At 40.0% G+C, this 245,298-nt stretch overlaps 11 protein-coding genes, 2 long non-coding RNA genes and 1 pseudogene across 19 annotated transcripts; 4 read left to right on the top strand and 10 right to left on the bottom strand.

Annotated features, from left to right (window-relative positions):
- Nucleotides 1-2,912: 2,912 nt before the first annotated feature.
- LOC146668279 (uncharacterized) lies at nt 2,913-8,045 on the bottom strand. Its single transcript, XM_085410186.1, has 4 exons — nt 7,761-8,045; nt 6,683-7,036; nt 4,892-5,019; nt 2,913-4,502 (listed from the first exon to the last, which is right to left on the bottom strand). The coding sequence occupies exons 1-4, from the start codon at nt 7,819-7,821 to the stop codon at nt 4,317-4,319; spliced, it is 729 nt and encodes a 242-aa protein (XP_085266312.1). The 5' UTR covers nt 7,822-8,045; the 3' UTR covers nt 2,913-4,316.
- Nucleotides 8,046-17,825: 9,780 nt separating this feature from the next.
- LOC146668278 (uncharacterized) lies at nt 17,826-22,133 on the bottom strand. The gene is made up of 5 exons (XM_085410181.1): nt 21,716-22,133; nt 20,368-20,721; nt 19,662-20,051; nt 18,626-18,735; nt 17,826-18,192 (listed from the first exon to the last, which is right to left on the bottom strand). Exons 1-5 carry the CDS (start codon nt 21,774-21,776, stop codon nt 17,995-17,997), a joined length of 1,113 nt encoding a protein of 370 aa, XP_085266307.1. The 5' UTR covers nt 21,777-22,133; the 3' UTR covers nt 17,826-17,994.
- Nucleotides 22,134-27,062: 4,929 nt separating this feature from the next.
- Nucleotides 27,063-34,615, bottom strand: znf207b (zinc finger protein 207, b). Of its 2 annotated transcripts, none has more exons than XM_085410180.1 (10): nt 34,438-34,615; nt 33,827-33,953; nt 33,554-33,692; nt 31,753-31,935; nt 30,815-30,890; nt 30,604-30,656; nt 30,361-30,485; nt 28,750-28,995; nt 28,208-28,364; nt 27,063-27,845 (listed from the first exon to the last, which is right to left on the bottom strand). In XM_085410180.1, exons 1-10 carry the CDS (start codon nt 34,476-34,478, stop codon nt 27,694-27,696), a joined length of 1,299 nt encoding a protein of 432 aa, XP_085266306.1. In that variant the 5' UTR covers nt 34,479-34,615; the 3' UTR covers nt 27,063-27,693. The 2 variants fall into 2 exon arrangements, with proteins under 2 accessions (XP_085266306.1, XP_085266304.1); XM_085410178.1 differs by having other exon boundaries at nt 30,361-30,488; nt 34,438-34,613.
- Nucleotides 34,616-42,028: 7,413 nt separating this feature from the next.
- Nucleotides 42,029-126,904, bottom strand: rhbdl3 (rhomboid, veinlet-like 3 (Drosophila)). 2 transcript variants are annotated; one of them, XM_085410176.1, is made up of 10 exons: nt 126,727-126,904; nt 125,986-126,529; nt 125,390-125,413; nt 73,348-73,506; nt 68,384-68,608; nt 66,791-66,939; nt 56,017-56,129; nt 47,326-47,426; nt 46,557-46,617; nt 42,029-45,585 (listed from the first exon to the last, which is right to left on the bottom strand). In XM_085410176.1, exons 2-10 carry the CDS (start codon nt 126,124-126,126, stop codon nt 45,314-45,316), a joined length of 1,245 nt encoding a protein of 414 aa, XP_085266302.1. In that variant the 5' UTR covers nt 126,127-126,529; nt 126,727-126,904; the 3' UTR covers nt 42,029-45,313. The 2 variants fall into 2 exon arrangements, with proteins under 2 accessions (XP_085266302.1, XP_085266303.1); XM_085410177.1 differs by lacking the exon at nt 125,390-125,413.
- LOC146668276 (uncharacterized) lies at nt 97,246-101,337 on the bottom strand. The gene is made up of 3 exons (XM_085408344.1): nt 100,876-101,337; nt 100,202-100,282; nt 97,246-99,581 (listed from the first exon to the last, which is right to left on the bottom strand). The coding sequence occupies exons 1-3, from the start codon at nt 101,335-101,337 to the stop codon at nt 97,437-97,439; spliced, it is 2,688 nt and encodes an 895-aa protein (XP_085264470.1). The 3' UTR covers nt 97,246-97,436.
- LOC146668275 (uncharacterized) lies at nt 101,764-106,443 on the top strand (annotated as a pseudogene). The gene is made up of 9 exons (XR_014912141.1): nt 101,764-102,604; nt 103,257-103,307; nt 103,493-103,611; nt 103,707-104,099; nt 104,179-104,377; nt 104,505-104,716; nt 104,829-104,976; nt 105,052-105,157; nt 105,488-106,443. The product of XR_014912141.1 is annotated as an uncharacterized LOC146668275 (transcript).
- Nucleotides 126,905-132,300: 5,396 nt separating the features above from the next.
- Nucleotides 132,301-146,001, bottom strand: rhot1b (ras homolog family member T1). Of its 3 annotated transcripts, none has more exons than XM_085410173.1 (20): nt 145,650-146,001; nt 144,633-144,691; nt 144,412-144,493; nt 144,266-144,309; nt 144,126-144,179; nt 143,913-143,965; nt 142,725-142,833; nt 141,547-141,648; nt 141,310-141,408; nt 141,096-141,204; nt 140,882-141,002; nt 140,600-140,684; nt 140,171-140,316; nt 139,527-139,627; nt 139,250-139,380; nt 138,767-138,850; nt 136,967-137,089; nt 136,655-136,857; nt 134,956-135,078; nt 132,301-133,509 (listed from the first exon to the last, which is right to left on the bottom strand). In XM_085410173.1, the coding sequence occupies exons 1-20, from the start codon at nt 145,684-145,686 to the stop codon at nt 133,392-133,394; spliced, it is 1,983 nt and encodes a 660-aa protein (XP_085266299.1). In that variant the 5' UTR covers nt 145,687-146,001; the 3' UTR covers nt 132,301-133,391. The 3 variants fall into 3 exon arrangements, with proteins under 3 accessions (XP_085266299.1, XP_085266301.1, XP_085266300.1); XM_085410175.1 differs by having other exon boundaries at nt 145,675-146,001; XM_085410174.1 differs by lacking the exon at nt 134,956-135,078.
- A 2,254-nt stretch (nt 146,002-148,255) lies between these two features.
- On the bottom strand, nt 148,256-152,571 carry LOC146668272 (arf-GAP with dual PH domain-containing protein 2-like). Its single transcript, XM_085410171.1, has 11 exons — nt 152,442-152,571; nt 151,744-151,874; nt 151,375-151,466; nt 151,092-151,180; nt 150,836-150,948; nt 150,572-150,718; nt 150,369-150,452; nt 149,394-149,456; nt 149,214-149,291; nt 148,778-149,006; nt 148,256-148,683 (listed from the first exon to the last, which is right to left on the bottom strand). Exons 1-11 carry the CDS (start codon nt 152,527-152,529, stop codon nt 148,655-148,657), a joined length of 1,143 nt encoding a protein of 380 aa, XP_085266297.1. The 5' UTR covers nt 152,530-152,571; the 3' UTR covers nt 148,256-148,654.
- Nucleotides 152,572-154,975: 2,404 nt separating this feature from the next.
- On the top strand, nt 154,976-160,018 carry tefm (transcription elongation factor, mitochondrial). The gene is made up of 5 exons (XM_085410172.1): nt 154,976-157,267; nt 157,482-157,966; nt 158,807-158,956; nt 159,089-159,267; nt 159,391-160,018. Exons 1-5 carry the CDS (start codon nt 157,225-157,227, stop codon nt 159,650-159,652), a joined length of 1,119 nt encoding a protein of 372 aa, XP_085266298.1. The 5' UTR covers nt 154,976-157,224; the 3' UTR covers nt 159,653-160,018.
- Nucleotides 159,709-166,115, bottom strand: atad5b (ATPase family AAA domain containing 5b). Its single transcript, XM_085410168.1, has 15 exons — nt 165,468-166,115; nt 165,128-165,373; nt 164,935-165,031; nt 164,750-164,832; nt 164,495-164,643; nt 163,615-163,777; nt 163,235-163,500; nt 163,048-163,141; nt 162,908-162,972; nt 162,558-162,732; nt 162,361-162,479; nt 161,486-162,273; nt 160,911-161,069; nt 160,065-160,193; nt 159,709-159,846 (listed from the first exon to the last, which is right to left on the bottom strand). The coding sequence occupies exons 1-14, from the start codon at nt 166,111-166,113 to the stop codon at nt 160,115-160,117; spliced, it is 3,129 nt and encodes a 1,042-aa protein (XP_085266294.1). The 5' UTR covers nt 166,114-166,115; the 3' UTR covers nt 159,709-159,846; nt 160,065-160,114.
- A 2,000-nt stretch (nt 166,116-168,115) lies between these two features.
- Nucleotides 168,116-177,776, bottom strand: suz12b (SUZ12 polycomb repressive complex 2 subunit b). Of its 2 annotated transcripts, none has more exons than XM_085410169.1 (17): nt 177,481-177,776; nt 177,093-177,237; nt 176,618-176,664; nt 176,457-176,521; nt 176,245-176,313; nt 176,073-176,122; nt 175,513-175,598; nt 175,196-175,427; nt 174,819-174,924; nt 174,613-174,718; nt 174,316-174,493; nt 172,434-172,522; nt 171,872-172,015; nt 171,350-171,507; nt 170,498-170,696; nt 169,812-169,891; nt 168,116-169,042 (listed from the first exon to the last, which is right to left on the bottom strand). In XM_085410169.1, exons 1-17 carry the CDS (start codon nt 177,493-177,495, stop codon nt 168,736-168,738), a joined length of 2,076 nt encoding a protein of 691 aa, XP_085266295.1. In that variant the 5' UTR covers nt 177,496-177,776; the 3' UTR covers nt 168,116-168,735. The 2 variants fall into 2 exon arrangements, with proteins under 2 accessions (XP_085266295.1, XP_085266296.1); XM_085410170.1 differs by having other exon boundaries at nt 172,434-172,519.
- A 3,471-nt stretch (nt 177,777-181,247) lies between these two features.
- Nucleotides 181,248-194,358, top strand: utp6 (UTP6 small subunit processome component). The gene is made up of 19 exons (XM_085410166.1): nt 181,248-181,479; nt 183,929-184,013; nt 184,106-184,147; nt 184,256-184,348; nt 184,667-184,714; nt 184,808-184,871; nt 185,037-185,155; nt 185,281-185,358; nt 185,453-185,534; nt 186,521-186,602; nt 186,716-186,894; nt 188,339-188,418; nt 188,530-188,607; nt 189,403-189,582; nt 191,415-191,495; nt 191,874-191,983; nt 192,148-192,214; nt 192,375-192,447; nt 193,978-194,358. The coding sequence occupies exons 1-19, from the start codon at nt 181,388-181,390 to the stop codon at nt 194,130-194,132; spliced, it is 1,788 nt and encodes a 595-aa protein (XP_085266292.1). The 5' UTR covers nt 181,248-181,387; the 3' UTR covers nt 194,133-194,358.
- Nucleotides 194,359-195,375: 1,017 nt separating this feature from the next.
- LOC146668267 (uncharacterized) lies at nt 195,376-198,666 on the bottom strand. The gene is made up of 2 exons (XR_014912139.1): nt 197,723-198,666; nt 195,376-196,279 (listed from the first exon to the last, which is right to left on the bottom strand). It is a non-coding gene; the product is annotated as an uncharacterized LOC146668267 (long non-coding RNA).
- A 139-nt stretch (nt 198,667-198,805) lies between these two features.
- On the top strand, nt 198,806-239,352 carry LOC146668266 (uncharacterized). The gene is made up of 3 exons (XR_014912140.1): nt 198,806-200,920; nt 237,869-237,968; nt 238,234-239,352. It is a non-coding gene; the product is annotated as an uncharacterized LOC146668266 (long non-coding RNA).
- Nucleotides 239,353-245,298: the final 5,946 nt, after the last annotated feature.

The raw sequence follows: 245,298 nt of genomic DNA, 5'->3' as shown, positions 1-245,298 counted from the left end.
AGTGGTTTGATTGTCATTATGACAGTGACAGGAAAATGCATTTGTATGTTTTGACTTTGAGTTTCCATCCTGTAGTTCAGGAGCACGTGCAAGACACTCTTTGTTTGTTTGTTTTAAAATCATCTCTCCTGCCTGTTAACATGTCAGTTCCTGTGACAGGTATTCAATAGCTGAGAGATTTCTTAACATGTAACAGATGGTTTTCAGAGGCATGTTGAAGAGGAGGAATAAAGCTGGTTTTTAATGGATCATGATCTATGCACAAGTGGGAGGGAGGAGTCCAAACCCTGCTGCTGTACTGCGGCGTTTGTCGACTCAGACTCTGGGGTTCAGGGTTTGATGGAGGGTTTTCATTTTTGTGTGTGTGTTTTTTGCTGAAATTTCTTCCACTCCCATCCCACCCATTGTCATCTAATGTTTTAGCAAAATTTTACATTGCGTCGTCATGCTGTGTAATCCTTAACCAATGAGCGCTTATCCTTCTGCTAAAGCACTGTGGGTTGTACTGAGGAAAAAACAAAAAGAAGCCCGTTACTTTTAAGGCTGTCTGTTTTTTTTTTTTAAGGGGAGGACGGCGGGTGGGTTGTGGGAGTGGGGGTACTTTGCCTTTGCCTTTCTCTTTACTTTGAAGAAAAAAAAAAGTGAAATTGTCTGTAACTGAAATACAAAGTTGTGGCTTTTAATGTTGTTCTTTTTTTTCTCCTCATAGAATGTGATTGTTAAAGACATGCACCGAAGAAAAAAAAAAATGTTTCCATGGAACTTCTTTCGGACTATATTAATAAACTGCAAATTTTCTTGTCTGTTATTTTGTATCTTGTCCTGTTTTTTTTTGTTTTTTTTTTCTTTGTTTGATTGTATGTTTTTTTTAATAGTAGAAGGGGAAAAAAAGCTTTTTGGGGGGCAACTAAAATCAAACTTTTAAAGCTGTTTTTAGCATATTTTACTTGTGATTCCATACGTGCAGATTTTAAGGTCTGGTGAACATTTTTATAATGCTCCAAAGTAACAGCCAAGAGCTATGTTGAAGGTACAATGTGTAAAATCTCAGCACCTTTCGATTGCAGCCAACTGAATTCTGGTTTCTTACCCCTTCCAATTTAATTGCATAATCCTAGTTACAGTGGCTGCTGTAGGGAAAAACACACTGTGGTAGTTTTGGTAGTTTATCTGTTGTAAATGCAGGCTGTTAGTCGGCTGTTTACCTCAGCTGGCAATGCCAGGTGAAATGCGTGAAAACTAATACAAGTCGCAGAAGCTCACTTCTGCTTTTGATGGTATCCTGAACGTTTGTTAGTAAGCGCTGCTGTTGGCTGATATTAGTGAAACTTTCTTTGAAGTGGATCTAACATTGGACATTCCATTCAGTTCAGTTAAATTCAATTTTATTTATGTAGCACCAATAACAATAACTTAAAACCAGCTGTTTTAAGTTATTGTCTAGCCCACTTGTCAGCTGTCCAGAGGTGGAAGGGTGGCATGTCTCAAAGTAAGTAATAATAATGTTTAGGCATCTTTTGATGTGTTACAGCTCTGATGATGAGGATGAAAATAAGCATGTACAATTCTTAAATGATCATACATAGTTTGAAAGCAGTTTAATCCCCCCCCAAAGAAACAAAAAAAAACTTATAAGGTGTACAATAGGTCTGTAAGTGGTCGATCTCTTGCTAGATACATAAAACAAGATCAGGCAAAACGTGTCCGTCTCAGCTGCTGTATTTAAAATAGCAGGACAACATAGCAGCTTCCACAGACCGGCGCTCTTTCCTGTGTATTTTAAATGGATTCTTTTTTTTTAGTTTATGAGCACATCAATTTGTTGTAGCACATAATCACACACTAATCATTGTATAGTTATGAGTACATCATTTTTTTTCTATTACATAATCTCAAAAATTACTGTATCTTTAAGATTTTGTTTAATTATTTTTTATTTTATTATTATTATGTATTTATTTATTTTACCAATAATCTTAAAACTGCAGAGTTGGCTGTAGCTTACGAGGTAGAGCAGGTCATCTACTAATTGGAGCTTTGGTGGTTGTCTGTTCGCTCTCTGATACATTCATTGGAGTATGGATGTCTGAAAATGTTAGAACTTAGGTGCAGACAAAACATACTTGTATGAATAAGTGAATGAGGCTGTTGTTGTTTAAGGCACTATACAAGAACCAGCCTGTCTTTGCCTTGCATTATAAAACACTTTGTTGTGGTTTGACACCATATAAATAAACTTGAATTGAATATTATTTTCTTAGTTAATAATTTGGTTCAGTTCTTGACTGAAAGTCAAAGTGATGTAAAATCCTTCAGAACATTTAATTTATGTACGACTTCACGGAGTGTGATGGGTTAGACAGACTCACCTCCCAGAGGTGAGCGTTGTACATGAAGTGAAACTTAGACCAAAATAACTCATTGTAACTGGAAACAAACACATTCTGGGCACTACAGCCTCACTTCACTTCTCCTGATCTGAGGAAACCACTGACTGTGTCTTTATAGGGCTGTCTGTACACACACAGTTAGTTTAGCTGGTGCCAGTAGCTAAAGCCAGTAAACCTACAATTAAATGACACTCACTAACTGATGACTGCTACGTAACTTAATAGCACCATACAGAGACAAATGTTCATAGCAATGTATTTTTTAAGTGATAAAACAAAAGAAAAAAGCCCACCGCCACCTGATTTAGCCCAACTGCTATTAAAAAAAGAAATCAGGCTTTGGAGTCTCAGAACAAATGTATGATCAAAGGAATAAACAACATTTAAACCTGCAACATAGTAAAAAAAAAAACTGAGACTGCATTTGCTTTAAAATGACTTTAATGCAAACTGCAACACAATGCTCACACAAACAAATCTGGGATAGTAAGTGAAACAGTGGTAGCTACAGTAAACCACAGCAAATAAACACATTTAGAAAACAGTACGATGCAGCATGTAAAAAAAAAATGACATATTAACACATGACACAATTGGTGAGAAGTGAGTATTCACCGACCTTGTCCCAACGACGGTAAAATTTCTGATTCGTGTTAGAATTTCCTTTCATCGCAAGTGTCCTCAATCCTATAAACAGTACAGTTGTGTAGATGAAGTTGCAAAACAATCAAAATCAGCACAACTGCCAAAAATTGAGCCACAACAGTTTCTCATTGTTAACAGGTAATTTGCCATGACTGTTTGCATGAACTATATTTATTATATTTAACTATATTGATGACAACACTAACGGTCATGACGGTTTCAAATTAATAAAAGCAAAAATGGCTTATTGTTAGGCAATGATGCTAGTTTTGAATGTTATGCAACTGCTCGGTTTATAAAGCTGGGAAACCTGCGGTCAACTGAGACTGAAGAAATCAGTTGGATGAGTGATGAAACATTTCTCCCTGCAACAAGTACAGATTTCTATCTTTTTTTCAGAGCTAGCTGAAATATAATTTTGTGCTGTTCATTTTGCTTTAGGATAAACTGCTTAGTTTTCTGTGTTGTGGTGATGTTTGCAGCCCTCTGTGCTGGACTGGTGCAGGGCTAGGTGTGGTGTTCATTTTAGATGAAACCCCGCCAGATTCAATTCACGTCTGATTATTTTCCATTAACATTTTCTTACTGGTTTCCTTCAAAATGTTACATTGTATTATTGCATGGTTACATTGTAATGCTGGTTCTCTGAGTGAAGAGACTCACTCACATTCCATATGTAGCCGCTTACTTCCACCTATACTGGCTAGTGTACTTACTCAAAGAACCAGTGTTACAATGTAACCATGCATTCTTCATTCCTTCTTCCTGTTATATAACCCAAATGTTCAGTTTAACGTGTAAAAAGGTGACTGAATGTACTACAAGATAAGTTCAGTATATCTTTGTGTTGTCTGTCTTCACAAAACCTAAAAACCTCAGTTAGAGATAACGAGTATTGCAACACTGATTATCTACTTCCTTTGTCAACTCAGGCTTTCTGCTAAGTTGAGTCACCGCACACCAGAACGAAGCCCTTTGACAGATTATTTGGCTCTTTGTCTGCTAAAATGGATCAACTTACCACTATCTACTCCAATCTGAGACAACTGCTAAGTAACTGGAAAGGATATGTATACTGGGATATGTAACGGAGTGCAGAATAAAATTCAGTAATGTACAGAGCATTTAATCACTATGATCACAGCAAAAGCAGCCAAAGTTATTTTATAATAAGGTTAAAAAAAATGTCAGAATGCAAGCTGTCTAGCAATATGCAGGAGATTTAAAAGATATAAGAATTCTGCACACTAACTGGAGTTTAGTGTTTTTGGACACTCTAGTTTATGATGTTGATGAGAGCACCTCTTGAAATTCATAGGGGTTCCCCAGGTGAAGTTTACTTTGTTGGGAAGCTTCTGTTATTTCCCTCTGATGGGCAGGTGCTTGTGTTTGACTGGGAGGTGTTGCCCTACCCATTTCCTCGTAGACATCGGCTTCATGTGACTTCATACTCTGAGATCCTTTGCACTGACAGTCATTGTGAAAGGAGGAGAAAAAAGACAGAATTAACATACACTCACGATTTCCTGTGTTGAAATCAAAATGCATCATTTTCTCTCAATGCAGCATCCTCTGTGGAAATTTAAGAAGAAGTGTTAACCTAACTCAGACATGACTGTAATACCATTTTATTAGCGCTCAAATAACCTGAAATAAACTAGAAGAGGAGGGGGTTTAACTCAAAGGTGCCAACTGGCTGCACAAAGTTTTGAAACCAGTGGGGGTTTCTGTGGTTAGCTGCAGAGGATCTTGATGGCAACAAACAGGCAGTGTAGGTGGAAATACTTGTGACACATTTCCACCTCTTGCCTCGTGTATATATGTATATTCAAAGTGGCACATAAAAAGCTACTCACTTTAGAAATCACCACAAATCCAGTGAAGAGCAGAAGGAGAAAAACCACAGCTGATGACAAAGCGTACACCAGAAAGGAGTAAGTGGAGCCACCAAACTGAGCACCTGTAGGCACAAGGTCAAAGCATCCTACGAGGAACCAGACAGAGACGTTCAGAACCTCTGACCCTGTGCTAACATCATACTTATTGCACAGTTGGCACAATTCTTGATTGATACTCCAAATCTCAAAACGACACAAACTCCTTCACAAACATTTGACTTGTGAATACGTTACAGATGATTTCTCATTCATTATTGCCATCTGCAAAAATGTAATAACATTAAGAAAAATGGCGAGTGCATCTTTGAACAATTATTGAATGTTTATTTCTTTACAATCCAAAAGGTCTATTGCATTATTTATAATTAGGTTAACTCTCACACATCACTGATACAAAAATCCCTGACTACTGTATACTATTCGAGACAATGAGTCATACATCCCCATTTATATCAGCAGTGTCACCAGACGTATTTGTACAGTTACTTATTTAAGCTGTCTCTCACATACAACACTGGCTCATTTGATGTCATTTACAGACTTTGTTTCGTCAGTTGTCCACATGCCCACAGACTAACTTGTAAAAAGGCAAACGGTGCTGTTGTAATACAGGGGTTATGTTTTAGAGCCTTTAAGTGCTCCGTAGCACCTGATCTAATCAATTAAAAGTTATCCAGGACCCTCTGGGAACTAAAAAGAGGAGAAAGACTGCCTCTTTAGAGTCATCCCTCCCAAGCCAAGCCTTCCTCCATGTTTGGGGAGGCAGGGGAGCATGGCTGAACCCCAGGCACACATCTCTGTCACCTCCATGTCCGCTGACCTCTGTCCTCAGCTCCATCTCCAGAGGGAAAGGCAAACAACGTGAAGTAACAGACAGGGGTACCAACAGTAAGGATTTTTCCTAAACTTTTAAAAAGCTAGGTTCACACTTTAATTCATCTTTTGATATTGTTGCTGTGTGTATGAATCTGGCACCGTGTGTTAATGAGCAAATTTATATTTAATTTCAAATTCTTACGCAAAAAGTTGATAAAAAAAACTGCATCTATGAAAAGAGAAGAAACTTGGGCAACTCAAATATTAAAATCAGACCTGAACTTTCAAGATGTTTGAGACACCGTCTTATGCTTTGTACTCCAAGAGACGGGTACTATAACTCAAACTGGCCAAAAAGAAAGTCGATGCTGGTTGTGTGTAGACCAGTCAGAGTGCCCCTGTCGACTGCTGAAATCACTAAAGCATCATTACTGGACACAATGGAAGAAGGTGACCTGGTCTGTTGAATCACGTTTTCATTTACATCACATGGCACTAGGATGAAGTATTAGAAGAAAGCAACATGACAGAGACGATGTGATGCTTTGGGCAATGTTCTGCTGGGAAACCTCGGGTCTTGGCATCCATGAGGATGTTACTTTGACACGTGCCACCTGCCTAAGCGGTTTTGCAGACCATGTACAGCTTTTCATGGACATGGACATATTCCCTGGTGGCTATGGCTTCTTTCAAAAGGATAAAGTGCCGTTGCCACAAAGCAAAAACGGTTTAGGAAAGGCTTGATGAGCACAACAACGAAGCTGACGAGTCGACTTGATTTGATGTGCTAGACAAACAAGTCCAATTCCCAATACAACAGCACCACATACTTACTTTGGAAAAGAGTAGAGAGATTTTTGCCTTTATACTCAACAGTTCTGGAAATAAACAAAAAAACCCTCTAGTTTGAATAAAAAACAAAATTGCACTCACCAGCACCAACAAGGAGGAAGAATTCCATCTTTCCACGTATGCGGTCATCTGCAGAGGAAAGATTTTCCACGACAAACTCGCAGCAGTAGCGATCTGTGTCGCTGGCGTTCAGCTGAGAGATGGTGATATTCACAGAATGAAGGCTCGGGTCTCCCCTGACGCGAATGCGGCTTTTGTCAGCAGAATTTTTAACTGTAAAGTCTTCCTTGGTGTACTTGAACAGCACTTCTTCTTCAACCAGCCAGGATCGTTTGAGTGAGACTCCCAGGGGCGCTGGGTACCTCTGTTCAATCTCACAGGGAAGAACAACGGATTCACCCTCATACTGCTTCAAGAAGTGAATCTCACTGCAAACTTGATGAAAATTTTAAAAAATGAAAAAAAAAGAAAGGCATCACAAACAGAGAAGAACCACACGTGATTTATTTTTAGCCCGAATATATTTGTAATTTATCTCTGTCTCCTCTCGCTTTTTTATTACTCGTCTGACCAAAGCTAGCTGGGTTCTTAGGCCCTCAGATAGGGTCCTTCTTGTGATTCTACATACAGGGACGAAACTTCACTCCAGAACTTTAGAACAACTTACCACTCACGCTTTGCACCCGTGACTGTGTGGCCTCTTTTGAAAAGTAGCTTAAAACTTTTGTTCAATAGAAATTTGGGTTGTGGTTGTGGTTTGTGACCTTTTGCACAGTTTGTGTGTGTTCATTTCGCTTTCCTGGGTGATTTTTACTGATACCTATGCAAAACACTTTGTAACTGTTCCTCATCTTGAAAAGGACTATATAAATTAACTCTCTGTTTACTTAAAAGCGCATTTTCAAAAAAGTTGGGCTTGTGTAATACCATACAATGGTATACATTCAGTACATACATATAAATAAACAGTAAACAGCAGTGAAAAGTGTATATTCTAACATCATATTATAACAAATGTAAGAGATTATCCATCAGGACTTTTAAAAAGTGGCTTAGCCCAGAAATTATTCAGTGACTTTTCGGTTCAGCCTCACAGAAAAACGCAAACGATCAAACTGCCAGCCTGAGCTGTGCAAAAAAAAAAAAAAAAAAAACTTACCAAAACCAGTCTGTGTGATGACAAAAGCCCACGAGTAAGCCAGGTACTGAATCCCAGACATCTGGTCCACTACCACAAAGCAGTAAATAAGATCTGGAGAGAATTATGAGATTATAGATGGCAGGACTCTTAAATGGACTTCAAAACTAGATTAATTGAAAATGAAACTATGTGAAACTTCATTAGCCCCACCTTCAAACCTCAAGACACAAACAAAAGGAAGTAAAAACTAACCAAGCGGTTAGTGGAATAGTTCTCCCGGCTTTCTGAGTGTAAAACACAAGTCAAAAAAAAGAAAGAAGAGGAAATTCTTTGGACAGTGGCTGCTTTTTCATCCACTTTCAGTCCAGTACAGATCATTTTCATTGACCACTAATTCTTCTTTTTTAATTTGCTTATTTGTTTGTTAGCAACTCTGACCTACACTATATTGCAGAGTCTTCTCTCAGCTTTCCAATTCATTGTATTCATGTGTTCCAGTTACTCCGAAGGCCACAGGTGTATAAAATGAAGCACCTAGGCATGCAGACTGCTTCTACAAACATTTGTGAAACAATGGGTCACTCTCAGGAACTCGGTGAATTCCAGCTTGGAACAGAATTATAACAAAATGGAAGTGATTGGGAACAACAGCACTGCAGCTATGAACAGTTGTAAAGCCACAGAGTGGGGTAAACGGATCCGAGGCAGAAGTTGCCAACTTTCTGCAGAGTCAGTTGCTACTGGGGCTTGTTTTTCACGAGCTGAGCTCAGCCATAACAAGAGTACTTACAGAGAGCAACCCCTGCACCAAAGGGCAAGCTTTCTCCATGTCCTTTCATGTGATATGTTATACTCGCAGGCCTTGCAATCTTACAAGGCCTTGTTTAATGTTGTGAAATTTGATGACTGATAATATAATGTTTTGACTAATTTTCATTTTTGGTGTAACAACCAAAACTGAATTAGCTCGAGCTTGTACTAATAGCTACCGTCGCACAAAATTTGACAAAGATTTTATTCAAACAGTAGATCGCACACTCTTATAACAGAACCAGCCTCAGCTGTCGACTGGTCTGATAAACCTCATTGTGTGGGACCCCAGCAGCTGTTATAAAGTGGGGTGTTTACTAAAGCACAATGGGAAAAAATAAAAAATAAAAATGAGGAAGACATGGGTGCAGTGAGACGAGAGGAGGGGAGAAGACGTTGTTTCCTGTTGTTGCAGCAGCAGAGACGGCCTCAGATACAAACTGAGGTTGTTGCTTCTCCACGTGTGGGCTGACTTGACCACAATTTGAAACGGAGGCCCTTAATATTTCTTAAATATGTGTTATTAGAAGGTAGGACTGTTATCATATATTTAGCAAGAGATTGCCAAACTGTCTCGCACGTCTATTTTTAATCAACTGAAAAGCTTACATCAGACAATATCACAAAATACCCACAACTCTATTGCATTACAAATATAAAACCATGCACAATGTTTGAAAGTTCATGCTTTATTAGAATAGAATAGAATAGAATAGAATAGAATAGAATAGAATAGAATTCAACTTTATTGTCATTGCACATGTCACAGGTACAAGGCAACAAAATGCCTTGTTTGTAGCCAAACCCACAGAAATGCGGCAACACCAATAAGTCCATGATGTCTTCCTGACAGTCCAAAAAGACTCGTATAGATTGAAATTCTTTGTTTTTACATTCATCAGAGCCCAGCGTGCCCAAATATCAAAGAGAAATTAAAAATACATGCCATGGAAGAGTTCGGGTCTAAGGAGGTTGAAGAAATAGACTCATGCCACCCACAGAAGATAAAAATCAATTGAAAAGAATTGGAATATTGGAATATTTCAATTCCAAAATGAATGTTATACATTTGTCTATGAGCCTGGGAGTAGGGATGGGAATCTACAAGAATTGGTTCTTCTAGATTAGGCTAGGGATTTGTGTTTCAGGAGCGGGACCTCGCCTCCAAACACACCCCTTCCGGGTCATATATATATATCACCCACCCAGTTCTACAAGCTGTTTGTTCTCATGTTCGGGCTCCACCTTCCATCCCCTCTGCCAGGCCTGGGAGCTGCTGCCAGTCCCCATTGAGGCCTTCCCCAAACCCCAGCTCAATTCTTGATTAAGCCATTCGCCTTTATCTCTTAAAAAAAACGCTGCCCGCCTAAAATGAAGACGTGAGCCCAGCTAGTGAGTTGGTTTGTATTGATAAACGGTAATTTTGAGACAATGCGTTTCAGCTATTTTACAGTAACATGAAAGTAATGTAACGAGTAATGGAAATTAATTACTTTCTCCTGGGAGTAATTAAGTAAATTTTTTGAGTAATTATTGTAAGGGAGTGCAGAATTATTGGGCAAATGAGTATTTTGTCCACTTCATCCTCTTCATGCATGTTGTCTTACTCCAAGCTGTATAGGCTTGAAAGCTGCCACTTGCCACCAGTTTGGCCATATTTCAGAGCTGCAACATCACTGGAGTGCCCAAAAGCACAAGGTGTGCAATACTCAGAGACATGGCCAAGGTAAGAAAGGCTGAAAGACGACCACCACTGAACAAGACACACAAGCTGAAACGTCAAGACTGGGCCAAGAAATATCTCAAGACTGGTTTTTCTAAGGTTTTATGGACTGATGAAATGAGAGTGAGTCTTGATGGGCCAGATGGATGGGCCCGTGGCTGGATTGGTAAAGGGCATAGAGCTCCAGTCCGACTCAGACGCCAGCAAGGTGGAGGTGGAGTACTGGTTTGGGCTGGTATCATCAAAGATTAGCTTGTGGGGCCTTTTCGGGTTGAGGATGGAGTCAAGCTCAACTCCCAGTCCTACTGCCAGTTTCTGGAAGACACCTTCTTCAAGCAGTGGTACAGGAAGAAGTCTGCATCCTTCAAGAAAAACATGATTTTCATGCAGGACAATGCTCCATCACACGCGTCCAAGTACTCCACAGCGTGGCTGGCAAGAAAGGGTATAAAAGAAGAAAAACTAATGACATGGCCTCCTTGTTCACCTGATCTGAACCCCATTGAGAACCTGTGGTCCATCATCAAATGTGAGATTTACAAGGAGGGAAAACAGTACACCTCTCTGAACAGTGTCTGGGAGGCTGTGGTTGCTGCTGCACGCAATGTTGATGGTGAACAGATCAAAACACTGACAGAATCCATGGATGGCAGGCTTTTGAGTGTCCTTGCAAAGAAAGGTGGCTATATTGGTCGCTGATTTGTTTTTGTTTTGTTTTTGAATGTCAGAAATGTATATTTGTGAATGTGGAGATGTTATATTGGTTTCACTGGTAAAAATAAATAATTGAAATGGGTATATATTTGTTTTTTGTTTAGTTGCCTAATAATTATGCACAGTAATAGTCACCTGCACACACAGATATCCCCCTAAAATAGCTAAAACTAAAAACAAACTAAAAACTACTTCCAAAAACATTCAGCTTTGATATTAATGAGTTTTTTGGGTTCATTGAGAACATGGTTGTTGTTCAATAATAAAATTATTCCTCAAAAATACAACTTGCCTAATAATTCTGCACTCCCTGTATGTATGTTTGGGCTCGCTAAAGTTGTTTGAGTTCATCCAAGCTGGTGAGAGACGGTGTCGGGGTTTCACAGGAGTTCTTCAACGAGGATTTCTTTGCTATTTAGAGGACTCCACTTCCTTTAACTTGAGAGGGGCTTGGTTTTGGGTTGGGACATTTCTCTTTGATCACCTGCTGGTAAATCGAGGGTTCAGGATGTTACTCTGCACGGTGGTGAGCTTCACGCTTACAGTCATCGAGAGAGGAAGGGTGGAGGAAAATCAAAAATCAGTGAAGGGTACAAACAGAGTTAACACACGCTCTTGATTTCCTGTGTTAAAATCAAAGTTTGTCAAATTTTCTCAAGACCACATCCTCAACCGAAACTCTTCAGAAAAGCTTAACCTGAGTCTGACCTGACCCTGAAAAAAAAAGACTGCATTTTATCACTAATATGAATGTAATAAACAAGCAAGAAGAGGAGGGTTTCAAAATATGCCTCACTGAACTTTAAGAAAACATGCTGATAACTGCATGCACATGAAACCTGTGTGGTTTTTGTGGTGAGCTGCCGAGCAGGCATGACCGTAACAAGCAGCTACTTATTACACTTCCACTGTGCACGTGCGTTCTTATGTATATTCAAAGCAGCACATTGTAATCAGAAAGCCACTTTTTGCATACATCACCAAAAATCTAATGAGGAAAAGGAGAACTCCCACAGCTGATGACAAAGTGCACAGCAGAGAGGAGAAACTGGAACAACTATGCGACGCAAGGCCAGAACATCCTGCAAGATTCAGTTTCTCGGACACTGTGCTGCTGTCAGTTGCTTCAGCTCAATTTTAATAGTTAGTTAACCTAGTAAAAAAAATTTCAAATCCTACAAAACATTTCATTTATGAATGACAGATGATTTCTCATTCATTTGCGAACATTTCATCACATCAAGACAAATCATGAGTAACAGTTAATGGCTGCATATACTGTCATGACCTAAAAAATATTGTAGTTATTAGTTATTATAGACTATTCCATCACTTCTTTAACCCTTACTTGGCATCGCTGCTACTACTCCTCACTATCAGATACCATTCCCCATCTCCCAATTTATATCACCAGTCACTGCTGCTATCTCATTAAACTTACTCAGACATAAAATCTAAAAACATACGTAAAACTTGAATTTTATCTCTTTTTAATGTGTCTTAGTTTGATCGTGTTATTAGTTGACTGCACAGCCAAATAAGGTGAAATGGGAACATGATGCATAGCATGTGCTTCAGAGCCTCAGAGCACCGAGTCCAATCAATGAAAAGTCATCCAGTGATATTGATAGTGTTCGGAAAAGCTAGAAACTGTGGTGTGACCCACCTCGTACAGACATGCACAATGCTAGTCTCTCTAGGTTGGTACTGCTATCGGGTTGACTGTGCAGGATCAGCTGGCAGCATCATTGTTACCTGTGAATCTCTCCTGGTGTGCCCTAACTAATCAGAAGGATTGGCCATAGAGACAGAAACAGAAACAGACTTCATCCTCCAGGCAACATCCTCTGGGGCGATCGTGGCTCAAGAGTTGGCAGTTCGTCTTGTAATCGGAAGGTTGCCGGTTCGAGCCCCGGCTCCGACAGTCTCGGTCGTTGTGTCCTTGGGCAAGACAGAGGGCCCGGTGGTGCCAGTGCCCAGCAGCCTCGCCTCTGTCAGTGCGCCCCAGCTACAATGTAGCTTGCCATCACCAGTGTGTGAATGTATGGGTGGATTACTGAATGTGTAAAGCGCTTTGGGGTCCTTAGGGACTAAGTAAAGCGCTATACAAGTACAGGCCATGCCATTACCATTTACTCTGTTAGGCCCTACACCCACTGCCCTACATAGTGGACCCTGCATGGATAATAAGCAGAAGGGGAGCAAGAAGTGGCTGATATTAAAAAATAAAAAAACATAACAGCAGAGTGCAAGATGCTAGGATGCAGGCATAGATGGAACGTCAAAACCAAGTGGCCAACAGTTATCTGCTGGATTGTTTCAGGGACAGCTTGCACGTAGCAGAGGGCTGCCGTGGTCAAGAAATGACCGCAATCACTCTTCAGCTTCACTAAACATTTAAACTAAAAGAAGAAATCAAATTGTTGTATTACTAGCCTGAGCTGCAAACAAAGTTAGTGCACGGGTAAAGCAAGTAATCAATCCTGGATATCTTTTACACCACCACAAAGCACTGATTAAGCTCTGGAGGAAATCCACTGATCTAAACTATCACAGTATAAATAGTAAATGCATCAGGACTCAGAAGTTAAACCAAGGGAAAATTAATTTGCCTTGTATTCAAACCTAAAGATGCAAATAAGAGGAAGCATGCACTAACATTACAAGCTAAGCTCTTTAAACATTAAAAAGTTACTAAAGCCTAGAACATAACAAGAAGATCCCGAAGGAAACCCAGAAAGGTTCTTCAGTGTTCCTTCATGCTTTTGCTTGCAGGTTTGCTATTGAGACGATTATAGTAGCAGCCACAGTAGCGCTGACATTGAGTGCTTTTTCACATTCTTTATTTTATTTAGCCAGACCTAGGAAGCTGTCACATACATTATTCTGCAATAGCCCCATATTATACAGTACTGCAGCGATAGCATCTAACCAGTGCTGTGTAGGATTGGGGCTGTTGCAGAGTAATGTATGTGATTGCTTCCTATCACATACATTCATTGTAGACTGCTGTACTAAACTTCACCATAATTTAATTTACAGTTAATTCCATCATATCACAGGCACCATCTTACTTTCTTTGGTGTCAAAAAACACAAGGGAAATCTTTTTTAAGGTTCTGATCAATGTACAAGAATTTCATTTGTATGTCTTTTGTTTATCAGCAACATTTTCATTTTCATTTTTCTTCTGAGAGTCATTGGAAATGTGTTACTTTAACATACTGCAGTAATACTTCAATTCAATTCAGTTTTATTTGTATAGTTACCTCAAGGCGCTTTATATTGTAAGGTAAAGACACTAGAATAATACAAAGAAAACAGAAAATCCTGACAACCATATGACCCCCTATGAGCAAAGAAACTTCCAGCAGAACCAGGCTCAGGGAAGGGTCCCTTCTGTTGCTACCGTTTGGGGGTGAGCGGAGGAAGACGGGACAAAGACATGCTGTACTTGTGATCACTACAATAGAAACTTTGATTCAGTTTGCTCACTGCTCATTTATAATAAAGTCTTTACAGAAATACCCAAATGCAAACATGTTTACAAACTGGCAATATGCACCAGATTCAAAACATATTATATATAATGGAAAGATTCTGCGTGCTAACTGGAGTCCAATTTGTTTGGACCAGATGAGTTGACAAGTTGTTGTAGTTTATGATGGTGTTGAGATGAGAGGCACTCTCTGGGTTTTGTAGTTTCAATTTAGATTTCTTCACTTCACTTCTGAACTTGGAGCACACCATTTCCTCCAGATGGAGGGGGGCTGCTGTTTGACTGGGAGACTTCATCTCCTTTTAGGTGTGAGGATGTCACTTCACATGGTGGCGCACTTTCCACTTTCATTGAAAGAAGAGGAAAACAGAGTTAACGCGCACTCTCGATTTCCCATATCGAAGTTTGTCTCAAGATGTCGTCCTCAACAGGAACTCTTACTTGACTCTGACGTGACTTACCTGGGAAAAAATACTGTATTTCAGCACTAATAAAAATTTACTAAACAAACAAGAAGAAGCGGATTTTCAAAGTGTTTCTGACTGAACTTTAAGACAAACATCCTCGTAACTGACTGAAACCACGTCATGAAACTAAGCTTTGTTTTTAATGTCTCCTGTCTTCGTCAGTGACAGGTATCTTCGTCATTAGACACTTGTACACAAACATGCAATGAAAGGTTCATAGCTGTTGTGAAACTGATGTAAAGCGTATGCTTCAGAGCCTGTAAGAGCCATGAAGAAGCCAGAGGTTGGCTGATGGTCACTAAGAGGATACCACAAAAGAGAAGGAAGACTGAAAATTTCCACTTCGAGCATGTTGTGCTTTATGGTTCCATGTGGTAAGCCTTGAGAGCTGCTCTGAAAAGCAATAACGCTTTCAGTTATATATGTATGTTTGGTTTATATCATTTTACAATCATCACAGTTTTGCTTTCTTTAACTTTTTAAAACTAAAACAGGTTTCTATTTTATAAAAATTTCACCGCTTGTTATTGCTGTGGTGATCAAAAAAAGTTTGGACGGTTGTTCGTGTGTGTGAATTCTTACGACGCTATAGCCGGTGGGCTTCAAGGTATATTTTGAAATCATATTATAAGAAATGTTAGAAAATATCCACTAGCTCTTTAAGAAAGTGACTTCCTGTGGCTCAGCTCAGAAATTACCACAGCTGCACGTACAGTTCCCACTGAAAGTTGACACCAAAATATCGAAATACCGGCCTGAGCTGCACAAAGAAATTTACCAACCCACTTTGTGTGATGACAAAAGCCCGAAGGCATGCCAGGCACTGTAACACCACCGCAAAGCACTAATTGAAGCCTAGAAGGTAATCTACTGACATAAACTGCGAGTATACAGCAAATGGATCAGGACTTTGAACATTTGAGGCAAAGTGAAACTTCGTTGGGCCCACGTTCAAACCTCAAGACACGAACAAAAGGAAATGTGTAACTAACCAACATCACAAACGTTGAAAAACACTCATGTGTTGAACATAACTGCAAGAACTTAATGGAAGAGTTTCACCACCAATTGTTCGAAGAATGACTTTGTTGTGTAATCATTATTAAAATGGTTCTAAGTAGAAGTAGTAGGAGTAGAAGTAGCATACCCAGAAAGGTTCTTGAGGGGTTCTTCAGTGAATCACTTTGTGATATCAGGGGTTTGCTAGTAGCATTGACATTACAGTGGGGCAAAAAAGTATTTAGTCAGCCACCGATTGTGCAAGTTCCCCCACTTAAAATGATGACAGAGGTCAGTAATTTGCACCAGAGGTACACTTCAACTGTGAGAGACAGAATGTGAAAAAAAAAAATCCATGAATCCACATGGTAGGATTCATGGATAGCACGAGCAAGACAAAACCACCCGACAATAAAAACCAGCACTATGGTAAAAAGCTGTTTACAGCTCATGATCACTTCTTGTTGTATTACTTCTTGTCAGTACTAGTCATTCTGAGAACAGCAGGCAGGAAGAGACCACAGAAATAAATAAGCAGTACACTGCACCGTTGGTGTCTGCAGACACAGTGGTTAACACTGTAGTCGTCCAGACTTTAAAGAACAAAATGTTAACTCAGTTTCACAAAGTTGGCTTTTAATCCAGAGCTGCTGCAGTTTGCTTTGTGTTGCTTTCCCTCTTTAATGCATTAGACAGAGATTACTGAGACATGTGACCACACTTCACTTCTATGAACCTGAGTGAAACCTAAGTTTCACTAAATATCTGTCTTCACCACCATTGGTCTTTATGCTCTTTGCTTTTCTGCGTCTGTTGCATCCAGCCAGAGACATGGCATACTTGTTGGAGTGTCTCTCTGGTAAGGGGGCCCCTTCTCACAAAAAAAAATCCCTTCAGGTGATGAGGAAGAGCGCCATTCAGACCCACAGAAAAAGAAGAACGGTGTGTTTTAATGCTACGGTTCAAAAGGACACATGAGGTACAGATTATCTGATGAACCCCTCCACCTGGCTGTCCTTTCAGCCTTTTTGTGCGGCATGTCTCTTTGCAGATGTCCATGAGGTGGTGTGGCTTGTTTTCAGTGACAGTGACACTGGTCACAGCTGGGTCACAGCTGCTCTATCAAAGCCCTCAGAGCTTGATTGAATTTTAGCTGTTTCTTTGCATAGTTAATTTGAGTTGTGCACCTGCAATTGTGGTGTGTGTTGACCCCTGGGCAGGTGTGAGATATTATCAGTTTTGGTCTGTGTGGAGTTTCTCCCTCTCTGCAAGTATAGTAACATAGTCAGTTCATGGGGGGTTTGTTGTGTGCTTGCTTTGGGCCTAATTGGGTTACTGAGTTGAATATTTAAACAGCCAACTGCTAAGCTTCTTAAAGTAGATAAGTAAAGGGAGGATTCCACTTTAGTTGAGGTACGTGTTTGTCTCTTTGCACTAAATGACCTGAGGCCATGCTGGGTTTCCCCCCCTTCCTGGGCCTCATGGCAGCGATAGAGGAATTTGTTGCGGTGCCATGTGAACGCTTTCTGGAAGGGGAACTAGTCAGACATCAACACTGCCAATTGTGGTTTCACCAGGAAACTTGACTAAGAGCTAATTTAGTTGTTAATATTGTATGAAAAGGAAAAAGAAAAGTTGAAGCAAAGCATAGACATGGAATAAAGAATGCTGAATATGGAGATGCCACGAAGGAAGAAATGAGGAAAACCTCAGATGACTCAGTATACTGAAAGGAGGATACTAGTGATCCACTGTGGAGACCCCCTAAAGGGTGATGGATGGACTCAACAAAAACAAGATGACAAATGAAATGAAACGTGTGCAGAAAAAACCTCCGCACGCACATCACGACAAACCAGCTTTGAATTTCAAGATGGATTTTATTGCAGCAGGTCAATAAAATATTACAAAGGATGCACATAGCCAGAAAAATATTTACGCCAAACCAGAAAGTGAACTGACCCCCACCAGCCAAGTTCAGGCACAAATGTCCAACTGCAACATTTTCTTCTGTGTGTTAACTGGAGTTGCGAGTGTCGCTCTAGGTTTTGATGCTGTTGAGAGCTGCTCTTGGAGTTTCATAGTGGTTCTCTGACGAGGATCTCTTCGCTGGGCTGTCTCTGTACTCGGAGCACCCTATGTCCTTCAGACGGAGAGGGGCCTCTTTTTGACTGGGAGACTTCATCTCCTCGTAGATAGGGGCCGGACTATGTGACTTCGCATTGTGGCGTGCTTTGCCCTGACAATCATTGAGCGAGGAAGAGAAGTAAAATAAAGACTTAACACACATTCTCAATTTCCTGTGTCAAAATCAAAGTTTGTCATTTTCTCTCAAGGCGACATCCTTAGTGGGAACTCTTAACCTGACCCTTTCTTGGAAAAAATAAAGGCCAATTTAAGCACATAATGTAAGTAAATGATACAAATTTGTTAAACTAAGAAGAAGAAGAGGGTTTTTGAAAGTGTTCTTCACTGAACTTTAAGACAAACATGTTGATAACTGGCTGCACAAAGTTGTGAAACCAGCGTGGTTTCTGTGGTGAGCTGCAGATCAGCCGTGATCTTAACAAACAGGTGCTGCTTGTGCTAATGCTTCAGTTAGATTTCACTCTCTTGCCCCTGTGTACGAGCATACTCAAGGTAGCACATCACAATCAAAAAAAGACACTCACTTTACATAACACACATCCAGTGAGGAGCAGGAGGAGGAGGAGAACGCCCACAGCTGATGACAAAACGTACAGCAGAGAGGAGTAACTGGAGCAACCGCACCAATGACCACCTGAGGAGAAGCAGAAAGAGGAAGGCGTGTTTAAAATGTGAAACTCCATACCATTCCCCTTTCTTCAACATAGACACACAATCAGAATCAGAAGTCACTTCCTTCTTAGTTTTAAGCTGCAGTTTGAATAATATACCTCAAAAGGATATCAGATAGTGTGGAAACTTCTGCAAACTTTAGGATAAACAGCTCCAAAAAAAAATAAAAATCCCCTAAATGTTCATAAATAGGCAAATGTTATCAAACATCTGATAAGATTTGGTTTGCACATTAAAAGCAGGAGATATGCTAAGCAGCACAATGACCTTTAAAGCCTTAAAAACAAAGTGTACACATCCCTAAACCTGCTGAAGATTACAGGATATCTGTTTACAGAGGGGGAAATGTAGAACATCATGACACAAATGATTACAACTTTAAAATAAGACTTCATTAGAATAAAAAACAAAAAGCTTTCAGTTGTTTCCAAATTGAAGATAAGCTTAAAGGATATAGTTCACACTACATTCAGAAACAACCCCTCAATACCAGATACCATCAAAGGAAATGAGTCAGAAATATTCCTGTTCTCATCACTAGCGCTATCAGATTGATTTGGTTAGCACCTTATTAAACTTATCTCACATGCACAATATATTAATTTCTGCTATTGTCTTTGTGTTATCAGTTTTTCACATGCCTACAGAGAAAGAAAAGGGCAAAAGACATTGGAACATTGTTGATGTGAAACTAATACAGACCATAAGCTTTGCTGGCTGTAAAAGCCCCACAGCAACACAGTGTTATTGATTACATCATCAGTGGCAGCTTTGTTAGTAAAAGCTAGAAATTTTCACAATTAGTATGGAAAGAAGTTTCATCTTGAACAGCAAATACCAGTCAGCTGAAGTCACCTGGTGAGAAATTCTCACTGTGATGTGACCCACCTTGTACAGAAATAAAGAATACACGTCTCCCTAGGCTGGTACTGCTATCGGGTTGACCGTGCAGAAGCAGCTGGCAGCTGTACAAAGCACTGTCTTCTGGCTGCAGCTGCTGCAGGGTGAGGTTGTAGGTGATGCCGCCGGGGCCGGGCGCAGAGGACAACTGGACCCTCTCAACAGGGAACTGAGAGGAGGAGGAAGAACGGCTGCCGCTGTGGTGCTGCTTTGAGTTGTACAGCAGCTCTACAGGTCCCCGACCCTTCTGCCTCTTTAGAATCACCCCCTCCACGGCCAAGCCTTCCCCACGTTGGGGGAGGCAGGGGAGTACCGCCGAACCCCCAGCACATCTCTCTATCACGTACTCTGGATAAGTGTCCACTGACTCAGGGACATCTCCAAAAGGAAAGGGAATAAAAACGATATAATGGATATGGGTGCCACTAGTAAGGATCAAGTTCCAAATCTGATTTTATTATGTGCATGAGTCTGGCATGATATGTTAAGGAGGAAATGTGCCATACTTAGGAAAAAACAAACAACCAGAACTGCTCTGTTAAACTTTTAAGATGTTTGAGGCACTGCTGAGACGCTATGTTACGCTTTTTACATCCCCAAAGAAAAAAAGCTTCATCGTAGCACTGTAATATGGTTTGGAAAGTGTAAGTGTAGTTTAATGCTAAACCTAAAATAAATCAAAAAGTACACTCACCAGCACCAACAAGGAGGAAGAATTCCGTCTTTGATGGTATCTTTTCATCTGCAGAGGAAAGATTTTCCACGACAAACTCGCAGTAGTAGCGGTCTGTGTCGCTGGCGTTCAGCTGAGAGATGGTGATATTCAGAGAATAAAGGCTCGGGTCTCCACTGACGCTAATGCGGCTTTTGTCAGCAGAATTGTCAACTGTAAAGTCTTCCTTGGTGTACTTGAACAGCACTTCTTTATGATTCAGCCAGGTGCGTTTCAGGTAGACTCCCAAGGGCGATGGGTCCCTGTGTTCAATCTCACAGGGAAGAACGACAGATTCACCCTCATGCCGCTTCAAGAAGCGAATCTCACTGTGAGCTTTAGATGAAATTAAAATGACAAAAAAAAGAAGCACATCACAAACAGAGAAGAACTAAACATAATTTATTTTTAGCCCAAATTTTCATAAAACTGGGGTATGCAAAATGTAAATACCAGCAATGAAGGTGTATGTGTTTGTATACAGACAGTATGCACCTAAACAAATGTTTCTAGCGAACGATAAGCTCTTTAATGCGCCGCTCTGTTGTACTACATGCAAAATGTGGTTTGGCATTTATTGAAATAAGGAAGATATTCACTGAAAAGGATGTTATTCTCAAACCAAACGGCATTATGTGACAGATTTTCAGGTTACCAGTTCCACCAACTGGCACTCTACGCCAAGATCACAAAGTGGTGAACCACTTCCCATCTTTACTTTTGAAAGAGTGCCTCTGACTCATGATAGTATTGTATAACATAATAAGGCTTTAGCTGTTACATATTAAAAATTCAAAAGATCTCTCTACATTTTTTTCCGTTAAATGTATTGTTCAAATGATTTGCAAACCATTCTAGTTGCTTTTTAATTTCCATTTTAGATAAGCATGTTTTAAAGTGTTGGAAAAATAAAGATAATTTTCACGTATTTTTTAAAACATTTCACAGATAATTACTGCAGTGGGGGGCAACAAATATATTAAATATGAAGAGTATTGTTCAGCAGAATGTAAAACAAATTGTATGTTTGAAGTCTAGATTACAATCTATCATTGTAATAGACATTAGACTTGCCTAGTGACTATATTTCAATTTCACACTATAACAAAAGGCAAAAAGGTTCAATAAATGTGACCAGACTATTTTCACAGATTTCCAGTGCGCTCTTTTTTGCTTCTATCATTTTATCCACCAGCACTCCAAGTGACTTCAGATTCCTTCGCACAGAAATTACCCAAACCACTGTGCCGCATGCACAATTCACATTGAAAGAAAAACCAGTGATCAAACCACCACCAGCCACCAGCCTGAGGAACACAACCAAACTTACCAAACCCAATCTGCGTGATGACTACAGCCCACAAAAAAGCAAGGTATTGGATCCAAATCATCTTTTACATCACACACTTAAGATCTTGTGGGAAGCCACTGATGGAAACCATAACAGCAGAGATGCAAGTGTAAAAAACTGAATTTCAAGTGTGTCTTACAGTAAATGAAACCAAGAGGAACTCCATTAGCTCCACCTTCAAACCTCAAGACATTCACAAGAGGAAGCGCGAACAAATGAACATCACGACTGTTGGATCAGCTCCTCCTACAGCCATGAATTAAAGCATTTAACACCTCAGCTGAAACAGTTTAGGATCATATTGAGTATTTGCTGAGCACTGGCTCTAAAGAAAGAAGCAGCATGTGCTCTCTTTTGTCTTAACTTCAATTAACTTCAATAGCAGAGCTTTATTTGCATTAATTGGGTTTCACATGTTTCGGAAAAAAACTTTCCTCACATAGTATTTCTGTATGTCCCAGAGGAAATGATGCTGAAGACTCGTCCGTGAACAGGATGTGTCTGCTTTTTGATGATAATTTGCATCATTGGAGAGAGACTAGAAAATAGGTCCAGTGACTGAAGGGAGCTAAAAAGATATTTTATTACTGAAAAATTAATCAAGAAACTCAAGAAAGTACTCTGAAAACATTCAGATCTCAAGTTTTTACTGAAGAATGTAACAGCTTCAGTACATGTTAAATAAACTTGGTCTCAGCTATAAGACAATTGGATCATTCTTCAATATTAGCGATTCACCTTCTATCTACAGACAAAACTACCGAGTATTTCGTTAATCTAGATAAGAATCCTCATTGTTTCTGACTTATGGGGAATTCCAGTTATCAAAACATTCATCATGCTATTGTTCACATTCCAATTAGCAGATATAAGAAAAACAGAACAAATAGGACAGCAGTGTAATGTCATTTGAATGCATCAACAACTGAAGCATGGTAGAAAAAAGTGCATTTCGTGCAACCTCGACCTGCACAAACTAATTTCGTGCTCTAGATTTGTATCAGGAAAACCACAATTAGGTGTCAGAGGTGGCTTTATAGCATTTTTCTGAATAATGAGTCACAGTTTGAGAACTCGCTTTATTTTTGAACTGTTATCTTTACTTCAGTGGCTGAATGTGGATGCATTCAAATAAAAATCTATTAAGTAAATCTTAAGTAAGTAATACTTACTTAAGCAATTAAGTAAGTCTTACTTACTTAAGATTTACTTAATAGAATTTTATATGAAGACTTACTTAAGTAATTAAGTAAGTCTTCATAAATGAAGACAGAAAACTAAACAGCAGTGACGTTTGTAGGGTTACTGAAGTTGGGCTAGCTGGTATATAATGATGTGCTACGTGACCGCTAGCGACACAGCTATGTTAGCATAATATAAACAAGCTAACTTTCTTTCCACTTGATAAAAGTTAACGTGAGTGTTCTCGGTGGTCAGGAACAAATGTAATCGCATGGCAGGATGCTGTAAAAGGACCAAACTTCAGCCAGGAGAACAACTGAGATAATCCATCCACAATACGAGGTTAGTCATTCATATACTGCTGCATGGGCTGTGCTATAGTTACATCGTAAGGTTTTAAAAACTGAGCTTAAATAAATGATTAGCGGTAATAAAAGCCGAGAGAGGTCAACGGTGATCACTGACTTTTTTTAGGAGCTTTTTGAGATTAAATAGAAGAAAATACAAAACATTAAACATGTTAACAACACAAAAGCCATATTAAACGCAGACTACTTTAGACCCGGAAGTAGAATTCGGCACGTCATCACTTGATAATCGGTTTGCATGTCCACATGACCAAAACCGGAAGTGACGTCATTTCGCGGAAATGTAGTTTTTTACCATCAGGACCTTACGAGTCTATACTTGTGTTTTTAAAAGTTATGTTTGACTTTATGACTTTCTGTGTCGTTTCTGGAATGCTTAGGATTCATATTGCACTACTGGAAATAGTTTATTTTGATGCATATGCTGTTTTTTTTTTGCAAATTTGCATTATAATACTTATTTTTGTTTTTCCTGCAGTATATAAAAATTGATGTATTTCAAAAATAAAACTATGAAGACACTTAAAATAAATTTCCTGTGGTGGGAAACTATTTTGTGCCACTTTTTTGTATTTACAGATAAACCTCTTAAATTTCTCTAACTAGAAATATATGTTAAAAACACAAAAACGATTTTAAATTTTTTTGTAACTTTTTTGCAATTTATGTAATTACTATACACTTAATGCATACATATCATTAAAATTTGGGCTATAATGGTTTTATTGATGTATATCAACTTGAAATGCTCCCAAAAATGGCACTACAACATGTAAAAATATAAGCTCTGGCGAACTTGGTTCTATGGTAGGTCTTAAAGGGTTAATACTGTATTGTACACCAACTACTCGATGGCAGGTGAAACAAATACCTTGATGAACTTTTGCACCTATGTGCACTAATGTGCAATAACATGTTTTACTTTAGGAGCCTTTTCAAAACATTCAAGGTCATGTGACACAGAAGAGTTAAAAACGGTAAGAACAAAAGTACCTGACAAGTCAAAACAAATTTGCATGTAAAATAACTCTGAACAGAGGATTCATGTGACAGGTGAGGAGCGGAAACAATACAATATTTAACCGGAAGCCAACAGAACTGCTGAAGGACTAGTGTGACGTGACTAACGGAAGGACTTGAAGTAACTTATTACACTAACAGAAATTAGATTCCACTGAAAGTCAAGGTTTTCACTGTTTCACAATTATTTGTATGTTAATCAGCAGTAAATCACAATTCTGACCTTAACTTGGGTTAACATGCATTTAGTGATCATGAAGTTGGGGTTAAAATCTGACTAATACTCTGTGACGGAGCAGTGACTCGTAGAGGGGCAGATAGTTTCTGAATGCCTACAAGCATGAACACGTGGATGTTATAAACCAGAATGTATTTTTTTTTTTTAGACCCGTTAAAGAAAACAAGTGTCAACAGAAAATTTCAATTATTTTTATTAAATTGACATGTATTATTTCTGTACTTTATATGACAGCTTATATTTATTTTACTATCTGGAGAGAGAAATAAAGCATCTGATACAGAAAACCGTTATGACATGAATAAGAAGCACATGTTAGACAGACTCATAGCTAAGCACATCTGAAATCCAATAGCTTGGTCTAAACATGAGCCTGATGCTAACCCCCCCCCTCAAAAAAACAAAAAAAAGAAAACAAAAAAAAAAAAAAACACCCAAAAAGCTGGGAAAAAAACAAAAAACAAAACAAAACCAAAAAACACCTAACCAGTATCAATACTTTCACTTTACGTATTACAGACATTAGCTCTTATGTCAGAATTTAAGAGTTAGTTCACCCAAGTTTAAAACAACCTTCCTACTCAGCTCTCACCTGTGGTGTCCTGTTTTGCTTCTTTTTGGTTCAGATATTCTCGATACAATTTTATGTTCAGGAAAAAATGTGATATTGTTTTGGAGAATGTGTAAGACAGCAAGGTGAAGAAAAAAAAAATTCAAGTTTAGCCTAAATTTTACTGCTATATAAGACTAATCCTGAAATCATGGTGTTTTTCCCAAAAACACTTCAGGGGAAATTCATATTATCATTTTACTTATTACAAGGAACAAAAACAGTGATGATTCTTGAGACTGAAGGGAACTTCCCAGAGAACAATCACGTTGGTGTGAAACATTTGACAGAAATTCTTTAATGTCAATGTGCAAAGTTAGTAAGATGCTGGAATTTACCTAGCAAGCACAAAAACTAAGAGCAATCAGGTTAGACACCACTTGCGAAATCAGGGTGAACTGACCCTTTGACAGAAGCCCCGGTGACACTGGCGGCCCATCCCACGACTACTTACCATGTTTGTAATTTTCAAACTCAGACAGGACAAGAGAGACAAACTCAGTGCACATTTCAATGTCACTTCAGGCATAGCTCTTCTGACATCACACTAATGAGCCACAACCTTGAAACCACTCACAGATGAAGTGACACTAATCATCTTAAAATCTGCTGCTGGGAGACGTGTAGTCCAAGTGTTCATGTGCTGTGGCTGATTGGTGTGAAATTTAATAATACAAGGCCTAACATCCACATGTAGAGGATGGAGCCACACTAGAACATCATCAGGTACTTACTGAGTTTTAACTGACCTGTCATGCCAGCTGATTGGGTTTTAAGGCTGAAAAGCTGATATGGATGGGCTACAGACAAAAACAAATACAAAGCAGTAAGTGATATGGGCAGAGGAAACACTGTGCCACATCAAATACCTACAAGCACTTCTTTTTAAAAAACCTGCTATTTTTTGTTTTTAATCCATATATGCACTACACTCAGATTTGCACACCTGTGGTGTCTGTTCTTTCACGGATTGCTTTATAGACAGCAATCTGTAACAGGATAACCCCAGATGTCCGACAACTATGATACGTCTAGGATTTAAAACAAAACCACGCAGCAACACAGGCCAGCACTGTGGTAAAGACCAGCCAAACAAAGTGCTTTGGAAAATAATAATAGGCATTGATTTACTGTCATTTTAGAAATATAATGTTAAGGGGTTAGCAGTGGTCACAAGAAGACCCTCAGGTGTCTGTTCTTGCATTTTATTTTTCCTATAGAAATGACAGTGCTAGTTACTCTTTAAATTAAAAAAAAACTGCAGGGAGAAAGAGACTGCAGAAATAAGCACTACGCTGCAGACAGTGATTAACACTATAATGAAGTCTAAAGTAAATAGCAAAGACCTCACCTTAAAAAACAAATATGTTAAACTCAGCTGCTGCTGTTGGCTTTGTTTTGCTTTCCCTCTTCAATGCATAATAGAGAGATGACCACGACAGACACCAACATTATTAAAGCAGTCAACCGTGTGTGTGTGTGTGTAGGAGTTAATGGGTCAGAAATGAAACTTAGCTTTTCCTTCATTGCAGACTGGGTGTACTGCAACTGTATTGCTTAATTTGCAGTTAATTCCATCATATCACAGGTACCATGCAGTATTTTGGAACATAAAGTTAGCCAACATCTCAGTTTTTGGCTGGAAGTACACAAACTCAAAGCATGTAAAATCTTTATTAGGCTACTGAATTTATGTAAAGAATTTTTTTTTAAATTTATTTTTCATAATCAGTCTATTATTAAGGCAATGATTGATGCACTCAACAAAAAACAGATGATGGCAAACTTGGTCTTTGTCTACCTGATAAGATTCTGCCATTAAACAAATCCCTAAGCTGTGCAGAAAAACAAAAGACATCAGTACAAACCTTCATGACTCACCTCCACGCACGTCAGGACAAACCAGCATTGGATTTCAAGATGGATTTTATTACAACAGATTGATAAAACATTACAAAGGATGTATACAAGTAGACTTAGGACCAGGAAATATTTAAATCAAACCTGAAAAAAAGAATAAAACTAGAGCCTGATGAGTCATGGAGTTTATAGACTACGTAACTGGAACCAGTTTCTGAGACCCTCACCAACCAAGGTTGGGGACGAATGTCCAACAGCATCTAAGCATGCTGTGAGGGCCTCAATCATTCCACCAAAAGAAATAAACAAAAATATGATTAAATGTTTACAAGAGAAACTTGCCTTTGTAAGGAGTTGGTACGTTCATGAAACTCCAGCAGCTTCAAAAGAAATATGAATCATTTAAACACACTTCACTTCTATGAACCTGAGTGAAACCTAAGGGGAAAAATATATCCTCACATGTAATTAGTTAACAACGTTATAGTTGTTAAAAACTTATGTGGTGTTTGGCTCTTTTCAAATAAAGATGTTACATTAAATGTCCATGTGTTCTAACAAATATTTGTCTTCACCACCGTTGGTCTTTATGCTCTTTGCTTGCAGCTAGGTTTGAAAAAGCACAAGGGTGATAGAAAGGTGTTAACCTCAAACCTAATGTGCAGGTTGCTTTGCTGCTTCAGTAGCGTCCAGCCGGAGACATGACGGGAGGCCTCATACCCATGGGAGGGCCTCCCTGGTAAGGGGGCACCATGGGAGGCCCCTGCCCATATGGAGGCATCCCTCCAGGCATGTAGCCTGGCATGCCCTGAGGAGGGGCACCATACTGACCTACAGAGAGAAGAGCACGGAGTGTTTTAATGCTACTGTTCAAAAGGACATCTGATCTCACCTGCTGTGCACCATACACCTTCCTGTCCAAATCTACAAAATTCAATTAATTATATTTTTCAAACAGCCAAATATACTTGGTTTTTTCCTGTTGCGGTTTCTTTTTTTAAATTAAACACCTACTTGACAGACACTGCTGAGAAAAAGCTAAGCTTTCAATGAAATGTGAACTAAAATGATCCACAGACAGGTAATGAGCACAAGCTGGTAGAACAGTGAGTTACACAAAAAATGAGTTTGCTAGAACAGAAACAATTCTGTACACTGCCAAAAAAAAAAAAAAAAAAAAAGGATTTTCTTACCATGTATGGGATGCCTCATGCCTGGCTGCTGTGGTGGCAAGCCTTGCTGTGGGGGCATTATACCACCCACAGCTGCCACTGGGGGAGCAGCCACATGGGCCTGACCAGGTCTTGGTGCAAGACGCTGGTAACGAGGAAGTTGGGCCTTCATCTCTTCCTGTTGGCAGGGACAATGCACAGAACAAACATTCAGACTAAAGAAACTTTGTTATGCCCCTTTACAGTACAAAAAAATGATGAGGAACTTGTACCAATGTTGACGTGCCCTGATTTCAGACTGAGGATGTTCAAGTTCAGAATCATCCTTTAACATAACCACAAAAGAAGAACTACTAAGTAGTATTAAGGATGTGCAACCAAAGTGTTTAGCTTCAAACATATTCTGAATATATAGCTGAATTATGATCAAGATATACAGAATCAAGCTGGTGGTCAAATACTGCACCAGTCTATTATTGTCTATTGCCCAATGTGCTATTATAAATATGTATCAGTCATTACTTACTGTGAAAAGGGCAAAATAGAAAGCTCAAGCAACTTACCAGTGAGATATCCTCATCAGGGTGGATCAACTTACTAGTTGCACTCGTGGTGGTGAGGGTAGCAGGCTTACTGGTCACTGTGGCTGGGGGTTTGGCCACAGTGCTGCTAGAGGGATTAGAAGAAGTGGAAGAAGAAGAGACAGAGGGCTGGGTGTAGGCAGGGAATGTTGCTTTGGGTGGGTCAGTGGAGGCAGCTGTGCTGAGGGAACTTGAAGCTCCTGCGACTCCTGGAACAGTCTGCTGGGCCTGTGCAAAGACACCATACATATAACTGATTTTTTTTAAATTAATAATAAGATACTAGCTTAATGTTGCAATATGCAAAAAAGGAATGAAAATAACCCCAAAATAAATTCATTTTAAAAATTACAGTGAAAAGATGACATCTCAGTAACAACATTAAAAAAAAATGGAAAAGTTAACTAATCATTTGATTTAAGCTTTACATTTTAAAGCACTGTAATGTACAAGTGTATTATGATTTGGTTACTCTGAAGCTTAAATACACAAATTACACATGATTTTAATAATCCCAATTAATTTGTTTCCATTTTATTTTAATTGGAACAAAGCTGTTGCACTATTTTGTCTCAACCACAGTGCAATTTTTACATTAGATGGAGAAGAACTAGAAGTATCTATAGCACTTCAGATGGGAAGAACTCGGGTTAAGGGAGAAAAATAAAAATCTTGCAAAATCTGTTGGGTACTAATTGCATCATGCTCCTGAGGTTGAGAGAGAGTGGAAGATTCTAAATAAAGTTCATCTCATCTTAGGCCTATTTTAACTAAAGCGCATGCACACTAATGAAGCTCACAAACAAAACATGTCAGTTCTTGTCAGAGATGCCCATCCTGTGACACCAACATCATGGCCAGCATGGCTATTTTGGTGCACAAGTAGACTTATGAAGCAAATATGGTTAGTATCCAGCCATGTTTAAGTTTGCAAATTCAGAATTTACAGGCAGTGTTAATAAATATTCAACATGCAGCTGCCACAGAGCACAGAATCCTGTCTGTGAGCATACTTGTAGCATATTAGGAAAGGGAGGCTGGGGAGACGCAGACTGAGGGTCTGCAGATGGAGAGGAGACAGCTGCTGTGCTGCTGTGAACACCAGAGCCCATCTGCAGCATGGTGGAAAGGAAACCACAGCGTTTGCATGTAACATGTCTACAATGTTTTTTAATCTGAATTTTACCCTTTACAACATACCCTAAACAAGGTTAGAAAGCAAAGGGACACATCAGAAACAAGAACAAATGGGAAATAAAATATGAGGGGTTTTTTTCCTCTGGTATACAAGACTAATTTTAACCAGCTTATCTGAGTGGGGTTTCTTTTATGTTCTACTTCTGACAATTTGTTTATCAATCAACCAGAAATGTAGCAAATATGAGCAAGTGACACAGACTCCAAGCCTAAATTTTGAGCCTGGAAAAATCCTGTTATGTATACAACGACATCATAAAACACCCTGTTGACGGTTTAATTCCAGATAAAGTAAACTACATTAACAACATGAGACCTAAGAAAACAATAACATCTCTTTGAGGCAAATGTCTAAAGAAGTCACTGCATGTGTGTTAGTGGGGTTACAATGCCCACCTGTGCTGCACTGGGGAAGAGAGGTTTGGTGACAGCTGGCTGGGCCGCAGGTGCGGCTGGTCGAGTGACTGCAGGGGCTGGGGCCATGTGAGGAATTCCTGGCCTTGGGGGTATGTGGGGTGGGACTGCTGTAGGATGAACCGGAACCAGGATCAGAAGTGTTTACATGATCACATTTGTCAAATTTAGTTCTTTGTGTAATATAAGTTCAACGGTTGTTTCTGAAATGCAAGCACAACTCACCCGGGGGTATCCCTGGCATCATTGGGGGCATCATCCCTCCCATTGGCATCATACTGCAAAAAGCAGAGACCCACAGAAAATTGGACACACTGATCTGACAGTGAACTACAGTAAAACTGCATTTCAGTTAGCTCCATGATTGTATTATCCCTACAGACAAAACACTGGATAGTAAAGTTACTATTAAATCAAAAGTTAGTAAATGAATTACCCTGGTGGCATTCCAGGCATTGCAGGAGGCATGCCATGCATCATGTGAGGAACACCGGGCATCATAGGAGGCATTCCTGTAACAACGGGTTAGAGAAGATTTATTTAGCAATAACTCATCATGCCACACAAACAATCAAACAAGTAGGCAAATAAACACAGCAAAAGGATACACATACATAAACTACATTTTCACAGGCTCCATTTAGTTTCTTGAATGATTTCAGTCGTATATTTAGATATTTGTGGCAAAAAACTGAAGGAGTGTGTTAAAAGCATACATGACAGATCATCTATAGGGTTAAAATAGATACAACCGCTGAACAAAAATTATTTGTTGGTGCTCTCTGGTGGACAAACTGCATTAATACTGTCAACTTTTTAAGAAGGTAGCTAAAAACTTACAAAAATACTAAGATATATACTGAGGTGGATTTGTTGGTTAATTACGGGTCATGCGTGCCCAACAATTACACCAATTATCTGAGATTGTTGATGAATTTAGAGACACATCCAGCAGGAATGTGTTATGTAACGTGCTACAGAAATCAAATTCCCATGTCTCCTTAAATGCAGCTGTGATTCAGCAGTAAAATCCATCTAGCAAAAACATTTAAAAATATTGTGAATTTGTGGATGCAAGATTTCCTAGCATTAGAATTACAATTCAATTGGAAAGAAAAAGAATACTTTTAAACTGAAATAAACCTGGAATGAACTTGAACTTCTATCGACTGGCAAAAGGAAATGAAAAGGATGTGAAGGATGGCGACATGAGAAACTACTGCAAAACAATTCAACACAATAACGGTTTTAGTTAAAAAGCAGAACTGCAACTGGAATTAAAAGTTGATCAGCTGCGAAGCCAGTTTCATATGTGTAGTTGATGCATAGATTTTTAAGTTTGTAAAAAAAAAATAAATAAATAAAAAACCCTGCCTTGATATCCTGCAGGAGGAATCACTGGTGCTCCAGCCACAGGAGGGATCCCAGGTTGTGCCATTGGGGCAGCATAACCTGCCTGGGCCTGGACCACAGTGACCTGCTGAGCTGACGGTCCAGCTTCATCATCATCAGACTCATCAGAGTCATCCTGATTGTTTGACTTCTTCTTTTGACTCTCTGAAAACAGAAAATGTTGACACCTAAGCAAAATCTTATGTAACCCATACCATAACACTATATTAGATTACTAAGACTCGTGCATCATATTACAAACTAGGGCTGGGCCATATTATACCGTTCACGGTAATACCGGTATAATGTTAGGCAACGATAGGAAAATGAAATATCGCGATAGAATGGGAGTAAAACGCGCATGCGCAGTGCCTTTGTTTTCATACGCACATGCCGATTGTTGAGTGAAACAGATGAACCAGAATTGGTTTGTAAAAATGGTGCAACTTCCGTGATGTGGAACTGGTTTGGTGTTTGTCCGTCAGATACACGACAAAGCACATTTTTTTGCAGAACATGCAAGCGGCCGTTGTTATTGTCGTATTTGTCGGACTAAGATGCTCTTAAATCTGGGAGTAATCTGGGTCCTAAACTCCGTATTCTTCAGGTCAAACAACACTGCAGCATCACTTAGAGTTAAAAACTGTCTAAATTCTTTCATCTTTAATAAAACGATCAGCATTGCTGCTTTACCAGGTGTAACTATAAAGTGCCTCTCAACTTTAACTTCCAGGCATCCATGAAAACAAAAGTTATTACATTTAATGGAGTTAGAAGTTAGCAGGAAGCTAGCGGAAGTTAGCTCGCTAGTTTCGCTAGTTACCTAAGCATGATATTGCATGTTCTGACTGAGAGATTTCTGAAAAAAATCAAACGTACAGCTCTGCTATCACTTCCAACATAAATGAAGACAGGAAACTAAACAGCAGTGACGTTTGTAGGGTTACTGAAGTTGGGCTAGCTGGTATATAATGATGTGCTACGTGATCGCTAGCGACACAGCTATGTTAGCATAACATAAACAGTGAAGCTGGAGGACGAACACTAACACTTTTCCACTTATAAAAGTTAACGTGAAGGTTCTTCATGGTTAGAGACAAATGCAATCGCATGGCAGGATGCTGTAAACGGACCAAACTTCAGTCAGGAGAACAACTGAGATAATCCATCCACAATACGAGGTTAGTCATTAATATACTGCAACAACATGGGAATAGAGCGGCTGCCAGAGAATTCAACATTAATGAATCAATGGTACAGAAGTGGAGGAAGCAAGAAGAATGAGTTTAATAAAGTTTGATTTATCTGACTGCTTTGTTTCGCTTAATGTGCCTTATAATCCCGTGCACCTTATGGTCCGAAAAATGCGTACTGCACACTGCAGTTTAATGTTGCAAAGCACCTCTTTTTAACTTCAGTGGATATTATACATGGTTATGCTCAGAATATGTCAGCCCATTTCTACTGGAAATGCCTTTTGGTTAAACTTTCAGCAAGGAATTTGCATTTGCACTGTTACATTTTTATAAAGCTTTAATGTACATAAAAACCAGCTTCTTATTTAAGTGAAAATAAATGGAAGGTTGTCTTTTTGCGCTAGTAATGTTGTGGAGTTGTATTTTGTCTCGCATCAATTATATCGTCGGTTATATCGTTATCGCAAATTTTCAAATATATATCGTGATAAATATTTTTGGCCATATCGCCCTGCTCTATTACAAACCCTATAATATAAACCAGGTTTTAGTCAACACAAGCACAGCCCTTGCATAGGTGAACAAACCTTGTGATTTCTGTTCTAACGTTCGCCTTCGTTCCTGCATGTCTTTATCTGGAATTCCCTCCATGCCATAGATTTCCAGCTCGATGTCTGTTCTTCCTGGAATTGCATTTGGTACGCTGTCAATCGTCTCTTTGTGCACCTGAAAAATATGCAAAGTGAGTCACCACAAACTCGAATAACTACTCGATTACCTGTAACTAATGTGTGTGTGTGTTTTTTTAAACAAAGATGCTACAAATCTTAATAAGGTTATTAATAATTAAAAACCCATACCTGCATGCAATGAATAGCCAAGCCAGGGCCAGTGTACAACTTCTTGTGGCAAATGTGGCATTTAAAATGTTTTGCCTTTTGATGCTGAATGAGGATCTTTTCATCGTCGAAGTCTCGATTACAGTACCTGGAAACTGAAGTTAAGGACTGCCCAGTAACACTGTACAAGATCGAAATTCAGCGACCATACAAGCCGGCAAAATAACATAAGAACTGCTTAAAATAACCATCACTCAGCGACTAAGTAGCGCAAATCGTCTGGTTACACAAATCTAAAGACGGATCAGTCCTGAAGATTGAATCATAAACGAAGCTAAATGCTAACATAGCCGTTAATATCCAAGGTATTATTCGATTCCTGTAACCAGCACCACGAACCCAAACTCTACTAGAAATGAAATACAACCGATACCGAGTATTTTACAGCTTTAAAAATATCTCATTAAGTAAAAATCAACCAGCAAAACTCTTAAGTTCGTGAGTGCCAGTCGCTAATGCTAACGCAAGCTTTAGGGCGTCAAGAGGCTAGTTTGGGCCTTCCCTTTGTCGAGCTAACATGTAGCCCCTCGTCTTTCCACAGCGGCACTTTATCGTCGAAACAAAAAGGATACCAGCACCATGGCTTCATCTGCTTCTTCTTTTTTCGCCCCATTTTATGAAATACTGGAAAACCGGTATCAAAACTCTAAACACTTGTCTTATTATCTGTTTGAGAACAGCATGCTGTAATCCCGTGACAAGGCCGAAAATGGCGCTTCAATGGCGGAAGTTGTAACGAACGTATTCTCGCGCGAATACGAAATGAGCGTCACAGACACGCCCAGAGGTTCAAAACAGGAAGCACGGTAGACAGGATAGCCGACAGGTGAAGTAAATAACTGATTTCACTGCAATGCAATATTCTGGCGAACCTTTGGTGCTGAATAGCACTTGGAGACTTAAAATGAAGTGTGTCTCATTCCATCATTCCTTTATAGCAAAAACACTCCCCGATGGACAGACCTCCCAAAGCCAGCTCGCCATGTAACATGCAACTGTCTTGATCATGGCCAACACACTGATGTCTCACGAAAACGTTCATGACTCACGAAGTCTTAAAACAAGAATATTAGCAGATTGGGCTGATAGTCAATGATGTCTTATTTGGAACTTAACTTACAGGACGGTTTTTCTCTTTACATATTATTTATTCTAACAGATCCGTTTACTGAAATAACTGCTGACATTTTCTTGTATTGCTATAACCATTGTTAGAAGCGTTTATCCACCAACATATTTAAAAGCTTTATGGACACTAAAACATAGTTCATGATTGACTGGCAACTGTAACCCAATAAATGTGCAAAGATCTACTTTCACCAGAAAGATGAACTAAAGTTATCATCATGATAGGTATTACGTGTTTCATATATTTTTAACAAGATTAAAAACAAGAAGTAATGATATAGCTGCATGGGCACAGATTACAGCAGGGGGATTATATCATCAATAAATAGCTGCCACATTATCCATATTTTTCTTTTAACCAGTGTTGACTTTTTTCTTGTTGCGTGGAGTCTAGAGGTTTCCATCATATAAATGGAAAAAATATATACTAGGTGTAAAAACTACAGTTTTGTCGATAACAAAACTGGCTTTTGTGCGCCACTTTTGCATCTGAGGATGGTTTTTATTTAAAAAATGGTTTTACTATAATGTAATTTAATATACTTATATTAATATAAGTAGGGCTGCTCGATTATGGCAAAAATGATAATCACGATTATTTTCACTGAAATTGAGATCTCGATTATTTGACGATATTTATTTAACCCTTTAAGACCTACCATAGAACCAAGTCCGCCAGAGCTTATATATATTTTTTTTTACATGCTGTAGTGCCATTTTTGGGAGCATCTCAAGTTGCTATACATCAATACAACTGTTATAGCCCATATTTTAATAATATGTATGCATTAAGTGACCGAGGACAAGCTGATGACATAAGCTTGTCACTGGCTTGCCATCACCAGTGTGTGAATGTGTGTGTGAATGGGTGGATGACTGGATATGTAAAGCGCTTTGGGGTCCTTAGGGACTAGTAAAGCGCTATATAAATACAGGCCATTTACATAAGATGTAAGTACAACTCCTCCGGTTTCTTATGCAAAACAAATTATTGCGCTAGCTTACGCGGTTCTGGTTCTACAGGGATTTAAAAGGTTAACAATAACAATGTATTGAATAATGACTTTAAAAAAATAATATAAAATAGTGTGCAAATACTGATAACAGTGCAAATGTTTGCAATATAAAAAATAAATGAAAAATGTAAACATCTATGTTTAGTGAACTTTGCAGTGTTCCTCTGTGGTGCAGCTACTACACCGTAGCAACGTTTACACACTATGTCTACTTGACGTCTGACTCTGCGAACCCATAATGTTTCCACACCACTGAAGGTTTTTTTTTTTACCTCTCTTTTCAACCAACGGCAGTCACTCTCCTCTCCAAATAACTTCTGCTTAGCTTTCCGAGCTTCCCTTGGGTTCTCTTAATCCGGTTGTTCAGTCTGACGTCACTAGCCGTGTCTGGGTCTAAACTCCGCTGCAGGTCCATATATCAAACGATCACTATGGCATTACTGAGAGTTGAAAAACTGTCTAAAGTCTTTCATCTTTAATAAAATGATCAGCGTTCTGCTCAGGTGTAACAATTGAGTTTAACATCCAGGCATCCATGAAAACGGAATTTATGACATTTAAAGGAGTTAGAAGTTAGCAGGGAGTTAGCTCGCTAGCTTCTATCTAAATACAATATAGCATGTCCTGACTGCGGGGTTTTGGAAACAAATTAAAACGTACAGCTCTGTTATCACTTCCAGCATAAATGAAGACAGAAAACTAAACAGCAATGACGTTTGTAGGGTTACTGAAGTTGGGCTAGCTGGTATATAATGATGTGCTGCGTGACCGCTAGCGACACAGCTACGTTAGCATAATATAAACAAGCTAACTTTTTTTCCACTCGATAAAAGTTACCGTGAGTGTTCTCGGTGGTCAGGAACAAATGTAATCGCATGGCAGGATGCTGTAAAAGGACCAAACTTCAGCCAGGAGAACAACTGAGATAATCCATCCACAATACGAGGTTAGTCATTCATATACTGCTGCATGGGCTGGGCTGTAGTTACATCCTAAGGTTTTAAAAACTGAGCTTAAATAAATGATTAGCGGTAATAAAAGCCGAGGGAGGTCAACAGTGATCACTGACTGTTTTAGGAGCTTTTTGAGATCAAATAGAAGAAAATACATAACATTAAACATGTTAACAACACAAAAGCCATATTAAACGCAGACTACTTTAGACCCGGAAGTAGGATCCGTCGCGTCATCACTGAACAACCGGATTGTTGTGACGGGTGTTCGAAATGCAGAGAGGTGCGCTCGATTTGCCACACGGAGCAGCGCGAGAGTAAAGCACGAGGGAGGGGCTAATAATCGGCTCAGTCATTTTTAATGATCGTTGAAAGCCCAGATCGTAATCGTGATTAAAATTCGATTAATTGAGCAGCCCTAAATATAAGGTCTGTGGGACTATTTTGATGTAGTTCTAAAGTTTTGTCACAGGATGGTGGTGTTTTCTCCTGCATAACATGCAGTCACTCCAGTAAAACGTATACAGAACCAAAAAAAATGCTTTATCTTCAGGATTATGTTCACGTAGCCAGACAGCTAAATATCTATACCTTTTGCTATTAAGTTGTTGCAATGCCAGGTGTATTTACAGCTAGGTCCATATATATTTAGACACAATACAAATACAATTATTGTTATATAATGGACATGGGCATAATGTGTAGAACTTTCATTTGAGGGTATCCACATTCAAATTGGATGAAGGATTTAGGAGTTTCAGCTCCTTAACATGTGCCACTCTCTTTTTAAAGGGAACAAAAATAATTGGACTAATTAGCCCATGTATTTCATTGGCAGGTGTGTGCATTCCTTCATTATGCCATTAATGTGGTGCTTGCATTTGGAAGAGTTCGCTGTCAACAGACAATATGCAGTCAAAGGAGCACTCCATGCAGATGAAAAAAAGCCTTCCTTTAACCTCGAAAACAGAAAAAACCATCAGAGAAAGACAACAGTGGTGGATGATCAACAAAAGCCAACCAAGTGAACAACATTCAGAGGGTATCAATATCCAAGTCCACCATAAAGAGAAGACTACATGAAAGTAAATACAGAGGGTTCGCTGCCATCTGCAAGCCACTCCTAAGCCTCAAGAAGAGAAAGGTTAAATTTAAATTTGCTTAAAAATGAAAAAACAAACAAACAAACAAACAAACCCCAAAACAAAAACAAAATCCATAAAAAAACAACATAGTCCTGAAAAAAACATTTTTTGGCAGATGAATCCAAAATCAACCTCTACCAGAATGATGGCAAAAAATGGAAGAGCTCATGATCCAAAGCATACCACATCATCTGTAAAACACGGTGGAGGCACTGTTGTGGCTTGGGCATGCATGGCTGCCAGTGGCACTCTGACACTAGTTTTTATTGATCATGTGACACAGGACAAAAACAGACGAATGAATTCTGAGATGTTCAGAGACATGTACAAAGAAATGCTCAAATCCAGCTAAATGCAGTCAAATTGATTGGGCGTCATAATACAGATGGACAATGACCCAAAACATATAGCCAAAACAACCCAGGAGTTTATTAAAGCAAAGAAGTGGAATATTCTTCAAATGCATTTCACTTGATCAAGACTAAACTTCAGACAGAAAGGCTCACAAACAAGCTGCTGCAGTAAAGGCCTGACAGTGTTAAAAAGGAGAAAACACAGCATGTGGTGATGTCCATGAGTTCAAGATGTCAGGCTGTCATTGGCAGCAATCTTTTGTTCAACCCACTGAATTAAAGCTGAAAATCTGCACTTTAACTACATCTGAGTGGTTTCATTTAAAATTCTTTGTGGTAATGTGCAGAACCAAAATTATAAAATAAACATTTGTCTCTGTCCAAATATATATGGACCTAACTGCAGTTACTAAGTAAAAGGGAAAATGGGGTTTAGGAAGAGAGACCTACTTTTCTGTCTTTCTGCTTTCCTCCTTCTTTTCTTTTATATCTCTCCTTATTTTTTGTTCTGTTTTTCTGTTTCTTTTTCTCTTTTTGCATTCCTGTTATGTTGCTCTTTCTTCAACTTTTTTCACTTTATGTTCATGCTTTCCTAATCTCTTCTGTTTATCTACTACTTCCATTTCTAGCCTTCTCCCTTTTCATCTCGGCTTTGCCTTCGTCAGTTTTTAAGGTAAGCTCCTAAAAAGACACACAAAGCATTTTATTTTCATTTTGAAAAGAAAAAATCTTACAATCCATCATATTATCATGTAACTCAAACGATGAGGTAAAATGGCATTAGCTCAGCGTTTTACATGGCTCGTGAGCCTGATGAGCCTGATCTCCTCCTCCAGCTTTCTCACCATGTTGACAAACTCCTCACCATGGAAAGCTACTTCTCTTTATTGTCTCTTCTCTGTTTCTGAAGCCTTTTCTCTTTCTTTCTTTCTTTCTTTCTTTCTTTCTTTCTTTCTTTCTTTCTTTCTTTCTTTCTTTCTTTCTTTCTTTCTTTCTTTCTTGCTGCCAGCTCACATCTGAGACAGTCCTCCAAAGCTTTGAAATTTTTCTGGCATTCAGTTTTGCTCTGGTGGTGTTTCGACTTAATTGTTTTCAGCTTGGCCAAATGTTTTTCTACCAGTGCCATCATTTCAAGTTTGAAAATTCAGCTGTCTTGGATGAAGTTTTTCCACAGTGTTCCTACAGAGTTTTAAACTCAATGGTCACCCCCCCCCCCCCCCCCCCCGCACCCCCCTGCCAGCTTTGCTGTTGTGTTTAGTGACAGCTTCACCTCATTGCCTTGTTTGCACTCTGTCGCTTGGTGTTTTTTGACCTTCTCACTCTCACTCGGCTGGATGCTCAGATTTTCTTTTAAGATCCAACCTTACTTCTCCTTTTCTTTCAGTTTTCTGTCAGTCTCCTCGCACATAGTGTCAAACTGTTTTTCACTGCTTTTACAAAGCTTTCCAAGTCCTGTCTGGCCATTAAAAGTGTCGACACTTTCTTGAGCTCCTTTCCAGCAAATACCTCTCCACACAGCAGCATTTTTTTCTCCTGTCAGCTCCTTGGATTTTTGTTGTTGTTGTTGTTGCTTGTCTTTTTAAGTCCAAAAGGGGTTTGTAGCAAGATGTGCTGCATTTTGCTGGGGTATGTGCATGTAGGTATGCGATTTCCTTAGCCTAAAAAGTTCAAAAATGAAGTAAAAATACATGTTCACAGTTAAATGCAATAAAACTATTTACATTTTGATGAGACCTAACAAGAATCTGTGAACTATGAATGAATATGAACTTTTAGCCAGCTAAACATTCATCACTTATCTTATAAATAATTTATAAAAGTTAATTATCACAAGAGTTTACTTACATGCGCAAAAGACACAGAGGATTTAATGTCAGAGAAATTTTCCATCATTCACAGATTTTTCCACTTTCAGTCCAGTCGCCAACAGTGTCTTCAGCCCTTCAGATTCAAAATGTAATGCCATGTCATGTATTTGATATCTCTCTGAATTTCCAACTTAGTTATAACTAAAAATATATTTTGCATTCAATTTGAACCCATATTGTGGACGCGGCGGATTTTTGTCCCAGATGTAATAAATTCCCTCCAAGGCATCCTGATAGATCACATTTACAAGAAATTGACAGATTTTTGACCGGTGACGCTGGAAGAGCTCAGGTAACACTGATAGATGAAATAGAACGGCGCACAACTTGTTTTGGCCACTAGGTGGCGATAGTACTTCAAGAACAGTACATTGGGGGTTTCAGGCTGTGGAAATTGGGTGGAAAGGCTTTCCAGAACAGCTGTTAGTAATGGTTTATATATACATTTCATTAGGAAACGCTCTCATTAGAAAACGTTCGATGGTTACTCTATCTGTACCAACATACAGTGTCGATTACGCTTATGGTCCATTACAATTTAGAGCCAAATATACATGTATTTGAGAGGTTTAGTAACCGTTAGGTAATCAACCCAAACAGGAAAATAAGGTGTAACAACATTGACAATTTTAATGTATTACAATACCCAGTATTTAAAATCAAGTCCAGACTGACCCACTGCAATGTAATAGTGATATTTTTATCACTCCTCATTACTTTTGGTCCTTTAAGTGTACTTCGTACTTGTCTCTGTGTGCACCTTCATGTTTAAACAAGGATAAATAAGTAACAAGTGTTTCTCGCAGCAGGTTGCATAAATGCTGAGATGCAACAAATGTTTCCAGACAGATTTTCCTTTCCTGCGGCCTCTCGTTTTCTTCATCAAGGTGAATGATTACCTCTGAAAGGAAAGATTTATGAAGGGGAAACACAACTGAGGCGGCTTTCCTTGGCTGCATAATGAATTTTTCATCGTAGGCCTTCAAAACTGCTACTCCATGGTTGTACCGGCTAGACAGAGAAGATGTTCAGTGACAGCTTAAGGGGTCCCTTCTCTGAATGAATTATAGCTGATTCTTGTATTCTCACACATTTCATTGATCACTCTGACATCTGCTTTTTTTCACAAAGGCTCTTACCCCAGCTCTCTACTCTCTGTATGGCCCTATAATCGCTTCCTCCAACTTTTAAGTTTACATTTAACACATAATCCTGTTTTAAAGCTGCTCAGTTTGAGCACTTTTTTCTTTGATATTGGACAATATCCTCTGTCCTTCCTTCCTTGATACTGAATCAACCGACATTAATGTTTCCAAAGAAAGTTGTTTAAATACAATCATCATAGGCATGAATGTCATGGTAATTTTTAATTTATTTGAACTGTTCTTTCCCCAGGATGGATAGATAGCAGTGACGTTCCTTAATTTGTTTGGGAACTGCTTCTTTTAACAGACTTTAAATGTTTGGGAACTGAGAAAACCACTTGCTGCATTTCTGAAAGCCAAATGTTTTCCCCATTTCTACTGAACAGCTGTTCAATACTTCAGGGCCTCCTTTGTTGTCATTTTTATTTCATAATGTGTGCAGTGAAGCTCCTCTTTATTACTTCACAAAACAGCATTTGCTCATGGATAAATTGTACACATTGTACAGATAAATGATCACACACACACGCAAAGATTGAGGTTATGGTGTTTTATTGATTAGTGTTGTTGGCAGGGTCCAAGCTGGGAGTCACAAAAATAAAGATTAGATTGGAAATCTTGGTTATGCCAAATAAACAAAATCATTTTAACTGATGTCGCTGAAGTGAAATAAAGGATAGAAGTTAATGAGTGCAATAACTAACCCTTTTATCTGTGTTTCCTTTCCCTTGTGTAAGTATACAAGTATAATAAGTATACAAACTTATATTTTCAATGATAGCTTGTCGGTGAATTGTTTTCTATTTAAATAAAGTTCACAATATTTGTAAATTTATCTAGTACTAATAAAGTTTAATATTAGCAATCTGATTGTGTAATCCATTAGTTTAGCTGACTTTTTAATAGCAGTCCACAGAAGTTCAGCCAGTTCACATCAGAGGATGCTAAACCCACATGCCACCTCAGATCACAAGTGGTGTTTTGTGGTTTGTGATGTTTGTCTAAAAAGGCTCTATAGAAATAACATTTTACTTAATTACTTTTTAGTTTGCTTTTTAATGTTTTGTCCAAATTCATTGAAGCCATCCACAGGACGGGCCACAAGCCAGTGTCAGTCCTAGTGTCACTCCTAGTGTCAGTCCTACACCCAGATAAAAGGGCAGGACTACGTCAGGAAGAGCATCCGGCTTAAAATCTTTGCCAAATCAGACATGCGGATACAAAGACCACAGATGAGGTTCATCGATGGAGTGATGGAGGAGATGCAGAATGTTGGTGTGACAGAGGAAGATGCTTGGGACAGGGTGAGATGGAGGCAGATGATGAGTTAATCTCTAATGCAGGTTTTTGATGCGTCCTCGATCCAGCACAGCTGATTTAAATGGCTAAATTACCTCCTCAACATGTCTTGAAGTTCTCCAGAGGCCTGGTAATGAACTAATCATTTGATTCAGGTGTGTTGACCCGGAGTGAGATCTAAAACCTGCAGGACACTGGCTCTCGAGGCCTGGAGTTCCCTACCCCTGCTCTAACAGGAGCAGCCAAAAGAAGATGCAGCTGAAAGAAGACCTGCTGGTCTGTACTTCATTTCCTCCTCCTTTAATCCAACTGCCAAATGTTTTGGCATTTTGTGTTTCAATCTTTGATTAAAATATTTGAAATTATTTTATTTGATCAGTCCGGTGTGTGTGTGTATATATATCCATGTATGAAACAAATTTATTTGGTCAAGATATTTCTTGGCTTAAAATATTTGAGAACGTGCTATGACCTGCTGTCAGGATGCTGTAGTAACAGAGAGTTGGAGCCACCCCGAGCAAATGGAAAAACAATAACAAAGGCATGCATGAGTCCAAACACTCACAACAAAGATGAACAGTACACTTATTGTTGGGCACATTCAGATTCTACATTGCTAAAATATATTATTGTAAAATTGTGTGACAGATGGACAAACAGCATCATTAAAAAAACTGGTACAGAAGAGGGCAAAATCAAGCCATACGTCATCTTAACCACTTTTCTAGTTCAGGGTCAGAGGTGGACTGGGGCTTGTCTCAGGTGTTACAGAGCGAGAGGCGGGGTCCACTCTGGTCAGGCTGTCAGTCTATCACAGAGATTGCAAAAATCCAATATATCAGTATTTGTTTCTGTATAAAACTGTTTAATGCACTCCAGTATTTACATATCAAATCTAGAAAATATGCACAAAATAGCAGTGATTTGCCCCTCATTCAGTTTTGTGCCATAGCCCTTATTATATACAATCCCAGGCCATTAATAATCAATCTTTAAATAGGACACATATAGTATATAGCTAACATATCACAATGCAGACCGACCAGACGATTTACACAACATACCAATATCACAATCTTTTTAAAAAAAATCAACAGCAAACACATGTTAAAATATTAATCTGTATGTAATTACATTATGTTTGTGCCAAGCAGTTACCAGTGTAACATGAGGTTAGAATACAGTACAGTTTAAGACTTACAGCTTGGGGCTGGGGTCGCTTTCTGTCTCGGTTCAATCAATTAACAAATTAAGTTGTGTCAGGAACTAATGAGAAGACCATTGATTTCTTTGCCCAGTTGATCCTGAACTGAGAGGGAAACAACCCCAGCCCAGATGTATTCGAGGTCAGGCATGTGTGTTTGTCTACATTTGGTAATGAAGAAAAAGAAAAAAAGATGTATTCAGAATGGCCCGGATGTCTTTACTGCTGTGTGTATTTATTACATTTCAATAAATAAACTTCTTTTAACTCTTTGCAGATTTTTATTTTCACCTTTGCAAAAACTACTTAAAATGAAAATAACTTTACTCTTCTTGGTGTCAGTAAAACATTTGTTAGAGAAAATATAGCATTCAACTGAAAAAATTAGACCTATTTCACGTCAAAAAAAGCAACACTTGTTACGGGCTGTGCTCTTGCTGCTATTAACAATGTTTTGGCATATTTTTTTAAGCAAAAAGCCTGAATGGCACTTCCGCTTCTTTTCTTTTCGCACACACAATGATACATTTGTTGCACTCCTTCCAAACACACGAAAGACACAAGTTTGAGGTTGAAATTGTGCCGAACACAAATTGACTGAACCCTGAACCCACAGTCTCCTTCAAACGGTAAATTCATAATAACCTCTGAAGGTAAACTGTGCCTACACACTCCTCCGTTTCCTGTGAAACTTGGGGAAGATTGACTATCCTGTTGCCTGTTATATCCTCTCATGCTCATGGGGTGCTTGTAATTATGACAAAACACCAGCTTAGACTAAGTTCTGATATACTCTCCTTCATTTAGAGGAGTTTCAGAGACGTCTCCCTTCAGAAAATGGTTGTAGGATTTTACTGCTGTCACCCTACACTACAGGCAATTGTGCAGAAATACTTTCATCAGGCTGATGTCTCCATGAATAGGCACCATTGGATCGAGGGAAAAGAGGCAGAGAAGGTCAGGCCATGCAGACAGCTCTTCTTCTGCCTTCTGTCCCACTGGTTGATACTCTTGACACCAACATCCAGCAGACATGGAGACAAAGAACGAGTGGAGATTAGCTTGTATGGTGAGTGTGAGCCAATGTAAGGCTTAACCAGAAAACGTAGCACACGTGTCCAAAAAAGTTTAGTGTAACACAGAGGGCTTCTGCATGCCAAGTATCATTGCATCGGAGCACTGGATGTATGAGTAAAGCGGTTGTCAGACAACTCTGACTGGCTCAAGATGAGGCTCAGTTAGTGAAGGCCCGGGTGACTCATCCAGCCGGGCGGTCAGGCGTCTACCAAGGGAGGAATAAAAGGGATACAGTGTCTTCTGTGCCTCTAATAAGCAACTCATGGTGGTGGGGGCAGTCGCACATCAAGCAGGCTGTAGGCAAAAATGTTCCAGAAAACAGCGCAGAGCACAAACAAGGTGTAGACACAGAAAAATATCCAAAACAGGGACTGCTCCTGGAGCCGCTGCTCATAGTTCTGCAGAACAACCACACCAAGCGTCAGGCCGACCACCACTCCTCCCAGGTGAGCTACAAAGCTGGGATTCGGGCATGGAGGAAAGGCCGGAGGGTAGAACCGGAGCCATACTGCTCGACCAAACTCTACACTCACTGTGGACAGAAAGGAGAAAGGAAGACATAATGGCAGCGAGATGTGAGCATGTAGGTGACAACAGCAGCACTTTATTAAAAATAAACAGTCCTGACTTTGAGGTAGATGAGCTATGATAAAAAAAGAAGGATGTCGAGATGTCTTAAAATAAGACATAAAGCAACAGTGAACCTTTGTTATACAAGTTTCAATTGCTCTCATCCTTTCTCTTGTGTATTTGACTTGATCTGCTCCTAACAACCTTCTAGTGGAACTGGGGGTAAAAAATTAGACAGTCCTTGTGCTGCTGCAAAATTACATTCTGAAGTTTTATGCAAAGTTATTATGAGGCTTCAGCTTCAATAGCCAGGATTATGCAAATCAAGTGGATGAGCATGTTACACACTCAAAGTCAATATTAGTGCAACTTTCCCTCTTGGGGTTTCACAGACATATTTTGCTACTGCGTTTATGTGGCAGGATAGTAACAGAAAGAGGGAGGATTTTTATTTGATTTAAGACTGACTGGAAGCAACTCACCCAGCTATTTGGATGGAGTGTGTCAAAGGTTACGAGCAACAGAGGAAATTTAGTTTAATTTCAGTGAATCTGGCACGACTACAGTTTTTGATTCACTGCTTGTTTAGTTGTTGTTTTCTGTTTTTGGAGAAAATCACTTTGAACTTGTCAGATCTGGGTTGCCTGGAATCCCATCTAGCCTTGCAATGAAGTTTGCTTACATCACCCCATTGCAGTGCATCACAACAATCATAGTGTCTTAGCAGCGAGAAATCCTTCATGTGCTGAAGCGCCAAAGCCAGAAAGCTTATTATTGTAGCATTTGGAGAAAATAAACACTTTTTTTTTTCAAGAACAGGAACATTTGTTTTGACATAATTAATTTCTGGTGCTGAAGTAGTAACACAGCAAAACTTTTCTGTTGAACGAGAAGTGTTAAGAGTGGGAGTGTGGCATATTTATTCAGACTTACTGCAAACCAGAGCCATGGCCATCCGAAATAACTTAAACTGACACTTCATTCCTGACCAATTCTGCAAAGAAGAGAAAGAGAGAGTGGAGAAATCATAATGAAACACATTTCTGATGATAAAGACAGAACTAACTCTGCTAGAAGAGAAAGTCCTCCTTACATACACACTCACACACACAAACAGACATGCATGACTACCTGAAATGACCTTAGATTGTGCCCTTTGTCTGAATTCACGTCAATTTTAAAGGCTCCAGAGACACTCTGACCCCCAGTCTGTTCTTGCTGTGTTAGATAATAAGATTTCAATGGAGAGGAGGAACACAAACTCCTCCATACTGACCTCAAGAATGCTGTGAAGGATGTGGCAGGATACATAATGAGAACCCCACTGCACATAATAGAGGTTCACCTTGACTGATATTTGCTACATGTGTCTAATGACCTGCTGAATGGGTTAGACCAAACAGAGTAGGCATAGAAGTCAAAGGACAGCAGAGTGCATTGAGATGGGATGCATTTTATTCGCACTCTGTCACGTAAACATGTGCACACGCTCAGATGGTTTTCTGATCTTTGAAGGAATGGGAGAAAACTGACGGTGAGGAATGCATGGCATCTATAGATAAAGCGGCACCTGTCGAGGGGCCACTGTAGGCTACTTTGACGATACGACAATGATGTGTAGAGACAGGAACACTGAGTGATGTGGTAATCACTGATACACATGTGCGCACACATAGCATGTGCATGTAAATGGAAAACTTACCATTACTACATTGGCTAAATGTGCAGAGACCAGGGCGTAGACTCCCCCAGACGAGCCAACCACCGGTGCCGTCATATCCGTGACAGACACGGCCAGAGACCCTGCAGTGATGATAAAGGCCACATGTCAGTGAAAATTTATAAATAAATGATGACATCATTTTACTGTCTGATAATTCATTGAAGAATGATCTTTTCAGTCAATCTTTGTTAAAACCTTTGTTTAAAAAAAAAAAAAAATGCTGGGGGTTTTCTTTCTTTTTCCAAAGCTGCCACTGAAATTTGAAGTAATGATCAAAGCCTAGGGGATATTTAAAAGGTGAAATTAGACAGGTATCCAAAATAGTGAAATATATAGGATTTCATTCAACCACACCTAAGAAAACTTTCAAGCGATTCAACTCCCTGACTTTCCTTAGGATTAATTCAGTTTAACTCTATTTAACAAATCTATCAATTATATACTTTCTGTTGAAAAAAAAAAAAGTACTTTGAATCTCAGCTTTTAAGCAGGCAGTCACAAAAACTACTTTATTACTAGAGGAAAGACAAACTTAACCAAACCACTGACTGTATCACCGGCAACCTCTGGGGTCAGTGTGAAAGCACAAAAAACTGCAATTACCCAAAAGGCCACTTGAGGACGGCTTCAAAAGCAACTCAGTCAGACCCCCACAGACTCCTCTGTAAAAATCCCAAGTTCAACGCAAAAAGAAACATGTCTGCAGTCTAAATGTTTTGGTCTCTGTAGCCTCTGTTCCTTTACCTTGAGAAAACTATACGAGAGGCTTTTTTTTTTTTTTTTTTTTTTTACAATTTTTTTCATATCTATAAATCCTCCCTTTAAAAACTATTTTAAAGTTGCCACTTTGAATCATAGGTATGTGCATGCTGTTGCTTCTTGTGGCGGAGGTGTGGTCCCTGGCTCAGCTGCAAGGGAGGAGCGGTGCAGTGAGCTCAATGGGGCGGTGCTGGGGAGGCAGGTGAGAACACAGCTGGTGGCGTTTGGACTGATGATGGTCTTTTTTCCCCTTTTAGACGAGAGAACTGGTTGTTAGAAAAGCTGAGACCAGCGCTGACCAGAGTGTGGGTTGTTGCACAAAGAGCCCTGAATAAACATGACATCTGGGAGCATAAACAGTGTCTGTGCAGAGTGCATTCTACACTTTTTAGCATCTGGTTAGGTATAACAACCTAATGCCAGCAACTGCACTGACCAGCTCAGCAACACCAAAAGGCCTGAAAAGTTGATGATTGCAGAATTGTTTCCTTCTAGAGAGATTGTCAAGGTCTACAATCAAAACACTTTCATGAGTGTAAATAACTGGTACTTATAGCCTCTTTCTACTCAATTTGAGCACTCAAAGCACTTTCTACTGCAAGTCACAAACATTCATACAGTGGTTTAACCTATCTATGACTAAGCGTCTTATCTAACAGTGCACACGCTGAGGGCAGCTCTTGCCCAAGGATGCTTAGACATGGGAACTGGAGGAGCCGGAGATCGATCTACCAACCTTCTGATTGGTAAACAACCACTACCAATGTACTGTAACGACAGAACATATCGCAAACTACTGGTTACACTCAAGAGCAGGAAGATCATATTAGACTTTCTAAAAGAGCCCTGCACAGGTCTGGGAAAAAAAATATTTGGACAGATGAAAACTGAGCTGGTGGTGGAAGCGGAACAGCTCATGATCCAAAACATACCAGACATTATTTGTTAAACATGGTGGAGGCAATGTTATGGTTTGTGCATGTATACCTGCCAATAGAAACCAGCTAACTAGTGTTTCTGATGTGACTGCTGATAGATGCAGGAAGATGGATTCTAATGTGTAGAGGCCAATATCACCTACTCAGCTAAATGCTGCAACGCTGATTGAGCTACAGAGCACAAATGGATAATGACCCAAAAGCAAAAGCAATCCACAAGTGTTTCAAGACAAAGAAATAAAATCAAGTCAGTCACCTGATCTCAACCCAAAAGAGCATGGTTTTAAGTTGAAGATAGAAAACTGAAGTTAGAAAGTCCGACAAACAAGCGAAGGTGGCGGCAGTAAAGGCTTGGGATAAGTCCTCAAGGAAGGAAACAGCATCTGGTGATGTCCATTTGCTCTAGACTTCAGTAAGTCATTGATTATAAAGGAGTTTCATCCAAGTACTTAAAAAATCTTTATATTTGAAATTATGTTAGTTTTGTCCAATTACTCAAAATTACAAACATTATGTCATCTTAGAAATGGACCAAACTGTACATATGCTGCAAACTTTCTATAATATGACAGAATGCTACATGGTACAAGACTTTCTTGATTTTTGTGTCACATATTTCAGTCTTGAGTTTTAATTTATTCAAGAGGAAATACTCTGACAATATGTCTAATTTAAACTGCTTTCACACCAGCTGTGACCATTCGTGTACTGAATATCTATTGTGAATAGCATTTTGGCAGCTTTGCTATTAGCTATTTAATGTGGGTGTATTATATACAGACCTCCGTGAACTGAGGCTTACTCATACCGTAACAGCACACGCTATAATTTAATGTAAGACAAAAGCAATCCAAGCAAATTGGGCAGCAGCAAGGAGCTGCTCTCTTTTGTGCAACTGGTGGCAATTCATTGCATACACAAAAGATCCAATCACGCATAGCAAAGTTTAAACATGCGGACATTCAGAGGGTGAGACACATTTGTTCTCACAGCACTCACTTTACAAGAGATGGAATAAAAGGAAACAAAAAGGCAGACATGTTTAGCTGGGCTATTCAAATGTCCAAACACTTACAGTATCTGTTATCGTCCCTTTCCTCTCACTCATTTCCTTTCTTCATTTACACTTTGCTTCTCTTTTCCTTTCCTTCACTTTTTGGCACTGAATGTTTACTGTATTGATGCAAAGTACATAACACACAACTGCCCACACTATGAAAGAGAGCACAAGGAGATGCAGATAAATATTCTCACATTCACTCTGTGTTCTTCCACTCTTGTTCTCAAAGTACGAATACGGATGCATATTACATATTTCTCCTTTAAGCAATACACAATAAAATGTGCATCATATACTCAAACGCATAGAAAATCTAATGGGGTTATTCTCCACCGTTTCTCTTCACCATCTTGATTTTGATACAGATGCTTTATTAACTTTCTATAGATGAAGATTCGATTTTTTTAATGTCTGGTACTGGTTCCAATAAATTCAAATTAAATTTTTAAAATGGAATGGAAACTCTTGAACTGGATATTTTCTATAATTCTGCACCTTTGGCCAATCCCATAATGTTTAAATTAATGTTAAAACCCAGTTTGATCAATGCTCAGTTTTACTTTCTCCTATATTTCTGTTGCTATTGCTATTTCTCCTTGATGTACAGAATTTATTACACCATACTTTATCATTCATACATGCCTTATTCCAAAAATGTTGTAAAATGTGAATAAAAAAATAAATAAAATAAAAGGAGCATCTTAGAGAAGCAGATGTTCACCAGTTTGTTGAACAACTTTAGATTGATGCCCCTCAACATTTTGAATATCTCATCATCTACAGTACATAATATCATCAAAAATCTGGAGAAATCTCTGTCCACAATGGATAAGGCCAAACATTGGTATTTGATGGGAAAAGCATGGGGCAAAACATGAAATATTCTGTCACTGAAATCACTGCATGGACTCAAGAATTACTTCCAGTAATTTCCACAAATGTTATACTATCCACAAATACAGGTTCAAGCTCTAGCATGCAAAAAAGAAGCCATATGTAACATGATCCAGAAAAGTCACCGTCCTGTTTGGGCTAAAGGTCATTAAAAATGCATTGAAGCAAAGTAGAAACCAACAAAAATGTGACATTCTTTTTAGAAAACATGGATGCCATCGTTCAGACTAAGGAGGAGATGGACCAGCTTGTTATCACCGCTCTGTTCAGAAGCCTACATCTCTGATGATCGTGGCTCAAGAGTTGGGAGTTCGCCTTGTAATCGGAAGGTTGCCGGTTCGAGACCTGGCTCGGACAGTCTCGGTCGTTGTGTCCTTGGGCAAGACACTTCACCCTACCGCCTACTGGTGATGGCCAGAAGGGCCGATGGCGCGATATGGCAGCCTGTCAGTCTGCCCCAGGGCAGCTGTGGTTAGCCTCCACCAGTGTGTGAATAGGTGGATGACTGGGTGTGTAAAGCGCCTTGGGGTCCCTAGGTGGGACTAGTAAAAGCGCCATACAAATACAGGCCATTTACCATATCTAATCCTTTACTTTTAAACACTGGCACCCAACCTAACAAACAAAAAAGAACAAATAAAAAAAAGATAATCAGATTCCTACCCTAACAGATCTCTCTTTCTCTCTCTTTCACGTGCGTGCACGCACGCACGCACGCACACGCGCACACACACACACACACACACACACAAAGAGCAACTCCACCTTCTAGTTCCTGTGTTTTGGAAGTGTGTCTCTGCAGGGTGACCTCCATCTCTGTAATTACCTTGGTTTAATAACATTATTTTAGCAGTGTGCTTCTGTGTGCACATAATCCCACACACACAAACACACACACAGACAAGGACACGGTCTCTCATAGTCATTCAGCAGGCCCCAGGAGGCCTGTAGGTTTTACAGTTGAAAGTGGCAGCTCATTTTTCTTGGCTCTTCTTCCAAACTGCAGCGAAACAGCCAGACACATGAGGAGAAATAATAACGCACATCAGTGCTCATAATGAGAAAAATCAACAGCTTGGCTGCATGTTGAGCCAACTGAATATACCGAGCCTTTACAGTAGTGTTTTATGTGTGTGCCCTTTGTAAGTGACCCCCATGTGCCCATAGTCAAGTCTTTGACTTTGTGTAGCTGCTTTATTGTCTGTGTGTCTGTTTTGTCTCGTCTGAGTCTTAGTTATCATTGTCCACTGCTGCACCTGTCTTATATCCTTTGCTCTGAAAAGCCACTTCTTGTCTGTTTTCCATAAGGGGAGCTATGACATTAAAGTGTCAGAGTGTGTGTGAGCCCTAGAGGGTCAGACACCCTTTTCTGAGTCATTACTTGACCTCTGAACTATGCCTTAACCTCTGTATGTGCCAGCTGAGCCCTTTTCTGTTTGATGCAATATTTCCTCACATAGTAACCTATGTGAGGAAATTATGTCATTATGCAGCAACAGAGTAGCTGTTTGTCCCCTAATATATAAGGATTAAGCTAAAATGTTTAAATGGCCTCAAATCAAACAAAACATGTAGGGAATTCAAAGTTTTTTGTTAATATTCATTATATTTGCCTCCCCAGAACCCAGACCTCAACATTTATGGAAGCAGTGTGTCATCTTGACAGAGATGATCCCATGACAGAACAGAGAAGAAACAAAGATATAGAGCTATCACGTGTTCTTCAAAAAATCTGGAGAACTGTTCCTCCAGAGTACTTAAAGAAACTTGCATGAAAGCTTTTCTAAGAGAGGCCAGACCACGTGGAAGAATTCAATTCAGTTCAGTTCAGTGCAAATTACAACAACAGTTGCCTCAAGATGCTTTATATTGTAACACAATATAACCGAGAAAACAAAGAAAACCTCAACAATCCAACGACCCACTATGAGCAAGCACTAAATAAATAAAGGTGGTCTTACCAAATATTGATTTAAAGCTTGTTAAAATTGTACACTCTGTTGTTCTGAAGAGAATTGTTCGTAGAGTTGTGATACAAACAAAACCAAAAATAGAAAAACTGAAAACACTTTTGTATACACATGTATGTCTACATTGAGTTGAATTGAAACAGACTCAGAAACTTTATTGTCATTGTAGCAATGAGAAATTAAACAATGCAAAAGAAGAATAGAAATTAGAATAAAAATAGTCAATTATTCCTTATTGTGCAAATTCCCTGCTGACTCGGCCTCAGGATGTCTAGAGGCAAGAACCAAGCGCACCAGTGATCATGTGCGCATCACGCAGAGGGAGAGTGAGGGACGAAAAGCAGCAGCAGAGCATGGCAGTTGTATCGCAGTTTGTGTGATTCCGTGTGCGTTAATGAGACTGTAAGTGTTATTGCCTTTGACAGGTTAACTGGTATGATAATAGTTATAGTTGTTTGTGTATGTTTAAGCTAAAGTTATGCCTCAGTACACTGCTACCACGTTAGTAGGTTTATTTAATTATTTAATTAATAAGCACTAAGTTAATACCAGTGGCCAGAATCTCCCCCAATGATTATATCCCGCGGTTAAAGGATTTTTCTGTTGTTTATTGTTTAGTTTAGCTGTTGTTAGCTTGCCACATGCTTGCCTTAGTACTAGCAACTGGGAAAATATGTGCTATTTAGCCAACTTCTGGTCTTACGGCGACCCCTTGTGGACATTGTAAAATATTGCTGTGTCTGAGTAGATGATGTGTTCTGATTGTTGTTTGGTTGTCTTTGAGCCTGCTAATTATAGTGTTACCTGTTTCTGTTTCCAGACAACCATGCTTATAGTCACCGATACTGCACCTGCCACAATTATCAGTGCATATCTTCTGTGAAGCTTCATTAAAGACAGTGAACTAAACTCCTGGACTGCTGCAGTCTTTCTGACCGAAGACTTAGGCCAGACTTGTATACCCAGCACTTCCAGTATATATATATTCTACACTTATCATGAGAGAAAAAATTACTTGCTCAGTGGCTGTGGCTATTGCGCCTTTGATTAACTCCTCATAAACCAGTCAATTATTATTCCTAATGAGTTATGCATGAGGGGCTATATTGCAGGCCATAACTCACTAGAGTCTCTTCAGAGTATTATCCGCCTTAAGTCTCAAACGCTGATTCATGTCAATTTTTATTGTACCGTTTTAAAAGTAAATAAATACATAGAAATTGAGGTCCAGAGCTTGATGACCTCATAGATGTTTATGGCCATGTGTCCCTGTGAACAAGTTCAAATTGTGCCCCTCCAATGACCTCGACTGTTTGAAAGACAAAAAACAATCTAAAGCCGGCCTTATATTTGATTTATTACACTGATAAAAGCATCTAGTGTAAAGAATAAAAAGCTCACAGTAATTCTTTTAAAGATCCTTTACACATATGTTTGAAATCATATACAAATACTCCACAAACAGGTTCATTCATGTTAAAAAAAACTACTGGCACCTCTGAGTAGGATCCACAACAGTGCAAATAAAAGTAAGTAAGTGAGAACAGATAGTAAGGAAACACTTCTGGCAATTTAATGTAAAAGATTAATATAATTTAGGCTAAAAGGGGCAAAAACTAAACATTAAACCTCAGTGAAAACTTCCTTTTTTTAAATTTAATTTACTGTTTACTATTAGAAAGTTTCTGTTAAAGATAATCATAAATCTACAGTCTACACAATACATGTGCTGTATATGTGCCACATACACAAACATCCGGTTCTTGTTAAATATTACAGATTTTGGTTGGAGTCTTTCTGCTGCCCAATTTTACCTGCTGAGCTCAGTCAGACACAAGAAACGCAAACATGGCAGCCGGCACAACCACACTGCAACTCCCCTCTTCTTCTTGGTGGTCAATATCTAATTAACAGACATTTGTGTGTGTGTGTGTGTGTGTGTGTGTGTGTGTCTGTGTGCATATGTAAGTGTGAGTGATTTATGTGCTCCGTCCTCATTTCACTGTGAGGTTAATGCTACAGGCCGCCGCAGCTGGTATCCCCAGGGGTGTTTGTCAGTGACCCTTGTGCGTGCACGCACAGACACACACTCTCTTACACACAATGGGGGCTCGCAGACGTGTAGAGAGAAATGTTCATGAATATTAAACAAAACCTCAACGGCTGCGATTCATATCACACAATCATTTTTTTTCAGTCTATCAGTAAAAACCCTCATTTCCCGCCACGAGGCATCATGTTTCTAAGTCTCGTCTCAAAAAGTAGCCCAATATTTCCACTCCAGTTGTTTTGCTAAAAATGACACCCCAGGGTACCAAATAAAAGGGGGGGAAAAAAACAGGAAAACAGCACTGGGGTTGATCACTGTGCTGGAGATCACAGATTCAGTGAAGAAAAACGGTGCTTATGAGCTCACACATACACATGCTTTGTCTCAGCTGAACGGGCCTGAACACTCAAATTGCACCAGTGCTTGAGGTTGATAGGGGAGTAGGAAGGGAGCAGTGACATTTTGTTCAAAGCTGTGTCCGCTTTTGCTTTCTCATTGGTAGTTCCTCTCCTAATTCTCGCCCAGCTCTGCTTCACATCCATTTCTGCATTTCTCATATCCCGGCTCTCCTCTTCAGACTCTGTGTTATTAGCGTTTAAGAATTCATCACGTTTCTCTTTCTTCATCCCCCCCGATTTCATTATTACTGTGTGTGTTTCTCTGATTGAGCTTTATTTGAGATGACTCTCTTTGCTCTGCCCTTTACTGAATGAATATGGAGGACGTGGGGGCTTAAATAAGGGCTCTGAGAACCCCCTGCATCCCACCATGTCTGGTAGGAGGACAGAAACAGAAGACCATCTGTCCTGAACATGCCACACACATATGCACAGTTCTCTCCCTGACCAGTATCCACCAACACACGATGAAATCTGATAGGTGATTAAATGCATAAAACAAGCAGATGGAACAACGACGGAGCTGAAAGGGAAAACCCCGCCATGTCTGTTTATGTTTTCGTCCCTGGGTAGCAGAGAGACAGTGAAGCCACACACCTACCTGCTAACACACCACACACATAGACCAGTCCAATTCTCAGGGCACCGTGGACCATTTCTAGAGGGACGCCCACCAGCAGCTGCATGGCCATGTTCAGGCTCAGGTGTTCAATCCTGTAACATGAAAAATATATAACCCTGCACTTAATACAGTAGCAATATAAAAAGGTCATTGCAGAAATGTGAGTGGCACATGAGCTATTGAGGTCACACTGTGAGGCCTCAAAGTTTTACCATTTGTGTTTTCAATATTTTGAAACAGGATTTTGAAGACCACAACTTTGTCCTCCTTTTTAAATCAAACGAGGACCATGTTTTACAAAATGAACCCTATGTTGCATTAAATAAAACTTAAAACAAGCATTTGAGGAATTTAAAGTCATCAGGGAAGTGTTCTCTCATTAGAAAGTACAGCTTTTATACATTTCTACATCAATTTCAGATGTGGATGCTACATTCACCCTCTATACAGCCTATACATTCAGAGCAGGATACAACAAATGGAGCTCAGACTCCCCAGTTTATAGTGTAGTGTGATTTATTTTGGAAAAAAGTAATGTGTCATTCCAGAAACATTCTTCCCTAGAAACAGCCCCTTGTCATTTTGACAAGTTTCTTGAATCTAAACTGGAAGCTGGTTCCACAGAAGAGGGGCCTGAAAACTGATATGTGCATTGAAGGACATATCCTGGTCAATAATGACTCCAAGGTTCCTTACAGTGTTACTGGAGACCAAAGTAATGCCATCCAGAGTAAGAATCTGGTTAGATACCATATTTCTAAGCTTTTTAAGGCCGAGTACAATAACCTCAGTTTGATCTGAATTTAAATGCAGAAAATTTGAAGTCATCAAGGTCTTTATGAGACATTCCTGCAGTTTAACAAATTGGTGTGTATTTTTTGGTTTCATGGATAGATAAAGTTAGGTGTCATCTGCATAGCAGTGAAAATGTATGCTATGCCTTCTGATGATACTGCCTAAGGGACGCATGTAAACAGAATTGGTCCTAGCACAGAACCTTGTGGAACTCCATAATTAACCTTAGTGCAGGGGTGTCGAACTCCAGGCCTCGAGGGCCGGTGTCCTGCAGGCTTTAGATCTCACCCTGTTTCAACACACCTGAATCAAATGATTAGTTCATTTCCAGGCTTCTGGAGAACTTCAAGACATGTTTAGGAGGCAATTTAGCCATTTAAATCAGCTGTGTTGGATCAAGGACGCATCTAAAACCTGCAGGACACCAGCCTTCGAGGCCTGGAGTTCGACACCTGTGCCTTATTGTGTAAAGAGTACTCTCCATTTACATGAACAAATTGGACTCTATTAGATAGATATGATACAAACCACTGCAGCGCAGTACCTGTAATACACACAGAATGCTCTAATTGTTCATTTGTAACCTTCACTAAAGCTGTTTCTGTGCTGTGATGAGCTCTGAAACCTGACTGAAACTCTTCAAATAAGCCATTCCTCTGCAGATGATCAGTTAGCTCTTTAACAACTACTCTTTCAAAATTTTTGAAGAGTATCTAGAATTTAAATTTTTGTTGCCATAGACGTCATCAAATGTTATTTTGAATTAAAACACACACACACACACACACACACACACACACACACACACACACACACACACACACACACACACACACACACACACACACACTTTCTGCTGATTAACATAGCTCCTGGATTTGTTTTTGCCTTTAAGGCTTAAAAACATTTCCATAAAAATTAATATTCCTCCTCCATCTGCACAAAAAGAAAGAAAGATGGGGAAGAAATGGAGGTTGGTCAGTTTGCATACTTCTCCATTGAGGTTTATTTCTGAAGCCAATATTTGCAGTCAGTTTATGACTTAAGAATCTGTGCTGCTGAGCTGTTGACAGGATTACATGCTTTGTTAATGTGTGTGCACGCATCTATTAAGTGTCTCATAATTAACAACTAAATTTCTTACTATATTGTTTATTAGTGGTTCAAAGCAGTTGTTTTTCCATTGCAGCTTTTAAACACTGCATAATGTCATAAACACACAAATCCACCTTTAGTGTATCTAAATAAGCATGCTATATCATCGCATATGATACATTTATAATGATTTTTACCCAAATTTGCAATGAAAGAAACTTGAATATCAACAATTTCCCAGCCAGAAAACCCATGTGGCCTTATCACTCACTTATGAATGTGTAACACAACATAGCATTGCACTCAATTCCAAATCTTAAACATGTATCGTCTGCCTAATCTTGACAAATATGAAAACAGACATGAAAGTGTTGGGTTTTGCATTTCTCTCAAGCGACATGCTGTTTGATCATATTTAATTAGTTTTATGTCGCATTAAAAGTGCAAAAATGACCACTTTCATGACAAATTCCTTGTATGAGACATAGAAGTCTTTAAAAGGCAACTTTTTTCTCCTGTTTCTCTTCTGTAAACTTTAAAAGTGAAGACATGAAAGTGATAAAAAATTCTGTGATGGCAAAACACTTCTTTTTCCTCCTGCGGATGATTGGCAGGAAACGTACTGAACTCTGGCACGAAGAAGTAGTGAAACAGAAACTCTGATAAGAATCAAATTCTGGATTCATGTTTACTGGGATGGGAAATGTTTTTCACACTGTGTAAAAGTAAATGGGAGCTACCTCCTCAAAGAAGAAGAAAACATGATTTCATGAACGCTACAGAGCTTGCAAAGGCATTATCAGAAAAAAAGGGCAACTTGAATGTCACAAAGAAAGGAAAAAAAGCCATATAGGAAGGGGAAAAAATATGTCCCCAAGAGTAAATGTTTATGTTTTATATCAAAGTCTTACATGACTCACGTCTCATAATTTAATCACAAAAGTGATTAATTCACTTTTCACTTAATTCTCATGTTTTATGACACAACAGCAAAAGAAGCTAAACAGCATAATGTGAGATATGAGTCCTTTGAGATATACAGTACTATATATAGAAGACAAACGCTTGAATTTTAGACAAAAAAGAGAGTGGCCTCAGGGGAAAAAATCTCTCATTATTTTTATGGTTTTTTTTAGTAGCATTTCCTTTGTAACTGTCCACTTTGGCCTCATTATTCCAAAACTTTCATCAAAAGGCTGAGTTCATACATTGGTAAGCTGTCAGCGAGGCAAAGGGAGGTGAAAGGATAAACAGCCCGAAAACAAGTCCAAAAAGTCTCTCTCACACACACACACACACACACACACACACACACACACACACACACCTATTAGACACAAGGAATACACAGAAGACAAGAAACTTTTCCTCATCTGACAGTGTGCGCATGTTTATGTAAGCTATATCCTAATTAAAATCAAACAAACAAACAAAAACCCAAACAATCTCTGTATATAAATTGAGATAAAGTCTACTTGACGCCAAGCTGGCTCTCATTTAATAAACTTATCACTACCATAGCTCAACAGGAAACAAAATGCTTATAACCAGAAAAAAAACAAGTACCAAATTTGTTTTTTTTACAGGTAATTTCAGGGTTAACACCGGATTTTCAGGATTATGAAAGCGGTTCACTTCCTAGTGAGGTACATCATGATGGAAACTTGCACTGCCCGTATTCAGGTTATCTTCAGGTTTGATGAATACAATTAAAAAAAATACATTCTTTTGTTTTTTAACTTTGCAACCCTAATTCCAAATAAGTTAAGGCACTACGTAAAATGTAAATCCAGTAAATCCATATTTTATTCACAACAGACCACAGAAAACATGATTAAATGTTTCAAATGAAAAATAACAGCTCTTGAATTTGATGGCAGCAGAACATCTCAGAAAAAGTTGGGACAGGGAGAATAAAAAGGCTGGAAAAGTAAGTAGTAGAGATGGCACGATACAACTTTTTTTATGTTCGATACCAATAACGATATCATAAATTTGGATATCGGCTGATACCAATATGAATCCGATATAGTGTATTTTGTAATCAATACAATTTTTTTTATAAATATCTTGCTGCATTTTGTATAAGTTCACACTCAAGTTTTAAAAAACAAAACACTAAAACTATTCTGTTATACCTGTATGCAAAAAATACACTGCACCCAAAATATTTTCTAGTTCAGCTACACTGATCAATCTAGCAAACTTAAACCTACACCATCCTCCCTATTCTGGTATTTTAAAGAGTACTTAGCATAAATATTGAACAACCTAACTAATAGGGTTACAAACCCTATAGTTTAGTTATGCAAAAAGAAAACAGGGAACCACCCTCCACCCTGTGATGCATAATCGACTTAATGCTAATCCGCGAATCATGAACTAATCGTTCAGTACTCGAGAATCACTTTACTGACTCATGAATCATGATTCACAAGCCCAACTGACTCATCCCCGTTGCAGTTAGCAAACTAATTTTATTAGTAGAAATATATCTAGCTTATAATTAAAATTGTGGAGAAAAACACAACATCCAGTATCTTAACAAAAATATTTCTGCTCTGAGCTGGAAGAAAAAAAACCCTGAGTAGAAGCTCACATCAAGACAATAGCTCCTTGGTTCACAGTAGCATCGCTCTGCTAACATGCTAACAGCACATTTGAGCTACTCACCCCCTCCCTCCTGTGCTTCTTCCTGGTTGGCAACCAATGTTAAGGCGCATTACCGCCCCCTGGCTTACAGCACAGTGGACATTTAGATGAGAAAATATATATTTGACACATTTAAGGAAAATACTAATAAAATAAAAATAAACAAAATAAATGTTCCCTTTAGAATTTTTTTTGCTCTATAAAATAGTTGTTTTCTTTTAGAATCATTCATCTTAGCAGTATGATATACATGAAAAGAGAAACAAATTAAGTTTGAGTGAAAATGTACATTTTTTGCACTCTCTGGTCAAGTGAATCAAATGACTCAAAAAATTCGATTCACTTTGGTGAGTGACTCATTAAAACTCGATTCAGTAAAAAAATCAAATTTACCATCACTAGCTGTGGCTCCAGCAAACAGCACTAGAAATTAATATTAAATCAATTCTAACGACAGCTTATCAAGCTTAAATGTGCTGCTGTTGTTTATCCGCTGGTCTCCTCTTTCTAGCGCAAAGTGGGCGATAAATAAACAAGAAAGACCGGAGTTGCGACAGAAAAGCGGATCACCTGATCAATGATCAGTTTCATGATTGAAGTAGCAACAGGGGAGGGAGGGGAAGAGAATGAGAGAAGAGCCAGCTTTGCAGCAAGGACATAATAACTCCAGCTTTGTGTCTTTTTTTCATTGTAGCTGTACCTCAATATGGAACTCCGATGGCCAGTCCAGCTGTGGCTCCATGTATCAGTTGTTAAGCTTAACGTGGAAATACTATGCAAACATTCTGAGATGAACTTACGCACTTGCTTTACTTTTCTGGGATAGTTTTCTCCGAGACGAAATGCCGCGGTTTGGAAGCAGTGCGGCTCCAAATGCTCCACCAGACCGCAGACAGGTCTTGCAGACAACAGCCGCTCTATCACGTGACACATACTGCTCCGATGCGCTGAGCTGGGTTATGCCAAGCAGCGCGTTTTGTGAGGTAATTTTGTGATACTTCGGATCGGATTACATTTTTTATTTCTCTCCCATATCCGATCCAGTAATTTAGGTCAGTATCGGACCGATACGTAATATCGGATTGGTCCATCTCTAGTAAGTAGTACCAAAAAGAAACAGCTGAAGGAGCATTTTTCAAGTAATTATGTTAATTGGCAACAGTTAGTAAAATAATTGAGTATAAAAAAAGGATATTAGATAGGCAGCGTTTCTCAGAGGTTACAATGAGCAGAGATTAACCCATCTGCAAAAAACTGGGTCTGGAGCAATTTCAAAATAATGTTCCTCAACTTAAAATTGTTGATACTGAATATTTCATCATCTATATTAAATAACTTCATCAAAAAATGTCATAAAAATAATCTGTGTGCAAGGGACATGGGCAAAAATCCATATTGTATTTCTGTCCTGCTGCCTATATCAGACCAGAACGGGACAGCATACCTCTCTCAAAGTTTCAGCAGCTGGTCTCTCGTCTAAACAGGAGGGGATACTAAAGGGTGGCAAACATGGCCCTGTCCCAACTTATTTAAGAGGTGCTGTGTTGCGGATTGCTGTTCTATTTTTCTATTACTATAATCGCGTTGGTCATGAATGCACAATTTTGCTTGGCTTTGACTGTTACCTCAGAGCCCAGACTCAGTCTCCCAGCTATGATGCTTTGAAAGAAGAGAAAAAGAGTCTTTGGTCAACTAGAAAGGGTAAAGCCTATTCATCTGCTTGGAAATACTTTTTATTCAAGGGAACCAATGAGGAACAACAAATATAGAAAAAATTCAAACAAATGCACAATGTTTCAGAAGCCACTAAATCTCCGTGACCTCAGTAGTGACCAAAATGATTACAGTGTCAGCCATGATTAAGCAGCTCTATCACAGAGTCGCAGAGACATGCACCCAGCATTTAAATATTTCAAAAACAACAAAAGATAAAAGAGGTGTGCGGCTGCCATAAATGGACCCTAATCTGCTCACAGCTTGTGGTTCAATGTGATGACTGTAAGCAAATGATAGCTTTGCACACAAATACGTACACCCACACACACAAACACAGACACCCTGTGCCCTTCACAGCTAGAGAGTCCTTCCAGCCAAACCTCAGTCAGCAGCTCAGGCACGTTCGGGTGTCACAGCAGAATCCAAAAGGAAAGCAGCTAGCATAATCTGGCCTCTCAGCCTCTCTCTGCGTCTCGGCTTTGATAACTCTCTCTCGCTCTCTTCAATCACTTGGTGTGTTTTTCTGTTTCTAAATTATCCTGACGTCTCTTTTTCAGCGAATGTGTGAGAGCGCTGACAGAAACGAAGAGAAAGACATGGCGATGACTCTTGTAGGAGTCCCGTTTTTTCCCCTGTTTGACAGGTTGACAGAGGGTTCCAGTAAACGCTGCGTTTACAGACAGACTCAAACAAAAATAAACAAAAACTTTCCTAAAACAAATAACCTCTCTCTCTCTCTGTGTCTGACACACATGCTATTCCTTCAACTCAGGCAAGCCCAGTAATCTAGTTAGCTTGAAACAACGCAGCCACCTCAACTACAACGGCGACATAAAGCATCGCTCAGCGATCAGAAAGACAATGGGGATATTGATTGGCTGGGAGAACCCTGTTCAGAGAACAACTCCCCTCCAGATAACAGCAGCTATATATTTCTATACCACTAATGAGGCTGTGAGGAACAGGCTGCACTGTCAGGCAGATCCGTGGATACCCATGAGAAGCCCTATTGTGTCGAGATAACCGTGGCCTTTCAGGGCACTCAACAAAAGCACTGTTGAATCTTACTGTCTTTATCGCTGCTTCACCAAACTACAGAAAACCTTATTGTTAGTTCACGTTAATGGAACAACTTTAGCGCTGAACTGAGTGCAATCTCTTGCCAGTTTTCCACAAATTATTACACTATCATCAGGTGCTCAGGCTCCTCTGATTATTATTGTAGGTTACATCTTCCCACATTAGACTGAGAACTCGAGAAACACAACCGGGCAGAAACTTGTCCTGGTTTAATCTCAAAAAGCACTAATCTTTCTGAAGGCTTCACACTTGCTACAGACATCCTTCGTGTGCTTGTGATGGAAAGTGAGAGCGAGGGGAGAGAGAGCAGAGCAGGCTCTGTCTGTCTGAGAGGCTGCTCTGCTGAGGGATGTTTTGGGGCCAATATTTACATTTTGTTTTAGTGTTGGGAACTGGAGGGATCAGTGGTACTGAGCTGTTGACAGGATTACATGGTTTGTAGATGTGTGTGAGACTCTCACTCTCTGTTTCTGTGTGTGTGTGTGTGTGTGTGTGTGTGTGTGTGTGTGTGTGTGTGTGTGTGTGTGTGTGTGTGTGTGTGTGTGTGTGTGAGTGAGAGACACAGGGAAACAAGAAGAGAAAGCGGGCAAAATTCAAATATGGAAATATTGGTATCAGTCAGTTGCAAAGCTTTGTCAGTGCCACTTTTAATGTGAGCGCCGAGTATTATCTTGCAATACACATCAAAGTTCGTCTGCACCATTGGATAAATGAATCAGAAAACCAGCCTTGACTTTTGTTAAAGGGCACTCCATTTCTGTGTCTGTGCTCTCTGTCAGTGTTAAATCAATTACAGCTAAATAAAGAAAGACAAGACTTGTGCACTTTACACTCGATGATGCATGAGTCTATCTGAAGTGACATGAATTGGGTTACTTTGTCTCTAAAATCTATAAAAACTGAATGTATTTCAACATTATTTAAAGATCCAGAGTGAATCAGTGATTAAAGGTTTATATTCTCTGAATAAATAAGAATATTGATTTTCAGTCTGTAGGCGTTAGAATATCTTTGACAAAACACGATCCATACAAGCTGAAGAAGTTCTGCTGCAGTGTGATATAAACGATCATTCTCTGCATCAAAAAGACCAGCATCATGGATTTCACACAGCTGTGCGGTAGCTACTTGTTCAGCTATTAGCGATTAAATTATGTGGACTATCATCAAGTGCAACCTGGGCTACTGCTGCTGAAAGCAAACAGCACAAATCAGCAGCTTGATTGCAAATATGCAATATATCTGTTTAGGTGAGAGCAGCCAGCTACAGATGATGGAACATTTAAGGATTAAATTATGCAATCATAGTAATGCTTTTAAAACATGTTTGTTTTTTCTTTGTGATTAATCAATAAACTGTTCGTGCAAAAACTCACACATTCATAGGTCTCCGCTATGAAAAGCAGCTGGTCCATGTTTTCTCCATTATAGCCGAAGTCCTAAAAGCAAATCTTGTCACCCAGCAGCCATCTTGAATCTATATTAACTTTTAATCAGGATTCTTTGAGCTCTTTCTCTTCTGACAACGCATAACAGGGTTCCTGCGTACATCACATGACCGCGTGAAGCTGAATATCGTGATCATCTTTCAAACTTTTTTAAGGGCACTGTGCTGAATTCATGTCACTTTGTGTGATTATACATATGTCTGTGAAGGTTCTCAGTCATCCAGGTCATCGTAGTCTAAGGAGCTTGGAAAGAAAAGTGTCTTTTATGAGACGTTTCACCTCTCATCCGAGAAGGTTCTTCAGTTCTAAGAGTCAAATGGTGGAGAGTCCCAGATTTAAACGACACGACATCCCAGTGCATTTCCGACCCAGCAACGCACTCAGACAAAAACTGGTTCTCCCGAAAGACAAAACGCCAAAACACAAACTTAACAATGTGGTGTACGCTGTACAGTGTAACGAGGAATGCCCAGACCTCTACATTGGAGAGACCAAACAGCCACTTCATAAACGTATGGCACAACATAGAAGAGCCACCTCCACAGGACAAGACTCAGCAGTCCATCTGCATCTAAAGGACAAAGGACACTCTTTTGAGGATGCCAACGTTCACATTTTGGACAGAGAGGACAGATGGTTTGAAAGAGGAGTGAAAGAAGCCATTTATGTTCACTGTGAGCGACCATCTTTGAACAGAGGCAGTGCTTTATGACACCAACTGTCTGCCATCTATAATCCAGTTTTGAGATCCCTTCCCAGACGCCTTAACAGCCACTCACACCCTGGGCCATCTGACCTCAGGAAATCACATGATAGGGTGGGGCCAGGTTTCACAATGAGCTCACCTGAAACCCTGGCTAATTGTGACCCACACCCGTCTTCACACCTTGGCTCATTGGACTAAGCAGAGGATCATCAGGGGGTCCTTTTGTCCATCTTTTGGGGGGATACTCCCACTGGGTTTAAACCTGGGGCTCTCCACCATTTGACTCTTAGAACTGAAGAAGCTTCTCGGATGAGAGGTGAAACGTCTTCAAGCAACTTAAAGAAGTCCAGACGCTTTTCTTTCCAAGTGATTATACATAGTTTCCTCAGTCAGACTGTTTAAATCCCAACAGTCCCTTTTCCCGCCAGCCACTTTCCTTGAGAACCGTAATCATTTCAGTGAGTTCCTCTGTGATTGGGGTGTGTTAAACATCACTCCATCCTTTCCAGTTTATCTTCTCACCGTGCACGAGCCCTTTCCTCGCACTGAACCAGGTTCTCTTAAGTAAATTACCATTTTATTAGTTCTCTTTATCGCCTGAAACTACATTTAGCCAGAAGAGTAATTAAACCTGGATGACCTGGCCGGAACTGAACAGATAATAATATAGTCAGAGAGGAGAGGAGCGGAGGAGGGAAGGAGGAGACTGAAGAAATGTAGAGGTGGTTTTATTAAATCTGTCAAGTTGATATTTGGTGTTTTCTCTTTTTTTGTGAAGAGTACCTGTAAAGATAACTGTTTTCTATGGTCAAATATGAGCACACATAACACACGTTACAATAATCCAACTACAAACAGTTATTAGAGGACCCGTTTCTTTCAGTCAACATTATTGGCTGCATCCATCGACTACGTTTCTCATCTCTTACTTCTTTGTCCTGCTCGGTGTGTTTGAACGAAAAATCACTGCTGTATATTTCTGTTGATGAATCTGTTGCATAACTTGTGCTGATTCACTTCAGCACCTCACATGTCTTAGGTAACACCACCCCAAGGCATCACAGTTATGCGGCACTTCAAATTAGTGTTCATCAATATGTCATATCCACCTAAAATGCTACAAGCGTACCTCCTTGATCTAAAGGCTGACATGAACACACTGTAGCAGATAACTTCATCTAAAATATGTCACCAAGTTGTTTCCAAGATCAGAAAATCTGAATGGTGGCAAAGTTATGAAAAGCAATAGATTTAAACTCACCCAGTGTGCATGAAAATGTAGCTGAGATACCTCCAGGCCTGGGCTCGTAGCTGAGGATGGTAAGGTAGGGGACTTTTAAGGAAGGATGGACTGGAAACTTGCAGGACCAAGCGGTCCATCTGGCACCCATAGTACATGAACACAGCTACCTGGGAGAGCAGAGAACAAACAATAAGTGACTTGCTGTAGTATTTATGATAAGAATAACAAATACACAAATCCATTCATAGATTATTATAGAAACAATGCAAATAAATTACTTCAGTAATTTCACAGGAGTTGAGCAAAAGCTTCTGATTTAATATTGTTTCAATCAAATTTACCTGGAAAAATCAGTGGTGGCATCAACATCAAATACTATTGTTTTTTTTGCTTTGTTTTGGGTTTTTTTAGGGGATTTTGGGGGGCGGAGCCATCCCTTTCTCACAAAGCTTTGGATGTTTTTGCATTTTGTGTTTTGTTGTTTTTTTTCTAAAATTTTTAATTTGATGATATGAAACATTAAAGTGTAAAAAACATACAAAAAACAGGAAACCAAGAAGGTGGCAAACACTTTTTCACACCACTGTATGTTTATCCTATTATTAAATGTTTTATATACACCTTATATGGGCAAACTATTATATCACCACCACCACTGACACAAGCCGGATGGATCCATGCTTTTATGTTCTTTATGCCAAATTCTGACCCCACCATCCCAATATCACAGCAGAAAAAGAGACTTCTCAAATAGGTAACATGTTATTCAGTCTTCTGTTGTACAGTTTTGGTGAGTCTCTTTTTCTCAGCTGACATCAGTAAAAAAATATATATATATGTGAAGAAATAATAATTTAAACGAATTTATCCTCTCCCAGTTACATCTCCCATCCATCGTCCATCCTCCCACCCACTACCCCCCTGCGTGTGCAGTGATTTTTCTCCCTTTGTTTGGTAGAAGGGGCAAAAAGGGTTCTTTTGACACTAAAAGTTGCAAACCACTCAGCAAGAAAGATGAAACCTGGACACATTTGGGTGTCCCAACAGAACAATGATTGCAAACACACAAAAAAACGAAATGGTTTAGGAATAGATAAAGCAGGCTAACATTAAACTTCTGGAATGATCTTCCCAAAACCCAAACAGATTTAAATATAGAAGAGTGTCCAAATACCCGACGAAAATCATGCCAAGAGCTTGTTGATGGCTAGTTCAGGGACATCTTGCTGAGGGACATTCAACCAAATATTAGTGGCTGTGTTTGTATTTATTTGCACCTTTATTTATAATTTTAACCCTGTGTGAATTAGAGAAAATCCATATTAAATTCAAACTTGTGCAGTCAATTAAAGATTACATTATACTAAAGAATATGTCGTACAGTCATTCCACCTGGAAAAAGAACAGCTCAGAAATCAGTAGCTCAAAATTACTACAACGATCATGTCCATGATGAGTGTAAGTAAACGCCTGACCACAACTGTATAACAGGCACACTGACATCATACTAGAGGTGCACAAGAAGGCACCGTTGAAAAGCATCATGGTCAATTCATATTAAAATGTACTATTACTAAAAGATTCATCACATTTTATGTTCCATCAACTTACCTCTGCGATGGTGATAGCCAGGATGAACCAGGGAGGGGGACAGTAGGTATAGCTGTCAAAGTACCACTTGCGGTCGACCTCACGGGGTAGCGTCTCATAGGCAACGTGGCGGACCAACCGCTGGGACAGTCCTAAGCCTGCCTCGTCTCTGAGACTGCAGCCTTTTAGCTGCCTGCTGCCCTGCAGAATCGCCCTCCGGAAACTGTTGGAGCGCTTGTTGCTCATCTATCGAAACAAACATAAAAAGAGGAAGAAGAAATATTAAGAATGGAAGAAAACTGAAGAGGAGATGGAGGTAAGTACAAATAGTTTAATATAACAGTGTAACTATAACCATCATTATTAAAACTCACTATCAGAGAGTTTTTTCAATTGCTGTATCTGTGAGAGCAGGTACGGTCATCACAAGTACACAGCTCAGAAACCCACCCGCTGATCAAATCTTCTGTTTACAAGGGGCAGCCAATCGAAATAAAGTTGCTTCAAAGGCAATGACAAGGGAGATAAAACGGCTTGTTTCATGCAGTCGATGAACTGAGGGACTGCACCAAGGCCCAGGATAAAAAAAGGATTATATTGAACCGTGAATCATTCAAAACTACCCAGGCTGAGAGTCTAAGGACAAAAAAATGAAGCAGGAATGTGTATGATTTGGTGCTGTTGGCTGAACAAAGGCATTTTTCACACTTTTGTGATATCCAATAGGTCAAATGATTGACTGACTAAGAGAATAATCTGCAGTGAACTGATAATGAACACTGCCAGCCACCCTACATTAAACAGTACAGACACGTACAGGCATTAAAAGCTAACACATCTTTTGCTGAACAAACATGTCCATCAGAAACCCGTCCATGGAAAAAAGGTGCAAAATCCACAAGAAATGAGGGTTTCCAGGCTTTATCGCATTTGTAAATGTTTCGCCATTTTCAGCAGCCTTTGTTTGAGCGTAACAGTACATTAAGAAGGTCAGAAAAGTGAGAATAATAATAGGAATGTGTTTTAGCTATCTGCCACTTAATTATCTTTACATTTTCCACAAATAACCAGACGAAAAAATGTTTGCACAAATCTTAAGAGTAACTGAGTAAGGCTTTTTGTTTTGCATAGATGGCAAAAGAAATTCTAGTTTATCCTTTCCAGCTCTCTGCCTAAATCACAGCCGTCTCTATGCCGTTTATTGCACTTGCTGTGTGTTTTATAAGATTCTTGTCCCACATCTCCATCCTTCTCTCACTCTGGCTATCGGTCCCAGTCTTTCCCTCCTCCCCCAATCTGTTTCCAGCTCCGCTCTGTTTATGTGACACTCCATAACTCAATTTTACGGCTATGTCTGTGTCTCTAGAACTGCAGGAAGCCCAGATGTGTCAGTTAGCAGATGCTACTTTAAGGCAATAAGGATGAGTGTTATTGTTTTCAGCAAGGGCAGAGATTGGGGAAAAAAACATAAATGTGTTGTGGCAGCGGAGCTGTTGGCAATAGAGGTAGATGTGGACGGTAATACTGGATCTTCAAAAGCTACAACTTTAAATTGGCTTCAAAATTGCGATGTGTAAGAAAGCTTCAATTGATGTTTATTCAAGTACGAGCACTGGCTTATCAGAAGGAACATTTTAGTTTAAAGCCAGCAGGCTTATCTTCTTGTTTACATCTTGAAAGCAAAGACATTTATCACAGCTAAGCTCAGTTTAACAGAAACTGCACGAGAAATAAAGATAAGAAGGAATACACGAAATCAGAAAAACAATAAAATCTCTGAACAGTTGTCTGATAGTTCTTCTGACGCTTTTTAATGAGACTTTTAGAGTCTTAGGACTCATTGTTTGGAGACAAACTTCAAAAAAGCCAATTATTTCAGCCTTTATATCAGTCACAGAGAACTGTGGGAAAATGATTACAGGTTACCATGGCCACTTCGAGACCGCACACCGAAGCAAGCGCTCTCACAGACATCCCCCCCAGGCAGCCATGCCCCATAAAGACAGTCAATTCTTCGTGTGAAGCAACTGTGATTCCTCTCGTCTTTGCGAGGCACAAAAGAAAGAATAATGTTCTGTCTGTTTTCTCGCTGCCAAGAGGAGAAGGGAGAGGGGCAGAAGAGGTGAGAGGCACTGATGAGCGTTCGGCTAGGAAGAGACAATTTCTCTGTTTGATCAGTGGAAAATACAATCAGAGAAAAGAGACGGAAGAAGAGGCAGAGGAAGAAACAAGTACAACAAGAAGGGGACAGAGAAGGACAAATAGGCGGAGGATCAGAAGAAATATGATGAAGGCTGAAAAGAGACTATAGAAGTGTGTTAGTATGCGGTTTATGCGGTTTATGCCTTAATGCCTCCGTTAGCTCCACCAGGTCAGCCCTGAGTTTCATCTGTTTTGTTGGATTACCCTCAGTTTTTTGGCAGAGCGCACAATGTTGGCATCAACAGAGCGGCTTTTAAAAAAGCACAGGCAAAGACACACACGCACACAAGGTGGTCACACTAAAAAAAAGTTCAACCAGGCTTAACATTTACCGCAACACACAAAACAACGTCATCCGTCCACATTCCTGGTGGACTGCTTTCCAAGCCAAGTGAAACAATTAAAACAACTTCCACTGTCATAACAGAAAATCCTTTCTCATATGCCACTGTGTGTTTTGGCATTTCCACAATGTGTCTTGGATTGCGTTTCACTGTCTCCACGTGTTTTCCTGCCTGAATGTCGACGATTGTGTCGAATCACAAAAACAAAAAGATGTTGGGAGATCTTACACCAGCATAAACAAACGTCCACATAAAAGAAGAAAAAAAACTAACATAAAGCTCAAGCTCTCTCAGGTATACATAACACAAAACAGGACATGCGAGCATGCATCATAAGTTATGAGCATTACCTGAATTTATTCCACTCGGGTGAGAAACTGAGTGGTTAAAAGTGTAGATATTTTGTAAAGTATAAACACATTACGTAGCTATTTTCTGCCCAGGAAAGCTGTAAAAAAAAATTCAACACATCAGGGTGATGTATGAGAGAGAGTTAAATACAAGGAGACAAATGTAAAGGAGAATGTAATAAGCATACAAAATAAGAAAGAAATAAAGAGCTGGAACCTGCTGGTTTATTCAATGCAAGAAAGGCAGGTGGAAAGGTAAAGAGTTAGAGAGGATGAAGAAAGCGAGCGAGCAGTGATATGAAAGCTAACTGTGATGGAGCAGTGAGCAGGCAATTACTGACAATCACGCTGATGGAAGAGCTGTGGTGCAAGGGAGAGATGGCGCAACAAATAAAACCCTCACAGTTTGTCTCTGTCTGTCCTTTCCTTTGCCTCCTTTTCTGCTATTCCTCCCTACTCCTCTACTCCGCTCTTTCTTTGCTGCAGTCCTTCTTTCTCTGCCTCAAGCTCCCAGTTTGCAGTTGGTACTTTTGAGCATCGTGCCTGCGTGTTTACATACCACGCATTTCTTCAGATAGTCATAAAATGTTTCACAAGCCTTTTCACAGAGCTGTGGGTTCACATGTGAAGGATCCCACCAACAACATTTTTACTGTTGACCAATCGAAACAGTTCAATGTTAGTGTTAAGGTCATCGAAATTCAACTTACTATAAAAAAACCTTACTATGTTTTTTACAAAGCTCAGGAAATGTCTAAAGATGGTCAACCTTTGTAATCCACCAGTGCAAAGCAGTGAGTAACTGGAAGATGATGATAAATGCTTTACAAATCTGAAATTTTAGCACCTATTTACTCAAACATGCACACCTTATTACCATAACCATGAGTCACTCCTTTCTCTCTTATGTGTTTAGCTGCTGTTGGTGCTGCCTCTGTGAATGTATAAACTATACTTCACTATATTGTACACAAAGATCCACACGCACGCAGACCTCCATTCCTTTCTGTCCCACTTCCAGTTGCACACCATGACCCACAGGCTCTCACGTGACATGAATGCACCAAATAGAAAATGTCCTTTTGACATTTTTCCAAGCTTCCTACAGGCCTCATTCCTCACCCACTGTATCACACAATAAACAGCTCCGAAGAACAAGAGAGACAGGGAGAGATGGACTCTCTTACAGTCAGAGACAACAATGAATTCCTTACAGTCTGTACAGAGATGTACACCCCCACCGCATCCCTTAGCCACCCAGTAGTTATTGTGTACCACATAAGACCACTTCACAGTATCCTGGGTCAGCAGTTGAGTCTCCCACGAGGTATAGCAGCAAGAAAAAAGAGAAGAAAAGGTTATGAAGAAGCTAGCAAGGCTGAAGAGACTTGAGTGAGACCTTGGACAATCAGCGGCGGGCTGTGGTTTGAAGGTGAAACTGTAAGTGGGGCAAGGTGAGCCTTAGGAGGGGTAATTCTCACCAGACAGGGAGTTATTTCCTATTAGGAGCAATCTTGTGTAGCTGAGGTGATTTTGGAATATGGTGGATGTAAAGCTGAAAAAGTTCCAGATGTGGCAAAAAAAAAAAAACTGTTCCACAAGTCACAAATAAATCTCAGTTGCTGCACATTAGGAGACAATTAACAAGTCTTGGCCATACTTCAAACAGTTTTGGCCTCATACAGAGTACTATGAACAATTTTTAATCAGTCTTTTTAATGTCTCTAGTGTTTAGAGTTGTACTCTACTGCTTGCAACGTATGTTTTGCTTTGGCGTATTAGATATTCTTTAGCCTTCGGGTTTGTGGAAGCTTTAATGTCATCACAATTAAGAGAAAAGGTGTGACGTCCACGTGAAGTCATAAGTATTGAGTCTTTGACACTCACCAGACACTTTATTAAGTATAGTCGTTCAGCTGATCAAAAAGCAAATATCCAGTCAATCAATCACATGGCAGTAACTCAAGTAGACATGTCGACGCATATTGGTGCTAGGCACAGTATTTCAGAAACTGCTGATGTAGTGGGATTTTCTCACATAACCATCTTTATGGATAATACAGAGTTACAGAAAGTTAAATCATCTCACCAGGTTGACAAAGTCCTGATAACAGATCTTTCCATCAGCATTGCCATCAGCAAGGGCCAACAGGACTTCCAGTTTGTGGGGGTCGAGCTCAGAGCCATGGGTGGCCAGCAGGTCCCTGAACCGCTCTGTACTGATGAAGCCTGAGTTTTCGGGGTCATACTGCAAACAAAAACATATGGAAATGCAAAAGATTATTATTGATTCATTATTTGATTGATTATGTGATGATTACCTGTTTAAAAGTATTATTTAAATAGAACAGACAGAAAAATACTAGACAAACGAAACATGGTGTCTTTATGGGCACAACACTTGCAGTATATCAAACAAATAAAATAAAATAAACGTTTTAAAAAGTCTAGAGTAGTCAGTTTCACCTCGTGCACAGTTTTCTGCAAAGCCAAATATCAATACCCTAAAAACCATCAGCAGCAGTTTAGTCATGGTTTGAAGATCTTGCATAAAAGAGCTCTAATTGCTCTAAAAGGCCCAACTGTGGAGATGCAGTAACTTATAACAGCTTTGAATTTCACTTTGAAATGACACCCTGCACCGCATTTAGCCACAGGCTGCTTTTTGCTCATGAGAGGAAGCATTCAGACATATCTGAAAAATAACATACCCAAGATTTTCTGACAAATCCAAATATGTCAAAAGACCTTCAGAGCAGTGATTACTAAAGCACTTAAATGGTAAAAGAGCTTTGCTTTTTTCCTCCACTCTTTTCTTTCCTTTGTGCCGTGTGGCTTCAAATCTTAAGTGCCAATTTATAGTGAAGTTGCCACTCAGCCTATGCATATATACATGCACGCACACAGACATTTAGGGGGCCAGAGGAAGGACCTCTTACAGAGGCTTTCTGATTGCAGAGAAGTGAGCAGTGTTTCTGGAATAGTTCTGAGTGAAATGTGAAAAATCGAGCTGCTCATGACGCCCTAAAACAAGAAAAACAGAAAAAAGGTACAGCCATATGCGACAATATCTGTCTGGCCTCAAATTACACTAGAAAGGACTTGAATGTGTTATTTGGATGTTGGGTTGATTGTGGATTCAGACAGAAGACAGCTGCTGCCACTCTGCTTGCCTCTGTGCATGTGAGTGTGTATGCACATGTAACTCTGTCTTTCTCTATCTGTATATTTGCAAATGTGCACATCCATGCATAAAGATGTGGCATTCAGACAATATTAGCCGCCTGCCAGACTTCAACACCCCTGAACCAGATATAGTTACAGCACGCATGTGTCAGCGGTTGGGTGGAGGCGAGGAAGAAGGAACCCAAACGCAGGACTCGCAGGTAGGTGACGATTTATTATAAGGAGTGGATGAACAGAACAAAGGGAGAAAATGGCTGGACGACTGACTGAAGCACTGACTGACTAACTGAACATACAGACGGAGAGACAACATCACAATAACATCAATGACACGACATTGGACTGGTTGAACTGAGGGACATAAATACACAGGCTGAGTGATGAGAGATTAGAACCTGGTGAGTACACAGCTGAACATAATGAACTAATGATAAACGGGAAGAGGACGGAACATAATGCACATGGACCAAGGCTAACACAATAAAACAGGAAGTGGAACAGGCAGAAGATAAACAGTGAACGTGAACTGAAAATACTGGGTCACCGACCCAGGAACCCTGACAGCATGCATGCGCGTGTGTATGCAAACGTGTGGTTGCCATATGACAGCGCTAGCAGAAGCTGAGCACAGCCAGTCTGGCAGCAGGTGGTCTATGGTTGACCAAGGGACAACAGACAGAAGAGGTTCTAGCTCTCTCTAACATTGTGTGTCTTTATTTTTACATGTTATCTAACAGCGATGATGCAGTTTTCATTTAACGCAAGCCCATTTGTACATTTTCAAGCCAGTGTTATCTCTGAAATTTGCATCTAGCCTGAAACTTGTTTATATGCAGTTCGTCTGGCAGCAGACAATTAAATGCAGCTCGTTCCAGCAGGCAGTCATGTGTAGCAAGCATGCCGGTGCTACAAAGTATAGTAAGTAAAGTGTATGCTATGGACTGACTCATCAGACAATGACAGATGTTTTTAACATATGCAGTCCTTTGAAAAAACTAAGTTTACCTTCACTTGCAAAGGAATAAAGAGGTTAAGAAGCAGCAAGTGCTGATGACCAAATACACTTAATAATAACACTTAGATAATCAGCAAGTGTGAGTTTATTAGTCTGGAGCACTCAAGCGTATGTTAACACAATGCCACAATCTTCACAGGTTAGAGGTCCTAGCAAAGTGACCTCTAAGTCAGATGTTCAGAGAACATGCAAAAAATCCAAATGCTACATCTCAACTTTACAGGCCTCAGTTAGCATGCTAAATCACGGCAAAAAAAAAAAAAAAATCATGATAGAAGAATTAGAAAAAAAAGACTAAACAGCACCTGGAGAAATCACTAGACCTCTGACACAATGTCCTGTGGACAGATGAAACTTTGACGCACAACAGAATCTTTCTGCCAAAACCAAACACAGCATAGCACCACCCATCCACCACTGTCCAGCACAGTGGTGGATGGGTGATGATTTCAGCTTGTAGTCACTGTGACCATGAATTCCTCTGTATATCAAAGCATTCAGAATCAAATGTGAAATTGCAATGAGCTGAAGCACACCAGCAAACTACAACAGAGGGACGGGAAAAGAAAATGTAACTGGACTTGGTCCAGATCTCAGCCCGATCAAAATGCTGTGGCAAGACCTGCGGAGAGCTGTGCATAAACAAATGGCTGAAAACTTCAATGAACTTAAGGAACAATGTAAAGACGAGTGGGACAATTTTAATCTATCACAACGTGAGGAAGTAATAAAGTCATATAAAAAATGATGACCTGTGAAAATGTTTTTTCCACTTGACAGTAAACAGAAGAAATGACTGACAGCAGATAGTAAGTGAGACCTTTAGAGTATAGAAAGCATGATGAGAGGCTCACACGATTAATGCATGGAGTTCTCAAATGTTGAAAAGCAGTACAGTTGCAACAAAGCTGTACATTTGCAGAAGAGGAAGTAGCATGGAAAAGTGTCTAGATGTCTGTATTTTTTAAATAAGTCATAGGTTTTCCCACTTCACTATATAATCGCTGACAATCTGATCCCCTGAGAATCAGCTGTTTTCGTTTTGTTTTTATACAACAACTGATTCATTGAAACCATGCAAAATGAGTATTTTCTGATGCACAGACCCTCGAAGTACATCAGGTGGTGCATTTGAATTTGTCTTCATTTTCCCAGCCTTTTTGAGCCCTCTTACGTAAAGGAGATAGCTACATGAATTTTCAGGTGTGAAAAATGCATTTAAACTCTGATTTTTTTTAAATGGCACAAATGTTCATAGTAGGAAAGTACAATTTTGCATAGCTTCATTAAATATGTTCTGAGGGGATCAGATGGAAACCTTATTTTAGATTTGACTGATTTTACTTGGAATGGTACGGAAGAGGATTAGGGCCACTGGAAAAAAAAAGTGGGCACATCTTTTTTTTCCAGTGGCCCTAATCCTCTTCCGTAGAACGGCCTTACTACTATTCAATATTATATTCAATATCACATGAGTAATATTACATTTGATGATGTGACTACTTACTTTCACATACATATCTGTAAGAAATGTTTGGAAAATGTGACAGCAATCTGAGAAAAACCATAGTTTAATGCTAACAGATGTAGCACTGAGAAAAGACAAAATAGGACCACAAGAGTAACCTCACCAGAAGGGAGCCAAGTGCTCTTCGTGCCTAATGACCTCAAGCATACAGTGCTGTGAATAAGCATTTGCCCCCTTCCTGTTTTATTATTTTGTTGTGTATTCGTCACACTTACATATTTCAGATGATCAAAAAATTTTAATATTAGACAAAAACAACCTGAGTCGATACAAAATGCAATTATTTAATAATTAAGGGAAAAACAACTATCCAGACCTAGCAGGCCCTGTGTGAAAAAGTAATCGCCCCCTAGACCTAATAACTACTTGTGCCACTCTTGGCAGCAAGAACTGCAATTAAGCATTTTCAGTGACTGGCAGTGTGTCTTTCACATCGCTGTGGAAGAATTTTGGCCCACTCTTCTTCGCAGAATTGTTTTAATTTAGCCACACTGAAGGGTTTTCAAGCATGAACAGCCCATCCATTTTTGCATTTTTCAATATTAGACAAACAGTCACCCCTGAATATGCTCAAACTTGCACTTCTGAGTGCAACATGCTCTCTTTACTTTATGCACCACCAAAAAATCTCACTTAATGCGTAAAATGTAAACTCTCCTCTACAGAAGTAAGAACAAACCTTCTTTTGCAGATCAGTGAGCTCCCGTTGAAGACATTTTGTCATGATGAAGTAACGTCAGCTAAAGCCAGTCTCACCACTCTGAGCCAGGCAATATGTTCAGTGTGTGTGTGTGTGTGTGTGTGTGTGTGTGTGTGTGTGTGTGTGTGTGTGTGTGTGTGTGTGTGTGTCTGAGAGAGAGAGACCCTGTCATATTGTTTGTCCCAGACTGTGCAGGGTTATTTCAAACCAGGACTAAAGGATTACAGTCCAATCCAAGACCCCCGCCACATACACCGCCCCAATATTATCCCACACCCACCCTACTTACGAAACCCCCCCCCCCCCTCCCCCCCCCCGGCCCCCATCAACCTCCTATCACCCCCCTCCATCTATCCCCTTCACACAACACCCTCTTTACCCTACATCCATGCACCTCTCCTTCACTTATCCCCTTTACTTTCTCACTGTAAAGTAAAATACAAGAAATCCCTCAGAAGAAAAATAAATAGTTCAATAAATGTGCCTGTTATCTCTTCCCATGTCACTCACAGATGCAGACAGCCATGCATTATTTTCCTCACACACACAAACATCTTCCTCGCTCCACCCTGCAACACCACAGGCTTCATAGCTGATTGAGCACCCTCTGAAGTCAATGGGCAGACTGCTGGGGTGGAGCTGCAGAGGGACACACACTCAACAATGGACCACTGATGGCAATTTCATGCAAGGTTTAGCCAGTTCCTTCACTCCAATTAGTGATTGTTTCTTTCGATGCAGGTCCACGCAGAGAAGGACATTATATCGCACAAAAAACATTTTTGACCAAGACTCTTGGCACAAGCTAAAACTGGCACATTTAAGCAAGTTTAGTTTGTTTGTGTATCATTTAATCAATTTAATTAATTAAGTTATGAATTAAATGATTAACATTTAATTGCACTTTGCAAAGGAAATGAGTGTGAGCTGCACATAAAGATGTACTAATGCTGTTTTTAAAATTATGCACCGACGTTATTATCATCTGTCTAGCAGTTATGAAATAACTTTGAGTTTTGTTGGATGCATTTTGGCTTGTGTTGTAATAATATTTCCCAGATCTAGAATTTGAATTAGCTTCTATCCCAACACATTTCATTTTCATAATTATGTTATTGTCTCTGCTTCATAAGGCCTGTTTTGCAAGCAGCAAAGGGAGTGTGATGCAAATCTCTCAGATTAAAATAAGCACACACACACATACTCTCAAATCCTGGTACAGACATAATACCATAAAACATTCACAACCAATATTAAGGGCTTCTCAGCAGCCTGTCAGGGGGAAGAGGAGGAAAACAACAGAGGGAGGGGAGTGTGAGGGGTGTTAATGCTGAGGCCGAGGGGTGCATTTTGGACACAATGCAGGGCTTTTTGTCTTCATCCTCATTTTCACAAAGCTGAATATTAAGGAAGCAGAGGGGAGGCAGCGTGTGAGGGTCAGGGACTTTTTTTTAAGGATTTAAGTTTGCATTGAGAGCCTGGAGAAACAAAGCAGGCTGTGTAAAATATACTCAAAACAACTCGAGGATGATAAAATCGAACCCTCATTTATTTTAAGTGGCTGAAAAGAATGAAAACACTGAGATCCTCTGCTGTACTCTGGGCCTGGATTCCAAAATATTGATCACAATTTGTGTTGCTGTGTTAAAATATAAGACCGAAAGCCTTGATCTGTCTGACCTTTTAGTTTTTCAGTGACCATTGACCATGACCCCACACTGTTTTGAATCGCTGTCTCTGAGTCGTGAGCTACTAATTAGATGGTGTCTGGAACAAGAAGCACAAGCTAAGAAGAAAATTGGACAGATGACGACATCCAAACGATCATCTTGCTCTACCACAGCTGGTGGCCACGCTCAAATCCTGCTACACCTGTGATGGGAATTTTCAGCTGCTCACTAATTTCCCAAGGAAATTCCACAGCAGATGGACATGCACGTTTGATTTGGCACAGACTGTTAGATAGGATGCCCTACCTGATGCAGCACATCCATCTATCTGGGCCTGGGACCGGCACTAGGAGTACACTAGTTTTTGACCTCATGAAGCTGATCTCAAACCAGATATCTTTTACATGTAAGGCTAATGTTTAAACGACCACATCACAGAGCCACTCAACGCCTGCTACACCAACAGTTGTGGCCAGAAGTTTACATACACTCATCCTGGGCATAAATGTCACGGTAATTTTGGGCTTTTAATGATTGCTTTTCTTGGTTAGAAAAACATCTTTAAATCACTTTAAATACAAGAACTGGGTGCACATGTTTGAATCTATTCTGGACTTTCTCGAATCCACTCAGGGTCAAATGCATACAAACAAGCTCAAATATATACATATATCGACTTCCTTAAATCTTCCACAGTGCCTTTTAACTTGTCAAGGTCAAGGCTTACTAGTGATCATGTCTGGCTACAACTGGCAGTTCTTCTTTGACAGCAGCACTCACTGGATTAACCAATATCCACAACTATTGGAGAATCCAAGGAACTCAGTGAAAAATACTAGATCTACACAGACTGGGAAGATCTTTTGGAGCTATCTCTAAACAATTTAAGATTTCAACATCACCACTTCAAACAATTGTATGTAAGTTCAAGTTATTCTGATGTATCACCGGTTTGCCAAGGTCTGTAGAAGACCCAAAGTGTTACCCTCAGATGAGAGGAAATTGGTTAGAATATTCAGGAACAACCAAGGAGCCAACAATTGCACAAGCCTGCCATGAACTAGAAACTCCTGGAACACCACCGTCACTCTCCACAGTGAAGACAGTTTGAAATCGCCATGGACTGAGAGGGTGCGGACCAAAAAAGAAGCCCCTGCTCCAAAACCCACACCTCCAAGTTCGAGTGAAATTTGTAGCTGCCCACATGGACAAGCCAAATGCCTTTTGGAGAAAAGTTTTATGGTCCGACGAGACAAAGACTGAGCTATTTGACCACCAATGCGAGAAGCTTGTTGATTGTTACCAAAATTGACTGATTTCGGTGCAGATTGATAGTAGAGATTAAACCAAATATTAGTGGGGGATATATGCATATATTTGGGTCTGTATGTATCCCAATTTAAACCCAAAATACATTAAAACTTATTTTTAGTTCAAAGAATGCCTTAAAAGCCCAAAACTACCATGACATTCATGCCCATAATGAGTGTATGCGTATGTCTTACCACAACTGTACATCAGTAAACAGTTAATAAGCTGTCAAGCCGTTAAGAACTGATGTGTTGAATGCTGAAATGGGATAATTGCACACAGTGGGAAAACTTTTTATTCTGTGTCTGACAAAACCTTTTTAATTGTTTAGGAAGAAAATGAGATCTGTTGTTCCACTGCTGACAGTAAACTTATGTATGATTTATGCAACATCAGCGGAAAACAGACTGCCAAATTTTTTGATAACCTCATCTACATTTTAGACAGGATGTACCCTGGAGGCTCTGCAGGAAGAAGTTCATACTATAGCATGTAATCACAAAATGTAGGCTGTGAGTCATTCTGACAGTCACTCTTTTCTCACTGCCTACATCAGAAATGTGGTGAAACAAACTAACAGGACAGGAAATTGAAGCTGCATCACCACAGAGCTAATTTCACACTGGAAAATAATTCATTCAGTCATACGGGTTGGTGCAGTAACAAGCGTGACATGTGTGACCTGTCTCACTGGGATGGAATGACACGCACGAGCCATTTTTCCCATTGATAATGTCACTCTATCCCATGTAAAGAATTGTTAAGTACCTGGATTACCTGAAAGCTGCAAAGGTTTGCACATGGACAAGGACGTGAGGAAATAAACAAACATGACTGCTGCCCGTGGAGTCAGTAAAGATTCCCAGTGTCACACATTTTAAGAATAACATCCTCCTGGTGGTGTAGGTACGACTATGGCTAAGTAGCAAAGCACCGCGCTGTGGCAGCACATCCAGGTTGAGAATGCAATTACATGTGTTTGAGTGTGTGCAACCACACACTGCAGGTGGTTTTAAGGAGGGATTGCTAAAAATAGACACTATCTTTAGGATGCAGTAGACTTACTTTTGGTAGTGTTATTTGATATTAAGAAGAATTAGAGAGCAGAATGCATGTAAATACAGTCAACATACAACTTTGGCTCTGCAGATGTATGCTCAGCTCAATTATTTTTTACCTAAATATTGTTATTTGGGGTATTAAGGAAAAATATATATTACATCTACATACAGTGTATCATTTATTACTTCCTTCCAGTTAAATACATGGTGTGGCATAATCCATCAGCAAGCAGCCTGTTCAGCAATATAATTACCTACAGTCATACCACACAGTCAGACAGTGTTCAGTTGTTGCTATTTTAAGGATTGTGCAGTACAAAAAAAAGCAGCTTCTGCCCGCTCGAGTTGCTGACCCACAGACAAAACAAGATTTTTGGTTATCCAGCCACTGGCATCTTGTATTTTCTACAGTAAATCAAACATCTCATTACAACTCACAGCAATGAGGCTATTCTACCGTGTCCTGTTAAATTCTTTCAGAGAACAAGTTGCTTTGCTGTAAAACACTTGGAGATGTTGAGGTTCTCCCAGATATATATATATATATATATATATATATATATATATATATATATATATAAAAACACCCAGCACGCCCCTGCGGGCGGTTTATCCTTCAAGCTCGGGTCCTCTACCAGAGGCCTGGGAGCTTGAGGGTCCTGCGCAGTATCTTAGCTGTTCCCAGGACTGCGCTCTTCTGGACAGAGATCTCCGATGTTGTTCCCGGGATCTGCTGGAGCCACTCGCCTAGCTTGGGAGTCACCGCACCTAGTGCTCCGATTACCACGGGGACCACCGTTACCTTCACCCTCCACATCCTCTCGAGCTCTTCTCTGAGCCCTTGGTATTTCTCCAGCTTCTCGTGTTCCTTCTTCCTGATATTGCTGTCATTCGGAACCGCTACATCGATCACTACGGCCGTCTTCTTCTGTTTGTCTACCACCACTATGTCCGGTTGGTTAGCCACCACCATTTTGTCCGTCTGTATCTGGAAGTCCCACAGGATCTTAGCTCGGTCATTCTCCACCACCCTTGGGGGCATCTCCCATTTTGACCTCGGGACTTCTAGGTTATACTCGGCACAGATGTTCCTGTACACTATGCCGGCCACTTGGTTATGGCGTTCCATGTATGCCTTGCCTGCTAGCATCTTGCACCCTGCTGTTATGTGCTGGATTGTTTCTGGGGCATCTTTACACAGCCTGCACCTGGGGTCTTGCCTGGTGTGATAGACCCCAGCCTCTATGGATCTTGTACTCAGAGCTTGTTCTTGTGCTGCCATGATTAGTGCCTCTGTGCTGTCTTTCAGTCCAGCTTTGTCCAGCCACTGGTAGGATTTCTGGATATCAGCCACCTCCTCTATCTGCCGGTGGTACATACCGTGCAGGGGCCTGTCCTTCCATGATGGTTCCTCGTCTCCCTCCTCTTTCTTGGGTTTCTGCTGCCTGAGGTATTCACTGAGCACTCGGTCAGTTGGGGCCATCTTCCCAATGTATTCCCAATATATATATATATATATATATATATATATATATATATATATATATATATATACATATAGTGTTACAGTATTTTTATATGTAATACATCATGAAGGATGGAGCATGAAGGCAGAGCAGCTAATTGACTGTGGCTGACATTACAAAAGGCAATTTAACGAGCTGGCAGATTCTCTTTCCTAATGACTTTTGTAAAAACAGCATCTGAACTTCAACCTGCTGGTGTTAGAAACTCCGAGACACCCTGTTAAAGATTCAAAATCTGTCTCAGTAAGACTACATGACATGTTTGATCACTGAGTATGAGGACAACACTGTAATTAATTAAAAGATATGTGTGCATGGAGTCTAGAGGGAATCAGAATCAGTAATTAGCATATGAAAAATAAAAAAATCAAGCAACTTTTCTCAGGAAATCAGAGCTTGTTCAAAACATCCAGTTCCTTAACAGCTCGTCCATTTCGTGGCCCTGATGTAGCTGGAGCTTATCCCAGCTGTCATGAGTAAAAGGCAGGGTAAATCTTGGACAGGATGCCAGTCTATTGCAGGGCCAGCACAGAGAGTCAGACAACCATTCACATCCAAGTTCACACTGACACTAACTTCATATCACTAATAAAACTAACTTGCATGTCTTTGGACTGTGGGAGACGCAGTGACAACATGTAAACTCCACACAGAAAGGTCACAGCTGGCCAGCTGATTTACAACCAGGAGATCCTTGCTGTGTCCTATTCAAATCAATCATAGTAACCAATGAATATTCTTCATTAACTTGTGAATCTGATAAGAATGATTACCGAGGCCTAGCATGCAGATAAACAAGTTTATACGAAAAAGAAATTCCTGAATGAGAGTCAGCTAAAAAGAACCTTATAATTTGAGTTAACAAAGTTCAGTCAGGGCAAAGAGAAGGAAATGCAACCATTTGAAACTTGAAATGATTGGAAGAAAATCTCAGTTTGATTAGAGCGTTACATCAAACCTAAGCACACCCAAACAGAAGCACAAATACGCAAAGGTAACTGAAGATGCTAATTTTTCCTTTAATTTGTCTCACCTATAAACATGGAATACACATGTGAATTCAAAAGGGAAAACGGGAATGTAAATAAGCATGTGAACAATTTTACATGTAGATTCCTGTCTAAATACAGTCTTTGAGTGTTATTGTCTTTCTGAGCAGATACTGCACATTTACACACACACACACACACACACACACACACACACACACACACACACACACACACACACACACACACACACACACGTATTATAATTCCACTTCCCTGTGCTTCCTGAATATTCCCCTGGCATGGAGCAATTAGCAGTTCTAATAAAAAGCCCGCCTCGTTAAAGCTTGTTAGTCTCCTTGCTAATTACACTGAAGCACCAGGGAGGACAGGCAAAACCAGCGGCACCTCATTCACTGGCCATTACTCAGACCCTACAACTGAATCCACTCAAACACACTCACCTTCTCATGTTAATCAGGCTTTTCAGGATGTGACCTTGACAACAGGAGGGGTTTCCCTGTGTGATTTTTTTCCTTCTTTTGCCTTCTCTTTCATCTTTCTCACACACTCCCATTCTTTTATTTCCTTTGCTTTTTTCTTTTGCATTATCTAGCCCAGCTGAAAGAGTACATTATCAGAGTTATTGCCACTGTAAGCTGGGAGACGCTCTGTGGTTTTAGAGCTTGTCATAAGCCCCGCTAGCAGGACCCAGCCTCATTTAGGAGACTAGTTCAGGTTGAGTGGAGCCGACAGCTTGTCGGCGGGAGGCAACCCTTAATGGTAGAGGCGGAGCAGCGATGGAGAGGTGAAAAGTCAAACACTCAGACCGACAGCTGACATCACCCAAAAGACCCCAGTCAAGATTATGGGGCTATGAGCAATCATGGATGAAAATCTTCATGTTGGTGATGTGTGTGTCTTTGCACCAATTCTGGCCATTTCCATGCGAAGTGATGCATTTGAAAAAGCATTTTTCCATATTTTCCCTTTAGCAACACAAAACCACATATACAAAATTGCCATGACACATGTGTAGTATGCAGAATCCTAATGATCTATGGTGATTACTTTATTATGCCCTGATTTTTTCTTTGCCCTTTGGGTTTTTTCATTTCAATGTTCTAATAGACAAGCTACTATCAACACCTTTGTTAATATACTTTATCTGGGGCTGCACAGTTCATTGAATTTTAATGTTCACGATTTTGGCTTCCCACAATTAAAGGAACGTGACCGAGAGACACTGAAAATGCATGCTAAACTCAAAGCAAAAGCTAATGAGGCACTCCCTAAATTAGATCCATAACCTGTTCCTGCATGTGCCAGTCACAGCTGCTCCCTGCATCACACAGCTTGAGTTTTTCCGGACGAGTGTGGATGAGCAAAATTACATTAAAAGACAAATATACAACAAAACTGAAATGTCTGGCATAAGAGAAGATTAAGAGATTATCCTCCAAATGGATCACCCTCTGTTGTTTGGAAATACTTTTGATTTCCAAACAACAGCGCTTGATTTAGCCCAAGTGTTGCTAACCGAGAACTAATCATGTGCAAAAAGTGCTGTAGAGTTGTGTCTGCAATGAGCTTATTCAGCCACCTGAAAACAAACCACAAACTGTATAAGTATAATGAATGCATGAATATCAAGAAAAACTATAATAATAATAATAATAATAATGGATTGGATTTATATAGCGCTTTTCTAGGCACCCAAAGCGCTTTACAATACCACTATTCATTCACTCTCACATTCACACACTGGTGGAGGCAAGCTACAGTTGTAGCCACAGCTGCCCTGGGGCAGACTGACAGAAGCGAGGCTGCCATATCGCGCCATCGGCCCCTCTGGCCAACACCACTATGAATTGGTCACTTACTTAAAACATCCAATATCAACTCTGATGTCCATAAAAGTGAGCCCGTACAGCTGACAAAACTTACTGAAATCACCAACCAAAGATAGGAGCCCACTGAACACCGTGTGCATTTTAGTCATATGCATCATGCATGTACAAACACTTCAACAAGCAAGGTGAATAAACACCCTGTTTTAATTAACAGGTATGTAGCTTAATGTAAAAGTAGTGTGGTGTTGATGTTATCCGGATGCAAAGATTTGTACAGATATGAAAATGTGAAAGGAGTGTTTACATGACAATGCAATGAAAACATTTTTTGCCAACACAATTGAAGAATAATTGTGATAAATAACCACAAACAATACTGAACAAACTAAGCATGATAATCATTTTGGCCATAATCGTGCATCCCTAATTTTATTTGTTGGTTTTAAATTTAACACTACAAGGAAATAATTGGATAACAACTTAACAATTAAGTATTTTTCAAACGTGATCATCATTCTCAGAAGTTTTGTCTTGGTGCAAGTATGCTCAAATGCATGAACATCAATAATAACTCATTATTTTGAAAATTCATTTACCGAAAGGTTCAAAGCCTTGCAAACACACACATTGTAAAGCATATATACGTGTAAGACAGCACAGCAGTCAGCTCTCTTTCGAAGTAAAAAGTGCCAAATTGACGTCGGTCAGTCTGACATCAGCGGTTCTAATCTTTCCCACAGCCTGGGGCCAGTTTGACAGCTTCCAGCTCAGGCAGGCACTGATGCAGACGGGCTACCAGTCAGTAGCCCGTTTGTCGTATCATTGTTTTCTGACAGAGAACAAATTCAGTTACCCAGACAAAACCAACACCGTTCAGAGCAGAAGAATTCAGCAGCATCTAATCGTTACTTTAATTATGCTCTGCAGTGCATGTGTTATTTTTTTAAACCTCAAAGGGTAGAACTTTTTACTGAAATGAAGGAAAAACAATCAGCTCAAGTCAACTTGTCTCACACTGAAGCTGGATGACTCGCTTTAGTCTTGCTGTCACACAGATCCTCTTTTCAGTTTCATTATCATCCGTGTTCAAAATGAACTTTGAAAGCATTCAGCTGGGGAGAGATCTCCACCTGGGATAAACACAGAAAGGAAGATCCATTACCTCTCTGCTCCTCCCAGGTGGATCATCCGCCGGTGTCACTTGAAGGCTGAGTGACAAGACGTCGTGAAAGGAAGGGATGTGATGAGCAACCACAGTTTCACACCATTAATTACTCAGACTTCACCTCTCTTGTCGTGGAGGATTCTGCTGGAAAAGGTCAGCCGTCTGGCTCGCATAGAGACCAGCTCACCATGCATGTCACGGCCCCCGCTGGCCAAGCCAGTGCTCTGCCCACATCACACTTCAAACGCATGACTAATGACTCAACAAGACTTCTAATAGCCCCCCAAATGCCAAGCAGTGCCTGTTAATGCAGCCATAAAAACTTAAGACTCAAAGGCCAAGGCCACAGATGAGTAAGGGAGAAGAGAGGGAGGAAGAGAAAACAAGGGAAAAGCTAGAAATAAAGCAAAGAAACTCAGGAAAGGATTAAAAGTTATAAATATGCTGACCACTGATGGGGGTTAAGCTGGCTATCCAGTTGAGTCTTTGATCTTTTGAGATAATGGTAACATTTCTTTTGCTAAGTCGTGATAAAATAACATGAGGATGAAGTTTAAAATTATAATACTTAAAAGAATGTCCAGACTGTAGCCTACAAATGGAAGCTTGCAGGACAGAAAGTACTACAGATTCCAGGTGCCAGATAAAATTACTTCTTTTGATGCAATAACCTTCAGCTGGGCACAAAACAAGTCAATTAAGCAACATTGTGACAGAGCATACATCAGCAAGTTCAACAAGCTGAGGGAGGACCTTTCTTGTCCCAGCACAGCTCTCTATTACAACCCACTTTCATTAAATAGCAGGACCAACAATTTCTCACCCACTCCGCTTTCTTTACCTCGTTACTCATGCTTGAATATGAGCGGTGTTTTCCCCTGGGAAACTCGGGTGAAACACTGAGGGGCAAGTGTTGCACAGAACGCACACTTGAACTTGTTATTTCCCAGAGCTTGTAGCGCAAAAAGATGATTGTTGTAGGACAGAGAGCAGGATGAAGCCACTTTGCTTTGGAGTGTAAGAGACAAAGGAGCAACAAGAGAGACAAAAGAGTAATCACTGAGAAGTGCATGCAAGTAGCTCGGGGATGTGAAATACATATAATAATCAGAATAATAATATTAAGAACAATAATTATTCAAATGTCAATTTTATTAAGGCTGGCATTTTACAAACCACTTAAGGACGCAGAAGAAGATGCGTAGAAGAACAGTGTGAGAAATAAAGAAAGTCACTTAAACATAAATATGTGATATATACTACATTATATTCCAAACTATTGCTAATATTGCGTCTCTATCATGTTTGCTGACGAGGTAAACAAAACATTTACTAGTGATGACAACGGTTATTTCTGTTTATGTCTGCTCTCTGGTGAAATTACAGACACAAAAATAGTCACAACATAAATGCAACAACCTAACAATTGCAGAGCGGGCCAGAGGTGCACAAGGGTATGACCCTGAAGAGCATACTGGCCAAATGTCTGTGGGCAGAATGGTGTAACATTAAGGTCCTCACTCATTGTGACGTTCACCTGAAAAACCAGGAGAAGTGGGGAAAGAACAAAAGTAATATTTTATATAATGATAATGTATTGATAATGCTTATCTACTCCATTACCTGCTAATCTACAAAAGTGTTTTGCCATACGGGATAGTTCTGTAGGAAAAAACTCAACTTTTGTCAACTAATTCAAAACAAAAGTGTATTTCAAACTAAGGACTGAAACTATGGCACCATCAAGAAAAAGCTTTGCACTGCACTTTTGAATAACGTACAATTTAAATCCATGTATAGAACATGCACAGTATGTATCAGATCAAGTAGAAATTGAATGAAAATTTGTTTCTCTTTTTACCTTCGGCACATGTATATGTATCTATGGATATGTGCAGTTACCTGTATATTTACAGGCTTGTGTGTTCATGTACCTGTACCTGTTCATGTATAACTTTCCATGGATTTACATACATATTTGTATGGCTTCTACTACTGGATGTTACCTTATCGTAAGCCAATGCTTGTTCAAAGTGTTCAGGTTGAAGACAAAGAGACCAGGAGGCAAAAATATCAATTAAATAAAAGTTGTTATTAATAATTAAACTAGAAAAGAAGGACAAGGAGCTAACACTATCAAAAGAAGTAAAAATACAACAATGCCTAGAAGCTGCACAAAAAAACAAAAGAATCAAAAAGGTTAAATGGTCAAAAACAACCTTTCTTCACAGAGCAGGGGCCTGTTCTTCGTACCGCGCTAAGTGAGTTAGCTGGATGAGATTGTTGACGATTTCGCGTGATCCTGGATCGTTCGGTTCCCCGAAGCCCATCCGGGACTTGCTGTCATAGCAACAGAGCCGTAAGCGTAAACCTGCTGGGGAGCAGGCTTACTTTATGTAAACAGGATTAGATCGCGGCCACGCAGGTATGTCCGCGTCATTCATACGAAAGCAACAGCGATATTCCACCACTGTTTCACCATAAATAAATAACATCAATGTAACTAAAGATAATGCAGCACTTGATCCTTTTATTGATTTCACACAGATACATACAGGTCATTCCCTAAAAAAGGGAAATGTACTATTAACATTCTATTACATGTATGTGATTATTACAGATGTAATTCATATTTCAGAGTAGTAATTGTAAATTACTTCGTGTAATCAAGATGAGAGACCACGGCTATAAAAGCGAAGGTGGATTTGGGAAGCCTGTCGCAGCCATGTCCTGTCCGTTTACGCGAGCAGCCCATTGCGGAAGGTGCAAGATTGATAAGGAGAGTTTTCAGAATTCAGCGTATATTGCGGGACAGACGGGATCCTTTAGCTCAGCGCGACAGTGTGCTCATAGAGAGATATCGATTTTCCCGTGAGGGTATTATTCACTTAACCAACTTGTTGACGAGGGGGTGCAGGACCACCACCTGTCTTTTTTTTGCTCTGCCCTTTTCTTGGTTGCTGTTATAAACAAACAGATCATTCCAGGGTCTCTTTCCAAGAGACGAAAAGCAATATAAGTGATAAATATTACCATTCTGTAGAATATTCTTATATTTCACTTTTACTTGTTCCCATGTTCTAGTGGGTCCTGTTGTGGCTCTAATGTGAAAGGGGATATAATATAACATATTATAATATAATATAATGTAATATAATATTGGATAATATGGTGTGATATGATAAATCTACCCTACCGCCTACTGGTGTTGGCCAGAGGGGCCGATGGCGCGATATGGCAGCCTGGCTTCTGTCAGTCTGCCCCAGGGCAGCTGTGGCTACAACTGTAGCTGCCTCCACCAGTGTGTGAATGTGAGAGTGAATGAATAGTGGCATTGTAAAGCGCTTTGGGTGCCTTGAAAAGCGCTATATAAATCCACTCCATTATTATTGTTATTATTGAATTACTTACGAGTTTAATTTGTCAGCAACTTTCTGCCAGCCCTCTCTCCTTGCTTTTGCAGCCTTTGCAGTGTTCCCTTGCGTTTTAATTAAACTCTGAAACTCCTGAAATCCCTCACTCAAGAGTTCTTGCTCTGCTGCCGAAAAATACCGAGCGCGCTCCTTCGACATTTTCGCCGACCAATCAAAGGGTTGCCGATCAATGTTTCTACTATCGATGCGTAGCCCCTGTTGGGCCACCCAGTGATCTCACATTACTTCATCCAGCTGTACTAATCGTCAACAACAGGTGTGTTCGGGGAACCGGAATAGCGAGCTCAGAGTTAGCGCGATGATTTGGTCTTGGATGTTTCATTTGATCTTGGATGTAGTAAGCGACGTACGAAGCACAGGGCCCAGGAGTAAGAAGTCCAGACACAAACATCGCTCACAAGCTGTTAAAAAAAAAAAAAAAAAGCTCTCTGGCACTGAAGCTCTGGCCTTAAGCACTCCTGGCCTAATTGCTGATTGGAGGCAGCTGCACAGAAGGGTGGCACTTAAGGCAGGAGACACCCACACAGGTATAAGTCACAGTAGTCTCAGCTAGGGTTGTAACACTCATATTGAATAGAACAGGGTTACACAGGTGTTTCATAAGTGCTCAGAGAGTGTGTGTGTGTGTATACATATATTTTGGTCATGTTCTAAAAGAAATACTCAGACAAATAATACAAGAACAATGCAGAGCTGTGTATGGTAAAAGTGAAGTCACTTGATGTTTAAGTCTGAGCATTAAATTGAACCAACTCTCATGTTTTTAGAAGACGAGAAAGAGTCCAAATAGAAAAACTTTCTGCACCGAAGCTAAAGTTCACTCGGCGGAGCAGCTGGTTGCACCTGGACATGTCATCCCTTCCTCCTAGTAATTCAAATTTCAAATGCATGGCATTACTTCCAAAACTCTATTCACTCAGATTAGTCTTATCAGCTCTCACAGAGACAGCTGACTTGCAGACTCTTTCGGCCACAGTATCTCCGCTCTTTCCTTTTTCCTTTCCTTTTTTTCCTGATACAGCTTCCGCTCCCTTTTGTCTTCATTTCTCCTCTCTCCACTGCTTTCCTGTTCTATGTGATGGGAAGTGCACGTAGCCGTCCACAGGTAATTGCTTTTTCTTGCGTGTAGTCTAATATACTCTCTCCGCTCGCCTTCTTTTACTCTGTCTACTTCACCATGAAACAGACAATTCTGACACAGTACATATTTCTGTATCAAAAAGCATGCAAATAAGAATATGTGAGAATACACTGCTTCATTTTATTCTTTTAATTAAAAAAATCTTTTAAAAAAGATCAGAATTATGCACTGCTACTTCTTTTAGGACCACTTCAGTATCAAAATATATTTTTTGAGTTAAGTCAGGTAAGTTGCTCATTTTGTCGCTATAACATAAATTGATTTTAGAGAGTCTGCTGTTGTGTCTGGGCAAATCAAAGCCTTGCTGGGTCACCTGTCTCACTTGACAGATTAGAAACCTTCATTGATCTTACACATACACACACACACGCGCGCACAGACACGTAGGCACGAACAGAGTCATCTCAGGCCATCACAAATTAGCATGGGCTGTCACCGTTCCCTTGCCAACTGGCCAGTAACCAGGCAACGTTGATCTACGTGAAGATGTCTTCAGTGGGTACATGTGTGTGTGCACACACAGATGGAGTATATGGATAGGTGTCAGACGCAAAGGTATTACTTTAAATCTGTAGACATCTTACTGTGCTGCACGGAGATAGCATATAAACATACAACTACACACTGACATGGAAACAGCTTCGCAGTTAATTCATCTGTAAACCCTGATCAAAACTACAGGAGTGGTTTCACATTTAGTTATCATTAATGGCAATAAGTACAGTTCCCAGGTGACACTGTTTATTAAGAGATCCTCGTCTACTTAAGGCTGAGGAGGAAATCCTGCCTGAGTGGGATGCTTATTGCAAATTTATCCTTTCTACAATTGCAATGGTGCAAAAATCCGCTTAATGGTATCATTATGATACGATTGAGACATACAAGTGAAACATTAGATCAGGCTAGATATCTGAAAAATGTCAGAAACATCATTTCAGTCAGTTTATTCATGGCTGGAAGACTAAAATGATAATTGGTGTTTCATTTCTCCAAAGTTTAAGGTGGTATTAAAGTAGCTTTTTTTAAAGTGTCTCCGTCTATATTTAATGCACAGTTTTTTTGTATTTTTTATGGACTCGCTAGATTTTAATAGTGTCTGTAGAGCTGTTATGCTGTGCAACCTGTGTTCAGTGGGTCTAAGCAAACCTCTACACTGTAATATTAGTTTCTGCTGAAGGTGTGAAATTGTACAACCTCTCTCTTTTCTGTGCAGCCACTCACTGCTGTAAATACTGGCATCCTCTTTATTCTGCTTCACTAAGTAAGACCGAATAGAAAAAACATAGGCACTCTGCCTTAAGCAAATAATCTTAATAAGCAAATAATCTTAATAAGCAAATAATCTTAATAAGAAAACTCACTTCCATGTAACTATAAAGCACCTTGGAGCAGCTTAATCTAAACTGAATGTTTCTGGGTAACACAGTATCAATACCCTTGATCACCCAGCAGCATGCTGAGTATCTGTCCCATCGACATCTCTGCTAATTCCCAACACATCACAGCAGCTCACTGCACAGACAGCTGAGATCTATCACCGAGCGCCACAAAAGAGGGCTGCATACCAACTGTGTGTCCCTGAATATCCATTAACACACCCTTAGATGCACACTTCATTGCACTGTTAAATCACAAAGCCTATGTACTCTTAAAGTTTAAAACCACATTCCTTCCTGGTTTAAAGCTGTTGCAGACAAAGAGCTACTTTGGTCTGTGGGTGACAAGATGCAGTCATAATATCATCAGCAGTTTTCTTTGACAGATGCTGAATGGGGAGACATTACATTCAGGCTCTACATTTATTAGCAAGTTCTGCGGTGCTACTTGTTGGATGAAGCTTACTCCATGGAAGCCAACTGTTGCAATAACTTTGATAAACCGAGTGTGAATGAGACAACAAACTAACCATAGGTGAGTGTTACTACTGTTATTCCTATGGGTTCAATAGAGTTCTGTGATTGGATTCTGTGATTTACATCAGCGGTCCCCAAACCCCGGGCCTCGGACCGGTACCGGTCCGTGAGTCGTTTGGTACCGGGCTGCGAGAGTAGAGGCTCAGGTGTGAAATGTATGGATTTCAGGGTTTTTATCGGTTTTCAGCGTTATTTTGTTATCGTTTTTATGGGTCTTTTCACGTGTGTTATGAATAAATCTTCTTTTTTTCGGTACCGGTACTAGTTTTATTTTGTTGTATTTATCCGCGGCACCTTAAAGGCCGGTCTGTGAAAACATTGTCCGGCATAAACCGGTCCGTGGCGCAAAAAAGGTTGGAGACCGCTGATTTACATGCATGCATGCTTAGGTTTTGTTTAGTTTTTGTAAAGATTTTACTATATGAATTAAAACAGCTCAATCAGGACCAATTGAAATGTATGGCTCTGGGATCACCCCTTCAGTACAAAACATAAATCGCAACAATGAGAACAAAGATGACACTGACACATGATGCTGGGGTGGAGGTGGGTTGCAAAGCAGCCTGCAGACGGAGCAGAAACTGGCCTAAATAGAACACCCCTTAGCTTATTAGTTCGTTCTGCGAATCACATGCAAGACTTTTTACAGCTTTCAACTTTCACTGCTGTAGGGATGTCACCTGAACTGATATGTGTGGTACCATTAGTTGTCCCAACCCATAGGTATGTATCGAGACAGTACATACCTATGGGTAAAGGTATGTTCCAGTCTTCTGGAACTGAAGGAGGCAGCGTACAGCTACAAGTGGTCTAGTCTATCCTTGCATCCAGAAGAAGAAGAAGACTAGTGCGATTTCAACATTGGTTCTGCTCCAAATTATTGGTAAAAAAGGCGGAGTCTGCAATAACAGTACTGTGGCGTGGACGTGGTCTCTGGCCCGCTGCAGAGGAGGGGTGGCACGGTGAGCTCCCGGGGCAGCGCGGAGGCGGGGCTGAACAGGTGTTTGGGACGAGTGACTGATTGTGTTTGCTGTCACTATACCGCTGGTCTGTGTGCGTGTGTTGGGGTCCGACATGACAAGTACTGTGTTCAACGGGGGTTTAATAAGGGATCATAACTGATTCACCAAAGGCAAGATGCAATTGATGTTGGGCGGAAGTATTTCCAATGTAGCGAAGCACCCAAGACCTATTCAAAGAATTCAGTTTGAGTAAGTTTCAACTCACAGCAACAAAATGTGATCTTTCTTGGCCTTGTAAGCTCAACTTTTGTTTCATAGATCAAAATGTTTACAATAGCAAACGTTAAACTCTTATGCTAATGTAATGCAAATGTAACATTTGTAGATTACTCAGGAACCATCTTAACCTTTCACTCTGTGTCTTGTTAACAAAATATAATTTAAAAATTGTAAACTTTTCCACCATGTCTGTGTTTTAAAATGACTTTTTAATAAAGGAGTTTGTGTCCGCAGGATGATCGTTTTGTTTTGGCATTCAACTGGGTATCGAGAATCTTGCAGTTCTTCCGGTATTCGTACCGACTACTAAATTTCTGGTAGTGTGACATTCGTATAGTACTGAACACTGAATTCAGAATTACATATTATAATTGCATTGATGGTAAAAGCTGGTTTACCAATATTGATCTCTAGTCACGAGCATGTGTAGACTTGGATGTATGCTTGGATATCTACAGGTGGTTTTTGACATGGGGTTTAGAGTATCCAATGTCATGTGAACTTTGGCAGCAGTGGCAACAAGCTTATGGAGGGGACAAGGTATAGCAGCAAAAAGCACATTGCTAATTAAATTATACATTACATGCCAACAAACACTTTTGCAGATCCTAAGTGCATCATTGACAGAATGGCATTAATCCATGCAAAACAAAAAACTGCAACATTTTCTCCTTAAATACTATTACCTGCATTTTAGAAAGAATTGGGAAAAACTCAAATTTAAGCCTTGACATCCACGAGTGGGTGTAAGAAAAAGATGTGCTTTCAGAGTTATCTGCATTAGTATGGATGGGGTTTGATTTTGTCTGACAGAAGGCAATATGGAGCGGGACAGACTGGTTGATAGTTTAAAAGATGGGTGAAATGAGAGAGAGAGCTGTACTGCCCCCAGGGCATTTCCAGAAGCAGAGGGGATTGTAGCAGACAGAATGGCCCTCAGCAGGCTGTCTAACATGTGTTCAAATAAACACTTTACCTCCCGTCTGTGCTTGTGAAAGCATTCACACTGGAGAAAAGCATGTATGGAAACACAATTAAACACACAAACAAAGACACAAACTGGACACGCAAGACAAGACATGACTAGGAAGAAAGCTTTTTACACCACAAGAGCACAAATGTCACTTTTACAGACACACACACGTGAGCTAATCTGCCAGGAGGCATGGAGAAGTCAAAATTCATGTCAAACACACACATACACCAACAAAGTTATAACAGAGCATCCATGTCACTCAGGCAAAGGGCACAGGCAGGTCAGCGCTGAGACAAAGATGGAGATTAGTGACCTTTTCTCCCCAAACCTCCCCTTTACAACGAGGTGAGAACCCTTCATTATAGCCAGGCCAAACCCTCTATCAAACGTCCCTTCAGTGCTCAACACATTCAGCAGCTCCTCACAGGATAAGAAGGGGAACAAAAAGTGGGGAGAAACATTTGTTTAATGAGCCATTCCCCAGGCTGTCTTTCTCTCGCATTCATTCCTCTCTTTTGCTACAGGCCTGCCCTCAGGTCAGCTCTCCCCAAAACACAATCAAATCCCTGCACCACTGATGGCAGCGGTTCCATTCACCACAGAGATTTATGATCTATAATAGCTGGCAAATGGACCCGAGCTTGGGCTGCCCCAAGGGGAGGCCCCAGACTTATTTTCTTTAAATCTCAAAAAGAAAAGGGGGGAAAGGGTGAGCTGCGAGAGGCTGGGGTGAGGATGGTGGAGTTAATCTGGCTCTCAGAAACATTTTCAAGGTAGCCATCTGGGCCGGGTGGGACTTTTGAAACTGTCTGTCAATCTTAAACAAGAATTTCTCCCTTAATAGAAGAAACACACTGCATGCAAAAGGACATGTTACACCAGTATACAGAACCCTTCATTTGCTCTTTGGAGGCCACTCTGCAAGCAGTAGCTTTTATTAATCAGCTACAATCAGGCAGCCAGCCAGTTAGCTGTCTCCTGATCCTTGGCAGTAGTGGAAAGTCCCATTCGGGCACCCTCAACTTCATAATCCTATTCCCATAATCCTTAGAAATCAGCGAGCAAGAGACAATCCCCACTCTCTCCATGGTAGACTCCCCTTTCCTTTTAAGGCAGAAGAAGAAGGGAGTTCTTTCAACCCACATTACTCGAGTTTCAAAAAAACACACTGCAAATTCCTTGTAGCTTGACAAGATTTATTGTCTTAATTTTAGCCAGATTATCTTGTCCATCTTGTTTTGAACATTACAAGCTAGTTTCCAGTCTCATGTGTTAGATGATTAGACTTGTTTCAAGTATATATTACTTTTTTTCCTTATTTAGTCTGTATATCTAAAAATGAACCATTTTACATTTATTTCAAGCAAAAATAGCTTTTAGATAGAGTGTAAAACAAAAATTATCTCAAAATAAGAAACATTCACCTTTTTCCTTGAAATAAGAAAGTCACTCATTGGAAGGTATTTATTTCAGGTTTTTAAAGAAAGGACATCTTCAAGGTTATATTTTGTCATAACATAGACACTGTTTCTGAAATTGACTGGGTAATATGACGTAAAATCAAGTAGGTCTTCAACATCAGTCAGTTCAGTTGCTTGGGCAAGGTTGGGAATTGCAATTTCATAGGCAAGAAAGTCTTTGTTGAAACCCAAGGTTTCATACACCTGGTATTCAAAACAATAAAGTACACTATTAACAATAAAAATGTTTTTTACAAGTCCAAAGATAGGGTTTAAACCATTTGCTGAAATGAGTATAAGAGACCTGTCACAGATGTATTTGTTTCCATGTAAAATAAGCCACTTTACTCTAACGGCATGATGTATAGCATCTTCAATCCCCAAAAAATCTACAACCTTTGATTGCAAATGGTCCATATTAGCAACCTCTGATACAGGACCTAGTTCTTTCTCATTTACAAATATCGGATGCTCAGTTCCTGCTTCACTTTGGCAACACTCCAGCAGCTGATTGTGGTTTACAAGAGACTTGCACACATTCTTAAAGTTTAATTTGGATGACCATTGTTTAAAAAAACTGTGTTTAGACTCGAATCTCATGCACATATGACGTATTACAGGTCCCAGGGCAATAATTTGAGAGGGAAGATGCAGCATGTAATGTTGCTTTGGTATTACATTTTTTTCTGGGAATAGTTGCCTGAATTGTTTAAGATGATCTTCTATCATTTTTTTTAGTTTGGACACAGTTTGTAAAGACACAACTGGGGCAAAAAGTATTTTAACAATTTCAATTAAATCCAAAATAAACTGGATAAAGGGATTTTTCTCTACAACACTGTACAATAAGAATGGCAAAATCTTGATCAATATAAGCATTTGTCCAGAGGATTGTTTGAGTCTGTTGTCACTTGAAGCTAAAGTAGCAATACTAATTGGTGAAGGCTTGTCACGTATGTCCACTGATGAAAAAGGAAAGTTCTGCATGGCAGAATTAAACAAGTCCAAATCCAAATTTCCAGATAAAACAAGGTATTTCAACACACACTTAATTTCCATTGGTGCCACTCCTTCAAGAATTACATGCATAATATCCTGTGGCATCTGCTCTATGAGATTAAAACCTGGGAAATCAACTAATTTGCTTTGTCTATTTATGCCAAAAGTCGTTTTGAGCGAGGATTTCAAAAATTCGGTAGTTGCCCTTTCTATTTCAATGCACTGCCTAATGTGTCCGTCCAATGTCCGTCTGGTGAAACTATGTTCATTGAAATTTTCTTGCATTTCATCAAAAGTACACTCACAATGACGACATTTGCTATACGCAAAACCAACTCCTTCCTTAAATCCTGCAAGCTCATGCTGGGCAAGAGTGTCTCCACACACAGCAACAACTGCTCCGTTTAAATAAAATTCCCCATTGACAGTGTTAATCATAACACCATCGTACAGTAACTTCAAGTCCTCATTGATTCTCCGCAGTATTATATCTACCCCACACTCATCTATGTCCCTAGACTTTGCGATTGCGAGAAGTCTGATGGAAGCCAACTTTGATCTAAACTTAGGGTCTATGTTGCCTAAGGTGTAATAAAACATTAGTAGTTTATTTACACTCGCACGTGACCCTAGGGGGTTACACATTTCTATCTCATCAGAATAGAGTATCAGTTGTAAAGCAGAGTTCTTCTTTGAAAACAGTGGGTGGGTTTTGAAAATAATTCCATCATTAATGTCATACAAAAAACTGGCGTTGGGGCAACTCTGAGGTCCAGCACTGAGCATGTCAAATAGTCTTGAATTGGATAAAAGCTGTTTCAAACTTTCAATCAAAGGAATGTAGTAGAAAGACTTGTTTTTGATTGCAAGAACTCTCGATTCTCCCTTTTTAACTCTACAGGCATAATTGGAAATGATGATCTCCTCAGGTGTGACAGGGTTGAAATGCATCTGTGTTACACGGTCCTGTAGGTTTGAAGCTGCACATATGGGAAAGGGATCCTGAAAGTTGTCCAGTGTTGAAAGAACTTCTTGTTGTAAAGGTCCATTGCTGTCAGGTTGCCTTTCAAGGATGGTCTTTATTTTTCCCCTCAAGGACGTCAGAAGAGCTGTTTGATACTGTTGGACACCAAGGACAATGTTGTTGACACTCCTCTGATGGGGGAAAAAAAAACACATCAGAGACATGAAAGCGTAAATAGAAAATATAACAGAAGCAAAATGCAACTCTATTTCTTTAGCTCAAATTAATGAGCCACTGAATGTTGTAATTTACCAGTGGAGCAGTAGAAGAAGAAATCAGCCAATAATTGGCATTGTTTTGCATGACATGCCACATGCATGACTCACGTGGCACAAACACATTGCACCGAGCAAGATGGAGGAGCATGAAAGGTTACAACAGAAAAAGTGAACAAATGATTGCCTCATTTATTTTTTTTATGTAATTCTACTTCATTTGTCTTTTATGCCTAAAAGTGAACACATTTTACACTGTTAAGCCTATTTTAAACTGTTGAGTGTGCCCAGAGTTACATACATTGCAGTGAACTGCACAACTCTTGTGCTTAACTTCTTCGTAATGTACATTTGTTCTTAATAACTTATATAGGTGAAAGTAATAGCTGAATAAAACCAGCGATGAAAAACAATCAATTAATTGCAAAGATAGTGGACAGATTATGAAAAAAAAATCATTAGTTGCAGCCTTACATTGAACCAGACTTATTAACAAGTTAACAATGACACCCCCATAATATCAGATGAAGCAGTACCTGTGATAGGTGGCATTGCTCCCGCACACCAATAGCAAATGCAGCTGCACATCTGGCAAGATCAACAGTTTCTCTTTTACCCTACAGGACAAAAAGAAAAACAATTGTGTAAGAAAAATGACTCACTCAGAATGTGTTTCAAATTCCACCAGATGCAAAACAAAACAAAGAAATATTCCAAACTGTTGTACATTTTTGCTATTAAAAGATTCATACTACAATGGATAGCTAATGAAGCTGCAAATGTTATGAACAATTTAAGAGTTATTTAATGAAACTTAACCAATCTTTATGGAATCTACTCTGAAGTTAACTGAAAGAAAAATTTGAAAGCTGCTTGGTTCATGGAGCATCTAACAACAACCAAGGCAGGTACACAACACTGGTAAATAAGTTTATTTATTATGTTTAAGTATGGTAACTAAGCCTACATTGTTGTGCAAGCCTGAATTTCAGCGGATTCATGCATTTGAAATTCAGCACTGGCCTTCATACCTATTAAAATATTCTAATCAAGTAGTTTATCTTAGAAAACACATAACTTTAAAACTATAATTTTCACTTGAACTGAGTACATTTCTGAATTGGGGTAACTGTGCTTGGTTAAGGTTAAACAACACACATACATTTAAAAATTCGCGCGCGTACACACAGAAACACATAAAGTACATTACCTGATTCTGACGAGGTGTTTGAAGCTCAGCCGCGTCTTGCTCCATCACGTTCTGACTTTCCTGTCGCTCCTCCTCCAACACCTCCGATGTTACTGGGGGGTCTAGTGGTGGTGGCTCTACTTCAGTGCCAGTGCCATTGCCATTGCTAACAGTTTGTCTGGGTTCGGCAGTATAGTCGGCAAAAATGGCTGTACCAAAATTTTCGCCTCCTAATACATTTGCATCGGATGAAGCTGTCAGCCATCCTGTAGGCGGGTTCCCAGTGGAGATGTATTGTGGATGTGTGCGTCTGAGATGGTGGTAAAACGAGTTGAAAACACGGTAATCCTCGGCGCATCCATCGACTCCACAAATGACACGGAAATCTGGACTGCGACTGTGTGCAGTATTAATGTGACTTAAGAGAGACTTCAATGTTAACGCCACAAAGACGAAGCAAATCACACACCTCCAACAGGCCATTGTATTAGACTAAAGTCAAGCAAAAAATATGTTGCAGTGTGGAGCTGTTGCCGCGCTAGTTTGGGAAATACCAAGTTCATGGGGGGAGGGGGGTATTACAAACTGGAGCTGTAAAAACAAAAAATGGTCACAAATAAGGTAAAATGAAATAACACCTATAAGAGTTTATTTTAAATCAATGAAGAAGAAATTTACCTATCATACTGACTGTGTTTTATGAACGTACAAACCACTAAATTGTATATAGAAGCAAAAATTGAGATGTGCACCCCCTTCGTGTTCCATGTTAGTTGCTACCCAACTCCGTTTGAATTTGGAGTCACAGGAATCTTCTGCACCTGAGCATTGAAAGAAAAACTGTAAGAGAAAACTTCGTCAAGAAAGAGAGGTAAGCAATTTTAATTTTTCGAATGTAAGTAGTGTGTAGTCTAATCACTGTTTTAAAGTCAAGCGGACAGAATAATAAATTTAATTTGAGCGCGGGAAGGAGTAATGTAGCATGCTAACGGATGCTAGCGTTAGCTTAGCAGCCCTCGCATGTGGTTCAGAGAACATTATTTAGTGAAGTATCTACTGTAATGTTGTGAGAATTCCTAGCTATGCTATTTATAAGGGGCAGTATTAGCCGTTTGTATTAACTTAAGTTAATAGGCACACTGAGAATTTCTTTCAATTAGCAAGAGAGCTAATTAACCACATTCAGGGTTTTCCAATTGTCTTTGACTGATTTACTAGCTGCTTGAATTCCCTCACAAGGTGTGGGTTTAAATTAATATTTTGATATTAATTGGATTTATTAAAGTGGGCTCAAAACAGTGTTATTCAGGAATCAGGCTGGTTGGTAAAACAAGTAGCGCTGTGTGTCGATTCAAAATTGAAACAGAAGATGGCAGCACTGTATGTACAAGGATGCCAGCTGCCGTTAAACCCCGAAGAAGAAGCTGTATCCCAGAATTCATAGCGCGGCCTAGCTCAGTTTCCAAAAATGGCGGAAGCTAGTTAGTTTTAAAATTTCTCTTATTACTCTTTCTAGGTCACAAAATAAACGTTTAACATATTTTCAGGCGAGAATGTAGCCGTGTAAACTTCAAATATCTGGACAGTTTATCAAGACACCACATATTTTCAAAAGCGCTCCGACGTTTTCGGAGACGTCTGTTACCCACTAGCTCGATAGCTAGCCGGGGTTTAACGCTCACTAGAGCCGTGAGAACACCGGACTCCGGGCGAACCATTTTCAAAACCACCGCTGTCTTTCACTACTCAGGTGAAACATGATATATAAGTCACTTAAATAACTTAAAAATGTTATTGTTTGGCTTTTTTCAGTATTTTATTTGTTCCTGAGTAAATCGGTTTGGCTGAGATTAAAGTTATAGTTTTTACACAGCTGAATAAACGTCAAGCAGACAGCTGATTATCAGAAGTGTGAGATGCTGGAGAATATACTCCGGTGTCCTTTTATATTTTAGATAGCAATGAGCAATCTGCAAATTTCTTTAAAATGTAATAAACTATCATCTTGCCTTTATTTTTAGTTAGCACATACCTTAAACATTTAAAGCTATAAGCTAATGATCGTTATGTAAGAGCAGATACTGCTGGTGCAATAAGCTGTACATTTTACGTCCAATGGATGCATGATCTGGCAGCCCTAGTCAGCATAATCTTATTGATGAAATTCAATGACACAAATCTGGGTGAGTAAAAGTTCACCGGGCAATATTGTATAACCCTTTCAGACCTCAGCCAGGCTGTCTGGACATTTCTTTTCTATAATAGCTTTAAAAAGGGTAAAAATGTTGAACAATCAAAACGATTCTTTGACGTGAATCAATTTGATTCTCATGGGACTCAATTAAGATTCAACTTTTCAAATGTTTTTAACATAACACTAATTGTAAACATTTGTCTTGCAGGTGACTGAGCAATGGAGAAGCTGGATGATGTTACAGTATCTGTCCTTAAAGGTTATATTTGATAATATATTTGTGTGTGTGTGTGTGTGTGTGTGTGTGTATATATGTATGTGTGTGTATATATATATATATATATATATATATATATATATATATATATATATATATTAAAAAAACAGTTATGTTTGTGCAGTTATGTGCTTGCACAGTTTAACTGGTGTTTGTCTTTTTGTTAGCTGCAAGCATTGACGAGCGCTTGCTTTTAACATTGACCCGTGATGATCTGAGGGACCTTTTTTCTGGGCCTGAGCACTTTCTCAGAAGAAAACATGTGTGGTCAATAATTCATCCTGAGGTATTATGTAAAAAATATTTAGTTCAACTAATCTCCAGAAAGTATGCTTTTATTTTAGCAGTACTTGACATTTTTATTTTCTCACCCTAAACCAGGAAGACCATCCGCTACCACAGAAACCTGAAACAACTTCTTCACCCAGGGTAGTTGCAACAGGCCCTCCAACTGCTGATGCTAATGTAAGCCAGCTGAAAACCTTGCAGCTCCCCAGTCCTCCGGAATATGTTCTGTACACCGACAGTGAGTTGGAGCAATGCCGAAAGAGTTACCTGGAGTTGGCCTGCTCCGGCAGGGAACAGGCATGCGTCATGTCAAAAGAACTGAGATGCAGATTGGTGAGAAATACAATCACAAGTATGGTGTCCCTTTTCAGAGCAAGCCAAGGCCAAATGGAGCAATACCCCTCTAAGACCGAAATCACTGCAATGGCTAAAAAAGTTGTGGAATATTATCCTATGCTGCAGGATAATGATGCAAGCGTAAAACACGTAAGTTCTTGTATTTGTGTCTCATATATAAATCATTTTGTTTTGTTCAGGGGGCATGATATATATGTATTTTCACCAGGAGAAAAGGCTGCAAAATATGAAAACACCAGTAAAAAGGCAAGGACCAACACCGGAGAGGGGACGGCCCAAGAGAAGGCTCACTGACCTCTACCCAAGGGATGAAGAAGCTGATGATGAAGATGCTGATCGCAGTTCTTCCAGTGGTGCATCTACTCTGTTATCACCTGTCAGAAATTCTGACAATGCCTCCACTTCATGTGAGTACATACTAGTAATTTTGTAAAATGGTTATCAACACACAGCCAGTAGTAGCTAATGTTTTGTGGAAGTCTACTTCAGTAACAATGAAAAACCAAAATGCTCTTGTACTTCTCTCTATCTTAGCTGACAAGGATAGTCGGCAAATACAAGCAAGACATTACAAAACATTACAAGAAATGTGTAAGAAGGCAAAACCAAACCAAGAAGATGTGTCCCAGCTATTAGACCTCGAGTTTGAAGCCAGAAGATCCTTCATTGACTCAGACACCATGAAAGAGGAGAACAGAGCTTGCCTCATCTTGGATGCATATCCATGCTTTAAAGAATTGCATCATGTAAGTTTTTGGAAGAGTTAATAAATAATCACTTTAATTTCAAATATATTTGGTGTGGTAGTAAAGTTATTTTGATTTTATTTGTCTACTTATTTTTTTAAACCTATTGTAGGCGTTGGGTGAGCTTCGCAGAATTTTGGATCCCCACAACAACAAGTTCATCAGTCAAGTAAAACTGAGATGGGAAGAATTCTGCTCCAGGGTAGAGTTCTACGGTGTGTCAAAGAAGGCAATGAATCCACCAATGACCATGGACAAAAGTAAGTTTTACCATTTGAATACAAAGTTCTCATCCTTTAAAATTTATGTTTATGAAGGTTTGTTTCTTTGTCCAGCTGAAGCCCACCTTGCACTGATGAAGGCTCTTCCTCTTTCCCACACCTGCCCATCCACCAAAAAAGATGGGGAATGCTTCTGAAGCATTTTCTACATGTCCTGAAGGTAAGTTTTATAAAATTTGCTTATAAAGATCTACAGAAAATTTGGCAAACAAAATATTTCGGTCAAACATGACTCAAAAATGCTTTTTCAGTTTCAGCCGAAAGACTTAAATCTATAATTTATTGTTTTCATTAATTTATAACGTATTTAATGTACATGAGTGTGGTCACATAAGGAGTCGCTTGATAAACCATAAGTCAAAACTACTATAAAATGTGTGTAACCAACAAAGAACAGGATAATGACATCTCCAACGTTATGACCAAATCCCAGCAAAAAAACATACAATTAACATAAGATGTTGACTGTCATGTCTTTTGTGTCTTGCAGCCTACAGAAGATCCAGATGCTGTCCTCCAGAAACGAAGCTTGTCATGTCCAGTAGTGATGTTCGATGGCTGCAAGTGTGTCATTGCTGTTGGTAATTTACCAGTTACAACATTTGACAAAGAAAAAATTGGTGAGGCTATGATATATGTGATGGCATACTTTTATGCACTCCATCTGACTTACCCCAAATGCGTGGCAACCCTGCTGTCTGTCATTCAGACAGAAGTTCTCCAGGATGCCATTCATGAGCATGACACTACATCATCTTACAGAAAAGCCCTGGCAGAATGGCATGCATTTATTGGAAAGTAGTGTGTAAATTTCAGATAAGATTAGGAGAGGGCACTTCTGTTTTGTTTTTGTTTGTTTTTTTTTTTCAATCTGGGTCTTATTTCTAAAATGGAAAATGTTCATTTACTCACCCAGACAAGTTTTGTGGTATTTGGTGTCATTCGGAAGAAATTAGAATCTTTGTGGTCTTCCTATGTCACTCGTCAATTTTAATGGGGCAATGGCAAAACCTCTAAGGCTGTTGAAATGTTGAAACCACTTAAACTCATAATGTTGGACCTGTACTGTTCAATTGTATCTTTATTATCTGCAGGTTATTGTTAAAATGGACAAATAAAGATGGACACTTTTACTCTGTTTCAGTTTTGTTTTGTCCTTAATCAGCAATATAATCTTAAAGTAGTGTTTAGCTAAATTTAAAAAGAAGAAATATCTTTAAAATGATTTAATGTACTAGTTTTTAGATTATTTGCCTTGATTTGTTTGTTAGAATAAGTGTTTTATGCCTATTTTCAGATTTAATTTCTTCAACATTTTACTTAGAACAAGTGGTTAAAGCTTATTTTAGGTTTCAAGCCATGATTGGTTGCCTGGAATAAGTGTAAAAGACTTATTTTTAGCTTTATTATCTTTATTTGTGGCCTACAATCAGTGGTTAAAGCTTATTTTAAGTTTCAATTGTTCTAATTTGTTGCCTGTAATAAGTGTAAAAGACTTATTTTTAGCTTTATTTAAATCTAGATATTGTTCTTATTTCAAGAAATCTTATTAAGAAAAAAACACTTACCCCATGGGCAGATAATTTCACTTGTTTTAAGCAAATCTTCACCAAAAATAAGTGTATTTTTCTAGTATTGAGGTGGGTTTTTGCAGTGCAGAAAAAGCAGTTCAAGGTGTTTAAGATGTGAGGCAGTTATGTTGCATTCATACAGCAACCAAAGACCTCACAATCAAGTTTTTACAGGAAGTGTAGGTTATTATATAGTTTTTTCCAAAAAAACACCATATCTGACTTCTTTCAGGTTTTTTTTGTCCTTTTACGTAAATATTTGAGAATAGTTGAGACTCATACTAACATTTTCAAATAGAAACAAAATGCAACACATAAAGCTAAGTCGATCCCCATTGACTCCCATGTTCAGATGTGAAAACGTCTTCAGCTTCAACAATGGCATTAAAAATACATCCTACACTGGATGAGAGGTCTCAATTGTCTTTGTGATGCTAGTGACTTTGAAGCTTTTTAACTGAATTATTGAAGTCTTTGTTGCAGTTTAGGTGAGTAAAATTCAGGTATTTTATTAGTGCATTACTCGTCACTAAATAACAGATATTTGTGGCGATGCACCATGCAGTTTATGGATGCAGCTTGCTAAACATGCATGCTAGCCTTAGGCCTCAGACTTTCTGGCAACCGCTAGTCACTAAGGATAAATGTGAATTCTTACTAGCAGTTTCTGGATCAAACTGAGATATAGTGCTGCAGTGCAAACCTTCTTCCTGCGGTCATTAGAAGACTATGGTGGCCTACGATTTGCGTTAAAGATGGTGACTGGGCTGAAAACAAATGGCAACTGCTCTGTGAAACACATAACACAAACTGGAAACAGAAACAATTCGCCTTCAAAAAGCTGCCCCCAATATGTTGGTTGCAGCTGTAAGACAACTTTTACTTTGAAGACAAACTTTTTATATTTCTGGCTTCTGTTGTACTTTTACAAGTTTCACTTCAACTCAGGGACCATCCACAGACCAGTCCATGCAAGCTACATGTGAAAGTGGCAATCTGCTAATGACCAAAGTAACTGCAAGGTTTTTGGTGCAACATCCCCTTTGTGACTGGTTTCATCCGGAAAACAGCAAGCAACCATCAGCAACCACTCACCAACCAGTTGGGGAATACACATTATTCTCCGGCCGCTCTGTAGGCTTGTATGACAGGGGTCTTCATTGAGGAAGTCAGGGTGACATGTTACTCGTGACCCTTAAAAATAGCAACATGGCAGCGGCCAAAAAAAAAAAAGTTGAAGTTTTAAAATTGGAAATCCAGAAAACAGTGGCTAATGATGGCTACTTCCATCATTTATATACAGTCTATATTTGTAGTTAAGTGCTTGAACACAAACAAAATGACTTTAGCTACCAAAATAAAAGAGCATATTTCACTAAACACTATATCTGGTTAGCTGTTTGAAATAAGTTATAAATCAGAGTTAGCTAGGTAACAGATATGATTAATAACAGCTCCATAACTCCATTTTGCACATACCGGATTGATGAAGATGCTTCAGCTTAAATTGCAGACATACAACATCACTGGCATTTTGAGATCCCACTTGTCACTGAGTAACAAAATAGTTGCTGTATATTTGGCATACCAAATTTCCTGATCCAACCTTCATCTCTTCCTGTTCATCTCATGGATCTTATGACCAGCTTTATACTTTTTAGGGGTTTTTTTTGTGCCAAACTAAGTTAACTCTCTCCTGACCTTTTCTTGCATCTTCATATCTTCATATTTACATATCTTCAAGTTCTGAAGAAAAGTAAGCAAAAGAGTCCGTTTGACACTTTTTCTGTTCCCAGTCTGAGTTGAATCACCAATGTTGCCACAATATCCTCACTGAAGAATAAGAAAGAGTCGAAATAATAAGATCCATGCACAGATTTCATTAGAGTACACAAGCACACACACACACACACACACACACACACACACACACACACACACACATACTGTTGTGTGTGCACATGTTTGCTCTGTTGTGTCCACACTGTCTTGTGCCTGCATTGTTCTGTTCTGTCTGGTGTTGCACTGTCTTTGTTTTGTTTTGTTTTTTGCAATTTTTGCACAGTGCACTTTATGTAATCCTGTGTTGACTGTCTGTTATATGTCATATGTGATTGCACACACATAAATACCTCATTAAAAAGTGAAGTTTATTTCAGAAAGACTGTTGTAAAAATAATAAATATGGATTCTCGTTCCACCTGAAATTGAACTGTAAGTTATCGTAACCTTGGCAGTTTTTCCCCTGAAGGAGATAAGCGTTATCTAATGGCAACTTCAGTGTCAGACTCTGACAGGCACTCTGACGAGCCACTATGTCTGCAAATGTGGCTTCAGCAAACCCAGTGACGACCATAAAAATACCCCCATCTCCTTCTGTAACTCTGAGAAGATTTCTACTAAACACTGCAACAGAGGAGACAAGGTGATGGTGTTGTCACAGAACAGGCCCTGTTTTCACACTCAGCATTAACATGCAGTTTGTTTGATCTGATTCCAAGTAAACAGAGCGACTGCACCAAAATGCATTAAGGATGCGCTGTGATCACTACAGCCACATTTGGAAGTGACACAACCACATAAAAACGCAAATACCCCACTGGGCTGGCAAAGGATTAGGGATGGATTTACAGGCTGAGAATCTTCCATTATCAATGCTGTGAAATGAATCTTCTCTCACTTAATGTCAGGTTACAGCAATTCCCTCTTATGTTATCCTTACGGTTAGTGTCAGCACTCAAGACAGCACTACGAGACCAAGTGGATATACAAAAGATTTTGAGATTGCAATAAATGAGGTTTTTACTGCCCCACAGCACAAAAGTGATCGCAACAAATCCGGACAGAGTAATAAGCTGAAAGCTGAGTAACATTCATTCTGACTACAACATATCAAATTCTGATTTTTTACAGGAACGGAGCTAACTTTAGATCCACTGACTAATTATTGAGGTAAGCTGAACACAAACACATTACAACTACAAAAAAGCAACGTTGAAGATCCACAAATACTATTTATTTCTTTTAAAAGCTTTTCAATCCATATCTAGAAATATCTGCACTTTGCATGTTTTCTATTGTTGAAGGTTAATTCAGCTCAATTTACAACAGTAAAAGCTATATGAAAATTTCTATGTTGCCTATTATCTATTTGAAAAGCCTCTGTTATCTCAACCTCTGACCACTGTGTATCCTTATACATAAAAAGCCTGTTTAAGGATGTTCCCCCATGCTAACAATTATTTGAGAGACTGTATCTCAGTCAGCCAAAATATAGTCCCTATTCAGTGACATAATGTGACCAATCTATATTAAATACTGTTTGGTTAACAGTGTAATTTTATTGTGTTTCATCTAACAGTTATAATAATCAGTCATGACATTTCCCAGTTTTTAGCACAGCAGTAATTCCCGTCCTCAATTTGCCTTAAATGAGAATTACTAAGCTGAAAATTAGCTCCCTACAGTGAGTTCAACAGATATTAAATTAAACAACACACTAAGACTCAGTGTTGGTAAATTCTCCACAGATAGTGAAATGTTAGGATCAAATGCAGTAAGCTTTATTAGTCCTTTATGTTCTTGACTGGCGGGTCTTTATTCAGGGTGTGTCTAATAGCCAAAGTTCAGTCATTCATTAATTTTACCGTCATGTGAAAAATACAGTTGGTGCAGGACATTGTAGCCCTGTGGAAAAAGCAAGTACGCCCCATAGTTCAATAGCTTGTAGAAACACTTTTAGCAGCAACAAGTTGAAATAGTCATTTTCTGCATGACTTCATCGGTCTCTCACATAACTGCATAACAGGTTTAGTCCCCTGTTCTTTACAATGGTGCTTTGATTCATGGAGATTTACAATCATTTATTTATGAAAAGATCCAACCACAGGCTGAAGTCTGGACGTTGACTGAGTCATCGCAGCTCCTTGATGCTTTTCCCTTTCAGCTATTCTGTTGTAGATTTGTTGTTGTGCTTGGGATCCCTGTCCTGTTGCGTGGTCCAATTTTGGACCAAAATTTAGCTAGTGGACAGATGGCTGCACATTTGACTCTACAATACTTTGCTATACAGAGGAGTTCATGGTCTAATCAATGACTGCAAGATGCCAAGGTTACTGGAAAACAAGCCCAAGTTATTACCCGTCCACCACCGTGCTTGGCAGCTGGTATGAGGTGTTTCTGCTGATATGCTGTGTTTGGTTTTTGTCTAATGTGGCGATGTGTATTCTGGTCAAACATCTCCATTCTACGCTTATGTATTCAAAGGGCATTGTTCCATTTGTTCCATCAAGTCTTCTGGTTTGTTCAGATACAACTTCGGCTTAAACTTAAGCCATGATGTCATGTTTTAGAGAGAAGAAGCTTTCTCCTGCAAACCATTCCTAATAAGTCATAATTGTTCAGTCTTTTTCTAAGTGTACTACTAACTGAGATGTAGCTCTTGAGTCTGCTACAGTTTCTCTGAGTACTGGGGTGAATTTGCTGGGATGTCCACTCCTGGGAAGATTGTGGCATTGTGTTAAAACACACTTAAAGGCTCCAGACCAGCAAACTGCTAAAACATCTGCTTTCATAGAGGAAGTCACACTTTATGATAACTGATGATGTGCATTTGATAAGCTACACCAGTGCTGCAACTTACCCTCTAAATTCCTATGGAAACAGTACGGTTATACTTAGATTTTTACAGGACTGCATAGAGCCCTGTGAAACCTTTCATTTTCACATGACAACTGGGGCACATCAGACCCACACAGCATCTGCCAGTGCCATAGCTGAGCCATGAGAGTCAAAAACAGCTCAGATAAGCCCCGCTGTGTCTGCATTATAGGTCTGAGTTGAGAAACTGAAATGAAAATGTAAGATGCAATTTCTTGCCATCAACAAACCCAACCATCAAATCTATAAATTTACAACTTGTGTCCATGTAATGAGCAAGTGCCATAAGAGATCTAGGATCAAGCCCGAGATCTATTCTAACTTACAGCAGCGATTTATTATTTCTTACTAATATCTTAATTAAGCACACAGTCTGACATTACTGTGCTGTAAAACTATGGCAACAGTTTTTTCCCCAGTGCTGAACAACACAGGCTATTCTCTTTGAGGAGTACAAAATATATTTTGTCTAAAAACAGTTACGCCTGTCCAACCATGAGAGAAAAGGGAATCAAAGTATCTTCCCTGAAGCTCATGCTTCATAGTAAACAATGCTGAAAAACTGCTGAAATTTTTATCATCAGTGGGAACAACTCCATCTATGACCTAATTTCATATCCCTGTATTTTACCATGGGCCTTCATTGTAAAATTACATGCAGGACGTCTGGATTATGTTTTATAACCTGAATGATTCAGTGTGCAGTTTATCTTATTTACCCCTTTATGAACAGACGCCACTGCAGCAGTCAGCAGTATCAATGCTAATATTCAAAAGGATGCTAGAATTCAGTAAACATCAAATCAGAAAGTTAAGGAGTTACAATGGCTGCAGATCCTGTTTGTCTAATTTTGTGTTGCACGCTGTGATGTGGTTTTGCCCTTGGCACTGTTAGCCACTTCAGCACTTTGGACCGGCTGGCAGGCTTTGGCATCGATGCCCTGTAAGACGACACAGGGGAGACAGGATGGTATCTGTGTGAAAGCTAAGCACTGTCACTCACCTTGGACATTTGCTGAGCCTGCCGGGCTGGCCCAAGATGTCTGAGAGTTACTGACCCATCCTCTCACCCAAACAAATCAAGCGGTTATGTTGACATAAAAGAGCTTTTATATAAAATATAAAAGCTCCAAAATCTCTAATAACCCCACTAATATTTAACGTTTACTCTCAGACGCATAACAACTTTTTCTCTAACAAAATTATGTTTTAGTGTGTAAAACCTCTTTTCATCTTTTAAGGTTATATAGAGTTCAAAGTCAGAAGAAAAACTCAAATCACTACATAATAGCCTATTAAAAAGCCAGTTATTCCCTTCCTTTAGTGTAAGATAGTCCAAATACACTTTGTACACTTATATTACTTATGTTAAATAAAAATAAAAAAATAAAATTACTACCCATGCAATTTCAACATAACTCAGTTTTTTTGTAACTTTTTTTGATATTCATTGTAATTGCTTTGCAAAGAAACACCGATGTCATGAATCACATAAAAACATCAGGAAGCTTCCTTTGCTTTGCTGTGGTATGGGTAACATAGTCAGTAAGAAGGCTGCAAAAATGTGAATGATCTGGACTCCTGACTTAAAAATGCAATTCACAGAGCCTCTCTCCTGATGTGAACAGTCTGACACAACAGCTCCTGGTCCAAGATACAACGAAAAGCTCCAAAGTTTTGCCTTTCTTATCTGCAATATTCAAACTTTTGAATAAAACCCATCCAAAGTTACAAGCATTTTCTTCAATTTGACTTTCTTCTTGAAATCTAAAACTGCCAACATTCAAAACTCCTCTGGTTTACTCTGAAACTGTATACAAAAGATGGAGGAAGCCATTATGATGTCATCCATCGGTGGATGATATCCCAGAGTGAACCTCATGCTGAGCATTTTCATCACCGTCATCTTGATGTGCATAATCTTAAAGTACCGCCATTCACCAGGATGACACCCTAAGGCATACCCTTTATGGGGGTTTTATTGGTCAATGTTACATTACATTACTTTATAGGTATAACATCAAACATGGCAATAAATAAATGCAAGGGAACCTTATATACTTGAAAATAAAATAAGAAAGCAGTAAGGAAACAGTAGGATGGGGCTAAGTATCAGTATCACGTATCACTTTCTCTAGGGACACCATTATCATTGTGCTGTCACCAAATACCAACATTTCGAATAAAACACGCAGACACTCTAAAGAGAATTCTCCACTAATGTGACCTACTGAGGTCCCACACACACACACACACACACACACACACACACACACACACACACACACACACACACACACACACACATATACACACTGACAGCAAAATGCAGCTGCTAAAAATATTTTCTTATTTAGTTATTTACTTAGATGCCATGATGTATCAATTGCTACAAAATCAGTGCAATACCATCGTTACTGTGGGTAATGTGTGATGATATTATCATCTCAATCGTGACTCTATGATTACCCACATTAGTAAACAGTAAACATCTCTCTCCCTTTCTTGAAGCCAGCTTCCTGATCTTGAAACTGGGGCAGGCACCGAGTCTGAGGGAAGTCACTTGTCTGCCTAATTTATTTAACCAATCTTGATGTGGCAGACAGAGGAACCTGATGTGAGGGCTGCAGAGAGAACAACTGCTCTGCAAAAAGTTATAACGAAGCGTCCAGGCCCACAGTCCCACCTGTACCGTGTCAAGTAAATTGTTTATATTCTTCTAAGTGCGTTATTAAGTAAAGTGACACCAGTTTGGGGGTTATATACAGTCTGCTTCTGGAAAGTTGTCATGTGAACACAAACCAGAGAAGCCACTGAGCACAGACAAAAGAGAGAATGGACACATTTTCTGTTTATTTTTAAAGTGGTGTTGAGCAAGAGTTCTCCAGGCTTTCTGGAGGTCTTATATGTTTTGGAGGGGTTTTTGGACATTGGCTGCTTGGCTCCAGTGTTTATCGTTCTTATATGTGTCTATACATAGAAAAGAATCCATTTTAAATTGTGTCTGTACACATTTTACTACTAGCAGCCTGTAAAAGATAAATAAGTAAATAGATAAATAAAGGCAAACTTTGTTCCCATTTCTTTAGCAGAACTTGTGAAAAATATGAGAGACAAACAGAGTCACGTGACCTCAAAGCTGGTACAACTGTGTCTACAGCTTGGAGCTGCATTTCACACAGTGGTATTGGGAATGGTGTTGGTGTGAAAACTGATGGAAATACGGAGATAGAAAAGTGTCTTCAGATTTTGATTTACCCTGAATTATCATCTGGAAAGGTTTTGATTAGCAACAGCTTCATTTTTCAACAAAAGCAGTAAAAGCATGAATAGAAGAACACACAATAGAGCACTATCGGCCAACATCCAAAGCGTTTAATGTCCTTCAGGAAGCCTGGAGAACTACTCCTGAAGACTACTTAAAGAAACAAAGAGAGTTCAGGCTGTGCTGAAGAATAAAGGTGGTCACACCAATTATTGACTTGCAAGCTCATTAGAACTGAACAAACTTAGTTTTTGCCTTCTATACTATATTTTAATGTATGTGTGCAGATATTTCAATAAATAACTGTATCTACTTTCCATTTTCCTATAAAAAATATAAAGAAATGTCAGGTACTGTATACTGTACGCACATGTATCTATCTTCTCAGCTATGCCACCACCCATGATGTTTAAAGCAAACGTCTGCATACTTTCCATGAAAGTATGCAGACATGTGAAAGTGTTTAATCACTAAGCTTCTAAAGATTTTCATACCAAATATTGACTTTTAAGCCTATTAGAATTGAACAAACTCTGCTTTTGCCTTATGTGCTATATTTCCATGTATTTTTGGACATGTTTCAATAACATATTGCACCTATTACACCTTTAATCAAGAAATTCTGATTTTTTTCACAGTAATGTTTTGTTTTTGTGACAAATGTATGGATGGAAAATGCCCCTAAACTAAGAAAAAGGTTTTAGTAAATTTAGAGAAGTAAATCCAGAAAAATGCGATCTGAGCTCACCACCTAAAGTTTTACTGTGGGCGTAAAAAAAAAAAAAGCAGCAAAAAAGAAAAAAATGCCATTACCTTTGAATTATGCATTTTTCCTCTTGTCTGCACAACAGTCTGTCATGACTGCAAACTCTCCGGAGAGACAAGGAGGTGTGGGAATAAACAAGGAGTCGCTGGAGAAGCACTTTGTTAGAACAGCGCTTCACGGACAGCTGAGCACATAGTGAGACAAAGTGATCTGAAAGCCAACAAACAATTTAGAGTTCAAACTCAGCAAATACAGCCAGCATTATGAATCCAGCACATGGGCCTAAACATCTGCGGTAGCAGTTGTCAGCTTTCGTTTGAGGTGGTTGTCAATGTGCCATCTGTCTTAGTGAGCACTAAACGCTTCTTCTACTGGGAGAAGAGAGGGGAATGAAAGAGTTGGCTCAGCTGAACACTCAGTCAGAAACATTCCTTAATGGGAAGTGCTTGACTGAAGAGGCAGAAATCAGAGCACTGAAACACACAGACAGGTATACACAGCAAACACAGGGTTATTGTACCTGTGTCAACACCACACCTGCAAGGCTTCATTGTGGACCTGCATGGCCTATGGCATAGGAATGCGTCCTAAAATTGTGGTTTTCTTGATATCTCACTGGGGAGAACATTCACACAACATCTATAAACTGAGAAAAAGGGAGTCATTTTGTATTTCATGTGCCACAAGGTTCAAGAACTGCTTAGCTTACAAGTGTGCCACACATGTAAACACACACGCACACAGCTGCTAGTTGCTGTAATGTGTAATGGGTCATGACCAGATTTGTCAACAGCTCTGCAACCTGTGGGAAGACCTGTTGATACAATGAGGAATGAATGGACCTGCAATGTGTCTTTGATCCCCTGGAGGATCAGAGTGATGACCTGCTACAAGGAAACCGGACTCTGTTAAACAGTGATCCTGCACTGCTACGTTGAAATAGACGAAGAAAGTAAACTAGCTGTCATCTGTGGAAGAATGAGCAAGATTTTTACAGCTTTTAATTTCTTCATATGACTACTTCTGTAACTCATATTGTATATCATCAATACCTACAAAGAAAAAGTGAATATTGAGTGTTCAAATGTATCCTCTTATCTAAATGAGTTTTTGCCATCTTACATTTGTGACTTTGGAGCATCTCTACATCTGATTGGTTTGGACAAAATGGTTCGCACTTAGTGTCTTGAACGATACAAATGTAAGCGCATATATAAAGTAAATAAGAGAATAAGTATATTTTATTACATTTGTTTCTCCGTGCATGATCAACTTTAAACGACAACAGGTGAAACAACTGTAGGCAACGCAAAGTGGATGATCCTGAGTTAAGCCCGTCCACTTGATGAGTGGGATTCACTCATCAAGCATCACTTTGTCGCTGATGGTTGATCACTAGTGGACATTCCTGTAGGTAACCCTCTCATTTATTTACTACCTTGTCATATGTCAATGAGTGCTATCCTGCGCTCTCAATCATTTGCCTCAACATTGAGAAAAGTTTAAATTGGACCCGCCCACTTTGCAGGTATTTCGCCCATCCTCTCTTGAAGTCATTGAATGTAACTGAGTTCCTGTGTGGACAGGGCTTTAAACTTTTCTCAACTTTAAAATAAGATATAGAAAATACCTACCAATAATCATAAAGGACTGTACACCTACAGCAGCCTCATGGCTACAGGTAACCCATCCCACGAAGCTCCTGGTGCACAGTCTTTATGCTGATGTTAATAAAAGAGGATATGTGGAATGCTGCAGTTACTGAGTCAGCAGAGCATTCATGACTCTTACACACTAAGCACCTCAACATACCTCACTCGGAAACTCTGTTCTTGACTTTATAAAATCGGCCACTTCTCAGCTGAGCTGAGATCTATTTCTTTCAGTGGAATTGTTCTCCTGAGCACTGGCATGTCTGGTTGATGATCTATTATGCGTGTTGATACTTGAGTTGTGCTTTCTGTTTAGTAGAAGTGAATAATGATTCATGAGTTAACCTGACTCGATGACTCCATCTTTTTTATATATGCTATGTTCCACACTGCAATAATATCAGTTATAGTTGATCATGAAATATCTATGACAACTGGACCAAAAACACTTGAATTCAAAGATTAAGAGGTGCAACCCAATACTTTTGGCCATAAAGTGTAGAGCAACCTCGAGCCTAGAAGCTACCAGTTGTCAGCAACAAAGCGATGTACATTGAGCAAAGTGCTTCCTTTGCGATTGCCCCTTAAATCTGGTTTTCAAACCTAAAAAACAGAATTTTTGAAATCTTAGATTGGCTTTATTTATGGGTGAAAATAAGCTTTGGTTATTTTTTTCTCACTAAAACCTTTTGCAGCATGCCTGCTAATTGGCTGTGTTGAAAAAGCTAGATCTATCTATTTTCTTCTATAATTTTCAAGGTTGTATTCCTGTTTGATAATTATAAAAAGCAAATCCTTTTGGCACTTTTGTTCAAATAACAAATAAAAGATGACAGCAAAACATGCTTGTGTAAAGCAGGAGAGGACAAAACAAGTCTGGATACCTGAGACTAAACAAAGTAAGCAAATGTGTTTGTTTGATGTCCGAACATTGGCTGATAGCTAAATCTTGTTATTATGATTTATTATGATGAATAAATAAGGAGAAAAGGAGAATTTGGAGAATTATTTTCATGCTGCAACATGAAAAGATTTTTTTTCACGTATAAATCGTGTTTGCAGGTTAAGCTGGCTTTCGGGAGCACACTGGATGTGCTTTGCCCTATGCAAAGCCCAGTGGCTTAACAGGACCATAACAATCAAACAGTCATTTTGTGTAGCTTAGGCCAGAGCCTGCGGGCTGACTGCAGGCAGCCTACAAGCGTAACATTGAGCAATAAAGGATCCAGAGTTTATGTCATGCTGGCACATACAGCACAGAGCGGGACCAAGCTTTTCTCTTAAAATTAAACTCTTCTGTTTTAACCATCAGAGCTAACTAAACCATCCCAACATTGATAAGTGGTGTTGAGAAATGCCACCGCATTAATGGTTAAAAACAGTGCAAAAATGACAGGTTACCAACAAAAGCCATCATTCAGGAATAAACTAGAACCCAGTTTCAGCCAAAACTCTCACAATCTCACAGCTAGAGAGACTACAACATGATCTTCCAGACAAAAAATAGCTTATTGTGAGCTGTGTCAGCAGTGACATAGACACGCACTCGGCTCACAATCACAATATATGTAGCCTTGCTGAAAACAATACCTCAGGCTCCTTTATCAGCCACTGATTTGATGTTTTTCGTCTGTAGCCCTTCAGTTTTTGGGCTGTTATTGTATCATTGATGAGCTAGTGCATGGTGATGTGTGGATCTGTGAACAGAGCTAATGGAAAGAGATTAAATAAAAGCACTGATGAGCAGACAGAGACTGAAGCCTTGTCACATCTGCAGTGTCATCCACTTAACTCTGATGGCAAATCGCATTTCAGAAGAACGAGACAAGAGACAGAGAGGTAATAAGTGAGATGAAAGAGAACGTAGAAAGCAGACCAGTCAGGGATGATTTGTGAAGAAGCCCCATCAGAATGTACGCACTGGCATTGGTCCTAAAAGGCAATAGGCATACCCCGCCTTCTTCACTGCCCTCCCTTGACTTCTAGTAATGGATTTACATTCTCAGGACCGGTGTGTACAAATCTACTAGATGCACATGCATACAAACACACGGCATATGGAGGTTGCCAAATTACCGAGCCATTCAGCTATCAAAAGAGACACCTCGGATTCATGTCACTGCTGTGTTTTGCACACTGTAGCCAATTACAAATAAACCGGTGCATCGTCTATCTCTCATTTACAGATCGACAGACAAGGCGGCTATTTTTACCTCTGCATAAAAGCAGAAACTGTTTTCACACTCCGCCAACTGGAACTGTGCCTTTCATTAAGGAAATCTATTTAGAGCTGAGCAGGGGAGCGGCAAAGGAGTGGGGGAAAGATGAGCACTGATTAAATCTTTCAATGAAAATGTTTGAGGCTCTCTCTGTTATTTCATCACCGCACAGGCCAGGCGCTTTGCAATAAAAATGAGGCGGAGTGTATTTTGCTTTCAGGATCCTGAATCGAGACAACACACTTCAAAAAGTGTTTGTCGTTGGCTCATCTCCAGGACTCAGCTGGTGTCAATCACATGTGTGCCGTTGGATGAGCAGGTCAGCAAACTGTGACCTCGCCATCTGTGTATGTGTCAGAGGCAATTAGGCTCATAAACACATCAGGATACTAAAAATAAAGTGGATAAAAGAGAGAAACACTAATAAGTAAATTTATACACAGAAAGCAATTAGAAGCTAATTGATATCAAGGACATAAAAGGTACAAATACAGGGAAAAAACGCCTGTCCTGGAAATATTTTGGTCAAACATTGACCATCTGATCTAGTCTCAGATTTCTTGAAAATGGGGAGCGGCAAAGGTCCTTATGATTTATCCTTTACAGTCTGCGGGTGCCATTCTTTGAAATGATGCAGGCCTTACCCTCTTCAAACACAATACCTAACTACCACTAGATTCACTCACTGCTGTTGTCTCATTGTCTAAACCTCCTTCTGTTTTTAGTGTAAGTAAAACTGATGGGGCGTGTCGAGACATCCTCTCCCTGCATGCACCGCTAATAGCAGCTGAGGCTTCCCAGTTGGCTTTCCATTAAGTGCCAGTCAACTGGGTGGTGGACCATTCGCTCATTTACTCAGACAACATGATATCCTTGTTTCCTATGGTGTGCATTGTTTCAGATTAAGTGGCAACAGAGTTGCTAAATATCACCTTTAAGATTTTTGCTTGATAACTTGTTTATCTGCATACTAGAATTAGGTGACCCCGTGTTTGAATGTTACTTAACACTAATTATAAGATATGTGTCTGTGCAACGACAGCATCGGCGGCCAAAAATTGACGTTGAGCCAGAGCCCAAATCCAGTATATGATGCTAGGAGGCTACGCCCATCATTCACAAAGTTCGTGGTTTCCCCTCGATCAGTCATGCTTGACATCTTTTAGAATATACGGGTCATGAGGAAGGAGGCACTAACCAGCAGTTTACAGGAAAATATACACTAATGTGCAAAAGTATTGAGCCAGTCTAATTTATTTGGATTTTGCTACCATGTAGTCAGACTTGCTTGTCATTTTTATTGTTGTTGAGCAATAATTCTCCACACTTTCCTGAAGTTTTTCTTTTGACATATCCACTTCTTTGCTTATGTTCAAGTGAGAACGTGTTGCCAATCCCTATACCTGGCCATTTTCACTGTTAAATCACTTTACACTGAGCTGTGAATCATTGAAGCACAAAAAAGGAACCTAAATCAAGGGATGAACCTTTTTTTCTAGACTTAACAGACAACTTAGCAAAGAACCAATCTCTGTGTATTTAGGTATTTCGTTATTTGCAGCATGTCGCTAAAACACAAAATGTGTTCCAATTATTTAGCTGAATCTATTTTTTTAAATTCCAAAAATAACATCATCTGATACTTTTTCTTCACCAAAAACATGATTATTGAAGAGCCATTGATCAATATTTTTGTGTGCCGCGTGTCACTAAATAATTTGAGGAAACTGGACATGTGAAGGTGAAAAAAAGACACTACAGAAGATGAGCAGTATCTTCAAGCCACATCCAAAAGAAAAACAGCAACAAAAAATAATAATAACAATCCAACAAAGGCCTTGCTAGAGTTGGCCCTTCAGTTGATCCATCTATGGTTCACTGAAGCCTCATCAGAAATGGTCCCAAATGAAGGATGGCTGTCAAGAATCCATTCTTAAGGAAGTGAAACAGGGAGAAAAGGCTGAGGGATGCCAAATGACACACAAATTGGACTGAAAATCACTGGTAACAGGTCTTATGGAGTGATGAATCCAAACTTGACATTTTTGGTTCAAATAATCAGAAGCCCAACAGTGAGAGTCTACAGCCATCTGGAAAACACGGTGAAGGCTCGTTCATTTTAGACAGTGGGGTTGGGGATCTTTTGAAATTGATGGATTTATGAATTCGGATTTGACCAAATGCAACACCATCTGTAAACATTGTGATTGGCCATAGCCTTATCTTTCAGCACAATGATTCCAAACGAACTGCCAGTGCAGTAAAAACATACCCTGACAGAAAAGCACACAATGGAACAATATCAGTCATTGATTGGCCTCCCCGGAGCTGTGACCTCTCTGGGATCATCTTTACAGAAAATGTGAAAGAAAAAAGGCAGCCAACATCCAAAGAAGAGCTTTGAATCTCCTTCAGGAGGCCCGGAGAACTGTTCCTGAAGACTACTTCCAGAAATAAGAAGAGTTCAGGCTGTGATGAAGAATAAAGGCAGTCATACCACATACTAATTTCAAGCTCATTAGAACTGAACAAACTTTGTTTTTTCCTCACGTTTTGATAAATAACTGTATCTACTTCCCATTTTCCAGGAAGAATAAAAAGAAATGACATGTACTGTATACTGTATCTCCCCAGCTAGACAACCTTCCTAAAAGAACTATAAGACATTGATTTATGTGGCTCCAGTCAGTTGTTTTGGGATTTTCTTTGCCACCAACCATGAAGTTAAAAGGGAAACACTTTCACGGAAAGTATGCAGACATGTGAAAGTGTTTAATCACTAAGCTCCTGTGGGCGCATGCCTGGGGGATTTTCGAAGTGGCATTGGGAGCATGCTGTCAACACAAAGGCATCTGTGGACACACTTATGGATTGCACATAAACAAACACACACACAGAATCAAAGATGTATTAGTATTCACTGACAATTTATGAGAATTGACAAACAATCCTGTTGTGCGTCTTCAGTCGAGAGTTAGCTAAAGAAAAGTTTCTAAAGAAGAGGAAGACAATCTATGGTTTGTATATATCCTGCCTTTACAGGTGCTTCATCTCATTTGAGCTGAGCCACGTCGCAATCAGTACATCTGGGGACTTCTACTATCAGCAATCGCAAACGCAGATATAGTCCCAGCCCCGGTAAATAATAACTTTGAGTCTTTGCTGTGTGTACGTAGCTCTTCGCAATCAATATTGTAAGAAAATCACCATCTAGGTCAAGACAGCTAAAGGAGAGAGACGCTTTTTAGACACTTTTTTTTACCAGCGGGTTGAAAAAGAAATCTTTAGCGCTCCCAGTCACACATAAAAAGCCATCTGATGTGCCTTCCCTGGCTGAGCAAAACAAATGTGTTTCCTCCATTTTACCGTGTGATTTAAACATGCTTAATATGGTTTATCAAATAAATCCTAGACATAAACTGGATTGATTAAATCCACAGAAACCTTCAAAAAAAGAAAAAGAAAAAAAAGAAACATCATTATCTGAGCTCTGGTGTGCAAATCAGTCAGGGTAGAAAGAAGAATCTGTAAAGGGCCCTTTCTTTTTCTTCTGATGACATGTGCCGTGTGTAATCACGCTACAATGACTGCAGCCTTTTCAGATTTGTGTGTCTAGAGGACAAACAGAGGCTGGGACACTTTGATTATGAGGGAGAGCGAGGGCAGTGCAGCTGCAGTCCGCGCTAACAGCATCTCCTCTGCTTCATTAGATATCGCCTGTGTCTGTGTTGAGTCTCGATGTTTGTTTCAGGCGATGGGAAACATGAATCAAAGCATTCTGAGGTTTGCTCTCTTGCTTCCTGTGTGCAGAGAAAGAAAGCACTTATACAGCAACAAAATCCTCTCCAGGGACTGGAGAGAGGAGTGAGGGGGAAACAGAGCAACGCAGCACTTTGATTCCTGTCCCCAATGGTCTGAAATCCAGAAATGATAGCTGTATGTACAGAGTCACGTGGGAGCTGGTAAAATTGATAGGATGGCAAAGGGTTGTTTTTTTTTTTACACAGCTCAAACTGCTTTAAAGAGTTGGGAGCAAAGCCAAAGAGTGAGGCTGAAAAGAATGAGAGAAAATGATCCTGTAGTTTCTTTGCTGTGCAAACATCACTGAGAGAGATGACAGGATAAAATGCGCGCTGTCGAGACCATACAGAGGTGTCAGGACTGATTAACAGAAAAGATGCATCATTGTCCTCAACATTAGACGCTGTATTTTTAGCTGATTTGTAACATCTAGTTATTAGAAGGTGAGATTTTCATTCGTGAGGCATTTTCAAGTTTACATACTGGGATATCTTTTAAAGAAACAAATGTATACAACCTGTCAGCCAAGAAAAACTGCTCTTTTTTTTTCGTTTAGAATCGACAGATGTTCTCAGCTGTCCTCAAATACGATGATAATATGTTATAAACGTGAAGAAAGGACTTTGTTACCTGTACTTGATTGACCTCTTACCGGTCAGTCCACTAAGTCATGACTTTTCTTTGTTTTGAAAACTTGTTTGGTGACCTGTTGCATGTCACACCCCTCTCTTCCCTTGTTCCACATCTCTGAACCATACATATTTCTATTCATTCACATCTTATATTTACCAAATAAAGTATCCAACACATGAAATAGACTTCCACACATACAGATGAACTTTGAAATGTGTATCTTTACTCATAAATCTTTGGATCTTGCTCTTTGTTTTTCAGTAGCTTTCATCTTTTGTTCCACATGCAGTAACACGGGCTGCCAGGGTGGATTAAAAGCCTTCTTTTCCTGGTCTTCAGTGGCCCATCATTTCTCTTGTCGCTTCACAGAAGCTGGGGGTCCCCGAGGTCAGCCCCTTGACAAATGGACCAACTCATTGTGTGAACCAAGAAGGAAAGGAGACCGAAAGAGTGAAAGGATATTTGTTGCTACCACAGTGAGTAGAGACCCTGCCATTTGCTTTTTTCTGACCGACGCCCACTTGAGGAAACTCCAAGCTGTGCAGCACACATGGAGACAGCGGCTTGAGAGGCCCACTTAATGCCGCCATCACTTACACACACACACCATAATCCCACGGGACCTCTGTCTCCCCCTTAAAAGTGAGGCTGACACGAGCCTCAGTCTCAACCCTAAAAATCCCAGCTGACCACTGCACTCACGCACACACACACATAAATATGCACACAATTCCCCACATGAGAAAGTGGGGGGCCCTATGCCGAGCAGGTGATGCAGTAGTCGCACACACTGCAAGCTGTGTGGGCATAAGTGTGCGTGTGTTTGTGTGATAGAGGGGGGCTCATTTGCCGTCTGTCAGTCCTGTCAGACCTGCTGCTTGCATGATCAGCCAGTCGCTGTTTCTCTTCTCCTGGGGTTTCTCGGTTGTGTGTGTCTGTGCATGTGTGTGTGCATGGTGGCATGTGTTTCTTACAAGACTGCTCTGACTCACAGATCAATCCATCCAGGTGTATCGTCCTAATTGTATTACTGGGGCCGATATCAGTTAATGACACAACCACCACAGCCCCCTCTTCTCCACGAGTTTGGTTTGACAGCGATTCGACCTGGTTACACATTATGCCGTCATACCCAGCGGGCGAAGGATTTAAAGCTGCACTAGGCAAGATTTTGATCTGAAAATATATTTATCAACTCATCCTAATTCATAAACTGGGACTGGAGGGAAAAAAGACTCAGGATTCAAGTCAATTAACCCCACGAAACTCTGATGCTACTTTTTTGTGGAACTGATCAAAGTTTAGCAGTATTTTGAAACTATAAAAAATATTAAGTAGGCACTTGTGATAGCTGAACAGAAAATATTTGCATCATATTTCTAAAATCTAAATTTTTTTTTGTTGCTTTTGTATGTCATTTCCTTTACCAGTTTGCAAAATCCCCCAGCGCAGGTTTAAATCACTTCTGTTAGTGATTAAGCCACTGTTACAGCACATTTACAATGATAAGGTCATGATCCATGGGCAATTCACACTAAAGCGCACTAAATATGGAGTTTTTAATATTAAATATCGTTGCCTCTGGTGCAATCCTGCAATCCTGATCTTGCTAAATCTTTCCTATGTTTCATGACCTTTAAGCAAGACAATGCCGTTTTTAACAGATTAATATATCTGTGTTGCTTGGAGCGGATAATAAAGATTAAGACATAGGTCACCAACAGTTCACACACAGATGAGCACCTTCAGAGACAACACAGTTCCACGATGAGTGAAACATGCATATGAAAAGTCAAGCCTAAAGGACTAAAGGTTGTGATACATACCTTGTCAAACAGAGACTTCCATTGCTGAGACAAGTAAAAAGAGAAAAAGAGCGTGTGAAGCAATGAATAAGAGGAATAGATGGGAAGAAAAATAAACTCAGAAACAGGTACCAGACAGGAGGGAAGCACCTGTTTGATAATGATGAATCTCGGCCAAAAGGGCTTCCTTCACTAAGCATTTGCCATAATTGCAGTCTTGCGATCACATGCAGCTATTATCTGATCATTACAGTCAATGAGCCGCAGCAAAAGATAACAAGGTACCAAAAGTGTGCCTCATTATGTGTAAAAGGTAGTATGCTGTGAGCGTGTGTCTTTGGAAAAGATGAAGCAAAGTGCTGGGTGCTTTTACTAACTCGGCTCTCAAAAGAATAAACAGTATTTTAAATTCCATCTCGTGTCTTTGTAAAACGCTTGTTTTTGTCAGTTGTGCCACTGAATTTAGGGACAAATGACTTTCTGAAATTAATTTTAGAGGGACTGTGTTTAACTTCGCTCAAAGAAAAAGAAGCTGAAGGTCCTGATTCATAACTGTGAAAATGTCAAAAGGTTACAGGGGTCATGTGTTCACTTGACGCCACATTGTGTAGACCTACTTCTTCTGGAGCCACTGGGATGACTTCGGTACTTTCCAAAACCTCGATCTCCTCGCCTTCTGCGTTGGCCGCCACCGCCGGAGAGATGTTCACCGGCGCCTCCCGGGTTCCGCCTGTCATTCTCAGGCTGCTCTTCTCCATACACCCACGGAGAGCAGCGATGCGGTCCTTAGGAACGACTCCACATGCTGTAGTTTAAAATCCCATGCTCCCGCCGCGATGAATTAAACGTGTGCGCACTCCGGTTATGCCCGACGCACTTTCACATAGACAGAGCAAGCAAAGCTTCATCCGCAAGGGAGAAGTTGACGTCTGACAGTTTAGTAAAAGCCAGTTAGGGGATAAAAAAAAGTATCCATACAGTGTCACACAATTTGTCAATACATCGTTAGTCAGCAGTGACAAAAGGTTTTCAGAGGTGGAGATGAGTCTTTCCGCGAAAAGAGGCGACGATCCAAGTTTGCGATGCTGGGGACGCACATTGGCAGAGCGAGTCTTCTCACTTCGAGAGGTGCGACGCAGCAGCAGCAGAACGCAGATCCAACTGAAAAAAAAATAATTACATCATCAGTAGTGACAACAACATGAAACCCAGAAAAGGGATGACGACATCGACCTATGAAGTCTCGTATGGCCTCTCCGGGCAGAGGTAAAAGTCTACTTCAGAAGCGTGGGCACATGGCACACTGGGAGAGAAGTTCAGTTATGTGCCAGCTTCTTTTTTGTGGTGCGTCACGTTACCTGGCACGCTGTTTTCTGCCGGTCGACGGCGCAGAGCGGGAAAGGCCGTCTGGTTTCTCCACCGTGCGCCGTGCAAGAAACCTCACTAGGGGGCGGGGGGCACAAAACGACCGCCTCAGACGGGATGGTTGGATCAGCTCCAGGAGACGCCGCGACTCTGCTCCATCCGCATACGTCCTTCCAGGCACAGAGGGAGTGAAGAAGAGAGGGAAGGTGGGGGCGGAGAGATAAGGGAAGGGAGGGAGAAAGGGAGAGATTTGGCCGGCGGTGAGGAGGGATCACCAGCCACTGCCTCTCGGGGGTTTCGAGGAACTCCGGCTCCCTGAGCGAGCAGCTGGCTGTCGCTGGCTCGTGGGGTTTAGGGTGATTTGTGCACGATCGTAACGACTTGTGTTCATCTTTACTGCTTAAGTGTGACCATATGGAATACAACATGCTCATTTTTTATTTTTTACTTATTTTTATTTGTATTGTTTGTGGAAAAGTCTTGTTTTAAAAGACTTTTGTAGCTGTCGAGCACAGCTGTACCCAAAAGACAAGCCCCATCCACCCAACAATTAGAACACGCACTTGCCCTAATCTCTTCCTCCCCGTAAAACATTAAGGAAGCAGATGGTTTATTTTGGGAAAACACGATAACATTACTAAGCAAAGAATACTTCTGGAGCAGGCAGGTGTTTGTTCTTAAGCAATTTGCTCCCAAAATATAAATATTAAGCATAAAATATTCATGCAAAAATAAGGTTTAACCACAGAATCTTCTGAGGTAAAGGTAATTATGCGCCAAAAGCTGACAATTACTCTTAAAAATGATGGAGAATACCAGAGAGAATCACTGCATTGTAATCCACTATGTGTTTTGTTTTCCATGCATACACTGGTGAAGAAATTCATAAAGTTAAGTTTATGACACTTAAAATTTCCTAAGGGAGGACCCTCGCTTAATGTCCCACCATATGCTCAAATAAAAACTACAGACATAGTATCTTGGTTCAACATTTCCCTGTTAATATTTGCAGCTAGAGTGAGCATTTCACGTTTGGTCTGATCCATCTAATCTAAAACAGTCCATTCATTTAACTTTATTTTTATAGCACAAAATTACTGTAAAAGTCTACATTCACGATTTTATTTCAAGGTAAAGATTCCAAAAAAATCTCGAAGACAAACTCAACACAACAGTAAGCAAGCACTTGGCATACAGCTCTATTGTGCTATAAACACTAATTAATCATGCCCCAAAAAACAGCATACAAAATCGCTTCAGTCTAAAAGCGGGAAGGAGGGAGTGTCCAAAGCTATAAATTCCGTTTTATTTAGAGGGATATAAAATGTCCCCTCCAGCCCGCAGCTACAAAAAGCAGGGGCCCCACCTCAGACAAACACATACCAATTACCTGAGGAGACATCAAACAAACATAATAGTTGGGTGGAAGCCATGTATGAGGAGAAATTATGTGGTCTGCAGTGTGTGGGTTGATCAGTATCCATCAAGTAAACCTCCCCCAGGTACTTCGTGTTCGCATTACCATGGTAACCATATGACCAGTTGATATTTTTAACCCTGGGGGTCTCTCCCTGACTCCCACACAACAACGTGGGATTAAAGCTGAACTTTGTCATGTTGCTTAAAAAAGGAGGAAAACAGAATAATTGGTCAAAGGTCACCAGACCCAGTGTTGAGATTCTGTATTCTTATTTTGTGCTTTTTGTGCACTGGAGAGAAAAAAGTTTAATGGCAGTTTTTTGAACTTACTGTAGGTTGCACAAATAATTCACTCTTCATTACCTCACATGACCATCTCCGTGCAGGTGAAGCAGATGCATGAGCGACACCTTACAATCTGATTTGCACTTCTATTTATATCCTGAAGCAGAAACACAGCCCCAGACCATCACACTACCACCACCATGTTTGACTTTATGATGTTCTTTTTATAAAGCAGCATTTGTCTCTTCAGTCTACAGAATATTTTCTAAAAGCCTTGGGAATCATCAAAACATTTGATGGGTTTTTTACAAATCTGAGATGAACCTTTGTGTTCTTTTTGGTCACTAGTGATTTATTCATACTGGATCTCTCCCATGGATGTGCACTTCTCTCTTGTTGCTAAATTGTGAACACTGAACTGAGGCAAGTGAGGCCTGCAGTTCTTTAGATGTTGTTCGGGTTTCTTTGATTTGTCATTGAGTCTCTGTTGTTGTCATTGTCGTAGGATGGGCACTGCTGGGAAGCTTCACTACTTCACAAAGGTTCACAAAGTTTGGATAATGGCTGTCTCTGTGGTTCGCTGGAGTCCCAGAGCCTTATAAAAATGAAACGCATTTTTAGATGGATTGATGTCAATGACTTTGATTCTCAGCTGTTTCTTTAGATTGTGGCATGATGCTTTTTGAGATCTTTTACCTGCTTCACTTTGTCAGAAAGATTCTGTTTAAGTGGCTTTAATTAGGCTTCAGTGTGGCTAATGAAATTAAAGTCAGCTTTCAAACAAACATGCATAATCACAGTTAATTGTGGGAAATTTGTTTTTCACACAAGGCTGACGATGCACTGAATTGTGACAAATATGCAAAAACCTAAGAAATCAAGGAGGTGGTAACTACTTTTTCATGACACCCTGTCTTATTGTAAAGCTCAGCCAGAATTGATCTTTTCAACTATAAAACCAGGCATAAAATCATAAAAGACACCAGAGAACCGGAAAACTTATTGTCTCAACAGCTGCAGACAGCCCAGGAATTTCCATTTAAAACAAGTACAAAACCAGCTTTGAGGTGGCTTTCACAGGTCATGTGTTAACATCAGCTGAAGAGCTGTAACCCAAGAGACAGAGGGAAAGGACAGAGGTGATGAGGAAAGAGAGTGTGAAGAAGAAACAGAGAGAGACAAGATGTTTGGTTAGAAAAACACCTGCTATGTGGGGGAACTTAGCTCATCTATAAATGAAGACCTGAACTGTATCACTTTCTTTTCGCATCCGTGTAGCTCAGGGCTGTTTGCAGGCACCAACTGCTCTTTATTAACACCATTCCTGATGGTGTGAAAGTGTTTATTTGCACTGAAATTAAAGTGACTGAGTGAATCAGTGATGGACTCATTGATTGTTAATTATTTAAATGTTGTTTTTCTTCTCTCCATTTTTATGTTTTGTATTCATTTATTTATTTGTTTGTGTATTTTGCATATCCCATACTTGCAGTAACAGATGCTGACTAAGTTTAATTAGGTTAAGTGTTTTAAAAAGTTTCCATTATTGAGTAGTTTTAGCTACTATGACCACTGTCTGCTGTAGAAAACACAATTTTTTTTATTTAACTTCATATTATCTGTTGCTATAACTAGTCTGCTATTTAAAATGTATACAAGCACATTAATTTTAGCTAGACATTTGAACTAATGGCAGAAGTTATTTCACTCATTTATTCATTTGCTTTAACCAAGAACATCACAAATCTGTTATCTTTTTATATAATATATAAATATATAAAAATATATATAAGAAAAAAGACTTAAAGACTTTAAAACAGTAGTAATTAATAGAAACTAAAATTCCCAGAGATTTAAACGGAAACTCCCAGGAATTTCAATGTAGTTTATTCTGAAATACATACCAGAAAGTGCACTGGGATAAGGTGGTACTAATTTGGGTTTTTACAGGAAGGAAGAAACATTTTGATTGTAATTTTGGGTAGCAAGTAACTTCAGGTATTTTACAGTAAAGAAGAAATAAACTACACTGTATGTGACTTCAAGTAGTGAGTATCTTTAGTTATTTTAGCTGAAAAACTAGCAACAACATTAAATATATAACTATGCAGATTATGGAGTGACTTAGAGTGTTTGACCAGTCACCAGGGTAAAACATATGACAGTCAACAGTTCAAATGTTGTGGTTCACATTAATTAGGTGGTTAATATATGCCCAGCTAATTCTTGCTGGTGCCTCATTGGTCGATATGTAAGTATGTTGAATCTGATGTTGTATATCATTGGTTGTCTTTGGTTGGTTGCCTAAGCCACTTCATAATATGGCCCTTTCCCTAAAACATGCAGAATATTACTTTATTTTTCTGCTTAAAAAAACTGAATTACCTGCTAATTACCTGGTAATTAAAATCATCCATCCATCCATCCATGCTTGTAGGACTTTAAATTACTTACAGTATAAATTTTGCTTTTTTCAAACTTTGTAGAAAAACAAAAAATTTGAGAAAAAAATATTGAAATTTTCTAAGCCACAGCCCGATCAGGTTTTCAGTAGGAGACATCACAGCTAGTAAGAAGTAAGGCTGTTATTCTAAGCAAAGACAGGTTTTCTCACGATTCAAGTTTCTCAGAGAGCAATAACTGGCGCTCTCTGCAGAGCCGCAGCAGACAAAAAGACAGCACATCGAGCTTTGTTCACAGAGACATAGAAAAGTACCTTCCACAATGAAGATGAGACACCAACCAGAAAAAAGCAGTCAAAGGAAGGCTGCCTCAAAGTAGTCTCTAAAGACAAGTAGTGATTTCTAAGTTTCCCTTTAAATGGAGTTTAAAGTTTTCAGTGGGCTGTGATATGCCAACATTTCACAGCGGATGACTGGGGGAATAACTAATGAAGCATACAGCATGAGATATTGCTGCGTATTGTGAAATCAATCCTGTGGGGTTCAGTCATCTGCAATGGATCAAATTCACCAAGAAGCTCTACTTCATTATTTAGAAACTTCCAGCAACCTCTGGTTTCTGTCCTTATGCAGTTTATGATGCTAAACACATCTCAAAGGATTTATACATTTTCCAGAGGTCTGGAAGATAACTTCAGAAGTTCAGCGTCTCTTATTTAATAAATCTAGGATAAATTATGGTTCAGTTTAAGCCTCTTCTGGGGTGTAGGGAGATGCTACTTTAACACAGTACTGGGTCTCACTTTAAAACATTCTGGGAGAAAAGCCCTCCACCACATTCCTCATGAAGTTATTCCAAATAGTTACAAAAAATACGCAAATTTTTTTACCAAAGCCCAAAAAAGCCTGCAGAGATTTTTCATCATTATAATTCTGTTAAATTATAAATGAGTCAGAATGATGAGCACTAATTCTAACTTGTATTTTACTGCACAGAATGAGTTGTTCTCAATTTAGGGAGAGGACCACTTGCTGAAGAGCAAAACTGGATTTAATAAGCCAAGACATTATGTCGATAACCGCAACACCGTGTGTGTGTATATATATAAAAATATAAACATGGACAGTCTTGAGTCAGAATCAGACTGTATGGCTCACAATCTGGTTTTAGCCACTGATGGAGATTTTTTTTTTTTAAGCAACGCTGCCCTCTTGTGTTAAGGTAAACCTTATTTCCAAATTGTTGCATACCGAATATAATCTGGAGAAAGACAGGCCCAGAAGAGGACAAGAGGAAAGTTAATAGTGTAGTAAACATCCTGAATATAAAAGCATGAATAAAGTTACTGTTTTTCAATAATTTAATTAGTTGTGAATAAATAACGGAGTCTTCGGGAGATAACAACTTTCAAAAAAAGAAAATCTTTGAATAAAATAACTCCAGTACACCACATTGTTCAGATATATTTATTCAATGTAAACTCTTGGAAAGGCAGGGATGAATGAATACAGAAACCAAGCAGTGAAGCAAGTAGCTGCATGTGGTTGAAAATGAGCATCTAGAGAAAATTATTACACCTTTTGTAACCAGGAGAGATCAGCGAGTCCTCGATTTTGGGGACTTTACAAGCAATGAGGAGAAGCTGTGAAGACGTTGGGCTACAATAATTCTTAAAACACTGAACTGTCATCAAAAAGTTTGAAGCATGCAAACTTTATGACAAGTACTTGCATACATACAGATAAAATGTAAAGTGACCAACATAGGAAGACATGAGAGAGCGCAGCAGACCTTTCGTTTCACACATTCACTTCCACTGATATAATCTTGATCCGCTCAGGTAGCAACAAAAAATAAAAAAAATAAAGCAAACATTTAAAAAATAAAATTAAAAAAAATAATGTGCATCCAGGCATTTGGCCATTAAAGGAAATCCTCATTTCTGCCAGGTGATAATGATGAAAGATTGTGCTGTTAATAGCTCTGCAGTCAGTGCTGAAATGTGACTCAAAAGTGGCCTTTTAGACACAAATAAATCAAACGTACACATAGTCTACGCTATATACAGTATTTACATCTTCTTCTAAAGAATTACTTGCATATGGTACACATCACAAGCCTTATCGTACTGAAAGTGACACTAAATTGTTCATCATATCAGCAAGCAACCAAAAAAAAAAATAGCTTTTTACGTAACTCAGTATGACTAATCAACCTTGTTTCTTTTCATATAAATATATTATCTTTATTTGCACAGGACAGATTGAGCAAATTAGCATTTGGTAGAAAATTAAATATTTCTTTGTATCGTCCCCAAAGAGAAACAGAAATGAAAATGCAAAAAAACAAAACCTAAATGTTTGCTTATTTGCACATAAATCTCTTTTTTTTTTATTTTTATTTTTTTTTAAACGGGGCTTATTAAACAACAGAATTATGAGTGATTTTCCATAAAGTTAATTCAATGAAAACAGGAAAATCAAAACTTCCGACTGGTCAAATTAGCTTTTATGTACCCCGGGTAGTGAGGGCTGGACTGAATGCTGAAGGATCACCGCGTTTTGAGCAGCACTCTGTACATGGCGAATCCCAGCACTGCAAACACTGTGGCTCCAACGCTCGCTCTCAGCCAGAAGGTCGAGCTCTTCAGGTCCGCTTGGCTAACGTGTCTGTTAAATAGAGGGATGCAGAGTGTAGAGACATATGTAAAGAGTTAAAAAACAAAAAAAACAACTGATTTTCCGTATCATACAACCCTGTTTTCACTTGGCTTTAAAATTCATTTTTGTGCGACTGGGTTAAAACAGCTAAGATGTAGTTACATTTGTCGTCATCATGTGTATTCATGGTGTCCGATTTAACTCACATCGTGTTACTGACTATATGACCGGTACGCCTGTGGTGGATGAGCATGGGAAAAACCACTGAGTTAAACTGATTTAAGTAGGAAACTACACTACAAAAGACATGCGGCTAAGTTTCTCCCAGACAACCCGGGCAGGTTGTTTGAGTGACTCGTGTGTTGTTGTTGGGTTATTACATCTGGATTTAACGCCGTCAACTTGTGACTGATCACCCAAGATGATGCATTTTAAAACTAAGTGTGAACAGGATCACAGATAATTCATCACTAGGACAGAAGTGACTCACAGACATCTCATCCTCTTTAACATCGAAACAAAAATTAAACTATTTCTCTTCCCCGATTAGCTCTCAACTTTCCAATAAAAGTGACAAACAGATCAAATAAGCAGTGACATTAGTTGTAAAGAAGGATCGCATAGAAATGAACATTGAGAAAATATTGATGAGCGGATGACAGAACAAGCAGAGAGCTGTGACATATTGAGACGCTGAAGCAAAAGCCAGTCAAACAGATGAGGGACTTAGAGGTTTATAGTTACGGATGCATGAGACAGCGAGACCAGAAATGAGTTGTGACAACTCTGTTAGATGAGACGGCTGAGGCACAGTGACATATGCAAAGCTGATACCAACAGAATGACAATCAGATTGAAGTCAAACACTGGGGAAAAAATGATGATGATGAAGTCTTTATAAAAAAAGAAAGCAATATCAAGATTGAGATGAAAAAACAGAATGAGCAAAATGAGGACAACTAAAAAGGACTGTAGAGGGAAAGCGAGTAAACTTAATGGCCTTTCTATTCTTCATTACAGAACAGCAGTATAAATGCAGTATAAGAAATAAAGTATGAAAGACTGGAACTTCAACAAAATCAGATTAGACAGAAGCAAGCATCATATATGCCGTGAGAAGCATTTAAACAGATCTACAGCAACACTGAAGGCTCATGTTGCTCCAGAGGAAAGTTACTAATATTGAGCAAATCGAATATTTTCTGTACATTTGTATAGGAATGAGGATATGAGGTTTTTGCATGGATGAGTTAAGGTTCACCACCATCCTCGAATTTGGCGATTAAGAATTAACGGGAAAGAACTGGTCCCTTTGGTGCAACCAGCCGGGTCTGCTGCTGTGTTACAAATGATGATGCCACAGAAAAAAAAAGCAGCTTAAGAATGAAAACGTGAAAAACATAAAAATGATAAACGCCAACACGTCAACAAAGATAAGAGAAGTTTGTAAGAGACCTTCGGAGTACGACAGCGTAGAGTTTGGCCCTGACCGTCTGCAGCAGCTCAGAGTTGAGGAAGTTCTGACACAAGCAGAATGTGCACCGGTTACAAGTGCACATGCAGCGCAGCCGGGCGTGGCTGAGGAGAGACACAGGGTATGTACACGCACACACGCCAACAAACATACAGACAAACAGGACACATACGACAAACAAAAACAAAGTTAAAAGCTGAAAGAGGCCGCCACCATTAAAAGGCTCCAGTGTAGTTCAGATCACAAGAGAAGCAGCTTGATAAAAGGCTAAATGTTTCTCCTTTTGAGAGAAAAAGAAAATGTTACCTAATATGCTGATCTTTTAAATATTATTTCTACAAAAACAAAGAAAAGAAAATTCAAGCAAATTAAAGAATTTTTAAGAAACCTGAGAAAACAGAAACAGTGATAAAAGCAAAAAAACAAATCTCAATCTACCTGAAACCGTCACTAGAAAAGGCATTGGCCATGGAGGCGCCTCCAGCTTAAACACTTGAATCTCAGACAATAAAGTTGACCTCCTCAAGATTAAAGTCTCTGTGCAATCGTATAATAGCACAACGTGCAGCGAGGTGATTTACGTTGACAGTAAAGTGAAGCCTGACTGATGGCATGAGTGTGATGCTCAGGGAGAGATCACTATTACAGCTCAGCAGGAGGCCCGTGTATCCACAGTGGAAAACACAGTGGCATCAGACTAAAAGCAACATGTCCAGAGACCAGTGAAGTGCATTAATGCGTGTCAAGTGAGGCGCATGATGACAAATACTGACACTTGCAGACAGCAGGACCATCCCCAGAGGGGACCTGGGAATATTACACAGAGTACAGCTCTGTATTTAAACTGTCAGACTAATCTTAACCATATGGGGGGGGGGGGAGTATTCTATGATTCATCAGATTTATTTCTACAGTTGGGTCTTAAAGGGCAGAAAATCCTCAAGGACTACAGGAAACAATTAAAACTTTGCAAGTTGCCTCCTTTTACAGCAGCAAACGAGAACTGTGACTCAGCTACTTCATCACCTCAGACCACAACATCCTCTAAAACTTATGTTTGGAGCCAGAGCGAAGGATTTAGAGGACTATATTGTCGGTCCGCATTTCCAGACCCGAGGGAGATATAAAGAATGCTCTAAATTGTATTAAAAACCTCATCCAGCACCAACAGCTTTAATAAAAATTACCAAACATAAATAATATAGGATTTATGTAATCATTTGCAGGAAACAAGAAAACTATGAGATTACATCTGCAGTTAATAAATGCATATAAATCTTCCTCTTCTGGGTGATGATTTATACTCATCATATCCTTATATCATAGTTAAAGGGTTAACAATATATAAATAGAAAAAATAAAAACAGGATATCATGAAGAAAAACATATTTTCCACAAATCTTCTCATTCTAATTTGTCAGCTAAGCTCATCTCAGAGCTGCGAAACTAAAGCTGCACTTCAATTAAAACTCAGACAATGCCCTCCAATAACAGACAAGACAGCTAAGTGGGATAACTTCAGTTAGCACTAATAAATAATTGGATTTCTCTGAATTAAATACAATTCACTATGTTCTTAGTTACCTTTTTACCCTTTCGGGAATCTAATCTGAAAATGTGACTCGTAACAAAGTATCACATTTACAGTCAGGTTGATGTTTCAAATTTCTGCATACTTACGGATACATAGCCATGGTGGTAAGTTTGGTGTAGATGTCTCTGTTGGGTGCTGAGGCTGCGTTACAAGTGAAAGACTGAGGCGGGGGCATCTTGTGCCTCCGACAGAACTCCAGAGGACTGCAGCCATACATCTGCTTGACCTCTGGCAGGTCTGACTTTGCTGCAATCATCATACATGGCGTCTTGCTGTCCATGAAGTATTGCTGAAGGAGAAAGACTCGTTAATGAATGATTATGGTTGTGGTGGTCTTTTGTTTTAAGTGGACAAACATCTGTGTTTTGGTACAATGTGAACACTAAAAACAGTTTTACCTTGAAAACCTTGGCGCAGTACTCAAAGGAGTAAGGGTTGCTGACGTCATAGACTAGGCAGACGATGTCACAGGCCAGATCAGAGTCAGACAGGTAGTCGAAGTCAGGAAACACTTCGTGAAGCTGGAGAGGTAAGGTGGTTAGAATTAAGTGGTTAAAGTGGAAATACTCTCTTTTCTAAATCTCTTAATTAAAATCCACTAAGCTAGAGGAACACAGCTGAGTTTGAACCTTAGTTCCTTTAATTTGACTTCAAGGTGGCACATCCCTAGTGGTCACAGTTGCTTAAATAGTTTGTAGAATGTGTGTGGACTTTATGTTAGATGCTGAGTTTGACTCAGTTTAATGTGATCTCATTCGGCAGTGCTGCTGGCATTTTTCAATTGCTTCCTAGAATTCCAGTTTTTAAAATTTGTGTGTCTAGGAGGTGCGTTGGAGTTCATCTAGTGTTTGGAAACAGCAACTCTTGGAATGAATTTCATTTTAGGGTAAAAGTTGCAGGGACACAAATCCGTACACAGTGAGAAGTGTACAAGAAAATGTGTTTTCAGTGCATTGGTGAGGGACACACAAAGTGCTGGTTTCCCTTAGACCAGCAACTTTGTGTGTCCCTGTCTTACCCTGCTAGCCAAGTTAATGAGTGCAACCAAGTGAAAAAAACAACAACAAAAAAACAAAAAACAAATAAAATGAGCATTCATTGTGCTCCAGATCTGATGACCAGATCACCAGAGGGCCCCATAGACCTTTGTTGTTTCTGTTTGACACAGACATTGATGTCTTGTCTCAGTGCAGGTTTGATGTCCATGATGAAATTGCAGACACACAAGTTGAGGAATTTGTACAGGGAGCGATCTAAAAATAGCAGCTGTGCTGTAAGCAGAACCAGTGCAACCCAGAAGTGCACAAGCACATGACATTACAGAGGGAAAATGGTCAAAGTCAGATAGATAGATACTTACTTTTAGTTAACTACTGTACAGTAAGTATCTAACCAGTTTAAAAACCAACCCACAGTGATGAAAACCAAAGTGATGAGAAGCACACAACCATCCAAGGACAACAGAGTGAATCACACTCATTAATTATTTGTTCTCCAGCTGCCTATAAGTGCCAAGACAAACAGGGTTGTTGTGCTTCACTATGGATGCCAGGACAGAGGGAGTGGAATCCACCCTGGAGGGTGAACCTTTTAAAGGTCCTTTAACCAGTGTCAAAACAAACAGTGCAGTCAATGTGCAAATCAATACCATTTCAACTATTGAGTTTCATCTGCTAAATGTTGCCATCTAAAAGAAGCCAGTTTGCTATGGTATTTGATATTTTGCCTACAACTTTACAACAACTGTTCCTCTGTATCCCTACAGCACATGCACTGTGCTTGCACTTTGTCAAAATAGGTACAGCAGTGCTAATGCCTTTGTTAAGCAAGTACAAATGCTGGCTTGACAAAAGCATTAGGTGAGCATGATAAGAAGCTTACATAGAGCGAGCTAAGAACAGCCAACCTCAAGCTGGGCTGGCCTTCATGGATCACAGTTGACAACCTCACGTACAAGACACAGCGGTACATGCACAGTACAAAATGTATTTGTACCGTTACTGAAGGTCAGCACATACATAATGTGTAATAAAAGTATAGGAGCTACATTAAAGTGCCCAATATGAGAAATAATTAGAGTAACTTTATGTTAAAAAAAAAAATCTGCCTGGAAGACAGTGTCCACACTGCAAGGATAGAAGATATATGTGCCGTCATGTGTTTTCATTAATGATTAAAGCAGTGTGTTTGATACTCACGAGAAGGTATTTCTCCTGGCCGTAAACATAGGTTGTATTGATGGCATAGTAGGATCTGTGCTCCTCTTTAATGGTCTTCTGGCGCTGAGAAGACAGAAGAGGATCTGGCGTTAATTAAAACATGATGTGAATGACATTTTCAATACATGCAGCAATGCAAAAATATATATATTGACATAATCCCAAATGTACAGAGTTAAGGCATTTAAATAAACCTTTTTACTGGAACTTTTTTTTGATACTTGCTGTGTCTCAGAGTAAACACGTCAGTCAGGGTAAAGCAAAACATGTTTATGGCAAAGCCTGAAATCCAGTTCAGGCAGCCGAATCTAAGCCTCTCACATAATACACCCCACAAACATGCAAAACACCTTTCTGAATACCTCTTCAATATGTTACTGCATGCCTATGTGCACTGCTCATTCTATAGCTATTGCAATGCTGGTGTAGTGGATGGCTGAGCTGGTGCTTAGTTCTGCTTACCATGAGGTTTCTACCCAGAAAGGCTTGTAGGAAGCCACTCTTGCCACTGCCAATGTCTCCAAAAACATTACAGCGGAAGACGCTGCGCTGGGTCTGCTTCTTCTGCAGGTCAATCTTCTTATCCCTGGTCACTGCACGAAGGAAACCACATACAAACACAAGTACCAGAGGATCAGTTCAGACAGCTGCTGTGCACAGTCCAACAGAGTCAACTACACCATTTAACTGTTCTTAAAACAGTTTTGTGATTAAATGAGGATTACATGGTAGAGTTTACCTGTAATTCCTGCAGCTTGGGACTCCTGCTCAGCAATTATTGAGTAACCAAGATACCCCAAATACTCCAAACATCTTTGGACATCCAGATAAGTTGTTAACCTGAACAAAAGGCAGCTGAAGTTAAGACACATGAACTCATATACAGTAATGTAACTAATATTATTTTATATTTAAATGACAATATTAAAATCATCAGTTTATTATTTAAATAGTTCTTCGTTGTGTCCCTGAATTGTCCTGACCCATCAGGGCAAGGACACAGGACGTTCCTGTATCAGAATTTGGCTGTAGGGTTGTAAGTGCTGTGGGGTGGGACCTCTATTATTTGGGCTTTCCCTGACAGATCCTGCAGATAGCTTACTCAATTCAGATGCCACATGAAAACTTTGGACTCTTTGTTATGCTCTCTCCTGTCAGTGCTTTTTAGAGTGTGGTGAAAAGCACTGGAAGTGGGAGACCATTGCCACCGGGGAGGAACATTACTTTAGGGATATGTTTGGTTTACACTGTGTCCTTGTAAATGCCAGTTTCAAAGGTTTCTGTACAGGTGTCAGTGGTTTTATTGTTGTGGCTGATCAGTCAATCGGAGCAATCAACAAGCAGAAACAAATAAACATGGACACCAGTTTAATGCCTACTTACGTCCACTGTGAGAGATACCCCTGGTAGGTGATCCAGCCTTGGTCATTAGTGCAAACTGTGTTATTGACATCTGGCCCCCAGGGCATGTAGGGAAAAACATCAAACAAGTCCCTCAGCTCCTCTGGTGACAAGGCACAGTCACGGTCCTAACAGACACAAGGATCAGTTACTGTGTACAGCTACACCTAAATAACGAACAGGGTGCTCGTGGCAGGAATAAGCTGTCACTTTCACTCTTTGACTCTAACCTCATGGCTAATTCTCCCTGCCAATCCCTCCTCAGCTGCAAGGAGTTACATCACACCTCAGCAGGTGGTCACACTTGACTGTGGGAAAGTGCCTTCCTAAATGTCAATCAGCAACTTCTTGTTTGTGTCTCATCAGGGTGAAGGCCAACATAAATACAGAACCAGATATACAGGACTGTACCTTATCGTGTTTGTCAAAGACGCTCTGGAGGAAGAGGTAGGCATTATGGTTGAGCTCAGTAGTGCAGTCTGGGGGAATTTTCAACCTAGAGAGGGAGAAATAACATTTATTCATATTTAACACATAAAATAAATGCAAGCATATTTACAAAATGTATCAAACAAGCAAATACGGAAGGAAATGATTCAACAGAGTGCCACAAACCAACAGACGAATGGAAATATAATGAGGTGCAAGAGCAGGAGCAGATTTTAGTTGCTTAGATGTCAAAGTAAAACTCACGGAGGGAAGAGATAGTCCTGATTTAACTCCAGGTCATCATCATATCCAAATCGCCTGAGTACTGTCCAGGTTGTTTCATGGCGTCCTCGCTGAATGAACAGCGTGTGGAGAAACAAAAATCCTGGAGAGGAAAAAATAAATAGATCTCAGGAATCCCACTGTGAGGCGAGCTTGTATATACATAAGCATCAGAAATACGTCCCATCACTCCTACCTTTAAGAGTGAGGCCGTTGTCACACACGCCATCAATTAAATTCTTCCTCACCACATTTTTTACATCCTCTAACGCCTGAGGCTCCAACGGGGTGTTGAAGCACGTCCGCTATGGGCAGACAGGCAAATGTTGTTATCTGAATTAGCTCACCGTCTCCCACCGAAAGGAGGGAACAATAAAGACCGCCTGGATATTCTATTTTAACCAGTTTACCTGAAAAAAGTTGAGCTCGTTGTCGTTGAGATTACCATCGTTATCTAGGTCTGACACTTTGAAGATTCGAGTGAGAGCTTTTACACAAAGTGGCTTCATCTGAAAAATCAGGGACACACATCAAACGTTCTTTAAACAAAAGCAGGTTCTGCTAAGAGTTCAAATCCAGCCCTTAATGCAAAACAAACTCAGAACACTAAACAGCTCAAGAGTCATGTAGTGTACATTTATCCTTACATCTTTTTTCTCTGGACAGTAGAGGGGACCAGTGGGGTGGAGAACTGCCTTTTGAGCATAGTAGAAAAGCTCGGAGATGTTCTTCAGGTTCTTTGCTGAACACTATAACAACAAGGAAGAAGAAAATGTGCACACATGTGCACACACACAGACACTCTGTTCAGTGCTGTAATGCAGTTCTGGTATCGAAGTGGTTCATTTGAAAGCCCCATTAATACGCAGTGTGAGGCTTCTTGATCTCATAAGTATTATATGCGGCACTGTGAGCAAACAGTCCAGTCAGCAAAGGGTCATCCCTGTTTACCTACCTGTGTGTGTGTGTGTGTATTTTGGTGACTAAGTAGTTGCCAGACAGGCTATTAACACACGTGATCTGTCTGAGCGGCGCGCCCGGTCCAATTAACAGACTGAAAAAAAACCCCACAGGTGTCAGGAGGTAGTGAACTAACTTCAACAGAAAGCAAACTTGGTAGAAACTGGTGAGGGTTTTTTGGTTTTTCATATCGAGGAGTTGAATTCGTGCTGAATTCAAAGTTCTAAACAGGTTATGGCTTAAACTCGTGACCCTTTACAGTTGTTTGACTTCCTAGATTTAAATACTTATGCAGAAATACCACTATTTTCAGGAAGAATTAAAAAAGGGAACCAAAAGGCATCACTCACACAAATGCAACAGGCCAAATTAGGTCAGTGTTTACAAGCAAGACAACAATAGTCAATATACTGTAAGTGGCAAAGATTATCTTTAGGCTGTTATCCTCCCTAGTTTATACTTAAATATCAAGTTAGCCAATCACACTGCAGCAACTCTGTTTCTATATTAACATCCGCAAGACTTTAATTGTTTAACTGTTTAAATGACATGTCTGTTAAGATCCCTTAAAAGCAACAATGGCTAAAGTGTGGATGTCATTATTAAGAGAAAAAAATGCCGTTCTTCTTTGTTCCTGTAAAGATGGAAGTTTCTGCACAAAGGTCATTGTAATTAATTGTCATTAACTCTGTTGTGTTTCTTCCTCTTTAGGTTCAGCACAAAATAGAAGAATGTACTGATGTCCACTGTCTGAAGCAAACTATTTAAATACTTGAATCTAAGCAGATGATTGTTCTTGCAATCTGCCATTCTGTGTTTTATTGTTGAGAAATGGTGGCAGCAATAAGAGTGGTGACTGTCTCACCTCAACGCAAGTCTCTATCTCACTGTACTGATTCATAATGGGAAGTATGGTCTCCATGCTGCTGTGCTCCACCAAATCAGACTTGTTCCCCACCAGGATCAGGGGAACCCTGAAAATGTCAACACCACAAAGCAAAGTGATTAACAGACAATAACTGCTTGATATACACCAACTAGCCCCTTTATTAGGTATACCTGTTCAAATTATTTTTAACACAAATGTCTAATCAGCCAATCACACGGCAGGAACACCATGCATTTAGACATGTGAATCTAGTTTGTGGCATTTTCCCCACACAACCATCTTTAGGGTTTACAGAGAAAACTGGCAGATCTTTGGATGAAAAGGCCTTGTTGATGCAAGAGGTCAGAGTAGAATTACCAGTGTTTCAAACATCAGCAGAAAGGCAACAGTATAAAGCACTTAAACAACAGCAACCGCTGACCAAAGACGCTGGTGGTGATGTAAAGGTGTGAGGGTAATTTTGCTGGCAAACTTTTAGGCCCCTTAGTACCCACTGAGCATCGATTAAACACTTCAGCCACCTGGGTATTTTTCCATGTCCATCCCTTTATGACCACGTCTTCTGTTGGCTGCTTCTAGTCACAAAGTTCAAATTGTCTCAAACTGATTTCTTGAACACTTGACACTGAGTTCACTGCACTCAAATAAGCTTCACAGTCACTAGATCTCAGTCTAATAGAGCACCCTTGGAATGTGGTGAAAGGGAGGAGTCACATGATGGATTTGCAGCAACTGTGTGACGCCATAATGACAAGATGCAAATCGCTGAGGAATGTCTACACCAGGGAGAGCTATGGTAGTTCTGACTGGCTCCAACCCAGTACTAGCAATGTGTACCTAATAAAGTGACCAGTGAGTATACATATCAGTTCTTTTTTTGGTGAACCTGCTTGTGTGAAATGTGACACTTCTACTGCTGCTTTTTGCTTAGAGTGAAGACACTGTAAGGGGAAAAAAAAAAAACAAAACCAAATAATCATCCTGGGAGTGTAGGTCATTACATTAACCACTACTTGAAAATTACCAGGTTTGGCTTCCTGCTACAGGACCTAATATTTTGCAGCTGCCTGTCCTGTCACACACAACTGCACAAACTGAGAATCTGATCCCACTCTCTTCTTATATTTGGTGGAAAACAAAAGCCCAGAATATTTCTGTATGTACCTGCTGTCCTTGTCTGTGTTCTCTGTAATGAGGGGGATCCAGTGGCTCGTCACCTATGAAAACACAAGTAGATACGATAAAAGATTTTCTCAGTTCAGAGAGACATGATACCCAATTCTTTAGTATCACGCTGTCACACCAGAGTCTTACATATTATACAGTTCAGCTGATATACAAACTAAATATGGAAATTCTGGCAGCAGAGGAGCTCACCTTCTCTATAGACTTCTTGTTGTTGACAGCGTAGACAATGCAAATCACATTTGCCTACAGGACAGATCAACACATAAGCATTAAGCTTTTACATGAACCCGAAAACTTTTCACTGAGCAAAGCAAAATCCACAGACTCACCTTGGAAATCTCCTGAAATAACTGCTCATCCATCTGCTCTGCCTCTGTGGAGGGAAGATGAGCTTGCTTAAGTAAAACAAGGATGCGCCAATTCTTTATTTATAAAATACACACGCACACACACAAAGTAATGTTCCTTCAAATACCAGAGTAATCCACAATGTGTGTGGGAACTCTCTCCGGTGTAACATCAGCCGGTATGGTAATTTCTTCAGCTCGATAGGGAACCTGGGATACAGAGATGTTTAGAGCTGGCTACAGAGCGTAAATAGCACAGTCAAATCAATGCAAAATAAGGTGAATAGTGGGCACGTTTAATCCCAGATGGGTACAGTAAGTTTCTGGCAAAACAGGAATGCATTCATACCACATCTGGGAACTCCTCGCTGACCAGTGACATGATGAGAGAGGTCTTCCCCACCTTGGCTGCAGATGGAGAGAAGGAGACATATTTAGTGTGTTTAGCAAACCCTCATTACTCATAAGCATAATGTATTATTATTACTGAGACACGTTTCTGTAGATGTTTAAGAAAATACAGGTTAGATGTGTGACCCATCAATTTTAGCCTTCATTTTTGAGGACACCAGATGTCCCACTTTATGGGAGCAACTTTGGAAGTCTGTCATTTCTTGTGCAAAGAGAAAGTTGCCAATCACTGGATGCACCTCTTCTGAAACTCAAAGATGACCACCAGTCAGATATCAGATAAAATAACAATAAAAAAATGGAATACGCAGGAGTACAAAGAGCATATACCAGACTGTTAAGTACTGTATTTAGCCTGAAACTGAGAAAACGTGTGGAGACAAAGTACTTCTTCCTGCACAGACATAACCCCAATGTGTAAAACAAAGCCCATCACATTCCAATAATTCAGATGCTTGAAAGGCTGTGATGTTACCTGATAGAACCCAACTTTCAAGGAGATAGATAGATAGATAGATAGATAGATAGATAGATAGATAGATAGATAGATAGATAGATGCAAAGTGCAGTGAATTCACATGTATACTGTAGAGTACATGTGAAATTAGGGCAATCAGATTGCAATACCATCAAGAGTATTCACCATCAAAGTGGTAAACTGAGGTTAGGTGAATAATAGAAAAGAAATTATCCGCCTAACTGCTCTAAAAAGCTACAGTGGGGGATAGCATGGCCAAGATAAGCTCCAATAACACATACAGACCTCTAAAGCACAAAGCAGTTGCAGAACGAGTGGCCTGAAACAAATACAGAGCTCATCGCGATGAAGACACTGCTCAGCATCACATGTCCAGCTGTCTGGCAGCAGCAGTGCAATTCAAAGTGTGCACTAAAAGGCTGACTCTGCAGTCAACAAACACACTGCAAACACAGCTTTATCTAAAGCCTTACTTACGCTCTCCCACTAATAATATCCTCACGTCTTTGCGCATCTTCCCCGGCGTCGTCAACCACGTCGGCAGACCGGTCTGTGTGCAACATTTATGCTCCTGTCTGTCTGGATGAAGGATACAGCCAGCCACTTCTACGCGGCCTGGCTCGCTTGCTAACAGCTACGTTCGCATTTCAGCCCCCGTCTGCTCAGCTTCAACGCAAACTCCACACGGTTAGAGAGAGCCCTACAAAACGCTGTTCTTCTTTCTTACTGTACTCTACCGTGCATACTGTCACACAGCCAGCAGGGAGCTCACACGAACAGCCAGATAACCACACAAACTTGACTGTTACAACACCATCGGCTGCTAGCTGTCGGCCACGCCCCTCCTCGGGTCAGCTGAGTGCATAAAGCCGAGATGAGCTCGCGCAACACTTAAAAACAAAACAAAAAGTCATGTAAAAAAATAAAAATAAAACTATCCCCCATGTACTTGACCAAGAAGTGCGGCATTAATCTGCGGGTTTGAATTAAGACAGGTGTGAGCTCTATCTGCGATATTTTTTTTAGTACTGGGAAACTGGAGTGGAGTGAGAGATCTTACTTTTTCCTCTAGCTTTGAATTTCTGTCAAAAGGCACTATCTGGAGGAAAAGAAAAAGCAGCACGTGCAAGTCTGAGGTATTAAAAGAGTGGCGGTTATGGTCTGTTTTTCTTTTTTAAGTCAAGCGGCGATACCTGCGTAATACATAGACAGAATAAGATTTATGGTAAGAAGATTGAGTTATTTCTTTTCTTACACACACACAGACTATGAAATAGACTTCTACCTTATACTGCAGGGGGTGATTTAGTTTTCTTTTAAGGACATCGGGTGTTTATTGAGATGCTTTCGGCTATTTTGCCCTTGTGTGCATTAAGGTGGATTCCACACTCCATAAGACTCCATCACTACTGATTTCCAGTCCAGGCTGCATAATTTGGCAAACCTCAGCCTTTTCTCCCTGTTTCTCTTCCTTAAGAATGGCTTCTTTACAGCCACCCTTCCACTGAAACCATTTCTGATGAAGCTTCAATAAAAGGTAGATTGATCAACTGAAGGCCAGGTGTATCTCTCACATCCTGTGTCAGTTCATTGCTTGATATTTCTCCTATTTCTTAAGAACATGACTTTCAGATACAGTTCATCTGCTATAGATAGCTTCTTTTTTTTTTAGACCTGGCACTTCTTTTGTTCTCCATATGTCCAGTTTTCTAAGAACACACTGAACACTATTCTGAAATATGTCATGCTTCTGGCCACTAGCTCTTTGGTAATCACCTTGTTGATGCAAAAATACTATTTTATGTCATCTTGATGCATTCTCAATCCAGGTAAGTAAATCTCCAAAAGTTGATTCTGTTCATCTGGACGTAGTGTTTTCAGTGGGAGAAACGTTTCGTCATTCATCCAAGTGACTTCTTAAGTCTCAGCTGACTGCAGGTTCCCCCACTTTTACGTGAAAAGGGAAAGACCATCTCTGAATCGGGGAGGGGGTCTAAGGGTACATCTTTCACCATCTTACAATGCTGTGATTGCAGCCATTCCCCAACTCTCTGTGAATGGTTCTCATGGCCATTGATCAGTGTTCTTTGATCAGTGATTGTTGATCAATGGTCATGAGAATTTGCATAATCATAATCAAGAAACTGACCTCGCACCCCATTGTTCCTTCAGTGGGCTGGTTTCAGTCATAATGCACATGTACTGTTTATAAGATTGGGGAAACCTGCAGTCAGCTGAGACTGAAGAAGTCACTTGGATGAGTGACGAAACATTTCTCCCACAAAATGCTACGTCCAGATGAACAGAATCAACTTTTGGAGACTATTTTATGTCTTCTGTAACTTTGGCATTTTTCACAAACCCAGCTAGAGAAATGGGAACAAATGGTGTGTTTTTCTTAAACGCTGCTAGTAATGAAGTGCCTAAAGATACAATTTAAAATGGTCACTTTGCTAATTTGTCAGGTACAAGCAGCTGACTGAACATGAGTGAAAAAGCAGCCAGTGTCCAAAGAAAAACTTCAAAAAGTCTGGAGAACAATATTACTCAAGACCACAAAAAAGAAAGTCTGGCTCCTTGGGATGGGTCAGGACTTTCACACAGCACTATATATCTACTTTTGGTAGCCTATTAAAGTTTCTCTGCACTGCAAAACTGTCAAAACAGAAGATTTTCTGGTACACTTTCTTAAGCCTTTAGCATATCCTTGTGTATGGAAGAATCAAACTTTTAGATTGAAATGTTCACTTAAAATAATAATACTATTAAAACAGCTTTTAATAAGAGATGGAGCATAAAGTAAGTGTTTCTTTAAGGCTAGCAGCTAAATTACTGTAAACTAATTGATAAACAGTGATATGTGGTCCTGGTGGTTGTTGTGGTATTCCCATCAGCCCTGATGGAACCCGCTACTTAAAATCAAAACATCTCAACAGAGGCACATATGCCTCATACAATGCCCAGCTGCACATATGTTACTGATGAGGAAGAAAGCCAGCATGTTCCCCAACAACTGGTTAACAAAAAAAGAAAGAAAGCAGTTATTTATCAAGTGTATTTAAATTATGAGTTTGAGAAATTCACAGACAGCTACAAACACAAAAAAGTATCTAAGTACATCAAAGTTAACAAAAGTATTTACAAAATAGCCATTTCAGTCTTTATTTTAATAAATACAATGTCTGTTTTCAGTGACTTTATAATGTATTACAAAAGAACGCTGACATTAATTTCAACAAAAGTGCATCAAAATCAGGAGACATTGCTTTTAATGTGCGTGGATCTTACAGAGAAACAAAGTCTCTACGGTGACAGTAGCTTCTCCACATTGCAGACAGTAAGCGCCTTAGTCGGTCTGTGGTCCTGTCTCTAATTATGTTTCTAGCCACACTGACAGGTTCGGGCGCGTCTTTGTGAGAAAAGCTTCAGGTCTGTTCTGTCCCCAAACGGTATTTTAATTTCCTTGCAAAAAAGGAAACGATTCATTTTCCTCTCCTCAGGTTGGCCTCATCTGAATATCGCAAAGAGAAAGAATTAGGAATGCTTGACAACCAAAGGAGCAAAGTTGATGCATTTTAACAACACACGGGACAACAAATTCCTACTAGAGTAGTCTTCTGGTGTCATGGGTTGAGAGATGACCTTTCTGAAAGCCATTATCCACTCGCTCTGCTCCTGCTCCTGCTCACACATAAAAACAAACTGCCTCTCCGGAGTCTCCAGTGAGATCCCGCAGCACCACCGGCTTCCCCTCGCGTTGCGGCTGCTGGTTTCTGAAACAGAGTAGCCGTGGCTCTCTGTGCCGATGAAGACAGCACCCAGCTCTGTAGCATCCTAACAGTATAAATAAACAAGGTACAACTAAATAGGATCATTATGATTATTCATTGTATTTTATGAGCATTAGAATAACTTCTTAATATCTCCAATTAAAAGAAAAAAAAAGACAAATTTTTATGTTTCATTTATTTATGTAGGTGTTTCATTTTCACAAAGATATGAGCAACACAAAGATCTCTGTTCTTCATCTCTGTTCATTACCAGTGGAGATTTAAAGTATAGAAGCTTTCTGTTCATTGAGCACAGCGTGAACCAGCGCTTCTTGAATGGCTCCCGTTGCTGAAAACACATATAAACACACCAATCCAATTAGCCAGGCAGTTAAACTAAAAATAAATAGACCCAGTAAATCCAGTTAAAAATTTTGGATAGTTCACAGACCGTCGGACCAGTTTTCTCCATGTATCCCTCCTTCAGGCAATGTGCTGTTAGCTGATGTTTTAACTGTGCAAAGAAACACCAACAAATACTGTGAGCTGAACAACAGCAGCAGCTCACAACCAGAATGATTCAACCGTGCTGACGTTGTGCGGGTTTGCACATTAAATGTGTTTAAATGGGGAGAGAACAAACCGAAATTATTATTGAATTTAACTGCCGCGAGTAGCATCATGTTTCATCTGATATATTTGTTCATGGAATAACAAGGCCTCGCCTAGCCATGTAACTGCTCTTCAGTCAATTGCCCAATTACTTTAGAGCATTTGAAAAGACTGTGTATAAAAATGGCTGTGATTCCTAAACAGTTCATACTAATTTTTTTGTTACACCAATTAAAATAAAGCTAGGGGTCTGCACTTCTATCATATCCTGACTGTTTGGTTGAAAATCCATGGTTGTGGTGTACAGAGGCAAAAACAAATTCATTGTCCAAATATTTATGGACCTAAGTGTATAAATCCTGCCTGTGCTAGTTTTAAAGTGTATATTAAGTACAATAAAGACAAAGGAGCTTTCTCAAATGCTAAGACAAAAAAAAATTATATAAACACGTGGTACTAAAAACAGAAGACTTGTGGTTCAGCAGCAACTTTCTTGGGTGTGAAAGGTCATTTTAAAACAATCACTGAGCAAAAGCTGCGGCATTAGTAACAAAGACTTGCAGATATGAGCGGAAACTTTAAAAAGAACATTAAACAAGGCTTCGGTCGAGGCCTTGAAACCTCTGCACACTTTCTTGAACAGAAAGCCATTAAATTGGAAAGTTCTATGTAGTTAATTACAGAAAACGTTTGATGTATGAGGTATGACTTTGAGGTTGTATAATTTTACTTAGCGGCTTTTTGAGGATAGACATCACTAGCCTGAAGTAAGAGGGGTTTACATAGCTGATGACCTAATGAAAGTTTGTCTCACGTCTTTTTCTTGAAGAGTGGGGTTTTTCTTCAGGAGGTATGCCAAACGTGTTGCCCGAATAGCATTGAAAAAAGACACAATCACCTATAAGAGATCATAGACATAGGTTTTGCCAGGAAGAGTAATTGTCTCAAATAAGGTATAACTCTATGAATGTGGGATGGAAAAGAGCATGCAGCATACATCTGGGAAGATGCCCTCACCTGCCCGTCCTCGTGGTACACAAAAAGGTTCTTTGAGCGTTCATCATCCACATAGGAGATCTGCAAACCGGTAGCATGACCGATCTTCTCTGGTTGGAAGACTGCATTCAGATCCTTCATGTTGATGACAGCTTTGGGAACCTTGGACTTGGTTTTAATGAGATGATTGAGGAAGATTAGAAAAAGAGGTATTTGGCCAGAGTCAACTGAAGAATGCTTATACAGCTGTAAACTAAACGGTCTTATGACTGAAGAACTGCTCACATCCTCTTTGATGAAGTATCTGAGGGTGAAGTCTTTCTGTGAGAGCAGGAAGGTGCTTTTAAAGAACTGCTTACTGTCTTTGCCTTTCTTCCATAGTGTTGCCTCAAACAGTTCTGGAGTATCAAACAGTTCAAAGAGGTGAAGCAAATAAACTGCAGGTTAGACTTTGATGGGAAAACAAATGCTGGGTTGTCAATGTTTTGTTGACGGGGGAAGGTTTCTTTTTTTTAATTAAAAATATTGCGAGGATAATTACCTGCACTGTACACTTTTTGAAAGTAGATGTTTTCTCCTGTGAATTCCCGTCTTTCGTACTTGGCACGGATCCACTGATCCTTAAGAACGCTGAAAACAAACAAGTCCGTGAAAATGTGTAGACCTGTCACTGAGCCTTTACACTTCTCTGCTGTTCCTCTTTCTACCTGAGAAACGTGACTACTCCACTCCCATTCACTAAACAAACCGTTTGTTGTCTTTGCTTCCCACTTCCGTTGAGTTAATGAAATGAATGGGTGCCAAATGCAGTGAAAGTCACTTACACGCAATCTTTCTGCTGTGGTTGGTAGAAAAAGACCGGGACACACTTCTCAAAAATAGCTTTGGCAGCAGAATTTCCCTTCTCTTGCATGAACTAAAACCGCATAATGTGAGAGTTAAAAATAAAGGTTAGAACAAGATAATATTGTTTACATGATGAACAGACTCAAATTAGAAGGATTTATTTTAAAATGAAGCACGAAATGAAAATCTGGAGGTAACGGAGTAATAACAGAGGGAACTGGGGGGAGTGAAAAATCAAAGAAATCTAAAGGTATCCAACACCCTCTTTATAATAAAAGGAAAATGTCTAAATTTAAGAGAACATGAATAAATAATTAATCATATGAATTCATGCTAATAATTAATACCTCTACAAGTGAATCTTCCCAATGATCCAGCCGTATGGATTTCACTTTGCTGACTGCAGGCAGATTACGATGCATCCCCGAGCAGTTCAGGCACACAAAGACGCCGAGAGTGTAAGAAGCCCAGTCAGGGTCTGCGAGCAAAAAGTGATCACAGTGTTTATTTTATAAGAAGGAACTAAGTACAGTGCAAAAAAAATAAATAAAAGTAGTCCTATGAACTGCCTAATGACCATAATGTACAAAGATTATAAAGCAAAAATCAGTGTTTCTTTTCTGCACAATTATAAAGTCGATAAACAGGCGAAAGAGTAAGCGTATAAAGCACTGTTTGCACTACCTCTGTCTTCATTTCACATAGGTACACACTGTATTAACTGTCCTCATACAGTGAAGGTGAAAAGTGGTGGAAAAAAGGAGGAACAATAAGGTCATACCACCCTATACAGCAGTTTTCTCTTCCCCTTCTGAGAGCTTATTACAGTTTTACTTGGTTATAAAATAATATTTTGGACACAATATTGTTAACTAAATAAAGCACATGACTCAGTCAGATGGGCCGTCTATTACCACTTGTGACGTAGTGAAATAAGGTAAATAAAATGTTCTCTGGAGAGAAAGTTAAAAAAAAAGTATAAATAAATAAAAATCTATCAGTGCTAATCTATAAATTAAACCTGAGTCTGTTGAAGTGTACTCACCAGGAGCTCCACAGTCAGCACACAAGTTGTTACCCGGCTGTTGCACCAAATCAAGGAGAATTTTGTTATTTCTTTCAGAAGTGGCCATTGATGAAGGGCGTCTGCTTCTCTTGGGCTGACAGTCAAATCCCAACAAAACATCTACTAGGTAGTAACTCCATATTGACTCTACACACTTCACAGTACAGAGCTATTCTGCCCTGTAGCAGGTACAAACATCTCCGTGGCCAGTGGGCCAGTATTTCCTCTTAACAATGCAGCATCATGAAGTTTATTGTTCTGCACACAAACACATATATCCAGAAATAACAGAGAAAGGAAGTGAAACATACGTCACTCAGTTACTGGGTGATTGACTTACAGTATTAGGCTGCTAGGCTTGTCGCTGTTCGAAAGCTGTGAGAGCAGCAGTTTTGTTTTTAAAGTTAAGGTCAGCAGCAGTAGCAAGAAAAAGGAGGGAACTTTCCAGAATAGCTCCAAGCTTATGTGCCAGTTTTACAAACTGTTGCAAACTTATAGCCAGACTTTTGTCCTGCATCTAAATTTAACTGCTGCTGTTGTCACGAGTGGCATTCATTTGCTTTAAGTCCTGGGCTAGAATTAAGACTGGATAGGCAGATGTCAGTGAGACAGACAAAACCCACCTTTAAAAATGTACTTTTACACATCGGATAAAAATACCTCCTGTGGGGAGTTGCCACTATATTAATAAAATGTCTATAAGATGTATCTGGTGTGCCAAAATAAATCGTCAACTGCGTTCATACAGCAGATAAAGAAAAGGGGGAGATGCAAATTGCACTATTAATTTAAAAATTACAAAACCCAGAGTGAAACAGAGGAATGAAGTGGGAAAAGTCTGTGTGTCAACTAGCCTGCTTACATTTTATGACCTTGACTCACTATTCTTCAAACTCGACCTTCATCTTGGCCCCAGCTGCACAACTGTAAAATTTTGTGACTATATTTTGAATTGTTGAGGTGACAAATGCTTTTTGTTGCAGTTTCCGCTGCAGTACGTATCTTCAGCACTGCGTGTTGACAAGCTGACAAATGCACGTAGGGACAAATGCATAAGGTAACAACTGCTCAAACAACAACAGCTGCCTGAACCCACTATGAACATGAAAGTTAGAAGAACGGTGTCTCTCTTAGGAAAATTCAGTCCAAGATATGTGGTCCAAGACTCCCCTGTTGGGACCTTAAAAAGAACTATTTCCTTTCATTGTTTCCTCCACAGAAGTTGGCTGGAAAACTTAAATATAAACAAAGAAAGCTTTATTAAACACACTTGGGAAAAATGTGTTTGTTTGGTTTATAACTCTATAGCTCCTGCATAGTTCTGCTTAAACCAGTTAAATTAAACTAGAGGAAAGTAGTAACCCTGAATAGAGTTTATTTTAAGCTAACCGGAACAAAAAAAAACCTGTTCACATAGATGCAGAACAGATGGACATTCTTACTTAGTGACTGTCTGACGATTTTTGTGTCCATCCAGATTTAGAAGCGAACGTCTACTTTCTATACTGTTTATATGCAGAGAAATGGATTAAATGGTGGAAACCAAAGAAGGAAAAATGTTGCACAGATTTCAGGGAAGAGTTGAGATGGGCTCTGGGTGGTAAGGAAGAGTTAGCAGATGACTGGGAAAATACAGCAGTAATGGAAAATGGTAAATGGACTGGTTATTATAGAGCACATTTCTACTCTACTCTTTATACAACAAGCCTCATCAACCCATTCATACAAGCACCTTTTTCTATGCTGAAGTGCTTTCTAATATTCACACAAATTCACACTTTGATGGATGCATCGGAGAGCAGCTTGGCGTTAGTGTCTTGCCCAAGGATATAGGGCATTCAGATTGGAGTAGGCAGGGATCAAACCACCAACCTTCAGATTTGTAGATGAATTTGGGATTGTGGAAAGAGTTGTTGAAGCTAGGTTATTGAGAGAGGTGCTGATCAGAGCGCAGCAGTATGGCTTTATGCTGAGAAAGTTTGCTTGAGAGTGATGACGGAGAAGTATAGAGGTCACAAGGAGTTGCACTGTGTCTTTGTGGATTTAGAGAAAGCATATGATAGGGTGCCAAGGGAGAAACTGTGGTACTGGATGAGGAAGTCACAAGAGGCAGAGTATGAGGGAGTATTTGAGGGGGGTGCAGGACCTATGAGAACAGTGACGCAGTGGTGAGGTGTTTCACCAGGAGTGACAGATGGGTAAAAGATGGGGGTGGGATTACATCAGGGATCAGCTCTGAGTCCCTTCTTGTTTGCATTGATGATGGACAGGTTGGCAGATGAGGTGAGGCGGGAGTCTCTGTGCACTACGATGTTTGGAGACAATATTGTGATCTGTAGTGAGAGCAAGAAGCAGGTGGAAGGGAGCCTGGAGAGGTGGAAGTATGCACAGGAGAGAAGAGGAATGAAAATCAGTAGCAGCAATACAGAATACATACTTATTTATTTATTTAGGACAGTGCATGTTAATGAACATAAATGTAAAAAAAAAAATTTTACATGAATGTAAACATACCAGATTATAGCCAAGGGCTAATTTCCATCTGTTGTCCTTAAGCATAAAAATAGACATAATAATTCATAAAAAAATCATCATTCATTCATAATAAAAACTCCATCACCAAACTTACACATACACACCATTCTGTTCCCAAATAAAACATTAAAACTATATAACTCATACATGATCACACACTTGAATTGTCCATAACCAGTTTTTAACCTTTGCCTTAAACAAATTGAATGTCGAGCATTCTCTAATGGGTTGAGGAAGACTGTTCCACAGATGGCCACCCTGGACAGAAAGGACATTCTGCCCAAATGCTGTCCGTCTGTGGGGTATAAACAAGTCTCCTCGGATTGTAGCTCGAGTGGTCTTGTCTGAGCTTTCTTTATGCCTAATGAACTGCTTTAGTGGTGGTGGAGCAAGGGAGTGTAAGACTTTATATATTAAACTCACTCTTTTAAGTTTCACTAAGTTATTGATATTCAGTAATTTATGTTTTTTTAACACATGACAGTGGTGGTGGGAAGTCGGTTTTTTGTCAAGTAGTTTTAAACTTCTTTTATAAATGTTTTCAATAATTTTAAGTGTTGTTGGACAAGCAAGTGACCAGGACGTCAAACAATAGTCCATATGAGAGATGATCATTGAGTAAAAATAAGTTTTTGCAACATTCATATTTAAATTATTACGTATATGATTAAAATTTCGATTATTAAATTTAAGTACCTGGGACACTTTATTTATGTGACTCTTGAAGGACAATGTTGGGTCTAGAATGACCCCAAGATATTTAAATTCTGGAGCCAATTCAAGCTCTACTCGATCCAGGAATATGTTTGACTGCTTCAAGTTTAAGGGGCGTTTTGAAAAATACATACCGACAGTTTTTGAGGTGTTCAACATTAGGCATGAGTCCTCCAGCCAGCTATGCATTAATGCTAAAGCAGCTGTAAGATCTTTTGCCACCTGCTGGACACTATTTGCTTGCGTATATATAACTGCATCATCTGCATACATTTGAGTAAATATATTTGGACAGACTTCAGGTAAGTTATTGATAAAAAGAGAGAACAATAAGGGCCCAAGAACAGATCCTTGAGGAACCCCTGTATCACAGTCTAAATATGGAGATTTAACCCCATCCAACACCACACACTGTTTCCTGTGTGAGAGATATGAAGCAAACCACTGAAGAGCCTGACTGGAGATATTAAACCGAGTCAATCTGGATAACAATATCTGATGGTTTACAGAGTCGAAAGCCTTCCTCAGATCTAAAAATACAGCTCCAACACAGGGACTCTTGTCCAGCAAGCTCTTCAAGTTCTCCACTAACATACACAGGGCAGTATCTGTGGAGTGATGTGCCCGAAAGCCAAACTGCATGTAACTGGATGTAATGAGGGTTGGGTGTTTTCTAGATGAGCAGTGAGGAGTTTAACCACCCACTTCTCAGCTATTTTAGATACGACCGGGAGTATGCTTATGGGGCAATAATTAGCCATGTCAGTCTTCACACCTGCTTTGAAAATTGGTGTAACTGCAGCAATTTTCCAATCTGTTGGAACAATGGAATGTTCGAATGACATATTCAAAACATGAGTTGTTGGATACTTGTGAATGACACGGACAGAAGTGTAACAATGAAGCTGCAAATAGTAAAGGTATTGACGGAAAATTAGTTTAAGTAACTGAGGTAAACCATCTAAAGCACTGGACAATGCACAAGAGGAGTAAAGAAAAGAGTGGAGGCAGGGTGAAGTGGGTGGAGATGTGTGTCAGTGGCGATTTGCAACAGAAGGATACCAGCAAGAATGAAAGGGGAGGTTTACAAGATAGTAGCAAGACCTGCTATAATGTGTGGTTTGGAGACCTTCACCCCTAAATGCAGCAGTCGAAAAAAGATAGTTTATCATTATGTATTAAACATTAAAAATAAAAAATAAACCCAGCTCGGGAGTGGACGAATAAGCATTCTGTTATTTATCAGTTAATATTATTATTTATGGTATTATTATTTACTTATTTTGTTTAATTGTCTAATTCTTTATTTTTGCCTTTATCTCTACGACGTCCGATACATCGAGGCCTGGGAGGGATTAAGCAGCATTCCGGAACCATTTAAAGTGTTGTTGTTGTGCCACACCGACCAGTTAAAACCGTTGGACACCAAACAATCAGAGGGCGAAGTTGTTCCACCTGCATTATGCCGGCGAGCAAAACCGTCAAATATTCATTTTAACTTCAAGTAACGATAATGTGGGTCGCCAGGCGAGTTTTGTCGTCGCTGGTCAAAAGAAGTAAGAATTTTTAATGCACATATGTCGTTAGCTAGTATCGCCAGTTGTAAAATGTCGTTTCATTGCAAGCCTTTAGAAGTTGCATCTTCTTTTATGGTCTTAAATGTTCATGAACAGGTATACCTTAAGTAACTTTGGCTGAGCTCCACACTCATATTGTAAAAGTTAACACCTTAAACGTTAGACAACACATGTTGCCCCGTTGTGTTTCCAGGTCAGTATGCGGGACAGTCCGGTTTGTTTTGCCGCCCTCAGTACGGCTCCTTCCCTGAGCTGCGGTACCTTCAATGCACATGCTGCTGGAGAAGCCGGGTTCCCGTGGCGAGCTTTGAGACCCTTAACGCTAATCTGTCCTCCAGTAATGAATCCTGCAAGGATGACGCGAGCAGAACGCTGGACACCTGCTACACCCCAGAGCAGCGAGACGCTATCCTCCAGCTCCTCAACACCGCCACGCCAGGAGAGCTGGCCGGGATAAAGCTGCTGCGAGGTCGCAAGTCCCTCAATATTGTGGAGTACAGGACTAAAAACGGACCCTTTAAAACTCTGGAAAGTGTGGTGAATGTTCCACTGCTAAAGCACAAAAGTGCTGTCATTGTCTTCAACTCCATTCTCAACCCGACGGTTAAGAAGGAGAGGAAAGTGAGGATACAGCTGGCCAAGTTCATCAGGCCAGAGGTCGACAAGTCTTGGTTAGAGGTGAGCTTTTCGTGTTAACAGGTGATTTCCGGTGTGTGGTTTGTTTGTTTTTGTTTTTTTGTTGTTGTTTTTTTTTTTGGGGGGGGGGGTCATATGATTGTGATTTGGTGGTATATAAGTAAAATTGAATTCAATTCAATCATTATTTGACAAATAACAGAAATCACTTCTTGATAGACGATCAACATTTGACACATCCGTGTTTGAAATATCTACATTGGTCTGTATGATCACGGGCAATTCTAGGATTTTTTTTCTTAATTGTTTGCACTTAATCTCGTTTTATTTGTTGATAAGCCATCCTCTGTCAACAGTGCCCATATTTTGGATGACACAGATGTTCTGTTATGTAATTACATGATCTATGAGAATTATGAACCACATAAGTGGGTTCTTCCTGACTCAAAGTAGGCTTTTTGCACATGATATGCACATAGGTTGGTACACGTGTACTGTTCAAGACTAACAATCTGCCACCCTGCTTAGAAGTCTTTCTCCCTGTTGTTTTTTTTTTTTTTTTTTTTTTTTGTAATAAGTGTTGATAAATGTTTTCATGCTTCAGTAAATTAAACCCCACGTAAACAAATGTAATCGCAGCCCCATTGATTTTCCTTTGGCAGAAGTTTAAATCTTTGGGGCCAACTTTTATGCTTGGAAAAGCATACATGATATTGTAATCAAATCAAATATCACAGGATGTTGGATAGCTGGTGATGGACTTTGCTGTGATAGGGTTTACTGTCTACTTCATAACCTTGAGCTGTTAAAAGAAAATATTAACTATGAAAAGAAAGAGCAGGATAATGCTCTCTAATCATGATTCTGTATTTGCCGATGCAGGATGCCAGTTCCATAGTGTCACTCATATGTGGGACTAATAAAATTGCCTGGGCACACGTGGACCGTGGAATGAGTGTACTGGACTGGCAACAGGTGGACTGTCCGAATTTCCTGAGGGGAACTTACATGGCTTCTGCTTATTTGCATGATGTAAGTACTTTTGTAGAGCATATTATTTCTAGTAAAGTCTAGCTAAATGAGAACGTTAATGTAGACTAACAGTCACTGTGTTTTGGAACTTTGTTTCTGTAACATAATTCATTAATTCTGTGATGCCAACAGGTGTCTTCAGTTGTGGCCCTCCTGCCATCAGCAGATTTCTACATAATAGAGAAATCTTCCATTTCAGTCCAAAACACAGCTCTGTTCCCCATCATGGCACACATGAGGGCTGTGGAGGCCATGCTTTTTGCTCTGCTGGAGCCCAAAAATTCCCTGCCAGAATCCAACATTCCTCCCAGGTGAAGTTAAAAAAAGATATCAAAAGTATTTGGTTTGAACTTGTGCTGGTCACATCTGTAATCCTGCACAAGCGAGCGTGCATGCAGAAACTTGACCCAGAAATTCTCTCCTTTCCTTTACAGGGTTCTCAACATGATGAGGACTGCTGTAGGGCGCCACTTTGGACTGATGGTGGGTGAGTCTCGAACAAGCGGGGCGCAGGCAGTTCGACAGCTCATGACAGAGTCGGTGACGCAGAAGCTTCCCAGAATAAACTTTCCCCAGGATCTGCTGGTGAAGTACAGGAATTCCTTCCAGATGGGCAGCAGAAGAGGAGGGGAGGAACTCTGTGACGCTCTCCTTCAGGCTATAGCCTTTTATGAGCTGCTCAGCGACTGCTCCTGAGAGCCACTAGCTGGACTCGTCTCGTCACCACACAACCAACAAACCTCAGAAATGGCATTCTGAGTTCTTTTGAACTTTTTTTTCCTTTGAACTTTTTGGAGATGTTTGAGTATAAGGGCTGCTCCTGTGTTTATTTCTGCTACTAACCCTGACAGGGGCAGTGACAGCTGTCGTCCTAGCATTTTGTGAAAAACCTGTTTGTGGATAAAACACAAAGGATGAAAAGCATAAAAGTTTGTGTCAAAAACCCATGTGAGTACCTGAGTACTTAAAATGCTCAGTATAATTTACAAAAAAAAGGCAAACTTTTTATTTACTTAATGGTTGCACTTGCATATAAATAAAAAACATGATTCCTCAAATAAACCATGTTAATTTCATTTCACAGTATCTGACTAAAATAAATACTGACAGGAGTAAACTGAGGTAGAGATGATGTACGGTTCAATAGTCTTTTAGGAGTCACGTGAAACCTTCTGCCAGGAGCTGCATAGTTGACTTTGAGAGGCCCAGGTGAATGTTGTTGAGGTAGTTCATACACCTATTGTGGGAGAAATTAGTATGTAAAGTATTAGATAAATGCACAAAATGTTAGATATATTTTAAAGGGATTATTCACTCTTAAACTAAATGTACATTCCTCCACTCCCTTCTGGGGTGTAGTGTTATTTATCAATCTATATTTCTTATTATGTCAGGCTTATGATTCATGACAGAATCATAGCAGCAAGGGAACAAGTTGTTTTACAAAATGACTTCCTGTGCGGTTTCTCTACAGGTACCTCTGCTTCCTCCCATGGTCCAGACACGGGCTAGTTAGGTTAACTGGAGATACTAAATTGGCCATGTGAAAGTGAGAATGAAAGGTTGTCTGTCTCTGTGTGTTAGCCCTAGTGTGAAGAAGCGGTGTTATTTAACTCTTGTCCCCTTGAAAGCCTACTATGAGTAAATCTTTAAGCGGTTTTCTGAAACGAGTGGTTTCTGCTTATAAAACTAAATGACTGGGTGTGCATCAGAAGTTAGTGAGGGTGGTCTCTGCAGATATACTCCTGGACAAACTAAGAAACTGTTCTAAATGTTGTCAAACCACATCTTCACTGATCTACACTGAGGTGTTCAGGGAGGTTATCTGCCATTCTCTCTCACATGAACTTATTGTGATATTACAACCTCACTAGTAACATAAAATCCATCTCCATTTCCTGTCATTTATGATTGTCCCCTACTTTCGGACTCTTAAACCTTGTGTCTGACTCACCTCAGTGGCTCTTGTTTCTGTTGCTGTGCTTTATGTAAGCGGCAGATGGAGCGGAGGACCGGCATGTAGTCGACACACACAGCCCGTCTGTTCCCCAGCAAAACGAAGGGTTTACTGCTGAGAACCGTCCTGTTCAGTCTGAATCTTCTTTGGGACAAACTGGAGGCACGGGAACAAAGAAATTGGTGTTCTGCTTTATAATGTGCACAATATTAGAAATGTTTAGTGAAGCATCCACGTGCATTCATGAGCCCCCCCTCATCCTGGAGCGACATCGCAGGTAGAATGAAGTTCTATGTACTTTTCCACTAAAGATGCTTTGAGTTATTTAACTGAAATTGTTAACCTTTCATTGGTCAGTGTCTTGCTTTTTAAATGGATTTGGACAAGATTTTATCAAATGAGTGTCATGTAATGGCGCTTTCCCTTATACTTACATTATAAAGCATTTAAAAGAAGTCAACATCCTTGAAACTTAAGCAACGATAACTAAGTGTATGACTGGACAACTGAAATGGAAAGATGGTAAACAACTTGAAATGGCATTCAGAAGATGAGGTGGAGAGCAGACTCACCTTGGCTCACAGAGAGGCTGAAAACTAAAGCTGAGACTGTGTCTTTTAGAAGAGGTCAATGCAAGTCTCTCCATCAGCCTCCCCCACCTTTTGTCCTCCAGCACCTGTCTGATTTTTTGCACTTCAGTCCATGCTTCAGACGCTCTGCACAAGCACCTGTGACACCCCAAACCTTCAGCAGCAGCCTGAATGTCCAACAGCCTCTCCTGACTGTAGCTGCTGTCCTCTTCCTCCCTCATCTCATCCAACAAACCAGCCTTTAGCGCCGCTCCTGTCCACACAAATGACTCGGGTGCGCAGGAGTCGGAAACACGTGTCCCTGTGGGCGGCAGGGTGGCATCGAGGTAGGACATGATGTCAAAGAAGTCAGTCAGGGCGCCTAAACACTCACTCTCCTCTTTAGCTGCAATTTGTTGAGCCGTACTGCCTGAGTGCAGAGCTTTTGAAGGAGTCCCACTGAATGAGAATGTTTTTTCAAGGCCCAAACTGTCAGATGATGTGTTGTTATACTTCCTTCTGCTAAGCTTTGACGTATGGCTTACAGATTTGCTGTTGGTCAGTGAAGCCCTTTGATAAATGCTTCTATTGTGCTGCTCGATGTGAAGCCCAACATCAGATTGCTCGCACTGCAGCCTGGAATAAGCTACTGTTTCCAAGCATCGAACCGTAGTATGCTGAGCTGCTACAGACAGGAGAAGCTCCAGGTTCAAATAGAGAAGCGGCACGCCTCGTCTCCAGCTCTCAGCGAGAAGCATCAAGAGCTCGTCCATGTGCTTTTTAGACGAGGACTGAGAATCAAAACACGATAGATCGGAAACGTTAATTTCATTTGGAGAAATGATCATGAAGATTTATGCAGAGAAACAAATACTTGCCTTTAGAAGGTTCAGCAAATGTTCTGGAGTTACACCGCAAAGACCCAGCATGTTAGCAGAGCAGCCCGTTTTGTACGGAGGCAATGAGTCTAAATGTTCTCCTTCAGCAGCATCTGAGTCTAAAACAATAAGATTTACAGAGAATAACATAAAATTTGTTTTAAATGTTATTTATGCTTTATGTTGGAGAAACTTACACTGCACACAGATGGGTTTCTTCGACCTTCCACCACTCTGCACCCAGACCTGCAGCTGCAGCAGGCAGCGTCTGACATCACCACAGGTGAGTCTGAGTAGGCTGCTGACGTCACCTAAATCCAGCTGCACTCCCTCAGCCAGACACACCAGCTGCAGGTAACTGCACATATTCACCTTTGAAAAGATGGAGTTAATGACAGACTGAGTTATTTTTCTATTAATGAAGTTCTAATAACATTTTTCTTCTTCTATAGCACAAACATGCAAGAAGAGTGCGGCGCTACTGTCAAACACATGCATGCAGTTGTCATTGAAGCTGTGTGAGGCGGTCGAGGTAACTTTGACTTACTGCTGATGGAGTTTTGAAAATTATTTCATCCAAGCTGCCGTCGAATCGATCCTTGAATAAGGGATCTGAGGAAGACACTAGTTTAGAACCAACAGCTCATCTTTAAAAGTGAAATTCAAACTCTGCGTGTGCGTCTTTACCGTTCGTAGTCAAAATGACTGGTCTTTTAGTGGCACTCATAAAAGCCTTAATGGCTGCAAGGAAACCGACGTCATCGTCAAATATAACGTCAACCTGCAAGAGCAAGCGATAACAGTGAATCTGAAGCAAACACGGTTAACGTGTGGCTTTATATGCCAAACGGTGTCGTGCTCAGAAATGGTTTACCTCTTCAAAGAGAATAAGTGAAGTGGCTGTCTTTTTCTCTGCTACATCAGAGCCTGACGATGAGTTGCCCAGTTTCTTGTTCTCTGGCCTTTCAGATGGTGACAGGAAACCAGACTGTAAGTGATCTGCTTTGGCCTTCATCCTAAAATAGCGAGTCAGAGTGACTGTGGCTGATTTTGCTTTTGCGCTGCGACGAGAGCCTCTCAAATTCTGTGATGTTCTTCTTTTTGAGGTGGAAGTGACATTTTTAGGAAGCACCCTTTTTCCTGTTAACAGAAAATATAATTACCTGTACGGTAAAATTGTGCCTCTGTTGTTTTTCAGTAAAAGAACTGAGGGCTCTGATTACTCGTGTTACAATGAAAACAAATGATCATCACCTAGTAAAATCTCAGATTTAGAAGTGCAGGTGTTGGTGTTGAAGTAAGCCGGTTTCAGCTGGTCTTTCCCCGACGTCTCCACTAGGTGTGACTGGGTAACCTCCTTTAGCTGGGACAGAACATTGCGCCCATTGCGCTGTGAGGAACAGTTCACCTCAAACACCTTGGTTGAGAAGAAACCAAAGCATTAAGACTAGCGGTGGAGAAAAAAATTTATGGCAGGTTTTAGTGAGAGTGTGAGAAATTTATCTTACTGGATAAAACAGAGAATGACACAGTTTAACTCTGAGGACATAATTTGACAAAAAATTGTCACTGTGAGTGAAGTGTTGTGATAATATCATATTGTGGGGTGTCTGGTTATTACCACCTCCAGTGGAGACCTGATCAAAGTCAAAAATGTCACATTTTACCAGTTTTAAAATTGGAGACTCCGAGCATATCAGGTGTTGATTTTTTATAGGTACCTTCTGGGATGAGCCACAAAAATTTCAACCAGTAGAAAAGTAATATATTGTGAGAAGGATTCAATTTTAAATTTGAACTTCTGTACATTTCATATTACAGCTGTCTGTTGCCATTTTAAATTAGCTGTTTAACCACAGCTTAGTTTCATAGGGGTCGTTTGTTTTTATGTAAAGTTAGTGAAATCAAACTCATGTTAAGGATCATCGTTATTAATATTACAATGAACTAAACAGGTTATCTACGGGGATTCTTTGCTTTACTTAAATGGGAAAAAGGTTTTATTGGACATGTTTGGGATGGTGAACTGGCATTAAGATTCATCCTAACATGAATCCATGTTTGGTGGAACTGATTTCTCACAAGCCTTTGACAGCATCGCTTAAAAAACACCAGACCTTTTTGCAAATCCCACCTTGAAGCCCAGCTCCTGAGCACAGGCGTACACCGAAGCAGTCTTGCCCACACCCGACGGTCCTGTAATCAGCAGGGTGTTACCCAGTGGGTCCTCTCTGCCATCGTCTGATCCAGCTTCACCCTGGAAGTCTCCACAATCCCATGACTCTGCTCAAAAGGATACTTGTTACTTTTCCAAAAGTCACACGCATGGAATAAAAAAGAATAACATGTCTGACTGAGCAAAGCTTCACAGTGAAGAACCAGTTCATACCATTACTGTTTTCCCGTTGCTTCTTTTCCTCCATTTGTCTCTCCTTGTCACGGGCGGCTCTTAGTTTCCATTTCCTTAACCAACTGAACTCCAAGAAGAAAACATCCATAAAAAGTTTACACTCCTGATGCTGACTTCAAAAGACTAATTAATCAATTAGACTTGTGTAAATATCTTAAATTCACCTGTACAATTTATTCACAGATGCAGGATTACCAATGACCTCACTCGAATGCTGGGGACTGTACTTATCTGTCCACAGCGTATCCTCAAAAAATAAATCTAGACAGAAGAAAGAAGAGAAAAAAAAGTACATTTCCTGCAATTTAAAGGGAATAAAAGCACATGTCAAACTGTTCTAAATGAGACAAGCATTACTTCTTTGAAGAGGATCACAGCTTTTCATTATGTTCGGCTCATCAAGACTTGGTTGGCTCGCCCTCTGTTGCTTCAGTCTGCGAGTGCGACTCAGCTTATTGCACCTGGGCTGTTTCTCTGCAGGGTGAACACTACTGCTTCCCAGGACATCCTGATGTGACGAGTGACCCACATCTGCAGCACTCTCTGCAGACCTCAGACGCTTCGGTACCCTCTGCAAGAGTTCATCTACCCGTTTTCTCTTTTCTTTTAAGGGATAATGCGGATATGAGGAGGAAAGAAAGGGGAACAATTATATCCTCACTGAGGAGCAAATGTACAGACAGTTGTTCAGTCTAACCTGTGAGTGCATGCTCCTGCAGCCCTTCTCCTGCCTTCTTCCTCAAAGTGTTGAGCACAGCTTGGACTGGAAATGCTGGATTAGAAGTTTGGATTTTTTCCAGGCAGCTGTGCAGAACTGAGGGTGACAGCTGTCCCTGACACCCGTCCTTTATTGTCACGTGAGAAACTGCAGGTGGACGTTTTACTGGTTGCACGTTATCACCTTGAAGAGGGAGCACGGATTGCTGCGTGCTATCCAGAGGCTGGTCCAGCTCCCCGTCGCTGCTCCGCTTTCTTTGCTGTATCGCTCGTAAGAAAATCGGAGCAATTTTAGCTCCTTTTGCGCACAAAGAATCTCTTATCTCCAGGACTGGTTGGGGGTGTGTTCCCGAAAGCCATGTAGCTGAATTTGAGCCGTTTTTATCTTTTGCATCCAGCGAGATTTCCTCTTTAGAGCAGCTCGACTCTGATAAAACTATAACCCCGGCAGTTTGCGTCACGTCTTTGCACCGGAAGTTTGAGTCTCTGACTGTTTTGACCTTTCTGAGTTTATTTCGCATCGTAAAACACGGCAAACTAATTTTTAAAAAAGGCTTTAGTTTGCAGGCTGCAGGCTGGCTATTGCCATTTTGAATTTGGCGCTTGGGTTTTACGTATGACGTCATTTGTGCGACGTTCGCGTAACACAGAAATATCGGGGTTTTTTTGTTTCTTTCAAACGAAGCTAGCTAGTTAGGGCTGTATGTAAGAAGAAAATGGTATGAGGAATATAGGACATGGAAATACACGAGTACAGTCAGTGCTACATTCATCTGCAGAGCTGAAGTGACGCTTTAAAAGTGCGCAGTGTTTCTCTGCAGTCAGAGATCGTGCGTACACAGATATCCCACACTGATACAGATTTGCCGCACTAGTTACAAAAGTTCCCAAAACCACACAAACCTTTCTCTAAAGTCTCAGACCAGCTAGTTACAGATGTTTTTACTCAAATAGAATAAAGTGCAGTGTTAGATTTTACAGCTTTTGTCACCTGTAGTGCATTTTTGTAGCATAGACATGTATTTATATGAAACCATCCAGTCTCAGTCTTGTGTATCTACTTCTATAGACTCACTTGCCACTTTGTTAAGTACACCTGTTCAGCTGTTTATTAAAATATCTGAAATGAGGCAATCACATGACAGCAACTCAGTAACTATAGACTTATAGAGGTGATTAAGAGGACCTGGTGAGTTTCAAACTGAGCACCAAAATGGTGAAAAAAAGTGATTTACTTGAACGTGGCATGGTTGTTAGTGCCAAACTGTTGGTCTTCTGGGACTAACAATCATCTCTAGGTCCCCAAAAGTTGATTCTGTTCATTTAGACGTAGCATTTTCAGTGGGAGAAATGTACAGAAAGTTGCAGTTTTGTCATTAATTGGCTGTAATGCACAAACTAAAGTGATCTTGACTACAATTTGATTGAAGGCCTATTAGATGTGTTCACTGTGCACAGGTTTCACTAAAATCCGTACAATATTCGAGCAGCAGTAGTGATTCTTGTGAATTGTGGAAGGGTAGTCAGTCAGTCCTGCAGCCAGTACATCTAAAAACAGTACAGGAATGGATAAGGACAAATGTTTTATTTCTTTAAATATAAAAATCCCCTTATCCAGAGTGTATATGCCACAATTTTCCACAGGGTGTTTTGACAACAACGTTTTTGTTTTCCACATGGACACAGAAAGCCTCCACGGATAACGGAGGGCAGAGGGAGAAATATACTGTTAATCTGGTTGTCCACAAGGGAATTCTGATGAAACTGAATGGTGATGTTCACCAATTTATGTGCACACTACTAAACACAACTACTGCTTCTTTTTTTCCCTCAAAAGAAGTGTTATGAAAAAAAAAATTATACATACTTTAAATTTGTTTTTTTTACAGAACTAAGAGAATGATGAAAACATTCCCCTTTGGCATCAACTGAAACTAAAAGAACAACTTAGTTGGACCTGAAAAATCCTCCAAACAACACCATATTGCTTTGAAATGACAACTGCAACCTGTTCTTTACTAGATGCGAAACGGGGCACAGCTAAACATTTGATGTGATTACACTATACACATTTCTGTCAGCTACTCGTAACCCACGTTTAAAAATATAAAATTCAATTAATGTGTCTCCAATGTTCTCAGAGCTTGAAGTAGGGGGAAGGAAAAAACAAACAAACTGCAGGTGCCTACAACAGAAAACAGCCGACATTCATTTCTCTGATGCTTTGCACGGCACACGGTGTGATGTGCTGCTGGTTGTCCACAAACAAAATACTCAGAAAACTTGACTTCCTTGGCTTTCCTTGCACTATCATCAATGTCAAACATGATGAAATGTAATTTCGGTTTTGTTTTGTTTTTTTAGCCTGGACTGAAATCTTACTTTATTCTGTAGTCCAGGATCCATGCTTACAGTACAACACTGACAACCTTGTCAGGAAACCCCACAATCCTTTTACTGTATCGCCCTTCATTTGAAATGTCATCCATAGCAGCGAATCCAGCCCTCCACAGATGATCATGAAAAAGCTGCATTCAAGTGCTGACGCAGCATGATCACATTTTTTTCCCCCTTTCCAAATGACAATTTCAAGGTAAGCCTTCTAAATACAAACACCAAGTGCTAAAATAACCATCTAAAAAGGATACATTTTTAATCAAGGTTATTGTGTACGTGTACAAATAAACAGTGACAATGTTACCAGTACAGTTTTAACTGTAGCTGTCTAGCATACCGAAGGCAGTCGTGCCACAGTAAAAGACACTCCATTCGTTTACTCTCAGTGACACAAGGATAATTCAATGGCTCCTACAAAATGCATATTAAGTAGGTTCAACTTGCATCATTCAGTCCACAAATTCCTGGTTTGTGTAGAAGTGGGCAATTCACTTTTATATTGTTCATATTTGGTTCAGTTCAAGTTCCGAAAACTTGTTTACCTTGTATACTGGTAAATGGTAAAGCGCTTTTCTAGTCCCTAAGGACCCCAAAGCGCTTTACACAACCTGTCATCCACCCATTCACACACACATTCACACACTGGTGATGGCAAGCTACAATGTAGCCACAGCCACCCTGGGGCGCACTGGGGCGATACTGATCTGTGTCCAGTCAGTTCATCTGCTGCTCAGTTCTCCCACCTATCTAAGCACCAAAATGTCGGTAAAGTCCATTTAAGGGAGCAGGGGAGGGGGGAAGAAAAATACAGAAAAATACAACAATCATAGTTCCCTCCAGCCAGCTTTACATCAGTCTGTTAGAGCGCTTTTTGTCCTCTTGCCCTGCTGTCCCCCACTTGGGGTGATGGCATTTCCATTACAGGCTCCTGCTGGATTCTGATCCTGCTGGTCCACCTCAACTTCCGGCAGCTCTTCTTGTATCTGCCGCAGTCGGGCCATCGCACGATCGATGGTGGATGTGCTTACCAGGTTGAAGTCGTGCATGCTGACTAGGTGCAAGAGGAAGTTGCGGCAGAGGTTGCGCCGGATGATGTGAGCGCCGCGGTCCTCCACGAAAAGCATGATGGCCTGATTCATCTGGTTGTCTGCAATGAAGCTGAAGGGGGGAATAATCAAATTATACGAGTCTAGCATTTCTACAGTCAGAGGCTGTAAAAACACCATCAGCTACTTTGAAGTCACTCATTAATTTGCGGACTACCATTAGAAGCTTTGAGCTCAGCAGCTCCAGCACTGATGTTTTGGAACCAGATTTCATGAGTGTGTGTGGTAGCTACATGTCAACCAAAGGCTGCCCTGCCCTAGAGGATACCCTGCATTACTGATTTTACTCTGGGACCACTTTTAACATAATGTACAAAGAACCTTATGTGCCTTAAAAACAAAAAACAGACTGGAAACTGACAATCAAATTCAAGGCTTTTTGACACACTCATAATGGAGACATGTTTCTCACAGACATCTATGATCTGACTCTTTTACAACTAAATGTGTCACCACCTGCTGGCTACTGAAAGAATGCAGGTTTTAGAGGCTCCACACTGTGACCAAAATATGTAAAAACTACAATATAACTGCTGGGTGGTTTATTAAATTGAGCATATTCTTGAGGATTTTTTTTTTCTGATTTGTTTGGAATTGTCTGTGACGACATCCTGTTTAATCCCATTTATTATTTGCAAAAAGTTTCCCAGAGCAAAAAGTTAAGAAATAAAATAAAGTAAATAAATAAAGTCCAATATGTTTTCCCCTCACCCAGTTGAGAAAAAAACAAAACAAAACCCTCACACAGTTGAATATAAACTAGCTACACCGTTATAAGCATCCTGCAAAATCTCTGCTTCAAACTGATATATTCAGCATACCCATGCTTCATGACGTGCAGGTTCCACAGCTTCATCACCTCCTTCTCTCCTTCATTAACGTCCGTGAACTCATCCAGTTGCTATAGTAATTAAAGAAAATAAATAAATGATACTTAAGATACACTCCAATATGAACAACTTGCCATATAAGCCAAATGTAACAGTAAAACAGTGTAATGTGTGTCGAGTTTTACATCATTACAATTGTGAATAAGCAGTAATGAAAACTCATCAGGGGCTAATCTCACAGGTTTTCTGTCACTCCTGTCAGAAGTGTAACTAACAGACTTTGTTCTACAGGGTTTGGTGAGATCAATAATGAAGTGACACATGTTGTGTATCAGTTGAAGAACAAGCTGAAGAGGTGTTCAGTGTTGGCAGCAGTTTTTCTGCCCTGAGCACCTCCAAGTTATTTATGGGTGACCGGCCAGACCCAAATGATTTCTCACTCTGTTGCTATGGTAACTCTGAAATCTTTGTTTTGCCATTTCTCAGGTTGTTTTTTTTTTTTTTTTTTTTTTTATGTTTCCCTCTCATCCCAATTGTGGGGGTCTGGGAAATTCAAGGACACAATCACAACTTTTCTTTGGATTTATTTCATTGGTGAATCATTTCTCCTTTACTAAAGTTGATGACAATCAGCCTTTTACTGGGTAAAAATGACTTTATGAGCACTGGTTTCTCACCGTGGCAGTTTTCTCCCTGAGCCACTCTGGATCCCTTTCATCCTCGCTGTCTACATCCATTTCCTGAGGCCGCAGGGGCATGCAGCTATCACTGTGGAAATAAAGGCGGTTATGTCCACTGACATAGGTCCTCTGCTGCTCCAACTCTCCGTCCTCAGACTCCAGGAACTCTGAAAGACTTGGTTTGGTCCTTTTGGGCCTAGCAAGAGAAGAAGAAAATTCATTTTGTATTTAACACTGTGTAGGCTGACATTTCAGAAATATATAATTTTACTGTCGTACATATGAAATAATATTTTCAAAGCATCCCCAGTTTGAGGTGGAATTGAGGTAACCTTTAATAAAATGTACGTAACCTTGCATCCTCACCAAAATAAACATTTGCTCAGTTGTTAAAACTAGGATATAAATTTATAGGGGGTTTTTATACACTTGTCCGGATTTTTTGCCATAATTTGCGTATGAAGTTTTACGTGTTAAGGTTTGTGACTTTTAAAGTAAAGGTTTATGATAAATATGAAGATACTCCCCTCAAAGGAATCAAGTAAAAACTCTTCACGCTATTGTCGGTGTATGCTTTCATCAGACAATTACATCTCGGCTTTCCAGACTATTATCAACCAAACTCATTTCTACCAGATACATTAGTATAAGAACATATCAGAGCTAATCCGTTTAGAGTTGCCTTCCTGCCAAGTTCCTCAGACTTTTGCTCCAAGTCTGTTTAAACCATGGTTAGTGTGCATGATCACGTCATTAACGTTAATTCAGCTCATTACCCCTTCATTAACAGACAAACGAAGAGGAAAATGAGTCAGTTCTGTTAACTCTGACTGAAGGTCGTGTGTCTACCTGGAAACCAGTACGTGAGTCACAGCGGTCCTCTTGACTGGGCCGTTGCGGCTAAAAGCAAAACCTGGCTGGCTGTGGATGTCCTGAGGGTTGCCAACGTATGAGCCGTCATAGCACTCGTTGATGGAAACGTCTATCCTTGCTCCTTTAGGGTGAGGCTGCAGATTAAGAAACAAATAAGAACTATATCATCCATTCAACTGGTAAAACAATCATTCAATGGTTAATATTTAATATGGAGCAAATGATGTGATTAGATAACAGATTAAATATTTGAGGAAAAATCAGGAATAACGACAATTAGAATAATCCCAGTCTCCTTGCACTCTTTAACTGACAAGACTGAAAACACATAACACAAGTGTATAGTTTATACAAGTGTTTTAAGATACAGCTTGCAGATTACACCCCCCCCCCCACACACACACACACAGCATCTTTGAACTTTAAGACTGTGTGAGATCCCATGATGTCTTGTGAAGACTCATGACTTGCCCAGCCACACACACACTTATTTCTTACCACATAGTTGAAGATAAAGCGGGAGTGGGAGAGTTTGAGGTGTTTGAGCAGACTGTAGAGTTTGCTGCAGTTCAGGGTACACCAGGGACAGTGAAGATCATCTCTCGCCTCCGTCTGCTGCCGCGTATTATTGTTGTACAGAAACTGAGGAAGAACAAACCATTGATTTACTACAAGATAAACCAGAGATGGTGAACCTACAGCAGATGTAAAGCAGGGTCATAAAAATCAGAGTTACTGTCACTTATGACACGCTAAGGGCAAGCACCCAAAAGCTAAAAATTGCCGCTACATTAAGTTTTAAAAAGGTGAATGATTACTAGTGGTGCAACGGATCACGGTTGATCTGTAATCCGAACCGTGAGATTTTTTGATCCGTTGCACCACTAATGATTACAAAAAAAGGGGGAGGGGGAGGGGGGGATCAAAACATGACAGTAATTCTAAAACAGCTCCAAAAAACATACCACAAAGACACTGCACATTTTTATCAACCTAAACAAATGGTTCTTATAATAAGTGTGCCAGGCTCAAATGTATTCCTTACTGTTGTGTGGTGTACCTGATAAAATATACGTAGCTTCTGTCGCGGCTCACATGGGACCTGCTCTTTCTTCGTCTGAATGTCTGTGCTGACTGACTCTTTCACTGCTGACAGGAACAGATGGAGAAGTTAATTCTTGGAGAGTCACCAAATAACAAATTATGTGGACTTTTTTTGTAAACACACTGAAGGGCTTCTTTGAGAAGGAGAAATTGCATTTCCCCCCCTCCCCGCCCAGTAACAAAAGATACACAATCTAAGTGCAAATACACCTGTTGATAAAGCCCATTTCAGACATGGAATACGCAACATTGTTGTAGCTTCACCTACATGTTTATGTAATGACCTGATGACATTAAAAACACACGGTCACTGAAGAATTTCACCTTTGTTACAACACAGAGCACAAAAAGAGTTTCCTTTCCACCACAAGAGTAGAAGCACACCTAATGAGCAAATAAAGGAGGATGAGTGCTTACATTTCTGAAATGGAGAGCATAAGTGACAGGATTTAAAACTTGATGTGCAGATGAAAGGTTAAGCCACAGAGAAACAATCACAAGTGCTTAAGGTGAAAGAGATGAGAGAGATACTAACCCACCCCCTCACTAGGCAGGTCAAGCGTTCCTTTAACTATATCGTTAGTTATATTTAGTTGCATATAAGAACCCATATTGAATACTGACATTCATTCGCAAAACAAAGACTTTAGACACTCCTACTCTGTGCGCAGAAGTCCGAGAGATCTTCCAAGAAAGGTGTTGCCATGTTCCAGAAAAAAATAAAATAATTATTGCTCAATAGTCAGCGATTTCATACCTGTTCCTCTAATCTGGAACATAACCTGTCCTGGAGCAGGTTATATACGCAGCATAAGTTACCATGGCGAGCTACTCCCGTAAGAAGTAATCCACCTTTGTAGTACTGAAAACCCAAGGTTAACCCTCAAGTTGCTGAGATAAGCCAAAATCCAGCTTCACAGCAGAGACCTCTGGTCCCCTGTTCCAAAACAAACCTAAATGCAAACAGATCATTTATGACATGGTTACACTATCTTAGCATTAAATAAATTGAGCCATTAGGGGCTCTGACTAATGCTAGGGGACACTTTGGCTGAGGAGCACCACTGCAAAATGGTAACATTAGTAAGTAAAGTATATCAGTTAGCACTGGAGTCAATGTAAATAATGTTACATCCAAACAGATGGCTAGCACTCACCATATCAAAACAACCCGAGCTTTTAGAGATAATTAATAGGACCAACTCATAACTGTGTGTATGCACACATGTCAGTCCACACACAGTTACTAATGATGAGACGTCAGGCAGTGACTCATAACTGCTTTTTGCTCATTTGGAAGCATTATGCCAAATACTGATACATATAAAATACTCCCCCAAAAAATAAATAAATAATTAAGTAGCAACATTGTGCCTTTTACAGAAGGATTGACGGGATTGTTCCAACATGATGGTGACGTGCAGAGGTGCCTGCACATTTATGGGATGAAAAGCATGTCTGAAAGGGACTCAACAGCTATTTACACAGCGCCTTTTGCCAGATTCAGTTACAAATAGATCATCCCACACCAACATCATAGTGGGCGAATAATCCAAAAGCATGACCCACTCGGGTTTGTCAGAGAATCTGTTCAGGAAATCTCTTTATTTGGTGTTTTGTCTGAACCCTTTTGCAGTGCTTTTAATTAATTAGAAGATCTGGCCTTCTCTTGTCATCTGTGGACATTTTCTGGTCCTCCTCTTGAATGTAATATAAGATAAAATGTAATCCAGGGATTTTGAAAAAACCGATAGCATCACACTGATAGAATTTTTCCACGTCATTTCATTGCTCTAAATTTCTAAGTTCAAGCTACCGTGAATTGTTTTTGTACTTACTCATGAGGGCAGTTCGGTGGTTGCTGGTTCTGGTCTCCATAGGGCTGGAGCTATCCGAGTTGCGCGTAGAGAGGGGTTTAGCCACAGGAGCAGTGGACTTTCCACTGCCATCACCTGTCCAACGCAGCGTGAACTGCAATGTGGGTCCCTGAGAAAATGTCTCAAATGGTGGCAGTCTCTGTGGGACAGTCATGGTCAGTGAAGCAGTGAGGTGGACAAGAAGGAAATTAGCATTCAAGTTCAATATGACAAACACAATTACACCTTCCTTTCAGAGACCGAATCCAGCCAGCCTACCTTCCCATCAAGAATGGTTTCCCATGTGGCTCGCTTCTTGCTCACAGGGCTGTCGTCCATCCCTTGCATTGACACCTCATACTCCCCATCCAGCAGCTGCAGTCTCCTGTGGACAAAGCAGTGCATGTTTTGAGGAGTACAGGCAAAAGCGACTGGAAGAGGGACATATTTAGAACTTAAAAAGGAAAGAAAGTACAAATCCTTACCTATTCTTATCAAAGACGGTCATCTGTGCAACATAGGTCTCTGTGGTCTGTCCTTCATCCCTATGGGATGAACTTCGCTTCTTTCTATTAGGAGTATCTGTTACATCTTCATGTTTAAAAATAAATAAACAAACAAACAAACAAACAAACAAACAAACAAACAAACAAACAAACAAACAACAACTGAGACCAAGAATGTAATATCTAGCCAGCAACTATTTCAGTTACAGCTGGTATCATTTTCAGATGAGATGCTCACAGAAAGAATATTCAATCCCTTATGCTACTCTCCCAACAAACTGCACTGTTAAATTATTCATCTAAATGGTGCACAGTCAAAAACAGAGCATGAAAAGGTTTTACTGTGGGATTCCTACCAATGTTTTCATTGGCCTCTCCATTCACTAGACCACTGGCATCCCTTCTCCCTGTGTGTGATACCCTGAACAGAAGCGAGTAGGACTTCACCATGTGGCTGTTGCTGGGCTCAAATTCATTGCTGGGAACCAGTAAGGAAGGGTAGGAGCCGGGCTTGGTTTGGTTACTGTCGGGATTCAAAGGCACCTGCTTTTTACCTGTAGGCACTTGCTTTATCGGGCAGCTGACATCCTGAAATACAAAAACAACCACGAGTGAGCAACGGCAGATGCATTGACATGTTGCCAAAAGTGACAGACCCAGTGTTTTACTTTACCTTGCGTTTTTTATGGCAGACTTTGACAAGTAGCACCTCTAAGGACACAGAATTTTGTTCATTTTCTGAATTCTGAGATGGCTTTTCTAGAGGGAAACAAGAGTTTGTGTCAATCACAAACAACTGTATATTCTTCTTCTTTCTTATATACATAAGAAGCATCTCTTAACATCTAAGGAGCTTGGAAAGAAAAGCGTCTGGACTTCTTTAAGTTGCTTGAAGACGTTTCACCTCTCATCCGAGAAGCTTCTTCAGTTCTAGGGTCAAATGGTTGACCTTGGACTGAGAACCTTCACAGACATATCTCTTAACATCAATTAATGTTATCCTACATGCAACTGTAAGACTGCATAGCAGTATGTTGGCACAAAAAAAAAAAAAAAGTGTGACTACTTTTGTCATTTCTATCAATGTGGTTGTTTAACATGTGTCAAAGCAAAACCAAATTTCAAACAGCTGAATATTGTAGAAATTTCTGACACACCTAAGCATTTGAGTCATTTCTTTCATAGGGAAATACACAAAACACAGGTACTTGGTGAAGATTAACATGTGCTTACCATCCTTATGGAAGAACCCAGTGAATGTTAACTGTAGATGTGAGGACAAGCTAAAATAAAAAATAAAAAAATGCACAGGTGAAACTAGGTCATATCAAGTGCTACAACTGTTATTAGCTTTGTTCAATACAAAATACAGAAAACAGATGCAACACTTGTAAAGCTGTGTTACCTTGGAGAATCCTGCTCCCCCTTCATCTTCACCACTGTCTGCAACATATCATCCACTTTGAATGTTTTCCTGGAAAGAAGTCAGAGAACGTTTGTTCACAAACATCGTCAGGAACAAATCATCTTTAACCAACTATGACAGTGCATCGTTATGACAAAAAAAAAAAAAAAAAAAAAAAAGAAAAAGGATTCCTGTTTCTCCAGACTCCATACCTTCTGGCATTTGTTCGACCATTTCTGTGAGACATGAAGGTGAGTGTCCTGTGCAAAAATATGGGCTAAGAAAAAAAAGAGGGTGGGCGGATATCAGTCATTTTCCATCAGCAGTTTAAAGCAGTTAAATTAAGATATAAATGTGTAGAGTATTCACTTACTGCAATCAAATTCCTTGTGCGTAGAAATCTGTATATCTGAGTTGGTTCTAGAAATACAACAAGTCTTGTTTTAGACAGTATCACACCCCTCTCATACAGACTTGATCTGAAAAACCCATCTATGTAGTGCATTTCTCACATGCCAACACTTCTTCTGGTATGTGGTGACTAATTTGACATGACTCCCCCCCCAAAAAAGAGAAAAAAGTATTGGGCGTGTGTTTTAGCCTGATTTCAGTCTGATAATTGTTACCTTACTACAGTAGTCATTACGTTAAGTTAAAAACAATATTTAGGACTCCATTTGGAATTAAACCAAATGCCAGACAGTCAAAAAGGCAACTAAAAACCCCCCCACAATAAATCACAGTAAAAATGATCAGAGTAGCGGAACAATCACGCAAAGCACAGGAAAGTCTCTCGTGAACCCAAACCGTAAACTTGTACTATAATGTAACAAGTAGTGAAGTCTCACTTTCAAAGGCCTGTAGGAACAGCTCATGGTCGGCCTGAATCTGCTCCATCTTGGGCTTTTTTACAGAGTTCATCATTGCTGATGAGGCAGGGTAGACGGCGCCGTTAGCTTTGCAACTGGCCCCGCTCATAATATGACCTGAGTTCTGCGGAGTGAGACAACACCACACGTTAGAAGAAAAAAGATTAAGGCATAGGTGCGGGAAACACAACAAGTTAGCTTAGCAAAACACTAGCATTAGCACGCGAGCTAACGGCTAGAAGCACAGCGCTAACACGCTAGCCTGCCTTTTACCGCACTATTTATTCGGTTAATCAAACCGCCGTTAACAAAGCTTCCAAAATTTGTAAAGTGGCAAATATGGGGTATATGAAAAAAAGTAACGTACCCTGGCTGATGGCATTAATTTGCTGGCCTCGCTGCCTCTAGCACAAGCCTGGCAGACTCAACAGCAGAAACCTGTGAAGAGGAGGCGACAAGACGCTGGCTAGTTAGCTAGCAATGCTAGCATAGTTTACTTCAAAACAAACCTCCGGACACTCGAAGCTGTTCTGCATTCATCCGTCCGAAATACTACCAGTAGTTCTGGGTATATTGGACCCGATTATTGATATTCTATCTATAACTTGTTCTCAATGCGGTATCCCTTCAATTTGTACTGAACAACAGAGCACTGGTCAGTTGTCAGCCAATAGGAGATGAGCGGTGCCAATGCAGAACTTTGATTGGCTACTCGCTTCAGTGACGTCAGACAACGCGCTCTCGCTTTCCACGATTTTGCGGGAAATCGAGTCCATCTGCATTCATCATAACCAGACGAGCACACAGCAGCCAGAGCTCTGTCATTCACAAAATGTACTCAAGAATTCACAATTTAAACCCTACGAACCCAAATATATTCAGTCTGACTATTTATTCAATGAAAAATCAATAGCAAATCAAAGATCGGAATTAATATTTATATTTTCTGTTTTATTGCATTGACCCATTGTTGTTGAGAGGTACTTCACATTTGTACGAATATTTTCAGTAGAACATAAGGATACAGGTGCTGTAGGTTAAATTGTGCTGTAAAAGTAGAAAAGTGTGGATAAAATCTATGTTAGTAATAAAATGTGGACGCTAAGAACATTAAACAAATAACCTAAAAACCTAACATTTACTTTTTAGTTTTTAATAATGTCGACATTATTCAAACAGATTGTACTCTTCCAGCAGGTTACAATAACTGTAATATTTACATACGTGGTATAAATGCTACGATTACTGTAATTTTTAAAAGATCATATTCTAATCCATGGAAGACGTTAGAAAAAATATTACTTTATATCACGGGCGTTTCTAGGTTTTTTGTTGTAGTTTTTTTTATTAATGGGGTGGCACAGGGAGAAATAAGAACACAAAGGAGACTAATGTGTGAACCCTTGTGTCCTATTATAGATTTATTACATGAAAAGTGCTGCTGTACTCCTTCTTTTTCCTTTCTTTCTTTCTTTCTTTCTTTCTTTCTTTCTTTCTTTCTTTCTTTCTTTCTTTCTTTCTTTCTTTCTTTCTTTCAGATACTCCCTTTTGGGGCCACCACAGTAGATCATCTGCTAAATCTCACCTTTTCCATCTCACCTGTCACGCCAAACTTCTGCAAGTTGTCCTTCACTACATCCACAAACCTCTTCTGAGGTCTTTCTCTTTTGTTCCTGCCTGGCAGCTCAATATTCAACATCCTCTGTCCAGTATATCCACTACCTCTTCTCTGCACATGTCCAAACTACGTCAGCTTTGTCGCTCTAATTTTGTATCCAAAGCGTTCAACCAGGGGCGGATCTAGAGAAATTTTCTGGGGGTGGCATGATGGTAGCATGGAAATCAAATAGGGTGGCAAAATCAAAGCCTTTTTTGAAAAACACACATGCAAGTGTTACATATGGGTAAAATGATTCAAATGCAGTAAGTATACACGTTTCATACAAATATAGTCTATCACTTAATTATTTTCTGTAGCCCACATAATTAAAAATTTCAGTGACATAAAACATGTGAATTCACATTTTTATGTACTTTTGATTTACATTTGTATTTCACCTTCAAATTGTTTTAAATTATTTTTTCCCTTGCGTTGCTTGGTATCATTCTTTTTAGCTTAACCTCGTGTATCTGAATTTACAGTTATTCTTTCATTGACATACTATATTAACACAACTGATCTGAAATCAAACACAAAACATAACATCCGAGAAGTTGTTTTGTTTTTTGTTTTGTTTTTTTTTTTTTTTTGGGGGGGGGGGGGGGGGGGGGGGTTAACTGTAAAAACCACAGACACGTTTAGCAAATTATTTTCATAACTTCAAATACAAATATAAATTGTAAATTTTGAAAACTTATGCACAAATTTTGAAAATTATAAAGTTATATACAACTATTTATCTAAAAATGTAGCCAATGCATCTGGCGTTTTTTGTTTGTTTGTACAACCATTTAAAAATACTACTATAACTAAAATGAGAGAGAGAACAATCAGTTGTCACAGTAAGATGCCCGATAAAATTATTTGCGCCAGTAAAAAAATTGTTTGTCTGACACAAGACAGAGGAGAACACCGCAGGGATAAACTCTGCAGGCCTGACAACAGGAGATGTATCACTCCTCTGGTTTTCCACCTGGAGATGGTGTTTACATTGAAATCTACCTTTGTGGCCTTCATTTGTACCCACTGACACACAAAACAAAACAATGACTACACAAGACACTAACTACACAATACAACATAACACACAAACTATAAACTCCATGCTAAACGTCATAAATCTCTCGCATCTCAAAACTCTCTCTCTCTCACTCGTTGGCTTTTTTTCCCTTTTGCACTGTAATTAGAAAATGCTTTTTTGTTTTACCGTTTATTCCACGCTAAACGTGACGATAGTATTTAAAAATATATATATATATTCAGTTTAACCTGAGTTTTTCTTTTAATATATTCATTTCTCATCATGTCCATCCTGATCACTCCCAGTGAAATTCTGAACATCTTCAGCTCTTCCACCTGTCTTTTCATAAAATGGGGCTCCACAAGATTTTTAATATATATTTTTTTGTTGGATAAACCTTTTGCAACAAAAAGAAAGTATGTAGACTTTTCATTAAGTAAAATGTATAAATTATCCTACCCAAGTAATGTAGAGTAGTAAATAGTGCATTTTTTAACTATATTTAAAGTTTTTAGAATTATATGCAATACTATGTACATATGTACTATGTACATTGGATCATAATTACTGATGCATTGATGTGTGTACATATATACACATCAATGGTCCAGCTATTGATTATTTTATTATATATATATTGGAGGGTAGCTTGATATATTGCATTATTATGATGCAATTAATGTGAGGAGGCTTGTGCCAGCTCATTTCCCCCCTCGTTCATATAGTACTACATTGTGGAGAGAACTTGAAAATTATATATTGTGCAAAACAACATACGAAGTCAAAATTGAAGGGAAGGACATTATCAGTTATTTTGAAACCAAAGGAAAAAAAATTATGTACCATTGTCAATCTTTATATCTTACTAGGGAAATTCCACATACATAAATGTAAATTTTAAAACTCAACCCCATTATTGAATTTGTTTTTTACTTGAAATTGAATATTACTTAAACTCTCTTAAATTAACTTCAAATAAAAGAGGTTCATCATTGATTGAAATTCATTCAGAAATTTTCAACAAATGAGCTGTCACAGATATAATTTTCAAGTACAAAGCTATTATGAAGTCTGTCACATCCCTCTTTTTTCCTTTTATTAATTATTTACCCTTCTTATTTTCATTGTAATACTTATTGTTACTCTTATTTGCCCTGTATGTTTACTGTACAAACTGAGCTGGGATGACTGACTGTTCACGTTACAATTTCAAATAAAGTTCTGAAAAAAAAGCTTTCCCCACTCTATATGTTCCCCTGGTGTATATCAAAATTAATCTGAGGTGAGAAAACATACACCAAATCGTTTTCGAATATAAAAGGACAGGTAAACTTTCGTTTCATCTTTAATACGTTGTGAAACAGGGAGTTTGGGAGTTTAAAACTCTGAGTTAACAAAGGTTTCCTCCAGCTCAGATTTCCTGTCGGACCTATTTGCAGACGGAACCGGAAGCTCCGCTAGTCACAACTTCCACACATGTGTAATTGGGGATAGAGTTGGCCTCTCGTGGTGTTCTGTGTACAGTTGTTATACCATTATTAAGTTTTACCAAACAGCAGCTGAACACGAGCGTTTAACGGCTGCTTCGACGAGATGGCGGAGATCGTTCAGCAGCGGATCGAGGACAGAATCCCTGAGCTGGAGCAGCTGGAGAGAGTGGGACTGTTCACCAAGAAAGAAGTCAAGTAAGGCAGCACCGAGCCTTTACACGCTGTGTCTTCCAGGAAAATAGCAAAAGAGGTGATGGGTGAGCCCATCACGTACTCTCGGACGCACTCTCAGAGAGGGCCTCGAACCTGTGAAATATTTAATTATTTACATTACAGGGCCGAGAAACTGCGAGAGATGAAGCTGAGAAAGTCTATTGATCATCTTCTTGTTCTCCAAAAAAAAAAAAAAAACCCCAACAAAAAACGGTTTTTACTACTGATTAAATTTTGGATGATTTAGAGAAAAAAAAATCCCCCAAAATAAAGAGCAAATATAGTTAAGTGCTTAATCTGGGCAGCTGAACTTAACTTTTTGACATCTATAGTTAGCAGAAATACATGGAAGATATCGTCCTGAAGATTTAAGGAGGAAATATTGAAGATCCCTTTTGCAGATAGTTGCACATCTACATCCTTAATTAAAATCAGTGTTAGGGTTGTGAATCTCAAAGTAACTGGTGATGATCAATACATTATAGGAATATCGATACATCACCATATTTGTGTAACATCACAATAGAAATCAGCACTTGTCAGGAGAATTCCTTCTGTCTTAAACACCCCAACAAGTCATCACTTTCCAACACTTGACCTCTTCTTCAGAAGTCTCTTGGACACAGCTCTATTTTCTTTACTGGGTGTATTTATTACAGAAGCTGTAGTAGTCGGGCAAGAAGTTTGATACAGGAATGGCACAGAGAATGAAAGATCTGGTGCAGACTACGCGTTGTGCTTCTGTAGTACTCCCAGGGTGATTTGAAGCCAGGCAAAGGAAAGAAAATTAACTCAGGAAGTCCAGCGTCACAGAATATGCTACCTTGATACCACTTTTCTACTCTAGTTAGGCATCAATGCACTTTCTAGTATAACTTTCATTCACAAAATCACGCATGTTTGTTTGAGTGCTTTTTTCCTGCCATGCATGTATGGCACACTGTCTTGCCCAAGGATACATGCAGACTAAAGGAGCCAGGACTCCAACCACGGATCTTCTGACTGCTGGACAACCAGCTCTACCTCCTGAGCCACAGCTGTTGTGGGGGTTAAACTTTTATCTACTAGGAGTTATTCCCTTTACTAATAATGAGGCTAATGTTTAAATAATCTCTTTAAGCGTAAAACTAGGCTCCAGATTGCTTTAAATACAGTTTTTCTACTGTTGGATTTTTATGATGTCAGAAAGAGCAAATAATACCCAGCCCTGTACCCTCTTTCACCTGCTGTTCAATCGTCCTGTTTGCAATGAGCAGCCAATGAGCAGAAAGCTGACCTAATGGAAAGCTCTGCTTTAAATTCAGTTGATCAGTCCTATAATTTGATTTCCTGTGTGGTCTGAAGTTCAAACTGAGCATCTGAATATGGAACAAAGGTGATATAAATGACGTAGCATGGTAGCTGGTCTAAGTATTTCAGAAACTGGTAATTTACCTTGATTTTCTTATGCAGCTATCTGTAGAGATTGTTCTGAATAAGAGAAGCTATTGAGTGAGTGACAGTTCTCTGGGTGAAAATGCTCAAATAACCAGTTGTTTCAACCAAGGTATGCAGAAGGGCATCTCTGAACGCACAATATGTTGAATCTCGAAGCAGCAGAAGACCACACCAGGTGTCACTGTCAGCTAAGAACACTAAACTGAGGCTACAGTCTGCTCAAGCTCGCCATAATTGAACATTAGAAATTCAAAGAAGTGTTTGCGGGTCTGTTGACCCAGTTTGATGTAACACCATGAAAGCCCTAATCCATCCTGCCCTGTATTAACGTTTCAAGATGGCGGTGGTGTAATGGTGAAACTGAAGCTACAATTCACACGGGGTCATTTTCTTGGCACACTTTAGCCCCAACTGAGCATCGTTTAAATGCTACAGCCTGCTGACCATGTACGTTCCTTTGGGACCATAGTGTACCCATTGTTTTGGCTGCTTCCAGAAGAATAATATATACTGTGTCTCAAAGTTCAGATCTTTCCAAACCAGCTTCTTGAACATGACAGTGAGTTTACTGTATTCAAATGGCCTCCACGGTCATCAAATGTACGGGTCATGGATGTTCTCTGACAAACTGCAGCAACTATGTGATGCTATCATGTCAGTACGGGCTAAAATCTCTGAGGACTGTCTCCAGCATCTTGTTAAATCTATGCCCCAAAGACGTAAAGCAGTTCTGAGGATAAAAGGGGTCCAGTGTTAGCAAGGTGCACCTAAAAACTGCCCGTGAGTGTAAATTCAGTGTACAAAAAATGCATTTTATGCTGTATTTCCTAAAATTGACTTCGAAATGTCCCATTCTTCTTTTGTGCTTTCTTTTCTCCTAATAAAAAAACTGTTGGTCAGTATTAAAATTTCCATGTGAAAATATTCCCGTGTGTGTTTATGCAAGTCCTTCTCACTGATTCAACATTATTCTTCTGTTCTATTTTTCATTTAGATCAATAATCAAGAGAGTAACAGCCCTGGAGTACAAGCTTCACAGGCTGATCGTAAATAAGGAGGACTTCATTGCATACATTCAGGTAGGGGGCTGTGATGATACATCATGTTTCTTTCTTTCAATAAATAAGTAAAGATCGTGAATCATGTTCAGAGACTCTCCTTTTGTTTATAGTATGAAATCAACGTTTTAGAGCTGATCAAGAAGAGAAGAGCAGTAAGTATCCTACATACCGAATCTGTTATTTTAAGCTCATGTGATTAAAAACTATATTTGTCAGGAAACCACACCTGAGAGTGACTCTACTATCCTTTTCATTTTCAGCACATACACTACCAGTTCAAGCGAGAGGAGATTGAGTACCCCATCATCCACAGAATAAATAGCATCTTTAAAAGAGCAACAAATAAGTGGAAGGTAGTGTAAATAGAGCATTTGTAATTTGTAATTATTATTCTGTATGGTTGTAATAATTAATTTATAACATCAGATTATTAAATTCAGCCATGTGTATCGAATATTTGTAACATTTTTAGACATTTTTTCCTCTAAATTTGTATGATATTATCTAATGTGTAACTGAGCCATTGCTGGAAAGTAATATGATGCTTTTTGTTAACAAACATGGCAAAAAAAAAAAAAGTTAAAATTGTAGATTTTTACATTGGATTTAAATTTACAAAAGGAATGAAAGCCGAAAGGAGTGAAGAGTCACACGTCTTCTTTCCCCCGCAGGATGATGTGCAGCTATGGCTCTCACACGTTGCTTTCTGTAAGAAATGGGTATGTAAAGATCTCATCACTTGCCTTCAAGTCAGATAAGTCTGCTCTACACCGTGTCTTCTCATTCTTATAATGATCCCTTTCACTCATCAGGCCACCAAGAGCCAAATCAGCAAGGTGTTCTCAGCCATGCTTGCCATCCATCCTGACAAACCAGGTACAGAAGAAAGGGGGCATTACAAACACACTGCAATTTGCCGATGTTTAGTGGCTGGAAATGTGCATTAAAATAAATTAAACCAAGGCAGGAAATCTGTGATTGCAATCTTGGAGATGACCAAGACGAATGCTGTTAATAAACACTGCTTCCGTCCTGCTTTAGCTCTGTGGATCATGGCTGCCAAGAGCGAGCTGGAGGATAGAAATTCTTCTGAGAGCGCCAGACACCTGTTTCTGAGGGCGCTGCGATTCCACCCAAATGATAAGAAAGTCTACCAGGAGGTAAAAGATGCCAAATATCTTCTTTTTATTATTGATATTTAAGGTAACCCAGACTTAAAACTTTAAGCAACAGTTTATTCATTTAAAACATGCTCGTCTAAAATCCTCCAACCACTTTGTGTTAGTATTTCCGTATGGAGCTGCTGCATTGTGAGAAACTGAGGAAGCAGAAGATTCAGCTGGAGCAGGCTCAGATGGACCTGGTGAGCGTGAAACAAAGCAAACACAAAACAGTAGGAAGTAAGCGCGTGCATATGCTGCTCGTTGTATTTAAAACTCACTGTTCACACCTTCCAGGGTGAATATGAATTTTCTCCAGAGATCCTGAGTGGTAAACTGGCTGAGGTTGTATACAAAGATGCTACAGGGAAAATCAAAGGTAAGCTTGTCAATGGTTATTCACAGGCCTGTGCAAATATGAGAAAATATAAAATAACTTAAGTGTTTATGCTGCAAATACATTTGAATATTAAGAGCAGCATAATGCTGTCGCACTCTCTCCTGTAGCCTCCAACGCACATAGGGTCTTAACTGCTCCTCAAGACCCAGATGTTAGAAAATTCCAGGTGTAACAGAGAATATTAAAAAACAAACTCTTAATGCTAAAGTGCAGTTGTGTTGTGTGTTAAGAAAACAGCTCAGCTTTTATAAATCGCCGTAAAACTAAGCACACCTGTGTACACTATATAGGGATTGTGCTTGCATGATCTTTAGGCCTGTTTAGTAAATCTGGGCTTTAAAAATAACACATTTATTGTTTAAATAAAATGCACATAATTTGTAGAGCCGTAGATTTAAACTCTTTCTGCAAACTGTTATTTATTTAGTTTTTATTTCAGTTCAAGACCACCTATATTGTCATTAAAGTGAATTCCTTTAGCAGTGGGATATGTAAAGACTAAATGGGGATAAGAATTGGCAATTGAAATCAACCCTGAGCACAGGATACCTGTTAAAAAACGCTGAAATCACAGACTTACATATGTGGAAGGACTTTTCATGGAAAAACTGTGTAAGATTTTTATTTTTAATAATAACTCCGAAACAAAAGTCCAGACACACCAGTGCACAACTTGAATGCTTTCTGGGATGTGATCATTGTTTGGCAGATCACTTTCATGTATTCTGGCGCAGTCACATTCTTAAAACTGTTCTGGGACGGCGTTCCCACTACGGCGAAGGAGGTTTTGTCTCATAATATTGAATTTATATGTCTGACCTGCTACCTGGGGAAAATTGGACCTTAGTTTAGCTAAATGTGACAACTGTCTATTAAAAATATTTATGGTGGTGAGTAAGAACAAGCCATTGGCTTTGGAAACAACCTAGCGTGTGTCTCTACTTGTGCATCTTTTCATCCTACAGAAGCAGAGTTTGTCATCTCACTTCTGAACATAGCGGCTATTTTTGACTTCACCAAAGACCTCCAGGACTCCATCCTGCAAGAGTAATTTACTTCCAAAAGGCTTTCATTTAACTCTCTTTTACATGAACTCTGAATTCCTCAACTTCCATAGTGTTACCTTTAAGCAGTAACCTCATCTCACCTCTTGTTTCCAGCTTACAGACTAACTACACAGATGACAGCTCCACGTGGGATTTCATGGCTAAGAGGGAGCTGGAGGCCCCAGGAGCAGGAGAGGAGCTCCAGACTGCCAAAGGCAGGGCCTCAGATATAAACCGCAGAGAGGAGCGCTGCTGCCAGGTCTATGAGGAGGGCGTCAAGAGTCTAAACACTGGTAGGAGCTTCCTGATACACAGAGAGAACATATATATTTCAATTTTAAAATGAATTGTTGAGACATGATTTAGACTTTGGTGATTAATTATTAATTGTAACAATCTTCATCTGCAAATGAAGTTGGTGGGTAAACTAAGAAGTACGAGAAAGACGCCACTTTGTTAGGACATCTTACCCCTTTTACGCTCAAACCTCCTTCATTTTTCATGGCACCGATTCAACAAGGTGCTGGAAAATTTCTTCTGAGATTTTAGTTCATGTTGACTTGATAGCATCACACAGCTGCTGCAGATTTGTTGGCTGCACGTCCATGAAGTTAATCTCGTGTTCACCCCCACATCCCAAAGCTGCGGTGACTGCGGAGGCCGTTTGAGTACAGCGAACTCGTCAAGTCACGTCAAGTTTATTTATAAAGCACATTTATAAACAACCAAGGCTGACCAAAGTGCTGTACAATAAAATACAAATATAAAATACAATCGTCATGTTCAAGAAACCAGTTTGAGATGATTTAAGCTTTGTGTCACGTGCCTTGTCTTGCTGGAAGCAGCCATCAGAAGATAGATACACTGTGGTCATAAAGGGTGGTCAGCAACAATACATACGGGTGGGCTGTGGCATTTAAACAATGCTCTGTTGGTATTCAAGGGGCCAAAGTGTGCCTAGAAAACATCTCCCACACCATTATGCCAGCAGCCATAAGTGTTTGTGGATCCATGCTTTCATGTTGTTTATGTGAAATCCTCACCCTGCCATCCAAATGTCACAACAGAAATTGTGACTCAAGATTTTTCCAGTCTTCTGTTGTCCAATTATAGCGAGCCTGTGTGAACTGTAGCCTCAGCTCCCTGTTCTTAGCTGATGGGAGTGTCATCTGTGCATCAGAGATGCTCTTCTGCATCCCACGTCTGTAATGACTTACTGTTGCCTTCCTGTCAGCTTAAAGAAGTCTGGTGTAGTCTCCTCTGATGTCAGAAAGACATTTTTGCCCAGAGACGTGACGCTTACTGGATATTTTCTCTTTTTCTGGCCTTTCTCTGTAAATCCTAGAGATCACTTAAATCACCTTCCTCATTCTTATGTGCAGTTTGAACTTCAGCAGGCCCTCATGAACATGTCTGCGTGCCTACATGCATTGAATTGCTGCCATATGATTGGCTGATTAGGTATTTTCTTTAATGTGCAGCTGAGCGTGTGTGTAGCTTTTTTATGTGTCAATGCACCCATATTACCAAAACAAGAATGATCTCTTCTTGTTCTCTTCTTGTTCTTTTATTTAATTTGCACATGCTGGCAGTGGGTTAAAAGCTTTAATGGAAGAATTTTATTTTGGTCAAAACCTCCAAGAAGGAGCCCAGAAAGTTGTAAAATGTTATCCTTGTTCCTGCATGTATTCATTCACTGCTTCCGTTAGTATAAGAAACTGCTGCTTTGCCTCCCAGAGCCAATGTGGACCTGCTACGTGGCTTTCTTGTTGGAAAGGATGAAAAGGAAGACCAACGTCCAAGAGCTGAAAGAAAAAGTAAGTGAAAAGTCCTTAAGTTTGGCCTGAAGTTATTTCCTCCTCAGGTACGCTGAGAAATGTCAATGGCTTCAGTGTTTTCTGGAGTAAAAACAAGTGTTTGTATCACAGAGGCAGGAGAGGCTGCTGGGAGTGCTGCAGCGTGCCCATGACTGCTCGCTGTTGAAGGAGAATTACTACAAGAACTGGGTGAGATAAAGCCTCTTTTCAATGTGTGAATGGAATTTTAGGCACCCGTAAGCCTGTCTTCTCTTTATTTGAATGATGACCTGTCGGCTCTCATTTCGCTCAAACCACGTTTCGTTTTGGTCGGGTAAGAGCAGCGCCAGGCAAAGTCTGACAGGAACAGCAAAAATCTTTAAAACCTTGCAAGTCGTCTCTTCTTTCAGATATACACTAGCAGAGGTAACATGGAATGAAAATGTAATTGCACTGCACCGAAAACACAACATGTTATTGGAAAAGCAGAAACAACTGAGGCCGACAGTCAGAAGTTACTAACACACTGACGTTCAGGCAAATGAAACCAGTTCTATGATGATGAGAATCTCAATTAGAATAAAAATGTGGTAATAGTTGGCCTAGTGGTTAGAGGCTAATACCAAGCACTCTGAGTAATTTATGGGTTTGTGTGACTATTATTTAATAGCTGTATTTGTTTGTTAATTTATTTGGTGGTGCGACAAACACACATTGTCCAGCAATAATGAATAACAAAGTAAACAGAGTGCACATTTAGACCCAGCACATGGTGGCTTTATGGATATCCTGGTGGTTGTAAGCCTGTATTTTTTAAATCAATTGCTATGTTTCCTGTGTAGGATTATCAGTTTGTCTGGTAATGGGACTGAAATTGTTTAAAAAAACTGAAAATGGTGATAGTCGAAAAACTCCTTTAACATCAGGTTATATTCAAAAAGGAAACGATACCTTGCATTTTACTGATGTATGAATCAACCAACCTGATGTTGTCCACGTGACCAGCTCCAAATCTTGCTCTCATCGGGAGATGCTGAGGGAGCAGCAAGCGTTGCCATGACAGCCACGCAGCGCTACAGCCAATCAGTGACCATGTGGAGTTTGAGCCTGCAGACGCTGATGGAGCTAGGGAGCCGAGACATAGGCCGGTGTTTCCAGGACGCTCTCAAACACGTTAATCCCAAGGTACACACACACTGGACCGGGAGAGCCACATTTGCTTTTCTGAAATCACATAATGGGGTTCAGTAATTTTCTCATCTTACACTATCATATAAACACTGTTCAGCACACTGAGTGGCAGCACCGCTTTAATTGTTGTCCTTGGAGAAAAGAGACATATGGATTCACTCACACACATACACACACTAGCCACCAGCAGTGCTGTATAAGTGGGCCATCTCCTTGGCCTAATTAGTCTCTGTTCAGTCATATTAATTTCCTCAACTGTCTTCATCTGCCTGAGCGCACATGAAGGCAGGTGAAAAACTAAATTTAATCGTGCAGATATTTGTGTATCAATTTACCTTTTTTAAAGGTAAAAGCTACCCCAGTGATGAAGCTGGGGGCTGTTATGGTTTAGGGCAGGAATCTGTCACAAGTGTCAAGTGCAGAGAGAATAAAGGGAAACGGTAGACATTTTGCAGGTTGATGGGGCCAATAAATACGGACCAGGAACAGCAGGTCCAGAATTAGAAACGCATGCAGACGGGTACAAGGAAAGAGGGGACAAAGAAGAAGGTGCCAACTACAGAAGAGAGCAGATAGAAATTAATATCAGTTAATCAGTTCAGTGCAGACAGGAAAAAAAAGGGAGAATATTTATGGAGGCCACGCAGCAGCCTGAGTCTGACCATTAATAATTTGAAGCCCGATTTCCATCTCGGCTCAGTTTGACCTTATAAATTAGCGTTTAGAATTTCTTATGTACTCTTCTGGTCAGTGGTGAATTAAACCTTATCTTACAATCTCTCCTATATTTCAGAGTAGTCAGAACGTTCTTCTTAATTTTTCTGTTGAACCTCCCTCATAGTTGCACAGTTCTGTACAACTATGAATACGCATGCCTCGACTGAGCCGCGGGCCTTTGTAGCAGTGAATAGAATAGCTGATTATTGTTGTGGTGGGGGTTTCATAAGTCCACGGCCCTGAGAAGGAGGATTAGTACAGCTGCTTATTATGCAAGTCTTTTCTTTTGAACAAAACACCCTGTTTGAGCATGGAGAAGTGGCACACACCTCCAGGGTTGGAGGCCTGTGTATCCAACAATGTTAAGTTTCCGCATTGAAAAGCACAGAAGTGCAGATAAATCAATGGTGAAAATGTAAGCACGTTCTTTATCCTGTCATTCTGTACTCATGCCGATTCCAGAAGGTATATTGATCCTTCCCTCCTGGCTGAGAACAGATGCTGCCTGAGTGATTATTCATTTTTAAAATCTCTGCATATAATGGCAAAACCCGGTAACTAATTCTGATCTGAGCTTTGCATGCTCTGACACGTTCACTGGAGACTGAGAAGGCCAAATCCTTTCTGGTTCCTGCTGCTTCTCAAATGTGAATATCAGCTGTAGTGTCATACCGGATGATGCATAGTGTCCCTCACTTGCTATATTTACTTTAAATGATACCAATCCCACTTACGGTACTAGAAAAGATCAGAACTGACCACCCAATTGGTAGCTGTGTTTCTTACAAGCTAGCAATGATATGCCAGTTTAAAATTGACATTAGTGTTTAATAGAAACAGTCTGATGACAGATATCCCAGGTTGGACTGTCAACACTGCTTAAGTGTTTTAACAGTGAGGCACCTCTAATACAAACTCACGATAATCCAGAAGTTCTTTTATTGACTGTTTTACGTTGTTGTTATTCATCAGTGTTAAGTCGTGAAAGTTTTGTGTCTGAACAAAATGCGTGCGCCTAATGGTTGCTTATTAATGAACAGGCGTAAGGTACATTCACATTTTTTAAGGTGGGTGAAGCTCATTCATGTAACCGCGTCTTGTCTTGACAGGAGAGTCTACCACTGTGGCAGCTGCAGTTTGAGTGGAGCAAGGCCAGCCAGAGTGCCGAGGAGACAGAAGCCATCCTCAAGGTAGTGCACCCGAATCCAGCCGTTTGAACAGCTGCAGTGTGATCTTGCTATAGCCTGCAGCATTTAGAGCAATTTATCCGCTTCATTTTTTGTGGATTTGTTTACACCGATATTTTATCGATAAGAGTTACGCTGGAAACACAGTTTTGAATTGTTAGAAATGAAATGCGCAACATAAGAAGTTAATGACAGGATAAAATATGATCCTGCACTGTAATATAAAGTACAGCAGGCAGACTGTGATCAGAAAAGGCTGAGTAAGCTAGAGATGAGATAAAGAGTAAACAATAAAAGCTAAAGCAGGCAAGATTAATAGTGTTTTTGCCTCTGAAATGAGGATATGCCTTGCAGACAGTTTGTTCTCTTGCTTGTTCCCAGAGAGGTCTGCTGTCTGCAGTCCCGGCTGTTGCCATGGAGATGAAAGAGTGCTACCTCGATTGGTCCTACTCCACTGGAGGCTACAAGAAGGCGAGGAAGACCTTTACAAGGTGAAAATCAGATAACTCTGTCTGCTCATGTAGTTTTTAATTTAGGTGATGAATGAAGCAGGAACATATAAGTTTAACGGGTCTCAAAGCACTGACCTGCAGGTGCAAAATAAACGTTCAGGATCTTTAATACCTTTTAATTAAATTGCATTTTTCTTATGTAGCTTACAGGAAAACCGCCCATTGTCCAAGGAGTTTTTCACCAGAATGATTCAAATCGAGAAGGAACAAGTACGTATATGAAGCCCAGTGACATCCTCATTCTTCTGCCTGCCACCAACTATAATGTTTATGTTGTACTGACTTCATTGATAGTTTGACACTGGAAAGATACCTTTGATGTTGCTGATAAGTGAAAACAATTAATGTGATTACAATGTTGTTTTTTCAGGAAAATCCAAAGATGAACTATCTGAGGGACTACTATGAGAGGGTGCTGCAGGAGTTCGGCACCTCCAATGAAGGTGAATTTAAATCAGGTTAAGGAGCTGGAATGAACCGGAAAGCTGGTGTTATTTATGCTTTCAGCTCAGCCAGCAAGCTCAAGTTTTAAGACGAATATTAAAGTTTGTGAGCTCATTGCTCCCCATTAATACAAACAGACCCAGGTGGATGCTGGGGTGGTGGAGGGTGTTGAGTTTATCTAGGCACAAACCCCACTGGAACACGAGACACACAATAACTGCACGACAAAACAAGTCAAGACAGAGCTCTTTGTCTTTGTGGCCCGTGAGGGAAGTCAGCCCAGGCCTTCACCTGTCCTTAGCCAACTTCAACTGATTCCTTCGCTACAGCCCTTTTTTTATTGTCAGCAAGCAAGCAATCATTCATGAATGTGCAATTACAAATACATGTGACATTCTTAAGCAGGCATATCTGAACAACATCAGTGTCTATATTCTGTGTGTGTGGGTGTGTGTAGGTGCATGTGTGTGTGTTTACAGCTGTACCATACATAGGCATATGACCTTTCAATGAACTTAAACTGTGTATGAGGTATGCAGAAAGGCAGAAGTAAGCGTCTCGCTAAATGATAAGAACAGGAACTTGCAACAGGTCATGTCTCAGACGAACATTTAAAGGTGTGAAGTCTCGCACTTATAAGAAACAGAACGATTCTGGTTTCTAAAGCTATAATGGAAATGATAACGTCGAGGCTGCTTCCTCTCAACTCATGGTACACACGCGCACACAGAATCTTATCAGACCTAATAAGGATATGATTTTTATCAGCGTACAAATGATTATATATTTCTAAGCACAAATGACAATATAAAAAATATCAATTCCAACAGAGGGGTTGAACAGCAGGAACAGTATTTACAAATTAGAGGAAGAGATTAAAAAAGAGATCGCCAAAACGAGAGGATGTGTCTTTGTATGTTATGTGAGCACAAATCAAATACAGGTTTGGACTGAACAGCTAATCAACAGTTAGAGTTATTTGATCAGACTGAGTCAGAGGACAAGAGTAAAACACGTTCAAGAGAATCTGTATCGCTAAAGAACAAAGTTAGACGAGATGGAAAATACCGGGCCACCTCCATATTGCACCTACAGGAGCTGCTCAGCCATGGAAACCCATGGCATGAAGGTCTCGGTGCATTATGTGCCCTTGCACTTGGTGACCCAACTCACAACAACAATCACCTCAACGCACTCAGTTTGACCTATATATTAAAGGAAAAAATAAATAGTATTATGCAGAAAACAACAACAATCAAATGATCCCCTTTGAGCAAGCACTTGGCAACAGTGGGGAGGAAAAACTCCCTTGTGACAGGAAGAAACCGCTGGCAGAGCCAGGCTCAGGGAGGAAGACAGTGAGTGGCATGTTACAGTATCACACTTGTAATGCTATAAGCTCTATAGAGATGTGGCTCAATACTTCTGTCCTTGTAGTGTAAAAGTATGGATAGATACAATTAGATTAAGAACCTTTAGGTTTTTTGTTTTTTTTAAACATAACTGTTTCCTGTTTCGTTTTTCTAAAGATCTGTGGCTGCAGTACATCCGCGAGGAACTCGGACCCCTCGGTCAGCCAGAGAACTGTGGAAAGATCCACTGGAGAGCCATGAAGTTTCTGGAAGGAGAGAGTGTAGAAAGATTCATTTCCAAACATGCACTCCTTCAGACTGGACACTTATAAGTAGCAGAAAAACAAGGCTGTGAGTTCAGACAACAAATACCTTGTGGAGGTTTGTCAGCTGACGAACAAGCACGTTTCTGAGTGATTCTTCCTCCCAGTCTAATTGAAGACTGGTCCCGTGCTGAATTTCTTTCGTTCCCAGCTTTGCAGTTTCTGTTGTTTGCGGTTCATTCAAAATAAACCTGCTCGTTCCTCTTTAAAGGTTCCAGCCATGTTACAAGAACAATTCTCATTTTCACAGACTTGTTTTTTTCTTATCGATTGCAGCCGTAATTTACAACAGGTGTTCGTTTTTGTTTTAAGGTCTGTGCTGCGTTTGTTAACCCCACAGTAATGACGCCCAGAGTCATTAAATACACGTTTGTCATTTTGAGAAGATAAATTTTAATGCTGTTATGAAGATGATATTAAAACAGTCTTTCATTCTTGGGTGTTTTCTCGGGTTATGGTCTGTCTGACGCAGTAAACTTACACAACCACTTTTTTCTTAACGAAGCAGTCATGTAACGGTAGCTCTCACTGTTCCAACACTTATAGATTGGAGCGGTTATTTTGATAAAAACATCCTTTTATCCTCTGAAGCATACTTTGCATCACACATTGTTTGCTGTTAGTATCAAGTATCACTTAATTCTCACCTTTTATGGTACAAAATGTTGCCTTTAAAGGTCACAAACCATAAATACGAAGCAGCAGCAGTACTCTGTGAGGGAATAGCACATGTATGTTGAGTTCAAGGCCAACTAAAAAGGAAAAAACCCACACCTGCCAACATCAAAATATATTTACAGTGTGTAAGGACACTTTAAATTGTTACAGTTTATACAGCAATGTAGGAAAGTTATGAGGTATAACAATATTAATGGAAAAAGCTTATAAATAGATCATGTTACACATTAAAATCTAGTAGAAAATACACATGTAGACCTACAGTATCAAATTGTATCACTAGACAAAAGCATGTTTAACTGAAAATGATAAATACAGAGAGCGTGCGGGTGTTTACTCTTCACACCCTACAGGTTGTTAACATGAGGTCCATGTGGCAGTTTTGGGGGGAGCTTGAGATAAATTAATGACAGTCCTCTGTAGAAGATCTTTGAGACAAAACTACATCATCTCTGTCCTGAACTGACTTTTCATTGAATGAAAATATTAATTAAGGCAGAAAGTGGTATGTTTAATGATCCCACTACAAAAACAAGCAGAGCTGCAAATTTCTCTGTAAGTGGAGTTGAGCTACTTGGGTTTCCTGTTTCTAAAATTTGGGTGGGGTGGGGGGAAGCTAACCTGAGAAATATTAATGCAGTGAGGGGTACATTTTACTCTGCAGCTTCAGTCTGCAAAATCTGCAATAGAGTGCAAGGGGAGCCATATCAGCTCATGATGGTCTTTAAGGATTTATAACCGTTAAATTTGTGGAAACTGTTACAATTTCAGTATTTTAGCTATTAAAAGAAAAAAAAGTTAACATTTTATGAATATCAACAGACGAATTTCAACTTCAATCTATTGTAGCCTTTTAAAAATAGTTGGACGCTTATTAGAAGGCGTGTACTTCAGCACGTTTTAACCTACAAAACATGTTTAGGAAAAAAAGTTGGACCACATTTTAAAACAGTTAAAAATGAACTTAATATCTTGATGATCTTTAGTGTTTTCCACATTTCTACCACTTTTCTTATTTTAGGAATAAATACAGTATATGCTTGTATGTGTTCCCCCGCCAAAAAACACAAAGAAAAACCTGAAACTATACTAACTTCCATGAACACCAAAACCGAGAACCACGACTCCTGTGAGCATTTCTAATGTACCCAAAATTCTGGTTACATCACCTCCCACATGCCAACCCCAGCCCTCCACATCACACATCTTCAGAGCTTTTTAAAGAAGATGTAGGTGAAGAGTACCAACACGCCAGCAGACAACAGCCCAATCACAAACTGGTGGATGGTGATGACGTTCTCCAAGGCGTGGATGCGCTCCTCCATCGCACTGGTGTGGATGTAGTCATAGATGGAGACCCCGATGCTCCACACCGCCCATACGGCATCCACCAGCGCCTTCATGGTGGGAGAAACCATTGAGAGGGCCGCCTGCAGCTGGACGCCCACCGCATCCGCTGCTTATTGGCCCCTGCTGCACTAAAGAGAGAGCAAGAGAAGAGGGTGACACATGGTGCAGCGAGGAGATGGCAATGTGTGGGCATAATGACTGCCTGTGAAACGGCAAATACAGTTAAAGCTCTACAGCCACGAACAGAAAACATCACACAAATCAGGTTTTAAATAAACCAAACTACTGAAAAATCTGAGGGTTTCTGTGTGGAGTTTGCATTTTCTCCACGTGCCTGTGTGGGATCTTTCTGGCTACTTGGACTTCCTCCCACAGTCCACAGACATAAAGGTGAAAGAAAGGTGTAAATGCTAGTCTATGTTTTAGCCTGCAACACAACCACCTACCTGTGGAGTGAGCTCCAGCCACACCAAGACCCTGAATTTTGTTTTGTTTAATTTATTCAGGACACCTTCAGATTTAGTTTGTGTATCTGAAAAGGAGTGGGAAGACATGCACATCCACTTGGATAAGACAAGGAAAATGGATGGATGGATAGCTGTCTGCAAGTGAAACTCTTCTGTTTAAGCGATTGAGGTACGTTAATAATTATCATGAAATTACTGTATTTTTAAAATTAATTTAATAATGATAAAGACAATTTGCTTTTTACCTTCAGAATAAACAATTGTATAATATTAATGATAATTTGTTTTTCGATATTATTGCATTCTATTGTATCCAACAGAGAACTTTAATATATTCTCCTGAGAACCAGCCTATTCATTTATGTCCTCTGTAATGGACATTTCGTCTTGGTCTCTATCTTTTGACTTATTTGAGATATCTTACTACCTCCTTGCTTTCCACTGATATCGCATGTGTTTGGGTTGCCTCTATTACCTCCAAAAAGGAAGAAAATCACAAAAAAAATATGCCCAACATGAAGTCTAAAATGAAATTGGAAAAATAAATAAAATAAAATAAAAACAAAAATAAAACAAAACTCAAAAATTTAAGGATTTAAGTCGGAACCATCAACATGTTTTATGCTGATAGATAAATACCCCCTGTGCTCAAGTACACACTTTCATAATTTACTCTACCAACTCACAGCTAAAAATTAAACATTTACTGCGTGATTTTTATTTCACTGAAACAAAAGCGATGACTTTAAATTATATATTTTTTTATTTTGCTAATGAAATAACCAGATAACGACTTTTTTAACGAATGAAACCAACCCAGTTTTTAACTCTTGACACAAAAACGATCAACTACTGATATATTCTTTTTCGCACTTTTTACTGAAAACAACGCGAACCTTATTCCAACGCGCGATGACGTCACGCACCCACTGGATTCTTGGCATTACGAGCATGACAGCGTTTGGCCTTGTGGGATCAGTAACCTCGCAAACCTCACGCCTAATCCACAGTTTGAGGGGGGACGTGTTGTTGTGTTGCGCACAAACCGCTCAGGCTGTAACACTAACGCGACGAAGACGTTTCCGAAACGGAGCCAAAACTCACCGACAAGTGTCAGATGCTACAGCGATGATGAGGCCGATGATGAACATCCGTCCTGCTGTTTCTGGAGTAATGAATTATCTTGTTTATGTGGCAAACCTGAGTGTTCTTGTCAGGAACCAAATCGGTCATTGCTGGTTGGCGAGAAGTCCACCTCGATCGGAGGCATCGCTTCCGGACCGAACCTTTAAAATTAAATAGTTATCTATTTAAATCGATAATAGCAAAACTCAATGAGGGAATGAGGCAACAGATATATTTATTGGAGAAAGGCTCTAACACCTGAATACACCGGGTTAAAGTTATCATTGATTTTCTTATTAATAATAGCTTCTTTAGTACCGAGCGTCAGGTCATACGTTTATTTTGATAAGAAATCCTCCAATTTCCGGTGTTATTACTATGGGCTTTTGAAGTGAGGTGAAGCAGCTGACTGATGCCTTGTGAGGGCGTCACACAGGAGCGTCAGCAGCAAGACTAAAAGTGGAGCATGAGTTCAGGACCGAGTAGAACTCAACAGAACTGAATAAATGATCAGAACAGAGAGAACAATCACGCACAAACATTGAAAACTTTCACACAAGATTCAAACTCATCATTAAAAACGACACAGGGGCAAAAAGGACAAATCAGATGTACAAAGCCAGCATGAGAACAGCTGCAGCTGTACTTAAAGGGAAGTCCTCCATCAGGGCTGCAGCCTGTTTGATCCCACTTCCTGCCCTTTAATTATGGCTTCCTCTAATACACATCTCACCAAAAATCTGGGGCCATCAGTAGTAACGGAAAGAAAGACAGATACTTCCACAAGGAAATTCGGTGTGTTACAGCAGCAGCAGCAGCACCATAAATAATAATAATGATAACAGTGAAATTAACAATAAAACCACTATTATTGAAAGTACCACAGCCACACGTCAAAGGCCTTATGATGCAAGGGAGTGCAGTTTTTTATGCAACATTGAGAGAATAGGATTTTCAGTATAAGTGGGATTAAATAAAAAAAATAACACTGAAAATGTGCAAGAGACAATTCCAGCAAAGAGCAGTGCAAATGGCATTACCATGCACACTATAAGTCTGACAAACAACAGGAAGGAGGTTTGATATAGAGGTATGTGTGTGTGGACAGGTGTGATCACCTGTCACCACAAAAAGGAGAGCTGCTGTAAAGTTTAAAAGGGAAGGGTAGGAATGACTTCCCAGAACATTCATTATGGTAGTGGGATTGAAGAAGTTTGAGGGAGAAGTGTGTCCCGCTCCGTATTGTGCAGTAGGAGAGGGGGAGGTAGTTTGTCTGTGATGGAGAGCTGGTTGTCCAGTGACCTCTTGACCCTCACCGAGCTGCTCCAACATCTTATTAACCCTTTTCCTCGCGTCCTGTCCACTTCTCATGCAATCCATGGCACTAATGAAACCATATTTCAACTAAAAATAAACATTTTAGCACTGGATTATAATTTAATGTTTTAGTGTTCATGTATTCTGATCAGGCACCGATGATAATACCAAACCTTAACCTCTGAACCTCAGAAACTAGATTCAGTATTCTTTACTGTCATCAAAACAAAATGAAGACAGTACTCCTTCACATTATGCAAAAAACTTGAATGTAATAGAAAATACAATATTTATATACAATTTATTGAAAATATAATAGATGTCAGAGATATAGAATATAGTAGGCCTATCACACGTCAAATAGATGTGATATGTAATATAGACTATTGTGTGTAAGTAATGTAGAACAAAATGTAAAAGATCAAAGGAGAATGAAATGTTGCTGAGAGAATAATCAAACAATATAGTAAAAATATAACGAAATAAACGAATATAACTAACTGCAAAAGAGCTGAAAACGAAAGAACAAACAGAAGCAAAAGACGCAAAGAACATGAGATGAACTGAAGAGAATACCAACAGATATTTGACCAGAGTGAGTAAATGAAGTCAGAGAGGCTGGAATAATGGCCCACAGAGCACTATAACTAAACACACACCCGTCATGATCTCACTGAAAATACTTAACGGAGCCACGGACTGAATCCAGCTGTCACGCCGTAATTACCACCTGCTGTGGAGCGACACGTGATCGGTGATCTGCGTGAAACAATACAGGTTACATTTGAAACATACACAGAACGATGAAGTGTCACGTCACGCTGCAGCCAGCAGGTGTCGCGGCACACTAACGCGTTGCCGGTCGGGGAGGTAACGGGAGAGGTGTGATGAACCTGGGATGTATATAGCCTCCCGCACAGCATCGATAAAAGGGGAACACCTTGAGAGAGGCGCAGACGAGCCGCCGCGGAGCCGCCGGACACCGCAGCTGAGCGCGGGGGCCTCTGTGGCGCATGTGGACGGGCAAGCCAACACACCGCAGGAATGTGTGCAGTTCAGAAGCAAACGCACATGCTCGGGTTTTTACTCTGTATGTGGTGCTCGATCGTTTTCAGGTCCTCGGGCAGTGTAGTAAAGACTACGGGGTCACTTTGCTGTGCCGCTGTCGGAAACCTATAATTGGAAACGAGCCAGTGACGCGCTGAAAATAACCAGGTTAGCACTTAGTACCGGTCCATTTTGGGGAGGGCCCAACACGAGGGCGCAGCACCATATATCAGCTCTTTCCAGCTGTTTGGGAATATCCTGCTCTAGAAAAGCTGCAGCACGGCGGCAGCAGCAGCGGCGCAAGCAGGGTGCCTTTTTCTCCCGCCCCCCATTCCAGAATGGATATTGGGTGAGTGGCTGGGTGCGCACGGGGGGATCTCTCGTTGGGAAACGCAAAAGCTGTCTCTCCCTCTCTCTCTCGTTTTTTTCTTGAAGGAAGGGAGGGAGGGAGGGCGGGAGGTGGGAGACTGGCACAAGGCTCGACACTGTTGCGTCTGCATGTTTTTTCTCTTTGGACAGACAGGAAAAAAGATGGACCAGGGGGACTGTCCGACTTATTCCATAAGACAGTTCCCGGCCCCCACCCCCCCCCAAAAGGATAATCTTGCTCAATTTGGGATGCGTGCAACACCAAGTGATCACATATTACTTGGGCGGCGGTGGTGCTGGTGGTGGATGGACGGTGAAGTTCAACTTCGCATGCAGACGCGATCTCCTCCAGGCAGCCAGACAAACCCACCAGACAGTCGGCGCGTATTACGTGAAGAGGTCTCCATATGGGCTATGGGATGCGAACACCTGCCCGGTACACAGGTAACTACAATCCGACGGTGTCGCCTACTTCTTCGAACACCGACAGGCAGCAGATTAGAGGGTATGTATGAACAGGCGCAGATTAAATCTTCTCGTATTTGCTCTGAAAGTGAAATCGTGCAGTCGAGAGATATTTCAGTATGTAAACCTCTGGAGTTTCCTCCTCATGCAGTCCCCGGCGACGGGACTGATGATAGTGTGTCAGAGGCTGGGTCTTTGCGGGCAAGGTGAGTCCTCATTTCATTCAACTGGCCTACAAAGTCCCAGTTTCTGGCTCATGTGACCCCCCAAGTCATAGACAATACACCTCGGCTATGTATCTATTATTAAAGAAAAGAAAAAACCTTAGGGAACAGACAGCATTTTAAAGCAGAGGTAAACCCTTTGTGTTGCAAGCAGACACATAGCTTAAAGTTACCCAGAATAATTAGTGCAAATGTTATGGCGAAACTGAGGGAAAAAAATACACTAACATAACGTGACCATAAATGAAATCCCTACACATATAAACTCCAGGCAAAATTACGCGAACATTTGTTAAATTTTAAAAGTTTATGGACAAGAAAATTACACGAATGTATTTTAAAAAGTAAAGAAAAAAACATGTCATGTTATGTGAAAATAACGATTTGAATATATCTATAGATCAAACAGTGAACGTCACTGTTTAATTATTGGCGAAAAGGTGTTTGAATAGTCAAGCTTAAACTTTTTACATACAGAAGAGTGCGTGTCAAGTGTACCCAGAAACCGAGAGCAGACGTTGTTTCCGATTTATACAATGAAGAATTTGGAGTAAAAAAACAAGACAAAAAACCCTCTGATATCCCCCCCACTGTTCTCATGTAGCTGTACAATTCGTGAGTAATTATTTTGAAAACAAATTACATTTCCCATCGTTTTTTCTTCCAAAATGGGCCAAATTAGTTTTTGTTTAACCCCCCCCCCCCCCCCCCCCCCTCAAAAGAAAAGAAAGTAGGTGTATAGCAACAGTCAAAGCACTAATAAATGCAGATGAGCACTCAAGTCAGAATTTACTGTTGAAACTTGAAGCTCAAGCTCTACATAAACGCATCTCAATAAAACAGGCAGAGCTGTCAAAAATCTTAAAGTGGCCTCCTCTATTATGTCGAACAAGTGTGTCAAATGGTGAAGAAGTTGTTTTGGAGGCCTGTTTCTATATCTGTCCTGACCCTAGCATGCCGTACATACCTCACTAATGAATTTAGCATCCTGACACTAGATGCTTTATGTAATTAATAGAGCCGAGGGCAGTGGTGGCATCTCTGTGCTGCAAGCGACACGTAGGTAAGACATTTGCTGAATAATGGGATTTTTTTTTTTTTTAAAACAAGACCTCCATGATTATTAACACACACTTAAAAGTGTCCTGTAAATGGAGCAAACTCTGCTGACATCACAGTAGGTGGGATGTCGTTACGCTGATCTTTTTTGTCACTGTTATTTATTAAACTCTTAATACTTGAACCTGAGTTGTTTTGTAGGCTGCGTATAACAGATCAGTGGCGGGCCATTTGTGTTTACAAGCCTGCCATTACTCGTTGCGTCTATAATAAGTAGCTGTGGACTGAAGTTACTGGAAAGTTGACACCTTGCAAACCTCTGGGCGTTCTAATGAAATTCATTGTGGCATCCTAATGCTAATTGGCAGCGTTACATATAGAACTATTTCACGCTCTTATCAGATAGCTATAAAGTACATTTAAAATCCAATCGGGAGAACACATTAAATGTGTCTAGTCCACCTAAGATTCGCTGAGATGCGCTCAACTATCATCACAGATTCCCTCCAACGTAGCACACTACAGTGCAATGACACATCACAGAAAACAGATAAAACCACTCCAGCCAAGAGCTCTCCATATATGCTGCAGGAGAGTACAAGCCAGTGTGAGTATGAGAGCCGAGGGCCTAGTAAGGGAGGCTTGGTGGAACGAGCCTGGTTTGAATAAGCAGCATGGCTACGGAGAGCTCTGGGATAGTCACCAAGTGTGCTGATTAAAATTGTGATATTAAACAGTGCTGGCTGCTGCCGCCTGCCAAGCCTCTCTCAGTGGCATTTCACATTGTTTAAAAGGTCCAATCGGACTCATCTCACCACTTGCTGCACAGTGTTGCTTACATCTTTTTTTTTCTTTTTTTTTTCCACCACGGCTGTCTCATATTCTCTCCTCACCATTTGTTGGCAGGGTTGTAGACTTACTTTAAATAGACTTTTCCTACAATTCCCAGGTTGTTTTCTGCTCTGGGTCACTGGGTTCACTGCTCTCCGAACATAAGTCAGCGCGTGTGTATGTTATCGTGTGCATCATATAGAAAACTCTGTGTAAGGTGACGGCCTCGGATTGTGTTTATGCTTTCTGTGAAAGCTGAACTTGTAATGAACACAGGGAGGCCTCCTTCTCGGAAATTCTGCTCTGAACTCATTCAACTCCCTTTTAAAAACGTCACTGCAAATCCCAATAAAACTCTGCCATTATAAATATACAATTCATAAATACTGGAAAGCATGCTCAGTTTCGTGAAATATATGACCCAGCCCCTTTAAAAGGTCAAACTCCAGACACGGTGGTCACTTCAGGTTGTTTCATTTCTTTAGCCAGGGCTGAACAGATACCGGAGTCATGCACCAAATCGCATTTGAAAAAGCCAGCGAATGTACTAGTAGTTTGATCTCAAAAGTTTGGAATGAGACACAAAGATAGGGAGGGAGGGAGGGAGGGAGGGAGGGAGAGAGAAAGAAAAGGCAGCAAGAAAAGTGAGGGACTTTTAGGGGCAGCTGTGTTTTATTAACCCAGTCATAATGCCCCTAAAAATCCTTATTGCTCTTGCAATGGTCAACAAATCTCCTGTTGCAGCATGTAGAGGATCTTTGAACAGCTTCCCGTGAGCAACTTGTCACACTGCAGGGCCGAGGCGCAATTAAGTGCATGCCAACGGGTCACATTCAGAGATTTTTCACCTCAGTTCAAACAGCCATAGAAATCACAATATGTTTTGAAGTGCAGAACGCGTGAAATCAAGGATACCATCTGCAGTTGTGCAGTAACCTTTGTCAAAGGTTTCACTGCATGTCTGTGGATGCACAACTGTCTGAGAACTGCACAAGCAAAATCAAAAGCATCTATTTACTAACAAATCCAACGCTTCTCTTCGGCAGACTTGAATAATATTACCATTACAGTCGTGCCAGTCTTTATAGTTTAATATGCAGACGGGAAGTCGACGCTGGGTGTCCTTCTGTGTTTTGACATTGCATTGGAGTATCAGGGGACATACTGAGATATAGAGACTGAGCGGCAGGCAGGCAGGTAGTCTGACAAATACGTCAAGCTGACAAGCATGAAGCCATATCAAAAACAATTTCAGAATATGACGATGTACAGTACAGGCTGGTAGAAATACAGGCAGACAGATGGGAGTGTAAAGACAGGTAAACAATGAAGCATCTTGACAAGACAGCAGCTATGCAGAGAGACACAGAAAATGGCTACCAGGCAGACAGAAAAACAGAAAAGGACAGGCAAGAAGACACGCACTAATAGAGGCAAGCGGGCCGTGGAGGACATGGGATCCAGGCCTGGGTGTGGTGTGGTGGGCTCTCATGGCTGGAGAGTGGATGGTGTGGAGCTCTCGATGTTGGCGAGTGAGTCATCTGAGGGAGGCTATTCTGTTGAGTTTCCCTGTGGGACGGTCGCTGAAGGAAGAGACCTCTTCACGTCGAGAGAGAGAGACAGACAAGAGGATAGGGAGTGAGGGAAAGTGTGGACGATGACTCAGGGCCACGAACCACATGGTGATGGAGAGGGGAGGGAGGAATTACTCATCAGAGCATGTGGAATCTCATACGGCTATCACAGGACTGACAGTGTGCTTCCCTCATGGCTGCTGCTCAGCCGCCATCAGTCCCTGAGGCACCAGCTCAACACCAGGCAGCGTTTCTTTTACCAGCCGAGAACAGAGGGAAGGTGGGGGGGAATCCGGGTGAGCCTGAGGTCAAATTCACAAGGGATGAGCTTTTTAGATTCTGTCATCAAAGCCAGGTCCGTTCCACTTTGGTGTAATTTGACACGTCATAAGGCACAAATTATGATAAATGAATTATTTACCAAAGCTGAACCTACTCCAGTTGCGTTGAGTCACACAAATTTTCCCCAAATGTCTCAGCTCTCGAGTGACTGACGAGCGTATGTTGGAAATACTGCATCATTATCGACCAAAGGCATTTGAATTTCAGCAGTGGCCATAATGACCCTTCTGATAACCACGTTTTGTACTCTTAAAGGTCGTTCTGGGTATCCGAGAACACGTCTGCTTACAGAGCTTGCGTTTGACCTGACACGTCGGAGTAGCTACGGTAGAAACATTGTCGGAGATCAGACAGATTCGGGCGTAAAGTCTAGAATGAGAAGTATGATCGATGTTAAATATTGAGGTATTTTGAAACGGAAGATTTACTTCAGTAACTATCGGCTTGTATTTGGGTTTTAGATTACAGCAAGTCAGTGCAGGCCTCTGCTCTTGCTCCAAATTAGGCAACACTGTCAAAATATTTTATCAAAGAAACTTTACAAAAGGAGAAGAACTGCTTTATGAATATGTATCGGTAGTGCACAGTGAACAGAGGGAGACGTTTTAAGTCTCGTTGCTTCTTTTCTTTCTGTCCAGCTCGGCTTACAAAAAAGTAGCTCTTTCATGGTTATGTGAACCCATCTTTACAGAGATAAATGTGCCACAACAGCAAGCCTGTGGACGACAGAGTTGTGCAGAGTGATGACGAGACAGAGAATAAATATAGGTAACAGGGGTAGCGGCGCAGCATGCACCGTGGCTTCTCTTCATCTGCCTGCGATTCAACAGCTTAAGTCCTCGGATATGAATGTTGGTGAACTGGGTGTTAACAGACGACTCCATGACGGAGGGGGGAGGGAGTCAGCAGAAAGTCTGAATGACTGTGAGCAAATGCACCCACATCTGTTTTATACATGCATATGTGATGCCTGCACCTGCCACACCAAACCGTTTGGTGTGCAAAAACTACGAGCAATTAATTTTTGCACACGCAGCAAATAGGCTGGCGATGAATATACGATAGTGGCATGACTCAACAGGTGAAATTGGCACGCCCATAACACTAGCATAGGCCTCATCTTACCGGTGGTGGCACAGACCCAGATCTTTCTCTAACAGAGGTTGGCATTATAGGGCGTGGGCCGACAGCACTCCAACGCCAGATGAACCACTCAAATCCAGAGCAAACACTGCAGACAAAAGGGAGACAGGGAGAAAAAACTGGAGCAGGCCTTCTCTTTGTAGATGCCTGCAGCACTGCCGTAGCCAGAGCTTGTGACACTGGCTATGGTTGGACTACACAGAGATTAATATAATCATCTATCACATATCTCTCACGGTCATTTCTTACTTGAAAGAGTAAAGCACACCTATTATGGTCTTTTCCAGCTTTAAATTTTTTATTCTTGAACTTCACTGAAGTACAGTACAGTACAGGAACAGTGTACACATAATTAATGTCATCTATGCTAAGCATTTTCCTCTAATAAACATAAAAATGTTCTTTTCTTAGAGGAACTGTTCAGCACTTTGTTAGAAAACCACCTAGAAGGGGACCTTTACTCATTTCTAAGTACATTTTTCTATGTGGGAGTCTGCTAGAGTAGCTTTGCAAGATTCACAGTTCAAAATAATCCTTATTTATGTTATACTGGGCCTCTGTGGAGCCTCTCCGTCACTCTGACTGAAATAAGCCATTTTAGTGCACTTCCCCGTTCTTTAAGCCAGATGTTCCGAAACTTTTTCTGGCACGCCCCATTTCAGAAGGCAAAAAATGTTCACACCCCACACTCAATCATTAACAGTGCAAAGAAGGATTCAAGCTGACTTTTACTTAAAGGTCAGGAGATTAACATAAGCACACCCTTTATTTTCTCTAAAAATAACCCTTATTTTAACCCATATTTTTCACCTGGTTGTTTGAGTCCCACCTGCAGTGATTCAACACCCCACCATTTGAGAACCACTGCTTTAAGCCAGCTTTCTTCTGATTGGCTTCTGCTTGCAAACAAAAATTCTGAACAGAAGGTAAGTTTTTAGCTGCCTTTTAAAAGATACCCCAATGTTCACAGATTTCAGGCTCAGATGGAGAGATTGCTGGAGAGGGACCTGCTGGGGATGTATGGGTAAAAACTTCCACTGATGTACGCCAGTCCTTGTCCTTGCCAACTTAAGTGATTAAAAACAAGAGCAACCCAGAGATTTAACGCGAGCAACCAAAGTGAAAGCGGAGTCAGAAGTTACACAAACATTCCTGATAGAAAATTTGGCAAAAGTGGCAAGGCGAGCCGAGTTTCCATAACTGTAGGCACAAATCTCTTAGGCTACGTTCACACTGCAGGTCTTAATGCTCAATTCCGATTTCTTTTATCAAATCCGATTTTTTTGTCTGCTTGTTCACACTACAAATAAAATGTGACAGCAAACGCGCTCTAGTGTGAACGCTCAAAGCGGCCCGCATGCGCAAAAGAAGACATCACACACAGCACGCTCTGTTTAGACCCAGACCAACCAGTATTGTTTGACTGATGGCCCTTAATATAAAGACTTGTTTCAGACTTTCCATTTCCCAATTTTGCTTTAAGTTATAAAGTTATTTTGTTACTTACATATGGCCTAATAATTATCTCTACTGCTGTTTTAGAGAGGAGCGGTGCTTCAAAGGATAGTTGCAGATTTCTGTCAGAATCTGCAGATTATACAGTACAAATAAAATGTTCACATTTCTCCAACGTTGTCTTCCCAGCAGTTTCACTGACATCTACACTGGATGGCCAGGGCTGATAATTGGCGTCTGTCTTGTGTCAGTGACGTAAAAGATGGATTTAATGCGACATGACCGTTCAAACAGCAGTCGCTTTCTAAAACATCAGATATGTATCAGAATCAGAATCAGAATCAGAATACTTTATTGATCCCTGGGGGAAATTATTTTTTGTTACAGTGCTCCATTTTAAACCAACATTAAGACAAGACAGACAATACACTAACTAAGAATAGTACAATATATACATATATATACATACATACATACATACATACATAAGTCACTCATAAATAAATAGTTGGAAAAGAAACATGTGTAGTTGTAGCAGTAACCAGTGTGTTAAGTGGATGCGTTGTACAGGGAGATGGCCACAGGCAGGATCAGGATTCAGACCCAGATCGGATTTGAAAATATCGGATTTGTGCTGTTCACACTGTCATACCATGATCGGATATGGGTCGCATAGGGTCAAAAAGTCGGATTTGATGCGCTTTCGCCTGCAGTGTGAACGTAGCCTTAAAGGCACAAACAGGAACTTCTGTTTTTTCTTCATTAAGTTGGCAAAAATTGTCAGCTAAACAACTTTTAATAGAATCTATTCGCATAAGTTTGATGTGCAACAGAAATATCTTGGAGCTTAAAATAGATATATAACTGAATGTCATCTGCATAGCCATGCTAAGAAATGTCCTTCTGAGTGCTCAAAATGTGTTAAAGAACGAACAGATATAAGAGAAACAGTAAGGGCCCTAAAAGAGAACGCCGATAGAGACCGACCAGTATCTCAGCCTATGACAAATAACATGATTGTCATCAGTGTCAATGGCAGAGGTCAGAACAACATCAGCAAAACAGAACATTTCCCTGAACCACTTCGGATCGAGAGGTTGTTTGAGACTCTAAGAAGAGCTGTTTTGATGAGGTCTATGAAAGCCAGATTGAAATCTACCAAGATGCTTTTTTTGTCCAAACCACTTAGCTATGACATTCTCCAAAATGTTAGCAATAAAAGGTAATTTTAAGATTAGCCTGTAACTACTGAGAAGAGAGGCGACAAGCTGTTTTTCTGTTTTTAATGGGTGGATGATAGCGTTCTGGTCTTGATTAATGAAAGCAAACTGATAAGACTGAAAGACAGTTTTGAACAGAGATCTTTGTAAAATAACAGGTTGAGCTGGGGTAGGAACAGGCAGCGGAGATGCTGAAGAAAAAGTATTATTTCTCACACTACTCATTTTTTCTACAAAGAAAGTAAGAACATATTCACAATGTTCACTGGGAAAAATTGGGACAATGGGTTAAACACAAGTAAAAATGTCACTAATTGTGTAACACCCACCTCTGCTCTTTGAAACCAGGTTTTAAGACAGCACAAAAGTTTTGGTAGCGGACCCTTTTTGGATTCCATTGGTTGACTTGTGATGTTTGAGTGGGCTTCGCTTGCTTGCAGGTCTGCAGGCTGTGTAGGGGGAAGCAAAACGGGGAACACACTAGCCGAAATGCAATTTTGAACCTGTCATCTGCTGCCTGACAACAGTTTCTCTTTTTAAAAATGCATCTGCTTTCATGACCAGTGATTGGCACATCGAACAGGAACTCTTGGCCTGCTATCCGCTGGGTATACCGGAGGCCCCGAAACATCAGCTGTCCGCTAATCCAGTTTAAATCATTTGAATACTGTTCACTCTGAGACCCACACGAAATATCCCTCTGTGAATGTACATATAAAAAGTATTACAGTCACACATAAAATTGGCAGCTACTTTTAATGCATACCATGGAAATGTTTCATGGTTATGCTGGTACTACAGTGACCTGTTGGCACCAATGATTGCTTTTTATTAGATGGAGCCACAAATGTTTCCCAGTGACTGATTTACACATTATTACTGTCTCTACTAGCTAAGACATTCCTTACGTTTTGAGTGGTGGAAGTAAATCACTAGCTCCATTTATGAATAGCTTCTATGACTCAGTTCGCAGTGACTGAGTGATGTGAAAGATCCACTTATGAATTCCAGCATCGATAAATAAACTCTTGAAGAAATACATTTCAGTTGCCACTTTTTGAAGAGATCTGGAAACGGCATGCTGCAGTGGTAAATGAAACAAACAAACAAACAAAAAGCCAAGGCTTTGCTGCACACAGCAGTCAGATCATGCTGTAGGAAGACAGAAAGGTCAAAATAAACTCTGCACATGCCTCCCAGGTTTTAGCGATAAGAGAAATAAGAGAAGGAGGTGTGTCTTTTGTACACATAGCCATATGAGATCTTTAGACTTGCTGGATTATAACTGTAAACACAAATGTGGCACACAAATGCACCTGGCCATATTATTCCCTTCTGTTAGTCTTCTATAGGGTATGCGTAACTGTTTGCAGGTACTGAGCCATGACTTCAATCAGCAGCCATGCTTCATCGTCAGCTGTTTATTTTTGTCATTCTGTTTGAATATGCAAGTGCAGATACAGTGCCGATGTTTGTGTAGTATGCAGAGGAATGCAGTCCTCGTAGCTGAGAGGTGCTTTGCTGCCTGAGCTGAGTTCAAGTTCAGCCTCCTTTCCTTTTCTCTTGTCTTCTCTCTGTCTTACCCACCACAGTCCGGGGGCACATCAGGTTCCAGTTGTTTTCTGGCTATTCGGGGTCAGCGATGCACGTTGGCAGACCTCATTGGCAACTTTCTCGTTGCAGTGCAAAAATCTGTTGGAGACTGAACTCGGCTCAGCGTTTGTGTGCCCCGGTGTTGAGTAACAATGAGGTCCGCAGGGCGATTGGCAGATGTCTGTTTGGTGCTGCAGATACAGTCATGCCATTGTGTGGAGTCAGCAAGTAAAATGTGTGTGTTTGTGTGCATATGTGGATAAGGGGTGAAGAAAAGCGGCTGTTTGTTTTGGCAGGAAGATCATTTGCCAAAGAAGTGGCTCCTCAGCCAATTCTCACCAAACAAACCCGCAGCAGTGAGTGTTTTATCAGTCCAAGCACTTCAGCGGGCGAAATGAGAAGGTGGCCATTTTACTCCTCGCACTCTTTGCTGCTCTTCACAGCTAAGAGGGTTAATGGTGAACTGCCGCTCGGCCACTTTTAGCGCGGTGTTCCATTAAATTCAAAAGCTTGCGATCCCTAAAACTTCCCTGTAACATTTGTTGTTAACAAGAGAATGAAATTAACAGTTCCAGCTAATCAGCAGCATGACAAAGCTTTATGGTTTCTCTGATCTTTTCTTCTATTTGCTATGACTCACTTGAAGCCCCATTGTCTGCTCCGAGCCAAGATCCTCCAGTCCAGAGGGCGTCGGTGCCAAGCATGGCTCTGAGGATATTACAAAAAGGGAAAACCCATCTTCCCCCAAAACCTTCTTCCATTACAGAAAAGAGGTTTTCCGCTTCAATCGAAACTGTCAGTGGAAGTTTTTCAAGCCACTTGGAAAACATCAATTGCTGCTTTTTCAGTCTTTATGTTGGCAAAATCATCAGTCACAGGAGCAGCATGATCCTTTCGTAGTAGTTTTTCAGAAGAAAAGGCAGGTTGTGCATGTGTTTTTATGTCCTTTATGCTCTCTTTTGTTGTGTGCATGTATTGTTGAGCTGCACAGCTGACAGGTCTGTGAAATATCAGCACCTGCATTGTTTTTTCTCACAGTAATCTTTGTAACTGATGTGGACATGAATATGCCGCCTGTGTGTGGAGCACATCTTTTTAGTTTTAAACGACGAGCTGTTTCATGTTGGCGCAGGAGTAATAGGCCTGAGGCGACCCAGAAATGTGCCTTCTTGGAACTTCCTTCTCATTCCTCGGGCATAAGAACAGCGGTGCAGCGCAGGCTAGACTCCAAAACCAACAGTTTTGGAAATATCTGTTACATTTGCATCCCAAATATTCAGAAGAGCTTGCATGATGTTCTTATTTGGGTTGACAGGGTTTCATTTTTCATTCTTCGTGCCTCTTGTGTTTTCTTGTCGTACTTGGCTGTTTTTGTGTTGACTTATCTCGTTGACACACAGGATGGGTAATTTTGGGCAGCGTAGATGTCTGACTGCAAACAACATGTACAACTTAGAGTCCGCGCAGGAATGGCGTAAACATGGTTTCCGATTGAGGCAAATTCCTGTGGTCATGTCGCCACTTTTAATGTTGACTTTTTTCTCCAATACACCTTCTTCTTCTTCTTTCATCGCTATGTGGAAAAAACACTTAAAGAGAACCTATTATGCTCATTCCCAACACTTATTTTTATTCTTGGACTCTACTAGAGTAGCCCTGCATGATTCAGAGTTCAAAATAATCCCTTGTTTTAATACTGTTCAGGCTCTCAGTTCAACTAGTGGAATAAGCTATTTTAACTCCCTTTACGTTAACTTTCTGCTGATTGGTAGCCCCTCACAAGCAAAGGATTTGGACGGTGGTGGGGCTTCGGTGTTATTCATATGACCAGGACATCCACATTTATTCACATTATAAAGAGCCATGACTAGAAAATAACCTGCCTGAAACTGAGTGTTTGGAGCAGTCTGAAGCCCGAGCTCGTGGCTCATTGGCTCATCACTCTAACATATTATAATATTAAAGAAAAGAAGAGTGTCACACACCTCTTTAATTGCTCTCTTTTAAATTTAATGTTGTCTGCAAATGTCTTTGACAGAAAAGTCTAATATGTTTGAGTAAATTAAATCTTAAACAGTTAAACCACACATTTCCTTTTACTCTGAATCGCATCTCCTTGTGAGGGACCAAAAATCTGTGGGCATCCTCTTTGTGGGATAATGCCTAATACAAAAATGTGAAAGAAGCCATGCCTTCTCTGTTATAAGTTAATAAAAATTCCACCTACAAGCACCTCATATAAGTGATAAAAGACTAGTTTGTTAGTTTCAAAGGGCTAATGTGTGATTTCTTGGCAACCTCAAGTCTTCTTGTTATCGTCCAGTTTCTAACAAGGTATGAGTCTGACACAAAATACCTTTGTTTACCTAATCCTTTCTGTACAGCTGTAATTGATGGAGATAAAACGAGCTAATTACTGAGCTGACAGGCCGAGTCATATTAGCCACGTTCGCGTTTCCAATCTTTATGCAAAGAGACTTTAACCATTAGGGTGTGTGCCAGCAGGATCTGAAAGCCACTCAAATCTAGAGCAAACACTGCAAACAAAAGTGTCGAGGCGATCAAAAGCGGAGCAGGCATTTCTTGTGTGCCCCTCTTTAAAAGAAAATAAATAAATAAATAGAGAGAAGGAACCTTCTTGACCTGCTTTCAGCCAATCAGCCCTTGACAACAGGCTCAACCTGAGCAAACAGTGAGGAAAGTAATCAGCTTTCACATAACCCTGATAGTAACTATCTCCTCAGAGTTATACATCAGCTGGTATTGATTAATGTGATGATGTTGTTGCCGTCCAGCACCGTGGCGTAGAGATGACTGCACTGGTGTTTTCCAGCTTTTAAACTTTGCTTGTAACTTATGTGCATAAGTGCTTAATTAGCAGTTTTCCTCCTCAGTTAATAATTATATCTGTAACATGTAAGAAAACTGCAAGGAAAATCATCACATTCTGGCATTTTAGAAAATGTGGCAGTATTTTCACATTTTTGCTTTCGAAATGACTGCAGAGATAATTGCATTAACACAGACAAGTCTGATTAATTTTCCGTCGATCTACTAACCGATCAATCACCTAATCATTTCATCCCTAAACTGAATTAAAACAAGTTGCGTCACAGCTCCTGGCTCCAGCTGCACGCTCACCCTACAGACACAGGAATGGTATCAATCTTCTCACCTAACTCTTGGCCAGAAAGAAAGTGCGCGTGCTTCTCAAAAATGCCGAGCTATTTCTTTGAAAGCTCAGGGTGCTCAAAACAAACCAGTTCATTCAAACACGCGTGCGCCAACGCATATAATGAATATAAATGGAGGACTTGAGAGATACAGTATATGCTCATCGCCAACAATTCTCAGTTTCCTTTTCCCACCACCTACATTTGGAAAGGTGTGTACGCCTGTATGGCTCCATTAAAAGGTATCGGTTTTAATCATACTTAAAAGTGATTACGTGGAGCTACAGCACAGTGAGCCTGTTCTTATTTGGAAATATTGACACAACAATGAATCACAGACTCATATCCTCTCAGTTTTCTCACGTCTGCTGACATTTCAAACTGTGCGAATAATTGCCAAATTGTCTCGGGCTGTATTAAGCCAGGGGAGGATACAAATGCCTTTAAGCAACATCAGCTGAGGAGATGTAGAGGCAACGCTGCTTATCTTACCAACAAAGCCTTAGAAACAGTTACACTTGTTTCATAAATCAACTTGTTAAAAAGCACATGCACATAAGAGAATAAGCACTCCCATTTTCCTAAAAGCTGTACGGGAGGATGGTGGTGGAAGGGGGTGGGTCAGAAGGTGATGGAGTTTGTAAGATAAACTTGGCTAAACTTTGTCAGTGTACGAAATTCCCCTCATCAGACCCCAGCCTGCCATCCTCCCCTCTCTACCCATCCGTATCCAACAGTGTGCAAAGCTAACAAAGCTAACAAAGCCAGTATTTAAAAAGCTATTAAAGAACTACACAACTTCTTTCATCATTTAAAATGTCAAAAGCTTGAATAAGCATCCCGTTTATACAATGAGCAATCCCTCCAGGAATAATTCTCAGAATTTCAGCCACTCTTCACATCATTTGTGCGAGTTTGCAGTTTTGCACTGTTGGATAGAGATCTGGTGATTGTGGAGGCAATTTGAGGATAGGGAACTCATTTAAAGAAATAGCCTGAGATGATTTGAGCTTTGTGATGTGGTGTGTTATCCTCCTGGAAGCAGCCAGAAGAAGACGGGTACACTATGGTCAGCAACAGTACTCAGATAGACTGTGGTGTTTAAAAAATGCTCAGCTGGTACTTGAGGGGCCCAAAATATGAAAATGTCTGCCACACTGATACACCACCACCACGAGGCTGAACTGTTGATACGAGGCAGGATGAATCCATGCTTTCATGTTGTTTGCACCAAATACTGACCTCACCTTCCAAATAAAGACACATCAGACCAGGCAACATTTTTCCAATTTTCCATTGTCCAATTGTGGTGAGCCTGTGCAAACTCTAACCCAAGTTTTCTGTTCTAAGCTGACAGCTAAGCAGTGAAAAAGGTATCATGACTCCTACTTGACCAAGCATAATGTTATTGGCTTGTATTTTTCTAAGGTGGTATAATGAAACAGATTACACCGTATTTTGCTAGCACACTGACCAAGATTCAGTGATCAGGGACAATGACTTTATTGCTTTCCATCGCCACAACTGACAGAACCAATATCATCTTTCTGTTGGCTCACTTGTGTGTGTGTGCGCGCTCCAAAATGTTGTGTGTTACATTCATAAAACTACAAGAGAGAATGCAAAAAAACCCAAACAAAAACTGGGCATACTGCAGTCTTTTTGACAGGATGCTGTCTGACGTCCAAAATATTGTGACGTCTGCCTGGGTTTCTATTATTCAGCTGACATAATGTTGTCTGATTGTGTCAGAAACACCAGCTGTAATATTTTAATAGTATTTATACTCTTCTCCCTGCTGTAGTTTTTGTTAAATCACTGTAAAATAACAAGAACTAAAAGGTCAGACTTTGCACAACTTTCAAGTGATCTTGACAGGATCCTTGTGGGACTAAATACGGCATGTGGGAAAATCACAGTCTTGATCATTTTCTTAAAATCTGGTAAAGCTTAAATCTTCATTGTGTTTTCAGTTTCCTTCTGAGGTTCTCTCGTCAGTCTTGTCATATAGTTAGATTAGTAATGAAGCTTTGGGCATTCTTTGTTGGCAAAATAGCAGCTCTTAAAGAGCAGGCCACATTTCCAGTGTTGATACTGTTTCACAGAGTTATGATCTCAGATCACACACATGAGAACGTATATTAGTCTTTTGCTCATGGACATTTTCATACTAAGCCACACACAGACTCCGGCAGTGTCTTCAGAAATGCTGATATAGTTAATTTTGACAGGTAATGCACAATGATCCCTGAAAAATCCTAACTAAAACAGTCATTCATTAAGGTTTTGGAATTGTGACTCGGTCGTATGGCAGTTTTTCCACCCAGTCTCATGCTGGAGGGAATTAGGTAGGTAAACATTAAAATTTGGAAGTTGGCTCTAAAACTAGAAGCCAAGAATTGTTTACTCTATTACATTAGGAGGACTCATTTGGGAAGACTTTGCTAGGGAAACGCAACTCCCCTGCAGATATTATACCTTTAGTGTCATTTTGACAAACATTTCAGTCGTAGTTTGGTGAAAAGCGGTGGGGCCTGCATTAAAAACCTCTACCTGGCCGTCACCAAATTTTGTTCTTTTCTAACAGCTGCCACGGCATTGAATTCGGGCTAAGACAGACATGTTGTGTGTTAGGCATCAAGATAATTAACTGGTCACAGTCAGGTTTTCCTGGAAATTGACTGTATTAGTGAGTCTATTCTCTTATTCTCGCCTTTTCCCTTTAATTTTTTCCCCCCGCTTGGCAACTGTCACACAGAAAGCTTTGAAGTGGGTGTAAATAAGAAGACATGCATGCTTAATGAGCACGAGTAAAAATGGCTTAATACTTGTTTTCGCGATGTAGCTCTGCTTACCGAACTGAACGTCGAGGCAGCGTGACTGCTTAATTAAGCTGCCTGTTAACACAAAGAGGCCAACAGTGACATTTGCTGTGGTGACGGTCACATCATATCTGATTAACTTCAAGTTGTCGTTTGAAAGAGTCCCAAACATCTGCAACTAAACGCTTATTTTCACCTCCCGATCTCACTTGTAAAACTAAATATCCTACTGTGACTTGCCGAGCAGATGTAATGAGCCGAGATCAAATACTGAAAGTCATTCACAGACGCTGATATGTGAAAGGGCCAGAGAGTGAAAAGGAGAAAGGAAAAAAACAAGAAGTGAGGAATGGTCTTCTGCTTTCAGATTTACAGCCGCGGGGTCACCAGTAGAGTCGGAGCTGGAGCAGAGTGGTGCAGAACTCGCCTCCTCCTCCTTCCCTGCCTCCCTCCCTCCTGGCCTCCTTAGCCTCCTATGCTCACACCCAATTTTTTGGCTCTTTGTTACTGTATATAGGTCACACTGTGATCGTGTGTATATACAGGTGAATTTATTCTCCTTCCCAGCAAGCATATGGAAAGAGGTACTCAAAACATTTCCTAGAAGTAACTGAACAGAAGAACAATGCTGCATTTGAAGCAAAGGTCATGCCTTCGTGTGTTTTAGAGGAGAACTCATTCTGAACAGATCCTCACTGTAAAAAATCAAAATAATGCATTCATTGTGTCATGTATAGATTTTTATTTGAGTGTTTACGTTAAAGTAAAACGTGTTTTATGAGCTACTTTTATGGTTTTTTTTATGTAAAACTCTTTACTTTAACTTCTTGCCACACACCTACAGCACTAGGAACATTTCTAGAATTCTAACGACATCTGTGTGCATGTATGCATGCGAGTGTCAACTCGGCTAAGCTCAGCTATGTTGTCATCATTTAAAGAATTTATACAGTACATTTAAGGAATCATCCCAAGCGGTGCATGTCTTTTATTTGCAGAGAAGGAGCGACGGTTATAAAGCAATATTACATTTTTTCCATGTCTTTGTTCTTGGCACAACAAACAGCAACGCTGCAGTGAGTCAATTTTATCATCGCAAATATGTGATAAGAATAATATGAGGAATAGCGCTTATTTTTTAAAATAGATTAAACAGGACAGTTTTCCATCGCTTCTCACAGCCTCTGTAACAAAATGTAATGCTTGAGCGTGCGTGTGAATAAAAGTGCGTTTGCCCCCACTAGCTTACCTGAGCTCCCCGTGAAAAGCGAACACAATCTCAGCCTGAGCAGAAAGGCAGGATGTTTTTGATGAAGCAGTGGGCTTAATTTAGGCCCAGGCATTCTCAGTATCTGTCACCTAACTCCCAGTGATCTCAACACACAGTGTAGTTGTGCGCATGTGTGTGTGTGTCGGTTTATGTTTATCCACAGCTATAAATTCAAGAAATGTACACCGACATTCGGCCCCCCTATAAACTGTAATACCTCCCAAATATAAAGACAACGTCATACCCATTCCCCGTTTTATTTTGCTAGTAATAATGGAGCAAATAAAAACCGCAGCTTTACAACAGACACTACTATGATAGTGTCTCTCTGATAGGATTTTATTATGAATTATTAATACTGGCTATTAAAAAATAATCCCATTAACTCTGCCAAATGCCCCAAAATCTTGATTTCTTCTTCTAAAGAAGCTGGCTTGGTTATAGCTCCTGCTTGGCCATTAAGTAACCAAACAGGCGTAGGCATTGCCAGCAAACCAGCAAAAGCAAAAAGCGAGTGCCAGCAACCTCTGCCAAAGACTTCAGCTTGCACCCAGTGTTCTTCTCTTACTGGTACACAGAGAAATGATCTGCCTACTTCTTCGAATTGTACATTTTTCTATCCCTGTATGGATTTTTTTAAAAATTAAAAAATATTTTAAGAATGAAAACCTTTTGTTGCAAGCAGAAAGATTTAAGAGAAATTATGTAGATTCTTGTTTTTTTGAGCATGTACGTTTGCTGATATGGGCACGTGGATTTGCTCCTTCTTGGCCATTAAGTAACCAAGCAGGCGTAGGCATTGTCAGCAAACCAGCAAAACTAAAAGCCGAGCTCCTACAAACTGCCAGTGACTTTGTTTTGCACAGAGTGTTCTTCTCTTTGCTGGTACATAAATAAATTTTCTACCCTTTGAGTTTAAGACATTTTCCAGTCTGCATGGAAAATGTTCTTATTCATAATACTGACAAACCTCTGTTTTTAAGCAGCTGCATAACGTAATTATATGGATCTCCATTTTCTAGCTCTCTCTCCATCGTTGCTGGATGAGCATGTACATTTTTGAAAATCACAAAAGAGGACCTTGCGACGTCTGACCTCGAGCTTGGCGTCACTTTAATGCGGCATTAAACGAACGTGCTCCATCTCGTCAAACGACTGCACGGAGAGCTAGGAGGAGATCTCTGTGGTCGTCATGCACCCATAACGAATGGAAAGACAAGAAGACCACACAGCAGCATGGTCAGATCAGGTTGTCAGAGACCATATATAAAATCTGGGTCAGGGTCCAGGCCGTAACCTCGCTCTCACTATGGCTCCGCTCTCGCTTCTCTGTACCCGATTCCACCTTCGTCCCACGACTCTATCTTTGTGTTTTCTCCCTCTTTTAGTTGAATCACTTCACCCACTTTCCACATCCACGTCTTTATGCATTTCATTCCCTGTCTCAACCTACTCGGCCCGAGCAATCCAGGCAGGCAGGCTGCTTGTGCTGAGCTACATGGCATCTTTAGATTATATTAAATTTATTGTGAATTCATGGCAATGAACGATGCATTTAAATACAATAATGGCAAGAATCTAAATTTGTGAATTGTTGAGATAATAGTGAAACTATATTATATTATATTATATATGTATAATGCTGCATTTTTTTCTAGAAATACCAGGGCCAGAAGACAGCATGTCATTTTTAGATGTCAACTAGGGAACTGGCTTAGTACCGCTCCTCTTTCTTTCCTTTTTTTTGGGACATTTTTGATTATAACATCTGAAAGAAAAACCACAATGGTCCCTTTGTTGGAGATGAAAGTGTTTCCAGTGTTTTTAACTCTTAATGATTTCTCTGTGTTGTTTGCTTTTAGGAAGTGAAGAAGCATTTGAACAAGAAAACGGATAATTACATCAAACTTATTTATTGTAAAGTAGAACAAAAGAATGAAAAAAATTTTTTTTTACTTGTTATTTGCTGTTTTACCCACACACGAGTTATGTTCTGAAACCACTTTTAGTACTTTGAAAAAGATACTTGAGAACAGCACCCATATTTTAAAGACATACTCTGTATTCTGAGATAAGCCTCGTGACCTTTGATATGTGATTGATGTGTTTGGACTTGTTTTGTTTACCGTAGCACACAGAAATTATACTTTGCTGCCTAGCAGGCATTTTCATCTAAGAGCTACGTGAGTTCCTCTTCATATTGCTACTGGGTCCAGTTTCTGTTTATCGGGGAACATTTCCTCACATAAATCACCCGCTCTTTAAAAATAAATCCCAAAAAACATACCTTTTCTTCTATTTTGACTGTATGTGCATTAAACATATGGGATATAAATTTTAAAAATATACATTTTTGACTTTGTCTAATACATATTTTACAGAGCTAAGCTGGCTGCTAACCCTTGTTTTATAATACTGCTACTTAAACTAAATATATCAATTTCAGAATTAAGTAGAGCAACTTTTAAGTCAATTCCTTGTCAGATATTATTATTAATCTTTTAATTTGTTTTGTGTACTTTTAGAAAGTTGAATAGAAAGAGCCAGAGATAAAATTTAAGAGGTGCCACATAGTTGCCTGATCTCTAAGGCAGGCCTGGCAGGCCTGCAGCAGCTCTAACAGTGGCCTTGCTGCCATTAATAATGGGAAAATGGCAAACACTGTACAAATCAACTGGCATGAATCTCTGTGCTTCTCTACAGCACAGTCTCTCTGAACCTATTGTGGAGCTAACATGGCTGCCAGCAATAAGACATGATGACATTTATCCTGCTTTCTTGCTGGAGGCCTCCCAGTAAGGAGTTCTTGTGAACACATCTTCCGAGTGACATGGAGACGGGCCTGCAGCCACCAGCGGAGCTGAGCCGCTTTAGAGCCCTGCTGAGACCTGCGAGGCCCACAGCTTTCCCTGCCAGGGGCCTCGCTCGAAGTCAAAGTGAGTTACAACCCATGCTCTTGACACACGCATGCTAATGCAGAAGCAAGCACCCACTATGTAGGCATGCAGGCGCACGCACAGGTGGAATACATAGAGGAATATATGTGTGCAACCATAAACCAGTACAGAGGCAAAGAAATAACACTGTACGTGCAAATATATGCACACTCATACATAATGATACCCCTCTAAAAGAGATTGTAGCTCCACTGGACCACTAGATAGACTACATTTACATACAATCACACACAATCATAAATTTGGTATTTGCAGCCTAAATAAATGATATCCCTGCTTCTACCCATGCAGTAAAGTGAGCATGTCGTCCAACAGGGGCTCTATCTGTCAGGGGTAGTTTGAGATCAAGGTCCAGCAGCTGCTGGATCAGCTGGATTGATCTGTCTGGGTAAACATGAGGACTGAAAAAGAGCATGTTTGTGATTAAAGGCTTAACAGGAAGTGCGTGTGACAGTGAGAGAGAGGGAGCTTCAGTATGCTGTTTATACCCTGTACAAAAGAGAGCACTGTGTATTACCTCCATATATATGTGTGTGTGTGTTATATTGTGCTTATATCCAGCTCCATTTTAAAAAAATGTTTGGATACTGCTGGAGTCAATTTATAGCAACATCATCCTTATATTATACTGGACATTACTGGTGCAGCCCCTTAGTTCATCCTCCTTTCTTCTGATTGGCTGCCCCTCGTTAATAGAAGTCAGTGGGCGGGCGTTCTGTGCTCACAAGCGTGTACTATGTACCATTAACTGGATTGCTGCCCCTGACTGAGCCTGGTTCTGACAGAGGTTTGTTCCTGTTAAATGGGAGTTTTTCCTTCCCACTGTTGCCAAGTGCTTGTTCAGTTTAATGTTTGAATATTGGGATTTTCTCTGTTTTCTGGCCTTTACTTTACAATACATCGTGCTTCGAGGCGACGAATGTAATTTGGCAAGTTAATTCACACAACTGAAGTGAATTAAGAAAACCTCTCAAGCCACTGTAACACATTTATGACAGAAAATCAGGAAAATCATATTGGGGCTGGTTAATGTTTTTCATCGTGACTCACCTAAAAAGAGACAGTCTTCCAGGAAATGGTTACCAAAAATATTTTCCTAACCATAATCACGCAGTTTTGGTGCCTAAACATAACAAAACTGCAAAAGTGAAATTAAAAAACAACTTAAAGTTGTGACTCAACCTTTTCTGAGTTGTCACCAGATATCCAAAATTATACTGCGAATTACTGGAGACATCATCAACCCCCCCCCACCGGGTGGAATACTCAAGGCCATTTTTTTTATATTTTTTAGATACTGAGCAAATGAAGGAGAATTTACTTAAATGTGGTTGTAGCCACCTTAATTATCTTGCAAAGTGCCTTTAGATACAGAATAAATGTGTCAGTCCCTCTGCTCATTACAGCCAAAAGACCCTATTAAGCTCTCACATGAGGGCTGACCAACAGTTTCATGCTGGCTATATATGAATGTATCTCACAGCGATAATATATCGCGAGTGCATGTGTAGCTATATGGTTTGTGTCTAATCCCAGGAATGTTGATGTGGTCCAGAGTTTAATAAATGGAGGCGTGGGTGTGGAGTAAGAGTCCCCTGGAGCAGAGTTAAGGTCTTAATGTACTAAAAAGCCTTGACCCAGACCATATACACCCACTCACAGGGACACAGCACCTTCTCTCCAGTCCAGCACATTCTTTCATACTTTGGCTACGCAGCAAAGAAATATGCACTTAGACATACACGGAGATATGCAAGCACAACATGGACGATATGACCTTAAACAACAAACATGTGCAAAATGTACCGAGTGGCTCAAACACACACACACACACACACACACACACACACACACACACACAAACACATCCTTGTTGACTTGTGTTGGTCATCATTCAATGAGGAGCACATGACTTAAATCGGGTGTGGTGCATGACATCTTATCGAACAAAAGCGTCCCACAGAGAGAGCTGATGGGGGAGACGATCCCTCCCCGCTTGTCCTGTCTGTTGGGAGTCATGAGGTCTCCATCTCGTTTGCCACGCTGTGTCTCGTGGTTCAAAGTCCATAAAATGTTCAAGTTAAAAAAAAAAAAAAAATCCCCTGCTTTTAAATCTTTCAGCTGCGGTGCTGTGTTGTCAATAAATCAGCTGCTTTCCCTGAGGATAGCAACGTTATCTCCGGGAGGGAGAGGAAGTGCAAAACACTGCACGTTTTTCAAGAATGAAGCCTTTGAATTTCTTGTTATGTCCTATAAATGTCTCACCTTGAGGGTCTGATGTCTCGCAGTGAGAATGGAGGGCTTGTATTCTACACATTCAACCCGTCGCTTCTACATGCTTCTGCAGTCATGCAGAAATAAACTCAAGTATGTTTATCACAGAAGCTTTATTGTGTTTTGTCTCATTTAAGTGTCTTGCTGATAAACTTGTCATTTAACTGTCAAAATCATGACGGCTACCTCCATGTCAGATCTTACAGGGAATATTTCTTCATTTTCTCAAATGCATTGTAGCTCTGAACTTTTCTAACATTAACCAGCGGAGCTGAATATTAGAATGTAAATATCTATATCAGTTGGACCAGACATTACCCAGGCAGCCTCCTTGTAGAAAGTAAAGTCCAAATGAGCACATGTGTGAAAGGTTCAGGTAATTCACAGAGTGAGTTTGCATCACGTCCCGCCTCCTGCGCAGACTATCCAGTCGCCACTCTTTGCCCAAACCTAAACTGCACAATGCATTTCAAGTGTCACTATGCATCTATCACATGTGAGAAAAGCCAACTCTGGACAATGTGCAGACCTGATTCTCTCAACATTACCTGGAATTTATGTGTAAAACTTGCTATAGTCTCATCCACCAAAGTTGCACGTCACCATTGAGTCACCAGCTTCAGTGATAAGATTGTTTATCAGAACAAATCTTTGCAACTGTTGCAACTGTTTTGGAGTCCTGTAAGTCCTGTTAATACAGGAGAAATAATGCGCGTTGCAATTGCTCAAGTGCTTCTGTGAGAGTTAAAATGGCTAAAAAATAAATAAATCAGAACTCCACAATGACAAGAGAAGTGAAAAGAGGATTCTCAAGCTTACTCCTGAACATTCCCCTTCTCTTTCTACCTAGCTGGAAAAAGCTTGAAAAGTGTGAGCAAACTGGTGAAATCAAGCTGAGCAGGAAGGGGTAAACAGGACATTTGTGTGCATGTGTCTGTATAATCCCATCACAAGATAGTGTCGTCGAGAGCCATTGCCCCGAGGCAGCTGGCCATAGTCCATCAAGGGAACTTTAAATTAGAGTAATGCTCACTAACACAAGGTTAGACAGTTCATCTGCTGGAGAGATATGAAAAGGGGGGATTGTCTGGTGCTGTGCTGATGGCCCAGAGAAAATAGAGTGAAGAAGTTTTGAATCCCAGGCCTATACGTGGACATGGCTATTTGTAGATTGAACTGAGGCAGATGCAGACAGGGTTGGAGAGACTGAGTCCTTTGATAATCGATAATGGCCTTGACAAATGTAAGACAATGCAATATAAAAAAAAGTGAAATAAAATAAAGTTTGTCAAATGATTTGTTCCTGGTTGAGTAAAATGCTGAATAAAGTTTGTTTAAAACTAAAACTGTCTTCTTGTCCTTGTGCACAGAATATTTACTGTATAACGTTTAATTTAAATGATCAACAGTGTTTGAACTTTTTTGTCCTCCAATCTTTAAAACAAGCCCACAAATGTATCAAATGTCCCGACGCAGCTGGGCACAGTTGCTTTTGGCAAACGATGCCCAAACAGGAGTGAACAGTGTGTTGCTTACGGACTACTTAAACCTGTGGAATAATACGAATTTGGTGCTCTGACACTGTACATGTGGGACCAATTAAAGATAAACTACAGTGAACTGCACTGAACATCGTCAACCTTACAAGTATAAAAATGCAAAAGGCGCATCTGAGGGAACACGTGTGCATTTTCACGTGCTGAATCCTTCCAATAAAGTTCAGATGCGTACAAGTATGATTCATTTGGCTGCTTCAAGTTCTCCATTTATAAAAAATGGTTACAAAATATTGTCGTTTCCGTTTACGATGAGTAATCTGCTACGATTGAAAGTGCTGAAGAACTCGTGAATGGTTTACAGCATAAAACACATGAGCTTATTTAAAGCAGGAAGCTTATCCAAGAAAGCTTGCTATCAGGCTTCAACTGCTATGTAAAACTGGGTAGTTAGGCCTCCGTTGTCTATGCAAAGTGACAGCTAAAAAAACAGTCCCCTGAGCTCTGCGGGGAGAAGAGACGTGTAAATGATCTAAGTAATCTTGTTTAGATCAGCTTTTCTGAAGATATAACTGACAAGCGCACACAAACAGGAAAAATGAGTCAGACATTCCTTGCATATGAAATGCACTCCTCTCACAAATGTTATGATAAGCTATGGTAAATGCTGCTCTTTGCTGCACTTTCACTTTACAAAAAAAAGTTCTCCTTTTTATTCTGAGAAAGAGGAATGACACAAATGCTGCAGCCGGAGATGTTCTAAAATATACCCTCTTTAACTGCAGCACTATACAGTACCTTATCTGGTATGTGTTGATATCACTATTAGTCATGTGTAAAGAATCTGTGAGTGTTTGTGAGAGTTTTGTTTCCCTAGGCAAAGTTTGGCAAACCACAAAATTCCTTTAAATCTCCCCCAACTCCACCAAATTATTAACAGCTCCAAACACAGCATATTTAAAAATGCTTTGAAATTCGAGCTTGAATAAAAGAATGAGCTCGGAAATACAAGCAGAGCGTTGGCAGGATGAATTATCATTCTGATTTTGCAGAATTTTAATAAATTCTCTCTATATTTTTATTACAGCTAATATTTTTGAGCAATAATTCACTCTCATTTGTTTAATCTTCTCATGAGCTCTCATGCCTGAACTGAGCTTTGGGAAAACACCTATCTAATGAGTTCATAGGCAAAAGTGAGGAGGGAAAAAAGCCCTTTTTACCTGCCAGTGATCCAGCACATCATATTTAAAACAAAGCAAAACAAAACAAAAACTTTAAGTGTGGGAGGCCAGTGATGTGCCCCACCCAAGTAACTACCCTTTCATAGAGTCAATGAGCCCAGCCCTGAAGCTGCATCTCCAGACTTACCAATAATTCCTAACGGCCTGACCCAGAAGCTGCATCAGGAGGCCCCGTCGCACAGCCTGTGATCCACACCCCAGAGCTGCACTGGAGGAACAGCTCACACAGCCCAGTGGGACCAGTCTTGGATGTGCAAACATGCAGGAACGCCTTATCTGTGCTGTTTTCTGACAGATACTGAACAGATACAAAGACGGCTGCAGAAAAAAAAAAAAGAAAAACAGCAAAAGCGCACCTACAGACTTTTAATATTGTTCTTCAATTCCTATATTAAAAAAACAAATAAATAAAAAATAAACGTTACCAGTTACTAAACACAGTTACAGGGCTAAAATGTCTGCAGCAACTTGTGTGTTTATCATCGGTAAATACACACAGCTGTTAGAGTCCAGTGAACAATGCTGGCAGCTACACACCTCCAGCACAAGGGACACATTAAGAGAAATAGTAGGAGGAACTGGCCCATACTTTGTGTGTGTGAGGGAGTGTTTAATGTATAATGTCCTCACCATGAGAGTAGGATGAAAATCTTATTGCAGGCGAATGGATTGCAAAATGTTAGTGTGAAGTGGAACAGGATCTATTTAAAGCCATGTAAGTAAATACACGCTTCTTTTATGGAATTTTCTTCTACATGAATCAATCATTGGAAAGCAGAAAATGTCACACTATTCTGCTTTCATTTCTGCTTCACATATGCTCAATTCTGCTTAAAGTTCATGTCAAGTTTCAAATATCCTTTAGAATGAGGCCATTTTGCAACATCTGTAAAGTTTTATAAGTTTTCGGTACCTGGCTAAATGTGTAAGTTAATTTCAGTGCCAAGCATGGTGGCTTCTGCTCACTGTTCCCAAACAGATGAGAAGATTTAAACCAATCTTAGGGGTTAAACTGGGCCTGTGCGATTACAAACAGCATTCCAGCACCTTCAATTATTAATGAAATCAAAAAGAAAGTTTCATTCATAATATCAACCAAGTTCATTTCTCATGTCCCAAAGCCTGGAGTTCTTTCCAGCTGATGACAGATGATACTCAATCAACATATCATGAAGTAATTTCAGCCAACCAGCCGGCCTGCAGACGCTACTCACACCTTTTCCCCCCTGCATTATCCCTGTCATGGATGTAGATGACATAAAGTTGCAGTCGTACTAGTAGGTGCTACAGAAGGAGAAGAGCAAAAATGAACTTGGTTTTCTTTGTTTGAAGTAGCAGGTAATTTCAAATGCAACGCTTCAAATAACTCCGCAAATATCACCAAACACAAGCTGTTTCTCTATAATTTGGCACACAATCTGTCTTCTTAGTTAACTGCACATCTGCTGCAGCTGGGGAAGAAAATGGTCATGTGTGATAACTTCACTTCAGAGATTGTGAAAGGTGTAAGAAGTGGAAGAGAGAAGGGAAAAATTAGAAATTTAAGTCAAAACTGCATCAATTTTTTTTTAATTTAAAGCGTTTATGAGGTATCCTTTATCCCCATTTTTTATTTATTTAAATTAGATACTTTTATTTATTTAAATCAGATATTCTCCTGCGAGAATCATCCAATTTCTTGTTGTGAAATGTCTTAAAAAACTACAAAAAGAATAATTTGGTATCAAGCCCTTTTCTTTATCCCAGACCACAGGACATCCACGATCGGTCAGACCACAGGACAGTTTTCCGCTTCGTCTCAGTGCATCTTTAATTAGCTTCCACCCAGAGATGGCAGCAGCATTTCTGCATCTTGTTTACGTATGACTTTTCTTCATTGAATGGTTAAGTTTTGACTTGGACTTGTGAATGCAGGGAAAAAATGTGCACACTGACAATGTTTTTTAGAAGTTTTCTTTTGCTCCTGCAGAGATTTTCACTACAGACTTGTGTCTGTTTTCAGTGTGGAGATCACAGCCAGCGTTCAGTACTGATATTCAGCCTGTTCCCTTAGGTACAGAGATTTTCCAGGTCTCTGAATCCTAATGATACATGCACTGTAGATGATGAAATTCTGTATTTCTCTGGAAGTTCATCTTGAGAAATAAAAAGTATTTTATTATTGGGCTACCGTCTCAGTAATGCTGTTTTTAGAGAAGTTACACAACTTTCCAGTCTTTTACTGCACCGTTGCTCCCATCAACTGAAAAAAGTATCAGTATTTAATATGTTGTACTCTTTCCATCATTTTCTTCAGCTTTTCTTCTTTATTTAAGTTTTTTTTCTTTATAGGTTTATGTTTAATGTTTTAGCTGCTGTTACAGCAATTTCCCTCTTTTAAAAAAAATTAACTTTAAATATAGGGAACAAATCAATGCTTTCTATTTTTAATTTATATTTTACTCAGCCTAACTACTTCATGGAAACAGTGTTGTGCTTGTCAAGTCCCACAGAGCGAGATGATTTTACAGAAGCAATAGAGAGGCATGTTCACCTACTGGCATGTTCCACTGCTCAACCTGTTGATCAGGCTCTTTCCAAAAGGGCCTGAATGCTTATATTACTATGAGGTGTTTCCTTTTAAAAGTGGCATGTGGTTTATCTGTCTAAAGGAAGAAATTTATTTTAAAATTTGCGTAGGATGGACAATTTTGAGGTAACGAACATGTACACACTGGCAGCACCTCAGAGGGTGAAGAAATAAAACATCCGAAATAAAACGCCCTCATAAAACCAAGATAATGATGTGGGCAAAAGGCTAAATTGACAAGACGTACTTGCTGGGGAATTAATTTCAGAGTCTTAGTGTTGCAAGAGTAAGATATCTCATGTTTCAACAGCAATCCCAATGGCCTACAGCGACACATGAACCCAACATGGAACTTAGTCACTGGTATGGCTGGCTGTGAACACACACACATACACAGGAGAACCTCCCTCTTAGCAAACCGTATTTTTTTCACAGCGGCCGTTGTGAGTAGCAGACGGTTTTGCCATCCCTCTCCCAAAATAGCCGTCCATTAGCACAGGCAGGTCAGATGGATTTGAAACATCCATGGCAAACGGCGCTGGAGTGAAGGGCGGAGGGGTCAACAAGTGTGTGACCGCCTCTTGGAGGGCTCCACAGAGGTGGTTGTGGGTGGGCGTCAAATAGAGGCTTTTTTCGCAATTTTGTGACAATGAGTGCTTAACACCAAATAGGAGTGTCTAAGGAAAACTGGTAATATGTGTGTGTGTATGAATGTGTAAACAAAAGGTGGTGCATGGTTAATTTCCAATATTTGAGCATATTTATATGGAGTATTGATGTCACTTCCCTGGCGTGTACAACCTTTTGCTCATAACGCAACACAACTTTTTTCTTTTTCAAAAAAACAAAACAGAAACTAACTGGCAAAAACAGAAGTGCTGTGAGTCTGACTAAAGGATTACAGAAAATAAACCTACTGCTCCAATCAAATTTTAAAAGTGTATCAGCACAATTATTCAGAGTCATAACTGTAACATGTTTTTTTTTCCTTAAGAAAGCAACACCATTTGATCTTTTTCACGGTGCTGCTTAACTTGGCCATTTTCTATATTCACTGACATGTTTTTACCTTTACTGGTCTGGAGATTAAAGTAAATGGTGCTCTTTAAAATGTAATCTGACTGCATGTAGTGAGCGGTACAATGATAAATTACAGTATCTTTGGACAGCCTATATAAATGGTGGATAGACTGGTACTTAAAGCATTTTTTCTTTATTACAAACCATTGTGTAAGGAGCTTGGAAAGTAGTCCTTAGACTACGATGACCTGGATGACTGAGAACCTTCACAGACATATTACAAACCATATTCACCTCGTCACCAAGCACTTTCTAACTATCAAGGACACACTGGCACACAGATGGATGCAACATGGGTATTTGGCGTTGAGTGTACTTCAGTACTGTACCTCCACCTTTTGCCACGGGTTCTGGGTAGTGACCGAAACAATTAGATCACAAATACAAGCAGGGGAAATGAGCTTACTCTGAAGGATGGCTGTCATTTGTCATTTGGGAAGGGCTTATAGTAGAGCTGCTACTTCTCCACATCAAAGGATTGCTAGCATGCCTCCTGGACATCTCTTAGGCAAGGTGTTTCAGGTTGTCCCAATGGGAGAAGGCCCAAGGGCAGACACTGGGCACGCTGGAGAGATTTATGTCTCTCAGCTGACCTGGGAATGCCACCGTGTTTCCCTGGATGAGCTGGAGGGGTAGCTGGGGAAAGGGAGGTCCGGTCTCTCTTTACACTGCCTATCCCACGACCTGTACATCACAAAATGGATGACTGGCACTTTAGTGCACATATTGCAGGCGCCAGGGATCACACCAACAACTTTCTGATTAGCAGACTATATGGTCTTATCCTCTGAGACACAACATGTGTGTAAATATGTGTGCGCAAAGACTTTCAAGTGGTCAATCTGCTGGTTAAGTGATGACATGTTAAACTGCTACTTCTTCCCGGTGGTAATTTGTTTATATTAGCATAACCGAGGCTTTATAGTTAGCCACCAGGTAACACTCATTATATGTCAACTAGCCCAACATCACTAACCCTCCAAATGTCATTGTTAATTAGTTTTCTGTCATTGCTTATGTCCAAAGTGATATCACAGCTATTTATGCTTTAGTTTTTTAGAGATATTTAAGTCAGTACACGGTGTTATCATCTTCAGCCAGAAACTAGCAAGCTAACTTCCTGCCAACTTTGAACTTAGCCAAATCTTATTTTCTTTGATGTCTGGATGTTAACCTTTATTGCACCAACTGGGAGATCAGCCACACTGGAGCCAAAAGAATATGCACCATTGTTAACTGTTACTGTTTAATTTAATTTTAGGAAGGTGACTTTGGACCCTAGAAATGGCTAATTATATCAGATTTAACAAGCGTATACAACTATGAAAGCAGTATGTAAACGCCAGCTCATTTGCAATACTGTGGTGAAACTCTTCTTTTAAAGTTGTACATGTAGTTACAAATGTCAGTTGAAGAAGGCTTTCGTACTTCTGAAACAGAATCCAGAAGTTTGGGTTTCACTTCGGCTCTATGAAAATAGCACAAGCAAATGACCCTGTGCAGGATGTTGGATTATTTTCCACTCACACAGCTCTAGATGGGAATCATCTGACAATAAGAGTTTTCAACAAAAACCCTATATCTATGTCGAGAGCAGGGTAGTGAAGTAACGCTCCAAAATATGTTAAACAAACAAATAAACAAACAGTGGCTTCTAAGAATCTATGAAATCATTTCCTGTTGACTTCCTTTATGTTTTCACACAACAATCAGAACCATGACAAAAGTTATTTGTGTACATCAGCTTAATAAAATTTTGCTAACAAATTTATAGTCAGTAAGCGAGCAATCACATGCCCCATCTGCTTTGATCAAGTCCCGTCGAAGTTACTTTTAGCCATACTAGCACGCCCAGTCTGCCAAAGAGTTGGCTAAAAGTTTAGATGACCTCAAGCCAGCGACAGCAGAGGATAGATCCCTCTTCAACTCTCTGTATGTCCCATTCACAGGCAAGAATTTGGTGTATTGATTCATCATATAAGAAGGCCGAAGCTTGACAGGCCAACTGAACATGCAGTTTCCTAATGACTTAACCACATCAACTATTTCTCTTGTGTGCCATTCACCCCCCCTTCTTCTCTCCCTTTAGGCACCAACCATAGCTAGAACATGGTGAGTCACGTTGGAACAAAAAGCCCCATTCAAAACACACATGTATACACACACACACACACACACACACACACACACACACACACACACACACACACACACACACACACACACACACACACACACACACAATCAACTCTAGCCAGCCTGCCTTTTAATAAAAACTCCTTCTATTATTGAGTAACCCCCCCTCAATCTCCAGGCAGAACTGGTTTGCCACCGCCAGATCAGGCCAATCCAATTGCCGAGCAGGGATCAAGTCACCATGCTGGTGCTGCTCCCAGAAATCATCAGGAGCCAAACCTCCTGAGGTCCTCCTACCACATCACAAAGCCTGCTGCTTGGGCACATGAGTGTGTGTGTGTGACACAGAAAAGGCAGGATTAAAAGATAGAAACCATACGAGCAAACCAAATCTATTTTGAAGTACTATGACTTCCTTCCTCAAACAAGTCCTCAGCTGCCTCATTCGTCCCACATGACACACCATCATGATCACTCACTGGCCTTTAAACAAGCCTACGCTCTGTACAGGGGTGCTTTATTCATTTTATTTTATTGGCTTATTTTCACAATGTTGAGAAATATTCAGTCATCAGTCCTATCTGGTTCGCTCATTTTTTTTTCTCTTGCTGGCAATATTTATAATCCAAAGATGAGGTTGCAAAATGCTAGTGTGTTCTCACCCCAGAGAGACAAAAATTGCTTTCTGGCCACTGCAGCTGGTGTTTTCAAATGTCTGGTTTGATATTAGGGCTGCCACGATTAGTCGACTAGTCACGATTACGTCGACTATCAAAATCGTCGACGACTGATTTAATATTCGACGTGTCGTTTGAAGCTTTGTAAGATCGCAAAAGACGCAGGAATAATAGCAGGATTTAAGAGTGTAATAACGGACTGAAACAGAAGATGGCAGCACTGCATGTACAAGGATTCCAGCTGCCGTTAAACCCCGAAGAAGAAGAAGTAGCTGTGTCCCAGAATTCATAGCGCGGCCCAGCTTAGTTTCCAACAATGGCGGTAGCTAGTTAGTTTTAATATTACTCTTATTATTCTTTCTGGGTCACAAAATAAACGTTTAACATATTTTCAGGCGAGAATGTAGCTGTGTAAACCTCAAATATCGGCTCAGTTTATCAGGACACCACATATTTTCAAAAGCGCTCCGACGTTTTCGGAGACGTCTGTTACCCACTAGCTCGATAGCTAGCCGGGGGCTAGGTCACTAGCGCCGTGAGAACACCGGACTCCCGGCAAATTGTTTTCAAACCCACCGCCGTCTTTCGCGACTCAGGTTAAATATATATGAGTCACTTAGATAAATTAAAAATGTTGTTGTTTGGCTTTTTTTTTTTTTTTTTTTTAGTATTTTATTTGTTCCTGGGTAAATCGGTTTGGCTGAGATTAAAGTTATAGTTTTTACACAGCTGAATAAACGTCAAGCAGACAGCTGATTATCAGAAGTGTGAGATGCTGGAGAATATACCCCGGTGTCCTGTTATATTTTAGATAGCAAGGAGTTTATTAAACTTTACCGAAACAATCTGCAAATTTCATTAAAATTGAATAAACTATCATCTTGTCTTTATTTTTAGTTAGCACCTTAAAAGCTTAAAGCTGTAAGCTAATGATAGTTATATAAGCTGTAGTTTTATGTCCAGTGGATGATGATCTGATTAGTCGACTAATCGCAAAAATAATCGGTGACTAGTCGACTATCAAAATAATCGTTTGTGGCAGCCCGATTTGATATACCAGCCACAACAATTTTTGAACAATTTGATGTTTAGAGCCATGAAGTCCAACAGTTGGAGGGTGGACGTGTGTCAGCTAGGAGATCAACTGTCTTTGAGTTTTTGAATTTTGCTTCAGTGATTTTTTTCTCACTTTGTAATGTTGCATTTACATGCTGGTTAGGGTTAAGTTAATGTATGCCCCATCACAATATTAACCCTGCATGTTTAAAAGAAATAATTTCTTACCAAGTGCATTTAAATTTGATGCCAAGGGGTTCTTCAGAAGCATGCTGATGTGATTGATTAGGAGAGACAGATCTGTATAACTCATGCCTAAAAAGGGGTGCATTAGGCATAGATGCCAAAGGTCAACTTGAAGAATTCAGGAACTTAGACAAGACAGCATTTAAAAAATATATGTGCATTATTCTAAGATGAAAATATAAATCTCATTATAAAATCAAAGTCTTGCACATAAGTTAATATAAAGTCTTGGAAAGAGATTTTATATTAAGCAGCAACGGTAGATGGTAAACATACTTAATTACTTAAGAAAGTTTAACCTTTATCTGAAGCTCTGTGAGGATCCAGCAGTCTGAAAAACCAAGTGAAGATCTTTCAATACAAATTCCGTGGACAGAAACTAAAATATAGAACTTTGCATTAAAAACATATACACTTAGAGATATCCATTTCCATATCCGTGTTACTATAATCTGTGTTTGTCTGCCTTGGTTTGTTTACGTCTTTGTCTGCAAACCCCTCCTCGATTATCAGGAGCAACCAAATGTGGCACACGGGTATGTGTTAAGCTTTGTACACACTGGAAGTTATTTGCTGTAACATGGTAACAACGGAAGAAATAAATATCCATTGGCGATGGGAAGTTGGAAAGATAAACTTCTCAACTTCCACTGAGGAAACTACCAATGGGAGTGAAGAATACCAATGATTGACTTATGACCTGGTAGTAAGGACTTTAGAAGGTTACCAGGACAACCAGAGTCTGGAATGTATAAAAGCCACCAGCTGTGAGCATCAAAGCAACGCGCAATGAGCGACTCACTTCCAGTGTGTACGTAGCTTTAGGCCACCCAAGGTTTCAGTCATTTTAGCAAATGGCTAAAATAATCTTATCACTCTGTAAGCTCTTATTAAGGCATCCTGTGGTTTCACGTTCACAACAATACCATCAAATTTAAATTCACAAATGTTGAATTATTCACGACATGTTATAATGTGATCAGTTTTCCAAGGGCAAGAACAGACCAGTCAATACTATAGTGTAGACACGTAATAGTAAATAGTATAAAGCACTACAATGCAAAACACAATGAATACAATTACATGAAAACAATACATAAATAAGTCAGTAATTGTGATTACTACTGTATCATCTTATGAAAGTATAAGTACAAAAATAAGTAATGAAAGTAATGATAGTGTTTAGTGAGAAGAAGGTAATGATAGCATTCAAATGATTTAGTAAATTACTTCTGTTTGACAACTAAATCCAACCCAACAATAGAATCAACTCATAAATAAATAATTTCTTTTCTGAACTTCACTCGGTGAGGTTTTGGTTTGAAGAACTCTCTAAAGATCTCCAGTGTATTTACACTTGTTTATTATAAATGTATGAAACATGTTTTCTCCAGGCATTGTGCCAGTATTCCCACTAACAAGAGGAATCCCTGTGTAGGTAACAAAGTATAAGTCATATGCTAGTATGTGTGTGCCTCGTTTAGAATAAGTTCATAGAGAGGTGCTTCACACAGTTTTTTGATCTCATGATCATTTGTAGTGTGACCTTTGGTAACCTGTGGTTCAAAGATTTCTGAAGAAAGTCTTCAGAAACCTGAAGCCTTTCTTCAGAAATTTGCCAGGTAACCTGGCAAATAAGAACAAGTGAAAGATATTTGCAGACTTGATTTTTGAGATTATTACATACTATGTATTTTACACTAGAAAGTCCATGAATGTAAGCACGAAATGAGCAAAGTTAGAAATGTGTTTTCTTTTATCTAACAGTTGAGTTAATTTGACTGGAAAAACGTCTTTCTGTCATGACTGTTCGCTCAAAGCATGGGAGTCAAGTTCCCAGTTGAAAAGCAAATAGAGTACTCAGCGCATTTGCGTTGATATTGTGCTTATGGTGATGGGGCGTGGAAGGCCGGAGTTATCCCTGGGGGGAAATGCCTACCTGTGAAATATGAGGCAATTATCCAAACACACACAGACCCTCCATTACTGACATCCAGTTCAGGAGTTTAACTGTCTCTGCATGTTCCCTAGCTGCATGCTGCTTAGAATACATGTATACTCCTAAAGAAAACTTTTACGTGCCAAATGCTTCCCATAAACATGCTCAAAAAGTGTCCTTAAAGTTTAAAAATGCTTCTGATCAAATTCTCATGACATGCTTTAGTGATTTAGTTGTGACTCAGAGTTATTTCAGGTATTTCACTCAGTTCAATGAGCTGTGGCAGCACACATATGTTTACTCTGGCTAACTCCCAGCGTATGCAAAGCGGCACAATCATGATCAAGGTTATAAAGTTATGGATATGAGTGGCACGTCAGTACAGTTTACTTCATGATGTTTCCTGCCTGCGGTGACTAACCTCTGCTTTTTGGCTTGCATTTAATTGCAAGAAATCACAGTCAGTAAAATCTCATTTTAGTGTTTTTTTTAGTAATATATTTTTGGCAGGAGAGTAAATTCTGATATGAAACACAAAAGATCAAATTTTGTCTTTTGGTGGGAAAAGTGTGTTAAACATGATAGTGCCAACAAGCCTTGTTTACCATCTTAATCCAATGTATCAACATGCTAACATTTACTTATTTGAACTGAACAAAGTACAGCTGTGGCTGATGGGAAGGTGTATTTGCTTTGCCAGTATTTAGTCATCCAATAGCCAAGCCAGTAGACAAATTAAAATTTTAAACTGGTGACTGGTTTAGAGGCTAAAGTTAAAGTTGCTGAGACATCTTCTTTAGAACCACAAATATGAACCTCATGTTCGTGCCTGAAGTGGTCACCAAACCAGAAAATTTCTCAGAAATCAGTCTTGATATGTTTTAATTTGGACCGAAGTTTTTCACCGACAATAGGAAGACTAACACACCAACACTGCTGTTCATTAATCTGCTAACACTGCTAAAAAGCCAAAAGTTGTAAAGCCGGCGTATCGCTATTACCTCGGGATCCCATGTCTCTAAACTGTACTAAGGCAGACCAGCACTGAATTAAAAAAAGAAAAAGGAACTGTCAGCTGCGTGGTTGATAGTTCATATTTCCAACATGTTTTTCTTTGTGAGCCCAGATTTTTCAGACTATTATGTTTGCCTATCTGCAGCATGGGTTACATCATGTGGAGAACTGATGCAATTCCCTCACTTAGCATGTAAAAGGACATATCTACAGGCAATGGTGTATTTTGTCCTTACATAGCATGAATACAGGAAGACTTTGAGTCTCTGTTAAAAAAGAAAAGGCAATAGTAATAATAGACATTGTTGAGAGGCATTTTTTCCTATTCACATTACTCTCATTTGGCTCCTGACCCAGATTTAAAAAAAAGAAAGAAAAAAAACTCCAACAAAAACGCCTAATGGGGATTGTGTAGACCTGCAGCACACTTTGTGGCATGTGCACCGCTGGGTGTGGTGAGAACAGAAGCCATGACGGAGGTTACTAAGAGGAAAGAAGAGAGCTTGGAAAGCAAGGATGAGTCAGTGTCATCAGCCAGACTGTATCTCAATATAAAGGGCAGGGGTGACAACCTGTCTTCCCCACACCCAAGCCCACTCTCCATCCCTCTCATCCACCCCTCCCGCCTTGCCCAGAAATCTAATACCAACTAAGGAGACCAGAGGGTGGTATTTTACCAAACCAATTTATAATAAACCAACACCAACTCAGTGTGAGTCACAAAGGAATTTCCCTGACACATATTTTAACCAAAGACAGTCTTTCTTACTTTCAACATCCTGTTTGAGCTCTATGGCATCAAGTAAACTAGGTCATATGCACCAAGGCCTTCAGTTCAGACACACCTCAAACATTAGCAATCGTCTAAATATGCACGAGTCTGTTTTTACTTGTGTTTGTTTAATTATAGGATGTTTACTCAGGCAATTATTTCATTTTATTTTTACTTTGTCTAGACTAACTACTTAATGGTAGTTCTTTGGTCTTATTATACTAAATGTTTTAATCGACAGTGAGGGAAATAGTTATTTAATCCCCTGCTGAGTTAAGTTTTTTTTTTTTAAACATACTACATTAAAAGTTATAAATTGAAGTACTTGATCCGCAAGCAAATCATGACTTAGTACTTGGTGGAGAAACTCTAGCTGGCAAGCACAGCGGTAAGAAGTTTCTTGTAGTTGGATACCAGGTTTGCACACATCTCAGGCGCCATTTTGGTGATTTTTTTATAGGATTGAGGTCTGTAGCTTAATGTGCTTCTAGCCACTCCTTTGTTGCCTTGATTACATGTTTTGGGTCATTGTGATGCTGAAAGACCCACCCACCACCCAGAAAGGAAGTTCTTTTCCAAAAATTTATTGTCCATTGGCTCAATGTGGTGAAGTTGTCCTGTACAATCTTACAATCTCCAGATTGAGGGTGATTGATGGTTGTTTTATATTTGTTCCATTTCCAAATAATCGCACCAATGGCTGTCACCATCTGGCCAAGCTGCTTTCTGATGATCTTGTATCCCATTCAAACCTTGTGCAGGTCTACGGTTTTGTCCCTGACGTCCTTTGACCACTCTTTGGCCTTGCCCATGATTGTGGAAGGGAAGAAACTGAATCTGATCCAGAGTCTTTGTTGGTTGGTAGGAGATCAAATATTTTTTCACACAATAAAATGCACATCAATTTCTAACTTTTATGTAACTGTGTGCTTCTTTGTTGATATTCTGTCTCTCTCCATTAAAATGCAAATACCTTACAAATTAGAGACTGTTCATTCTTTCTAATTGAGCAAACTTACAAATGATCAAATAATTGTTGCCCAACATTGTACAACAGATTACATCAGATAACTGACAAACCACCCTCTGTGTGTGTGTGTGTGTGTGTGTCTCCTTTGTTGAACAGATGCATCAGACAGATGAACTGACTGCTGTGAAGAGAGTAAAATACCTGCAGAAGGAGTGTCGGATCTTTTTTTTGTTGTTATTTTTATTCTTGTATTTAAAAGATCTGTGTAGCTCTCAGGGATGTAAAAGGGAGTCTGAGCTGTAACAGGAGTGTGTGTGTGTGTGTGTGTGTGTGTGTGTGTGTGTGTGTACACATGTGTGAGTTTGAGCACACTGTGTGTATGTGTGTGAGATTAGAGAAGGGCAAAGAGTTGAGGTGGTGTTTGATGCTAGTCTCAGTGGCAGGCTTAAAAAAAAACAAAAACCTGTCACTCAGCTTCTCTCCACGCAATGCATACACACACAAACACACATGTGACCACCCGCATACACTACACTCACACAATCTGGCTCTCCAGCACAGACATAGACTTCTAGCAGCAACACCTCTGACCATGTAAAACCTCTCTCCCTGTGCAGGCACACACATGCAACTTTATAGGCACACACACAGAACAGTTCTAAGCATACAAATAAACCAAGTCAATTCAGCGTATAATCGGTGTATCGTAAAGGATCAATTCCTGCAGAACACGCACATGTACTGGAGTACACATTCACAGACATACAGACTTACTGTATGGATGCTGTACTCTTGTGTGTAATCGTAAAGTAAATAGGGTGCTAAGTAAACACCTAACTCAGCAACTTATTCTCTTTGTCACGTACACACATTTATCCAGCACCCTAGCTGGGAGATCTCGCTCTTTCCTTTACAGTAGGCCATTTCTTTCAACAGATTTATCACCGGTGTTGCACAACCTATTCGATTATCTGTGTCTGTGTGCCCTTCGTGAGAGAGTGACCAACTGAGCTTCTGTGATAGTGTCTCTGCGGGTGTTTGTGTGTATCAGAGGGCCGTAGGCTCAAGCTATTAAGATCAGTATAGTGGTGAGATATGTGATCTGAGGGATGCTACTTCAGAGAAGTGAACAAAGCAGATGCTGTTCCAGAGAAGAAACTGCACAAGGCCAACATACAAACCCTGGGGGACCCCTCTACAGTGCTTTGGAGCAACTATTGTATTTGGCTGAATGTATGAACGCCAACAGTTTAATCTAACACAGTATAAAGGACTGCCAAGAAAATCTGATGTGTTATTATTGTCACGTTTAACCATCTGTCTTGGGGTTTTGGTCCAAATTTCTTATTCACAAAGTTGAATAATATCAGGCCCTCCCAACAGGGACGTTTGTGACAACGCATTGATATTCCTGACAGGAACTGTCGGGGGTCTTTGGATGTGTTGTGTGAGATCTCTTCCTCACAGAGGTGAGTGACAAATAAAGAAAGAAATATTAACTATAAAGAAAAACAGATTTAAAGATAAAGAAGGACAAAGACAGCCAAAACAGAAATAATCTACAAATTACTTTCGTGAAAGGAAAATGTGTGCTGAATTTTCAAATGGAGAATAACAGTGGAGAAATTTAAGAAGGAAGGAGGAAAATAATAGAGGTCAGTGACAAATACTTCTGCAAAAAGTAAATACAAATTAAACAAATCACACACAGCCAAGTGTTCAAGATATATACCTTCACACTAGTTTCAGCACACTGTTGTTGAGCTCCATTGGCACGGAAAGATAAATCTGGAAGGCCGACTGGACAGAAATCCCAAAGCTGCCATTTTAAGGATGCAGAACTGCGGATTAGCCATGGCATGTAAAACTTCAGTGAAGAAGCAAAGTGGTCGGACAAGAAACAACAAGAATAAAAAGTCATCCAGAAAACTATTTGTGAGTCATTCGCTGGAAAAAAAAAAGTCTTCAAATTATTTGTTTAACCTCCTAAGACCCGAACTCTTCCACGGCATGCATTTTTAATTTCTATTTGATATCTGGGCTGATTGTTTTTACATTCATTAGGCCCCAAAGAATTACCAGATTTTTTTTTTACCTTATTTTTGTTTTTATGAAAAATCAGAGCCACATATGAGGATATTCGTTTAAAATTTTGATAGAACAGTAGCAGTATAATGTCCTCGTAAGTGGATATCAGGCCCTTGTAGAACAAAATTGAGTATTTTGGTCTAAATAACCCAAAATGTGATGTCCACATATGTGGACGCCGGGTCCTAGGAGGTTAAATACTTACCAGCCTGACAGACACTTTTTTTCTTTAACTATTATGATTTTAAATATGAATATTCTTCCTTCATAATAGTCTAAGAACATACATTTATTATCTGTAGTTGTTTGTAAAAATATTACAATATAATATATGTAATATATTTAAAACAAACACATTATTTGTTGTAAAATAGGCAGCTGAGATAAGCTAAGATTTCACATTGATGAGAACTGATGAGAAAGGGTCTGCTTTACATATGTATAAATACAATTTTTTAAATATATTAAAAAGTTGAGACTGATAATCAGCATTCTAGCTGTTACTATGCATTTTATTTGTACTATAAATAATATAATAATTTTGTACAAACAGACAAAAAGGAATAATAATAAATAAGTTATATTGCTAATGTGAGAATTTGATGTTGTTAGTTATGAACCTGTGATGTGAACATCGTGTCAGATCAGGTTTATAAAAAACACTTTAATAATATATAAATGTATTATCCAGGAGAAAAGAAGACCCATAAAAACCTCCCTGTAATGATTTAAATGTTATTTTGCTGTAATTTTAAAATGTAATTTTACAGTAGACCTTAATATATTACAAAATGAACACAAATTTCTATTTCTATTTCAAAATCATTCCCCGAATACCAGACCGTTAATTTAACCAGTCTAAATAATCCTGCTCACAATTTTTTAGTCAGCAATGAATTTTCTTTAAGAGAATAAAATGTGTGAGGGAAATTCTGCACTCTGTTATTTGGTTTCTGCAACATTTTAATAGCTTCAAAAGAATCCTGGCTTTTAAACACACACACACACACACACACACACACACACACACACACACACACACACACACACACACACACACACGTGTCATATGAGGGTGACTGTTTGAAACAGCCTTCTTCCACGTGTCCTGCAAACCACTCAAATGATAAAACTGGAAATCAAAATGATTTAAAATAAGGATAAAGTCAAGAAAGCGTACAGAAAAATAAGGTAACAGCTCTTTTTAAAAATACCACCTATTTGGTAACACTTACTATCCTATAGTCAATCATAATTGATCTGAAATCACTCTCCTCAGTGTGTTTTTTCAAGCCAAAGGTCCTTTTACAAAAGGAAAAGAAAACAGATATTTTAAAAACATCAGTGTCAGAAAGGATTTCAGTTTCGGTCTGTTACAGTAAAAACTGACAGAATACATTAGCCTGACTTAAATTATATCAGTATTTTTTTGTCTCCTTGAGAACTCACAGGATTAAAAATGCTATGATTTTTCTAACTGTGCTTGGCAGCAACTGGATGCCTGCAGCCGCTTCCAGCACAACAGCACAGCACACAAACATGTATGAATAAGTTATGAAACATGAATCCATTTGGTCTGCGTTCAACAGATCTTTCTCCTTTTATTGCACTTATCGAACTAGATACATCTGACAAAGCTTAAGGCCGCAATGCAGCCAAATTCTTGTAAAGGAATCCTCTGTCGATTTCACTCCGTTTTCATCGAACCTTGGTTTGCACTCTGGCAACGGGAGCAAAGCCAAGCACATTTCTCTGAGTCATCACAGAGGGGAGAGAGGGAGGGGAAACAGGAGGAGGAGAAGAAGAAGAAGGAGACGAAGAAGAAGAAGGGGGAGGAGGAGAAGCAGGAGGTGGCAAGTCTGGAGTTTCCCTCTTGCTCTTGCAGTCGAAGGCCTACACCGAGCAGCAACAAGCTGAGAAAACCGTGCTCTATTGTTTCAGGCCTGCTGGCAAAGTGAGCCTTCCTGAAACTCAGCAAACAACTATCACACAAATGGGAGACGAGCCAAAACTCTGCTCACTGAAAGACCTGCCAAAGTGGTAGAAAGCTGTTGTGTGGGAAGTTTAGAAGGACTTTTGTAGAAATTGTTGTTTTCTTTGCCTGGCAGTAAGACAAAAATACTTTCAATGTAACCTTAAAAGCGATGAGAAAACGTTGAATAAAACCTTCATCCTTGGGAAAAAAAGAGAGGTTATAATCAAGTTGCTTCAGTCTTGCAGTGAGAGGAGAGGTGATTGATAATTAATGGTTGTCACACACCCAATCCCTAAAATATATAGTTTTGTGTTGCGGTTATGACAGTTGTCTTTTTAAAATGCTGGACAATGTTGGTAAAGTATGTCATTTAAGTGCTGTAAATGTGTCTACTGCGTGCTACTTACAGCTATTGTGGGTCAGGAGTGCAGCTATTTGTAAGAAAGGAAGAGGAAATCGACAGAACTGCCACATGATTGATGGTTTCTATGAAGCAAATAGCCACGCCTCTCCTTCTAGGAATCCTTACAAGCTTCATTTAAAAAAAAAAGAAAAAGAAAAAAAGAAACTGTTTACAACATGAGGAGCAAATGGAAATGTTGAAAAATAACTAAACCATCAGAGAGTTTTGCATCTCCAGACCAGCTGCAAGTGGAAGCTTGTCAGAGTGGCAAGCTTATTGTTATTTTTCTGGCGACAAGCAATAAGTTGAAGAAATGATAAATGAATGAAAACAGCGAGAGAAGGTCAACTGCGAGAAATGCAGCGGCGCTTCAAAAGTTTAACCCTTTATTTCTCGTCTTGGGCTCTGTTAAAATAACCGGCAGGTTCGCATGTCCCCTTGGACCTTTCAGGCAGCTCTACTGTTTGTTTTCCACTCCAACGTGGGGACAGATTTGGACAAGGGCGACTGCAGAGTCTATTTTCTCCACCTGGAAGCTTGGAACGGTGGGGAGGGAAACTCAAGACTGGTTTTACCCGCTTCCTGGAAACAGTAAAGCAAGCGGGAGGCCCCGCTGTCAGGGAAAGGGGTAGCGAAAGAGAGGGAGAGAGAAACTCTGTGACAGTGTGCACAGAGAGAGCGACTAAAGCCTCTGTCCAGCAGATAAGAAATATGTGTGAATGCATGAGTGGGCGTGTTTATTTGCCTGCCTGCCTTGTATGTGTTTGTGTGTATGTGAAATAGAAAATTACAGAATGGTAAAGAGCACACACTCCAGCCAGGGGATTTGCTGATGCCCACGAAGATCTGTTTACAGTAAGTGACCCTGATGACCCCCCCAGAGGATACAGGGCTCAGTTCCAGCACACATACATATACGCACACATCATCCCAGCCTCGCATCTCACCAGACTCTGATACAAAGTGTCGAAGGCCACCTGTTAGAAACATCCGGAAGTCTCAATTCCAGACAAAGCATGCACACCTATCGTGGCACTAAAAACACAGCCTGGAGTGAGGTGTTGTGTGGATGTGTGATAGAGGGGAAAAGAGCGAGAAATGTTCCTTGTATCCAGCAGGCGACTAAAGCCCTGCACAGACCAATTTGCAGCTGAATGAAAATGGGAAGCCGTGCATGAGGAGAGAAAACACGCAAAACACATTTAAACGGTATTGGAGGCCATTGAGGAGCACGGGGAATTTTAAAAAGCTTATTCTAGAGACTGAAGGAACAAACACTGGAGAAAACGGTGGAAAAGGGGAATGGACGGAAGAGACACATACCTGAGCAAAGGCACAAAGACAGACAACTAAGGATTCAAATGTTAAATGAAGAAAGAGTCCGGGAGGTTGGGGTGTGTGTAAAGAACTCAATGCAAAAACAAAAAAACATTGTGAACAACTGCTGCTCTGTTTAAGGAAAAACTTGGGGAGATATGCCAATTTGCTTTACTGCCATGGAACAAACGGTAGCTTTGATGCTACTGACATCTTTAAACCCAATAAGAAGCTTCAACCATGAGATGATGAGCACTTAGATCTAGTCTCGTTTTCACAGTGAGGTTTCAGGGAAACTGGTGAAATTTAACTGCACCACAGCCAAGAATATGTTACTTTCGGACAAGTTGTTTCAGGTCTTTAAAGGGGACCTACTATGCTTCAGCACCATATTCATATTCTTGGACTCTTCTAGAGTAGTTTTGCATGATTTACTGGGCCTCAGTGCAGCTCCAAAGTGTACACACTGTCTAAAACAAGACATTTTAGCTCCACTCCCCCTTCCCCTCTAAGTCAGCATTCTTATCATTGGCTGCCCCTCGGAAACACAAGGTTGAACAGCAGGTGAATGGAGCTCTGTACACAGTAAGAGGTGTGTTCCTGATATATTTAGTTTATCCCATCCCACTCAAAAAAACTGTCCAAAAAGGAGTGTTTAGAGCAGTCTGAAGCCTAAGCTTTTGGCTCATGGCAATTACCTGTACATACTCCAACCTCAATATTTAAAACTTTGGCCATATTTAATAAGAGCACCACCATTATATCAATATATACAGAGGTGTAGCTGAGCTAATTGGCTGCAACCTATTTCTTTATATTTACCCTACAGGTGTAGCTGTAGGGGCCAATTAGCATATCTCCTAAACTATTACTTTAAATCTCCATTTTCCACCTCCACTTCCTCTCTGCTCTAGACTTCTCAGCCCCGCTGTGCTTTTCAGGTTTGCATATGACGGCCAGGTTTTAAGCCTGTCTGTTACATTTCAGTGGCAGATCCACTTGACACACACGGACGTGCGTGCATGCCCGCTGACTCACTAACCTGCTCGTCTGTCAAAGCGATTGTCAAATGATCAATGCTGTGTGCCAACCACGGCTGCGCTAATGCACAATAATATGGCTTTTATAAAAGCTGCAGTTGGCTGCATTGAATGTAGTGGCACACACAAAGAGAAAGTAACAGATTAACTTAACATAAGCTCTAAATTATAGGGCGTCGCTTCGATGCTATGCAATGAACACGGTCAAGGTCCAGTGTGTTTATATGTGGTGTGGCAGACACACCAAAGTACAACAAGCATGAACGCTGTATGCGTGAATGCCTTGAAAAGTGTGTATGGGAGTATACTCCGTTGTAGTGTGTAAATATGTAAGTGTATGGGAATAAAGAGTGTGTCTGTGTGACAACAGGGACAGAGATGGTGAGAGAAAGAGAAAG

Source organism: Rhamphochromis longiceps, linkage group LG6 (genome assembly GCF_057381845.1).
Source record: "Rhamphochromis longiceps isolate RC_006_pf linkage group LG6, R_longiceps_female_GT1.1, whole genome shotgun sequence".
NCBI classification, from domain to species: Eukaryota; Metazoa; Chordata; class Actinopteri; order Cichliformes; family Cichlidae; genus Rhamphochromis; species Rhamphochromis longiceps.
Note: the sequence above shows the minus strand (reverse complement) of the source record. Positions and strands in the feature narration are given on the sequence as shown.

Bases quoted from the DNA above. Each gene is read 5' to 3' on its own strand.
- LOC146668279 (XM_085410186.1), bottom strand. From the start codon at position 7,821: ATGTCTGGGATTCAGTACCTGGCTTACTCGTGGGCTTTTGTCATCACA. The intron at 5,020-6,682 runs GTGAGTGCAATT...GGTTCCTCGTAG, and splicing joins CTTCCTCCTTGTTGGTGCTG to GATGCTTTGACCTTGTGCCT. The intron at 4,503-4,891 runs GTGAGTAGCTTT...AATGACTGTCAG, and splicing joins GATTTGTGGTGATTTCTAAA to TGCAAAGGATCTCAGAGTAT.
- LOC146668278 (XM_085410181.1), bottom strand. From the start codon at position 21,776: ATGATTTGGATCCAATACCTTGCTTTTTTGTGGGCTGTAGTCATCACG. The intron at 20,722-21,715 runs GTAAGTTTGGTT...TTTCATCTAAAG, and splicing joins CATCACGCAGATTGGGTTTG to CTCACAGTGAGATTCGCTTC. The intron at 18,736-19,661 runs GTGGGTCACATC...GCTTCTCCTCAG, and splicing joins ATTCTTTATTTCTGTACAAG to GTGGTCATTGGTGCGGTTGC.
- znf207b (XM_085410178.1), bottom strand. From the start codon at position 34,478: ATGGGGCGAAAAAAGAAGAAGCAGATGAAGCCATGGTGCTG. The intron at 33,954-34,437 runs GTATCCTTTTTG...TTCAGTTTCCAG, and splicing joins CAGATGAAGCCATGGTGCTG to GTACTGTAATCGAGACTTCG. The intron at 33,693-33,826 runs GTATGGGTTTTT...CATATTTTTCAG, and splicing joins TGGCTATTCATTGCATGCAG to GTGCACAAAGAGACGATTGA.
- LOC146668276 (XM_085408344.1), bottom strand. From the start codon at position 101,337: ATGGCCTGTTGGAGGTGTGTGATTTGCTTCGTCTTTGTGGCGTTAACA. The intron at 100,283-100,875 runs GTAATGTACTTT...TTTGTCCTGTAG, and splicing joins AAACACCTCGTCAGAATCAG to GGTAAAAGAGAAACTGTTGA. The intron at 99,582-100,201 runs GTACTGCTTCAT...TTCCCCCATCAG, and splicing joins AGCAATGCCACCTATCACAG to AGGAGTGTCAACAACATTGT.
- rhbdl3 (XM_085410176.1), bottom strand. From the start codon at position 126,126: ATGGAGAAGAGCAGCCTGAGAATGACAGGCGGAACCCGGGAGGCGCCG. The intron at 66,940-68,383 runs GTAAGTTGATGG...CTGCTCTCCCAG, and splicing joins TGGCTATCACCATCGCAGAG to GTAGCTGTGTTCATGTACTA. The intron at 45,586-46,556 runs GTAAGTCTGAAT...TTCTGTCCACAG, and splicing joins GGCCATGGCTCTGGTTTGCA to TGAGTGTAGAGTTTGGTCGA.
- rhot1b (XM_085410175.1), bottom strand. From the start codon at position 145,735: ATGTTGCACACAGACCGGTCTGCCGACGTGGTTGACGACGCCGGGGAA. The intron at 141,205-141,309 runs GTAAACTGGTTA...GTCTGCCCATAG, and splicing joins ACGAGCTCAACTTTTTTCAG to CGGACGTGCTTCAACACCCC. The intron at 136,858-136,966 runs GTAAAACTGTTT...TTTCTCCTTCAG, and splicing joins ACTGCGCCAAGGTTTTCAAG to CAATACTTCATGGACAGCAA.
- LOC146668272 (XM_085410171.1), bottom strand. From the start codon at position 152,529: ATGGCCACTTCTGAAAGAAATAACAAAATTCTCCTTGATTTGGTGCAA. The intron at 150,719-150,835 runs GTGAGCAGTTCT...ATTAAAACCAAG, and splicing joins GATACTTCATCAAAGAGGAT to TCCAAGGTTCCCAAAGCTGT. The intron at 149,292-149,393 runs GTCTGTGAACTA...ATGTGTTTTCAG, and splicing joins TGGAGAAAACTGGTCCGACG to CAACGGGAGCCATTCAAGAA.
- tefm (XM_085410172.1), top strand. From the start codon at position 157,225: ATGTGGGTCGCCAGGCGAGTTTTGTCGTCGCTGGTCAAAAGAA. The intron at 157,268-157,481 runs GTAAGAATTTTT...TTGTGTTTCCAG, and splicing joins GTCGTCGCTGGTCAAAAGAA to GTCAGTATGCGGGACAGTCC. The intron at 157,967-158,806 runs GTGAGCTTTTCG...TTGCCGATGCAG, and splicing joins TCGACAAGTCTTGGTTAGAG to GATGCCAGTTCCATAGTGTC.
- atad5b (XM_085410168.1), bottom strand. From the start codon at position 166,113: ATGACGTCATACGTAAAACCCAAGCGCCAAATTCAAAATGGCAATAGC. The intron at 164,833-164,934 runs GTGAATTTAAGA...CTTGGAGTTCAG, and splicing joins TCTGTGAATAAATTGTACAG to TTGGTTAAGGAAATGGAAAC. The intron at 163,501-163,614 runs GTGATGATCATT...TTCTGTTAACAG, and splicing joins TAAATCTGAGATTTTACTAG to GAAAAAGGGTGCTTCCTAAA.
- suz12b (XM_085410169.1), bottom strand. The intron at 175,428-175,512 runs GTAAAGTAAAAC...TTTGTATTTCAG, and splicing joins TCTGCCATAAAAAACGCAAG to GATGTCAGCTGCCCGATAAA. The intron at 174,925-175,195 runs GTAGGAATCCCA...TTAAACATGAAG, and splicing joins AGAGGCCAATGAAAACATTG to ATGTAACAGATACTCCTAAT.
- utp6 (XM_085410166.1), top strand. From the start codon at position 181,388: ATGGCGGAGATCGTTCAGCAGCGGATCGAGGACAGAATCCCTGAGCTG. The intron at 184,715-184,807 runs GTATGTAAAGAT...TTCACTCATCAG, and splicing joins TTGCTTTCTGTAAGAAATGG to GCCACCAAGAGCCAAATCAG. The intron at 192,215-192,374 runs GTACGTATATGA...TTGTTTTTTCAG, and splicing joins TTCAAATCGAGAAGGAACAA to GAAAATCCAAAGATGAACTA.